This window comes from Chelmon rostratus, chromosome 24 (assembly GCF_017976325.1).
Source record: "Chelmon rostratus isolate fCheRos1 chromosome 24, fCheRos1.pri, whole genome shotgun sequence".
NCBI classification, from domain to species: domain Eukaryota; kingdom Metazoa; phylum Chordata; class Actinopteri; order Chaetodontiformes; family Chaetodontidae; genus Chelmon; species Chelmon rostratus.
Genome location: NC_055681.1, coordinates 8,775,219 through 9,019,011, shown reverse-complemented (window position 1 = coordinate 9,019,011; position 243,793 = coordinate 8,775,219). Strand labels below are relative to the sequence as shown.

General features: G+C 42.7%; 8 protein-coding genes across 25 annotated transcripts in view; 5 read left to right on the top strand and 3 right to left on the bottom strand.

Annotated features, from left to right (window-relative positions):
- The first annotated feature begins 1,802 nt into the window (after window positions 1-1,802).
- On the top strand, window positions 1,803-48,841 carry mcf2la (mcf.2 cell line derived transforming sequence-like a). 10 transcript variants are annotated; one of them, XM_041965906.1, is made up of 32 exons: window positions 1,803-1,929; window positions 2,013-2,107; window positions 25,960-26,043; window positions 28,177-28,291; window positions 30,461-30,569; window positions 36,360-36,473; window positions 36,623-36,739; window positions 36,836-36,985; window positions 37,137-37,261; window positions 37,345-37,459; window positions 37,546-37,665; window positions 38,007-38,198; window positions 38,305-38,496; window positions 38,633-38,786; window positions 38,914-38,966; window positions 39,076-39,155; window positions 39,359-39,425; window positions 39,626-39,741; window positions 40,205-40,274; window positions 40,362-40,454; window positions 40,560-40,652; window positions 40,748-40,873; window positions 41,054-41,275; window positions 41,386-41,478; window positions 41,561-41,639; window positions 41,723-41,795; window positions 41,895-42,001; window positions 44,247-44,321; window positions 45,047-45,156; window positions 45,293-45,405; window positions 45,550-45,653; window positions 46,048-48,841. In XM_041965906.1, exons 2-32 carry the CDS (start codon window positions 2,041-2,043, stop codon window positions 46,125-46,127), a joined length of 3,408 nt encoding a protein of 1,135 aa, XP_041821840.1. In that variant the 5' UTR covers window positions 1,803-1,929; window positions 2,013-2,040; the 3' UTR covers window positions 46,128-48,841. The 10 variants fall into 10 exon arrangements, 9 of the variants coding, with proteins under 9 accessions (XP_041821840.1, XP_041821837.1, XP_041821836.1 ...); XM_041965912.1 differs by lacking the exons at window positions 1,803-1,929; window positions 2,013-2,107; window positions 44,247-44,321 and adding exons at window positions 9,867-9,996; window positions 42,239-42,331; window positions 43,281-43,355 and having other exon boundaries at window positions 30,461-30,551; XM_041965903.1 differs by lacking the exons at window positions 1,803-1,929; window positions 2,013-2,107 and adding an exon at window positions 7,009-7,196 and having other exon boundaries at window positions 30,461-30,551.
- Window positions 48,842-49,695: 854 nt separating this feature from the next.
- cab39l (calcium binding protein 39-like) lies at window positions 49,696-63,324 on the top strand. The gene is made up of 9 exons (XM_041965943.1): window positions 49,696-49,912; window positions 57,095-57,221; window positions 57,536-57,700; window positions 58,279-58,397; window positions 58,480-58,648; window positions 59,156-59,215; window positions 60,222-60,287; window positions 60,393-60,536; window positions 60,642-63,324. Exons 2-9 carry the CDS (start codon window positions 57,120-57,122, stop codon window positions 60,819-60,821), a joined length of 1,005 nt encoding a protein of 334 aa, XP_041821877.1. The 5' UTR covers window positions 49,696-49,912; window positions 57,095-57,119; the 3' UTR covers window positions 60,822-63,324.
- Window positions 63,325-63,415: 91 nt separating this feature from the next.
- On the bottom strand, window positions 63,416-70,129 carry cdadc1 (cytidine and dCMP deaminase domain containing 1). Its single transcript, XM_041965942.1, has 11 exons — window positions 69,695-70,129; window positions 69,318-69,418; window positions 68,993-69,170; window positions 68,182-68,485; window positions 67,439-67,645; window positions 67,236-67,360; window positions 66,835-66,884; window positions 65,753-65,922; window positions 65,458-65,647; window positions 65,311-65,359; window positions 63,416-65,227 (listed from the first exon to the last, which is right to left on the bottom strand). Exons 1-11 carry the CDS (start codon window positions 69,792-69,794, stop codon window positions 65,127-65,129), a joined length of 1,575 nt encoding a protein of 524 aa, XP_041821876.1. The 5' UTR covers window positions 69,795-70,129; the 3' UTR covers window positions 63,416-65,126.
- A 245-nt stretch (window positions 70,130-70,374) lies between these two features.
- Window positions 70,375-79,471, bottom strand: rcbtb1 (regulator of chromosome condensation (RCC1) and BTB (POZ) domain containing protein 1). Of its 7 annotated transcripts, none has more exons than XM_041966292.1 (14): window positions 79,414-79,457; window positions 79,280-79,309; window positions 78,128-78,419; window positions 77,523-77,673; window positions 76,809-76,975; window positions 75,696-75,854; window positions 75,500-75,607; window positions 75,243-75,385; window positions 74,781-74,844; window positions 73,729-73,855; window positions 73,481-73,607; window positions 73,225-73,376; window positions 73,011-73,141; window positions 70,375-72,443 (listed from the first exon to the last, which is right to left on the bottom strand). In XM_041966292.1, the coding sequence occupies exons 2-14, from the start codon at window positions 79,294-79,296 to the stop codon at window positions 72,303-72,305; spliced, it is 1,779 nt and encodes a 592-aa protein (XP_041822226.1). In that variant the 5' UTR covers window positions 79,297-79,309; window positions 79,414-79,457; the 3' UTR covers window positions 70,375-72,302. The 7 variants fall into 7 exon arrangements, with proteins under 7 accessions (XP_041822226.1, XP_041822229.1, XP_041822230.1 ...); XM_041966295.1 differs by having other exon boundaries at window positions 73,011-73,082; XM_041966296.1 differs by lacking the exon at window positions 79,280-79,309 and having other exon boundaries at window positions 79,414-79,471.
- A 7,375-nt stretch (window positions 79,472-86,846) lies between these two features.
- On the top strand, window positions 86,847-133,795 carry LOC121627269 (fibroblast growth factor 14-like). Of its 2 annotated transcripts, none has more exons than XM_041966090.1 (5): window positions 86,847-86,940; window positions 117,545-117,655; window positions 121,662-121,765; window positions 133,255-133,453; window positions 133,647-133,795. In XM_041966090.1, exons 1-5 carry the CDS (start codon window positions 86,847-86,849, stop codon window positions 133,793-133,795), a joined length of 657 nt encoding a protein of 218 aa, XP_041822024.1. The 2 variants fall into 2 exon arrangements, with proteins under 2 accessions (XP_041822024.1, XP_041822023.1); XM_041966089.1 differs by lacking the exon at window positions 86,847-86,940 and adding an exon at window positions 109,227-109,419.
- Window positions 133,796-155,214: 21,419 nt separating this feature from the next.
- Window positions 155,215-169,433, bottom strand: tubgcp3 (tubulin, gamma complex associated protein 3). Its single transcript, XM_041966516.1, has 23 exons — window positions 169,284-169,433; window positions 168,035-168,142; window positions 167,135-167,202; window positions 166,796-166,873; window positions 166,417-166,625; window positions 165,101-165,264; window positions 164,818-164,930; window positions 163,597-163,722; window positions 163,423-163,491; window positions 163,094-163,226; window positions 162,809-162,975; window positions 161,467-161,577; window positions 161,178-161,286; window positions 160,293-160,482; window positions 160,061-160,196; window positions 159,906-159,974; window positions 159,555-159,690; window positions 159,209-159,297; window positions 158,616-158,747; window positions 158,388-158,528; window positions 158,132-158,248; window positions 157,907-158,001; window positions 155,215-157,641 (listed from the first exon to the last, which is right to left on the bottom strand). Exons 1-23 carry the CDS (start codon window positions 169,357-169,359, stop codon window positions 157,575-157,577), a joined length of 2,703 nt encoding a protein of 900 aa, XP_041822450.1. The 5' UTR covers window positions 169,360-169,433; the 3' UTR covers window positions 155,215-157,574.
- A 1,617-nt stretch (window positions 169,434-171,050) lies between these two features.
- On the top strand, window positions 171,051-214,931 carry atp11a (ATPase phospholipid transporting 11A). Of its 2 annotated transcripts, XM_041966515.1 has the most exons (31): window positions 171,051-171,320; window positions 193,750-193,872; window positions 194,409-194,498; window positions 194,955-195,035; window positions 195,208-195,315; window positions 196,735-196,863; window positions 197,078-197,181; window positions 197,275-197,322; window positions 197,640-197,704; window positions 197,997-198,078; window positions 198,880-199,030; window positions 199,126-199,323; window positions 199,475-199,588; window positions 200,084-200,143; window positions 200,224-200,390; window positions 200,552-200,623; window positions 201,093-201,166; window positions 201,272-201,375; window positions 202,330-202,511; window positions 202,956-203,207; window positions 203,365-203,542; window positions 203,657-203,759; window positions 204,242-204,387; window positions 204,706-204,765; window positions 204,848-204,975; window positions 205,701-205,836; window positions 209,656-209,721; window positions 209,873-209,976; window positions 210,111-210,276; window positions 211,715-211,818; window positions 213,007-213,136. In XM_041966515.1, exons 1-30 carry the CDS (start codon window positions 171,276-171,278, stop codon window positions 211,802-211,804), a joined length of 3,426 nt encoding a protein of 1,141 aa, XP_041822449.1. In that variant the 5' UTR covers window positions 171,051-171,275; the 3' UTR covers window positions 211,805-211,818; window positions 213,007-213,136. The 2 variants fall into 2 exon arrangements, with proteins under 2 accessions (XP_041822449.1, XP_041822447.1); XM_041966513.1 differs by lacking the exon at window positions 211,715-211,818 and having other exon boundaries at window positions 213,007-214,931.
- Window positions 214,932-242,731: 27,800 nt separating this feature from the next.
- LOC121627487 overlaps window positions 242,732-243,793 on the top strand; it is a 1,702-nt gene continuing 640 nt past the window's right edge. The window contains exon 1 of the mRNA XM_041966412.1: window positions 242,732-243,391. Coding sequence (XP_041822346.1) covers window positions 242,931-243,391 — 461 coding nt within the window. The 5' untranslated portion in view covers window positions 242,732-242,930. The remainder of the gene's footprint in view (window positions 243,392-243,793) is intronic.

Here is a 243,793-nt window from a genome sequence, read left to right as displayed (position 1 = left end):
ACCTCCTCTGTGTGCCAGTGTTTGTGCAGCTTGAGCAGCGACACTCCTCTCTCGAGCTCTCAGAAGTTCAAGAGCGAGAAACAGAAGGCAAGAGAGGAGGAAGGGAGGAGGAGGATGAGGAGATCGAACTGGGTGCGATTAATTAGATAGGAGGAGCTGTTTGGCTTGGGGATGACATGCAGGTAAGGACGCAACGTTTTTTGCGACCTTGTAATCTGAGACACACAATATTCACAATTAAATATGCGCACATTCAAGCAAAACGTGCACTCTCCTAATACGACGCACGGAGGCAGCGCAGTTCTGTCGGTCGGCATACTCATTTTTTTCAGAGCTATTAGGGAAGGTTGCTGATGAAGACGCTAGCACGCCAAACCCCGTTATTAATCGAGCAAATTAAACGTTTACACATCGACAAAGTAAAGCTACTCTACATCGTGCGTGTTCATAAATGTAGGCAGGGCATACAAATAATTCACTCTTTTTAAGAAATAGTGACCCCCTGGAGAATTGCATTGTGGAGGGAAAAGGTGCAGATTTAATTGAAATGTATGTGTTTGTGAAGCTGCATGCTCGATGTGAGTGCATGCTGCTGTGAAGAAATGCCTCTATTTATTTGCCCCTGGTTTGCATGTATGATCTGACCTGGTAAATCAGACTGGGATTTTGGAACAAGGTTTGAATGAAGGGATGATGAAGAAGAGAACATTATAACTAACTCTGTTTGAGCAGTGGTGTGTCTCTGATGTTCGTAACATTCATTAAATGGGCTGAGATAAGGTCATAAATTACATTTTGAAACTTTAATTGACCTTAAATGAAACCCAGAACATCCAGGTTTTCCCACTATCACTGTTTCTGTGCTACAGTGTGAACAGGGGCCCTCCCACAGGCCTGGTCTCCCCTTTTTTAGAAAAATAAGAGCCAGTATTTGTAATGGCAGAAACTTGAAGATGAAACTGAAAGTGAGATTGTGGGGCTTTCCTTGGAAAAGACAGCACTTGCAATTTGTTGACGCTTTTATTTCCATGTGCTGTAGAAGCCCAGAAGGCCACATCTGTAAACTTGGCTGTGAGAGGTGTCACATTGTATCGCATGTGGGACAATTCTCGGTCTTTATTTAGCCTGGCATATACCACCACATCACAAGATCTCGGTTCATATGACTAAGGGCTTGCTGCTCTATTGTCAAAGCAATGAAAGGGACCACTGTGAGGGGACCTGTAATTGGTTGGGAGAATTGGATGAATTTGCTGTGATTGTCCTACCAGAAGTCATCAGGTGTGTGTGTGCGCTATCTGCGTGTGAAAGTTTTCGAAGACTGGGTCAGAAATGCATGGACGTACTCCTCAAATGCAAGAAAACAGCTTAGAATACTGACACCATGCGCATCAGACTTTGACTTGATATCATGGCTAAATGGATTGGCTGAAACTTGCCTCCAACACCAGATCTATGATCAGTTGGACAATACATGCAAATGCTGACATTCAGTGTGAATATACATGTAAAATTTGGTTGAAACATCAACATTCAGAAGATGTTGGCACAGATCAACGGAGGCATTGATCTATTATGCATGTCTCTCAAGTGAACAGGTTGATCTCAGTTGACTACACATGACAAAATGCTTGGATAAACCGCTGCACAGCTCAGTTTAACGCAAAGATAAAATTAGCATCAGTAACGTCGTTAACACCACTGAGGACAGACGTGCGTGTGTTTGGTACAGAGGGGCATGGATGTTGTTATGTGTTACGCAATTGCAAAAGTACCTTCACTTCTGCCCTGTGTGTGACAGTGTGTGTGTCTCTTCCTTCCTCCCCTTTCTCTCTGTACACTGCTGACCAAATTAAATGGACAGCGTGGTAACCTCTTTCGGCTCTCATTTATTCCTGCTGCGCGCTCTCTCCTGAGTCTGCTGCCCAAGTACGGTCACGGTTCAGTTTTAAGAAAAAGATTTACTCTTACATGTGTTGTTTTAGTAATAGCTGCCGTCTGTGCCCTTGCAGGAGCTGTGAAGTGCATGAGAAGAGGAGGATGGGAGAGCAGCTGTCGGCACCAGAAGACCTGGAGCAAACGCTGGAGGTGCTGTCAACAGTTAGCGGTAGGGATCCCTGTCTTGTGTATCTGTTTAGGGTCCTCTTAACTTAGTCCTCTGTACTCAAATTGTGTAAGGGATGCATAAACTGTTGGCCTGTGTTGCGCCTCCTGTCATCTATGTGCAGCTTTCATTAGAATTGTTCTTTATTTTATCTCATCTTTAACCTTTTATCTTTAATTTTATTTTTACTTGTGTATATCTTTCTTTTAACCCAAAAATTGAACCAGTGGATTTGGCTGAAATTTGGTCAGCAGATGTTCAGCTGATTACATCTGGATGGTGATCTGGAACTGCCATTTTTCCATGTTTTTGTATTGTTTAACTGTAACCCCTTTGGGTTAATGTGCTGCTGTGGACAGTCAGGATTCAATAAGCCAGCGTATGTATGAATGTCATGCAGAAGACATGCTACAGGCTGCAGCTTTATTGTATTTTACGGGGTTATAGCATTTAAAAAACTGAAGGCGTAGCAGGGTTGTTAGCAGATGCTGTACTGTCAGTGTCTTTTTTTTTTACAAAACTCAGCAGTGAGATACTCATACACTCTGTGGCTTGTTTTAATGTGTTTCTATTTCCCCTTTTGAGTAGAAAATCATGCCAAACCTGCTGTACTCTACCAGTTTAATCTGGCATTCAGCATTAAAGAATCGTCAGCAGCAGGCGTTTGAGTTGGTCCATCGAGTCTGTTTCACGAAAGCGTTTTGTCAGCCATTCTTACACTCAGGCCGCAAACGGTGCCTGTGTCCCGTTTCACAAGCGATTCATTGCAGATGAATTTGCTTGTCCTATAAGGGCTGTCACACGTTCATGCACAGGTCGCAAGTGCTGTGTTTCATTTGATCTGTTAAATGTGTCAAAATGAATGCAAGAGAAAATGACACTGCAAAACTCAACTCGCTTGTTGCAAATTTGGTGAGAAAAACACCTCTGGTTTTGAATCTGTGGTTTGGATTGAAATTTCAAGTTTCTGAGTTGCTTTTCCTCTCGTAATCTGAATCAGGTTCAAGCGATTCCCCCTTATCTTTACCTCCTCCACACACAGACTTTGTCCAATTAGTAGGAGTCACCAGTGCAGCGACAAGGAAATGATACTGGTTTGTCTCTGAGACCACAGTCAGCTGTGATAGATCGGGGTGACCGGCCTGACCAGTAGGGACTGAACACAGGACCTTGCTCTGGGTAGGAGCTTTCAGTCGAGAAATAGCTGCAAAGATGGAGAAAACTGGATTGCAGGGATTATTTTTTGATGCGGTTTTGTGTTGACTTTGTTTGTCCACTTACTGTATCCACTGGATGAAAGTATAGTTTTTGGGCTAATTCCTGCACATGACGATAGTGGACAAGAAAAGGGGAGATGAGCTTTTTAAACATATGTAACAGTGTACATATGTAACAGTGTATTTGCACGCTCACTCTGTGTAATACTGTACCTGTACCAAACTGCATGATAAAGCTGGTGGTTCTTTTTCATCTAGAAAGCTGTAATACCTTAAAAACATGTTATTGAATCACTACAGCATCTTGCATCTGTGTTTCTTTGAAAGATAGGATGGTCATACATAGCTAATGTTCCAAATACATTTATGTTATTACTTTTCATTTACTGCATTTCTGTGCCTTTAGATCTATGTTTGAAAGGCAGATACAAATTGTCCCAGTACAAATTAACTGTAAGTGTATTAAACAATATAGCCAGTATTAACTTGTACAATTCATTTCGAGAAAGCAAATCAGGGATTTTACTTGACCAAGAATAAGATGGAATAATTGCATTTGTTGTCAGTGTGAGTCGTTTTGAAGCCATGCCAGAGCAGAAGGCCACAGGCTGGGATCTTTCGGAGTGTGACTCTTTTCCTTGATTATTCACAAAATCTAATTGTGCAAAATGCCACATAATGGAACGGGCATGACCATCTTTGCTCGCTGCCTTTGAAGTTTATCTTGGGAATGTCTGTGTGATTGCGCCATGATAAATTAGATGAAATAAAGGTAATCTGAGGGAGGTGAAGACCTGAACGGTTGGCACCAGTTTCATTTGAGCCAGAAGCTCCGATAGCCTGAGCTGCTGCATACTTCTTAGAGGTCATAGAGTTCTGGTATATAGAAAACTCAAAATCACAAACTATTGAGTTTCTGACCTTCTCTAAAATGAGGCTGGTTTCATTACCTGAAGATCAATGATCCGATGCCGACAGTCTGTACTTTTACCTCCTGCACATCTTTGAGATGAGGTGAAATCAGTATTATATATATATGTATGTATGTATATATATATATATATATATAAAGAAAAATCTCCCTCTCACCCCGGTAGGTAGTATCTGTGTCATCCTCAAGCTCGGGTACTCTACCAGAGGCCTGGGAGTTTGAGGGTTCTGTGCAGTGTCTTGGCTGTTCCTAGGACTGCACTCTTCTGGAGTGAGGCTTCAGATGTTGTTCCTGGTATCTGCTGGAGCCACTCTCCCAGTTTGGGGGTTACTGCCCCGAGTGCCCCCACTACCACAGGGACCACGCTAGCCTTGACCTTCCACATCCGTTCCAGCTGCTCTTTCAACCCTTGTTACTTCTCAGTTTTCTCATGTTCCTTCTTCCTGATGTTGGCGTCAGCTGGGATTGCCACATCTATTACCACCACCCTCTGCTACTATGTGCTGGACTGTCTCAGGGGGCTTCTTTGCACAGTCTGCATCTCGGGTCTGATCTACTCTGGCAGATCCTGGCCTCAATTGCTCTTGTGCTTATGGCTTGTTCTTGTGCTGCCATGATTAGTGCCTCTGTGCTGTCTGTCAGTCATGCATTTTCCAGCCACTGGTAGGATTTCTTGATATCAGCCACTTCCTCTATCTGACGGTGGTACATGCCATGTAGGGGCTTGTCCCTCCAGGTTGTCTGCTCCTCCTCCTCTACACTCTTATCAGGGTTCTGCTGCCTGAGACATTCACTTAGCAGTTTATCCTTCGGGGCCATTTCTTCGATGTATTCTCCAATTTTCGATGTTTCCTCCTGGACTGTGGCCTTGACGCTCACTAGCCCTCGGCCTCCCTCTTTCCGCTCAGTGTATAGCCTCAGGGTGTTGGACTTGGGGTGGAACCCTCCGTGCACGGTGAGGAGCTTTCTAGTCTTGATATCTGTGGCTTCTATCTCCTCCTTTGGCCAGCTTATGATACCAGCGGGGTATCTGATGACTGGTATTGCGTACATGTTGATGGCTCGGACCTTGATCTTACCATTCAGCTGACTTTTCAGGACCTGCCTTACTCTCTGGAGGTATTTGGCTGTGGTTGACTTCCTTGTGGCCTCTTCTTGGTTTCCATTAGCCTGTGGGATGCCAGGGTACTTGTAGCTGTCTTGGATGTCATCTATGTTGCCCTCTGGTAGGTCAGTCCCCTCAGTCCTGATCATCTCTCCTGGCGTACAGCTTGATGACATCCATGTAGAGCAGGTGACTGATTGTTGCCCCACTATGGAATCAGTACGCGTAGCCGCTCTTCGTGATGATCTAACTAAGGGGGTTCAGGTCTATGCAGAACAGCAGTGGTGATAGCCCATCTCGGTATATGATAGCGCATTTGATGTTGACTTGGGCAATCAGCTTTGAATTGGCCTCTAGGGTTGTCTTCCACATTTCTATTGAGTTCTGGATGAAGGCCCTTAGGTTCCTGTTGATCTTATACAGCTCCAGACATTCCAGTATCCATGTGTGCGGCATTGAGTCGTAGGTTTTCTTGTAGTCAATCCAGGCAGTGCACAGGTTGGTCCTTCTAGTCTTACAGTTGCGGGCGACTGTTCTATCAATCAATAGCTGATGCTCCTCTGGTGTTACTGCCAATTCCTTTCTGTGCTTCGCTCATGTATTGAGCCACATGCTTACTCATTTTTGCGCAATGATGCCTGACAGGGCCTTCCATGTTGTGCAGAGACAGGTAATTGGGCGATAGTTGGAATGGAATGGGATGGGATGGGATGGGATGGGATGGGTGTGTGTGTGTGTGTGTGTGTGTGTGTGTGTGTGTGTATATAGATATATACATAAATCCTGTCATTATACTGCGCAAAAGCTGTATAATATGAAAGCTGTCCTTCATGAAGGTTATAATCTTCAGTTTTTGTTGAGGATTTTTTAGATTTTATGGTTATTTTGGAGGCTGCAGGTGTGTTTTTGAATTGTATTGTGTTATATCATCACCCTCATTGATATAAATGCCCTTGGTCTAATTCAGGGAATTCACAATGATCTACTGGTCATATCATACTGGCAAGTACAGGATCATCATTCATGGGGCTTAAGTGAGGTCACCATGGAGGAAAACAAGCAACAGTTTTGTTTCTCCAGCATAAATAGTTCATTGGTTTTCTGGAATTGTTGTTGCCTAGTTTCAGATCGCTAAATTTCTGCCCACATGTTTGATTTCCCTTTTTCACATTCTGTTGAATGAATAGTGAAGTGAGACAAAATGGCTCTTCAGCCTGATCATCAGTCCAGGACAACTATTCTTATTCCTCGAGTTATTTGTGATCAACATAACAGAAGTGTATTGTATGAATATGACTATTTTTCAGTGTCCTTTCCAGCAAATTCAATTAGAATTTGGCTGCATTAAAGTCTATATAATAAACATGTGCTTTTCAGCTGAAAAAACAAAAATGAAGGAGCTGGCATCTGTTTTTAGCGTACTCTTGTACCCTGGTGAAAAGTCCAAATCCTCCTCAGTTGTGACATAGGACAGCACACACAGACACACACAGACACAAGTTAGTGTAATTAGCTGTAGGGGGGTTTATGTCATAGCCCACCCTCCGCCCCTCTCTTCCTGCGATAAACACAGAGCAGACATGAAGTGAGATAAACAATCACACATTCACAAGAACAGCTCCATCGAGGAGGAGGACGAGGAGGAGGAGGAGAGGCAGGCGGCTCGAACAAGCTCATAGACGGAGCATGAGGCCAACTCTGACATGACAATGTCTCTTTTGGAGTTAATTCAAGAGGGCCAGGAGGTTTTGAGTGGCCTGCTTCACAATCTGTCTGTATCTATCAGTCTGTTGACCCGACACACAATCAGCAGGAGCCGCGAACCAACCTGGAGAACAGGTTAGTGTTTGTTTTCTGTGTGCCGACTGTAAAAGTGCAGGTGTGTATTTTGTATTCCGCGTACGTCTCTCACAGTAACTGGACATCCATGTTATAAGTCTGTGGTGTCTGTTCTTCAAATCAATGTGGCAGGATGACAGGACAGGATTTCCTGTCACCACGGGGAGATTCCTCCTGCTTTGCTGCCCCCGTCATTATTTCAAACATAATAGAAAAACCTCACTATTTAGTTTCCTGCTGATGCTACAGTGTGTCTGTGGTGGTTTGGGTTACTTCACATTTGACCAAAGGGACCACAGAGGGAAACAAACATAAATACCATTTCCTATGACTCTCTAGAAGCCTATGCATGATATGTGAGGTGTTTATTGAAGTGTCTGATTTACCCCCAAAACAATATTTAAGTTTTGCTTGAGTTATAGCATTTACTTTAAAAAGATTAATGACTTTACCCTCAATCTAGTGTAAATTAATGCATTTTTCAATGGCTTTTAATATGTTAAGGAACATTAAGGGGTTTTCTGCATCATTTTAACCCCTCGGTTGGCATCTTAATTCAACAATTAAGGCCCTTTTTAAGGTTCAAATCCAGAAAATGCATTCTCTTTATGCAGTCAAGTCCCACTTCCTTCAATTTAGACATTTTTTGTCTGAAAATACCTTATTTAACTAATTTTCAACAGGAAAATTCCTATTATCCACAGCCAGACAATAAGTGATTCAGTTTCCTACTGGTAACTACATAATCTGGAGTACCTGAACTACATTTGATCCATCTCCAACTTAATTTTGTGAATATTTTTATTGGGAAAGGAAATTTTATGCTTGATTAGTAGATTAAATATATCATCTTTATTTTGGACCTGTATACCAGGATTGTCCTCATGTTGCACAACAGGGAATTGTTTCAGCAGATTTTCTCGAAGTAGAGCTGAGAATTTATAATGTCTGCACATGATATTCATTTGTAGTTTCATCTTAATGGATTATACCAAAATAACTTGCTTTTAACTTGTAAGTAAAATATACAGCATAGCAAGTGTAAGCAGTCTTGGAATCTTCTACTGACCCCAACATTAGGAAACTAGGGCTAAAAAAACACTGTAGGCTGATTTTAAGATCAATGTTAAACAATGTTTCAAGTAAATACCCCATGAGGAGCTGTGCTAAAAGCTCCGACAAGTATAATTCCTTGAACACAGCCCCCTGGTTACCTGATACAGCGGTTGTGACTGGCTAATTGATAACTAACCTCGTGTCTGCTCACTCGTCGAGTAGTTGAGGGGCAGATAAGCGGTCAGACAAACAGAAAGTCAACGTAACTGATTCGAAGGAGAAGCAGACTGTTGGACCTTTATCATGTCAGGCAGCATTTGTTGTATCCGTCAGTCAGAAAAGAAACAGAATCATAAATGCATGCAGACTTACAGACAAGGTGAGTCCTCATATTGTATGAAATTCTGTTCTTCTACTTCTGGGAGCCTGTTGAGCAGGGCAGAAGAGAAGCAGGCATAATTCCACTGGTTTGGCACTGGCACTCTGGAAAGGGGTCATTTTAGGGTTACAGGTTAGGTCAGGTTGTTTAAAACATGCAACAGTCACACGGCACAGCCTAATCAATATTTGTCCACGTCAATAACTCTCTCACGGGGCCGGAAACCAGACAGGTCAGAGGAGTGATCTTGGTTTGTAGACATTAGACGGGAGGTTTATTTTGTGTTTGAGCTTTTCTATTCAAACAATAAAATCGCTCTAGGCTCTTGTGATATGTGCTATACAGTGAAGATGTGTGACTTGCAACATGTTGCTGATTCACATTCACCAACAGCAATGATACTAAAGCTAAGAAGCTAATATTTCTAGCTAAAGTAACACAATCTCTGCAAACAAGTCATTCAATAACATGCAAACCAGCATAGCTCTCGATAACTGTTCTGTTAAATATTGGCAAAATCAGTGTTATCACCAGAATACAGGCAACCATGAGTGTTTGTGTAGTTCTGTTAATGCTGCAGGTACAAGTCTTTCTTTAGTTTAAGGACGTTAGTTAAGCAACAACTTAGATGTGTGCTGCAGGACGCACACTGGCAATCAGGTCTGGGCTGGACTATGAACTCTTTCAAGGGTAATTCCAGTATCTTTAAACCTGGGCCCTATTTATACATGCTTTGGTGTCGAAATGACGAACAGGTACATTGGTCCAGCAGGGCAGCTCAGCCGTGAAAGTATGTCCACTGATTGCTTGTTTTTACCACTGACAAGCTCATTGTCATGTAACCCAAAGCATGTAAAAATAAGTCTTAAAAATACATCAATTACCCTCTAATTTATGTAATGTTTATGTTCATCAGTGCTCTAGTTTTAAAACCTTTTGGAGGATTTAAAATCAGATTTCATGACGACTGTTCACATCCACGTTGTTCTTTGTCTCTTGCCAAGTCAGATATACTGTAGGTATACAGATTTCCACGGCAGGAAGGAGGGGCAGAGGAAAGAGGAGTGGTGTAATCACTGAAGAAACACTGACAGGTGTGTGTGTGCACGTGTGTGTGCCTACCAGAGAGAGACAGACAGGGAGTGTTTGGAAATACAAACGGAGAGAACAGGATGAGGTGCGAGGTACTCCTCTATCTACCTGTGGAGAGGAAGACGGGAAGGGAGGAAGAGGAGAGCAGACAGAGGGCTGGGATGAGGGAACGCATGGGAAAAGAGGGCTATGGAGGAGCCAGGTTTGTCTGCATCTCACTGGAAGAGATGGAGAGCTACTACAGATACACCCAGTGCTGTCAACAGCTGCACAGTGAGTTTTCTAAGGATGTGTGTGTGGTTTAGTTTTAACTGTGGTGCGTGAGTGCATGGCAGGGCTCATGTGTTGGGATGGATATCGTGACTCTTTCTTTCGACCGTGTCTCCTTTCACATATGATTTGAACAAAACACTCTATTCTCTGTTTATGTGTGCAGCATTTAGTTTAGTGCATCATGATGAGCAATGTCCATAATCTGCGAATGCTGCTCTTTCTTTTAGTTGTGGTTGTTTGCCACATGATGATCACATGCAGTTTGTCCATTCTACCAGCCGCTGTTACTTGAGATATAATTTTTTCAGCAGTCTATGAAAAGCTGTCTTGCTACTGGAGATTTCCTTGATTATTCCATTTCATTCCAGTCTGCCATTGACAAGCTTGAAAAATTGGGGGTCTCGACAGTATAGGCTCACTTTGTGAGTATGGCTGAGTTGCATTCTGTTTTCAAGGTGTTTCCACAAGCTTCTCTTCTCTTCTAAATCAAGCTGTGTGCTTGACAATATTACATACCATCAGTCGTGCACAGCTGTTAATATTCCCAGCTGTTTGAACCGCGTCTGTGTCATTTAGGCTTAGCTGGTCAAGTGCACAATGTGTCTGTAGTTGTCAGGTAAGGTTTTATTCATTTAACCAGAGGTTAGATATTAAGTAAAGATGCACAAGAAAGCATTCTGCCTCTGCTTAATGTCTCCTGTGGCCCATCAGACCAAAGCCCACGTGGGAAAAAAGTAATATAGTATATAACTACATCCTTATTTACTCAAGGTGGTTCAATAAAAAGGCAATGTAATCATCTGACAGCCTGTGTGTGTGTCTGTGACAGAGAAAGGAGGATGGGTGTGTTTGTGTGTATATATTAACAAAAGGCTGCTGAGTATTTGTACACCATAAACCATGCAGACTCCTGGTCGTCTGTGTGCATGTGAGGACTGAGCAGTGTGTGCTGCATGATTTTTACATTTTGGTGCCTGTCAGTGATGGTTCAGGTCTATTCTGGTCCGTTTTCCTGTGGGCTTTGGTCTGTATTTAGAGACGATATGTGTATTTTTAGTAAGAGCTATTCTCGAAAGGCTGCTTCAGGGAGACAGGCGCTGTGTTTTTGCTCTTGATCTTTTTTTCTCCTAACTGTCGCGATAGCCGCTCATGTTTCCATCACTTGTTTGTTTGGGGATACAAAATGTTGATGCTCAGACATGAGATGAAGTATATTTGTATTTAATTGTATTTATTTATGTACATCTGTCTTTAACATGTTATTTTCTTAAATTTCTGAAGTTCAAATTTGATTTTAGCTGTTAAAGTGTAATTATTGTTAAAAAAAAATGTATTTGTGAAAAAGTGTGAAAAACGCACCACTAAAATAGCATGATCAGCTGTTGTCCTCTTTGTAACTTCCTGTGGTGTTCCCCTGATCATGATCACCATCGTGACAGACAACAGTCTTCCCTCTACATGCTATAACTTCCTCTTTCATGAGTATTCACATGATTTTGCAGTCTGTTTCCCATCATTTTAACTCTCTTTCCCATAATATCCCTCTCTCTGTGACTTGTTTGACATCAGGTGACTTTCGGAGTTGAAGTCTGAGTGACCCTGATCCTTCCACACATGCTCCTCTTCCTCAAGTTCATTGTCCTCATCCTGACCAGAGGAAACAATCTCAAACTACTTGGCTAAACATGAATTCTTGCTTTGCGGCTAATTAGCAGTTTCTCCATACATGCCCTACATCTGTACCCTGGTCAGGTCAGGTCATTATCAGCTTGTCCTAATGAGCTCTGTGTGTAGCAGAGTTCTCGTTTTTTAAATCTCAGTAATGCAGCTGTTTGGTAATAACCAGAGGTAGGATGGGCCAAACCTTAAGACATAGGTTGAATTTTCCTATAGGAAGAAATGCAAACATGGATTTCTGCAGGGTAGAATTACAGACCTCATTCAGCTTAAACTGATTGATGCTCCTTTTGGCTGTCAGACAGTTATGGACATTGCTGATGCTGATTGATATGATACAGGAGGTCTCGCTCCAAAAGGACAATGAAATGAGAGGAAAACTGGATGAATATATTGTACAGCATTGATTCCACTGTCCACTTGTTCTTACCTTGTTTCCTCCTCCTGCTTATCCTCGACTGCTTGTTTCAGCCTGTGAGTCACTTCTCTATTGGTGTCTTCCTGTTTACGCTCCAGCCAATAGCGTTTGATCCAACAGCGGAAGGAGTCAATAGCGTTTTCATCCCTGCCGACACAGACATGGGGGGGGGGGGGGGGGGTCTCGAATAAATAAGTCCGCTGGGAGTCATTCTAGCTGTAGTCTGCACCACATCCCTCATACACACACACACATGCAGGCACAAACAGGTCTCCTTTACATCCCGTAGACACACACTGAGGTCTGCTCCGCATCCCACAGATGCACATTCACACGTCATGAAGTTGATTTTAGAGGCTTTGCATGTGTCATATTTACTGATCATTCCCAGCACATACTGTAAATAACTGGAAAATAGATCCATTTATTTCTCATTTCATTTTTTTATTGGGAAAGGCTTCAACTACTATCATATAGGCCATTTCAAATGTGAAAATATAGTCAAAAGATGACACTTTAATTAAATCAGAGAGTTCACTTCAGATTACTTCAACCTCTTTATTTTGAGGTACTGTAAATATGCTGCCACTGGTTGGAAGTGGCTGCTGTCAGAGCTGTTGCAAGATCAGTAGACACAGGAAATGAGCTATTATAAACCCTCTGCTGTTTCCTGCCTCACAGCCAACATGCTCTATCATCTAAATCTGATGTTAGGTAAACATACACATACAGGCCTGCACACTGATGGACTGCCATTGTTACATTTTGTAAATCCAGTCGGCTAAAAATCTCTTGAATCCCCTCATTTCTTGATAATCTTACCTCAGACAAGCCTGAGAGATGCTTTGATTTGGCCTCAATCTAATTCTTAATCTCACACATCCATTGTTTATCGTGCCCAATCTCACGTTTTCTATAATTTCTACCTCAATTACTAAGAAAATGGGATTCATGGCAAGTGTTCCCTTAAAGGGCTACTCCCCTCAATTTAGTATTGTACTTACATAAAATGGAGGGACAGGACAAAAAAAAAAAAAGTAATGGTCAAAACTCAAGCAGCAGAGGCTGAGATATGATGACCTGAAGTCCCAATAGGTTAAGCTCCAAAAATGCTGACTATACGTCCCATAATGCAACCACTCCACAAAGTGTGTGACACTAAACAAAAGTTAACTGAGAGAATTTGACATTGTGCAGACAAACGTTGGTGCAGGACGAGAAGATACAATTTCTTAGTGTCATAATGGGCTTTGAAAGCTGGACCTCTGGCCTCATAAATCCCACAGACGCCTTAGTTTGTTCAGGCTAAAGACCACAATAAGAAATGTTACTAAATATGGACTTTTTCAACAGTTCACAGCCTTCTTACTGGCTGGGATTATTGAATCTCTGCATCCACTTACATACAAAGGATGTGAGGACTTACTGTACTCCTTGTTTATGTGAAGCAACAGAACGACAGTTTTCCTCAGCAGGGCTGCGTTTTATGAATCGAGCTCCTGAGGGTCTGTTCACATTTTCACCAGTCCAATTTCTCACGGTGTGGTCTGTGTGTGGCACACTGGGTCCCCCTGCTGTCCACTCTGGCATTGTGTGTGTGTGTGTGTGTGTGTGTGTGTGTGTGTGTGTCTCTGAAAGAGTGTGAGAAAAGCAGAGAAAGAGGCCTCCGTTCCCTCTGGCACAAACCTGAGTCTTGGATTTGAATTGTGGACAGTGCACATATAAATCATGCTTACTTTACATTGGCCTCACTGTTGTTTCACATCTCTGATGAAGGTCAGTCGTGTCTTTCACAATGGAGGCTATGAAGCTTAGTTTGGATACCTCTTTTATGTCCGTGTTTGGGAAATGCACTGAGCCGACTGGCTGGAAATCTCATTCACAAACCCCCAAAACTATGCCGTTAAGCATCATAAAATGCTCCTGCCATAGTCCTTAAAGTTCGGAGAATAACTTGCCCGCGTGATGAAAATACTGTAAAATACTTTCTAGAATAATAGCAACTAATGTAGATTTAATTTCAATTTAGAAGCAGATCTAAACAGCACATGCACAGCTTTGTATCAACTTTTCACCCAAACAAAAGGTTTTAAATCTGGTGTTGACAGCTGTCCTGACTTGTGTTTATTCGCTTGTACAATCTCACTGCAACTTTGTTTTTCTCTCTGTTTAAAAGGATAACACAGAGACATCCGCCATAAAAATGGAAACAGACTTTTAAAAACTGATTAGAATCGGTCGAGAGATCTTTTTCGTTTTAATTTAATTTACATCATATTTCATACTGCCTCATGTACACAACAAAGACATGTATTCATGCAGTCATCTAATTTATTGAACCAGGCTGCAGACAGATTATGCGTGGGAGTGATGATAATGGACAATAATCATTATCATGTATTATGTCATGGGAAGTCACTAAACATGGCTTTTTGGTTTGTTGTTCATGTTTTTATGGACTTCTGTCACATTCAGTTTTCCTATCCATCAGTGAAAACGGTGTGAAATGTGAACCTGGAGGCGGATCATCTGAAACTCCGCCTGCTTGCTGGCACAAATGAGGAGGGGGGAGGTGTGTGTGTGTGTGAGTGAGTGTGAGCGTGTGTGGGCTGCGCCGTGCAGTGACAGCTCAGTTAGTGGCTGAAGCGCTCGGCTGTGGCGGAATGGACTGCCTGAACTTCCACCGCGATGTACTCTGACAGAATATGTGGCCGTGTGTGAATGTGTTTTAACAGCGTGTGTGTGTGTGCGCGTGTATCAGGGGGCATACATGTACCGGCAACAGCATGGCTCTAAACCGAGTGTCTCAACTCTGCCACGATATCACCAGGCTGTGGCTGCAGCTGAAGATGATGACAGGTAGGGTGTGCATGTGACTGTCTGAGGCCAGCGAGAAAGGAAAAACAAGACGCGTTATGTGTTAATACTGTTGTGTGTGTGTGAATAAGTTGAGATTAGACTATGAGAATTCTGCAGGTGCTGCACACGTGTGTGTATGTGTGTGTGTTTTTTTTCTTGTCCATTAGTGCCTGGTCCAGCTGTTATCATGTGCAACAGCAGAGTTTGGCATCACAGGTTGACCGGGTGGCAAAATAGAGCTGGATTGTTTTATGTCTGTCCAGTTTGTTTCCATGCACTCTACAAAGTCCTGCTCACCTGCCCCAAAGGCTGCACTGTTTATCAGACTCTGCAAGATGAAGGTGAAGAACGGAGCTAACAGAGCTTTGTAAGCAGTGGGTATTAAAATGCAGCGTTCGTCCTGGATTGCACTACTGAGGCCACTGACTGTTCATCCTCTGTGAGTTCTGAGTCATAAAATAGCAACGCAAATTGTTTATTAGTTAGAGATTGTTTTTGTCATGGCTGTAGTCAAGACAGAAGGAGTGTCCATCCAGTATTTCTTATATGCTGTTGTTCACAGTGAGCCAACTATGATTCACTTGGTGTTGTTATTTTGCTTCGGATTTAGAAAGGATTGAAATAGGCACAGGAAGTAATATGAATCTGCCTATATGTTGTTGTTATTTGCTGAATATGTGATTTAAAAAAAATGTATTAATAGTAGTGATGAAATATAATAAGTATAAGTTTGATATCTGTCCACACATTTGTGCATAATACTACACGTCTAAAATGGGGATGATAGGGTTTTTGCTGTGCATAACTGTGCATGTCATATTAAACAATTTTATACAATGGCCCTTGGAATTGCTCCTTTCTGATTGGTTGAGAGGTGTAGATTAACTTTAAGTGACTGGGCAGTAGAAGCTAACACCTGTCACGCTGGTATTAGCCCTTACTTGAACCTCTGTAATGGAACTTATAGCGTCACTCTGCAGCCAGCTTCTATTTTGGAAGAGTTACAAGAAACTACAGTAAGACATAAGTTTGAAATAATTTATTGCAACTGTTGCATAGTTTGTCCACAGAGAGCACCAATAAGTCTATTTTTCACACCCATCCCAGTATGTATTTTGGTCCCAGTCAACATCTTTCAAGGGATCAGAACACTGTTTATGTTAAAAAAAGAAAATCGAAGTCATGAATCACCTTCTGGGGACCATGAATATTTAATGGGAAATATTTCAGTCTGGCCCCTGGCTGTAAAGATGTATTGGACAAAGTGTTGGACAGAGACAACATCATCACTGTGTAACAAATCTCGTCAGAAGCATTTTATAGATGGAGCAGCTTCTAAATGGGTGTCAAACACTCTGAATGAGCTCAATGAATGAACAGGACCTCACTTTGTTATCCACATTGTTTTTGTCTCATAACTCAAAGACTCTTTTCCTGCTGAAGGCATTATTATCCATCAGACGGTTACATAATCCAATCTAAGGTGGAGAGTTTTGTCCCGAGGTCCTGCCTGTGTGCTGAAGTGCGCTGGATGTTAACATGTTGTTTGTCCATCCTCAGTACAGTGCACAGCGGAGCACACTGACGGCATGTTAATCACATTCATCCCCATTAACGCAGTGTGTTTCCTCTTGTCAGTTGGGAGCAACGTTGGGACAAAACCCTTTTGAGGGTTTGAATGTCAACATCTCCTCCCCCTTATTCCCACTCTCAGTTGTGTGTGTGTGTGTGTCTCCATTGGTTCATTCCATCTATTTATTCTGTTTCTGTGTTTGCTCTGATGTGCAGTGTTGATAATAACCCATAGAGATATCTGTGCTTTTTTTGGCCCCCTGCAGGCTTTTTCAGGTGTGTGTGTCTGCAGCGTGGTGTGTTTTGTTTTGTGTTGCTGCGCAGAGATCGTGTTTGCTGTATTGGCAGATGGACTAAGGTTTACGTATGCTCACTCACACACACACACACACACACACACACACACACACACACACACACACACCGTATCAAGGTATCAACCTTGCCTAGCTTTGCTTTGTGCCAAGTCAAGATTAGAAGTTGACAAGCCTCAGCTAAGCTCCCATAATGCAATCTAGGATGTGGATCTCTGTGTGTGTGTGTGTGTGTGTGTGTGTGTGTGTGTGTGTGTGTGTGTGTGTGTGTGTGTGTGTGTGTGTCTCAAAAGAAAAGGAAGCACTCATCTGTTTGCACTGGATTCAGCGGGAGCAGCAGCTGCTGTCATGCACCTTTAAGTCTATTTATTTTGTCCTCAAGCAAACAGTTACAAGCGAACTGTATCAATACAAAAGCAAGAGAACATGATCAATAAACTCAGTACAGAGAGCTGAATTAGATTAAGTGGACAGGATGAATCTTTAATGATCCCAGAGGGCGGATAGGATGATGGCAACAAACAAACAAACACATTGATTTTTAAAGCGGCAACATTCATCCAAATATTATTCAGCGTTATTGATAAGGCCAAGGGTCATTAAATTACTGTCTTTCAGAAGCTACACACTCTTGAATATGAACTATAAAGTGGGTGGAGTGCCCCTGAATGAACACATTTTGCATTATGCACGTGCATTGTGCAAACCTGCCGTCCAAGGTCAGAGGCAAACATGCCTTGTAGCTGAGTTGAAATAAATGATACTCTTAAAAGCTGTATATCATCGCCTGTGGCAGCGGTGGCTTTCATCATGCCCTACATATAAGCTTTGAAGGGAAGGATCACTTTCTGTGCAGGACCGCTGACCTTTTGATTATGACCTACTCAACCTCACCGTAGATACAAAAGCAATGCTGCAGCATGCTACAGTTTACTCTCCTCCATGAAAGGGGTGGCTTTATCAAAAATACTGTCTTGCACACCCACTTAAATTTATCAGTAATCACGTGCCGATTATGCCAAATTGCTGTACACAGAGCCATGGGCTAAAAATTACAAACCTACTGTCACTAAAGGGAATTATTTTTATTAACTACCCCCCAAAACATCTGCATGTGGGGCCAGCACACCCTCAGTGACCTTTAAGGCTATTATAAAAGTTTTGCTTCCAGTGCCTGATGTCATTCTGTTAAATAGTTGTGTCGAATTTTTCCTCCAGCTGCAAGTTTCTTTTTGGACAAGTAAAAACACAGTCCTCCTGGATTCTTGCTGCCACCCTCTCTTTCTCTCTCTCCGTGTCATTTTCCTTTCTCGTCCGCCCCTCTGTCTTTCTCAGTTTTCATGTTTTTCTTTGTTCTGTGGAGTGTAATGACTGGTAGCTATGGCCAGAGGCAGCTAAAAAAAGGCTGCTGTTTTACTCCCAGCTGAGCTTTTAGTCTGTTTTTTTTTTTTAACTCTAATGGTGGAGTGAGAGGAAGGGAGGAGGACCTGGATTTAAAACCCGCAAGATTGCGAGTACATGATTTGCAGTTTAGTGAGCTGCACCACAGATGCCACAACAACTTGCAGTGGAGATTTCCATAAATTTCCATCAGAGTCCAGATTGGTTGTGTGCACTTGGTGGAGGTTCAGTGCCACTCTGGCACAGATTGAGACATTTTGGCTTGAGCAAAACTTTCTGGGTGCAGATTCCTGATTGGTACTGATGATTGTCTTGCGGATGGACTTTTACATTTACATCAATACAGTAACTTTTTTTGTGTGATAATTTGAGCCAAGGTTGGGAGGCTTTGAAACAAACCTGCCACATTTTAGGACAACCGAAAGCAACCAGTGGAAACCCAACCAAGAAAAAGCCACATAACCTAAAGCCACATCTTGTCATTTTTGCACTACGGTTTTTGTCCAGATTAAACAAACAAGCTATAAGATTTTAATTAGTGAGTTTTAGAGGTGCTGGTAAGCTCCCAGTATTTATGCTAAGCTAAGTTAGTGGCACTGATACTAATACTTAGTGGACAGATACCATGCAAACGTTTTTGAGCTCACAGTTGTTGGCACTAAATATCTGACCTACATAGCAAGAGAAACATTAACTGAATAAAAAGTGCTTTCCTTTATTTTGTTGCTGGCGAGCAGTAATTGATGTAATATATCTGCATTATTTATTCATCTCTACACAAATTCTTTGTCATCCCAGATAATAGGATCTCAACTAATTGCTGGTTTTTGCATCAGATTTGAGTACAGTTTGCTCGAGTGTTGAGTGGGAACCCAGCCTCTGAGTGTGTGTGTATGTGTTGTGACGGCAGTGCAGACTGCAGACAGGCGGACAGTAGTGTGTTGTTTTGCTGAGATGATGATGCCACCATCTATTCAGTAGGACAGGGCTCGCTGCCAGCGACAGAGTCAGGCCTGAAGCCATTGTTCTGGATTTCTGACCGTTGTTGAGCGGAGGCAGCGTGCATCGTTTCTGGCTTCTTGGCCTTACCAAGACATACATGTAGGATGGGAATAGAATTGAAATGAATGAAATGTTTTGATAAATTAATCTGAAAAGAGTAAATATATTTCTCAGCATCCTTCATGATGCAGTTTCATGTGAAGCTCTCTGAATCTGATCCCTGAAGCGCCTTTCATCCACACACTACCTGTTATTGTCTGAATATTGGATCCCTATTGTGCATCCTCGAACTGGGATCATGTTTATCAAATCAAGTGCATGTAAAAGTGAAATGAACGTGGACTCTCCTCAGTGGCCCCTGGGTTTCCCCTCATTGCACGCTGACAGCTGAAGAACCCAAACAATCAGGACTGAATTCACCTGACCGCCAATATTTTAATGTTTGTCTGGCTGCTGTTTTTCCTGATCCACACTAATTCAAGCTTTGGGTTTGGGTATGGGCGCCACGCACACACACACACACACACACACACACACACACACACACACACATTCCAGGCCACCATTGGCCCTGTGACCCAGTTGTTGTTTGGCATGGTGTGTGCCTGCCAGACCCTGTCCTGTGTGTGTGTGTGTGTGTTAGATACCCCACAGCAGTGACAGATGGGGCTTTGGTAAACCCTGACTATAATTCCAGATAATAGAGCTTGGATTCCCTCACACAAGTGCATGTACACATACACAGCTGCAGGGCGGCTGGCAAATCCTTGCTTTTCTACATGCAAATACATACAGTGCAAGTGACCATCTCTCACTCTCTCTCGCTCTGCTGGCATTCGATACCAACGCAGCAACTTTTAACCCTGCGGCCACACCCTTACCATGCACACACACACACAAACCTTGCTTTCTCTAACCTGGTGCCCTCAAGTCTACATTCCAAGCCGGTCTTTTCCATTTGTGCATTGCAGAGGAGCAGGTGGAAAGCTGAAGGCCTCAGTGACACCTGAGTGCTGGACATGTGTCTTTGTGCTTTTTTAATATGAATGTCTTACCTTCCTATGGTAGTCACATTAAAGACTCTATCTGGAATATTTTGTACACATATTAGATAAATAAGCATTTTGTGGCACATTAATCTGGTTTTTGAATACATACTAATAATTATCATTTTAGGCAGTAATCTCAGGAGAACAATCTGAGAAATGTGATTAAATTCTTGCAGCTATAGCATCTAAAATGTGCTACCTTCAAGTGTATAAATATACAATATTCTTCCATATTTTTGAGATGCATTTTTTTCAAATGAATGTTTTAATGACAAAACGTCAGAGTGCATATTGGACTGACTCTTTTTTAATTCAGTTCAAATGTTGCACAGATCAAATGGTGTCTGTAAGTTAGGCAGATATGAGCCTGACGATCTCAATATAGACCTAACTTTTAAATGTGCAATGAAAGGTCACTTTTACATTTTAAAGAAATGGTGGTACAAAAGTGGATTTTGAGGTTTAAGCATTTAGACTCCCTTTCCTTTCGGACACTACAGCCTCTGTGGACTCAACTACATTAAAAAAAAAAAAGCTGAAGGTAATTTGATCCCAGCAACAAATCACAAAAGAGATTTATGCTGTTGTCAATGGACCACCGTGGGAGTGTCCTCATCTGCTGCTGTGTACGAATACGTCTGTTTATGTCTGAGATCATTTCCGTATGTTGGTGCACCAACAGGTGTGTGTGTGTGTGTGTTTGAGTGAGCATCAGACAGCTCTCCAGCTTCCTGCGGCTTTGAACTTTGACCAGCCACCAGCACTGGTGGCCATTAACCAGCAGAGAACAGCTGGCTGCCATCTTTGAACTGAACAATGTGTGTTTAGCAAATGAAAACCTGTCCGAACATGACTGCAGAACAAAGGAGGAGGAGGGGAGAGGCGAATGAGACAGATGACGTCGGCCGGGTTTGCGTCGGTTGCTCAAGCTTTGAGTGTGTGGTCTGCAGCTTCATGAGACGTAATTGGTCCGTTGCCTGTCTTTCACCTCTGAGGACTGACCCAATCAAAGTGTGCGCACAAATCGAGTTTTACACATTACATTGCAAAGGAGTGTTAGTGGTAATCAAATCCAAACACAGATGTCCACACAGTGTGCTAAGTCTCATTGTACTCACTTATTTTTTGTTACCTGGAATGAGATGCTGAGATCTGCTGGTATTTCAGACCATAGCGCCATTTGGAGGCAAATACTGCTACATTATTTAAATAGACCAATGCCGGCCTCATGATTCCACCACACTGATTCATCAGTTTAAAACTAATGTTTGAGGGAGTCTGCAGGCAAGAAACCATGCTGCTTTTTTTTTTACACAAGCATGTTTTATATAGTAAGTTAGAGCTTGCATCTCCATTATAACCTCACAAATGCGGTGATTGCATTGGAGACTGTCACAAGGCTGCCGCTAAAGACTATTTCACTTTGGATTCATCTGCTGATGGATGAAGAAATGGATGAAAACAGACATTTGAGAAGTTGGTAGCAGTGAATATCTGGCATTCTTGCTTAAAGAATAATAGATTAGCAAAATAGTTGACGATTAATTGTCAGTCCATCAGCTGATTGATTAATTGACGAATTGCTGTGGCTCTACAGCTGTCGATATGATGCAGATAAACTGGAATAGAAGTTTGAATCATTACTTTCATATCTCCTGGGGAGTTGTGCTTTCGTCGGTGTGTATTTTACAGTTGTAATGCGTGGTACTGCTCTTGACCCCCTACCATAGAGAAAACACATCCCCAGTATCAGCTCGCGCCGGGCCAACGCATTAAATATGTAGGCATGTGTAAAGAAACCCTATCCTCCATTTCATCCTATTGAGACGAGAGCACCTCTATGCTCTTTTTTCCGACTGCCTCATTCCCCCTCCTCCTCCTCCTCCTCCTCCTCCTCTTCACTATCTTTTCACCTCTCTAAATCCAGGGCTTATGCTCTCTCTCACACACACACAAACAGGCGTTCAGCGGGGGACAGTCAGGAGTGTGAATTGGTGCGAATCAGTTATCTTCATTTGAGTTAACCTCATATCGGATCCTGAAAGTATGCTTGAAGTTATGACGTGCAGTATGTTATAGCAGTATCTGTTATATCAGGACATAATAAGGGGCAAAACTGACTTGAAAGTAACTTTAACTGCTGAGTAGAAATACAGAGAATCCTACAGACCTGAAGTGAGCCTGATAAAATATAACTAAATGTTATAATATTTAGTTTAAATGGGAAGATTGCTGGGTTGTATAAGTTTGCCCCTCAGCTAAGCCCCTGGAAGAAAAGGATGAATGAAATGCTGAAGGGGTGTCAGGGCTTGGGGGAAGGGTACAAGCAGGCGGAGGGACATTCTTTCTAGGCCCCCCATAATCACTATTTGTGTTTGGCTTGCATTGCCCCACTTCCAGTGTGTGCATGTGCATGTGTTGTTTAGTGGGTAAAGGGGTTCACTTGCAGCCTAACCGCTATAGTTTAATTTCATTCATTCGACTGAGGACAAAGCAGCGGTTTTAGAGGTTCAGCACCAGTGAAAAGCAGCCTGACGCCTGAATGTCTGACATCTTTTTACAATTCAGTCTATTTTTTCTGAATAATATGCAACCTGGTACCTAACCCATAACGTAACACCTAACTTTTCTGGAATTGGGTTTGTGCATGCATTTCCCCTAAAATCCCAAAATCTGATTTATAACATACATTCGGCTAATAGTGGCAACACCAGTTAGCGATGGGCGGACTTGAAACAGCGATTTGAAACTCTTGTGGCTGCTGCGTTGAAGCAGTGACGCAAGATGCGTAACCGACTCACCACCTCATGTGATTTCAACGTCATATTATTTTGAAATGTGTGCAGTTTTGACCTGGTTTTATATGTGCTTGCTACCTGTGTCACCTACACAGCAGCTGCCTTGAAGGTGAAGGTTAATGTGTTCTCCACCAAGCTTAGTTTCAACAAGCTTTTTAAGACTTAATGAATTAACATTCTGTTTCTCCCAATGCTAACCAGCTCTTTCCATCTGAACGACAGCAAAAAAAAAAAAGTGCAGTGTGAAACAGCTGTTATTCTAGCCTGCCCTATCATTTTCCTGGCTGGATGCTATCACAGCTGCTTTATTGACCTGTATTTACAACCCACAGCTCAATGCTACATGTACTTCTCATGGGAAAATCCAAAGGAATTGGAATTGTTGGAAATGGCTAACAAAGCAAATATACCGCAAAAGTAAAAGCTTCCGTAAACTGGTGATGCTGTAAAATGATTTACTGCCGAGACATGGATTATAACTCAAATTTAGTTACAATGGTGACTTTAATACTGACTAAAATTTAATTTGACAGCTGCTTTTATTTTGAAATGATCTCTGACGTCCTCAAAATTTTATAAACAAGCTTTTAGTTTCTAAATGATGATTAAAAAAAAGCTAGAGAGGATGTCAATTTGGCCTGCATGTAGGTTATGGGTGGTGGGTTTAAGTCTGGAGGTCAAAGACACACACACACACACACCCACACACACATACATAGATACAGTAGAGTCAGAGAGCACTGCACATGTCTGGCTGTGCTCCAGACTTTGGGTCTTACCCAGGGCTTACTGCCTGACACACTGAACTGACAGCTGGCCTGACAACACACCGAAACACACACCCTGACATATGACAACACACTTGCTCTCACAGTCTCAGTTGTGGCTCTTTTAAACATTGTGCACACTTCGCTTAAAGTCACTCCAAAGAGACCTATTCACATTTCAGAGCGCCTCTCTCTGGTTTTTGCTGTAGTAGACGCTAGTTATAGCAGAGTTCCTGTTTTTGGTTAAATTAAAGACTGGTTGGCTTTGCTGGAAGCTCTGTGGTCTGAGAGGTCCATTAAAGTGGAATCGCATTAGTGCCACGTTAACCATCTCTCGAGCGGGATCCTGCTTCAAACTTTCTTCCTTTATGCTTTCCCTCCTTCTTTCCTACTTTTCAACTCCCATTCTTCCTTTTGTGCCTAATACCTTATTCATCTGTCCCTGCTGCTTCTCTCCTTTGCTGTATTGCTCAAGAGATGATAAAAATGTGTGTTTTCAGTTGGTGTGATGTTTGGTCAAGGGTGTTCCTGTATTTGTGTATATGCACAGGAGCTGGATGCTTCCTGAGTCACTGCTCTGTCATCTTAATATAATCCCACGATATCTGGTGCCATGCCTCGTGCTGTGTGTCTATGAGAGAGAGATTCTTGCCCGACCACAGCTACATGTATTTTGTGCTGCCTGTTCAATTGTCGTGAAGTAACTTCAACAACAGCTGCCTGCCCTCTCACACATGCCGCTCTGTGCTAAGTGTGGACTACACATGAGACATGAGATCTACAGTATGCAGTGTGAGTCACTGTCTAGCCAATGGTTCTAAGGAGGATCTAAGCTCTTAATCTGGCAGGTTTCTTCATCATATGGAACACAACAGTGTCCTCAGAGCCACAGATTTGGAAGATCAATGAAAGAAAAGACTAACAAGCATCAGAATGTGCACTTTACTTGCAGAATACCTATGATGGAGAATGCTGGCTGTATGATCACATGCAGTGCGTTTGTGGGTTGTTTTGGTCTCCCCTTATGTCCTTACTCCTTTATTTAACCGCAATCTTGCAACAGGTTGTTTGCTGTGACAGGTTTAGTTGTTATCTTGTGAAAAAAGATTACATCTCCTTATACTCAGTGGGGAGAGCTGCTCCTGTGGGGGGATTTGAGAGTCTGGCTCTTTTCTAAAATGTGAACAGTTTGCTTGGTTTGTACTTCGATGGTAATTAATGCCTCCGACTGCCAGTCCTACCATACTGCTGGGAAACCTTGCCACACTTGCCTCACACCACTCTCAGTGCCAGCCTTTGTCTGTATGCACAGACACACACATGCGCTCGACAGCGACTGCTCCTTTACACACACTAAAATTCTCAGTTTTCATCGTACACAACGCAGTTCCTTGTGTTTGGCAAGCACAGGTCACACATGGCAACAAAATGGGTGGGAGGAGAGTGCTTTTTCTCTGTCTGTTTATTTCTCCGTCTCTACATGTCTCACAGGACTAAATGAGATTACTGTAATCCATCTTGCCCCGAGAGAGAGAGGAAATCCAAATGCTGTTTAGTTCATCCCCTGTTAGCATCTCTACCTCGCTTTCTCCCCTTTCTCTTATATGGATGCTCTCTCTTTCACTCTCCCTTTATTTCCATCTTTCAGTTAATGTCAAACAATGTAACATCAAGGCTACTGTACGCTATATAAACCTGACTGAATTACATTCATTTGCAATGAAAAGGTCAGCAGTTGGCTATAAAACCAGAATAAATCACACTGGATTATTTGCTCTGTATCAGAACACAGTTAGTCAGCTACAGCCTGATTTAACTTCTTCAGTTTCCTCTTTGTCTTCCTTGTCTGAACCCATTTGACCTTTGTAATAATCACCAGACCCCATCAGCCAACTGAATAATCAGCATGTTAACTGTCTGCTCAGTTCAGTATAGGCCCCCTCTGGGTTCAGCAGTGCAATCAGCTGTCCTTAATTGCAAAGAGCTGAGAACTTTCAACATGGCTGCCAGCTTTACGGGGTGATAATAAGCAATAATAATGTGTTTTGTGTATGGACACATCGGCATCGTGTAAATCTCTCCATCTGTTTCTCGTTTTTTCCTCAGATGACATTCTGCAGAGGGAGGACGGCCCTCTGTGCGCAGCAGAAATTGGCTCAGAACTCCAGAAACAGTTTGCCATCCTGCCAGGTTGGTCTGAGTTCCTTCTCTCATGACTGTTACACTCACTGGGGATGCAGAGCTCTGCATGGAGCAGGGTCACTCGGTCACTTTAAATATAACTCTCGTGTTATTGTACAATACTTTGTAATAACTAGTTTGCTAATTGAAGCAAATTTAACAAATTGACTTCACCTGCATTCAAACACATGCGAGTGGCAGCTTTTATTTCTAAATTTTCCTGGTATGTAAAATTGCAAGTTTTGAGTTATTTTAAGAAATGCAATTACATGAAACAATGTAATCCCGTTAAATTATTGTGTTAGACGTACAGTGCAGTAAAGTGGTGAAGGTCAGGATGAACTGCTAACCCCAGATAGATCTGGGTTTGTTTCCAAATGGGCAGCATGGATTAAATTAGTTTTGAGACCTGGGTTGTTGGTGCAAAAACACATTTAATCAAAAACTGGGGTTAATAATATAATGAAACAGGCCGAGAACCTTTGGAATCTAAGGTCATTTTTTGTGGTTTAGTTTTACCCTGAATTTGGCTTTTATCTAAATATCAGCTGTATCAGCTCAGCTATAAACTCAGTTTATCACTTTTTTGTCTCTTTCGACCAGGTAAATTTATTGAAAGCTTGCAGTTGACAGTCTTGACAGCTTTTTCTTTTGCCCAACAGCGACAAATTTGTTGCTGAAATCAAATCCTTGTTTTTAAGTGAGGTGTACTGGAAGTCCTGTCCTGATTCAAGAGAGACAAATACACACACTCTGTACTGCAAAGTTTTTCCTACGTCATCTTGTCGTGGAAAGTTTTCAGGAAAAGAAGAATTGTTTTCATCCAGAAGTTAAAAGCTTGACACCTTTTCAGTCTTTACACCACTAATCACTCACATAGAAGTGCTCAAAGCAACATGATAAAAACACATGCACACCAATGCACACCGAAACACACACTTAGGGCCCTTCGTTGGGTTACTATGACGATAATGCCAGCCCAGTAACGGCGTGTGAATAATTCATTGCCATGATGATTTGCTCTGCAACTTGAACCACCATTGAAAGACAAGGCTGTGTGTGTGTGTGTGTGTGTGTGTGTGTGTGTGTGTGTGTGTGTGTGTGTGTGAGAGAGAGAGAGGCCCTTTTGATTATGCACTTTTGTTTCACTTTTTGTTTCTCCTTCTGTTCATTTCTCAGTTTTAAGATATTCTTGAGGTTAACTTATGAAACAATTAGATCCTTATGGCTTTAATTATGGAGTGGAACCCAAATGCATTTTCAAAATTAAAGAAACATGTTTCCGCAGCTATGATCCATAAATACACCATTATTAATCAGTGTCCAGTGTGTGCTATTCATTGATGAAGTAAGCATTCAGATCAGTGTCCCTTGTGACTGTTATATTATTATGCATCATTCGATAATTATCACTCATGCATTAATGTAAAAGCAGGATTTTACTGTAGTTGGTTGAGGTACAGCTGGTGTTTTTCTTTGGGACTGCAATTCGCAATTATTTTCATAATGGATTAATGTGATGATTATTTTCTCCATTAATTGATTGATTTGTAAAGATTCTATGATTCTAACAAAATCTGTTGAATAATTAATTAGTGAATTAAAAAAGTTCTAATATTTCCCTCTGAACTGAGTGTAGAAAGTGTCATGAAAATAAAAGATTCAACTAAAATACAAAATACCTCCACTGTACTGTACTGCACTGTATCAGGTTGATCCAGTCGACCTTCAACTCACTGGCCATATGGTTCTATTTTGCGATTGATGATTTTTAAAACCTCACTCAGCCTGAATTATTCAGGTTGAGTGCTGTCTGTGTCGAAGAGTAAAACCAAAGCAAACAGTAAAACAGAATAAGCCAAGAGGAGACATGATGGGATTGACACATATATTGAAAGAGTTGATAATCCATGAAATAAAAGGATTCAGAGTGGATCGCCTCTAAGTTGTTTGACCTTTAATCACAAGGTTTCTTCATCATGTATCACGTGACATGTTTTTGTGCTCAAACCTCAGTATTTTCCCTTCAGCTGTCATATAAAACAAGTCCATAGAACATCACCAACACACCAAAACCTCAAGTGTAGTGGACACTGCCAGTATGTCACTCTGACCTGTCTGTTTCTGTTTCCGTGTCTCCAGGGGGCCGCGGGATGAACGGCAGCCCCATCATCGTCTTCCCAGAATTCCCATCTTTCGGCGAGCTGGAGGAGGAGGAGGTCCAAAATGTCCTCAGCTACCTCACCAGCGTCCCCAGGTTGGCATCGCCGGCGTGTTCAGGCCTTGTCCTGATGGCAAACAAACTGTGGTGGTTAATATGGCCAATTTGTGGAGGTGCAATACCACATGGAGCCAACAGATGTCAGCACAATACAATAGGCCTGTCACAAGGAGAGAGCCACAAAAGAGCAAAAAAAGAGAAAATTACAGAAAAATGGGTTCTGAGAATGAAAACTAAAGGATAAAAAATTTGCTGCAGAGATAAAAAAAAAACAAGTAATATTCTGAAGGCTTCCTTCTTAAAATCAGATGATCTTCTAGATATAGATCAAATTTGTACATAATTTAAAGCATTTAGTTCTTAGTAACCTTTACCCTGAGAGAAAGGTTTTAGGTGTGGCCTTGAGGTTGGTGAACCGTAAGTTGTGTTGCTAATTAAATTCTAATTAAATCATAATGTACACCTCCTTTTCCTCTCTCTGTCCTTTCTCTTCCTTTCCTCCTTTATTCCCTCCTCCCTCTCTCTGCCCCTCCTCTCTCCCCACCCCCCTTTCTTTCACCTTTCCTTTACTGCTGCACTCTCATCTCACACACATACACACACACATGCACTCTGGCATACACAGACGTAATTAAGGGGAGGAGAAGGGATGGAGATGTCTGCATCTGTATATCTACATGTACTCTATATATGCGTGTGTGTGTTTGTCATGGCGGCCTCAATTTTTTTTTTCGTGGCTCATCACCTTTCATATCCTACCCCCACCCCTCCCAGAGTCTCCTCCCATTCTCCCCACCGGCTATATGCACCCAGCTGCCAATCGGCTGCACTCCAAGCTCTGATTGGCTGTCGGAGAACAGCAAGACGTGGGCCTTAGCTTTGATTGGCTGAGGGTGGGGAAGCAGGTGGTGGAGGAGCGGAGTGAGAGGGGAAAGGAGGAGCGAGATGCTGTTTAAGGATGTGAACGGTCACCTCTCTCCATCTGCGAGCCGCAAACAGATGACTGGGGATGCAGGATTTGAACACTGACAACAACGGGATAAGGAGAAATTCAGGAAGAATGGACTCTTGCTGGATGATAACAATGGGATTTTAAGGATCTGTGTTGTTTTTTTGTCCTGGAATAGCAAAGATTTCCCCGTTCAGCAGGCTACATTTATGTGATTTCAATATTTTCTCCGCTAGAGATGGACTGAGGATTTGCTGTCGCAGCATTTACTGGGTAGTGTAGTGTGTTCTTAATATGTCTGTGTGTACGTGTGTGATGATGAAAATTGGCTAATTATGACACCCATATGGACCCACTCAGCGGTATTCGTATGTTGGCCCCCAGAGTGTGCGTGTGTGTGTGTGTGTGTGTGCGCGCGCGCGCGTTTTCATCCATTTGGCTTGTTTAGATGCATGTCTGTTTGTCCAGTAAGACCTCTACTGGAAATGCTGCATTCACACACTGACACACACACATTAGCTTAATGAGGCCGCTACATATGGCACTGCCTGTGGAATGAATGTCGAGATTTTCACATACACAACACACAGATATTAACACTGAGCCAAGGTTGCCATGGTAATCACAAGGGTCTCTCTCATGATCATCACTGATGACAAATGATGGCTTCAGTCTGTACCAAGGTTTTAACCTTTCCTAGCATTGCTTTTTCATCACCCAAATTACAGTTTTTCTAGTAATGAAGAAAAACCCACCAAAGTCCTGCCATTTTTATATGATTTTTATGTATGCTATCATGTGTCAGTTGTAGTGACCCAACCTGATGATAGCTAATGACCAGGCAGTACTTTATGTCCTCCAGTGGCTGAAAATGATTTAATTCATGTTTTTGTTAATACACAGAATCACCTGCTTCACTGTTCGAGAGACGAATGGTCTCTGCAGAAATCTATAATATATATAGATGGAGATTGGCAACTAATTTTTATGATTTATGTTCTGTGATTAAGATTATACTTGATAGATTTTAACGGGGCATGACTCTTGCTGAGGACACCCTGGAGTTCACTCAGGGAATCCTGGTGTTGGAGCCACACATCACAGCAAAATGCTCCATAAAGTTGCCTTGTTGGACTAATAATTGTTGGACCTTAACAATTAGTTCACAACTTGGTGCTGTATACAAACACATACACACAGTCACACGAGAAAAGCGGTGTACCCCGCTGATAACAGCGTGTGCTTCTCTCCTGCAGCGTTGCAGCATCAGGAGTGGGTTTCATCCTGGTCATCGACAGACGACTGGACCGATGGGCCGCCGTCAGGGCCACCCTGCTCCGCATTGCTGTAAGACCCTGCGTGATTGTGAGTGCACATGCGTGTGACAGTTTGCGTGTGTGCATCGTTTGCTGATCAAGTGCCTCTGATGATGGCAGTTTGGGCGTGTGTGCATTACTCTACACGTGTTAATGCTTATTTAGAGATGCGTCTGTGGGTGGAGTTGCTGGTGTCAGCTGTGTGTGTGTATAATTTGGTTAGAGTAATGGATGGTTTTAGTCTTTCCTGTGTGTTTGTTACCTTGTACAAACTGTACATTATGTGCACATGTTTTAGTTTAGTTTGTATTTATTCATTAGCTGTGCATACGAAGAACGTTTACTGGTGATAGGTGACTGTGTTTTTTCTTTTCTGGATGTTGGAACGAGGAAAGAGGGGAGTTAAAAATAGCGTATTAGTCTGGAGTGGGTGGTGGAGTCTCACAACGTGTGAATATAGTGTGTGTATGTGTGTGCAGTGAGATACCGTCCTGTTAGACATAGAAAGTCCAAACTGTGTGTGCCGTTAGTCTCATTCTGTAATTGTTTTTTTTTTTACCATCAGCATTGTATCTGTGTGCCATTAGCCTACTAGCCTACTTCTCGGACAATGTGAAACTTTCACTCCTCCCTTAGATGACAAATTGAAGAGGAAGATGGGAAGAGGAGGGATCCAGGGAGATGTCTGAGAAGGGAAAAGAGGCGAATGATGTGATGAGAAAAGGCACAAAGGAAAAGAGGAAAAAGAACAGTGAACAGAAACGTAAAACAGCAGAGAGAGGCAGAGGAGTGGAGGATTTCCATGAAACAGACTTGAGAATCAAAGTTACTGATCGCTGCTGACTGAGGCCTTTCATTTGAAAAACTGAAAAAAGTAAAAAAGAAACTATCTGAAGAAGTGTGTGCTAGTTAGTGAGGCTTTCAGAACACAGATTTTTAGCTTCCTTGAGTCCTTCATTTGAATCATGATTAGCCAGCTCTGCCAACACGAGGACGATGAAGCTTCACCACACCCTACACATCTGTTGTTAAGATGCTCATCCTGTATTACAACGCTAAGCATGCACAATATATGCAGATATATGCTAATATATGCTAATTGGACACTGATTATCATCAAACATAATGGTCTTTCCATGGCATTTCTAAGAAACTGTCCCCACTGTGACAATAAATCATCCTGAAGCTCCTTTCTTTACGAACTGAACTCCACCATGTCAGTTTAACCTGTACACACACTCCACCAGTCATAATGGACCATTTCAGGTCTACTATCTTGTGCCAGGCCATTGGCCCAGTCCTTGTCCTTGAAAAGGACATTGATGGACTGTGGGTTGTACTGATAAGAGTCAACCGGTAATTGTCTCTCTGTTTTAACTGCTGTTACTGTATATCCATATGAAGAGATGAAAAACAAATTAAATACAAATTAATATTGATTCATAAAACCAGAAAAGTCCTTTTATCCAATATAATTTCATATATATATGGATGACTGATGACTGACGAGATCATAATAATGCTTTCATAATAAGTATTTGTCACAAGAGACAGCAACAAAAATTGATCTTCTCTCAGCAAGAAAGTGAATATCTTTCTCTTTAAGTTTGTTTTTTCCTTAATGGAGCTTGAAAGTTAAGAAAATAAAACATTTTAACTACACCCACATGTACCTTTAGTCTAAATTCAGTATCTGCTAGGATCGCTTGATTACACATATATAATGATTCTGTGAAATGTGTTTGTTTTTGCCTCAGTCAGATAGCTTCTTTCAATTTGTGCTTTGTCTTTACTGTCATTAGGCACAATAAGGCAAGTTACAGTAAGGTAAAATGTGTCTCACACCCTATTATACCATGTAAAGAGGTAGGTGGAGGGTTATCAACAGGGCAGCAGAAGCTTCTCTGCAGGATCTCCATTCCTCCCTTTATCTCCTGTGGATCACCTCTCTCTCTTTCTCCCCTTTTTTTGTATCCATTCTTTTATCTTTGTTCTGCTTTTGAATTTGTCTCTTTCCTTTGTTTGTCTGTTGTGGATGATCATGTTGGAAATAATTCTACATCTTATTATTTCATGCTGTAAAGCAGTTCAAGAGATTTACCACTGACCCGCTAGCTGGTTAGAGTTTGACAATCTCATTGGTGCGCCGTCTACTCGTATCTCAAAATGATTGCAATCATTATTTATTGATGCCAAGATGCTGCACCTGGCATGTTTTGAGGAAGCCCGAGCAATTATAGTGCCATCAACACAAACGCAAATGTTGCACAGGGACGTATGAAATGAAAAATGCACACAAATCCCAGTAATAGCTTGTGAACATGAGATCCAAAAACGCTGCCTCGCTGTGTAAATCAGCAAATTTAGGTGACAAAAGGGTCTTAAATCCACGCTTTTCTCAGCAAAGTCTGGTCATTATTTAGTCAGTCACGTGATCACTAAATATACTTTCCATTCAAAAACATACACCAGCTGTTTCAGCTTTAAATCCTGTGCAGCTTTCAGGGGGAGCAGAATACATGAAGTCAGAGTGTGTGAAATGTGTCCATGACAGAAGCAGGCAGCGTTTTAACCTAACCTGAAGGCATGAAGAGCAGGTGGTGCGCGCTCCTCCTCACTCACCTATGCTGGATGTCCGTCCTGGGGCACGCCTGCTTTGTCCACCAGCCAATGACAGAACGAAGGTCGTTCCCGCTTCCCGTGAGACACTCTGCTCATCAAGGCCGTTCAAGGTCGCCCGCTGCCATTTGATGGTTCCCCTGCTGCAAAGAAAAAAACATGAGGAGTGGGCAGTATTGTTAAGCCAGAGATTAGCGTATGGCACGTGCACGGATGCTCTCACGCTGCCATGTTGATTGTCAGACAGCCCACAGATGGAGCTGACCAGTGTTCTATAGCGGTAAATTAAACTAAGGATGACAGCTGACCTCAAGCTAATAGTTGCCGTGAAATATGCTACACTTGCTGGTCATGAAATTACAGAAATTCCAAGTAGAGCCTTTGAATAATGTGATTTTCCTGAGCTGCTGAAATGAATTGCATCAAGCCACTTTATATGTTTACGATGTTTCCACACTTGTTTGTTGAGAAAAATCTAGTCCCTCTGAAGGGCCTTTGTAGCAATTTATAACCTTTATCAGCCTCAATCAGTGACCAATAAAGCATCAGTTTTCCAGCGAGCCAGACACTTTCACTTGTTCCAATTGTTGATCTTATTCGTCTTCTTTGGATGCTTTAACCACAGACCTCCACTCAAACCATCCATATTTGTTTCATCTTACTGGAGAGCCACCAGAATTTAATTAGGCTAAACAGGGTGGATCCACGCGTGTTGCAGACGAATGATGTTGGGACAACCTCATCTCTGTTGCAGCCCATCTTTGCGGTTTAGGGTAATAAATATGCAGCCATTCAAGCGTACAGGAACATAGCTGCAGGGTGAAGACACAGACGGCTCTATCAACCGGTGCACACAAGAAGCTTGAATTTGTTACAACCAGCTAAGAAGCAGTTACAGCAGCTTCTTGTCAAGATTCACTCCTGACTCGCTTTGTCATAATTGGAACTCCTTTCATGTCCAAAAGCAAAAGCAGTGATACAGTCAGAGGGGGGGTTGAGCATGTGGAGGGAGGTGGATTTATATGGTGGCTATCCAACTCCCAGGAGAACAATGTGGATGTCGTTAGAGGACATGACTTGAGTGGTTTTCCTCTGCTTCCTCGCTGGAAGAATATAAATCAGCCTGGTCAACAGAAAATTATATTCTAATCCTTATCATTTATTTATGTGTACTTTTTTATCTGTGAGCTCTGAGTGTGTGTGTGTGTGTGTGTGCATCTCTTTAATGTATAAGTGTGTGTCCAGGGATGTGTATGCACATTAGCATGTCTGTGTTCATCTGTCAGGGGGATGCACTGAGCAGATTGTGTATTATCATGTTAATGCAGGGGTACAAATTAAACCAAGACCTCTCAGGGTTTATTGAATTTAATAGATTCCAATTACAGACATATTGCTTGCTGTGTTTTTAGTGGCGTGTTATTGGTAGAAGTGCTAGAATTTGAATTTAAAAATATGTGTAAAATGTCTATGAACATGGCTAAAATAGAAGTAATCTTCCTTTTATTGCATTTTTTTCTTTCCTACAGTTTATTATCTGCAGATGTGATCAGCTGTTGGAGCATGTAGTGTTAGTTAGAATATGCTGTGAAATTAGAAAGGAACCATGTAGAGCGAGAGTTGAATTTTGCAACCTGGGTGTCTTTCATCAAAATCACAGCAGGTGTGTGTGTGTGTGTGTGTCTTTGAGCCAAAAATAAATGACTGGAAGAGCAGAGCGGAGCTGCGGCACCATTGACACTTTTAGAAGACTCCTCCACACACAGAGACATCAGCTACTCTCTGTGGCTCGTACTCTCCCTCCCTTAATTTCTCTCTCTCTCACACACACACACGCACACACACGTGCACACACACACACACACATGCACACACAGAGAGAGAGAGAGAGAGAGTCTCTCCCTGTATCATCACTCTCGCTTGCATTCCGTCATGCCCTCTCTCTCGATCCATCTCTCTTCATGCGTTTTCCAAGGAGGGTTTCCATGGCAACGCTGTGCAGGCATTTCATGACTATGGTGTGTGTGTGTGTGCATGAGTGGGCCACTGTGTGAGTGCAGGTCTCCTTGTAGACTAAATTAAAGCCATGTGGAGCATTTTTTTACTGATTTGATCAAAGTATTCATGCTGTCTGTTTTTCGTGGGATGATTCTGATGCACGTCCGCCTTGTGACGACGATAGCGGATGCAGTCAGTGGGTGGCACCATTTTGTACACACAACATCGACATACGTCACATATGCAATGTAATCAGTGTCTTAATGTATTAAAACACCCCTCTAATTGGGTAGGAGGCATGATAAGTCTATAAATAAGGATGAAATAAACACAGCAATAGCTAGCATAGCTCAGCAACATATCAACAGGAAAGCTGGGTAAGATTAGGAATGTCTAGGATGTTTGAGTGGCAGGTGATCCCAGAAAGCGGTGTAAATCCTACATATTCTAAGCAAAAAAGACTCAAATTCCGCAAACATATTGAATCTCCTCCTTTTTTCCAGACTTTATTTATGGCAACGCTAAAGATTTCATGAGCTTGTCACACATCTCTGAGCATGCCTCTGGCCCTGTGTGTCGGTGTGCGCACATGTCAGCCTATGTCGATTTATGATGCCTAACAGGGTGGAGTAATTCATCCAGGGTTTTAGAGGAAGCCATAACCAATATAGCCTTTTAGCTGAGTGGCCTCCTGGGCTGGCGTCTGTGTAAAGGCAATTCTACGCTTTTAACCTGCTCGTGTGGAGGTGGAGAGACAGAAACCGTAGTTACTCCCAGAGTCACAGGACTAATTTACCTTGCAGTCACAGCTCTCTAGACGAGAGGTGCGACAAGGGAACAACTGTAGCAGATTTAGTGGATATTAAATCCCAGAAAAATTGGCTTCATGGTTGGTTCAGGATTGCAGCAGAGGGACAGCTGTTACACAAGTGGGCTTGTTCATACCTCTCTAGGACTCTAAACCCGAAGGCTACACAAACCTTTTCTTTATTTACTGAAAATAATGATAAATAACAATAGTGATTTGTAATGTTGAAATTAAAGCTATAAGAAATGCATAAAATATGGACTATAGTCTGTAATTTTTCAAAGGGAGACGCAAGACTGACTGATGCAGATCACTGATCCTTAACACTGGCAGACTATTACAGCTGATTTCCTCTAATACTAAAAGACACAGTAACAGATTACTAAAACCTTTCAACCCCCTTTTCTCTCTCAGGGTTCATTTCCAGGGAACTTGCACTTGGTTCTGGTGTTGCGTCCCACTACTTTGCTCCAGCGGACTCTGTCAGACTTCCTGTTCAAGTTCAGCAAGGATGAGTTCAAAATGAAGGTGCCTGTGGTGCATGTGTCTGTCTTTCCTTCTCGTTTTTTACTGTCTTCTTTATTTATTGCTTTTGCTTCATTCTAATATGATCTAAGGTGTCTTGTAAGTTGTTTAGGATTCTTTATATAATCAGCTGATTGTGTGTATTCTGTCAGGTGGTGATGCTGAGTTCGGTGACTGAGCTCCATGCCTATATCGACCCAGGACAACTGACCACGGAGCTGGGGGGCACGCAGGAGTACTGCCATGACAGCTGGATCTCACACCGCACTGTATGTACTCACACACACATAGAGCTTTCATCTGTTTTTGAATTGTCATGGTTTAACCTCTGTGCATTGATACATGCCTGAATGTCTCCTCCGCAGGCAATCGAGGCGTTCGCCCTCATGGTGAAGACCACGGCTCAGACCCTGCAGGCGTTCGGCACTGAGCTTGCAGAGACAGAATTACCTAATGATGCCGAGGCCACCACCAACCTGCTGCACACACACACTCTGAAGAAGGATAGAATGAAGGTCAGATATGCTTTTCCGTCTCTTCCATACTTGTTAACCAACCGTACATCCCGCTGTTCTTCCAGTCTTTCTCTCATAGGTTTTAGGTGAAAAGTTTTAAGGCAGGTACTGTGTATTGGAGGTGATCAATAATTATTTCTTCAATTTCCAGGAGGACCTGCAGGTGGCGCTGTCTCAAGGGGGACGCCTGTTGGAGTGTATCAACGAGCCTCTAAAGACAGACCCAGAATACAGCATGACCCACGATGAGCTGGAAAACTTAGCTACTGTACAGAGGTAGAGGACAGGATGAATGGATGCTTGCATAGATGAGGAAGTTGTCCCTGAACGCATGAATAAATCTTCTCTTGCCCTCCCAGACTCCTGGGTCAGCTGGACGAAACGGAGGCAGCATTTGACGATTTCTGGGAGCGCCACCGCACCAAGCTGGAACAGTGTTTACAGCTCCGCCATTTTGAACAGCACTTCCGTGAAGTGAGTTGACTTGTGGGAAATGTATGTTTTGGCACCAATGGGTCAGCCAACGTGTGCGCTGCTAACACAAGGGTGTGCACTCGCAGGTGCGTGCCCATCTCGACGTGACGTCAGAGCGCTTGTCGGGTTTCTCGGAGGTCAGCGTGAGCCCCGCCCATGCTGAGCACGTCCTCAGAGAGCTCAGCGGCCATGAGGACAAGGCCTGTGTAAGACACGCACACACACATAATCCAGATTCATCCTGCAGCTCAGTACAGAAAACACATACTCAACACTTTCACCTTTGATGCATCCTTGAAGCCATATGCTTAATGATATAATCAATGCTAACCTCTACTCACTCACTTTGCCACAGAGCATTCGCTTCACATCTGGAAATACTGTTTAGGTCTTAAAAATCCAAAGAGGTTACCTCATTTGTCGGAAGTAGTTGTTTTATTGTCAGCCATTGACGGATGATCTGCTGCTGGACTACAGGCCAGTGTTCTCTATGTATCCTGAAGTATATCGTCATATTAAAACAGACATCGTCACTGTTTTTCTGTAGGACGTACTAGACCGAGCCCTTTCCTTGGCCAGTGAAGGTGACAGGCTGATAGAAAATTCCCACTATGCCGAGGACTCCATCAGGCCGAAGTGCAGCGAGCTGAGGGGGGTGTGCGAGGAGATCAGCTCCACTCTGAGGAGCAAGAAGAGCCTCCTGCTCAGGGCGATGGAGCTTCACCACGCTCTGGAGAAGGTACAAGCATGGCTCAAAGGTGTTCATTCAAGTGTTATTCGGTTTTGGAATTTAGTAATGGAGGAGGGAAGTTTTGCCATTATCTCTATAAAACCTTTCTTCTCAGGCGTCACGGTGGTGCGAGGAGGGCATCTTCCTGCTGGCCAGCCAGCCAGTAGATCGCTGTCAGTCTCAGGATGGAGCTGAAGCAGCTTTGCAAGAACTGGAGCGATACCTGGAAACAGCGCCGCTCCACACCCTCACTGACCGCAGCGCCATCTGCTGCCAGTATGAGGCGACGCTCACTACTCAGCTCAGGGTCAGCAGGGAGTGGACTTAACAGATTAAATGCATCCTTTTTTTTGATGTTGTGATTCATCGTCGTGCATGGTGCTTTATGATGTTTCCACCTGAGGTCAAACTTTCCCTTTCTGGACGTGTTTGCCATCCCTCAGGACCAGATAGAGAGAGTTTTCCAGAAGCAAAGCTCCGTCCAGGAGATGTTTGAAAAGAGACGCATCAGCCTGAAGAAACTCGCTGCCAAACAGACCAGACCGGTGCAGCCAGTGGCACCTAGGCCTGAAGTGAAGTCTCCACTCTCCTCTCCCAGTAAGCACGGATCAATAGATGGTGATTGAATGAAAGAGAGCAGCATGGATCAGTCATACCAAGACTGGATATTAAATCAGGCTTCTGCTCAAAGGGATAAAAACATTGTTTTCTCTCTGTCCATCAGACCAGCAGAGAAAGGAGAGAAGATACTCTGCAGATAATGTCATTTGCAAAAAGGTAAATGCATGACTACTGAGCTATTGTTTTTGTCAAAGCAAGGTGATATAGTTATAAAAAGGTGAATATGCATGGTCATACTATACTGTATGAATGTGTATGTGTCCAGGTGGAGTCTCCCATCCATAATGGTGGCACCAGACATGCATCTCTCTCAGAGGAAGAAGAAAACCTGGCAGTACTTCGGCGGTAAGGGTCATCCTCAGAGCCTTAGATAGGAAAGCAGTAAACAGACTTTTCTCTGTGTGTGAGACTTTAAAGGTACAAAAAGTGCATTTAATATAAAATGACATCCAAATGCTTCAGTGCTGGGTGCTCATCCATTTGTTGCAGTTCAGTAGCATGCAGGCTTCTGCGAAACAGAAACTTCATTTGTATTTTCTGTGTTCCAGCCATGTTATGAATGAACTACTGGAGACAGAGAGAGCATACGTGGAGGAGCTACTGTGTGTGCTGGAGGTGAGTATTCATCACGTGTATTCCTAGAAAAATGTCCATTTTCATACAATCATGTAGGCGGATCAGTCATTCAGTACATGCATTTTTTTTCCTTCTGTACATGGTCAAATGTGGCTTGGACCTATCCCAGCATTCACTGGGGGAATGACTGTGAAACTTAGTGCATCTGCTGATGTAATATGTGTGATGTTAATCTCCAGGGCTACGCTGCAGAGATGGACAACCCTGCCTTGGCTCACCTCATCCCCAGCACCCTGCTCAGCAAGAAGGACGTCCTGTTTGGCAACATGTCTGAAATATACCAGTTTCATAAGAGGTGAGCTTCTTTCGGACAGTTTGCCTCGCCAGAGAGTATAATGGATCAGAAAGCTTTATTCTCAAGTGCTGTCGATTCCTTTGCTCATATGTTTGACTATGACTATTAGTGATTTCTAAAGAAAAATGTTTTTTGTGCTTGTAACTTGACTTTAAGTGAATATTTTTTGGGGAAAATGGGTGCTGGAAAGCAGATTTTTTTCCCCTTTGGACAAAGCCAGATGAGCCATTTCCTTTGTTTCCTTTTTTGCTAAGCTAAGCTAACCGGCTGCCGACTTAATAGCTTCATATTCGCCGCACAGATGTGAGAGCGGTATCAGTCTTCTCAACTCTGTCTGCAAAAAAATGAATACACATATTTACCACAAATTTGAACTACTGCTTTTTAAGAGTTTATGTCAAAATATTGGACTTTTACTTCAAGTTCATGCACTAAACTTTTGTGCCATGTTGTTTGTCTCCAGGACGTTTCTGAAGGAACTGGAAGCGTACACTGACTGCCCAGAACTAGTGGGCCGCTGCTTTTTAGAGAGGGTGAGGTCTCGTTTCCACGTAATCTTAAAGAGCCAAATCAGTGGCAGACGTAGCTTCATTCTGGCCCCTGCTGTGCTCTCTCTGTAGATGAAGGACCTGCAGATCTACGAGGCTTACTGCCAGAATAAACCTCGCTCTGAGAGCTTATGGAGACAGTGCTCCGACTGTGCCTTCTTCCAGGTCTCCCTCTTTCCTTCCACCTCATAGCGACACCTTCATTTTCACGTGGCTTGCAAGGCACGTCAAACTGAAAGTATCTTCATTGGTTTATGTTTTGTGAACCAGGAGTGCCAGAAGAAGCTGGAACATAAACTTGGTTTGGACTCCTACCTCCTCAAACCTGTCCAGAGAATCACCAAGTACCAGCTACTGCTTAAGGTGAGCTGTGGTCATGTTCTGTATATAGGCGTGTGTTTATTTCAGACAGGGAAGGCTCACTGTGTTCTCCACTCACTTTTATGGTGTGTTTGCAGGAGTTGTTGAAGTACAGTAAAGGCTGCGATGGCTGCGATGACCTCCAGGAAGCTCTCTCCTCCATCCTGGGAATCCTGAAAGCTGTTAATGACTCCATGCACCTCATCGCCATCACAGGATACGAGGTCAGAGAAATGACACAGTAATTCTGGGACACATGCTGTCATTCATCTGGTTGGCTCGGGCAGGAGTGGATTTTTGAGTTGGCTCAGAAGAAAAGTTTACATGCCTCGGTTGTATCAAGCCCCGCACCCTCACTTCAAGTCAGGGGGTGATCTCAAAGTCTCTTCCTTCTCAATTTTCAGGGCAACCTGTCAGAGCTGGGCCGCCTCCTGATGCAGGGCTCCTTCAGCGTGTGGACGGAGCATAAAAAAGGTCACGCCAAGGTCAAGGACCTGGCCCGGTTTAAGCCCATGCAGAGGCACCTGTTCCTGCACGAGAAGGCCCTGCTCTTCTGCAAGAGGAGAGAGGAGAACGGCGAGGGCTACGAGAAAGCTCCGTCTTACAGCTTCAAACACTCTCTCAGCGTAAGCTCACGTTGGTCAGATTTGAAGACGGTTAATGTTTGAGTCGTCTGGCTGCAGCCGCGGTGAAAGATGATCACTGACTGTTTGCTCTCCCGTCATTCCTCTCTCAGATGAGTGCGGTGGGCATTACAGAGAACGCTAAAGGAGACAACAAGAAGTTTGAGATTTGGTGTAACTCCAGAGATGAAGTTTTTATAGTGCAGGTAAGGTCTGGCTGTCGAGCTGCTGGGAAGAAACCTTATCACTGTCAGTGCTGGAAAAATTGTCATGGTTTGTCTCACGTAGGCTCCGACACCAGAGATTAAGACAGCGTGGGTGAACGAGATCCGCAAAGTTCTGACCCAGCAGCTCCAGGCCTGCAGAGGTACTGTGGACAAAGAGCCGCACAAGCTTGTTTGCATGTCTTCTGCTCACCTGCCCTAACTGTAGTTAACTTGCATGTTTCAGATGCCAGTCAGCAGAAGAGCTCAGACTCTGTTTCCCCTAGTCCCACCAGCAACAACACCTCCATCTCCCTCAGGTTGGTGTCCAGCCTTATACACTCTGCACACGCCCACAGATAAGATGGCTTTTATTTTCAGCTGTGTTTCCTTCTTTTTCTTCTTCTCCTCCCTCCCAGTCCCTTTCGTAGCAGTGGTCAGAAAAACCAGAAGAAGCAGGAGGAGAAGAGGACGGAGGCGAGCACCGTCTCTGAAGTCACCTCGTCTTCTTCACCGAAACACAAAGGTGAATGTCTGATGAGTGCTGCGTTGTCGCGCACAGACAAAATGTATTAGTCAGCGATGGCTGAAAAGTCTTATCCCCACTCAACTCACTCTGACTGATCTGAACTCTTTCCTTCATCACCTTCATCTTCATGCTTCCTCTTTCTGTCCCTCTGCCTCTTTATGCCTCCGACATTTACTTTTTGGATGATTGCAACGCTCTCTTCTTTTCCTTCCCATTTCAAACCATCGTTTCCAGATGAACCAGTGACCAGTCCGACCACTGACAGGTCCTCAGTGGCTAAAAAGCGTTTTACTTTGCAGGGCTTCAGCAATCTCAAGAGCCCAAAAGGTAACATTAGCAGACCTGAGGAGGTTTTTGTAGGCACGTGAGGCACATATCCAACATTACTGAGTCAGTTTCAAATACATTTTAGCATTTACTGTCATCCTGTAATTATCACTATTATGATGACAACAAAGCATTCAGTACTACACACAAAGATCTTATGGTCTTTGAATGAACTGAAGATCATGAAATATAAACTTGAAAATGATCTTGACAGCTAAGATTGGGTCTTGACCACTTGTTATAAACAGATCTAACATTCAGTTAATATTAATATTTTAAAAGATGGATTTGATAATTGTAGGGATTAGAAAAAGGGAAAACAGCAACACTATTAATATAAATACTAAAACACTTATTTACAATATTTTGTACTAATAATGCCTTGTAAATTTATATTTGTGTCAAATCGGAATTGTTTTATTATTTGAATCAATATAGGACGATAGTGTTTAATTAATGATCACCAGTTCTACACTACAAGCAAATTAAACTGCAGTATGTCTGTAATTTCAGCTAAAACAGTGACTGATTAGTGACTGTTCTTAATTAAAGGTCAATTATTACCCCCTTTCTAACCAGATTTAGAGCCTGCTTTCACTCTGAGGTGATCCTAGTTTTTATTTGCAGGCACTCTGCCTCCTGGTGGTAAAAGCCTAACATTGCACTTGTGCACTTTTCCTGCTGTACTAGAGAACACCTGACCTTCAATAGCGTGGAAAAGAGTGACTGCATGTTCATCAGTTAATGCATTGGCCTCCTGTCCACACACTGTCCAGTTATATTCAAGGCTAATCAGTATCAAACTGATAAATTCTGTGTTTTTAGTCAGTTACATAAGCTTTTCACTGCTCTAGAACTATTTAATGAGTGTTAAAAGTCTTGCTTCTCTTTCTCACTTTTCTCTTCTTCTTCCTTTCTTATCTCCACCGTTTTCTTCCTGTGTGGCCAGGCTCGGCCCTGAGCCCCGAGCATGGCTCCAAACGCCACTTGGTCAAGAGTGACCCAACACCGTTTGGGTTCAAAGGTATATTGACGGTCCATAACAGGGGCCGTTTCATTCTAGCGGCCATCGTTCATCTTTTCATACCCCACCGATAAAGTACTCCAGTCTTGTGTGTTTTTTATCATGTAGATGTCACTTGTGTCTCATATAGATGGACGAAACTGGATAGATGTTATTCCAAATATTAATCCAGTAATAGAAGCTGTTCTTCATACAATCACCCTGCTGTTAGAGAGCAGTGTGTTCACACATGCTATCTGCAGATCCTGGAAGTCAACAAATCACTGATATAAAGGGATTAAATAGTATTTAAAAAGTCCTAAACCCAGTTGTATTTTCATCATGATGGATTTCCTTTGCCCAGTTTGCCAATCCAGTCCAATCTGCATCCAGTTTGCTCACATTCAGACCAGTGAAGTGTCTCCAGAACTGTTTTTGGGCTTTCAGAATCATGCAGACGCTCGGTGACATACGTATTTTTCCCTGAACACTGCAGTTGCCATGTGCACAACATTTTTCACAGGCCATAATCATCATCATCATCAAGCTAACCAGTATGTACCATATAGAGATGAGAGTGATATAAATCCTCATTTAACTCTCAGCAAGAAATGAATTAGCAGATTTCCCCAACTAACTTGAGAAGATGCTGTGCCCATTTTCATTAACTTGATGAATGATTAATGTACTAACTGACCATTTGATTACTTTACGAACAATGTAAGAGTGGGGGATCATTGTGTGTGTGCGATGGCAGTGGTTTTGGGCGTGATTAAACCTGTAGTTTTTCTCCCGGTCCAAATCAAGGACACTTATATATCGGCTGACCAGCTAGCCCAGCGAAAGCAGCGGTCTGACTACAGGACTAGTTCAGCTGTCTCACTGATTTGCTGGCTGTTTCTTCCCGTCTAGAGCCGGTGCCTCATGTCGCTCTGAACAGAGTCAAATGGATGAGTACATCTAGTCTGTTACAGAGCAAGCGGCAAGGTACAGAGCCGCACTGAGGATCAGCCACTGTGGGTGTTTGCTGTGGTTTTCTGGTGGTCATGATTGATTTTACTAGAGGTAAAGTCAAGCAGAATATCCGTTTTCCTTTCATTTAACCTTGCATTGAGTCTTACTGTCTTATCTTCCTTCGGTTGAAAGCTATTTGTGCTCTTTTTAATTTAGATATAAGATTTGAAGTCTCAATTGTAGGCTAAATGATGTCTTCTGCAAGGCACCTCCTCTACCTCAAATCAATCATTTTCTCTTCTTCTGCTGTTGGTGTTTTGGGTTAGAGGTTGTGTAGTGTGTCAGCCCTGGCAGTCAGAGCAGCCTTGAAATGAATCCAGGTGATTCAAATCTGTGTTCTCTGACCATAAATCCTTGATCTACCTGGGTGTGTTTCACTGGGATCTGTCTGCTGTCCCCATTGATCTTTTCCGGGATTTTGGTGGAGTTTGGCTTGACCTTTGTGTGTTTAAGTGTGTGTGTGTGTGTGTGTGTGTGTGTGTGTGAATATCGATTTGTCACACAGTGGCAGCTATATGTTTCGTGGTAGATTTATCAACTACGACTCACTTTCCTTGTGGCACTCGAGCATTTTTATGCCACATGGAGTGTGTGTGTGATACAGATTCATCCCTACTTTTTCCACTCATCATTCCACTTCTTTCCTTTGCCCCTGAATCTCCTTACCTGTGTCCGTCCTCTCTGCACGACCCCCACAGGCTGGAACAAGGCGTCTCTCTCGGTGGATGCCTCAGAAGAGAATGATGGGTACTCCAGCGGCGAGGACCCCATGAACTCTGACCCAGAGGACGAAGTAGGAAAGAAGCTGGTGAGCTGAAAGAGTTTGACATCCAGTTTATAGCTGCCCATCTCTGTCCTTTTTCCCTCTGTTTTGCTGTTTGTTGTTCGCCACCTGTCTCCTCTAACCTCCCACTTACCGTGTTTGGTGGCCTCTAACCCATCAGGCTCCAGGAAAGTATACGGTGGTAGTGGACTGCGAGAAGGCGGGACCTCAGGAGCTGTCTGTCAAGAGCGGAGACATGGTCCAGCTAATCAGAGAAGGAGAGGAGGGACAGTGGTAAGCATCTCAACATTTCTCCGGTCAAAAGAATCCAAATTCAATTTTATGCAGACCTGGAGTCTTTACACTGGTTTGCCAATCAGGGAAGCTGTATAATAAGTATCTCCATTGTTGGCTCACTGTTTGTTTACTCCTCTGCAGGTTTGTGAAGAACCTCCGCAGCAGTAAGGAGGGCTGGGTGGCAGCAGCAAACCTCCTCAGCCTCATCTCAGAGTCCAAATCATCCCAGTCACTCAGCAGCTCAGGTATTTTTTTCTATATATCATATTTTCCTCTCTAAAAGTCAGTAAGTCTGATCCACAGCTCTCTCAAATGTGTTTGCATGAGAGCAAAATAAAGTGACCACATAAGGACTCCTGTACACATATGTATTTACCACTGTAGCTGCTTTTATTTGTATTTAAGAGATGTTGAAACTTTGGGTTATTGCCACAAAAACTAGCAATATCACCTGGTCAAAGATGATTTTCCTGAGGAAGATCCACTACTGTCAACATCCTTATTGTTAAAATATATATAATTGAGCAAATAGCCAGTTTATTTGAACAGAGCTGTTTGTATGAGGATCTTGTTTGACTCTATAGAAGCGCAGAATTAAAAACAGCCAACACTGTTGTTGTTTGCGTGTTTGTCCTGCAGATGGCAGCGTCTCTGGGAACCTCAGCACTTCCTCCAGCTGCAGTGAGACCTACACCAGCTACTCTGACATCAAACCCTGACCTGCCATCACTGTCCCGGCCCCCGTCCACCAATTTCCAGGTGGAATTACAAAGCCTGAAGCTGACCCTGACAGGAGGACATGCTCTTCTCATCACACAGACGTCCACTGCACATCTTGTCGGATACACCAAAGCTATCATTGTATCTGTGAATATTGCTTGCTACGCCCACATTTTCTACTGTTTGCTGTATTTGCAGCCCCCTGTCAATGAAAAATAGCTTATTTCCATTCAGCAGTATTATGCTCTCATTTTAAACCAATTGTGGGTATTTTCATGGTTCATTCCAGGAACAAAAATTTCAGATAATTGAAATATCAGGGAAAAATAGTTCCTCAACATCCATGTTATTATCACGTGATGCAGCACCTTCCTGTCAGGCCTTCTTAAAAAAAATCACAATCTCTGTAACCTACAGGGAAAAACTAAATATCTTCAGTTTAATAACTTACTGAATAGATGTTTAGTGCTGTATTTAACCCTCCTGATAATGTAGCATTAAACTGGACAAATCGAAAGAATATCTGCACTAAACGTGAGCTGTCAGCAGCTTTCAGAAAACTGTCAGCGTCAGCCTCATTGACACCCCTTCAAGTCGACCACATCACAGCGCAGCGACAGATTCTTGTGTGAAACATCAACAGGTACAGATACTACGAGACTGGTATTTCACATGATGCATCGTCTGTAGTGTCAGACATTAATCGTACACTGTGAAAACTGGCAGCTGGCTGCAACAAGAAAAAAAATGAAATGCTTTCAGTGCATCTTGGAGCATTACTGAGCAGGATAAATGTTCAGGGCATGATACTGAAGTAGGTGGTTTTTCATCTCCCCCCATTCAAGAATGCTGTATTCCTCCCTTATTGTTAATATGAGCTTCCCTTAACCCTGGTTTAATGGTCTTAACTACACATTAAAACACAGAATCACTGGGTGAATGTCACCAACAGCACTACCTGGTGGTCAGGCATCTTGCACTTCTCCAGCTACAAGTACAATTCACTTACACAGAGAGCGGCAGCTTGGAACAACTTCTGAACCTCTTTTGTTTTTTCTTTCTTTTTTTTTTTCCAAGAGTGATTGTCTATCTCGCCTCTGAATTGCTCTGAATTTACCTCTCAGGAAGCCCAAGAAGTTGCATGGGCAGGCGGGTGTGACTGCATACCTGCTTGTGACGACTACATGTCTGTTTGTGTGCAGTCTTGCATGTGTGTGTGTGTGTGTGTGCTTCAGAACAAACCCAACAAGCCTACTTCGCAAACCCGATGGAGAGATATGTGTAGATACAGTCATCAGTCCAGGTTTACCTGCATTTTAAGGGTCCCATAACCCCCAATCTAAGAACCCGTAAATGTCAATACTGCATTTGAATCAAGTTTTTGTGTCACAGCCACCATACTCACCTATCTTTGGTCTGCCTTACAGCAACAAAAGCAGGCTTTGTCCTCACCTCGCGCTCCCTGCCCCACTCAGACATGTGACGGCAGCCACTTCTCTAGAAGCAGGACTAACCAGGGTCAAGACCTTTTCAACATGCTTGCACAACCAGCTTGAGAGCAATATTTGTTTTCTTGACACCATGATCGAATAATAATATGCAAAAAAATCATGACAAATGTCTGATTGGATTGCACAGCAGGGGTGGTGAGTAAGCTAAGCCCTAGTTGGCCCTGTTTGGCCCTGGAGTGGAAATAAGGATGTTGATACAGGTTGATGGCACACCTGTGACAACCAGCTGCTGTGACACCCTACTTCACACACATACACACACACACTGAACACTGAATGACACCTGGCTTCTTACATTGTTTTTCAAGGGTGTGCTGTTTTTTAACATCCCAAGATTTCTACTGTATCCACAAGGCGCACTGTACAACAATCTCTTCCTTTTTCCGTGTTTAACATTGAATGTGTGACTGTTACTAAACTGAGAAACACCAAGCGCAGCATGCTGTTACACTAAAACCAGCCCCACCCGTTTGTTACTCAGAATGGGTTGGATTTGTCCACCGGTCTAACAAAACCACTGCGGTCTCGTTCGACTTGTCCCTGACTTTCGTCTCCAGAAAGAGGAAGAAACAGGCCTCTCGGTGTCAAACTGTGAGCTGAACCAGAGACTAAACTGTGGCTGGCATTACGTGTTAATCCGTGTAAGTTCTGTAAGGCTGAGAAACGTATGTTACTCTTGTACAGATGTGTCCTCTATACCTCACACTGTTTTGCTCGAGAGCATGTGTATTGTGAAGAGGATCATGGTTTTTGTGAGTCTAATTGTCGCTCTGTGTGTCATCACTCTTTGTGGCATGTTCCTCATAGCCCCAATTTTTAACGCTCTCATGTAAAAAGGCCCGAACGAGGCAAGTATTTTTACCAGGCACTGTTGTATTTTGTGAGAGGTTATTTTCTGCCCTCTGAAGAAAGCTGACACGGGGCACTAAACTTGTCAGTGTTTTATCGTGAACACACAACAAAGCTTATTGAATTATTTGTACTTCTGACTTGGCTGGAGAGATGAGAAGGGTTCTATTTTTTAGTTTCTTTTTATGCAGCACATTGCAGCAACCACTGTCTTTATTTTCCTATTGTATCTACTGAGTATGGTGTTGATATGAACATATAATGAGACATATCTGTGTATATTTGTAAATATGTAATTCCGAATTGTATGTAAAATGAAAAGCAGCTTTAATAAAGTCTGAGATGGTTTCCTCTATGGGATTTTGCCTTTTCTGTGGGAAACCCTTTAATTTAATTTGAATCTTCAAATTTATTATTTTTAACAGGCAACACTCAGACCACAGATGAGTCATGTGTAGGCTGTTGGAGCCTATTTATTCTATAATGAAATAAAACCTTTTTATTTGTTTCTTAGTTTTTATTAATTTAATAATTTGTGTTCAACAGAAAAACATATGGATAAATTCCCAATGTTATGAATTATGATTTGGATCCGGAAGTGTAATTTCACCCACGTGGTATCTAGCCTCCAATGAGCCTTTCCCAGTTCAGACTGTCATAATTTGGTCTGGGATTCGTTCCAATATGTACATTAGCCGACCTTCAGTCTCTTTTCTCCTTTACTTTTTTCTCTTACGGGTAGAGAAAAGTAAATAGCGTCTCACAGGATATCCTAAATCTTAAATGTTGCAACTAAACTGCACGTTTGCCTGTTTTAATGCCATAAAATATAGAAACACATGAGGCAAGGCGGCTAGAAGGTCTTTACGTGAGAGGATGTGAACGAGACTCATCCGCGGCTGGAAATATACAAGTCTGTCAAGTTGGCAAACAGGAGCCGGACTATTACCGGAAGTGACGCGAAAAGCTCCCCAAAGCTAATGTGTCTGCGTGACAGCGCCATAGTGTACAACTAGAACAATAATTGGTTGAATTTATAAATATGGACAGCATTTTGAATAGGGACTTTAATAGCATTCAATAGCGGTGGTAGCAGCTACTTCAGTTTGAATTTTAACCTCCTCCATTAATATAAACGGACGCGGGTAAGCGGCTTTTTATTATGAAAGTTCAAACCGGAGGTCGTCAAGTTCGTTCAGCTTGACAGACGACTGGAAAGCGACCAGATGGAATTCTGCTCTGCCTTCTTAACAGATTCCACACATTTAAAATTGTATCGCACACATTTTTAGCCGACTTTCCTGTTTACAGACAGCCCTGGCGTGACCGCAGAAGCTGATCTGGGTGGCTCGACTGCGCTGCGAACCGGGACAGACGCGGTCAAGACATTTAAAGAAACCCGACCAAACATCTTCCCTCTGAAGGTATCATTTCTAGCCCATATTGTCGGAATAGCTTGTAGTTATCGTGATGGTGTATTATTGTTGTCGTTGGCAGTCTTGACAGACATGCTGAAACGCAGAAATGTGTTTAGTGATGAGAAATGAGACGTGCCTAATGTCCTTTACAGCAGTTGTTTCTGAAACGATGCAGACAACTGTGATTAGCTTTGGGAATCTGTCAAACAAAAAGGGATTTTAGCCGGAGGCGAGAGGGGTGTAGCCTTGTTAAATCACATTGTCTGGGGCGGCCTTATGTGTTATTTACCGCTGTCTGCGTAACAAGCTTTTATTCCTCTAAACCCTGTCGTTCTGGATCTTTAATTCTTCAGCAGCACAAACACAATGCGCGTTTTTTGTTTTTGTTTTTTTTTCCTCCTTGCGATGTTACTTTAGACGATCAGCGTCAGGCTAGCCCGAATGAAAATAACGCAGCTTCCGGCCTCGAGTTTCAAAATAACACAACGGATTTACGATTATCTCGAGCCGAGACTATTGGTTCACTGCGGTATCAGTTGATGTCCAAAAGTTTATCTCTAACAATTTTGACAGTTGACTGTGTTAGTGGTCTTAATGTGAAGATTAGCTGCTTTGGTCTGTACTAAATTAAAGCTCATTTTTGCCAAGGTGATGAAAAAAAAAAAGAAAGATCATGTCAGTTATTTTAATGAGAAACTTTTTATAAAAAAATAATGACTAAGTGAAATTTCTACTACCTAATTTTTTAGAATGTTTCTCATTATTTTGAGATATAAACTCATTATTTCAATAAAGTTTCTCATTATAATGACTTACATGATCTTTTTTTATTAACACATTGATGGAAATGGGCTTCCTTATATTACAACCTATGTTTAGGAAACTGGAATGACATTTTAAATAATTTTCTCACATTTTGTACATCAAATAATGGATGAAGAAATAACTGACTGATAAGTATTGAAAATCCTACAAGCCTGGTAGGACTCTGATTATTAAGGTGACTGAATTTCTGCTTTTTTATGCAGCAATATCAGCTTTAAAAGTGAGACTCTATGATGGGTATTATGTAGATTGATTTCGCATTCATTATGTATTTGAGAAGGCGTGAATACTGAAGTCAGTTGGTAAGAGTTTCAGGGCCCTGTGTTGTTCTTGGAAAATTTTTTGAAATGTTGTTTGGCAGATGTTTAAAATGATCTAAATCTGGTCTGCTTTTAATTTGAAAGCAGAACTACACAACATCCGGTGTTCCTCTGGCTCCCTTTATTTGCCTTGACATATAGACAGACCAGAATCAGATACAGTAGGCTCTCATATCCTGGTCTGGTAGGCCAGTCTGTCTCTGGTTCAGAACATTAACCCTTGCTGACCTACATAGAACTGTAGCAACCTACAGACTCTGCAGGTGAAGCTACTGCACATGGTAGCAGATTGTGTTTTTCAAAGTAGACCAGGTTTGTCAGTCTGTCAGAGCCTGCCGTTGAAGGACCGGAAGGTACTGTCATCCCCTGCATCATGAATTGCATTACCAAGAATTTCAGTAGTAATAAGCTGGTAAAATAGGTGAGGGTACTTTAATGCCTATAACTTAACCAAAAGTTTTCTAATTGTCCATTCAAGGCACACAAACTTCTCAATATTATCTTGCCACATTTATAGTTAGCATTAGATTTTAAACTGGTAGTCTGTTAAGTTTTCTTTAATTCCCTGAACTTGGCTTCCCAGGCAACGTGCTACCCCTTACTAGCTCTGCCAGTCAAATTGTCAGGTTAGATATAAAGCCGTGGTTGGAGTAAGTGGCTGTCACTTTTAATGCAGGAGATGAGATTCGGATGGTAACTGCCGTATATCTTCCTCTCAGCCACGATACTCTTCATCACAACAATTGGACATGCAGCTGGATCTTTATCGTCATGGAGGTTTCATCAAATATAGGCAGGCATCAGGGGTTGTAGTTATACTGGGTTGCTCCTGCACAGGGACATTTTTGGCAGCCACAAAACCCGTCTTCCATTCAAAGTTGAAAAGAGGAGGAATTTTTCACATCGTGATCAATCTCAGGAGTGGGCTTGATGCGCTGATGTCTGTCCTTTCAGGGAGCGTTCCTCCCAGGTTGCCTCGGAGAGGACGGTCTCCTTGCGACGATCTCTTTGTAGTTTGAAACGGAGTGTGATCAAACACGTAGGTCCTCATTTCTCTCACTGGGTGCTGGCTCTGGATTTTAGAAAGAGCAACTCACCTAACAACATAGAATTCGGAGCAAGCTAGGGTGTTTTTTTTAAGGCTTTCAAAGCTTTGAAAGGTTTTCCATTTGATTACCTAGATTCAAGGCTCTGCAGGTCTTGACTTTGTCGAACTCTGAGATTTTATTTTGTTTTTATTCAGCATTGTTCAGTCAAAGCGTTCTTTGATTCTCTTCCAAACAGTCTGATATCGGCTTATGCTTCGTGGGCGACGGTTCGGGGGTCAAATATCCTCCTTGCTCCTCCTTGAATGCTTAAATTCCAGTCGCATGTTTTCGGTTACATCATGAATGACTGCTTCTGCATTCCAGACAGTCGTGAAGAAATTTCTTTCCTTTCTGAAAGGCGCTGCATTCATCACATCGTTGAGCGCCTTCATGACTTTATGAAATAGATTCGCGAGCATTCCTTGATGCTTTGAAAGGCTTGAAAGGAGTGCACAGACTTGCAAAACAAAAGTAAACAATTACGAATCAGGCGTTTTCAGTTGATATCTACAGTCTTAATCCAAATATGATCGTTCATGCAAGTATGGCACGCCGTACGATGCAGAATGAGTCATGGCGTGCAGAGCGGCCTCGCTGTAATTTTCTGTTTCATATGCTTTAGCAGCTGTGCGTAAAGGTTAAAGACTGTGAGTCTGTCTGTTGTTTTTTGACCTTGTGTGTAGAATGTAAGATCAGTTGCACTTGATGTCACTCCGCGGGCCGATGTCAAACCTGTTTTTTTGCACCAACCATGAAATGCCCAACTTGTATATTCACTACTGCTGCCAGAGTGACATATAGGTGTGACAGATCACCATCTCGCCATGCTAAAATTACTTTGATTAGTCATCAAGCCACCCACGGCGAGTGTAGCTACTTTTCGCAGTGTATGTTATTGTAATCTGATGCCGCGAAAGGCTGCAGATGAGGGCAGAGGACCTGACTATTATAAATGCTCTGTTCATAAATTTATGGCAGAGTGATAAGACTGAAGAAAGAAAAGGAAGCAATGGGAAGATCATGAACTCAGGATCACAAAATAAACTTAACAGTCAGTCAGGCAGCCTAAATGCATGTTCTGTAGGACGGCTTGAATAATTCAGAAAGCACTGAGCAACTGTTCAGCGCAGGTCTGGTCAAGATGACAGCGAGTCTTTTAGATGTCTGCTTTTACATTAAGCTCGTATGTCACAGCAAAGGTCACGCTACCAGATAATCCATCAGAAATCTGCTTGCAGCTGAAATATGCCATCATCTTTACATCTACGATGCGGCGAAGGGAGCTCGCTGTGAATAAAAAAAAAGGGGGGACCGGCTCGTCTCTGTCGGATTCCAGTGTAATCAAACTGTGTCACAAGGCAAGACACATCTTTATGTAATGATAGTAGGGATGGATATGGTGGCTTTTTGTGCAGCTGAGAGAATAGTGGCTTAATCAATTAGTCAATCGTGTTAATCATTGTCAGTTTGCAAACAAAAATGTCAGTCATTAATGTGTTCAAGGCTCTCAGCTGGGGGGGACTTCCTGCTTCTCTAATAAAAAAGACTGGTTTTGAGTTTCAGACAAGCTTTAAGTCATTGCAATGTGCAATTTTTACGATTTCTAGATTCCCCATTCATTTGTTTATTCATTAATCAGTTAATTGCAGCTAATTGTAAAATAGAATACCTATATTTATTGCTTGAAGACACATATTTTCACACTTAACATCCGCTTTTGTAAACCATATCTAATTTTTGTGTGTTGAAGCATCTCTCTTTTGTGTTAAAATCAGCATTTATATGTAATAGCTTGCCTAAATATGTCTGAGTGAAGTATTCTTTCTAATCTGAGGGTCCTGTAGCTTTATTTTTGTATGTCTTTATTCAAGGCTCATTTGGTCCCATAATTACAGCTGAAAAAATCATATTTGGGGCAACGTGGAGCCTTTCTCTGTTAGATTATACTTAAACAGAGCAGCTAGCAGTGTGCATTCAAGCCCAGTGGGCACCAGATTAATTCCATTACATAACATTTAGTCAGTCTTAAGTAGGCTACAAGTGAAAACGAAGGCTTCACAGTCACCTAGAGCTTAAGCTTTCCATGACTCAAAGACGTGTTATTAGATGATTAAAACGGACCCGTTCGGTATTCTGTAATAATCAGAAACGCTTAGTTACAGCTGCAGCGGCGAGGCCAGATGACGGAGTGGAAATATTAGACTCATTATCTGACACAGTTCATCTACAGTATGGTTGGATGAAAGAGCAGGCGATCTTGTGCAATATGGGCCTGTTTTGATAACTACTTCCTCATTGCCTGCTTATCCTTTGACAAATATTGACTGGATTGCAGTTTGACGGCGTGACGTAATCGGATGATAAAGTGAGACAGAGGCAGCCTCAAAGTACTTTTCCGGGCATTTCTCTAAACAGGGATAAGTGTGTGGCCACAACAGTAACATATGTGTCTCACCACATTAATGCATCATATTTAAGGGACAAAAGGGTATTTAAGTCTTTCCTGTCTTAAGTTCCTTGAGTTCAAGTTGACCTCCTGAGGGTGTGTGACCAAGATATTTTGTGCACATAGCAGCTTGTGGAGCGTCGTTGAGTTTATGAGGCATGTCATTCCGTGTGATTTTGATTTGTTAAATGTGAATCAGCAGTCTGCCCTCTGGCCGACGCCATTGTCTCCGTGTCAGAATAAAAGCATCAAAAAAAACATCAGCGCGACACAAAAAAGAAAAAAAAAACTCATCCTGGTGTCTTTTTGGCATCAGAGCTGAGCGTGGTGTGTAAAAATGAACTCTTCATGCCCCGATGAAAAGGTCGAACACTGCAAATCAGTGTTGAGGAAAGCGAACACGCTCAGCGGAGGGTTTGTCTGCGTCAGGTGAAAACCTTGTGATTCCAATTTAAACTGTTTTTTTGTGTTTGTTTTTGCTTTTACCCTCTTGGGCAAATGCACAAATGCATGGTCTTTGTTCCAAAAATTAGACATGCCCCTAATATGTGAAAACATTTTGCAGTGATCTGCAAAGATTCAGTGAAAGTTGAATTTGCAGCTGCGTTTGTGCCTCCATCTGTTGTATTTATCTGTAGCAGCTGTTATGTTTGTGACATCTTCAAGAAATGTCAGATTGATTGGATTTGGACTTTCATGTCATGTAATTTGATTTTTCTAATGGAGCAAAATGCATGTAATAAATCCACTGCACAGCTTCGAGTTTACAACTTTGTTTTAGTTTTGTCTGGGGAAATCAGCAGGCCCCTGCTTTGCCCGACAAATCTTTTACTGTCACAGCTCTTCTCTCTTATTGGCTTAAAGTTTCCTGACTCTGAGGAAAACCGATTTAGTGAATGTCCTTAGAGGTTTTCTGTCTTAAATCGAAATATACACCTGATCACTGTTCTGGATATGGTTAATACGTGTCCAGGAGCTGAGGATGATGGGCAAAACAGCCTTGAAAGGCCAAGAGGGGAATGAAATTGGCTCACTGCTTCATGTTATGTGCAAGCTTCAAACAGTACTCCAGTGAATTAATAATGTACGTCCATTAACTCCACACCCCCAGTTTATAGCGCAGGCTTTCTGTTAACAAGACGTGCTCGCAGCTCTGTGAAGCTTTACTTATGCAGAGCGGTGCTTGGAGCTAAACGCTGATGTCAGTATGCAAACACGCTAACGGTGACAATGCTGAATTTTGACCTGATGATCACAGGTGTTATCCTCTGGCAACCGTGAACGTCTGCACCAAATATTGTGCCAGTACGCAGAGTCGATGTTGAGCTGTGTCACAGGAGGAGTGAGAAATTTGAGTCGACAAAATTGATTTCGGCATGTAAAAATCGCCTTTAACTATGGATTCATGCTTGCAGAAAGACGAAGTTCTCACATATTCTACTTTCGTCACGGATATGCCGCCATATGCTTCATAGACACAGTGCATCATGAGCATGGCTGCCTAAACGGGAAACACCACAGTGGAGGAAATGAGGCTGAGCTGGAGAGAAGTGAGCAACGATGGAGCCGATGGAAGGAGGGATGGAGGCAGGGGTGGATGGAGAGGAACGAAGGTGGGAGTTGGAGTTAAGAGGGGGAGGGTAATGCCCTTTCACATTCCCAGATGAGGATTAGCAGTCACAAGTTCTCAGCCTGTTCCGGACCTGGCCTGGACTGTGAAGGCCTCTGCTGCCTCCTGGATCCTTTGAATGCTCCCATACGCCGTCATGGACCAAATTCTCCCCCTCGCACTCATTCGTCACACACGCAGCAACGCATTCAACGCTAAAAGTCCTGTTTGAGACTTGGTATATGCTATATGGCTGCAACAGAATAATGTATTAATCTACATCTACTGACATCGTCTTTACTGTTGATACCCAAACACTTCATGACATTCTTGCAGCACCAGGGCAAAATACAACCTGAGGCCTGCTCAGATATTATGAAATAAAACAAAACTCAATGATATGGATCAAATACAGTCAGGACTGAGTCCGGTGTCAAAGGTACTGCATCTGTCACTCATGTAGACCAGAGATGACTTTGGAATGTGTCTCTAAGGTGCTAGAGGAATCCTAGCATACCCACACACACACACACACACGCCTCTGTCTCTCTCAGCAGATCAACTGGATGAAGAAGAAGAACAAGTTTAATAATTCATCCGTTCCAGGAATTCCCTCTGATTGGTCAATTACAGCTCATTTCCTTTAAATGGCTTGGCTGGGATGGGCTGCCAAAGGCTGATAGTTTTGTCTATTAACTTTATATTTGCCAATTTTCTTTAAAAATCTTAGTATTTAGCCTTCAGGACCGTAATGTTCCTGGCAGGCTTGAGAAACCTGTGATATTTCATTTAGCCCATGATGCATCTTTTGATCATAAACGGAAAAAGAAATTGGGGTGAAAATATCGGACTCGTCTTATCAGCCTCAGAAACTCCTCACGCTGTTACTGTGTTTCCCAGGTCCCAAGGCGAGTGTGTGTCCATCATGCCGCTGTTTGGTAAATCCCACAAGAGTCCGGCGGACATCGTCAGGACCTTGAAGGAAAACCTGGCCATCCTAGTCAAACAGGACAAGAAGACAGACAAGGTAGAGGAGGACAGTGTTTTTCTGTGTGTTTCTGTGTCTGTAAATGCCGGGGGCCTGAGGGTGACAGCCCTCTGTGAAATTAGAACATGGAACAGCCTGGTCCTGTCATCTCCTGGCACTTCACTGTCAAGACGGTTTACGCTCTCGAGCTCTCTCTCACACACACACATGTTAAAATTAGCCACACAGGCCAAGTTCAGGCTCAAGTGAGTTGCTGCTTTCTTCCTCTTTCACCAGGACGAGTCTTAAAATCTGTAATGTTTGTTTTCGGTCCTTAGTTGCCTCTTCTTCAGCTCTTCCTCTCTGTTCTCCAGGCGTCTGAGGAGGTGTCAAAGTGTTTGGTGTCCATGAAGGAGATTCTGTACGGCAGCAACGATAAGGAGCCTCACACCGAGACCGTGGCCCAGCTGGCCCAGGAGCTGTACAACAGTGGCCTGCTGATAGCGCTGGTAGAAAACCTGCAGGTCATAGACTTCGAGGTAAGGGCAGGAGGAGGGGGAAGGCTCCTGGCTGCATTTGGAGAAACATCCACATTAAAGGGTGATCTTGCACAACTTAGAGAAAGAGACGTGAGAATCTTGTATCTGCAGGGCAGGCAGTGCGTCCAGGGTGTGTGCATGATGGTTGCTGAAAGAAGGAGAGACAATATGCAGGCGCCAAAACACCAAAGATGTAAAATATCAGTTTCAAAGTGAGAACGCCAACAAAGGAATCTGTGACCTCCACGTACATTGGCAAAAGCTGAAACAAGATCCAAACTGAAGCAGGTGTTAATCACTGGCGGCCCCTATTGGCTGGTTAAGAGAAGTAAAGAAATTGCGAGTCACCGCAAACGCGGAGGCGCTTCAGCATACAGTCATAAACATGCCCAAGAAAAATATCAGGCTGAGGGGCCCAATAGTACGAGAGATTGGTGTGGACAGATACACAGACATCAATGCACGTAATTTAAGTTATGATGATTACACATGAAAAGCAAGTTTCAAGAGCCAAAGAACAGAGGGACGGAGCAGCACGTAGTGCTCATGTGTCTAATTTAGTGTGTGTGTGTTTTCAGGGGAAGAAGGATGTGTGTCAGATCTTTAACAACATCCTGAGGAGGCAGATTGGGACGAGGAGCCCCACTGTGGAATATTTCTGTTCCCACCAAGAGGTCCTCTTTATACTGCTGAAAGGGTGAGTCACACACACAGCACATACTGCGCACAGTGTAATGGCTGCAAATCAGGCGCCACAAATACTCTCTGTCTGTCTGAAGGTATGAGACACCCCAGGTAGCGTTGAATTGCGGGATCATGCTGAGGGAGTGCATCCGCCACGAGCCGCTCGCCAAGATAGTTCTCCACTCGGATCATTTCAACAGCTTCTTCAACTACGTGGAGATGTCCACCTTCGACATCGCCTCCGACGCCTTCGCCACCTTCAAGGTACTGTTCGCGTCTGTGCGAGAAGGCTGTTCAGTCACCCCAGAGACTATAGAAAATCTGTTTGTCACAACACGTGCGCTGTAGGACAAGGGTCTGACTGATGTCGGCATGTTTGTGGTGTAAGCATCACAAATTAAAGCCCAGTTCCCTCCTCTGCATTGGGTTAGAGACACAAATCTGAAAAATGTTAATGAAGCCACGGCTTGACTCGACGAGAGGAAATAGAGGTTTGTTTTTTGTCATTTGGGCAAACCGGCTCTTTAAGATGGATTAGGCGTCTTGCGGCTTGCCACAACAGGTTTCATTTCATGTTTTGTTCAACTGAAATGAGTTATCATTTCGAAAAAAAGATGAAAAATTTTGCTTTCAAAGATTGTCAAGAGGAGGTTCCTTTACTGGCGAGATGGGGTTTAATTATTAGAATCTTTCTATACAGGGGGAATGCAACCTCAGATAACCTTCTATTATCTGATAATCTGTAGTTCATTTTTCTGTCTTTATTCACAGGATCTCCTGACAAGACACAAAGTGCTCGTGGCTGAATACCTTGAACAGAACTACGATGCTGTGAGTGAATGAGCCACACAGGAACGCACCCTCATGTTTCGAAACACTGTAGCTCCGCCCCACAGGGGAGTCATCTGGAAAGCACACGAGGGACGAGCGCAAGTCGCTCCCACACACGTTGCAATGTTTATTTTGAACCGGCGCCACCAGGTGGAACTTACATCACGCCTCCCCTTCATCACTGACCGCATCCACACAACACACACACACGAAGCCCCCATGCAGGCCACGCTGCAGCTGCCAGGCTCTGTTTTTGAGGCATAAACATAAACACTGCCCACGGCTCTGAATGACTGCTTGACCAGGAGGACCCCAAGACAGGAAACACACACAGATACATAACCAGATCAGGTATCAGCTGCCTCAGTGCTCAATGGCCCAGTCATATATCAAGTTGCGACAAATACGCTTAAAGCTCCAGGAAAACTGAATCTCAGTGTTTAAACTTGTGTATATACAAAGCCCTGCTCTATGCTGTCAGTTTCTCCAGGCAGAGGGGCCCCTTTCATGGGGAGGGCCACCATGGGGTCTCAGGCTGAAGAAACCCCACACAAGACTGCCTTTTTTAGCTGGAAGTTGGAAGCTGACAGATGTCACAGTGAAGCCTGTCGCAGACACGCTGGCGTGGGCTCAATAGAGTCGGCGTAGACCAGGAGCCCGTGACGAGGCAGAACCAAAACACAGCGCTCGGGTCAGCTGTTGGTGGCCTGCCCAGCTGCATTTACAGCAAAGTTCAGTCACTGACACATGATTGTCTTAGATTAAGGAATTTGGTCTTTTGCAAGGTCGAGCTGGTATGAAAACTTGGCAAAGCCGGGTGTCTTCTTTTGCAAGATTGGAGGAAGTGGAAGAACGAGGTGACATCTCCCACTTCCTCTTTGTTAGCTGTGTTATTTACAGCCAAGTATCCAAAACACAACTAAACATGTTGAAACACAAGCTTAAAGTCTGAAATTGAAATCTCAGACTGTTCATAACAACAATACTGTTTCTTTTCTAACTGCAGGTGTTTGCAGACTATGAGAAGCTGCTGCACTCTGAGAACTACGTCACCAAGAGGCAGTCTCTGAAGGTTCGACCATCAGGCCTAAATTTACACTCACTGTGCTCCAGAATCGTTTATCCATTGGACTTGTCTGACATATCTTTGTCCCGTTTTTGGCTGTCTCTCCTCCAGCTGTTGGGCGAGCTGCTATTGGACAGACATAACTTCACGGTGATGACGCGCTACATCAGCAAGCCCGAGAATCTCAAGCTAATGATGAATCTGCTGAGAGACAAGAGTCTCAACATCCAGTTTGAGGCCTTCCATGTCTTCAAGGTAAAAACGCTGCAGTTCGAGCAGACAGCGTGTGCTGCAGGTAAATTCCCCCTCTCAGCATTGTTGGAAGTAAAGCTGTCTGCTCTGTGCTGTTTGTGTCTTCAGGTTTTTGTCGCAAACCCCAACAAGACGCAGCCCATCATCGACATCCTGCTCAAGAACCAGACCAAGCTAATCGACTTCCTGAGCAACTTCCAGAAGGACCGCACGGACGACGAGCAGTTCAACGACGAGAAGACCTACCTAATCAAACAGATCAGGGATCTGAAGAAACCAGCCTCCTAGAGAAGCACCCCCGCCCTCTCCCCCAACTTTTTATCAATAGGAAGACATACAGTAGAAAAAAAACACATTAACAATAATGGTTATTCTATTTAAAAAAAAAAATTCAAGACATTATTTGTCTTTTTTCTCTTTCTTGGTTCATTTAAAAAATTGTGCAAGAGTAGTTCTCAATCACTGATCTTTCTTTTGTAAATTTTTCTCATGAAGTCTTTTTTGTTTGTTTTTTTTTTTCCATCTGTAGCATGTAGTGCCACAACTCCTGGTGTTGGAGGCAGCTGATTTGCTCTGTTGGGAGAACCAGCGGTTAAAAAGCATCAGCCGGCGTGGTCGTAAAACGGATGTGAGCATTTCTGTAACGTTATCACAGTCGCCGGTTGCAGGTGCTCTGTTCGTTGCTGCACGCGAGTTCTGACCTTTAAATGAAGTAGCTGCAAAAAAATAGAAAAAAGAATTTCATTTTTTTTCCTCTCTCTCACTTTAGAGTGAGAGCATTGAAAGTGTGAAACACATTCGGAGTCATTGCTAAAAGCTTAGTTAGTAGTGTCTTTCCCTCTGCTAGCCAAACATCTCTGTCTTAATGTGCTGCCAAAGCCGATGATTGCTCAAGTTTCCTCTCTCTAAAACTAAAAAGCATCATTAGATTTAAGTACGATCCCGAAATGCCAACTTAGCATCACGGATTCACACCCAAAATGGAAAAAGTCTTGTCTTCCTTGAAAGCCAAACTCAACATCAGACTTTCTTATGACTGTCATAACAACACATTTAAAGCATCGCCGGTTCAGCGAGGTAACGTCTTGGTTGAGAGCGCGCTACACGATATGTGAACGGCTTGCGATCACAAAGTCTGCGAAATGTTTGGCGTGTCGCCACAGATGCTGTCATCTGATTGGTCATGATTTGATTCCCTCAGCTTGATGCTACAGAAGTTCAGACTCGAGTCCGTTGCGATTAAAAAAATATATATCTTAAGATGTGTTTGCAGCTTTCGAATTAGCTGCAGTAAGACTGAGAATTGCGACCAAGAACATATAATCGCACTTGTAGGAATATTTGAGATCTTTTTGAATTGAATCATGGCATCGGGCTGGTATCGGTACAGCAAGCTTCAATCATATTGATCACTGGTTCTCTTTGCTGGTGGCTGATAGCACTTTCTGTATGATAAAAAAAAATTACGATGATTCAAGTGTTTGTTTTTTGTTCATCTTAAGCTGATCACTGTTTTCACACTGCTTGATGTTTTGGGGGTTTTTTATATATAGTTTCATTTCTCGTCATGTACAGTTTGTGGTTTGCACACCTGAAGTGAGTGCCATTGCGAGTGAGAACATTGAACATTGACAGGAGCGGGGGAGCTCCTTGATGAGGGAGGAGAGCCGCTGGAAAAAAGGCTGTTGGTGTTTTTGTTTCACTCCTTTTCTTTCTGTACTGTAACAAGCATTTTTGCTCCGATTTGGATCTGATGTTGGTATTAGAAAGGAAACACGGGAGGAGATTCAGAGGTGCCTTTTTGGTTTGGTGTGTTTTCCCTTCTTATATCTTTTTTTTTTGTATTTTCAGTATCTTTCTAGGGGGAGCTTAATTATTATGTTAATGAAAATATGCTCTGGATAGAACATATTTGTTGTGATTAAGCAGTGAACCTCTTAATTCCCTATTTTTGAGTTATGCTGTAAAAGAAACATTTTCAACTTCTTGCAGCTTATTGGTTGCCATTGTGTCCAGTCCAGGGTCAAAGTCTTTCGCCAAAGTAGCGCCGATTCAATATGTGAATGACAAACTGTGTCGAGTACGAACTCATCTGTCGCGGAGTGAGGCCAAAGCTGAGCTGTAACAGGATTCGATGGTGAAACGCAACTGTGAAAAATCCACTTGTAGTTAAAGGACCATAAAATGTGCAAAATCAGTGAGGTTAAACGCTCCTTTTAAAGTGGTGTTGCTTTTATATTTGACTTAAAAATGACAGAGTCAGTAAAATTCTGAATTTATTTCCCTGTCGATATTTGATGTGCATCCATTTGGTTTCATGTTTTTATGGAGGCATGGTGAATGAAAATCACGTTTAATTGATTAGGACTTTTCACTCTAAACACTTTCAAAGTACATGTCAAGACTGATGTCAAACACAGCAAATCTAAACAGAAATAAAGGCAGTAGTGGAGTGCAGGAGTGCGACAGTAACAATTAACTTGTAACAAAAGGAAAAAACGAAAAATGGTTCATGTTTTGTCTTTTGGGTGAAAAATAAAAACAATACCAGCTTCTTTTTGTTGATGTTACAAGCTGTGATATATCAGAATCTAACATGAGATGCAAAAAGTAGACCAGCCAGCTTTCCATCAGACTGAGTTTGCCTGTTTTGTTTTGTTTTTTTCAACTAAAACGAGCAGCTTTGGTCTCCACATCATCTTCCCAGTGTCCGCTCTGAAAGCAGCCACTTTATTTTCCACATCGATGCTATTGTACTACATTCATGACCAATAAAATGATGGGAATGCAAGCTTTGTGTGTGTGTGTGTGCTCATTTGTCACTTGTTTACAGGCAGGTGGTGTGAAATAATTGATGCTGATCACTCTCGATGTGTAAAGAAACCTCTTTATTTTTCGTTTTGTGCGCATTTTTTTTTTAAATCTCAGCCGGGAAAGATGGTTAAAAGTGTTTTTTAACACGAAAGCACATGTCTTCTGGATCGCGTGCAGAGGCACAGTCTTAGATTCAGTCTTTTGGCATCATTTGCCAAATTACAGCAACACTTGAACAGCGTATTATCGTACCAACAGCAGAAGGTATGACATTTAGTGCAAGCAGAACAGGTTCTCGTGCAGAAAAATAATTCAACACTGAAGATAAATGATGATAAATAACACAAGAGTAAAGTGTGTGTTCCTTCTTTCTTAAAGCTGCTTCAGGAAGCATCTCATCCAACACCTTTATAGTACTGTGCATAAATCGATTGCTTGATGTAAAAAAAAGGTTTGCTCCAATGCCACTGATAATGTTCAGTCTTACTGAAGCTAAATCTTGTAATGCATCCTTTCATTCAGAGGGATGTTGTTGCCTCTTTGTCTGCGCCGAGGAGAGATTTGCTTTCGAGCCTGAGGCGCAAACTGCATTTTACTTTTGTCCGAATCAAGTTAAAAACAATATAATTGGAATATAATCCTAAATAAACTTTTCTCACAGGAGCAGCCTTTCAAGTAAAACATACACAGAGATGCTGCAGTGTTGCACAGCATGTGCAAGTCCAAACCGTGTTCAAGTCAACATCCTGGAGAGCAGGGGCTACACCCATGGTAACCTGTGCACGCATACATCCCCGATTCCAGGAAAAGATGGGATGCCGGGTAAAACATAGATAAAACAGATTGTGATAACTTGCTAATTGCTAATGTTACTTAACAGACTTGAAGTAATACAGGAAACAGGAAAAGCAGTTCATTTGCAAACCACTGCATTGTTCTTATTTACATTTTACACAGCGTCCCAACTTTTTTGGAATCTATGAATGTCTCTACATCCATACACCAGTTAAACTATTCACCACTTACACAAAAATAGAATAACATGAAGAAATCCACATCATATAGTTTAAATATGATTTTAAATATCTATATTTATCTATAATGTGGTATACCCATTTCCCCTCTTTTTCCCCTTCATTTCAAATTGTCCAATGTCCACATGTGTCCTCTTACCTCTTCCATCACTGTTCCATCCATCCATCCCTTCTTTGTGGTTTCTCTATGAGGTCATCCTGTTGTACGGCCTTCAGTTGGTCTCTTCGCTCCAACCCACTGCCAAGGACTTCTCAATGACTGGACGCAAAAGATACAGCAGAAGGAAAGCTGTTCAAAGGAGGGCTCCCACTTCTTGGATTTGAGCCGTAAAGGACATAGACTGTCCTCCATTCACCAATCACCAAAAACGTCAATTTAAAGCAGCCTTTGGTAGTTCAGCCTTTTTGGTGTCAATTATGCCAGTCTCCACCTGTAAGCTGCCAGAGTTGCAGCATAAACATGCAGATGCAGATTGAACAGTCAGAGGGACACATGAAAATTGTGAATGTTTTTGTTCTTATTCCGTAACGTACAGACTGGCCAATGATCAGTCTCCCCAAAAAAAGCAAAAAGCTTATATGGCACAGATTTGATCTTGAGGGAGAAAACAATATTCCGATTCCTCCCGGTTCCAGCTGTATTCACTCAACCACAAAAGATCAAATCTGTGGCATGTCAGCTAAAAGCACGATCCAATGCTTTTTTTGCTGTATCCATTTATCTGTCCGTCCACCCATCCGCCGCTCAGCTAACAGGAGGCGAGTTGTGCGATGTGCTGGTGCACAGCTTCTTGTTGCTGTGGCTCTCCTGCTCAGCCTGCCTGCTGTGCTTCCCCACACAACCATCTGGACCAGAAGACACCACTGTTACAAAACGCCATAACAAAAAGGCACATCTGAAGACATGAGGGTAACAAGATAGAACTTACTGGCATGGTGAGAAGAGGACACAGAGCCGGCTGAAGGGCTCCTCTGCCACTGCGAAAGCAGAAAAAAGTCACATTTATCGAAATCAGTGCAGGGATGGTGGCTGTTTTTTTGCTGTAGCGGATACAAAGAATATGTAAAAATCTCACTATGAACTTGCTGATGTTCTTCAGGCCGCTGAACCTCAGGTAGGAAATGTCCCCCTTGTCCTTGTCCCTGTCCTGGTCGCTGGTGTAGATCTGTGTGATGCCGGCCCCTCTGATCAGAGGGACACACTCGTCACACGGACATTTAGTGACAAACAGCATGGTGGGCTCTTCCGCTTTGATAGCTCGAGTCCTAAAAGCAGCAGGGGAGCACTTCTGTCAAACACTGTCTAGAATTAACAGGGACTATTTTTCACATCACTGTCTTCCTCTGCTGTGTAAACCGCTGTGCTCTGACCTGAAGGTGAGGGCATTCTGCTCTGCGTGGACAATGTATCTGTATTTGCGTCTCTGTCTGTCCTTCTGTTTGTCGTCCATCTGGGGGTACTCGGCGTAGTGTGAGCCTGCCGGGTAAGCGTTGTACCCACAGCCCACCAGGTGCAGACACCCTGTTCCATCACTGCCAGCCTAGAACAAGAGAGCAGTTCAAAAAGATCCTATGAAATTCATCTGCAGCTTGGACGCTCAGGTGCTCCATGAAATCACTTAAGTGAGTGCACAAAAGTATTCCCTGGAACTAAATGATATTAATTTTACTTTTCTATGCAACACGTGAAAGCATGAGTTTGACATTTTGGCAAACACTGCCGAGAGTTAGATGAGAAGATCAACACCACTCTCATGTATGTATGTTAACAATGAAGGCAGTCAGAAGCATTAGCTCATCTTAGCATAAATAGTGGAAACAGGCGAAAACAGCTGGCCTGCCTCTGTCCAAAGATAAAAAATATGCACCTGCAAGCACCCCTCACTAACTCAAACTCTCTGCATTAGCCAGGCCAGGAAATAACCCTGTGAAACTATTAAATGCATTTGCATATTCCAGTTTTTGTATCGATTAAACACACAATATATAATGTGTTGGTGTTACTTAAATGAGCTGTAGAAGCACTGGTAGGTGGATTTTTCTGTTTTCTCTGCTTTAAATAATAATAACAATAATGATGAGTTCTTCTTTACTAAGATACCACAAAATGTGAGTACCTTAATGGATGGTCTCAATGTTCTTCCATGACGCTTTTGAGAAGGAGAGTATGTTCTCATAATCACAGCATGGAAGCAAACTAGAGGGATTTGTCAAAAGCTATGAGCCTGAAACACTACAGCATTTATGCACACTGAAAACGTCAGTGCATTAATACAATCACCCATAAATGGATATTTTTGATTTGGAGCAGAACAGAAACCTCCATCCATGTCAGGCTGATATCGTCAGTTTTGATCACTCTGTCACTCCAGCCTGTCTCTTAACCAGAACAGCAGACAGCAATGATGGAATTTTGAGGTTAAATAGCCAAAAGGGTGGAATGGTGAGCTCACCGACTGTCCTTTGGCCCAGATCACAGCGCCCACGCCCACTTTAGGGTCCTCTGGAATAAAAATGACAGTTTTACATGTAAGAAGACACACAATGTGACTTTAAAACCTGTCGTTCAGGAAAATGTCCTGAAGGTGTAAACCTGTTGCCTCACCCTTGAAAAAATTTGAGTAGCTGGAAAGATTTTTTATTTCCTGATTTTTATTTCCTGATTGCAGTGTTCAACATTTAATAGCTAACTTGCTAGATTCTAATTTTTAACTCAAATTAACTGAATGGCGGCAGCTTTTAATCTCTTTTTTGTTCAGTCTGACCTGAAACAGGATATGCTATGGTATGCAGAACCCCCTCCAGTACTGTGTGACATTCTGTGACAAACAGAAAAACTAAAAACTAATCAGACCTGTTCTATAAGCCAGCAGCCTGGCTTGGATGATGCAATGGCGAGCCCCCTCTTGGGAGAGTCCATCATGATGAACAGGCAGTAAGGACTTGGCTAGCGATGGCTCGGTGGTAGAATGTTGTTCCCTGGGTCACAGAACAGCACAATGAACAACAAGAATCACCTGCAAATGGCCGGCAGAAACAGGTGCAGGTGTTTCTAACCTGTAGAAGCCGTAGTGTTGCTGTGGCAGCCCGGCAGCCACTGCAGCTAGAACCTCCACCAGCTCCCTCATGTTATTCCTCAGGTTGGAGAAGTACGGCTCCAAGCAGAAGTTCTCCAGACCCATGTGGGTCAAAATGGCCCGGTGCTCCAGAGACTTCTCAACCAGGAACTGTCTGGAGAAATCCCTCAGGTGTCTCAACCTCTCTCTGGAACGCAGGACCAATTTCTCAGATTTCTATGCAATGCAGCTATTTTTAAAAAATGAACTGAAATGCACACCTTGATTTGGATGCATTGAAAAAAGATACCTGATGAAGCCGTGCAGTTAATTTCATAAACCCGAGCTCCAGTCTCACTCTATACGAATTTTAGTCAATTTGCATATTTCATGAGAGTCGGATGACTTCAAATCAATTTGGCTTGCGGGAAAAAAAAAAAAAACAGATTTATGGGTTGCAGATGAAACTTTAAAACAGAATCACATCTGATTTATTGATTAAAGCAAAGATGTCATTTCCACTGGGATATAGTGATCACTTTTCAAAATTTCTATTTTTGTCCTCCAGAAGTTTTAGGGTTAGGGTTAGAGTTAGGGTTAGACTGCCAGAACCCAGATGAAAGAAGCTCTGAGTTGGTAAAAACGTTGAGCATTACTGGACTGAGAGCCTTGTCATTTAATGATTGTTAAAAATTGAGTTGCATTATTACTGCAGCAGGTAGGCACAGTACGTAGGTACGGTACCTGTTGAAGATCTCCTGTGTGTTCAGCCCTGGTTCATCATCAGACGCTCTCTCCATGAAATCACACTCTCTGGACGTCTCGTAAACAAACTGCGCCAGGCCAGGAGCCAGCGGCTGCAGCAGCACACAGATGTGAGAACGGCTGTTGGACTTAAGCTTCTCTGTTACCATGGCGTCCAGCACAGCCTCCTCTGCGATGCCGTCGGGTCGACTGCGGGAGTGGGAGTTGGATACGTTTGCAGAGGTGGACCTCAGCATGCTGACCTCAGGGTCTCCGGGCCAGAAGGAGATCTGACTGACTCCAGCTGGAGGAGAGCAAACAGCATCATCAGTATTTGTTTGCAGTTAATGTGAACTTCTCCCAGTGGAGGTGGAGCAAAGTGTGAGATGAGAAGATGACACAACCTTCGATTTATGAGGAGCTGTTGCAACCCAATCCGACTTTAACATGATGAGAACGTGATTTCAGCATATTGAGAACAGAAATATACTTCAGTGGCAATGATGGCTCCTTAGTTTAAACTTTGTTGTATCATTGTTTGTGCTCTCTGGTGTTTTTTTAGGTTTCCCTGCTGAAATGTGTGTGATATCAGACTGAGGAATGGGGTCCTGGTCCAACTATTTTCAACTATAAAATTAACCACAGGTTACACATAAATATAAATAAAATGGGTTTAACGTTCTACTGGAGAAGCTGCCATGTTTGGCACAATGAGCAGAGACCTCCTCAGTGCTCATGTGTCATCGACACCTTTTTCATTTCTCAACCTCTCTGTATCCATCATCCATCCAGTCCCTCTTTCCCTCCTCACCGTTGATGATCATCTTCAGGCAGGTAGCACAGGGTCTCCTGGAGAAGTACAACTGACAGTCGGCCAGACAGGCGCCATGGTGGATGATGGCTGCCTGCCCTGCGTGGAGCTCAGGTCCTGAACAGTGGAGTCCCACCACCTTACTGTCCCGCACCACCACCAGACCCATCCCACGGACCTGCAAGACACATTTAAAACTATCAGAGAGAATGCTGGAGTGCTGGCCTGCTGTAACTCACTGTGCGTGCTCAATGTGAAGAAAATCAAGTGGAAACTTTACCCACAACTCATTCTAGACGATCCACCTGTGTGTTTGTACACCAACCTGACTGTGGTCATCCTCTTCAGGTTGCTCCTGTGGGAAGAGCTCCATCCACAAACTCAACAAGGTAAACAGGTTCACCTTTGACAACCTGGGATCATGGCCTGGAGGAGAAGGAGGCTACTATATGAAGTTGTATTGGTAAATTATCTCTGAGTCCTCTCTCAGCAGTCAGCTCAAACAACATAACAGTCGTACTCAACTCAAATTTCTCTTCAGTGTAATAGTTGACGACCCAAAAATCACAAACACAGCAAGTGAAGTCGTCAGTACTCTTAAGTAAGTCTAAGTAACACTTAGGCCTTCATTTTCTATGACAGGACAGAGCAGAAACATATGCCGCTCACCCATTACAGCGTGAACTCCTCCATTTGGCTCACCTTGTATTCTGCTGTCAGTCTGCGTGCTGCTATCTCTCGTATCTCGACCTGGCCTGAACTGGCTTGGCTCGGCTCGGTTCGGCATGTCGCAACCTTCCATCCAGCCCGCCAGCTAGCCGTATAACGCTTCGACCTGGCAATACGATTGCAGTTCAGCCAGAATTGGTATTAACCCGGAATACAGCGTCGAGCTAAGCAGATGAAACACCATTTCCGATCAGTTATTTCAATATAAAAGTCCGACGGCAGACCAAATTACCTTAGCTTTTCGCTACAGAAGCAAATGTAATTTGGACCAACTTACTTACAGAATACGCAACATTAATAAAAAAATGAATTCAATAAAGCTAGGTTTTTGTACACAGTCCAGTATTATTTATATACTGTTCAGGAATTGTTCATATTTTTTTTCAAGAGTTGTCCCTACCGCTGCTGTCGCGGCTAACGGCTAGTAGCTTGACGAGGTTCCGGGTTATTTCCGCAATAACATCTGACGCAACCACCGTGGGCGGGGCAACGAGTGGTATATTTGTTAAATACCTATCAGTTAACTGCTCCTTGTCTAAACCTGCGAAGAATTATCCACTTTCAGTATAAAACAGCAAATTAAATGCAGAAAGAAGAATCATGCAAACATTGAATGACAATCAGACATGATTTCAACTTGCCAAGGAATGAAGCAGAGTTTGGAGTTGTTTTATTTCGTCACAGAAACATATCATCCCATAGCTAAATATAAAAAACAAAATAAAATAACATGTCACAATAGCAAAAAAGTAACATAAACCCCACAACTATAATACCGCTTGCCTCAAAGCAAACCATTATGATGTAAGTTGCATTTAAACCAAATTACCAGCAGTTTTATAAACTTGTCCTATGTAAATAAAAGCTTAACAAAGCACAATAAAAATATATATTATCTTAATACAGCGAGTAAACCAATCATATTTTTTCCAGTTTTACTTTTCATATAAAACAAGAAGAAAGCTGTAAACCTGCTTATCATTTCCATTAAAGCGTTAACTTCCATAGAAATCTAATGTCAAAGCATCTGTAATTGTTTTCTAACCAGAATGAAGCTGCACTTTTATGATAAACAGAGATTCAACTCAAGTTCAAGCCAAATTAAAATGGTCCTTTTGAGCATCTGAGTGTATCAAGAAATAGAAACCTAACAGAGGAATCAGAAACTTATCTTACCAGTCTTCCAGCTGACCTGCTCAATAACACACATCTCTCGGACCTGCAGGCAGTTTTTGGTCATCATCAGCCCAAGCTAACAGAATATCAACAAAACATCTTACTTATTACTGCAGAGCATTTCAAAGTGGTCATACTGCTTTAGCTTGCAGTGCCTTCAGTGCAGTGCATTTTCACTGTCTACAGACAAATCTGCAGAAAATGTGATTTGTCGTTTTGGTCTTACAAACTTTGCTGCATTGCCCATTTGTTTCTTTCCTTTTGCCTCAATAACAGTAGCAAGCGCAAACAGATGAAAACAGTCATCTTGAATCCGTTCAAGGTCCCAGTGTCATCAGGAAAATAATGTTAATCTTAGAATATAAAGCATCTGCAACATACCATCTGCCTTCAATAAATTTTACAACTGTCACACTTGCAAAGACAAGAAAAAAGGTTTTTTGAACTTGGTTTCCTGCAGCAATGCTTTCAACCTTTGTTTTACTGAATATGAAGAAGAAGCAAATGTTGGTTCTTAAAGTGCCATTGAGCAAAAAAAATTAAGTCAGGCAGAACAACAGACTTTGGTATAAAAAGGAAATACTATACATTCAACAATGGTTTTGATATTTCAAAAAAGTACAGAACATCAGCTCAGGGAACAATTAAAATACCAGCCAAGTGAGCAGTAACAGTCCACAGTAGGTCTGGATAAACTCTGCATGTTGATGCCTCTAATTGGGCCTCAGCCCTTTTTATCAACTCAATAGCTTCAACAATTACATTAGGTTTGAAAGTTTAACACATCCAAGAGCTACTTTTGTCTAAATACAAAGATTGCAAATCGAAAATGACAGAAATGCAAAGTAGATGTGTTTCCGTACAGTGGTACTAGTGTTCTGGCCAGTGTAAGTCAGTTATCTAACCCCTTTTAACAAAACATCTCTTTCAGTTCCATCAGAAAGACTTCTCTGAAGTAGCTTTATATCCCTTCCAGGTTTTTGCATGTTAACTTTTCCAAAAGTGAAAGGAAGTACATGTCAGCGCTGGCCAAGAGAACAAACAAAAATTCAAGTATACATACATCATGTAAAAAATAAAATGCAGTGTGACAGATAAAGGTGCCATCATTTCGTTGAGTGACTCCACAGGAATTGGCCAAAGTGCTGATTTCAGATCCACAGATAATGCAGCTTAAGCTCCAGTCCAACATCTTGTGAATGATGCTGCTCGTGTGCCAACATGTGCCTTAGTCAATACGTAAATCACGCTTGAAAAAAAAAAAAAAAAAGGGCCTTCACTCTCTTGAGGAATGTGACCAGAGCCGATAACATTTGGAGCAGCGACACACCCCGCTACTATACTCAAAACACAGCCACATCCACTTGGTCAGTGTATAGTTTGTAAATTGCAAAAAGAGTACCACTCAGTTCTTGAAGGCGCCGCAGCGGCTAGCTTTGCTGATAAACTCCTTGAGCATCGCACCGTCCACCTGCCAGAAGGCTCCGGTCTGAGTCACCTGAGTCAGATGGTTTACACAAAACCTGAAACAAAACACTTCCAGGTCCTAGAAAAAGACAAATATTATGAGGCAGGATTAGAATATACACAACATAATAGAATGTAATGTGACATAAAAAGAACGGATCAGAAGAGAGTAGAAAAGGCAAAATTGACATGATCCCTCTGGAGAACACAATGCTGCAGCAGCGATACACTCACAGCAGACAGTAGGAGCCATTTCTAGAACAGGGAGCCGTGCAATACTGTTCATGTAGTTCATTGTGTGTACACTGGGTGTCACCTTACTCTGTGGTCAACAGAAGGAACTTTCAATCGGGTGTTGCAACCCTGCGGGCAAACAGTTTTGACCGTCTTGCCAGGAAAAATACTATTTGTAAAAGTGCTGGCTCTGTGGAGGATTTGCTGACTGCAGTCATAGAATCTTACATCAATGCTATTAGAAGGTTTTACACCCCACACGTCAATCACAATCCCATTTCTGCAGCCCATCAGTTGCTTTAAGTTTTGACTTTGCTGCTACTGTAAAGTATAAGAAAGTAGAAAATAACCATCACACCCTAACTCTGGCAACACAGTACTGGAGTGTCCACTATGTTTATGTATATTGTACCTCTGCGTCGTATCGTATGGCAGCAGAGAGCAGGGTAAAGGCGTTTTCCACAGTGATTCCTCTCTTGATGATCTGCTGACACAGACGTTTCAGGCGGTTTTCACAGTAAGAGGTGGCCAGGTCCAACAGGCCTGCAGCCAACACACACAGATGTGTACAAGGAAAGAAGCCTTGGAAAGCGGACAAAATGATAGACGAGCGTGTGCATGCTTACCGATGGCGTCCTCAGGTGGAAGGTCAACAGTGTCTGTGTAGAGAAACTGCAGGAAGGATCTGTAGACGGGGTAAGAGAACTGGTCGATCTGGATCACGTCCTGCTGATCCTCCGTCCACTGGGAGCGAAACATGGACCGGAAATGCTCACACCTACTCCGAGCAAAAGACTGTTATCGATGCTGCATATACTGTAGGGCTGCGTATAGAAAAAGCAATCAATAATTTGTTTTTTTAGTGATATCTTATATGCACACCTGATCTTCAGCACAGCTTTGTGAACGTGAATGCATTTGCCGTCAACGCTGAACTTTAGGTCAGCTGTTTCCGGACTGTCAAACTCTTTCTTCAGAGCCTCCGCGACGGTCAGGAAGTCATCATGCTCTGGAATAAAGAAGAATACAGCCATGACCATTCACAATACATTTACAACAGAATGTTACGAAGAATCTGTTAAAGACAATCACACTGCTGAGGATTCACCCCCTCTCTGTCTCTCTCTTACCCATAGACATGAGCCTCCACATGACAGAGGGCGTGGCGAAGCAGGCGAAGACGTCGTCAGTGTTCGTGAAGTGTGTGAGGTGTGGCATGACAATGGACTGCCCCCGACACTGACCCCACATATACACCTGGAGCAAAAACATTGTTACTAGCATCTCAATCGCGAACATCTTCGTCGTATGATGCATTTCAGACTGGTGAGTGATTATGACGCAACCTTTTTCACTTCTTAAGGAAACGTGGAAGGAAGCTGAGAACGGCAACACTTGCAATTATTTTAATGCCATTATCTCGAGATAACGGGTTAATCTTGTTATCTCGAGAGAACAAAAGGCAGTTTCTCAAGATGACAATATGATTTATCACAAGAAAACAACTTTTGTTTTCTCGCGATCACGGGATAATGATGGAAATAGTTCATTTGATCCCATCTGATTTGAGCCTACGAGATCACTCATGACTCTCGAGGAGGATTCAGAGCTGAACAGCAAGTCAAAGCATAAAATCTCCTCCGTGATCTGACATTTTCATCTGAAATCAGCCTAACTCAGTTGCTCAGTGACACATTAAGGGTGCAGTGTGTTGGATTTAGGGGCGTCTAATAGCAGAAATTGGATATTCATAGAATATATATTCATAGAATATCCAATAGAATATATAGTTATGTGTTCCCTAGTGTATAATCACCTGAAAAAAATAATTATTGTTTTTGTTACTTGAGAATGAGCCCTTTATATCTCCAGAGCAGATCCTCTTTCATGTTGCATCGTCATGTTTCTACAGCAGGCCAGAAGGGACAAACCACACACTGACTCTGGAGAGCGCCTTTGCTGTTTTTAACGAGTTTCTGGCCACCGTAGGTTCCCCTTCACGCTTGGAAGGTGAAGGTGAGCTGAGGGGCATTCAGTTGGTTGTAATCTGCAGCCTCCCACCCCAGGTCAAAATTTGATTTACAAATTGAACCCTTATACAAACTCTATAGGCAGAAAATACACATATCCACTCACATATAAACAAAACACACTAAGCCATTGTAGTTATTTGCATATCTACCTGCCCGCTTTGGGTCTTGGCTGCTGAAGTGTGTGTTGAATGGCATGCTGCGACCTCTACAATCCTGTTAAGTGAGAGCTGTGTTAACAAATGGGAAGATTTTCATCCTCAAGTATGTACAGAATCACGTACAAAGTGTAAATATTGTTACAGCCACAACGAGTAAAAACCTTGTCAGGCAAGCACAGCCCGCTGGGGCGAACAGCAATTTTGCCGTGGCAGGATTTGGTCTACAGACGTTATTTGGGAAGGAGAACAACTCTACGATGAGTTCCTTTTGCCCACTGACATATACTTAAGACCAGGAGCGGAAACAGCCATACAGAGGGAGGAAATGAGGACAGGAAACAGGACGTTGAAGTCTTAACAGGATGGGAAGAAACCAGCCTGTCATTCTCTCAATACAAAGAAATACTACTCTGGGAATCAGCTTTGAGCACACACCCCTTCTTCCACCACTACCTCTCTTTATCAGCCATGATTTGGACAGGTTTCAGGAGGTTGCTCTTGTTGCCAGTTCCTAGTTGACCGTAGGTGTTTGCTCCCCAGGCATACATCAGCCCTTCATCTGTTAGTGCCAGGCAGTGGCCATAGCCTGATACGATCTGGAAAAGAGGGAACACTTGAGTCATGAATAAAGACAAATGCGTGTGTGTGTGTTTTCATCAACCTTGGCAGACGTAATCACCAGTCAGCATTAAATTAGGTTGCTGTTTCACCTGTTGAATGCACAGCCCCTGGAGCGCAGCAAGGCGGCAAGGCGTCAGCTGGTTCCCATTGTTACCGATACCAAGCTGTCCATTACCATTATAGCCCCAGCCATAAACCTAGATAAACACGAAACAATGTTATTGACAGTATGAAGCTCCATTTTTCACGGGGATATTCAAGATTTCATGTTAATGTCATCCTCACCTCTCCGTTGTCCATCACAGCCATGGAGGAGGTCTGTCCACATGTGACGGCAACAGCAGCCTTGCCCTGCAGACAGCCGGTGACTTTTCTGGGGTAGGGCTGGTTGGCTGTGGAGCCAGAGCCAATCTGACCACAGTTATTATAACCCCATGCAAAGACCTGCACAAGCAGAGAGGCAGATCAGGACCAGGGATGCAACATGGTCAGATGTTGATGGCAAAGTTGTAGCGAGAGGAAAGCCGAATCTCTTCTCTCATTCACTTCTCTATTCATTGTTGAGGTATGCAGAAGTTACAGATTACCCCCAAAGGCTACATTTTGACTTCAGGACTTATGACTAGTCGCTTGCTTGCTGAGAGTTAGATGAGAAGAGCAATACTAACCTCAGATCTGCAAACTTTCTATGAAGCTACAGCCGGAAGACGATTAACTTAGCTGAGCAATAAGTTGGAAAACAGCTAGCGTGGCTCTGTTCACTGGTACCAAATCCACAGGCACCTCCAAAGCTCACTAATTAACACGTCACATCTGGTTTGTTCAATCTGTGCAAAAACTGAACATAAAAATGAAAGTCTTATGTTTACGAAGGGTGGTTTCACAATGCAAAATTACACAATGCAGACAGACAAAGCAATGTTTATACAACACTGAAATGTACTGCTGTGCAGTTAGTAACATTTCACACGGTAACAACCTTTCCTGCTTGCAACACACACACAACCTACTTAGCTTTAATGCCTTGGGGTTAAAAATAAGCTGCTTAGTCCGACACTGGCGGAGCAGGAGGTGGCTACGTCAAGGTTTTCAAGTGAGCCAAGTAAAGCTAAACATGAAATACACACATACAAGTACATGCAAGTATATGTAAATATGCTTCCTCCTTCATAGTAAAAATAACTTAAAATTCTTGTGTTTTGCAGTATTTCTGTTTCAAAAATCAAACACCAATTAACTTAATCATTTAATATATTTTACACATGAGTATGGCCTAATGAAGTTGGAAAGTTTTAACAGGTTCAACTCAGTAAAAAATAAAAACCAAACATATGTGTTAAAAAAAATAAAATCAGTGTATGATGATGAAACCGCAGACTTATAACAACAACAGCTAACCTCTCCATCGTGAATGAGGGCCATGGAGTGATGTGAGCCACATGCAACTTCTCTCACTTTCTTGTCCTGTAAGTTAGCGGTGACCAGCACCGGGGACAGTCCCTGGTTGGTATTCCCATTCCCTATCTGACTGTAGCCATTGTGACCCCAAGCAAACAGTTGTCCATCTGCAACGAATCAACACAAGGTCAAGAACAGAGGAGTCAGTGGCATGTGAATCCAAACTCTTACCAGCCAAACGTTTTCGCAAGAGAAAGGATCGAGAAGTGTGCAGAAATCTAACAAAGTAAGCTCAAAGGTGCACATATAAGTTCAGACCATCATAAAAACTGCCACAATAACCAACATGAATCTGAGTTGTTGACTATGAAGGACAAAGCTTGAGTCATATTTAACCCAACAAAGGGTAATTACCTAATACTGAAAAGACTGGAGTGAAATATCACTTTAACCCAGCTGATGCAGACAGACTGCTTATCTAGTTGCATATTTTTAAAACATCTGTATTAAATTTCCCTGACAGTTAAAAGGAGCCACAGCTACAGGCCACAGGACAGAACTTCCTAGTCGAGAATCTTAATATCATAAGATGACTTTGTTATCTAAGAGATGGGAGAACTACAACTTAACTAGGTTGAGGGTGAGAGGAGCATGCCATGAGTAGATGATTAACAGACTACATTATTTATATAGCCAGCATAAGCAATAACCCACCATCAGTAGCCAATAGGACATGGGGCCCGCTGCCGTAGCTCAGGCTGACAACTTTCTTCCCCCGCAGGAAGTCCAGTTTCTTTGGCACAATGGTGCTCAAACTGTCTCCTGTGCCAAGGCAGCTGCTGCTGTTCAACCCAAACACAAATACCTGGGAAATAATAACACATACACACTATTTAACATAAAAGAAGGAGTTAAAAAGATGTATCAAAGAATGTAATGTGATGCACACTGAAGACAAATATGCTGGTACACCAATGGAGGATAACAACAGACTTGTGTAACATTACATGGTGTGGTGGTAATCTACTGATGGTGGTTTGCTGACATTCCAGTCATAAGGAGAATGAAAGCGGTGTTTCCTGCTGTGTTTTATAGCAAAGATAGACTACCTTACCTCTGCTACCATCATAGAATAAATAGACTCTTGTGAAATGACACATAAAACCTCATGGGAATGAGTGGAGGTGCTGTTTCACACTGCATTTGCCATTTATCTAAAAAGCATGGCTATTGTTTAGGCCATCATCTACGACATGAACTGATCACAACATGAGCTGCATTGTCTTTTGCTGTCTTTGTCACACACACACACACCTCACCTCATTGCCATGTGTGATGTAGATGGCCTCATTAGCAGAGGTTCCAAAGACACAGGCCTGCCGGACTGTGGCTAGTTCCTCGATGTTCAGCAGAGAGAACAGGGGCCACTTGCTGACGTCCACCATAGCGCCAGCAAAATTCAGTCTTCCCTGTCGCGAAGGAGTAGTCAGGGCTGACAGGGGAGAGGATGGAGGGATAGGAGGGGGATGACGAGGAGAATGGAGGACGTGAGGAGGAGGAGGCGATGCTGGAGGAGGTGGGGAGCAAGGAGCAGAATCATCCCTGCTGACGCTGACAAGAAGGACAAGAAGTTGGAAGGAAGTTGTGAGTACATGAAAGAAGGTAGAGAAAACAGACTGATGCACTCAGAATTGCATGCAACAAGCAATTCAATGGTTCTTAATCCATTCGTGAAAACCAAAAGTTGGCAACTTTCTTGGAAATGACATACTGCATGCAATCAAAGCAGCACAAGTGATCTACTATGACAAGGTGTTTTGCTTCATATATATGGCTGTTTTTGAAATGGGCCAAATTCTACACAAAATCTGGCAACTCAATTAATGCTTACTTATAGGCGAATGTTCAATATTTCATTCAGCAGCTGTGACTCATTACTTTGCTTAATCAAACCCGCTCTTCAATTCGGGATATATGCCAACTTCCCTTAGCACTTCAAGTAATAGTTGAAGGTAGGCTGAATAACTCCCTATGGCCGACCAGGTTGCAGAGTAAGATACTGCACATTTTAGTCATACGCATAATATGAACAGGTTTGTTGGAATAAGCACTATAAATTGTGTCTTTATAAATTGATAACCAAACTCTAAATGTGCTCGCGTAGCTCTGAACGGTTAAGAAAAGCCATTGAGTAGCATGATGAGATACGTCCTGTAGCTGGCAAGACCGAAACATTTAAATTGCTCAGTTTTTGAGTGGAGTTCGGCGCCGCGTCTTCTCGACCAGGACTAGCCAAAATACGTTGTGCGTGAGCTGAAATTGAGGCTCCCTTTTGGACAAGTGTACAAAACTCTTTTAATTTTAACGATACAAGAAGGCACCACAGCAAGTTCACTGACACTGAAGCATATGGTAAACGGGAGAAGCTAGTAGCTTAAGGTTAGTTAAGCGATTTCCTCTCCTCTTCCTACCTAAAGCATCGCTCCATGACAACGAGTCAACTGAGAAAAGACAGACAGACAGACAAACAAAGATACTGAATTACAGCATCACAATAAGTAAAATACCCACGTTTACATTATGAAAACTAATGGTATAAAGTTACCCGACTGAAATCGCTTTACCGATGATGTCAACAGTGGAACTGCCTGATAAAACTGCGTCGGACAATTTCTCTTCTTCGTCTGCTACATTTCTGGCAAAGCAGATACTGCTTCGGCGCATTGCTGCCCCCTCAGACCATTATCTAAATAACCGTTTTAAATGACTGCTCAGATTGAAGCTCTTAGTTGGGGGTTGTAACCTCTTTTTTGTTGAACCTGTCCAGAGTTTTTGGGGGAGAGATAGTCAGAGGAACCATTTATAGTTTTGAATTATTGAACCAGATCACGAATGCAACAAAACCCACATAAATTGCATCATTTGTGAAGACTCAAACAGTTTCATTTTAAGAAAGTTAAAACACATTGAACACATAGCCTTTTCTCTTCACACTTTTTTCAAGCAGGATCCTTGGATGGACTTAAGCAAACCTAAAGATGATCATCCCAAATATTTTTGAGAGTATTTTGTTTGCACCTTATCAAGTTTGTTTAACTTTTTCTTTAAATATCATGTAGCCAGTGTCAAATGTCGACATGACCCAGACAAAGACTTTTACTTGTTGATCTTGGCACATTTTCCTATTTCACAAAATCATGTCCTCCCCTAACCACTTTCCTAAATAAGATTAAATGAAATTTTCATTTTTGACACTGGTAATTTGAGTTTTCATCTGGTTTTGTTGCTTTTGTTTTGTTCAGTTGGTTAATTGATGCTGAAATAATGTGAAAAACATGCAGACTTAATTTCTGTTAGACTATATATGTTTCTTTCTCTCCAACAGAATAGAATTTTGCTTGTTGATTATGCAAAAAAACACAAACATCCTGCAGTGGTGACCGCTTCCCCATGTGTATGTAGTTTTCCTTGACAACCAGCAGGTGGAGTGCTACTACATAGACCTGGGCTCATCAACCTGGATGTGCTGTATGATTTGGGACGCTCTGACAGAGATACTGTGCAGGAAACTTAGTTTAAGCTTAAGGATTTTAATAAAGCATCAGTTGTCGTGATCCACTAGTGTATAGAGTATTAGGATGGTTTGCAAACACTGGGCTTCACTGAAAAAGGTAGTCACTAAATGATGTTGAAGATCAGATTCTCAATCAAAAAAACAACGGTTGACAATGAATATCATCTTTTCTAGTTCAAATAAGGCAGGCATGCTGAGTCAGGGCTTTCTACTTCAAATCACCTGAGACAAAGATTTCATTGATTCTTAAGCAAACGCAGACTCAGAATCAGAATCATACATGTTTACCAGAGTTTGTCTTGGTTTAGTGTGTCCAAAAGAACCATTTTAATTTATTTTTCTTTTTTTTCAGGCATTTGTAAAACATGTTTTATATCACAGGGGAGTGGATTAAATGTGAAGGCTTACAAATCAGGATAATCATTTCCAATTTGGCTTCCATTCTTGTCCAGCTGCACTTGTGGTGCAGCGCATTCTGTGGCACACAGTGCAGTTATATGATATTCCCTGGATGCGAGCCACGATGAGCTTTTCTATCAGAGCTGCAGCCAACAGATCAATGCATCAGCAGGCTTAGTGCTAACCCACTTCTCACCATCCTGGTGTGCATGCTCCTCCAGGCATTCAGTCTACAAACCTTCCACTCTGATGTGCTGTCAGTCTTTTGGTAGACAACAGCTGTAAGGACTTGACATAAATCACTGTCACTCAAGGTGTAGCATCCAAGAAGTTGTTTAAAAAGTACAAACATCAAAATGACTAATTGTGATCCTTGATCTACCTCTAACACCAAGTTGGAAACTTTGACATATTGCAGAAGAATGTCATGTGTTGACTGAGGATGAGATAAATGCTAAACCTGTTGCAATGGTAAACCCTGTACATTTCCATCACATGACCACTAGGGAGTGAACTCTCCACCATGATGAGAATGACATTATTCCTGGACTTGGTCATTTACAGTTCAACCAGGCCTCAACATACTATCTTTAGCAGATCTTTTAGTTATTGGCTGATACATCTGTCTACAATTTCCTCTTTTTTACACCATCGCTGAATTTTATTTATTTATATTTATATTTATATTTATTTATATTTTTATTTATATATATATATATATAATATATATATGCTGCACACACACACACACACACACACATATATACTACTTACCCACACTACTTGAGGCAAACTCACCTTCATTTCACAGTCCTTGAGTGAGTCTGTAATGTGGTCAAAAGTTGCGATGTTTCCATGGCAATCACTGGACGTTTGGAATATATACAAATATCAAGTCAGCAGGAAGGGGAGCTTTTCTCAATGTCAAACTCAGAGCACAAGGTCATGGCTAAACCAAACCCAAAGCCTCAGTAGGAAAGATTTGTTTATTTCTTCAATGCCAGCACTGGTCAACCCCACATACACTGTCCTTCTAAATCCTCACTAGAGCACCATGTGTATTAATTCACAGCTGAAAATGGTCCCAAATATATGTACTTTTTACGCTTATTTGAATGCCACTTGCAAAAACTAGCAGTGTCCAGCTGTTTAGGGTATTACTGAGCCTTTTTTTGAGATGAAACTCTGTATTCATGCCCTGTTTTAGAAATGTGTGTCTTCCATAGAAACCACTGATGAGAGCCACAGACCAGGCAGAGATTAATGAATTGCTAGGTTTGGTCTTTTTAATGGGACGTTTGACATTTAGGCATACACAAAATAACACCAGCCTTATTATTTCATCCTACCCAAAAAACAAGTGTTACTGTGAACATCAAATATTACAATACCACCCACTGACGATGTCTTATTTCAAAATAATTATACATCAAGAACAATAGTTAATCAACTTCATTGCAGGTGGAAAACCTCCATCTCCTCTGTTTTAACATCAGCCTTATGTTTCAAAAGGCACACCTGACCTTTGATCCTGAGCTTTACATCGACTTCATGTCATTTGATGATGACAGTCCTGAAAACAAGACATAGATGGTGTAAGTCATATACAAGGAGACAAGGAGGTGTTAGAGAGCTGTTACTGTGCTGTGACAGTACAGCTGAGTCCAGCACACAGCTGCAGTGCAAATAGCATGTGAGGTTCATCCAGGTCAGGTTATCTTTGTGTTGGTTCATGCAGGCTGCATAAAGCGCTTCCTCCTTTGCCAAAATTCCAGTTTCAATACCAGTATAAACCCCAGCCGGGAACAAGGAGCGTTGACCATCAATCACTTACTAATACACAGAATTTGATGTGGGAATCATGGTGCCATAATCCAAAGTGAGCAGTTCTACAGAAGACTGATTCAGATGTCATGAAGAATGATGTACTCACTCTGTAAAGGACTGACTTTGCCATAATAAATGTCGAGGCAGGACCAATTACAGTCACCTAATCTAAATGTTACAGCCAGGCGAGGTTGGTGTGTAGCTTCTGAATCAAACTGTATGGACTAACAGGGCACCAGTTTATATGTTTGCCACAGAGAGAAGCGGACACCACCTGCCACCTGCACATTTTTACATTTCATCCCTTTTCACATGCATCGTCACCAGGTCTAGCAATGTGGCATGAAGCCTAGTTTGCCATTTTCTTTAGCTAGTTGAGGTGAACTGAAACTTTGTTTAACCCTTTTTGTCGGGCTGGTTTGCTGTCCAACAAAAAAGTTGAGCACCACATTTAAAGTTTTGAAAAAATGTGAATTCCAGCTCCAGCTTTTTGCAGATCATATATGTGTGTGTGTGTGTGTGTGTGTGTGTGTGTGTGTGTGTGTGTATCTCATGTCACAATACACAAGGCTATGTGGCCGTGATGAGAGTGATGTTTGCTCCAGGAAGTTCAGTATTTCTCTCTAACTGGTCATTTGTGCAACCGCAGAATTTCACTCATTTGCGCATTAGCCTGAACCTAAAAACGTGCAGCTGTCTTACACACAGCTGTGTTTGCCGTAGTGTGAGGCGAAAGATTAAAGGTGCTTTGTGTAGCAGATTTAAACATCCAGATATCATTGTTGAATTAACTGTGAAAACTTGACCACTGTGAACAACTGAGATGGATACAGGTGGTGGGTTATAGTTGTTGTTTCTCAAAACTAACACACATAAACCTTCATTGGACTCTTTATCCTGTTTATCTTTATTGAGAAGGATAATGCTGGAAGTGATTTTGTTCCATTAATCTTTCACTGTTTCCATAATCTGCACGAACAAAACACCTGCCCTCTTAACGCTTTGTGCCATAAAGCAATTTATCAGATTTCCTGGCAAGTCTGACCAGTGTTATCTAGTATAAAATGCAACCTGAGGCTACCAGCTCACATGCTGATGGTAGTATGAACTAATGATTAAGCATTAATCATTTCTCATTTTAAAAAAGTACATGTTGCTCCTTTAGAGCATAAACAACAAGGTCTAAAGTCAGAAAAACATTGTATTCTATAACAATAATTGTAAAAATCATGTTTTTACATGTTCTGCATTTTGGCCTTCTCAACTTTTATGTGTGTCACATTGTATGGGATGTTTCCTGTCTTATATTTGACTGCAGCTTGCCACCATTTCTCCTGAAAACGTAAATTTGTACAACTGCCGAGAGACTTCCTCACATGCTGAATTCTCTTCTTAAGTCCATACCTTCATTTCTGTGGGCTCAGAGAGGGCATTTTATTACACTGCAAACGTCAATGGCACTTTATGCATAAAAGTATTTCCTCTTTCTTCAGTGAAACTGCTGTTTTGGTTTATAAATTGAACAACTGACACAGGCAAATGAGCGCAAACCTATCTGGAGAACGGATGGTGTGTTTTAAAAGCCCTTCAAGATGCTAAAACCCTCTAAGGGGCTTGATTTTGTGTGCTAGACAAATTTTTCTGTCTCTTTCAGACGTTTTCTATCATTTGCTGACTTTTCTAATCATTCCTCTCCGTAAAATGTAGACACAGGAAAGATATTAGTGACTTGGATGATTTATATCTGCAGGGTAATGAATTTAGTTGATTGCTTTTCGTTGTGGATGTGGTTTGTTTAATCGGTCTGAAATGTCACTGGCACTGTTCGCACATGCGTTTCAAAGGGATAATTAAGCTGTCCACTGATCACACTGGTGTGTGTGTGTGTGTGTGTGTGTGTGTGTGTGTGTGTGTGTGTGTTTGTGTGTGTGTGTGAAGTTTGACCGTCTTTTGTGGATTCAGCACTATGGACAGCGCCAGCTCCCCTGAAACCACTGCAGCATTTTCAGCTCCGCTTCAACCCGCCGTCAGCGCCAGACAGCACGGCCTTTAATCGTTATTGTGATCTTTTCAGGATTCATTTGGAAGTTTTTCAAGCTTTAAATGTGAAAGAAACAAGCAATTCTGAAGGACGACTGCATTCATTATGCGAGCCGATTTGATTAGAAGACCCCGTTGTTATGATGGAGTCATGCAACAGGTGTGCACATTCGTCAGTCGAAGAGGCGGCGTTAATCTGACAGATTTCTGGACGGATTTTGGGGCGGCTGATTTGATACACGCTCGTATGACAGCGAAAAAAAAGACACAGGGCTGTGTGGTGGTCTCGCACCCACATCAGTGACGGCATCTCGCCACTGCCCCCCTCCCTAAATGTTGCCGGTTACAGTTCATATCCACTCAGTCCAGATACTGACGGTGTGGGAACCACGTGTCTACGTAACTGCGAGCTGTCTCCTCTAAGTGTTGCTGCATCAAGCTGCACAGGCAAACCGGAGGTTACCTACTCCTTCAGAACAAAAGTCGAGGGTAAGAATCGGAGCAAGAGCTGGGGCATCGTGCAAAGCTCCAGGATGCTTTCAGGAAAAACTTGTTTTGCAAGTGCAGACGAGAAAGTCATACACATACAGGCCTGATAGTATTACCACCATAAGATTCTAAGATGGGCAATTTTCTATTCTAATTTAGTCCACATTATGTCTTTAATATGTCTTTGCTATATTACCTATTCATTAAAATATATTGATAAGAATGCAGCTAAATTATGCCACTATTATATTATATAAGTAAAGTATTCTAACATATTGTAAGAAAACACTGTTCCACGTGGATACAAAAATGAAGCAGTTTGCTCACATGTAGGTGCAATAAAGTGTGTTTAATAAAAATGTAGGTGGTTCTTTTACTTTGAAGGTTCCAACCGGAATAGATGCTTTGTTTAATTGCTCCCACTTTGTCGCTGGTTGGGTATAGATAGGCTACTCAGTGCACCTCCTCGCGCCCCACCGGCCGTCGGTCGTCTCGAGCGCAGCTGAAGAAGACGCTGAAGCACCAGTGGAGCGCGAGAGGACCACGAGCCCGGACCAGGTCTTCTTCTCCTACTTCTTCTCCATCTAGTTCCTGGAGTGGGAGAGGCAGCAGAGCCACAGTCCAGCAGCTTCTTTTCATCAGCAAGGTGAGGAAGAGGAAGAGGAGGAGGAGGAGGAGGAGAGGAAGAGGCGACAGACAGACAGACAGACAGACAGCAGCAGTATCTTGGCGCATTGGAGATTATGGATTATTGAGAAGTGGAGGCCGAAAAGAAGATCAAATATTCATGAGGACTTTTTCAAGAGGAAAACACAGAGCGGGATAGTGCAGAGATTCCCTGCAGTGATTCACCTGCCAGGTCCAGCGCTGCGCGCGCTCTCACTGACCACAGACCAGAGAACTGCTGCTGGAACAGGATTCTGCATCTAGCGTGTGTGTGCAGTGTGTGTGAGTGTGTCTGAGTGAGTGTGTGCGTTTGGAAAGGAGCCCCCCTGCTGCAGTACTTGCCTGCTGTACGGGTACAGGGATGCCACCGACTTTCTGACTGACACCCGGCATCCGCACCCCTCCCCTCCTCCTCCCCTCCCGGACGGACGGACGCACCGACCCCTGCGATCCCCACTAATATGCAATGGTTTTTTGTGCAGAAGCCGACAGCTGCCGCGTACCGCCGACTTCACGCTAGCGCCGCCGCATGCCTGTCCGCCGCTGCCGCTCCTCTCCCCGCGCCGCGCGGCAGACGACGCCATTTGAAGAGGAGCGCTCGGGGGCTTTTCACGCCGCGGCGGCCGGGCGGCAGCAGCAGCGACCGATCCTCTGCCGCTGAGGACCACCGGCCGCTGGGGCAGCCGGAGGCGGAGACCGCGGAGAAAAGCGCCGCAGCGGTTGCTCTTTTCCTGCCGCACGGGGACGACGTCGACGCGGAATACGTGCGGCTGCTGGTCTCTGGTCTTGTGGAGGAGCCGGGCGAGAAACCGGGCGACGAGCCGGGCTTCCTGCTGTTATTCTTGTCTATGGTGCAGATTGGGGGGGCGAAGCACCGCCGAACTGAGCACAACAGCTGGCCGGCTCTGCTGGCATGCAAACAGGGGGGCGGATCAGCCCCCATGCGGTGGGTGAATTTTAGGCTGCCGCATCCGGAGCGCCTCTCGTCCCCCACCTCCTCTTCCTCCACCTCCTCCTCCTCCTCCCCCGTCTCAGCCAAATCCATGCGGTTTATTTGGAACAACATTTTCAGCAAAGGATCGCATATGCTGCAGTGTCTTTGTGGCAGGAGCCTCAAGAAAAACAAGAACCCAACTGGTGAGTTTGTTGTGGGCTTGTTTTTTTCCCTTTGTGTGCGCGCGTGTGCGTGCGTGTACGTGCGGATGCTGGTGTCATGGAGAGAGACTTTGTCGCGTGTTTGTGCGTGCGCGCAGGAGTGTGTGTGCGCGTGTAGTCGCTCCCGAGACTGCACTGTTCGACTGCTTGCTGGTGTTTCTCTGCAATCGCAGTTGTGCAGCAAGTGAGTGCACTACAGGGAGGGGGAGGGGGGAGACGGGGGTATGATGGGGGGAGGCAGAAGGAGACGTGGAGAGGAGGGGGGGATAACTTATTCGCACAGAAACCGACTACAGTGGCTGTGCGTGCAAAAAAGAGTGCGTGCGTGCTGTGCGTGGCAGAGATGCTGCAGAAAATCAAGTCTAATGCAGCATACAGACCCGTTCAGGCTCCAGTAACCTGCATGATTAAACAGCACATAGCCTTATTTAGACTTCCACTGTGGATACTCGGGGCATACTGTGGAATGGGAGAGAGCGTGTGTTTTTCTTATGACTGCAGACATTTCAGTCAGACTGCGTGAACGCAAACATCTCTCCTCCTGAGACCGAAGACTAGAAGGTGATGCTGTGCTCAGCAGAGCCTCATGGTGGACTGACTTTAAGGGGTCATTCAGTGTTTATGCCGTTCACGCAGGCGACCTGTTCATCATGTTCGGGCATGGCACGCTCACAGGCAACATGTGCATCAACTAAAGTTGGATGAGCACATGTGTGTAGAGGCAACTTCAAAGATCAGGGCTGGGACCCCACAGGCCTGTGCTCATCAACATTTGATACAATTAAGAGTAAAATTCAGTTTAATCCACCAGCAGTACTTTTGATTCTCCTCATGCTCTCCAGAGGGTACAGGACACATTCAGATTTTCTAAAAGCTTTGACCAAACTGAATAGTTTGCTTTGTTTTCCCTCCTCTCTGGGTGAGGGCAGGCCAGAGATTGACATTGGCATTGCAACAGGAAATGGACATGTTGACATTATTGGCATATTGACATTGCATCACAGAGTTGGCCGCCTCTCTATCCTCAACACAGTGTTTAGAGGGCAGCAGCTGGTTCCATGAGTCAGATATGATGGTTTTATGAGTAAACATGAAAGAGTTGTCTTTTCTCATCGCCTCTGAGCTTGGAATTTGAAGGTGCTACCTGACAGTGATCCTGTTGCTTTTATGTGTTTTAGAGGAATCCTCACATCAATTTACATTCCCAAAAGTTACATTACAGTTACACTTCCATTTGTATGACACATAGTGCCATTTAGTTTATGAAATGAGAAGTTGGTTGGCAACCACATGGCTGGTTTTTTATCATTTGCTCAAGGGCACCTCATCAGACCTCAAGTAGAGGACACCACCGCATCAGCCAAGTGGCCATTTATAAGGAAGTTATGATTTAGACATCTTTAACTTGTGATTCTCTCATCTTTTTGAACTTCGACCCCACTGACCAGCAAACACATACATCGAGAAAAACACGTGTGTCGTTAGCCAAAGGTTTCTAAACCTTTTGAAAAAATGGCTCTTGGGCTGTGCCAGCAAATGGCAACCAGTATCTGACCGTGAAAAGCTGAGACACCTGTCAATCAAGCAAACACACCTGAAACAGAATTATTTTTAAGCCTTAATATATCCCAAATGAAACAGAAAATTGTTCTTTGAGACTACTTTTAAAAAAGTTAAGTGAAAAGAGAGCAAAAGTTCTAGCAACTGTACTCCACCATGCACTCTATGATGCATCAACAGGGCTGTTTCCACAGCACTCAGAGTTACCACAACGCAACATTTTCATTTTGCGGGCACTTTCAGCTTCGCTGTGAGTACTTCGCTGCATTTCTCTATACATTAACAAGGCCGTGTGGTGGCATGGAGAAACCACACACCAGCGAAAACATTCAGCCCAGAGGAGAAGATGAAAAAACAACAAAGCACACTGAGTGGATATTCTGATGGTGTAATGAGACCATTAATGCTGTGTCTTCTCTTTGTCCCCAGTGCTGAAGAGTGATTACAAAGCACTGTCCCTCTGGCTTGGAGCTGATGTGTAAAAAGGACAAACATGCAATATAAATCAAATCTGTATGAACAATGCAGCGTAGCTCTGGTCAGCGGTGTGAATGTCGCATGGCTGCAAAGGCACCCAAGACACATTGTGTGTGCTGCAGCAGCACGCTCATCATTCACACAACCATGTCTATACAACTCTGGATTTGTGTGATGATCCTATTTGTAAGCCCAAACTGCACCCACACTTGCATGACAGTGTAGTTTGTAGCCGCTACATAAGACTACCAATCTTAGAGTAAGAGCAGTGACGGACTTTATCGCCAAACCGAACAAAACAAGGCTCCCACGTGTGATCGACAAGCAATCTGTGGGAAAACACGAGAGTGCCGAGTCTTTAGCGCCAGAGAAAAAAGCACTAATCTTGCAGATTAAAGGTGAAAGCAAACAAAACAAAATCAATATTGATGTGTTGGCGCAGGTGAAAGGACTAAATCACTCCGCAGAACTGAACCGTTGTACTAGCTGCAAAAATTTCACAGCTTCCTTTCACCGCCTGCCAACACACCACTGCCTGCAATTTACAAAGTGTCACATGACCGGTTGTGTTTTTTCGTGTCCTCTGGGCTCTCTGTGTTTCTGCTTTAATTCCTTTTTATATTGTGCTCCTCTTTGCTTATTTGATGAATTGGCTTGAAGCTAGACTTGCTGGATTTATGAGAGAATGTGCACTCCTGTGATACACAAGCAGGGATATTAACAATGCTGAGCATAACCTCCTAACTCATAGCTCCCCTGCAGTTTCAAACCTCTTTGGGAGAGGAATGTCATTGAATGGACAGAGTTTGAGCCCCAGTAGACTGATGCCTGATGTTTAATGTCCAAAAGTAACTCTAATGTTGCTGCATGAGCACAGTCATTGAACACAACACATGTTTGTCTTTCTAACATGAAGAACAATAGACTGCGTGCTGAAATAACGCATCATCCTTGGTTTAAGTAACTGTATCATACAATAATCCTAACTCAAGACCTGCTTATTAGCTTTTTCTAGAGCTTTCAACTGAATCTCACATTTTTCACCAGTTGGGGAAGTTGGCTCACTTCTCATCACATGACCTAAAATTGCAATCCCTTGATATGAGGACAGCTGAGCCAACTCCATCCAAGACCATGAAATGTGGCACCTGAGAGAGCTAGTTAATGAGAGAGTTAATGTTATTTTGACAAATTAGCTGATTGATTAATTTGTTGATCAGTAGAAAATATGCCATTGATTGGTTAAGTTATTATTCAGGTTAAAAATAACATCTGCTTCTCAACTTTTCTGTTTCATAGAACTGCAACTTGAACGGTTATAGGTGTCTGACTGTTCGTGTGACAAAGTGTGCAAATTTTACACACATCACACTGGACTCTGGTAAACCTGATCACTTTTCATTCGTTTTTTACTTTTTATAAACTACATTAATCAATGGATGTAAATAATCATCAGTTTTTCCCGTTTATCCAAATCTCTGCACCCATGAGGAAAATGTATTATGTTATGATATCATTATTTTCTGGTGTAATACCAACCAAATTAAATAAATAGTTCAGTGTAAGTGGCTGCAACCAGGAGTTCAGAAACTTGCCTTTTGCGTCGTTGATGTTGATTCGTCATGTGAGGTGATCTTCTGATGAAAGACTATCTCACTCACCCACACACACATAGTGGAATGCAGGGAACGGCACATACTGTACGCTATCTTTGAGAGAAACAAGTTCCCACCAGCACCCTGCTGCCAGGCTCACGGATTTATAGCAGCAGATGCAATTCTCGTTTAATTAAAGAAAAGCGCTCCGCCTTGGCGTTTTAGTGCATATGCGTGTGTTATGCATAATACACACAGAAGTTAGTGGTGAAAAATGGACCTGCTGTACATGGGGAGGAGGCAGAGTTTTGCCGAGTCAGCGTTTGTGGGCGCTTTTCCTCTGAATTGCACTATTTAGCGAAGGTCCACTGGGAGGGCAGAATCACAGCATTGTTATGTGTGTACATGTGTGTGTGCACGCATCAGTATGTCTGTGGCTGATTCAATAAGGAGCTAAAAGTTTCTTTCTCACTGCAGATGCTGTTGTTAGGTATTGACTTTTACTTGTAATCTGTAGTATGGATTTCTATTCAGTTTCCAAAATTAGCAAAATAACAAGATTAAGGTTTAAAGCTCCCAGGATGCTGCAATATATGTGCACAAATGGAAAGTTTGTTCTGATGGTGATGCTGGCAGAACGGCAAAGCGGTCACCAGAAACACTGCAGCAACCCTTTCGGGGATGAGCAGAGTAAACTTGATGGAAATTGGATCATTAGTTCCCAATATTCCTTTCCAGGAACTTAAGTGTTTTTCCATGGGGGGATTTGCCCTGATGGAAGCCTTATAGGAAAGAGGTCATGAGAAATTTCATGGCAATGTGTGTCAGTAGCTGCTTCAAATCATTCACATTGACAGTCCAGGATGCTCTTGTCATGTTTTTGATAGTTTTTTTCATCCTGGTCCAATTGAGCACACCAGTGATAATAAACAGGTATATATAGTAATACAACACAACACACCTGGAATGGCTATTTTGTCAGAAATGCAACAGAAGAAGAGCAACTGGTGTTTTTGTTGTGGTGCATCAACAAATCAGGGGCTGGGATCCCCCTGCCAGCCCGTGTTTAAAGCCCCTGTCATGCTGTGAAGGCTTCTCCAAACAACAGGACAGCATGGCAGAATGTCTACTGCGGCTGCTTCCTCGTTCTTCCCTGGAATTATTACATTGATTCACTGCCACCAGTCGCTGAAATTATCTTGTTGAGAAGGCACATGTCAGTGAACAGTGGCTTTGCTAACAAATTACCACAAACTATGGGGAGAAACATATTGGATTTTCCGTGGTTGCTGCTGTCGGCCACGTTAAAAGCCACCTTATGATGAGCGCTTTAATGCGAATCAGCAGGAAGTGTTTTGTCAAATTTAGCTCTGTTACAGCTGTAGGAGAGCGATCGGTAAACAGGGGGGTTTCTATAAATTAGATGAGATTCTGAACAGTCGGAGTGGAGTTCACGCATGCATCAGTCTCTTTCTGTTAATCACTTGTGTGTGTAGGCAAGCTGAATCCTGTGCCTAACTGGCAAAATTGGTAAACTGAAAAAAAATAAAATAAAATAATGGCATCAAAATTGGGGTTTAATGGAATTCAAACTCACTTTTCTGTAGATTCATGTTCAGTGATTTGGTCAGGTCCCATTGCCGTGGAGCATTTCCTGTTAGAGACGGCTGAAGGTGTGTGAATTGACTCCCAGTGTTGTAACTGGGACTCCCTCGGCCTCCTCCAGATGAACCAGTATCAGTATCATTCATTGTTAAAACGAATAAGCCACAAAGTTACTCAATGTCTTGGGTCCCATGTGGCGTGACCCAGATAGAGACTTTTACCTTTTATACCACACGTAGGCGCGCGCACACACACACACACACACACACACACACACACATGCCTGCTCACCTTCTCTGGAGAGCTGCCATTAAGGCATCGTACTTTATATTTTATTCAAACACTGGAGTATGGCGGTGGGGTTAGTGCCAAGTCGGATCTGTCTCTGTAAGTGAAAGGCCCACACACACACACACACACGCGCGCGCACATGCACACATGCTGCACATTTATGCTATTTAGACATATTGCCTTCAAAATGTACATCGGTGGATTGAAAATATTGAAAATGTTCTTCTCAAGCTTGCAGCAAAGTAAATCTGTGTGTGTCCCTCTGTGTCTGTTTCTCAGTTGCGTGCTGTTACATTGTCCAAAGGTGATGAGTTGACAAAATAGTGACAGACATCATAGCGATGTCTGTCCTCTAAGGTCACACAGAGGTTTTTGGTGCAGTCCTCTAATACGCTGCCTTTATGTGTGTGTGAGTGAACTCATTAGCTCGTGGCGCTGTTGTCCGAACACACTGAGTCTGCAGAAAGAGTTTGTGACTTTGCTTTCGTCCGAACTCTCATGTACGTCACACACGTACACACACGCTCGCAAACTATCAACTAATCAGCCCCCGACACAAACAGAGACCTACAGTGCAGTGACACAGATCATTTATATAATCGGACCAGAACAAACCAAACTGAGCTGAACTTTGCAGGAAAAAAAGCCAGAAATGATGCAGTATTTCTAATGTCATATTCAGAATGGTCAATTTGTGTGGCTTCTGCTGATGTCTTGTACACAGTTTAACATGCAAAATGTGCAGTGAAAGCACCTATAATCAATATTTCTATTCTATTTCTATTTCTATCTAACTATCATGGGTCAAATGAGCATGTGTAATATGAAAGGTGTGACAAGCCCACAGAGGATTATCACCAGACTTCCTTCTGTGGAGTTTTATAGCATCTTTCAGCTCATTCTACTTTTTTTGGTTGACTCTCATTGCACTCACAGTGTTGTTGTGGGGGCCCCTCAGGGTCTGGGGGCAGTCTGGGACTCTTGCATGCCTTACCCAGCTGCTAATCCAGTATATGCTGAGTTTATGAAACAACCAAACATGGAGAAAGCAGAAAAGTATTGTAAATATTGTATTGACTGCAATGCTTGCAGTTATTGAAGGGTGTTAAACTCAGTAATAAAACCTTATGAGAAGCCAGCACTGCTGATTCCAGTGTGACTCTGTTCAGCAATGGAAACGCTATAATTTTCGAAATGAAGCAATGAGGAAAATGACAAAAAAAATTGTGTGTGTGTGTGCGTATGCGCACGTGCGTGCGTGTGTGTGTGGTGTGTGTGTGTGTGTGTTTGGACAGCTCTCACTCCAGGTTTCTGTCAAGAGAGAGTGAGTGCTGAGTGTTATTTTTCCAAGTGCACTTAAAAAGCAGCAGGGCATCAAAGGCTCCACTAAGAAGTGTTTTCACAGACTGAATGATAAGAAGCAGAGAAACACAACCGAGTCTCCCTCTCTGACTTGCTGCATAAAATGTGTTTAATTGGCGAGGCTGGAGATGCTGAATATACATAAGCCCTATTCGCACAGGACCAGTATTACCCGGACACCTCAAGTAATTTGTAATAATCGTCTGTGATCCGAATCCCATGTGAATCTGACATGTCCGTGATCTATAAAATAAAACTTTCAATGCAAATTACCTACCATAGCTAGCCAGACAAAGAAGTCCAGTGATGATTTTAGCTCTGTGTGAATCGGCATCAGCATTTTGGGTGCAAATTCTGGAGGCTCATTGCACATGTTGTTGCACTTGTCATGCAGAGCCTTGATATCATATACAGATGGTAATAAAATTTGAGTAAACTACTGCTCACAGTAATTAACTTTATATATCATGGGTGATCAGATGTGGGGTGTAATGAACTGTTACTTCTGGTATGGCCGGCCAATCGCAGCGCTTCTTCCCTCCTTGGTGGATTTTTTATTTTGCATCAGGATAATATGGTTCTACTATGTAAATATCTGTATTTCTTTCCAGCATTTCTGTGCTGAGCAGACAGATTTTGTCAGTTCTCACCAGAAAAACAACACTAATACTTATAACTCATGTTTGTCCTTGAAGGGCCAAAGCTGAAAGTTAATCATGGGGCATGGATAACACCAGTTTTATTGCATTGTACTGTTAAGATGCAAAATGGTACAACGATGCCAAGTTCCCTTAACTGAGTGCATGAACAGCAATTTATATCAAGATTTCTGAAAATTTGTTTTCGGTTAGAAACATCTGGCTGTCCAAATCAAACCTTGTTTTGCGGCCCTGCTTTTTTTCTCTCGAACCTTCATCAAGTAGCTTGTCTGCCTAAACCAAACTAAACATCAGCTTCAAAGAAAAGCTAAATATAATGTAAACGCTGATGTGAAAGCTCAGCGGCTCACATCGCTGATGAGTTCTCACTCTGTCGCTTTTTCTTAGCGCCTCCTCTCTTTATCTGTCCTCCACTTCTTTCCTACCTCTCCCTCACACACACTTGAGCTGACTTCTTCCCTTGTCTGCGTTAACCTTTTGCTTGATGACAGCCCTGCATGACATAATCGCCATATCTGTCCCACTAGCTGTGAGTGTGTGTGTGTGTGTGTCCACGTCTGAGGCCGTGTTGGGGGAGTCCAAGCAATTTAAGAAGCGAGTTGTCGTAGGAGTCCAATGAGCTGGTGTTTACAGGTGTGTGTGTGTGTGTGTGTGTGTTAGCCATGGACTTTGAGTTTATACTAAAGGTAGCAGAGAGGAGAATAAAGGCTGCTTTGGGCAACACTGAAGCAGGTAAGACACTTTTTACACTGAGAGAGAATTGGGGAGAGAGACAGTGGCATAATTACCTCGAAAGAAATGTCATTCCTGCAGCAGTTGTTACAAATTAACTATTTGTAACACTTTTCTTTTCAGTTTTATTTCAGGATTTTAAACTCGCCCATTTTTTTATTCTTTGCAAGTTTTCAAAAGTTTGCTTAAAATTCATCTGACAATTTCAAACATGGCTAATGGGAAGCAGAACTTCTTGTTTGAGTTGCTTTAAATGAGTCTTTGATCATTTCAAGGCTGTGCGTGGGTGCTGCAGGGGCCAAACACCAGCTCCTACGATGCCATTTGTTAACTTAAAATGAGGACAAAACGACTCCAAAAAACACAGCGTGTCATCACTTTGTGCTGAGTAGCACATCATTAAAGAGTAAAGGCAAACTTAGCATGACCTCATCCACTTCACTGTACAGAATAAGAGCGGAATTTACCGACGTATGTTAGAACAAGCGTTCTTTTAACTGGACAATTGATGGGATGAAAGAGGCTGTCATTTCTCAGAAGTCCAAAAATACCACAGATATGACTGACGGGTTTGGAACGGTCGAAAATGATCCTACCGATGCTCAACTAATCCCGTCCAGATGGCATTAAGGGTGCTGTAACGTGGGTGAATTTGATTTCTGTGAGCCTTAATTCTCATAAAGCTCGTGAATTTGGACTGATAATGAGAGCATGCACACAACACACCTACAACACACACAGACACACCATATGAACTGACGTGCCCTGTGTGGCTGTTGATAAGTCAGGCGTCACCCTCCAGCCTCTGTCTGGAGGACTCTGTATTATACAGCTGCTGATGATTTGTGTGTGTTTGTGTGTGCAGTGGACAGATGAGGTCACGATGCTTCCTTCCCGGCGAAGCCATTTTCCCGTTCCATTTGCTTCTCTTCCTGTTCTGTCCTTGTGTGAATCACGCGACTGAACTCCCTTTTCATATTCAGCGTGTGTCAATCACTTTGAGTCTGCAGCCAGAGCATGAAGGTGTTCAGGTGAAGCTGTGTGCAAACAGTTCTAATACTTTAAACTATTAGACTTGTTGAGTAAGGTGGTTTTAAGATAACCACCCCCATGAATGCAAATGCTGTCCCACATGGGTGATATTCACTAGGCAAGTGAGCACCTGTAATCAGCAGAATTATGCATGTTGACCTGCGAATGTTCTCGTTGAACTTCACTTAAAATAAAAACAGTTGGGTTGGGGGTGGAGGATGGACCGAGAGAGTAAAACTGCACCATCCTCTGTGGGATCTGCTGAAAACAGCTGAACTGGACGAATCCAAACTGAACTACAGTGAGTGTGTTTGTGGTGTTTAAGGAATATGTTAGCCAGCGCGACAGTGAAGGCTCACTGATGCAGCTCTACGGCACAGAGGAATAAACTGTAGCACCAGCCTTCTTGTCTTTGATGATGTCTTTGAGTTTGAGTGTTTGGACTTTTACCTTCTTCAGGTCATTAAGATATTATGACTTGAAAGCCAACAGTTCCTTTAACACACACTTTTCTGGAACAGCAGCAAAAAGTGAATTGGTATCAGGCAATTAGACGAGGCAGAATGAGAATCTAAAAGTCCTCACCTCTGATAAAAATACCTGTTGTGTTGTGTTGTGTTGTGGTGATTAACGCCAGTTGTTAAAGCTCTTGTGAAACGAATGAGGAGATTGAGGGCAATTTCATGCCTTTTTGTCCAACGCTAAATGAAAAGTAATGAATGTTAACAGTCTGACACATGCACATATTGTATACAGGATTCCTTTTATGCAGCAACGTCGGGAAAACAGATTAGTCAGGGCTCTCTTCAGCGTGACTGGCTCTTGTCATTTCACTCTGTTATTTATCTGTGGTATCACCTCGGATTTTGAGTTATTAACACTAGTTTTTTATTATATATGTTCATCATCGAATGTGTTAGCCTTCGTTTTTCACCCAGCAGAGCCAGAAATCGCAGCTGACCACAACAATGCAAAGAGCCTTCGCCAAAAGTCCGCCACCTGCTCGATCATCCTCCTCCTCTATCCAACTGTGAACTTCTCTCCGCGAGGTGTGAGGAACGACACGTTTTTTTCTGAGTAGAATAGCTGAAATTAGGCTTCATTTTACTCAGACAATAGCTGACTGGAACTGCTGCAGAGAGAAATAAACTTAAGCTGTCGCCCAGCGTGAGCACGGCTGTGGGCGGCGCTGAAACATTCTCTTTTGTTGTCTTACATGCTTAACAAAGTTTCATCTCTTGTCACATTATCGACCCACGCTCTCTGTTCTCGTTATTCAAAACTAATTTTGGGTCTTATTCTGTCAGGGATGCATGCAGGAGCGTTTGGAAGCGCTCAAACAAAAATAAAGCTGTCATCAAAGCTCTAATCTCCCTCTTTGGCAAAATATGAAGCAGACAGTTGACATCCTTCTGTTTGTCGCACTGTAACAAGCAAAGCAAAACGTTTTAAACTTACGTAAAAATGTTTTCATCTGTGATTTTCTGTGCTGCCAGAGTCTGGTGTCAAACCTTGACCTGCTCGAGATGTGACTGGCAGGTTACAATGATGTAAACACAATGAGGCATGAGAATAAAATCACTGTCATTACTCATTAAATGACCACTATGCTGTAACGTATGTTGGCAGAGGAGCAGTGGGCTGGGAATTGTGGTTTAGCGGAGATCGGAAGAGTTCAGCTATTGGGAAACCACTTAATTCTACTCTGATTGTAAGTGCTTGCTGATCCAGACCACCACAACACACACACACACACACATGCACACACAAAACCACAGAGGGACAGAGAATAAATTAATTACTATTGACAGCTGTAGTAGATTTCTCTGATAATGGTCCAGTCTACACTGTATGTACAGTGCGATCATTCCCCAGCACGACACTGCAGTGAAGTGTTTGCACTTAATTTCACCGTCGAGTCCTGCTCTGTGCGTTAATGCTGCACCTGCAGCATCAAAAGGAGAATATATTTTGTTGCAGCAGTGTTTCAGTCTGGGGCATATTATAGGAACTCTGCAGGCAGCAGTGTCCTGATCCTCTCACTCTTCTGCTCTTAGACTACATGTTGCTGCTTGTCACTTTGATCATGAAGGTAATGCACTCTACAGAGTATATGGGCTATAATGTAGGATAGAATTGAGCATCTATAGTATATAGTATATATCAGAAAGCTGTCAGAAAGGGGGGACAGAGAGAAAAAGGTGCACTTAAGTCTGTCTGTTTGCCACTTCAGCACCACGGACAGCGCCACACATTTATCAATACACAGCAAAGCAAGGCTACCGATATGTCACAGCCATGGTCAGAGTCATAGACTCAAACATGCACAAATGTCAGTAGACAAGTGCCAAAGACCAATATTTGATGTCAAGAAATTGACTTTTGAATCATCTTCTCATCTTCAGATTTAGTGAATGATGAAAACACGGCGATGGCACCGGCTCTCCAAGCGGTGACAGATGCATGTGAAAGCTGCAGCCTCGTGATGAGCAGGTGAAGTCGAGCCGTGTTTGGATGGGGGAGAGGGGATGAGGTGGAATCATGGCAGTCTGCTTAACTGACTGATCTATTTAAAGAGACAATGAGGAAGCGTGACATGATGCTTTTAATGCACCACTTAAAATGAATAATGCATTTTGTCTTAGTTTTTTATTTCTTGCATACGTTCTTTAGACTTTTCATGAAACAACCTGAGACATAGGCAACAAAATTAGGTCATTGCAAACTCTATAAATACAGAAGTAAACTTAACTTAAGTGCAACAAATGTTCGTGTTGTTAATTCTGCTTCGTTCTGTTACGATACATTTTCGCATTACATAAACAGAATTTCAAGCCGCCTCCGCCCAGCTTTGACTTTCAGCACCTCCTTAATTCAAACTCTCTCTTGAAGGATCTCTCCCTTCAGACTCTGTAGTTATCTCTCCCCCATCCCCACAGTTCCAGCCTCTCCCTCTTCTCCCCCCTCCTCCCATCTTCCTCTGTAGTTCTGACTTTTTGGGGAAAGATCTGGAGCGATTATGTAACCACTCTGACGCAGAAGTCCTCCATTTTCAACTGATATCATTAAGCGTGGAAAATTGCCACTGATGACTTGAGCCTCCCTGCTCTACCTGCTCCAGCAGCTGCTTGTGACCTCTGAGGTCTCTGGGAGAATCTAAAAATGGGAATGGGAAGTGCCTCAAAACGGCACCCTGTTGAAATTAGATGATTAATTATGTGATTTTTTTTTAAATGTGTGTTTATTTCTAGTGAAGTGAAGTGAAGCTTGGAGCAGATGTTTTCAGACACATACACTGTCTGCAGTCTTTTTTCCAGTTGGCCACACTGGGGAAAAGGCATGACTAACATGAATTGACTTTCACTGTTATTACTTCACACTTCAAAGTACCAACAGCAGCAGCAGCAGTATTAGAGCAGCACTTCCTGGGACATCCCTCCAAATGGATGCTTTTAAAAGAGCGAGCAATAGTAATATGTGAGGTGTTTAGAGGACCACGGTCCATGAAGCCCCCTCTTACTGAGGCCCTGCTGTTGTTAAGTACTCAACCCTGGGGATGTGCATGCCGGAGTTTCATTGATACGCTTGATACTGTGACTGAGAGTCCAGAAACCCTATCACTCAAGGTTGCTGACACACTCTTGCTTTCCTGGCCTAACTTGCAAGAACTGAACAGTTTGATTTTAGCCCAAACACCTGCAGCGGCTCTAAAAACAACCCTGCAGTGTGTGAGAAGGACGCAGGATGTCAATAGCCAGTCTGAACTGAGGTGGAGGAGTTTTATGCAACCATATGTTAGCCAAAGTAGGGGAGAGTCTTTTCAGATGGTGAACAGTGAGGCTGACTGTCAACAACAATCTGTGTTGGTGTGTCTGTCATCTTTCTCCTTCCCTCTCCAGTCTATGTTCGGTTCTCTCGCTGCTATAATTAAATCAGCCTCTTTGCTTGTTGGTTCAGTTTGTTTTTTTAAAGCCTTTATATATTCAGAGAGGCTTCCCTACGAGCAGCGCTCTCTTTATTCGGGGAAGCCCTGCTCGCACTCGCACAGCGACACACATTCACACCTGGAAGCTGTGTGGTCACACTGTTGGTCACCGAGCAACCAGCTCGACCAGTGGAAAGGTCGAGGGTTAAGGGCCTTGCTCAAGGTCTCCTCAGAGGTGGTAATGAGCCCAGTCTTTGGGCTTTGAATGACAATGTATATATAGCATTTAAAAGAAAAATAACACATGCTGAATTCATAAGCAATGTAACATATTGCTCAGTTCAATGACCTGAGTGGTTTTGCCGTGAACAGTATATCTTATGGTGGCTGGTGCTACAATGGCTAAGGGCTATAAACTTTGGACTGATATTGCTGTACAACTGATACTACTGAGTCAGATGAATGATTTAATGACTCTTCTCTTCTCATGCTACTTTTAAGCAAAAGCTAGTGTCAGTTTAAATTAATAATGAAACTTAAACTTCTACTTCCATTTAGATTCATGAACAATAATTTCCATATGGGAGATAATTGGCAGTAAAAAACTCATTTCTTTCTTCTGCGATGATGTACCTGACTTTGTCTGTGGTTGCTAGGTTACAATGGCTGGCTCATGTTGCTGTCATACTCAACTTACCCCATTTTCCCCTATCAAAAAGTTATATTTGTGACTATAAAGCTTGCTTGAACCATCCTGACTGACTGGTTTGACAGGTACAAAAACACGATATATGTTTGACTGCGTCAGTCCCCTGTGATGTCCCTGTGAATGTTCTGACGCCCTAGACGTAAAGTTTTTCACTGGTCTTTGTGCTGCGAGCAAGAAAGGCGTTAAAAGACATGGGGAATGAGAGAGGAATAGGTATAACGGAGAAAGAGGAGTAAGAGAGGAAGGGGATTCAAGACACTAGAGACAGAAGACAGAGATGGAAGAAAAGAGAGGGGGGTGTGAATGAATAATTTAGTCCCTCCATTCCTTCTCTCCTCCTCCCTGCTGAGTTGGTGATGTTACAAAGATAGACGAGGAGAGGAGAGGAGAGAGACGAGGGGAGAGGAGAGGACTGAAGGAAAGGAAAGGAAAGGAAAGGAAAGGAAAGGAAAGGAAAGGAAAGGAAAGGGGATTAGACAGTCTGAGAGGAGATGAAATGAAGAAAAAAAGATGAGGCAAGTAAAGGAGATGAAGGAAGAGAGGAGAGGGGACAAGGGAAGGAGATGAATGGAAAGGAGAGGTGAGAAGACAAGGGAAGACAAGGATAGGAGAGGAGATAGGGGAGTGGACAAGGAAAGGAGGTGAAAGGACAGAAGATAGGATGGGAGACAAGGAAAGGGGATTAAAAAGTAGAGGACATAAGGCAAGGAAAGGAGATGAAAGGAAAAGAAGTGAAGGGAGAGAAAACAAGAAGATGAGAGGAGAAGAGAAATGAGTCTGTGGTTGGTTAATAGCCTGATTGTGTGTGACTATGTGTATGTGTTGTGTGCATTTCAGCAGTAGTGCGTGTGTGTGTGTGTGAGAGAGAGAGAGAGAGAGAGAGAGACAGAGAGAAACCCATCGGCAGAGCACAGAGATAAAGTCAGAGAAGCAGCACGGTGAATGTAATTGATGCCAGATGTGTGTGTGCCTGTGTGTGTGTGTTATCCTCTCAGCATTCAGCAGGTGTTCTCTCCCTCCGTTCGGAGACCCACCTGCGTCACTAATCACTCGTTACCTAGGTAACAGTGGACTTCCCCGTGTCTGCGTTCCTGTGAGTGTGTGTGTGTGTGTAGGCGGGTGTCTGAGTGTAAATTATGACTCATCCTGCTCAGTTCAGAGTGGCTATCCTCACACTCCTGTCTGGGGAACACCCACCCACATCTGTTACCTCCCTGTCTGTCTCTCTTCCCCTCCCTGTCGCGCCGTCCTTGCTGTCTCTCCATCGTCCTCCTCTGCTGCCCACACCTACAGATATTTATGACACAATGCATCTTGATGCATATTTGTGATGTTTACCTGTTGTGTTCTCGCTGTCTGCTGTTTGTGTGGAGCAGGAGAGGAACACATTAACGAGCATAAATAGCCATAGTCACCATGACTACACAAAGAAAAGAGCGCCACCTACAGAAATGATCTTTGATTGACATGTAATCCCTGAGAGCTGCTATAGGTGTAGCTTAATGATTGAATGGAGACTGTAAATGAAGCCTGGCCCATATAGCAAGAATGCACACAGAGTGTGGTTAGCCTAGCTTAGCACAAAGACAGAAAGCAAAGTAGACTCTCACCCTGCTTCTTGTGTAAAGGGCAAAATACCAGCAGCTATAAAGCCCATGAATAAACCTGCTGTATCCTGGTTGCTTAATCCATCCGCCCTGCAGTCGTGTAGGCAGTCTCCATCTATAACACCTGTTGCCAGGTGTGTGCGGTGAGCTCAGGCTTTGATAAAGCTCTCTGTGCAGGCGCCACACCTGCAGATGAAGATGAAGCAGTTTTTCAGCAATGGAGGGAGCTAGGCCATCTGTTTCCACTTGTGTCCAGTATAGATGCTAAGCTAAGCTAAACACAGCTCTGTACTACATGCACAGAGATGGACATTATTTAAAATTGATGAAGGGTGCACCATCAAGGTATGTGAGCGTGAATGTGCTGCTAACAGCCTCCACTCCTTTGGGAAGCTCTTCACCAGATTTTGGAAACTGGCTGCAGAGATTTGTTTCCCTGCTTTTGGCTTTGTGCACGGGAGCATCGTCATGCTTAAACAGAAAATCTGCTGACACAGTGGTTTTAAATATCAGTGTGCGCTGTACAAGGTGCCGTTCTTCAGACCAAAAAGTACACAAAAGTATGTAAACAGTAGAGAGTACAACAACAAAGAAACACCTGCCTCCACCTGGCCTCAACCACAGCTCCTCTATTGTGCTGTACATCTGTGAGCTTCTTGGTGAACGCACAGAAAACAAAGATCACGACCAAACAGTCATCATCATCCTCCCACAGCCAACATGTTCATTACTTCTCTCAAGGTGGTCGAGCAGATTTGGTGCCGGTACTCCACAATACCTCTTTTTTTCCTCGTCGGCGTAGGCGGCTCTCCCAATTGTTGGTGAACAAACACTTTCAAATGTCAAAGACAAATTTTGGTATCAGCATTTCAGCTCATTTCAACTTCCATTTTTGGACGGTTCATTGGGTTTGTTCACGTGAAGTTGCCTTTTGAAGAGATGCTTCGGAATTAAAAAAAAACAATTACTAATCTGAGGCAGCTTCTAGAGGGTGTAGACAACAGAACATACTCAGTGACCACCCCAGCCCCCTGCAACTTTTTTAAACAGGATGCATCTGATCTTACGTGCTTTATTTGCCCTGCAGCTGTGCCTATGTGCTGCACAGCTGCAGGGCAAAACTGAACCCTAAAAATGTGCATGAACAAGACGCTGGTGGTGGTGTTAGAAGACATGTCAGGGAGTCAACAAAATGATGAAGAATCCTGCTCTGAAATATCCATGACAAGTTTTATGCCACATCTGGCAAGAGTTACTCTGAAGGGTCTGACAGGTACCAACAGCCCTGAATGGTGTGCAGAAGCTCCATCACAGCTTCTTTCCACTGCTCCATTCTCCTTTTTTATTCTGGTCCTTGTCCTCTTCATCATTAATGCAAGGGCACGCATCTTCTATTTATCCAAGGTACAGTATATGCTGTCATCCTCGTTGTAGCTGCTCCTCACTAAAATATTGCTGACAGTGTGAATATAATGAAAGAAGGTGACCCCTGTCAGATTAATAGAAGATCTCTACCATTGGCAGCAGATGTTTTTTTTTGGAGAGCTTGACCCCTCATGCAAGCCTCTGACAACAAACTGAGACTTTGAAAGATGGAAACAACAGTGATGAGAAACATCTCAGGGAAACATCTGTCCTGTCAGGAGCTTGATTAGAATAATAGTGTCAAAGAATATGAAGCAAGAAAAAGGTGACTAAGTGAACTAAGCAGCTCAGTGCCACCAGCGACTCAGAGATGAGTATTGCAGGTATTGGGAATTATTATTGACATCACAATTGTTCATGTAATTGTTATAGTTATTAATAAATCACATGACAAACTATCCACCATGAAATCTCTCTTAAAGCTGAATAGAAATACAATCAAATAAATATTCCAGGAAATAAAATTAACTTTTGATTTGGTTTTTATACTTTCATCAACTTTCAGCCTGCTCAATTCATTTAAATACTGGCCACTGATTCTGTTGTTTTGAGTGTAAAATATGCATTTAATTAAGCGTTCATCCTTACTGGCATGGCAGCATCTTGAAGACCAGTAGAAAAGTTACAGAGCAATGACACCTGGTGAAGTAGCGAGCAGGTAAAACAGTGCATAAATCAAAATGCATCTCAGGATAAGCTGGAAAAAAGTAGAGGTGTGTAAAAGAAGGACGGATTTTGGGAAAGAGACGATGGGTGGGGGCTATGCTCTTTTACTGGCTGTAGAGGGCACTGCTGCCTCTGTACAGACAGGAGACACAGGCAGAAAAGCTTCAAATACAATAGAAAAGAAAAGGAGTGTGTATCTGTGTGTGTTCTCTCAGGTGAGAGCACTGGATGGGCACTGAATGTATTTATTTTTTATTCATGCATAGTGTTGCATATTTCGGTTTACTTGCATGATTTGTGCGTGTTTATCTGTGCATGGGTGTGTGTGTGTGTGTGTGTGTGTGTGTGTGTGTGTTGTCGTGCACACTGCGTGGAGAGAGATTTGGGATGGGTGGTGGAATAAGTGGATGGAAGAAGTATGGTGGTGCAAAGAATTTTTCTTTTGAAGTTTAAGAGCTGTGTCCCGCCTCCCTCCGATGTTATAAAAAGCAGCAGAAGAGCTGAATTTTAATGTAAATGTAGCTTTGATTTATTCATAACTCCTTCACTTGGACTGACCTGGATAAAACAGCGTACACACCAACACACTCATCTTTTCTTGCTCTCATTTTTCTGCTGTCTGGGAGAGAGACGGGCAAGGGCGAATCAGTGGTTCCTTTCGTACTTAAATAGTTGCATGTTAGCAACATCAAGGGCAATAGAAGGAGCGCCCGGGGTCCTGCCAAAGACTCTGGGTTTACCTGCTGAAATGGGACAAAAGATGCAGATCCAGGGTGACAGTCTGCTGCTGTTCCTGTGCCTACATGAGGCCATAATAGGACCAAGCAAAGCAAATTACATCAGGATGAAAATTTAAAAAACTCAGATAAGCTCTTCTCTGCATTCAAAACTCCATTTGTTATTATAGCGTTTATTTGAGCAGGTTTTGAGCAGGTCTAGACCGCCACTGATCATGATGAAGTCTACCGCACACAGAGAGCTGCCACTGTGCTATTGATGTGCAACCACTATTAATTTTGCTATCACTGAGCTCCCACTGTTAGGCTGATAGACGCGCTCTGGTGCCACCTAGTGGGCATGTGGAAGGACATACATCATATTTATGGCATGCCTTGGAGAAGACTGTGTGTGTGTGCGTGTGTGCGTGTGTGTGTGTGTGTGTGTACGTGGATGTTTGTGTTGTGGGGACATAAAACGTTTTAAACATTCACACTGTTGGGATTTGTCTTCCTTTTGTTCCTTATGGGGCCAAAATGCAAGTCCCCATCCACTAAATCATTAAATTTAAAGGTGAAGACATGGGGTAAGGTTAGGCTTACCAATAACACGCACACACACAGAGGCAGAGGAAGACAGTGTCAGAGAGAGGCTGTTCGCTGTCCGTGGTTCTGAAATATTTTGGTTCAAGTGTTCTGACCTGCCTCTGCTGTCATGAAGCCTCAAAGCGACATCTGATTATTTTTTAATCGCATATGATTCACCTGCTGCTCCCAAGTGCTTTCTGGATCCACACAACACTTCAAAATAGTTTGTTTTAAAACCAAGACTTTCTACAAAAATAACACCAATAAAATACATATTTTTGTTTTATTGTGATATAACTTTGTTTTATTTTAACATGTTTTTGAATGTAGCCACACTTCAGTCTTGATTTGTGATCACCCAGACAGGTACCATAACAATCATAACGGTTATTATATAGCAGCAATCTATATCGGAATTGAGAGGCTTGATCCCCTCGAGGAAATGATTGCAATCAGCATACTGAATGACAATGAGCCTGTTAGACAGTGGTATATTTTCTATGCAAAGTTGACATTTGGGCCTGAGAGTAACGGCAATACTTTGTCCCTTTGGGTGCTTGAATATGATCAGTAAATGTTATCAGATTTTGATATTTCAAAAGTGGAGCTTATGCTGTGTTGTTGGTGCCAAAGGAAATGTCGGACAATGTTTTGCAAAAAAAAAAAAAAAAGAATGTCTTGAAGCACACATTGTTCCCATGTCTTATCAATAGCAGATCAGAGGATCTGAGGGGAATTGCATCTTTCCGAGCTGATGAACCGTGTCCCTGACATGATGGGGGTTCCAGCCTGGCGTCAAAACATCCACACTGTCCATTATTCATTGAGAGGACATTTAGATTGGGAAAGGTGTGGAGATTTTCTTTGATATCGGTTTCCCCGGAGGACAGGAACATTTCATTTCAGGGTTCTTTGTGTCCAGCTGGGTCCCAGCCCAGCTCTTTATTCCGGAGAGAGGGCTGACCTACATGCTGCACTGGAAAGACGCATTCATGAAATTTAGGCAAAACTTCATTCAGAACTTGACTTTTTAGAATGATAATCCTCTGTTTGAGTTTTGTTGTGCACCTGATTTCATAACCTCAGAGCAGTGCCACACCTGATTCTGCCACATGCTGTCCAATCATGGAGGAAATGTGAGTGTACTGTATTCAGCCCTGGAGTGTAAGCTTACAGCTGGTAGCCCGTCTGAAAGGTATGAGCCCGTGTACAGTCGACAAACCCGACATGTGAGGCAGGCAGCCCTCCAGTTTATCAGCCTGTCAATCTAGCCCACCTCTTGCATTTTTAAACCATTCATTCAGACAGCCTTTCATGAGCTGAATACAGACAGTAGGACGATGTGGGATGGAGGAATTAGTGGAGCAGCTTTCATTGTCTGTGTTACATTCCTAAATGTACAACTCAGATTCTCCACTTGTGTCAGTCTGAAATAAGATTAATACGTTTAAACAGCCTTCAAATAACGTCTTGACCTTGGCTGTGCAGACTGATGTATGAAGGCTTGAAACCTCAAGCACATACACTGGAAATGGACTTTTCAACTGATTTTGTTTTCAGTGTACTTTTTTGTGGAAAACACATGTTTTGTAGTATTTTAAAACGTTGTAAAACATGTCTTAAACTGATCTTTAATATAATGAGTCTGAGAATGCAAGAATATGCCATAAGTTTTCATTGAATATGAGCTTCAAAAACCCTAAATTCTCAGAAGAAATACCACTTTTTGGCAGATATGATGAGGCGCCATAATAACCAATATTCACTTTAACATTTTGTTCCTCTCCCCTGTTGCAATGCTTTAGACTCGACCCCGTCAATGAACAGAAGTCCCCTGTGTTCATTTGCACTATAGAGCCCCACCTGTGCACCTGCCACCGGTTTCAGACGCCCCCGCACCCACCACACCCCCCTCAGTGACCCGTAATGAGGATGACAAGTTGTTTTTGAGAGCGCGTGTGTGACTGCTCGCTCGGCGCGTGGCTCCACCAGCCATTCGGTTCCAGAGAGCGCATCGCACCTTCCGACGTCAAGTCACCCACAACTACAGTCATAGGGACTTCCGGTCATCACTTTCAAAATAATAATAAGATATAAATCCTCTCAATCCTCGATCCTGCGTTTCGAAGCATTTCGAAGTAAAAATATCTCACGTGTTTCATCTAATGTTTCCCGTAGACATTGAAAAGAAAAAAAAAAACACTTTAAAAGAAGACAAATAGACCCAGCAGACTGCCCATAATAGAAAACTACAGTTCTGTGGGTGTTAACTAGAAACAGGCACGTTACAAAAGATGATCAAAGAAATCGCACTAAAAAGTAATTAAATGACACAAGATGAAACTATAATCCTGCTTGAGAAATGTAGCAGCAGATGTGAATGATGCTTAAAAAGCAAATATGGATCATAGATAGACGATTTTTTAAAGATGCGCCGATAACAAACAGGGACAATATGTCCTTTCTTTTCTTCTTTTTTCTTTCTTTTTTTGGTGTTGAAACTGCCAGCTGTGTCTTTATTAAGAGAGAAAAAAAAATCTTCAGAAATTCAGATTAAATGAAAATTGACCACTTGATGGCAGCAACAAGTAGCAAAATGACAGAGGAGCGAAATAAGAATAGTAAGCTATGACTAAGAATACAGCACAACTGTCGTTTTGTGAAAGGTTGACATTTTTGTCAGTGCAGTGAGCATTTAATATAATAATCTGTTTGAAAAACACAAAGCCTATTAAAGCTTTGACTATGAAAGCCAAACCACCCTCTTTCCGGTGATGCTCTGGTTTAATGTCGCGAGTTTTACGCAGCTGGAGCGGCTTGCGTCTGCATGCGCGCCTCGCGCTTCTGTCAGCTGAATGCAAACGGACGCTTTCGGAGGAGACGACAGTACTGCTTTCTGGGGCATTATTCTCCTTTTCGCAGATATTTGCTCTGTCTCGCCTGTTGACCATGGGAACACAAACTGACAAACGGGCTCCGGTGGAATCGGTTGGAGGGGCCGTTCAGTGACAGCTGCTGTTCTCTGACTGACAGACAGACCGGTGAAACGTGACGGACAGGTAAACCGCTGAGCGTTTCAAACCAATGGCCCGGGGAATAACGACAACAGAAAATATGCTGTAACGTGAAGTGGTGCGTCTATTTGGGACTTTACCGCGTTGTGGCTGAAGTATGGGGCCGTTATAGCCGGTAAAGCGGAGACTGGAGGCTTGTGTCTGGTTTTTGTCTGCGCTCCGTCCCCTCCGGTGGACAGAACTGAAGAGACTGGAGACACGGACGGAGACGGGGCTGTTTTTGTGTCGGCTCTTTCGGCGGAGACATGGCAGCGGCGATTGCCAGCGGTTTGATCCGACAGAAGCGACAGGCGAGAGAGCAGCACGCCCACCGACCGACCACTCACCGGCGGCGGAAAAGCCCCGGTAAGAAGCAGGGGCTGTGCAACGGGAACCTGGTCGACATCTTCTCCAAAGTCCGGATATTTGGCTTGAAGAAGAGGAGGCTACGGCGGCAAGGTGTGAGGGGGAAATGGGGGGCGGACACACACAAACACGCGCGCATGCATGCATGCGTGCACACAGACCACCGCGCGCGCGGCAATACATTGACACGCATATGCGCGCGCGCTTCTGCACGCATGCACGGACGCACGCACACACCCCAATCATGCATAAACACAGACTGACAGACTCGCCCCCTCTCTCTCTCCTCTTTCCCCCCTTTCTCTCTCTTCTCTGGGGTCGCGCACACACACACACACACACACACACACACACACACACACACACACTGTCATGTCTTGTAGTGCCCTATGGTTCAGTAGTTTCCAGGTACATCCATTATTGAAGCCACAGATTAGTCTGTCTAGTCTCTCTCTCTCTCCGTCTGTCTCGCTTTGCATCCCAACCTCGCTCTCTCATTTTCAGCACATAATTCAGAAAGCCCTATCAGCATCATCAGACTTTGCCTCCAACGTTAGCAGAATGCCAGCCTTGACACACTGACAGGAACAAAGCCAACACCTCTCTCTTATTTTGAAATCACACTTTGCTCCATGCAATTCTGAGAGAAGTTTTTTTTTTTGTCTGTGTGGAGGTCAAAAAGTAAAAGTGAGAGTGTCCACCGTTGAGATTTCAAGTCCCGCTCGCATCCAGCTGGACATCGTGGTCAAACTGGGACAGGTTTCGCCCTCAGTGTGCGGAGAAGTGATCAGATATGAGTGAATGCACATTAACAGGAATGTTAGGATTGTGTGCTGTGGTAAGCGTTCAATAGCGGAGGCGATAAGTGCTGTTGTAATCAATTGATTGTGTGAGAAGCCAGCAGGTGACGGTGCATGGAGGGATGGGTGAAGGGAGGAGAGAAGGAGGCAGGAAACGAGGGAGGAGGGCGAGGAGAGGCGAACGTGAGGAGCCGTGTTGATAGGGATTGGTTTTCACCAGTTTGGTCTGGTGAGTGCCGGGAAGATGTGGGATCTGAGAGGGAGTTTCTCCTCTCTTTCCTTCTTGTCGCCTCCTCTCCTCACGTCTTCAGCTCCTTCCTTTCCTTTTTTCCTTTCTTCTCTGCCACCTTTCACCCTTCTATATTTGACGTACTTTTCCTCCCTTTTTGTCCTTCCACCCTTCATCACCACCCTCCTCTCCTTTTTTCCCCTTTTCTTCCTTCCTCAGATTTTTTTTATCTTCAGTCCCACCCTTCGTTCATTTAGGAGGAACAGACAAACTGCTTCCTCGCCTCCCTCCATCTTTCTTCCTCCTCTTACCCTCCTCTTTTTTCATCATGTCCTCCACTATGTTACCCTTAGCTCCTCTCCAGATTTTTCCTCCCTTCCCTTCCCTTTTTTTCCCTTTTTGTCACCCCTCTCCCTTACCTTGTTTTTCCTTCTCTTCCACCTGCTCCACCCCCCTTCACCTCAATTTGGCCCTCCATTCTATCACCCCCTTTTCTATGTCGCCTAATCTTCCTCACCTTAGATCTTTTCCTAGCTCCTTTCAGCCTTTTTCCCTTTTTTCCTTTTTGGAAAGAATCGACAACAAAATCCTCCTTTCATCTCCTCCTCTTCTCATTTTTACTGTTTCTTTCTTTTCTCCTTTTCCCTTTTTCATCACCCTTTCCCCTCACCTCCTTTCCTCTGTCCATCCTTCCTCATTTCTCTTCTTACCTTATTTCCGTTTGCATGCTCTTTTCCTCACATCAGCCTCAGTTCCTCTCCATTTTCTCCTCCTCATCTCTTCATTCTACCACCCCTTCACCCCTCATCCCTTCCTCCAGCTTCATTTTGATTTTTCTCCCCTTTTCCCCATATTTTCTTCCCCCCTTCCTCTTCCTCGTTGCCTCCTTCTCTCCTCATGTCTTAGCTTAGCAGATCTTCTTTTCTCTTCCTCCTTTTCCCTTTTGTCACCTTTCTCTATTACCTCCTCTGTTCTCCTCCTCCTCTTCTCTTCCTCTCCATCATAATCCTCTTCTTTTCATCCCTCCATCCCTTCTTTTATATTTGGTAGGAATTGATGAAAACAGCCTCCTCTCCTCTCCTCTCCTCTCCTCTCCTCTCCTCTCCTCTCCTCTCCTCTCCTTTGCTTGCCTTTCTTTCTTTTTTCTCCTCCTCCTCTCTTGTCTTTTCTTCATTTCCTCTCCTGCATTTTTGTGCCCTCTTTTGCCATCTTTCTCCCTTACCGAGTTTCTTCTCCTCCTCCTCCACCCAATCCTCCCCACATACCTTATATCTCTTCATCCCTCTTTCCAGCTTCATTTTACTATTTTTCCACCCTCCCTCACCCCTTCCCCCTCCTTTTGCTCCTTCCCTTTTTCCCTCCCTTCTGTTCCCAGCTGTGAGAGCTGCTGGTGGAAGCTTGGTAACATCTACAATGTCTGTTCTCTGTATGTGTGTGTGTTTGTGTGTGACAGAGATTTGCCAACATCCCCTACTGTCTTCCAGAGGTTTTGTGAAGGAGAGGCAGCCACACTCAAATTGATCTGCAGCCTTTGTATTTCCATCAAAGATGTGGTTCAGTGCATCTTAAATTTGCATCCTTTTATCAGAGTTAGACTGACAGAATTGGCTTTTTTTATGGGAAATGTGACATCAGTCCACTTGTGATATGATGGAGGCGCTGTCTTGTCCACAGCGAATCCCAGTATGTTGTTACTAGTAATTAGAAGTCTGAGTGGAGAACTCATGGCACGGGTGTAGGAGGATTTTACTCAACTTCAGTATTTAAATCCTGCAGTGAAATCAGCCTCATTAAAGGGCTGCTAACCCACCTAAAACGACTTCGTCAGTCAGATTTCGAGTGGAGGATTTGATTGTGACATGATGGGCAGGATTTCCCCGCCAAATTAAAGGATAATCGCTGCCACAAAATATTGGCTTTTGGTGACTTCGATCAAAAAATGAATAGGCGGCTTCAAGGAATTCACATCGGCTGAGTCACAACAGCAGCCTTAAAGGTATTCTGATATTACACGCTGCCGCTGAAACGCACCTGCTGTAATACATCCATATCAGGAAGGGTTTAAACCAACAGACAGACGGATGTACGAATGCAAAGCCATGCTGGAGGGCGCACTCTCCAGGTTTCAATCAGCAACATTTAAGACACAAAAACACATTTTACATGATCTTTTCCAAATGAAATAGACTTGACACATTGTGGGGAAAAGATAAGAGCTAATAAATTAAATTTCCAGCAGCTTCCTCTGGTCGTGCGTCACACAAACAAGGCTGGAGAGATTGAAATGTGACTGATTTCAGTCCGTCTGCAATGAGCAGTGTGTGTGGCGATATCTGCTCTGCTCTGACAGACGGATGCTGGGCAGGTATTTTGAATCATAAAGCAGCAAGACATATCACGGCTGTCAGTCGGAATGATATTTACTTAATGCATGAAAATATACTGTCATATCGGTTTGAAAGAGGAAACGAGGAAAATGCAGTTGAAGTGGGGAGTGTGTGTCTGATTTTCATTATCGAGTGATATATCAGTAGTTTTTTTGATCTATTGTAAAATCACTATTTCCCACAGCCCGAGGCGATGTTCTCAAATGTCATGTTAGTCAGTTATATTGTCATGTATTCACTGTGTCAGCCCAAATGGACAAAAAAGACACCAAAGACTCATATCTTGTTGGACACAACTCTCTGTGTGCACAATGGAGGGTCCTGTCCTCACCCATGTCCATGGACCCTGTGCAGTGACCGAGAGAATGAGATTACACATATGACAAAATAAGGATTTACTGCTGAGTTGAGCAGTTTAGTGATGCAAGAGGACCTTATGTCCACTTGCCGGTCTCACAGTGATGGGAGCCTGTTGCACATCCTCAGGTAAGGATGCCCCAGTGGAACTTTCACTTTCACAAAAAAACAACCTGTAACTGAGAAAAAATATTAGTTCAATCAGTAAATGGAAGAAAATGTAATAAGAAATACTTCTCCCATCTGGTCTCTGTTCACCTTGAGATCCCCCAGGAGGATGGAGAGGGAGATGCTAAATAAAAAGACATCTTAGCTGCTCCTTCGCCGCACTATCCTGACCTCAGCTTGAAAATGAGAGTCATTGCTAGTAAAATGAGTTTCCACAGATCTGAAAGCCAGTGCCAGTATTTGTCACGTTAAAGCTATTGGTAGTGATTAATGTTTGTGAGCTCTGTGGTTAACACTGTCACCTCTGTTTGTCTTTATGTCAACCCTGTGACGGACAGGCTATCTATACTGGGTTGGTTCCCTTGCCTTTCAATCAATGCACAATGATAAGCAGGTATGGATAATCGATAGATGTCATTGGTGTTACCATCTGCATTATATTCTCGTCAAGGCAGAAAAAGCCTCTGAAGAGTGTCAAAACAATGCAGCATAATGTCTCATCAGGACAAATTCAGGTGAGTGTGGGCACATAATCAAACAAACTGCGTCATTGCTTCCATATTCGAGGTGTAGGACGTTCGCTGTGGCTGAACCATCTGAATAGTTCTTAACAAGAAATCACCCTTTTCAGCACCCTAAGTGTTTCTCTAATCACTAATCACTCTGATGTAAATGAGGATGAAATGGTTGTATTCAGCTGCTGCTCGTGAATTCTTCACTTGGGTGCTGTTGTTTGGCGTGTGTGAAAAAGAGAGAGAGACACAGAGAGAGCGAGAGAGAGAGGGTCTTTAATGCATCGCTTGTATGAGACACCCATGTTGGTATTTTATGCCGTGTTAAACACTGTATTTAGACTCAGACTGGGGCGAATTAGCAGACGATGTGACACGTCAAATCAGCGTGGCTGCTTGACGCTCTGACTGATTGAATCAGATCACATCATGGTGAGAATATAGCTGTGTGTGTGTGTCTGCGTGTGTGTGTGTGCGTGTGTCTGTGTGGATGGGGGAATACCCTTCCACTGGAACAGTCTGGAATCACGAGGCTGTTGCCATGGCAACGCGAGAGCGGGAATTTCCCTAGTAACAGACAGGACGTGGAGATTCTGGGAAGAGTGGGAACAACACCTTGGCGATTGTGGGAATGTCGCTGTGGCAACGGCCGGGCAGGGCAGGTTGGAATATGAGTCAATGGATAACTGGATGTTAGGTGGATGAATAGACACATAAATAGATGATGAGTTGATGCTGAGGAGATGCATCAGGACCGTCCCCTGCGGAGAATTATTGATTTTTCATCTGTTACAGGAGGGAGCTATACAAACACCAACAATAACTCTATTTGAGACTGTAATTGCGCTCAAAATGGGGCTAGAAAAAAATCTATATCATCATAAATGACATAAATGTAATGGTGACGGTTATTTTTTTAAATACATACAATGCAATATATTTCCTTCCATGTGTCAGTTCTGATGTATATCCCAACTAATTACTGTGTGATAAAGATTCTGGATTGTGAGGTGATTGGTTAAACCTCTGGCCAGATGTGATCTGGTTGTTTTCTGCTGAGTTACATTGGTGTCAGACAAAATATTTATTTAATTTGGTAAAATGATGGACTGTGTAGGACATCAAAGAGCAGAACGAGAGGTGTGATTTAAAATTAGTTCACAAGTGTAATGAATCAGTGACTCAGAGCAGACGTCACAGCACAAGATGGCATTTTGAACTGTTTGCTTTGCTTTGCTCAGTCACTTGGAGAGAATGTATGGTGACCAGGAGGAGAAGAGTTATTTGTTCATGTGCTGGGAATGATATTATTTCAAATCTTATGACACTTGTGTTTCTCTCCCCAATATCTTTTTGAGTTTGAGAAATGTAAATGTTTTTCAACAAACTCTTCAAAAAATTGTGCTGCCTTGAAAATTCCCATCAGCTGAGTCACAACGCCTGCCGGGAGAGGTATTCTGATATTACTTGCTGCCACTGAAACACACCTGCTGTAATATATCCATATCAGACAGGGTCTGAAGCCAACAGAAAGACGCGTGTATATATGCAAAGCCAGGCTGGAAGGCACACCCTCGTCTGTGCTTCCAGGTCTGATCGAGCAACGTTTTAGACATGAAAATACATTTTTATTATCTTTTATAAATTACAAAGACAGATGGAGTACAGAAGACACGACACATTCTCGAAAAAGATAAGAGCTAATAAATTAAATTTCCAGCAGCTTCCTCTGGTCGTGCGTCACACAAACAAGGGCAGCGAGATTGAAATGTGACTGATTTCAGTCTGTCTGCAGTGGGCAGTGAGTGTGCTGATTTCTGCTCTGCTCTGACAGACGGATGCTGGGCAGGTACTCTGAATCATAAAGCAACAAGAAATATCACAGCTGTCAGTCGGAAGGATATTTAGTTAATGCATGAAAATACGGACGCCACTGCACTGTACGTATGGGAAAGGGGAAAGACAGGACGCAGTTGCAGTGAGGAGTGTTTGCGTACAGGAGTGAAGCTATTGAATTTTCATATTCAATTAGTATGTTGATATTTACATGAACAAAGGAAACATGCATACCACAGCCTCTCATAGCCAACTAACAATGCAAAATACAAATATATTTAAGTTACAATGATATGAAAGAGAGAAAATAAAAAAATGTTGGAATTAATAACTTCCTAACCCCTTTTGTATGTCGAAAAGGCTCTCAAATGCTAACTGTTGTTTAAACGAAGTTCTGATAAGTAATACTGATAAAAATGATAAATAGTGACATACACGTGACATGATCATAGAAAGATTACAATATTTACGTCTAATTACCATCAGATTACATGTGTTCTGTATTTGTTTGTGTATGTGGGCACGTGTCTGTTCCCTAATTCATGGAAATATATGTGTGTGTCCCTGACATTTATGGGTGTGTGCGTGTGTGAATGTATGCATGCAGAACGAAAGAAACTGAAGAAGCTGAATCCAGAATATGTCGAAATGATTTTTGATCTTTCACCTACATGTGATGTGCACGTAAGTACGCTCCTTCTCGTGGTCGGGGATCCTTGCCAGCAAATTTTACAGCTGTCTTAGATTTATTATTGACCGCTCCACGCGACATGCGAAGCAGCGCGCAGGGAATTTTGTCAGTTCCAGAGCTGGTTGCAAGCTTCAGTGCACCTCTTCCCTCCCTCTCCCCTGCTGCACAAGATGGATCCTTCACAAAGATGGAAAACACCCCCGCTTCTCTCTCTCTCTCACACACACACACACACTCACACACTCTTCATAAACTGGGTCAGTTTTGGCTTTCTTCTGTCCTCGTGCATTAGGGTATACCTTTACACATTCACTCTCCGTCTCTCACACACATGTTCAAAGGGGATTTCCACCCTGCTTCAGCTGCGCCGCTAGTGACGTCACTGAGCTGATGTGTGTTTTATGGAGGGAGAATGGGTGTGGTCGCATCATGTAAGTGTGCGTGAGGGCCCGGATTAGATAATCAGCGCGTGTGTTTGTGTGGAAAAAGCGTGCTGTCCAACAGCAACAGAATGGAAAGTTGCCTGTCTGTACCTGCCGAAGAGGCGCTAACAGTATATCACCTCATGCAGGTGTCTCCATCTTTATCTAGTGACTCAGTCTGCCTTTGTCCCTCAGCTCCTTCAAATCCTCTTTATGAGATGTAGGAACCAAACGATGAGAGGAAAAAGTGACCCCATTTAACATCACAAGTGTAATACAGTATACTCGCACATGTGTCTTAAAACATTATAAACAAGCTGCTTTAGAGATCCACAATTATCTAAGTTTTGATAAAAGGAATGGTACCTACATACAGATATATTGGTCAATAGATAAATAGTAAACAGAATATGGTCGATGCAAAGACATTGTGAAACTGCTCTGGACCATCAAAGGTTCAGAAATAATTTATCAATGTCATTAAAATGAAACAATGACCATGAAGGAAGGATTAGTCCAGGAATCCTGTAATGGATTGGATGTGCCTGACTACTCTCTCCACAGGAAATCCCTCAGGATGCAGCAGGCGGTCACGTCGTTCTTTAATGCCAAACTTGTATTGTGTCTCAAACCTGCCACTTTCCGGGGATGAATTTATAGACAAATCATTTCGAAATCATTCTGTTGAAGCTGACAAAACTTTTGCCTCATCATAATTTTCATCCACTTGTTCATAATTATGGGCACTTTGATGTACAGCATGAATCGGTCCTTTTAAACTGTTCCTTCTCCTGTGTCCTTGTCTGTGTCGTGTAGAACCACAGCTGAAGGGCATAGTGACCAGGTTGTTCTGCAGGCAGGGCTTCTATCTCCAGATGGGCCAGGATGGAAGTCTGGATGGGACCAAAGACGACAGCACCAACTCCTGTAAGTACACTCACACAATGATAGACCACCAGGTAGGCTCATATATTACAGTTAATTTGGGGAAATGTAGATAATTGACATGAAATATGAGTATTTTGTCCAGATAAACCTTGTAAATGTGTACACATGTGAGTGGAAAACACTTGTCACAGTAGTTTCGCAGTTTATCTCCAAGAAATTATTATCATTTAACATGTATCTTAACTTAGAAATACACTAAGGTAATGCAATAAAAAGTGAAAATGATAAAAAGACAAATCAGTAAAATAATAATATCTGACAGATAAATAAAGCAATTTTTGATAACATAAAAAAATGCCTTAAGGTTAAAAAGGTAAACATGCTTATGCTGCAGAAATGTCGCCACTGAACACAACATAGCAATTATGTTTCCTTCAAAACACATTGTGGGTAATGTATAAATGTAATTTCTGAGACACTGGGATTCCTGCTGACTGCATATTTGGTTTAAGCGTTCAGTTCTGTTGGTTGTGATGGTTGTTTTAATCAAGATATTGAGTTTCTGTACAGTAGTTCTTGATCCCAGAGCCAAGAGACTTTCCACAATACAGCAGCTGCAGTGACGATTAAGTTGCATTCACCAGGACCCTCAACAACATCAACACAGCTTGACAAAAAGCGTGTGCGAGGTGTGTGTGCAATCATTTTCAGTGGTTACATGCTCGTTTTCTCGACAATGCGCGAGTGTTAGGTGGCGTGACGGTGCCTGAAAAGGAAAGACGAAAGAGAGAAGGAGCATCTCAAAACAACACCGAGGAGAGTTGCAGCCCAAAATCTGAATTTCATCACTGCAGAGGGAACGCTGTGACAGCCGCCGTCAAGGCCAAATAACTATTTAGAGATGATCTGTCTCTCGTCCTCAATTGATTTGATGAAGGTGGAGAGATGTTTTTCCTGGCTGTGAAAAGGCGAGACCAGCGGGGAAGATCTAGTTATTATGAAAATAACTGAAAGCTTAAAGTAGTTTGATCTAATGACGGACAGCCATTTTTTAATGTTTTTTAAGGCCTAGGTTATTACTACGCAGCCGTTAGAGAGGAGCTGCAAATGGCTGACTGATTGATTAATGATTAATGAAGCTTTGTCTATATTCTGATGACTGTGAGAAAATCAAATGCTAATCAGCGATCACTACAGCAGGGACTCGCTGGTTCAAAGTGTCTGCTCCACATTGGCTGAGACGGTTGCTCTTCGCCGTCCACGTGTTGCAGCAATGTCCCGCTTGTTTACTATGATTTTTTTTTTTCTTTTTTGGCAAATGTCTTCACATCACAATTTTTGAAATGTCTGCCACCGCTCGGCGTGTGGATCAAACAGAATTCGCTGCAGCTCCCACTTGTTGCCAAGCTCCATTTTCCATTTGTTTGTCAGTCTCTCCTGGCTGAGCCGTGTTCGGCAGAGGGGAGACATCAGTGACATTTCCTGCAGCATTTAAAGCGAGGGTTGTTACCATCTCTAATCAGCTGGCTGCATGTCTTTATGTTAATGAAGGCTGTGCGTGAGCGCGGTGGTGGTTTAGAAAGTGCCACACTCACCAAGGATGATTACTTGCAGGTGTACTTTCGCATATTTGATAAATTCTTGCGCTCAACTCTGAACACTGTCAATGTTGGTTGTAAGAGAGATTTAACAACCATTTCTATGCAACCTTGATTAGTGAGGGCAATGATATCCCAGGTGTAATCAGCCCTTGATTAGTGAGGAAAGGGCTGTTGGTTCCAAATATATCGGCCATTGTTATGTTATTCTTATAATATTTCGGTTACTTTATGATATCTTTATGCATAAAGTAAAAAAATGGCGTTGACTGTCTTTGGAGAATCCGCTGCTGTTCAGCCCGTCATGCTGTCCAGTGTCAATAAAGCCTGCTCAGAATAGAATCAGCACAGTGGAATGGATGCTGCTCACATTGTGTTTTAATTCATTAAAACGAGCAGCTTCAGCCCACACTTTTCCAGCCGGTGCTTCTTCAAAGTTTTACAGTGTCTGAATGAAATGAACGGTGGTCTTCGATCCAGCCGATCACGACGGCCGTCTTTGCTTTGGATTCAATCATCATTTCAGCTTATCTCTCAGTACTGGAGAGGGCAACGGCGTGCAAGAGGCTACACAATTCAGCTTCAGAGGATTAATTAAGAGTCAAGTGTGTTTAGACGAGCATATCTTTGAGTCATGGGTGGATTAGTTGTGTAAGTTAATGCGGGCATGATTGGACAAAAGTATTCAACTGAAGAAACATTCAAAATAAAAACAATTCACGGAGAGGTCTGTGGATTATTCAGGCATGTTTTGAGCAGCATGAGCAAATTCCGTCTCCATTGTGTCGGGGTGGAGGCAGAAATTTCACAGGGAGATATTTCAAAACCTGGGAAAATGAAAGCAATGAATCCCCACACTTTGTCAGCGCTGCGTTTACTGAAATCAAACTCGCAACATGAAACAGTGAACATCTTGTGACTGGCTCGAGCAACCCACTGAAAACCAGATCACAAACACCTGAGACAATTACACCATCAATTATTGATGAAAACATCCCTAAAATGGGACAAACATTATCTTTAATATTTTGTATTTTATTGCTGGGTTTTGGGTATTTCAAAGCCATAAAAGCAATCGCAACCTAGCTCAGGCAAAAAAGTAGATCAAGATCCACAGGATACAATAAAGAAACTGTGACTTTCACCAACAAGGGAGGTTCAAATAGGGGAGAGGGGGAGGAAGACCAGACAACAACCACTGGAAACAGTCCGATAACCTGAAAGAAAAGGAAGTCATACAGATTATTTCTGAGATTTAATTCGACCTGCTGCAGCTACATTTACCACATTTGCCTGACAAATATGTGAATCTATTTTGTAAAAAACCTTTCCTGTGAAGCAACATTTGCACCAACATGCTCAATGCATGCGGAGAGGCAGTATTCACCTTGACCTTGGTTTGACATTGGTTCTGTCCCAATAGCTCGACTGTATGTGCTCTCAGCAGCCTAACTCATAACTCTCTGATGGTTAGAGGCACTGGGCTTTCAACTGACCTCAGAGGGACACTGAGGAATTTCAACAACCCTGAAATGCCAATAATTGACATCATATTTGTCCCATTTTCACATTAGAGAGGAGCAAGATACAGGAATATATCACAATGTAAAATAATAAGAGTAATAGTAATATTTTCAAGCTTGATCATTCTCATTTCATGCTTCTGAACAAAATGTCAATTGCTCTCTTGCTGCAGCTCCTCCATCGTTGGGTAATGGGAGTTTGAAAGCATCTTCATTTGGTCATTGATTGGTGAAGGTCACCTTTAATGAATGTGATCCTTGTAAACAACTCTGACATTCATGACATGATTTCCCTTTGATCCCTCAGTTTATTGCTAATCTGTGGGACCCCCAGAAAATGAGGAAGTCAATCTCAACAAAACACAAGGGTTAATTTCTGTTATTTGACTTCAGTAACATGCTATATTTCATATGTTCAGATTTAGGCAATATAATTTATAAGGCTGAGATAAAACATGCTATAATTTCACAACTTAAAAAGACATTTATATTGTAAATATAATAATATTTTGGCAGTCTGATGAATTTAAATAACAGAGATAATCTATACATATGTTACACTTACCCCTTCTGAAAAATAATGATGGAACAGAACCTGAAGAAAATCAACTTTTTCTTATGTTATGACACAGAATAACTGAATTATATGTGTGTAATTTATACAGTTATAGACAAATTAGTGTGATTAGATTAGAATTTATATTTCAAGCAGTGAAGTGAATTTTCAATCAATTTTCTGCAAAACTCGACTCTAAAAGCTTTGCAAGCAGCGCCTGGAGGCCGAGCCGCTTCTTCACCTCACCACCTAACCAAACTGAACAACTATCATTTCACTTCTCAGAGCACTGTATTTCCAGAGGAGAAACACACACACGTGCACAGGACACACACACACACACTAAGTTTGTCTGTTTTTGTCCTCAGCTCTGTTTAACTTAATTCCTGTGGGTCTGAGAGTTGTGGCCATCCAATCAGTCAAGACTGGCCTCTACATCGCCATGAACGGAGAGGGTCACCTCTACTCATCGGTGAGCATTCACACACACACACACACACACACACACACACACACACACACACACACACACACACACACACACACACACACACACTCAGTATGCAAGCAGCAGAAAGCGGACAGTGTCCACAGGTTTTGTTTTATTTTATTTTATTTTTTACATGTGTCTGTCACAGAACAGAGACTTTTTTTTAAGATGTGACGTTGGAGAGACACAACAATATGGAAGACATGATTGGAGAAAGGGAGGAAGGAGGTGGAGAGGAGTAACCAGAGCACTAGTGAAGAAGAGGAGGAGCGTTTAGCTGCTTGGAGATCTGCTTGAGTAGAATATGAATTATTTGTATGCTGACTCTTCAGAGAGAGTTTTCACTCCTCCACTGACGTCTCTTTCCCCTCACATCATCCCTCTTTCATCCCCTCTTTTTTTGGGTGGAGATGACAGGAGCCAGAGAGGAGGGGAAAGGAGAGGTGATGGAGAGAGGTTACAAGGGGAATAGACATGGATGGGAGGGGAGAATACAGGAGGAGAGGAGATGAAAGGAGGGAAATGAAAGGAAGAGGTGAGGGGAATAAAGGTGAGGTCAGGACAAATAATGAAAGAAAGGAGAGGGGATAAGAAAAGACGTGGGTTGGAGGCAAAAGAAAGGAGGTGAGGAAGAAGTAGGACAAGGACAATGAGAGGGAAACAGATGGACAGGACAGAGGAAAATGGTTACAGACAGTAGCTAAAAAGATGGAGAGGAAGGAGGAATGAGGGTGTAGACAGAAGAAGATGAGGAAGGAGAGAAAGGTTGTTAACAGAAGAGAAAAAGATGGAGAGGAAGGATGAAAATGGTAGTAGACAGAAAAGAAAAGGTGAAGAGCAAGGAGGAAGAGCCCGTACAGAGGAGGAACAGATGGAGATGAAGGCCAAAAATGGAAGTAGACAGAAGAGAAAAGGTGGAGAGAAAGGAGGAAAAATGTTGTAGACGGCTGAAAGAAAAGCTTGTGGACACAAGAGGAAACGATAGAGAGGAAGGAGGAAAAACGTTTCAGACGGAGGAGAAAAAGATGGCGAGGACGAAGGAAAAATGCTTCAGACAAAGGGAGGAGAGGAAGAGAAAGGAGTAATTGGGAAGAGAAAGAAAGGAGATCTGTGCTGCTCTGCTGGGCTTTCTCAGTCTGTCGCTGAAAGTCACAGATGCATGAGGGCTTCCTGTAAATAATTGAAGAGGGGGAGTCCCCCCCGACACACACTCACACACACACAAACTCACGCACACACACACACTAACTCAGTAGAAATCCCCTCTAAAGCTGCGTAGAGGGAAAGTGAGGATGTTTGATCAGGTTCCAGCTCTGTGGCTGATGTGCAGGCAGCTACATGATAACGAATATATAAATTACATACAGCAGGTCTAATTTATCATGATGTTTGCACTGCTTGATGTTTTATTGGCTCTTGCAAAGGCCCTGGCAGGTGTAGTGTGTTGAAGTGTATGGTAAGGATGGTGCCGCTGTGCCTGAAGAGACACTCATTAAACATTATGAGGGTGCTATGGCAGCTACGGTTTGTTTTATCCCGGCCTGAGCAGCTTACCTTTATGTATTTGTGTAATTGGTTGCTTCAGGTTCACATGGACCGAGCAACTTGCCTATCATCTTTCATCCCGCCGGGTTAGTTATTGTCGAGGTGTCAGGAAGTCGATACAAATCAGATTCTGGTTTCTGTAGCGTCAACTAAACATGGCGCACTTGTCAGCAGTCTTTGCTGTAATACCTTTGAGATGCCGCATTTTGCCCTTGGAAGAATTTTTACGTAACAACATGTTGAGTAGCGGATGTCAACACGTCTTCTTGTAGGTACATCTTGCTTTCAACACACACGTGAGCACACCAACAGCTCAATACTCCTGGTAAAAGCACACATCATTGAGCGGGAACATTAGCACACTATGACTGCACTGTAATCATTATAATCACACCATGATGCACTGAATACAGTGTGCATGAAAAGGCGCACTATGTCATTAATGGTGTTACATTTAATTGCATTTGGGTGGATTCTATTTTTGCTTTTGTCTGCAGGACAAGCAGGAGTGTTTGCAGCACAGTCCACGGCGTTATGTTAGATTAAAAAAATGACTTCGGTAGCACATAAACTCACATGAATTCACATTCAAGCATTCAAAACCCAAAATAAATGTGTCTCTCTGGCACGTTGAAACGCGCGTGGTTACGTTTTAAATTGATTTTGAGATATCATGGCTCACATTTCTCATCCCCAAAGGAGTATTAACGAGGTGAATCTTACCAAAATGTGACACAGTGTGAGATATTAAATTATTTCGGCTGTGTTAGGGATGCAATACACAGTTTTTTTTATTATTAAATAATAATTCAATTGATCATTTAGTCTGTTAGTTTTCAAAAGCTCAATCTGTTGCCTTTAAATTAACTACTATTAATTAAGAATAATTCAATAACATAAAATTTAAAAAGCTTTATTTGGCAAATAAATGACTAATCACTTATCAGAATTGTTGATGACTCCACTAATTGCCGAATTAACTACTTATTATAGAACTTCTTTTTTCTTTTGTAGATTCTGGTAGTATAAAACTCAGTATTGGTACTATTTATCATGCCTTTTCATACTTACTTATACTTATATTGCAACAGAGTGCTTTCAAGATATTTCTACGAATGTGATATCAGTTTTAGCTGTTTTGTCTACCCTTGTCTCAAAAACAAAAATTAAGGATTAAGGATAATTTCCTTGTACAGTGTATTCTTATTTTTTGGATTTATGCTGCTCTGCCCTTGATGCGATTTTTCCCTCTTATTGCAAATTGTTGATGATGTACTGCAAACTTAGTTATACATGGTAGGACTATCGTATTAAGATCCCAAGCATCTGGCGGTGTGTGGTTGTGTATGTACGTATCCCAGGGCCTTGTAGGTTTTGGGCAACTAGCAGATGGCACAGTGTGCAATGAGCTGCTATGTGATAATTATGGAGCATGCCGGGGAAAGTGGGAAAAAAAAAAAGTGCTGATGGGTTTGGGACTGTGTGTGTTTATGTGTGAATGAGGCTTGGAGTGACGAGAGTGTTCCTGTGTAAAAAAAATGTGTGTGTGATACGCACATTGGTGTTTGTGTGTGTGTGTGTGCATCAGGGTGTTCGGGTATGTAGGTGTCGGGATGTCAGCTGCGAGGTGAAAGATGAAGGGGACTTTTCCTGTAAAATCATCACACATTTCCTGTAACATACCACCATTACTGCTACTCCTATTATTATTATTATTATCTTCTCCTACTGCTGCTGTAGGAATGGGGTTCAAAAACGATTATAAGGTTAAAGAAGAGTATAAATAAACGTTATTTAAAAAAAGCATTCCTGTAAAGGGGTGATTTTAATGTAATTTACCATAACATAACTCATAACATAACAAAGCAAGAAGCACCTCTGAGGCATTTTCTTAAGGGTATCGTGAGTGTTATAATGTATATAATGTATCGAGATCATGACTGAGGCTCTTGTACAACAGTGCCCCCCTACAAAATCTGCTTGTTTTTGAAAATCTGAATTGTGCTGACTGTCCACCAGCCAAGATTAGAAATGGATGTATTCCTTCATGCCAGCTCCTGTGAGTCAGACTGTTAGAGCCCCGGTCTGTCTGCCGGAGAGGTCCTTGGAGCCCAAACACCATCAGTTCAAGTCCATCCTCCATCCATCTTTGCCATCCTCTTGTTGCTCCTTTGACTGCCCTCACTTCCCCCTTCTCTTTTAGTCCAGTTGTCCTCAGGTCACAGAAACATGTTGAAGTAAGAGACGGCGAATAGCCTGGTGCTTTGCAAAAAGGAAGTGTGGGTACAATGCAGAAATCTAGCAGTATAAACCCAATGCTCATTTAAATCCCAATGAAATAGGGTGAATTTATCCTGTAATAAATGACACCCCTGTGTGGAGAACAAACCGAGGCTATGCTGTGGTCGAACAGTCTTTTTTGCTTACGAAGGTTCCTAACTGAGTGACATGACCCGAAAGTATCGAAGTGACAGCCATGATAAGAGCTGTTTGAATTCTCTAAATGCAAAGGAAAGGTTCGTCAATATCTCGTTTAGCATAGTGTGCACTGATCACTCTTTATAAAAGGAAAGGAGATAATGCCATCCCACAATTCCTCGCAACAGCAACATCTAGAGCGACGCGCCAATCATCTGCCGTCACATGATTACATAGCCTTGTGCAAGAGCAGTCGAGTCTCTTAGACTCGTCTTTTCTTACGTTTTTACGAATTCTCCTTCTCATATGTCTCCGACCTTGTGAGCTTTCCCGTCAAGGTCAAGGAAAAGGACACAGGACATCATTTTTTTTGGGCTGTTCGACCGCAGCGTGTGCCTTTGTCCAGGTCACACTGTGGTCAGCTCCTGGTGCTGAAGTCCAGTAGAGTTGCCAGAAGAGCAACATAAAAATAAAAACAGCTGTCACAGGTTTAAGTCTAGGTGAAAACTTGCATGCTTCCCTTTCTCACACTCCCAGTCTGAACATGTTTGAAATTGAATCATGAGTACAGCATGTTGTGAAAATATAGTGATATAATAGTTAAATAAAGCCTTGGAAAACCATTGATTTTGCATGTATTTCACTTACAAAACTGATCTCATATTTCACTGTTGGGCTGCAACTAACAATTATTTTCATTACTGATTAATCCACAACGCATTTTCTCAAATAATTAAGTAATGGTTTTGTGTATGAATTGTTCTCAAATGCCATGACAAACGTGCATCAAATCCAGTTGTCAGTTCATCAGAGACCATCGTTTTCCAGATGGTGGATTCGTCCTTCAATTTCCTTTTCACCTTCCCCACCCAGTTGTTTTCCCCTCTACTCTTCCCGAGCTAGAGCATGTTGTCTTACAACAGGATATTTTCAACAAACATAGGGGTGTGTGTGCTTTACGTATGTGTGTGTGTGTCTAGCACATGTCTGCGTACGGGGGTGTGCGCTTCCATTCATCACGGTCTGTACAGCTCTCAGAGTGAGTCCTGCAATGGCTGGATGAGAAGGAAGAGGGGTGGCAGAGAGAATAAATGTGAGTCATGAGAGTCCTGATGCACACACACACACACACACACAAACACAAACACAATTTGTGGTGAATTTGTTGCTGGTGAGGCGTGGGGCCTCTTCAAAGATGCAGCTCTGTGCATCATGGTATTGAGGCACCACATGGCAGACATCACACCGATAGCATGTTTGAACATTTGGATAAAACCATTGTCCACTGATGATGTCTGATGGTCATTCCTGATGCATGTGAAGCCTCTTTCCCAGCCTTCCTCCAATTAATCAGCAATTCAGAGACTCTCATCAAGATGGTTTACTAATATTAGTGCTTGACATCTAGACAAACTGATATTAACCTTTAATCAAGCTTTAACTTATAGACTGGCTTATTGTTTGAGGTTTAATTTACTGATTTCTTTTTTGCCTTTCTATGGAAATTAGGAAATTGGCAAACTGAACTCAGCCATCAATAAAATGTCTCTGATGCTGCATTTTATCATGAACATGTTGTGTCATACTGCAATGGTAATAGTTGCTTCAGATCTTGTCCAGCAATACATGAAAAACGCAGAGCCCTCACACTGAGGCCACCATGTTGGCGGTACTGGTCTTCACGGGTCCAAAAACATTGGACCAGATCCGAATTGAAATCGTGGAAAACCTGCCCAAACCATACTTTCATAAATGTATTTTCACAAAAGAGCGACGCGATCCGAAGGGGACCAGAACACACTTGACCCGAGATTAATTAACCCAAATGCAGACGACCTGAAAAGAACAGCGTTAAGAGCTGAGGAAATGGCTGAACTCCGAGTGCAGAGCACACATAATGAAGGCTTGAACATTGTCGCAAATAATGGATAATGATCGCTGGGAGATGCTCCGTGTTGATCCAGACAGGAGCAGGCAGGCAGGTGAGGTGAGTCAGCAGGTTTTTATGGGGTGGACTGGAGCTGGGCAGACTTGGCAGGTTTGGGACACAAGGAGAGTGGAAAAACAGATAAGGCAAAACTCTAGGGCTCATAACGAAGCACAGGGGACGGCAAAGTGGCCGAGACATGTTCCCAGGCTAGTGAGCACAACAATCCAGCAAATACAGGCGGGGAGATCCGGGTTTTTATCCTGTGGTCGTTGAGTGTGGATTGGCTGCAGCTGTGGTGGCTCATTGGCCCGGGGAGCAGGTGTAGGTGAGGCGAGGTTGCAGGGAACCGCCCAGACACACACACACACACAAGGACAGATACGAGGAGAGACTAACATGACACAAAGGGACAGGGGAAACACAGGGAAACACAAGGGAAGGGAGGAGGAAGGAGGCTTCCTCGCAGACACTTGGATCAAGTTTAGACATGTTGACACACAAGTCTAAGCCAGGTGGCAAAACTATGAAGCCCTGCCGATTAGGCCGAGTTTAATTTGGACCTGGTCCTACTCGGGTCTCGGGTCAGGCCTGTGCTCCTCAGAACCGACTGGGCCTGGCAGAGCAATGGTAGTGACAGAGGCTCCAACAACAAAACCACAGGGTCACCTGGCCAATGCAATGCGGTGTTGGCCAGTTTAATAAATTGATGCACTTATTCCTGGTAGATGATGCAGATTTACAGATACAGTTGCATAAACTGTAATGTGAATGAGCAAAATTCTACTGATAAGCACCGTGGAGACTGAAGATAAAATGGCTTCTGATAGTCTTACAAACCCCTGTGCAGTACAAAGTGTCGGTGCTGAAAAGCCTCCAAGCTCATGAATCTATTACTCAAACTGGCCTTACAGATTGTATTTCATCGTCTCGCTGGTACCTGAGTCAACAGACTGAGGGCATCTGGATATGAAACGATGGTATTCATATGTACAGACCCTGTGGTGACTAGCCTGGCCCTGATCTCAAAAATAGTCAAATCTAATTCAGAATATCCATGAACAGCCATGTGTGCTGGAGGACCACAGGGGACAGAACCCTGACTTGGACACTCAGTTGGTGTCATCTACATGCATGAAATTTAATAAAAGACAATATTGACCAGGTGTTTGGATAAGGTTTTAGTACTTTATCGAAATCCTCCGCTCATACAATCCATTAGCTTCCCTACCAGTTCTTAAGAAGTATCTGTGCTGTGATGCAATTAGAAGCAGCGTAGCTGGATCAGGTGTGCAGGTCCGGGGGGGTTTGTGTTCGACACTGTGATTGGAGTCTGGTTTATGCTTGGATTCAGTCTGTCTGGGCTCGAGGACATCCTTTCAAGTCCCCCCTCAAACCGCACTCTTTACTTTTTTGTTTTCATATGCCGACACTCCTCCTCCTCCTCGGTCGTCTCTGTGGGCTTCTTTTCTTTAGAATGATTTGTTTACCCACAATTCCCCTGGGTAATTAGTGCTGTGATAATAACTGGTGTTGGAAACAAACACACCCACTCGCTGAGCAGTGCACACAAACAGACGCGCACGCACGTACTGTACATATACATACACAGTGGAAGGGAAAACAGCTTCCTTGAGCTTTGTCGCGTTAAGTAATGTCACAAGAAGAGCAACTGCACTCCGCTGTTAAATGAGGGGGAACAAATCTGAACGATGCTTCCACATTTTTCCTACAAGTAAACACTATGACTGTATTCGAAACCGCCTACTATACTAGCAGCACGCACTGATTCGCCCAAAATGTTGCATGTAGTAAGTAGCAAAATCTGCAGTCAGCATCAGCTGAGTCAATGATTCCAACTCATTCATTTGCAATATTATGATATTTATGATAGTCTGATGGTTGTTAAATTGAATTCATCCATATATCACCAAGCCTTATAAGATGTAACTACTAAAAAAAAACAGGTATGCTTCAACAACTGCTGAACTAGAAATCTTGGCGATCACTAGAAACATGGGCAAACTCTGCTTTGTAGCTTTGCCAGCATTGAAGAAAATACACTGGAGGAAGGTTGCTTGTTGTGACTTTTTAATTTTAAAATTGACAGTATTTTGGAAGTGGCACCTGAACAGGCTTAATTATATGTAGGTTGAGCTTGTGCCCCAAATTTCTTGACCCTGTGGTCTCCAGAGCTGTTGCGCCTTAACCCATTGATGCACAAGTATAGATCTAGGTTTAGGCAGCCTGTCAGTCTGTCTTTAGCCCATCAGCCTGGAGAAGTCGGTCATTCAGCAGCTGCCCCGATCAGCGAGGTCGCAAGCCTGAACTGAACTCCTTCAGAGGACATTGTCATGCTATTCACCCACGCCGGGCTCCTGGTTGTCTGATTAATGGCTTTGGTAAATCACACCAGAGAAAAAAAATAATTCATCAACAGTTGATTGTTGTGCCATGGATGTGCTTCTACTGGGAAGCTCCCAGTGGCCAGCAGTGAAGCTGTGGTAGCGCTGGGCAGCTCCAGTTGCCAAGTGTTGTTATTAGTGCAGCCTTGCGCAGTGCCAAGACTTGAGATTGCTTTCCCCACTCTGTTTTTGAGTTTCTTATTTTTAGATCTTTAATGAACAAGGGACCCAGCGCCGCCTGTGTCAGTTTAGTACATTTTTGAGCAGGATGTTTAAGATGTTAATGGACTCCTCTCTGTCTTATTATGGCTGCCTGTTAAGACAGCTGCCATTCAGGCTGGGGTGCTCGGACGTACACGTGTATGATTCAAAAGGTGACAATACGCATGCATGTGTTCACTTCCACTACATCTCTGCAGAGAAATGACAGAACGGGAAAGAAGTAAGAGTGATGAGAGAAAGGGAAAGAGAGAGAGAATCCCCTGCTGTTTTTCCAATCAGAAGGCGTCGTCCTCCTCACTGGGTGATTTATTCTCTCTCTTCTCCTTCATGTCCCAATTTTCAACCCCCACTCCCCCCCCATCCAACCCCACCCTCCGTTTCTTTCATTCATTCTTTCTCCCGTCTTCTTTCTGTGGGCAGCTTGTGAACACGGCTGTTTGGAAATGACGACAGAAACGCTTTGAGGCAGCCAGTGTTGTTAAAATGACTCACCTGTAAGGCTGAAGTCGTTTTTACAGTTCACTTTTTTCGCTCGGGAATAAATGTTTCTTTTCCAGAGGAGGCAGCGAGACGCCTCGACATCAAGCATCTTTTATTTTAAAAGCAGCATTAAATGATGTATGACCTCACTGACCAACATTAATAAGTGTCTGGCACTGCTTTCTGCACACCGGCAAAGATCATCCTCCTTAACAAATGAATAATGAATCCCGGGTGCAGGTCAAGACTAAATATATATCATTAAATTAATTCAATCCAGCAATGAAAAATGTGAAGCTCTACAGAGAACAATGTTAATACAAATCAAAACCGTGGTTACCAAAGGAGCCGACTTGTTGGAGTATTTTGTGCGTGTCTCGCTGACACCGCCAATAAATAGAGCATCCATTCATTATAACCTGTCTTGTTCATTTTGTCACATTTCATATCCCGGCAAGCCCTCCTCCACCTCCCTCCATTCATCCCCTAGAGCCACAAGTGTGTGTGCCAGTGTCTGATCCCTTGCAGCTGCGTGCTGGCGTCTCCCAGCCCTGCCTTTAGTTAGTGTCTTCCTACGTTAGCATGAGTGGATGTGGTAGAGCACAAGATATGGGACGGCGTATGTTAAATTACCAATCTTTGTGTGTATTTCTTTCCCCTCGCTCTTGCAGCACCCCCCCTACCCAACCCCAACACACAACACACACTCACACACCCACCCACTGACCCCTCCCTCTCAGCGCTGGTTGGTTGCCACAGCTACAGTGTCGCCTCTCTTCCTCATGTTGCTATGAGACTCGGACCGACAGACCTGAGCTGAATGACAATGTGTCTGTGGCTCTGGCAAGAGGCCCACAACAACCAATAAGAGACGGTCTAGACAAACACTTCCCAATCTCGGGTCTGGGGACCTCGGGGTGATTGTTTGGGTTGGCAGGAGCCTCCCCCGTCGAACGAGGAGTTGTTTATTAACACTATTTTTTCATTTCCTCAGCAATTGTCTCAATGAGAAAATGTGTCAGTCATTGTCTGCTAAATGATTATGAGAGTTCCTGATAATAACGTTGCCCCAAGAAAGGAAGATTCTTGTTATACAAGGGGAGATGATAGTGATGCGATATTAGTGAGATAAGGTCAGTTAAAGCTGCTTTAATCAATATTTTCTAGATCAACCAAAGATCAGTGACTATGTATAGTGTGAAAAGTGCTTCTCAAAGTATTAAACCCTCAGATAATTATCAACAGCTCTCTGAAGCTTTTTAGCCTCTTTCAGCTCATTGCTTTGGTTTTCTGGCCTTGGTCTCACTGTTATTCTATACTTTCTTATATTGCCACGTACTCCTGTGTTTTGGCATACTGGCTGAAAATTCTGCAATTTTCTCCCAAGGAGTCTTAAAACTAAATCTAATCTTATCCAAATATTAAGGGAACATAATAAATTGCACTTGCAGTAAAAAGGGAAGCTGGTGGGATCTGGCTCGCTGACTACTTTTACCACAGGCTTGGTGGAAACACTTGGATGTGACTTGTGAGGACCATGAGAAATAGTTGCTCAATTAATTGATGAGTCGATATACAGAACATTTTAATGATCAATGTCCTAATGAAGCAAAAAAAATGGCAGCTATTCTTGGATGTTTGGACAAAAGGAGCAATTTTAAGATGTCACCTCGGGCTCTGGTGGATTTCTCACTGTCTTAACTATTAGTTAATTAACCAAAAGGATCCACTGATTAGTTGATAATTGTTTGCTAATAGGGAAGCTTGCTATCACAGACTGATCTCATGCTGTGCTGATGCCACATAAGAAAACAGTAGAAACCTCCAACTAAAATCATACACCACTGACCTAAGCTGCAGCTTTTCAATGTAAATGTTGCTTGGAAAGTTGCACTTTGCTGATAAATAATCAGAATCGAGGTTGTCTGACTTCTCAGACTGCCTCCATTCTGACCCCCCCCCACACACACACAAAAAAAAATTGTTTTATGTCAGGCTGCCTTTTACACTGCTGTGCACACTGCTGTGTCACTGCTGTGACTCAGTAGTGCAAGCGGACACCAGGGAGAGACGATTTTTCTCCCAGTAAGAATAACACCTTGATTCTGTACTGAAATATGCTCCGCTGGGGGCAGCGGCAGCCACGGAAAAGAGTTTTGACACCTAACAGCAGAGCTGATGTGGGCGGGAGGGTGAGATCTTTTGGGCTTTGTGTCGCCAAAATCAATCAGCTTTTTTATCTGTTTACTTTGTTGTCTGGGTAGAATGACATGGGTTAGAGCAACACATCATTCAGTCAGTGCTGGGTTGCTCCTCCCTGCGTGATTTCATTCTTTTTTTACGCATCTGTCAACACTGATGTGGCTATATTGATGGACATATTGGCAGGCTGATATTAAAAACTAAGAAAATGCATTGTTTGCATGTAATAATCTGTGATTTGTCCTTCTGTCTCTGTATGTCTGTCTCCTCAGGAACTGTTTACAGCCGAGTGTAAGTTTAAGGAGTCGGTGTTTGAGAACTACTATGTGATCTACAGCTCTATGCTCTACAGACAGAAGGAGTCGGGCCGGGCCTGGTTTCTGGGCCTCAATAAAGAGGGACAGGCCATGAAAGGCAACAGGGTCAAAAAGACCAAACCAGCTGCACACTTCCTGCCTAAACCTATAGAAGGTAACACATTTCCACACACACACATCAGCAGCTGAATTCCTTTAGCCTCTGTTTTATTTTTATTTCATTTTTGGTTTTAGACAACTAAAGTGTTTGACGATGTTTGGTTTTATTCTTGCTTTTAGTTTTATTGCATTATAGCTCCTTCCCTTATCTTCTCCTTTACTCCTCTTTTCTCCCTCCACTCCTCCAGTTGCGATGTACCGAGAGCCTTCTTTGCACGATGTAGGGGAGGCGGTGCCTAAACTCGCCGGGGGCCCGCCTTCCAAAAGCACAACCAGCGAACCAGTGGTCATGAATGGCGGCAAGCCAGTCAACAAACCCGACAAGGAGGAGACATAACCCCGCCCCCCTTTTTACCCTCCCCTGGCCAACCAGAGCCCAGGAAAAGCCAGAGACTCGCCTCACTGCTGCGCTCTCGAAAATCTAAAACTGCGACAAAAGTTAACAAAACAAACAACACGTCAAGTTCTGACTAGTCAGCAGTGGGGCTGCACGTCCCGCCTCACCTCTCTCCCGACTGGACGGATTCAACGTTGTGGGGCAAGGCCAGGGGTTGAAGAGGAGGATGAAGACGGCAAAGTCAGGCGAATGCCAGCCAGATATTTTGGAACTGGGACAGTGGCATGCCCTCACGTGGGAGACAAAATGACTTCTTACAAATATAAGCAAAACAAAGAAAAAATGGAAAACAATGTCGTCTTTAACGGTATTTTTCTGTGACAATCTGTAAGAACGAGGCCCCTTTTTTTTCTTCCCCGCGAGTCCCTTTTTCTGTTGCCAGGTATGCTTGCTTGCTGGTGGCTACAGACACGCGCGCACACACATGCACACGGCTCCCACCCAGAATCGACCACTTGGATTCGATCTTTGAGTAAATAAAGAACAGATTGAAAACATCAGCAAACACTGGGCAAAGAGAACACTTAAAGCAGCAAACACTGGTGATTCAGCGGGTGCTTAGTCATCGATCAATTAAGATTTGGCCGAGGACATTCTGTGCTGAGCTTACAATGAGTTGAAAATGGCCCTGAATGTGTCGTTACATCCAAGGCAAACACATGTTATGACCCGTTCCTAATTTTGATCACACACTATATGGCTGTTATAAACTGAGTTCTTATTTGACACCACTTAGCTTAAAGCATGTTTGTCTTTGCAGTGTTCCTTTATTATCTGTTTGTTAGGTGGATTATTATTCTGCACACACAGCACTAGTGTTTATCGAGCTGCATTGTTGTACAGACACAAAACAGGTTTTAGTCTCTCTGTCTAACAAGTTTCTTTCCGTCCCTTTCCGAACGATTTCCACGCCGCTGACACAAGCGTAGCTCAGGAGAGGAGATCGACTGACGTGTCAAATGAGGCGCTTTGGCGTCAAATTAGCACGTAGCCGAGTGCTGAAACCGCAACGATTTCCACAAGTTCCCTGTTCGTAGCAATGTGGAGTATACAGGAGGCATGCTGGCGTCCGAGCGGCATGGTAGCAGTCAGTGTTTACACGGAGTAGCAGATATTGCAGGATGAGGGAGCCTCAAACCTCAAGGTAGGTTAGGTGGCGTTACCAGTTTTTCTTTCTGTTGCCTTCCCAAGTACTTGAAATTAAAGGTAGTGAACAGGGTAAATGACGTTAAAGCCACTACGTGTCGAATTTGAACATTTCCGACTTTACTGCCCACTTTAAAAAAGGTAGCGTGGTAGACAAACGCCTTCTCTCACAGATCCGAGCTGGATCTGAGGACTAGAGCACTTCACAGATCCTTTAGTACCCAGGAACCTAGTTCCAGTCTAATCGGATCAGATAATGTCCCATTGTACTGCCGCAGGTCTCGCGCAGAGGTGGAAGAAGTGCTTGGGACTTTTACCAAAGTAAAAGTACTCTATTACAAGTAAAGTAAACAAATATCATCAACAAAAAGTACTTAATGTTTCAAATTAAAAGTGCTGGTTCTGCAGGAACTGGGATTGTTAATAGTGATGCATTAATGTGCAGGTACCCTTTAACTGCTGTAGCTGCTGGTTTCCAGTGGTTCCCAAAAGAGGGGTCAGGCCCCTCCAAAGCGGGGTTCAACAAAATCATAATATGGCCAAGTGCAATATCCAAATGGCAGGAGCTGCAATTTTTTGATCAAAGTAAAATGTGTCACATACCATAATAAAAGAAGCGTGGTGGCCCTACAGAGATTCTTGGCCTACAAATCACATTCTCCTGTGTAAGAAGGAAGGGAGCGTGCTTGTTTACAGCCCCCAGCAAAAATCACATCCTCATCATTTTGATACTTATTTCAGTGCAAATAAAATCCAAAAATGACCATTCCCACAAAAATCTCAATCACAATATCTGTCAAAATATTATATATATATATTTTTTTTAATTTTGCGTATCATTCAGGCCTTCTCCAAAGGGCCACCAGATAAATCGGAGGGGCTGTGACATGATTAACGGGAAGAGGAAAGAGGAAAAAGCACCAATTGATGCAGATCTGTGTGCCAACATGTCAAAGGTCTGAGTGGATCTGAGTTGATTGGCTATCAGCTCTGATCACAAGCATATTTTTTGACAAGACAAAGACAAAGTCCAGAAAAAAACTGCAATTACATATAGTGGTTCTGAATCAGCCGGCACAGTGGCCTATAAATTAGGTTCCTAAAAAAGTATTAGACATGTGGTTTCTGTAGAAAATCCTGAAAAGCAGTGACAACAAATCGCACACATTGATTGCAGTGTTACATAAAGCCGTCAGCAGCTCAAACTACTGAAATATGGGTTTGTGGGAAACATGGAGAGCCGCAGGGCAGAAAATCAAATGCCTTGAAATGAAATTAAACCAAATAGATTCCCATGCTTTACCCTCTCACTGTGACAGTCGACATGGCACCAATCTGTTCTGGACTCGGATCCTGTTCCACGCCCAGGCTTTCTGTTTACGCATCCTCCAAGACTGGACGCCAATTACCTCCTCATAAAGTTACACCAGTAGTTTGTCATGTCACTGAGGACATATTCATACTGTGACAGCACACTTCGTACTGGATCAGTGTCTGCAGCGATGATGCAGCCACAATATATTCAGTAAGAAACAGAAACTGTGTACCTATTCTTTTGATTCCCAATTTTAGGCAAAATAACCACTTTGTGTTTGAAACAGATCATTGAAACTGTCATATTTGCACCCACTGGTGAGACCAAAACCACTAACAGCAAGACGAAGCAAACACCCCAGAAAAACAGCAAAGCCGCACTATTAATCCACACAGTCGTTGACACGAACACCAGCCCAGATCACCTGCACCCGCGGCCTCGGCAACAGGTGCGTGTCTGTGCAGCAGGTGACTGCTGCGCGCAGGTGAAGCCACTATGACGTGTTTCATGTTGTCCCGCTGCGTCGTACAGGGGACGCACTCCGCGACTGGAGCGACTGTGAAAATGCGAGACGGCTCCCACTGTTTCTAATTGCCATTCCTCAGATTTGTTCCTCACATGCACCACATATTTCCCTCCTGCTCTGATCTCTTTAGCTGTGACTTGCCTTTGTGTTCAGATATGTGCGGCTGACCAGCACACATTCAGTGAACTTATCTCGTCTGATGTGCGGTAGTCGGTAGTCTGGGATGTCGTTAAGGATGGCCTTAACGACATCCCAGACTACCGATTACAAAGAAAGCAATTTATTGTGTGGAGAAAAAAAAAAAAAAGATCCAAGCGTGATCAGAGTTTAGCATTTTAAGTTTGTGTGCCACTAAACTGTAATCTTGATGCTGAAAATCTGCAAGTACATGTGAAACGTATTGCAGCTGCTGGATCATCAGAAAGTGTTATATTTGCTGGGCAGTACTGTAGATCCTTGCTATGCGAGTGCCTCTCATCCCCAGCCAAGCTCAAGACGTGAGATCCAGGGCAGCTGTCGATTTATGCTAAATGCTCAGCCTTCCTGGCTTCCAGCAGGGTTCACCCGAGATTTTCCAAATTTTCAAAGTCGCCTGACTTCGCCTCTGTCCTGTCTTACGTCTCTTGAAGAGCAAAGTGGGACGATGGCGATGAGGAGGAACTCTTTTGACCGGTGTTGTGCTTGTCTCACGTCAAAGAAATGTGGATGTAACATTTATTGACTACTAGTGGTGTCACACTTGGGGTTTCTAGCAAAACAGTACAAAAAATAAACCCTGACAATCAGGCCTGTAAACTTGCTTTTTACTTCTGAATGTATCCTGTGTTGTCTCGACTGTGTCCAAGAACAACGTTTCTCAAAAGCTACTTCAATTACAGTATAAAAAACAATGTTTTTGTGCTTGCCTGAGCGACCATTAGGAGATACAATCAGTAACAAGGCTCCAGGACAGAAGCTGATATCCACTGAATGATTATCAAGCAGCTAATTTGTCCTACGTTGCTGGCAGAGGAAAAGGTGGACTTAGTCAAAGGAAACAAATCTTCCTCTGCTCAGAGAGGCCCTGCTTGTCAGGTTAGCAGTGGAGTTCACATGCTGTGAAAGCGGTGACTGAAGATCTGTGGCACATGCTCAAGAATTAATAATGGCTGAGGCCAGAGAAAAATGGCCTGGTTTCCTGGCGACTGACCAAAAACACTGCTACAATAGTGTTTCCAGGCTGGTAATCACAGTCCCTGGTTCAAACAACGAAGGCGCAATTACTGTCAGTGTCTCCTGAGAGATTTCTCTCCACTGGTGGCTCGCCAGGTACCAAGGCTACAATTATGAGATATCTAACAGCGGGCTCTGCACAGGAAGAGAGCAGCTGATTTAATTAGGAGTGAGCAATCAATACAACCTGGGTCACTTTTAATTTCCACATACAAGGACCACTCATGGCCTTGTGGTGGGTACACATGTAGCCATCTTACTTTGACCTGCATGACCTGTAGCTCTGAAATCAGAAGGCACAAAATGGACACAAGACAAGACATAATAGGACAAAGAAAGGCTTTAGCGACATGACCACATTGGTGCAGGTGCACATTAGAGGCACAGGAACATGTGATGGTTAGCACTGTACTCATGATGTAGCTTGTCTCCCTCAGGTTTTCTTTGTTGTTCCTTTTTTTCTGTTCCACTTTATTCCTCTTACAAAAGACTGCCTTATTACATCTAAATCTGAAACGAGACAGTAAACGCGCTCTCCTCCCAGCTGTTTCTTTCTCTGAATGCTCTCATCCCACACACACACACACACACACACAACACACACACACACACACAGCAGACACACTCTTCATCCTATTTTACTTTTCAATTATCCTTTGATCCCCAATCTTCTGTTCACTGTAACTATGCTAGCTTTCGCTCTCTGCTCGTTTTGTAATCATGCAGCCAGAGAACTTACTCCCACCTCCTCTTTTCTCTTCCGCCTCCTCTTCGCCCTCCCTCCCTCCCTCTGTTTGAACTGTTTCCCACTTGTTGCATGGTTTTTAAAAGAGGAAAGATGACTGGGGCTAATGCATGTGGTAATGTAGGAAATGTGTTATCAAAACAAAACAAACATTTACAGCGTAGCACCAGTAAAACTTTGCGTCTGGCTCATGGCTGCCATCGGTTTGCACTGGCACAGATGCTCCAGCCACTTCTGGTATTTGTGTAATTTACACATTCAGGTCTTGCACACTTGATTTCCAGTGGCACCTACAGAGACAATGCACGTTGTTCGTGGAACACTTGAAGCAGAGCATCAATTTAAAAAGCTGGTGGCTGGAAGCAGGGAAACAAAAGATCATAAAATAGAAAAACAGGAACAAGTAATTACTCGATATCCTTTGCAGCATCTCTTAACAATGATGGACTGAGCTCACAAAGCTATTTTAGAGGGTGATAGATGTCGAAATGCTGGTGATAACGAGCCCCGATCAAGGACCTTTATTCTACATGCAGCATAATGGTCAAGATGGTAGGCAATCTTTATGCTGACTTTTAAGGTGGGAAAAAATGGTACACAGTCATAAAGTAACCAAAAAAAGCAAATGACCAACAAAGGTCTCTTCCATTAAAATCAAAAGAAAGACCCGCTCTCACTGACAGGAGTGATGCTGGAGTGCACTCAGTGCTGCCACAGGTGGTCAGAAGCTGTATAACACTGGAGCTGCACTCCAGGAACAACTCTGGCACCATTTTTGGTTTAATGAAATTTGCATCGACGTCAGTGATAAAGACCTTTCTTGGTCGGAATAAATCATGACCTGAAGACTGTGCACCATCCAGTTATTTTCAAGATTCCTGTCGCAAATTTTAGGTGCAGCTGCGTGACTAAAATGTCCCGGTGACTTTTAAAGCGAGACAGTAAGTAATTGCACAAAAACATGTGCTGCTAAAATCAGCATACAAGCTATGAAAAGATGACAGAACACGCATTAAATATTCTTGCTGGTACAAACCATGCTAGCTATGAACCAAAAGCAAAAGGTCACTGATGCTAACCTTAAAGGAGATTACTCTGTCTGTCAGTAAATGTACAGTTACCTTTACATACATATTATGCAAACAGAGTTTGTCTGCACTGTACAGTTTGTGTCTGATCCATTGTATACACACAGAAAAAATGATATTGAATAAAGGATTTATAGAAAGGAAACATGACTGGACTGATTGATTTACTGTTTTGCTGCACAACACTTCCACATATTCTTACAGTCGCTGATCCTCCCCTGAATTTATTCATGCGTTCAACATTAGCATTGTTACTTATAGGTTTACAATGCCCACTTACCAGGATCACACACACCTGATAGTCCCTTCAATAAAGTCAGTTCACCCTTTGTGTTGACTGAAGGGCAGGCTGCATTATCAGCCATTCAGCAGCAGAAAATGTGCAGTAGGTAAGTGACTTTGCTCCGCAAGGGGACAGGAGACTATTCAGCTGCTCTTAGAGTGACTGAACAAAATAAAACCTCTCAAAGTAACTGCCATCGCCACGAAGTGAGAAGCTTTGTGTTGTTTGTATGGTGGAACAGGTGTCCTGCATTTGTTGTCTTTTGATAAATTGCACATCAAGTCTGAGATGAAACTATGCACCTTTTAAACTAGTCAGCAGTCTCAGAGCGGTGACCTAAGCTAGCCAATCAGACTGAATTATGCTTTTATTTCACCGGATTCATTTGATGTGATTTAGAGTGGGTGGAGCCAGCGTAGACCTCTGATAAATCACAAAAACACAGATTCCCCCGATCTAAATGCTCCTTCAGAAGCAACACGACAGCTTTGAACTTTCAGCTTTCGCACAAATGATTGAAGTTTCATGCGAAGGGAAAAAAGAAACTTTAGCAACAGAGACACAAGGACTGAACTACCTGCTTGATTTTGTGTGAACATCTCATTTTAACTTGTTGTCGAAACAAAATCATATTTACTAAAATGAAACACAAAAAAAGCACCTACGACAGCATGAAACTTGCTTTGCTTGGTTGGTAATTCAGCCTTGAAGACAGACACACACAGAGAAACACTGGTATGATGTGAGCTCTATTAAACAGCTCCTTTATCAGGCACATATGTATGGAGAGAGCTGGGGAGACACATCCAGACAGGTTGACAGGCAGGAAGAAACGTCACACACACACGCACACACACACACACACACACACACACACATTGCATCGCTTGGCCTCGTTTAAATGACAGATGAACCAGCAAATACTGTAATTAGGTGGATGTAATCATAATTTGCATATGTAAATGTAATGTAAATTAGGTGTACTTTGAACAGCAACATGGTGTTTAATTAGCAAGTAAGGGGTTTCTAAAGAACTGTAATTTTAATTCTATCTGCAACGCTGCATGCTTCAAATCTCATTCAAACTGATCGCTCCAATGCTACCTACGTTTTTTAAGTACTTGTATTGAGATTGCAGACTTTGCCTTGATTATATTTTCTGCATTATTCTGCCGTTATATGTCTTTCTCCTGTCATTCTTTGTCAGTTCAGGCATTTTCTCTTGCTGCTTGTTCTCTTATCACTGTGACGTTATGTCGTTTCACTCACGGTGAGATCAGAAGACTTTCATGCCATCGTACTGCACTTGTGTGATTCATCATTCTGCAGGGAAATTCAATTAGACTACTTTAATATGAGCAAAGTGATGTTGAGGATCGCCACAGCTGCTCATTTGTAGTCCTTCCGTGTTTATGTATCCGATGCAATTTATACGCAGTATGGGCCTTGACGTGGAGCTACTGCGAGTGTGTAAACATCCATCATACACCCATGCATCCTTTTCCAGACTGTGTCATTGATCACGGATGAAGTCAATGACAAGGTCTAGATCTGTGTCATCCTTTTGTCAGTTGAGTCACCCACTCAACTGACAGAAGCCCCTTTTCAGGGCTTATCCACCTGAATTGAATTAAAGTGTTTGTGGACTATTAATGACATTGTTGGCCTGCTTTGACAATAGAGATACAAAATGTAGTCTCCCTACCTACACAAGTTCTGCTGGAAAAAATTTTCTGCAGTTTATTAGTGTTAACGTTGAGGTGGCTGTGTGCACGCTGCATCTCTACAAAGCATATACATTTATAGTAAACTGCCTTAATACAAGCTAATAGCTTGTTTGCACATTCTGAGAGAACTAGAGTTCATTTTTGACGCCAGAAACAGCAGTTTGACAAAAACAATCCCAACTCAAGGCTTTTTCCAGAGCTTTCAAACATATCACACAGTCTTCATCAGCGCACAGAGTTTGCTCAGGTGTCATGGCGGTGGACCTATTCACATGCAAGCCCATTAGCTGTTATGGTTTCATTCATATTGCATGCATATTGACTTCAGTGCTAAAGGTTTTGACCATGTTTCTCATGACACTTGAGCAAGTGCCATCTGCTGATGAAGACCACGTGATTCGATCAAAAGCCCCAGAAAAGGCTGGAAAGAGGAATTAGAGTTTACTATTAATTAGCATTTGTTTGTCTCACACAATAAAATATAACATTTTTTGGCACTTCTGGGGCTCCATACTGCAAAATCAACATGAAGTTGTTTGCTCCTACTCTCGACTGGTAAGAATGAACCTCGAAAAAGCCTTTTACTACTTCTTTACGTATCTTTTCTGACAAATCTGCTGTTTCTTGACTCTGCAGTGCTTCCTGTCTTCACTTCTTTGGCTTCATTGAAGGCTCTGACTCCCAGTGCTCAATAAGATTTCCTTCCAGCCTCCTCACCTTTGACTGCACAGTAAAGGAGAAAATGTTGAGAGCAAATCTCAGAAAAAAAGGCGCTCTGATGGTCAAATGACCTTGTTATTTTTTTTTAAATCCTGGCAACAGCCCTGTTTGGCTCCATGAAATGTGGCTTGACTCAACCAGTGAGATCACTTTGGCCACCAGCTAAACTAAAACTCCATTATGCACAAAGCAAAGTGGCTGAACAGTAATCTTTTATTAAAAAGCAGCCAATTATAGCTGCAAAGCAAAATGACATTTTGTTATCACACAGCGCAAAATGTTTCGATTTCCTGTCTTTTTGATTAATTTTATTAAAACAGCATCGAGTTGGGATTTCTGGTCTCTTATCAGCCACAAACGCGCGCACACAGACACACGCGCGCATGCACAAACACACACACACACAGATAATATGCCCATGCCGAAGCAATGTGTTTGAGGTGGCATTGAGAGCTCACTTGAGAGCCTGGCTCTGTCTGCCTCATTATCATCAAAGACAACAGGCGCTCCAGCACATGTACACACACACACACACGCACACACACACACACACACACCCTTGTATGCACATTAACACAAAGGCATGCGTCATAGATGGTTTTCATAGTAATCATGGCCACTTCAAGCCCGCAGTGTCCCTCACTGTTTCATAGTTCATGGTTCATGTGAAAACCTTGTATCTCCAACGAACAACTGTGAATCTAAAAAAAAAGAAAAGAAAAGCAGCGCAGCATCGAGCTTCACCTCAATGTTTTTTATTATGGTTATCCAATGCACTTTCTAAACGGCCGGGTGAACTAACAGGCGATAAGAATTTCCTCGGCCCTCGGAGGAGCGTGTGATCCTTTAATTGAGGCTGAAAGATGAAAATCAGCAACAACATGAGGTTTTTATACAACAATAGCATTATGTAAGGCCGTCTGCAGTTTCATTATATTCCCATGGCAACAAGACTGCTGTCAATCACCCTGAAAGGTTAAGATCAACCCCCCGCTCTTTTGTAATTACTGCTGCTATGTCTCACTATTGTTATTCGATTTATGTAAGAGATGGTGATCAGAAAGGGGAATAACACAATGTATTGATGCATATTTCTATGAAATTTGATCCAATGAAAACTAGAATTCAAAATTAGCATTTGATTGACAACCTGAACATCCTCTGACTAAACAGTATGGATGAAGGTCAGAGGTCAGAGTCATCAGGGTGACGTGTCACACTATCGCTGTCACTCATTCTTCTTCATCTCTTTCCCCTGCTCGCTCTTCCCCTTTGACCCCCGCCTTTCCCTTTCTCTTTCCCTCTTCCTGTCTTCCTGTCTCCATCCATTCTTCTTCTACTCTTCCCATTATTAGTCTACCTTCGTTCATCACTCCTCCTCCTCTGTTCTTCTTCACAGCAACAGGAAAGGGAAAAAAGGGTTGATGAGCACAGAGAAACGTGAGGGCAGGAGGAGGGAAAGGAATAATTTATCTCTCAGGTGATAAGTGACATTTGATGGACGCACACAGACTCAGACACACACACACACACACACACACACACACACACACACACACAGAGTAGGGCAGAGCAGCATCCAGCCAAGCAAAGATGCAGTCTGAATACTGATTAACCAATCAGAGCCCATTTCTGCCTGGCACCAGAGATACTTGTTGGCTGCCATGGCAACCAAGAAAGCATCATAGCTGAAAGGAGAAGGTGCGTGCATGTGAGTGTGTGTGAGTGTGTGTGTGTGTGTGTGTGTGTGTGTGTGCACTGATGTCGGATTGAGAAGAAACAAATCTAATCTCTCCTCTACTGAAGAGAGGAAAATTACTAAACTGACAATATCTATTAGTTCTGCACTGGTTGCTATGGAAATTATTTGCCTATTTGATGGAGTTTGGCAGCCATGTTTTGAGCTTGAAATCTTTCACATGTGTTGAGCTTAAAGCTGCACTAACTGACGTTTGTATACTAACAATGTAGTTTGAAAACGATCACTTATAGTGACAAACCCACAGATAATTATCAGCCAGCTCTGCAGTTCTCTGCAGCTCTTTTTGAGCATTTTACTGTCTTTCAGCTGATGTTTTCAGTTTTACAGGCTGCAACTTTAATGGTTTGATTCAACCTCATCACTCTCATCAGTGCTGTTTCTAGCAGCAGGAAGCCGTTTTCTGTTAAAAGTCCAATAAATCCATTGCCCACAGACAAAGTTAGCGGCTTGCTGGCCTGAAAAAATTGCCCCAAATAACTTCTTACGGTGTCCTGTGTCTGCCGCAAATGTCAACTGTTTGCTCACACTTTAAAAATAAAAATAAAAATGTAAATGTCGAGCTCTGCTGCCCCCAAGTGGACATAAAATCAGTGCAGCTTTAATTCTATATAAGACTTGTGATTACTCACCACATCTTTATTTATTAATTTTTTTTGGCAATACTGCTGGTTTTCTAGTCATGACAATTTCTTATTTGGAGTTCATCCACCTGATGAATGTCCAACATTTACTCTTTGTTTAGCTTAATCGAGGTGAGCCAAAGCAGCAAATGTGGCAAAACAGGCTCAAACGCTTTGCAGAGCTGCAGAGTTTGGTGATATTTAGTTGCTTTGTCGCAGCAAGTGACCCCTTGCATTACATGCAAAAAAAATCGTGAGTTTTAAGAACAACTGATTAATGCAACTTGTAATTGGAAGTTGTGATGCTTTCGAATGATGTTGTAACAAGTATTGTTTTGTAAATGTGATCAAGCCTGTTGCTGGCTTTATTCTGGACGGGGCTTCTGCGAGAGTTTTTCTGACACACTTTGATGGCTGTGAAACATTGTGTTATCTGAGGGGCACTGGAAGAGAGGCAAGAGAACAAAATTAAAGACAGGGAGAGCCTTTGTCTCGCTGCTTTGGCAATATTGTTCTCAACTGTCATGCAAATGAGGAGCAGTGGACTGAGAAATGCAGGGAGAGATGGGTAGAACAGAAAGAGATAGTCTTGCCTTGTTATTTCATGCCAACAGCATGAAAGCAATTCTATCGAGATTAAATCTGAACTCCCTGAGTTACATTAGAATGAAAAATGTGACAATCAAGTAGATGTCTCCAGTATTGTGCAGGTTGAGAGTATATTATAGCACAGAACTACTGCATGTCACCACACAAACAGTTTCGAGTATTTACTCATCCAATCCCCAAGATTTAGGTTGAAGCACGCGCCCCAGCCATGCTGTCGATGGCACACACACACACACACACACCATGAGTCACGGGCCGGTTTTCAAAGTAATCTCGTCCACTCCAAAGCGCTGCGTCACGTCTCGTCTCTGTGGAGCACTGTCGTGTTTAGCTTGACCACCAGCCCAGTTGCTTTATTCTAAAAGCGGCAGAATGTAGTCATGTGTCTGACGGCACGCAGTCAGTCTCCCTCTCAAAACTCCCTCAAAACAGTCATCTTTATTTAAAACGATCAAGGCTGCACATTCGCAGATTCACCTGGCTATCAAAAGTGGTTACTTTCTAACAATCACGAGGTAAACAGCTGCCACTGTGACGCAAAGTCATGTGTCAGACGTGTGCACTAGAATGTATTTGACTGGACAAAACGGCACCATGTTGGATGACGTTGTCAAGTTGGGCCAGCTTTGTTGCCAGGTGACCCTGTGCTTTTAAGTGTCGGCCTTAACATTTAATAGCATGTTTGTGAACAGCAGGCAAACTGAGGAAATGTGAGAGTGTGCATTGGCTTTGTGTCTGGATATCTTTGTGGAAGCGATATTATTAGACAGACGGATGGGGAGAACAGAGAAAAGGAGGAGTTGATTATTACAAGATTTTGAAGGGCACCTCAGCAGGTTTAATATTGAAGTCAGAAAGAAGCCTTCAATATCGGAATTCATAAATATTGCATTTCATATGAATATGATTTCCCCGACTGCCTCTCATCTGACAAACGCACACCAATATCCCATTACAATTTGGAGTATTCAAATCTTCTATTATGAAGCTGCCTAATCAGCTCTTAAATCACTAATAAGAGGCTTAAACAGTTTGAATAAGAGGGTTGGGGTTTGCAAAGTCTGCACTGTGTCTCAATCACAGTCTGTGCTCAGTTTCCACATTTATAACATCTGAAACATGTGCATACGTCTAAATGAGTGATCCACTGTTTCTATTTGCATGTCTGTCTCAGAGTTTTAGGCTTTAAATGCTAACCAACAGATATGTACTACTAAAAAAATATCACAGACATATGAAACCCTGATTTCTGGTGAAACATCTGGGCACAGTTCCTGTTTTATATTGTTTGTGGATCACTGGAAATCGAAGACCATGGGTGTGAATGTAAAGGAGGAGGAATTAACCAGAGCTGGGTCAAAAGAAACCAGCTTTTAAGGCCAAACAGGCAACTCAGCATGTTGGATCATTCACAAAACAACCCCACTATGCCGGGCAGGAGCCGTATCGTGCATTTTTTATCCCCCTCCCCATTTTTAGAGAGTAGCTTTGAAGTCACGGCTCCACGGTTTGAGAGAGAGAGAGCACTTCCTTTGGAGATTTCTGAGAATAGGCCGCTTTATTTCTGTCTACCTCTTTGCGGGTACGGAAGGGGAAAATGGACTGGAGCAGAGAGAGAAGAGAGTCAGCCAGACAGAGAGATCAATGCCCGACTGCAGCACAAAGAGCAAAGAAAAATAAAGTGTTTTTCTTTGCTTTTAGGCAGCTGGAGGTGTGCAGGTTTGGTGACCTTGGCAACTGGCAATGGAGCAGAACATTTGATTGGTGTGTGTGCATGTGAGTGTGTGTGTGTCACATGCAGGGGGAGGTCACGGTGTTCAAATGGAGAATCGATGCATTCTTTACTAACAGATCTAGAAAAGGCTGCTTTTCTTTCAAAATAAAAGCGTTTTTTGTCCTCCTTTTCAGTGGCTAGTTTACTCACACAATAAACCCCTTTTTTTCAGAAAAGCTTTTTAGCTTGATGAGACAGACAGTTTTGTCAGCTGATCATAGTGTGAGACACGTCTGGCCCTCCAGCAATTTCACCCGTGGGTGCCGCCGCCGCCGCTCAACCATCGCAGTCGTTTTAGCATTCGCAGCGGGTAATTGTCCAGGTGTGTGCCGGCAGTTGTTACAGCAATTACTCCAAATTGTAGGTGAAAAAAAAAAGAAATAAACTTTGTTAACCTGCTCTGGTTGGTGTTTTTTTAACCTCTCAGTGAAGCTGTTGTCAAGATCACGAGATGAGTCGGGGCATCAGTGTGGGTCAGTCCACCAGCTGGATGGGAGGGGATGAATTAGCAGGTGCATTTATCACATTTGGTCTTAAACTGAAATTATTGATTTGACTAAAAGCTGAGACCATGAATGTGCCTGCAGAAGAATGAAGACTATATCATCATTTCCCACTGTATGATCGTTAATGCCTGCTGTACAAAATTAACATTTTAACTACTAATTACTAGACAAATTCATACAGTATGGTTATTCCCAGTGGACCTTGTAGAAAGAAAATGACCATATGCTGCATTATATGTCCAGATAATTTCAAGTTCTTCATTTAAAAATAATGTTATCCACAAATAGACATCTGACTGGATAGTAGTAGAACAATGACGACGCTCTGTCTCCTTTTCATTACCTAAAATTGGAAAATGCTGCAGTATTTTCATTAAACATTAACAACACAAATGAGCATCAACAAGCAAACCCACCCCTGCTCCCTCCCACGTCCCTCTGTCTGTCGATCTGGCTCTCTCTCTGTTTTTGCTGTCTGTCAGGAGAGGAGACGGTGGCATTTCCAGCCTGCAGACAGCTTCTCCCATCAGGCCTCATGACTGACGGCGGAACTCTTGTGCATGCGTATGAATACAAGTGCGCTAATAAACTATTCTTCGGCCGTCCTTTAATGTGTCCATCAATCCATTTGACCATGAATAAATATCTTTGAAGCGGCCACAGCTTGTGATGCTAAAACGTGGCACTGACTGAAATCGCACTGCCCTGGCAGCTGGTGCTGGCGCTCAGCTGTTCAACAACCACTTTACTAGATTGCCATGAAGATTGGTGTGGATACCCGCTGTCGAGTGGGTGACTGGTAAATGACCCCTGACCTTTCCTGTTACTGTGGATGTTCGTGCTCTCCAGAGGCTCAACACATGACCTTTCCTGATGCACCACCCTCAGGCAAAATTGCCAACTTTGCACACGCGCTAGCTATTGCTATGCTATTTATTTAGCTGCTATCATTTTTAAAACACAGACCATCCCATAATCTAATAGGCCAATTCCCAGGAAATCTGCTGAGCACAGCCACATTAAATTTGAGCATCATTTCACTCATCGGAGTTATTCAGATGACTCTTGGAACAGATGCTGAGGCTGTTTGGCGTGCTGTGATGAGGAGACGTTCTGAGGCAAAATTTGTGGAAAAAAAGACTGACTTTTGAAAGAGAAGGCACATTTTCTCCCCCTCCCCTGGCCGTCCTCGTGACCTTTTTAAAGGTATTACACCTGGAGAGTTCAGAAGATGATTTGTCTCGTGCACTTTGCTCTGGAATATTTAAACAGGGAAGCTGCGTCAATTCCCGTATGAGCACTTGCGCAAGGTTGATGAAGCACGGGCAGGAAAAGGGCAGCTATGGGGGAAACGGCAGTGAAAATGTCACGCGGTGCTCCTTCTCAAGACAGGCGGTGCGATTCCAGAAGAGGAGGAAGAGGATTTGGAGGGACTAATGCACCTGATAATGTAAACATGTATCTCAGGTCAGTTCTGTCAGCGCTCTTGAGGCTCGGCACTCACAACAGTGTATCGAGTGTGATTGTTAGTGACAATAAAGAGTCTTCTTCTTCATGTGTGGATTCATTTAAAAGCTATACTAAAATTGCATTTTATTATTTTTTTTAAAAAGGCAATAAAAAGATGATTATATTTGTAAATATTATATAATATTTTCTCATAAGGCCTGTGTGTCATTTAAAGCTGTGTAAGCAGTGTGCACACACACAGCAGCAGCAACAGGAGCTCTGATTGGCCAGCTGTTGAGCTCTGACCCCGCCGTCTGCTGTGCAAAGGAACAGGTGGCATCGGTGCACGTTATGACTGCTTTTTAACATCCACTCATGATTGGAATTCAACACTGACAAGGCATACGATTGCTCCAGTGGCAACCTTTTGACTCCATCGCTCAGATCTTTACCTGTGGTAAAAACAGTGGCAACGAGACAACAGCGTGTCAACGCCGCAGCTCATGTGCTCGCAGCATTACAAAGCACATCTGAAGCTGAATTCAGGTGTCCTGACGAAATCGCTTCGGTTTCATCTTCACCGGATTTCACATCCTAACAGAGACCAAAGGAAGACTGAACATATTTGAGCTCCTTAACAACTCCAGCTTTAAAAGAGTGCTTACATCAGTGGGACAAGGGGAGGGGAGGGTGGGGGTTCTGTCAGAGTTTTGTAATGCATAACAAACTGTCTGTTTTTTCAGTGCTGTGGTTTGTTTTTCACCAGTAACAGAGGAAAGAAAGAAAGAGGAGAGGGCTGCAAGCCCCCTAAAAGCACAGAGTCCAGGTCACCCCGGCATAACCCGAGAAAGTTCTAACTAACCACGAAAAATCTTTGGAAAATTTTTGAGCATTTCCCGTTTTATTCATTCAACATCCCACATTTTGTTTGAATCAAGGTTGTGTTTGGCTGCATTACGTTCTAAAAGTTGTTTTCCTATATTTCTAGCTATGTAATTCTTTGGACATTAAATCAATGAAATTAATTTATTCTTTCGCTCTATTTGTTCTATTTTCAGATGTTTACACTGGAAAAACACAGAAGACAGAAGCTGTGGGCCCAGTTACATGCTCATCTTGGTATGAGGGCCATCCTATGAAAATATAAAGCATAAAACAACACATTATTAATTTTTGTTCTGCATCCGTCTAATCTGTCAATTTTCTGACATCATGCAGTCTGATTCTGGCTTGACTCCTAAAAACTGGCCTTACGTTCTGATGAGGGCTACGTCCCACAGCCCTGGACGTACAGTGCACTGCAGCCACAAGCATAACAAGAGACAACCTCCAGCATTGTCATGTCTCTCTGCAGCACGCTGACGGGCAGCTCTGCTGTCCTGTGGACACTGAGGAGCTACAGCACCATCCGCAGCTAAAAAGCATTTGATCAGAGTGATGGCAGCTCGGCCGGAACTGTCGACACGTCTGTCCCTGGTGCTGAATACTCCCTCCTGTCTGCACGGCTGACCGCCTGCAGAGGTGGCCTGATCCGCTCAGAGTGCTGACTTTGACACATAAAGCAGAACTTGAGGAGGCAGACCCCATTAAATATGAAACCTAGGAACTGTCCCTACTGTGAGGAAGAGGATGATGTGGTTTGAAAAGTGTAAAAGTCAAACTGGCACCAATTGGTGTCCAGGTTTTCCTTTCTGGTGCTAAATTAACGCAACACTCTTTTTTTTTGGTGAATACGTCAGGAATGAGACAATGCTTCACTGCTTCAACCAAGTGACAGAGAAGTGGTTGAGACAGCTGAGGCGTCTCAAAGAAGTCGGGAGTCCCAGGGATGGTGCGGGTGTGAGACTCGCTTAAAATTCAAAATAGGGAACTACAGAGCGAAGCTGTCAAGACGCGGATGTGCGGAGGAGTCAGGTAAAGCAGGGGAGAGGAGCAGAGACGAGCCTGAAAGGGAAGAAGTAACCCTGCTGCAACATCAAGAAATCCAAGATCCACCTGCCCAGGTTTCTGAAGGTGGAACACAGCTGAGGAAGAAGAGGAGAGGGTGGAGACTTCTTTTAGAGCTGACCTTCTCTTTGTGACTTTGTGAGCTGTCCCCTTTCATCCCATTCTCATCTGCACCTTTGTTTCCTTCTTGAGACAACCTTTCATGCTTTCTCTCTGAATCTCTCTAGTTTCCATCATGGTGTTTTTACATGCATTTTGAAATATTGCATTTAGAAAGCTTGATGGAAATGGCAAAATTCAAAAAAACTTACTTAACTTCACAATTTTTGAGGTGGTTTCGCCGAATAAGTTCTCACATAGCTAACTTAACTCACATGACTGAGCAACTGTTTCTGCTACCAAACCCAAAGAAGAAGGAGAAGCTGTTTCTGCTGTCGTTGTCTTCCTGGATATTTCCATAACAACTGAGATTGATCGTGTCTAGCACAGTTTAGAATATTGTCACTTATCAAAATTGTTGGCAGTCCATTTAAAATCAGTTCTCAGACTCACTCTGACACGTTTGGTGTTTCTTCTGTTCTACTTTAGGAATGCCAAACCACACATCATACTCAGAGGAAGAACAGCAACAATAGGTAGCCTTGCTTCCTGTCACAATTAATTAGACGGTCGCAATTAGTGAGAATCTAACCTGGGAAACCACTTCAAAAGGTGAAAGTTTTGGGCCGGATGAGGGGACAATTAGCCGCAGCTGAGAGCCGTTTTCACACCTTGTTCAGTATCCGGGCTAAACAATCAGCCTTAACTGCGATCTGCTGGCCTAATTAGCCTCATTAAAATCCCACAAATGCAAATGTCCAATTAACGCTGCACATCTATCCTCAAGACTCTTGTTAAAGGAGGCTGCGAACAAAGGAGGTGCAGGTCCCGGACACAATGCGAGATTTTTCCAACTGCAGCCTTCAAAGGGCAGAAATGCGAAGCGTGGCCCTTGTTGCCGTGCACGTTGCACCTTTCTGTGAAAGCTTCCCGCATCGTGCTCCACTACAGCAAACTGTGGGTCCAGCTGGCGCTCGACAGAGAGACAAGAGGGTGACAAGGAGTAACAAGAATTCATCCTTTTGATAAGATTCTCTCGAACACACCGGCTGCCAGAAATGCCATTAAATGTCAGCTGTCTGTTCCTGGCTTGACAACACACACACACACACACACACACATTTTCTTTCTCCGCTTCACCTTAAAACACTGTCGGAAGGTCGCACAAAAGAGGTTCAGGGCTTGAGTCAGTCGCAAGTAAATGAACCAGCTTTTTCTTTAATGACATTCACCGAGAATATAATGGGGAACAGTGAGAGGACAGAATGAGTGGGGGACCATTCTTCTGCTCGCATTCATGCTTCTGCGGCACGGCTAATGCATGATGGGATACGACAGTTGTTGCTTTGTCCCAGTGGGTCAAACAGAGATGAATGTGGTCTGCCGCTGCGGAAATGAGGCGTGTGTCGTCCTCTTGGCTCTGTTGTGGAGACCCCACTCCAAATTGAACCAACGACCCTTAACTTCTCTGATGTAAAAACTTCCCATTAATATTATAAATCTTGAATTTTGAAGATTCAGCTTCATGCTGAGAGTTAGACAAGGGGATTGATGTCACTCTTATGTAAACCTGTTAGCTTAGCTTAGCGAAAAGAAGCCAAGGAGCAGTAAGGCCAATCAATAGTCCGGCCTATAACCCCCACATAAAACCACAAAGAAGCAGTTAAACATAATAGATTTCACATTATCGGTAAGTGATGATTTTAAATGTTCAGCTTTCAAAAAAAAAAAAACAAAAACATATGCCCTAAGCGCCCTCAGTGTTAGCTTTGGCCATGGCAGGAAGTCCTCGCCGCATCACCTCTGCGTGACCACGAGCCTGCGAGGCTGGTGAACGTGCAGATGTGGCTGCTCGGGGGGCAGCTGGAGGTGTTCCTCAGGTATGAATGAAGGTTCACTGCACAAGGGCACAGAGTGAGGACGGAGTGCTCACACACACACACATGCTCACACACACACACACTCACACATTCACGCACATCGCAATAAATCATGAGGCTTGTTAGATTAATTATGTTCATGTTGTCGGCTCGTTTAGACTGCTTTTGGAAGATCTACTTACATTCTAGGACTATAATAGAGAGTCTTGTCCAGTATTTTTTTTTCATTTGTTGCTCAGAGAGTCTGCAGGCTGCTTCCAGCAAGTGTTGTTCAACGCTGTCAAACACTCACTGACACATGCGGAATGAACTGATGCCAGTTCAGTTTGTCGGGGAGGTATTGCTCGATATGAAGGTCAGCCGTGGGAAGCTATTTCTGTTGAGAAAAATGACATGAGGGGTGCTGGGAATACTGGGAAAACATGCCTTGAGTGATCAGAAACCATTTGGATGTCACAGACCAATGTGCTGACAACGCTATGTGGTCAGATACATCACATGCAGGCACAGTATAGAAAGTAAAAGAAAATAGAAGCCGGGTAGTCTGTCTGTTCCAGCTCAGCAATCAGGACTCTCAGCCTCCCGGTGCTCCGGCTTTCCAAATTGACAATTTTCTCAAAGTGTTATCCACAAAGACGAGAGGCTGTTATATATAGGCCTGAAGAGACGGCTCTCAGGACAAATAAACAGGTATTTATACACACACACACACACACACACACACACACACACACACAGTATGCACATTTGCACAAACAGCAGAGAATCAAAGAACCGTTGAAAGAATTGGTTTTTGAGATGTAAATGAAGGCAGATGGAACAGATTTCTCCAAGAAAAAGAGGCCATGGTGATACTGTATGTGTGTGTGTGTGACAGGACTTCCACACTTTCCTCTCCTTCCTGCCTCTGTATCAGTCATTGATTTGTGTGAACAAGAGAAACGTCTTTAATTTGAACTACTGAGGCTCCACAGAATAGTTAAACACCTTTACGTCAGTCAGGAAGACACTGAAGTGGTCTGATCCTGTGCACCAAACAGCGTTTTGATTGCAGGTTCTTACTGCCAAAGAATCTAAAGCCAGGACGACAAATTATGTGTGTGTATGTGTGTATGTGTAAGAGAGAGAGCAAGAGATGGAAAAACTGAGGGTGGAGAGAATGGAAGGTAAAAAAGAGATGTTGTTACTCCCTCTAGTGGTTCAACTCTTGCATAGTTCAGTCTAAAACACATACGGTACAACATGCCGAACAACAGAGTGGACACACAATTCACTTGATCGATACACTCTTTGCCAAAAATGAAAAAAGTCTTAACCTAACTTAAATTAATTCTTAAATTCAGCAATATACCAACCTAAGTTTAATCACAAAATATCTCTTCAGGGCCACAGAGGACATTATACAGTGTGTTTTGCAGGCTTAAGTTCAGAAACAGTTTACACATCATTTAAGCCTGATTACCAAAGACTTACATTTGACAAGCTAATTTCTGGACTACCCCTTTAATGACTTTGATTATTTAGTAACAAAGTGATGTGAAGCTCGGGGGAAAATCTTTGCAGCTCAGGGGATTTGGTCAGATTGCACTGTATCAAATAAATCATGTTATTGTGTAATGTTTACCTTGAAATCAGCAAACATTATCATGGATGTCTTGTCTGTAGGTGGCAGTAAGTGCAACCAAATTCAGCCCGGAGGCAGAGCTGCACGGCACCACCAGTCCTGGTGCTGGCAGACAGTCAAACACACTACTGGACTACAATTAGCACCAACCAGCTCCATTTGATGTGACTTGAGGACATAATGACTCAAGTCATGGCTGTCACAGAGGCATAAAAACATTTTATTAAAGAAGACGCGGGATGGTCTGTTTCCCTATATTCTATACATTATGTGCTATACAATGTAGAGGACAGACAGAGACAGACGGTGCAGGAGTGTTGAGCCAGGTTCAGTTTGATGTCTCATTTCACCTTTATTCGTTTTTTATTTTTATCTTTTTAAACACATATGCAAGAAAGAATTCATTGTAAGAAAGCAGTCAGCTGGTCCGGTGACCGTATGCAGCACCCATTTGTTTCACGGACGATAGAAACAAAAGAATCAAACCTGGAACATCACTTGACACACGTTTGTGTAGCTTGTTACAAGTCGATCATACAGACTTCACATACTTCTGCACTTTTAATGGAGTTAAATGTGGATTTGGAAGAGCCTGACAGACCAGATTAGAACAGTGAAGAGGTGTTAAAGCTGATAATTGACGCATGTCCGTTAATCGTTTTGTTTTTGGAAACGTGCTCCCTAACCCAGGGTCAGAGCTTCACCAAGGGGAGGTCGCTGCTCACAGCGGTTCATATGGAAAGGATTGTATTACTTGATGATTGAATTTTTACTTGAGTGGAAAGCTTTTAACTGTACACTAAGAAGGAAATCCAGCATATAGCCACGTCCAACACAGCAAACAAGACTTTGATTTTCCATTTTTGGGCTGAAGCGAGAGGTTGACTTCAATGTTCAGGTTTGGGATCGATTGTACGTTTATAATTCAGGGCTGTCAGCTCCTCTCAGACTGACTGTAAGCTTGGACTGACATTTTTGGGTTTGGGTCAGGTCGACATTTTTCTGCATGCGCTCACAGAGGATTGCATCCATCACACGGACTGCTTCCCCTCCTCAGTTTAACATTTAAAAAAGACAGACAGTCTGAGTGATCCAGTTGATGAAAAGTGAGCAACACCTTGTGCTACTATACTGAACCACTTCCACCCGGATGCTGTCAGCATCCTCATATGCACGTAGAGCAAATCTCACTTAAAAACACTACTAACACGACTCTTGTTTCCTTTACAGTGTCTTGTTTCAGAAAATAAACGGGCCACGTTCATATAACCATTAAATTCTTTAAACATGGACTGTCACTGAGAAATATTTACATTTTTTTAAGAAACATCTGAACATTTATAGTTGCTATTGTTTATGCAATGACAAGAAGTGAGGTCGTTGTGGTTGTTGAGAGGAGTGTTTCTTGGACGCGATCCATCTCATACAGACGCAAAAGAATAAAGTGTAAACTGAGCAGGGAAACGGAGGGAAACCACACAAATGGAAATTAAACTCGGAAAAACATTCTTTGTATCAGCTGATTCTGAGTCAAGGTGAAGACAGATGCTCTTTTGTTTCCTGTTTCTCACCCATTAATAGCAAACAGCTAAAAACGAAAACTATTAAAGCCACTAATGGCAGAAATTACTATAAGGTGTATACAAATTGGGCAACAAAGGGGCTTTTAGTCTGTATGAGCATGGTTCTTCACGCAGCTGGAAGCAGGACTGTCTGCGACTGCGTGCTGTGTGCGTAATTTAAAATCCACTGCATGATTGTGATTGGACAGCTGACCTGACGCACTAAAAAACCCTGGATTTTGAGGAGGAGAGAGTGGAGGACTAGGGTTAGACCGATATACCGGTGCACCAATACTGACCATAAATATTAAATATTCAATATGCTGAAGACTCCTGCCTGTCCATACAGCTTCAGTGCCTCATACTGTCATTTTCACCTTAATGAGAACACATCTCCAGCCTCTTCAGGAAGAATTTTTACTAAAAATGATCAGATTTATATCGTTTTAATAACTGCTACAAATACAAAATTGAAAAAATAGCAATATCGGACCCATATCGGTTGAACCCTAGTGAGAAGATGCAAAGCCACAGGTGCTGATGTGAAAAGACGCGTATATACACATACATACATACATTCTTGCATAAACTCTATGTACATACATTACGTGGGTTGGGACTAGATTTGGCAACCAAGCTGAGGAAAAAGGTTTTGTTTTTTTTCCTCATTAATAAGGCATGCCATGTAAGGTGGCCCTGTGTGACTCGAGTCTGACAGCAGCTTTTATTTATCTCTTCACACTCGGCTGGACTTCGTTTTCCCAAATTGAACTCATGTTTCGCAGACGTCTTGTGGAATTGTCTGTTTGGTGGTGTTTACTCTGCATGTCACGACAAGCTCTGAAAGTCTGATTTACTGGATTTTATTCCTTCGTGATCCTGCGCGGCCCACTTCACTGGAGCTGCCTGCTGTGATGTCATCACTTGGCGACCGCAGCCGCTGCCAAGCCGGAACGTTCGGGACGGCGCTGCATCGCTCCTCCAAGGCATGACATCATTTCGACATGAGGCGCATCAAGTCTGCTGGCCGGTCCCATCTCGGTGATGTCACAACTGCCCACTGTGATGTCATACCCCATGCTCCAACGGCTGGAAGCCTCGTCCGTCAACGCCTGCGCCATCGTGTCAGATATTTGACAGTCGTCGCCCCCGGGTGGCGCCTAGTGAGGCTCGCAGCCTCGGCTCTCTGGCTCTGTAGGGCAATTGGTGAGAAAACATGTGAAGGTTTTCATGGTCATGATGATACTTAGGAGTTAGCTACTGTCTCGCTGCAGAGCTCACAGTGTGGACATCATTTGTTTTACTGACAAAAAGCCTTCATCAGTAATTTTTATCCGATAATATTAAAATTAAAAGCAAATTAAGGGGTCATAAAACAATTGTAGCCTGGAGATTATTTCTAAAGTTCTTCGTTTCAGTTGTTTTGGTTCCTGTGCTGATGTTTTGAAAAGGCAAACCTGTAGTGTTCATTGAAGTCCAGTCTGAAGCTGAGGAAACGCAGACTCTCGTCTGAACTGGTCATCAGCAGCACCAGGAACTGCTGGACGATGCTCTGAAAGGAGAGGGAGGCGTGACGGAACAGAGAGAAAAGAGGCGTGAAAAGGAGAAGAAACAGCTGATTGCATTTCAGGATGCGTCAAATGCAAATGACAGCGGCTCCTGGACGAGGCTCAGGCTGGTACCTGGTAGAAGTGGGTGAGGATGCGGAGCTGGGAGCGCATCTTTGGTATGGTTTCCTGAAACTCCTGAATCCTCTTCTTCTCCTCCGCTTCCTGTTCGGCCGTCACTCCCCACTGACCCTAAATCAGACAGACGTACAGTATTTAGCTAGGATAGGATCACACATTCAAGAACCGTTATGTTCACATCATCCCACTCCTCTTCTCTCTGCATTTAGCTCATCTCTAACCCAGAAACCTGTGCCATCTTGCTTCCTACCTCCTCCTCTCTCTGTTTCTTCTTCTCTTCATACTGCAGTCGGAGGGTGAGTTCCTCTAGTGCAGAGCGGTACAGGGAGTCCTGGGCGCTCTGAAACTCAATGATCTGGTCAAATATGGCCCTCAGCTGGTTCAAAAGAGACTGGACAGACAAAGAAAAACAGAGTTTCAGGAAATTATTTTTTTCCCCGTAAGATTATCATCGTGTGTGTCAAAGAGTGTGTGTTACCCTGCTGTTATTGTCCAGCAGGCATCTGGAGATGATGGTGTCAAGGAAGACGTCGTGTGCAGCGATGATGTGGTCGAGATCCTGAGCCTGCTGTACTTTGTTCCACAGCTCGTCCCAGGAGCACTCCAGCACCTACACACACAAACACAGACACTTTACTAAAGCTGTGCGGGAATGACATTGTCCTTTTATTAAAAATCAGATATCATACAGTCAGTGTCATCCACCTCCGGTGCCATGGCGGTGCCTCCCGGTCCACAGTCAATATGTTTTTCTTAGAATTATTTTAACAGTTGTCTGAGCAGAGAAATCTTTTATTTACTGACTTTACTCAGCAGTAAAACCTGCAGTTAAATTTGCTATCCCATCTAAAACAACTCCATTAGTCTGACTTTCACCGGTTTGGACTTGAACCAGCCACCTTCTAAAATTGAGTTAACCTCACTAACATCAAGGCTACTGTTGATCTTGTAAATCAGAGTCATGCTGTGCTGCATTTAACTGACACAGCAGACCTCCTCCTGCTGTAATTACTACTTTTTTTACTGATGTTTTACAGCCTGCGATAGGAGCAGCACTGCTAATGGTCTGACCTCGAAGGTGATGTAGTACTGCATTTGGTGGATGAAGTGGACCATCTCAGAAGCCAGGATGTGACACTGATGCAGCACGCCGGACAACTCTGGAGGGTGAAAAGCACAACACGGCAGGTAAAGTTACAGCAGGATGCAGGCTACGTACTTGAAAAAGTGGTTAAAAAAAGGACAATTTTGCTCTTAAAATAAACAGAAATAACAACTAGAATTACCATCTCAAGTTGTACACCTCCACCAACCAGTCATGTTGCATTTACATCCACGCCTGGCCATGTACAATGTCAATATATACAATGTGTGTGTATGTGTATGTGTGTGTGTGTGTGTGTTTGAGTTTTTGTACCAGGCATGGTTTTGAGCAGCTTGGCATTACACATCTGTCCCTTCCAGATGTCAGTCAGAGTGTACTCCATCCTCTTGGCCCTCCACAGGAAATTAAACACTCGCAGGTAGTGGCCCATACACTCCCTTGTAAACACCTGAAACACACACACACACACACACACACACATATATATATATATATACACACATACATATACATACATATATACACACACACACACACACACACACACACATATATATATATATATATATATATATATATATATGACAACAGCAGTAACTGTTCTGAAGAGACAGAAACAGACACAGTGTGTTCAGAACTGTACTGAAAGTGTATGTGTGATACCGTTGCAATGGGTCCATCAACATGGTAGTCCAGACTGAACACATCCCAGCCTGTGTCACCAGGAGACACCTGGGGCAAACAGAAGACATGTCAAATGGTGAGGACGTGCTGAAGTTAGACCTGCAACACAGCAACATTCACAACACACGCGTTACCTCTAGCAGGCGCACATCCAGCCTCTTGAGGATCTCTGCGTTGTCAAACTGGGCGTTTGTGGCTCTGACTGCCGTCTCTAAGATACCAGTCAGGTTGTGTTGGTACAAAGTGGTGGCAGGGCGCACTAACTCCGGTCTGGGACAAAATAAGTAGGATACCATAAGATTAAACTTTAGATTTTGCAAACTATTATACTGCTAACTTGATAAATTCAAAGTGCGTGTTGCTAACTTGAGCAGGTCCATGAGGTGTCTGATGAAGTCACCCTGGCCCAGCAGCAGGTATCTCCTCATGGCCTGCAGATGCTCCAGCAGCAGGTAGTTGCGGTTGAGAACGTCCAGCAGGTATTTGCTGGTGTCAAAGTAGGCTGCATCGATCTTCTCCTGAAATGCCCCCTCCAGGTCTGACAGCAGCTCTGCAGCTAGAAAGGACAAGATGAGAGGGGTACTAGAGCTAGCATAGGTAATGTATTTTAAAAGCCTTTTTTCTTATATTTGTTGAAATTCAATTAACGTCCTGACAGCAATCATTTAATTACATGCAAAACAAACGAAAAGAAATGAAAAAAATCCTAAAAATTTGACTGGGATCTGGCTTGACCAAGCCATTCTCCCCTCCCGGTCCAAAGAGACCTCTGCTGCTGGACAACCAGGGAGGAGGGAGTGTGATGCCCTTCAACAGATACTGTAAAAGCCACAGATCAAACTGGTCAGATGAAAACCTGCAGACTGAATCAATAGAATATGGCTAAGTATACCTCTTTCCTCTTCATCTTCAAAGCGGAGAGGAGGACGAGGCCAGTGAGCGGTAAGAGCATTGATCACTGCCAGTACACTAGCCTACGTCAATATAACAATATCAATACGCTGAGGACAAAGCAAAAAGGAGGCTTCTTATTGGCCAATGATGTCATTAGTACACCTGACTCAAAAAGCAACACTGAAAAAGAAAGAAAACAAAAGTACCAATAAAGCCGTAAACTTTTACATGTTCAGCATATTGTAGTTTCTTGTTGCTGCTTCTCAATGTTATTTGTACTTTGGTTGATATTTTTCAAAAGACAACGTCCAAAAACTCCTAATTATGCGCACGGAGCAGATGGAGGAGAGAGCCTACCGTCTTTGGGCGTGTCGGCAGACTTGGATGCCGGCGTGATTTTGCCCGGCGGTGTTCTGTCATGACAAACTTGATGCAGGAAGTTGATGGATTTACCGATCAGCAGGACCTGGAAGGGAGAGATAATATGATGCAAGCTGAGCAGCAGCCTGGAGATAATAGTTGGCTATAATCATAACATAAAAAAGTCGTTGTATTGTCTTTAATGTGTGTTTCAACCGGCCGACACCTGGGTGTGTATGGCAATAAGCCTGGTGTATGGTGATGGCTAAAGTCTGGGTGTGCATACCTTGCGAGCCTGGTCCATGGTGATGAATGAGGGGATCATTGACTTCCTGAGGGAGTACTTGTCGTGCCACAGACGATCTGTCTTCACGTTGGGATCTGACGCTACAAAGAACTACACACACATACATACCCAGTTTAAGACACAATGGGAAGTTTAATTCTACTAGAGTGAATAAAAAGAATTGATTACAGTGTCTATAAGAAGCCTTTGGCCTGAATGTATTCTGATGACACTTTTGATGAGTAAAGTTGAGTCAAACACTGAATAAACAGCTCTATGGAGCCGGCGTGCAGTCCATTACAGAGGTTTCCATCCTTTGTCACATTCACTTAGATTGTCCATTTAATTCAGAGGGTACTACAGTAGCTCCGACTTGCTTTCTAATGGGCTTGCTGAGGGCTGCGTTCTCTATGTATGCCGATACATTTTTGAACTGACTCCAACTGTCAGGCTCACTATGGACTCTGTGTCTAACGAGCACTTTCCAACAAGCTAATACCTGAAATAAGACGCTACAAAGAACTTTACTACAGACACCACAAGGCTGAGTTTTAGTATGAATATAAGTATATATAGTGTTGGCAGCAGCAGAACAACCAGCAATAGTATAAGTGACAGTTTTAGCATATATAATAAGAAGTAGCATGTAATATGTGTCACCATAGAAGACAATAGATTTTCTTCACAGCCATTTGAACCAACAAATATAACACAAGATTATCACTTTTGCCTTTTCAGCTTCTCAGACTACGCTACATTTGAGTTTCTGTTGTCTTTGTACAACCTAAAACATCTCATATTTACGCCATAATTAAAGACAGTGTTTGTTTTGTGTGTGTCTGAGAGATCTCTGGGGTAATTTCCCTCCTGAAAGGTGCAATAACTTTGTCTCAGTGTTCTTAAACACAGCACTTAAGACCAGAGTCCAGGGATGACTGACGGTTAATGCTGGACACATAAATAGCGAGTGTGTGCGAGAGAAACGGAAAGGGAGAAAGGGCAGGGAGAAGTAAAGGAGAAACATCCATCACTGCGCTCTCCATTACACTCCTCTCATCGGTCCTCATTTAAGAAGCTGTCCTGCCTCTCTCCCTCTTTACTTCTCTCCCTCTCTCCTCCTCTCAGTAATGTTCTTTCTCATAGGGGTCAAACGTCAGAGCAGTCGGACAGAACAATGTTCCAGAGATGACCAATAAATTCCTGCTGGACTTCTGGGAAGCAGCATGCATCTCTCTCATTAAGCTTCAGACACACGACACCATCTTCCGGGCTGATTACAACCACAGATTTTCTCATCAACAAGGAAGTATGTGTGTGTGTGTGTGTGTGTGTGTGTGTGTACCTCGTGGTAGGTGTCTTCTAGCTCGCCGTCGTAGATCCACCTGTACAGGAAGTTGAGGATGGGGTGTGACACCAGGCTGAGGATGTGTTGAACCAGCGCCCTCATCTGTGGGTCCCCCGTTTTCCCGTACGAGTGGACGGCTGAGGCAAGCTCGCCTCCTTTCCGACCTGACCAGGCACACACAAGCAGAATGAAACGAGCGCTGAAGGGACTGCATTAAACATAGTGTGTCGACCGACCTGTCCAAAACCAAATACAGCATGCACCCACACACACCCGACCTACCTTGGCAGAAGTCGACGAGGGCGGCCAGCGTTTTGAGTCGGACTTTGGGGTCGTACATCCAGACCAGGAGCCTTCTGAGAGTCAGACTGCTCTCTGTGCACACGATCACACCCTGCTCATCCTCCACCTGCAACTACAACACATACGGAAATCATGTTATTTGAAATCTTTCCCCACACAGGAAGAGTATGTATTTAAACTGAAGGCAGGCAATGTTTTCAGGAGGGGAAAAGTGATTTTTGTTTGAACACGAATTTCATTTTTTGTATTCTATGAACTTCTGAACATCATTCATCCCTGTAAGCATCCATCTGTCAAGCACTGGTTACCTGGGAGTGGAGGACGGACAGTAGCCTGTAGTACTCCTTCAGCTCCTGGTGGAGCGAGGCGCAGAAGCTCTGAGTGGAGGAAACAGAGGGGTCAGAGGGAGACGGAAAGTGTTTGCAGAGGGTTCGATACAAAAACAGCGTGTCCTCGGAAGATAATGAACACATATGACACACCTGTCCGACCAGCCCAAAGGCCCGGTCGAGGCTCCTGGCGTCCGTATACTTCCTGACTTTGTTGTGGAGCCAGCCGAGCTCGGCCAGTCTGCTGCTGGTGTCCCTCAGAGACTTGCACAGCACCACCTGGTGAGGCACGGCACACATTACAACACATACGTGCACGAGGCACCACAGACTGTGTTTGTTACATAAATGCAATGACACATACAGGAAATGATACTGCCTGATCCTGAACCGAGTACTTTAATATTTGTTATCTGTTCATACCGAGTCCACTGAGCCCGACATTGCAGGGTTATTATGTCCAAACACAAGGACATGATGATGGTATATTAATTACAAATGGAACTGTGTTTAAAACAAGCATCAACTGTCATTTTGGGAGCTCTGACAGAGCTGCTTCATGCAGTCTTGCAGCAACCGATCTGTTTTCCAGCTGGGGAGGAGTTCACATTTAATGATGCATTAAATTTTTATCTGTTTAACAAAACCTTTTATCCAGAGAGCTTTACAAAGAGAAGTTAAGTGGCCGAAGACGAGTCCAAAATATCTCCATCCTAGACTCATTTATCTCTGCTCTCAGTGGCTGCGTCTGCTTTAGGACGGTGACAGCAGATTGACCACAGGTCTATGTTTAGCAGCACTGGGAGAATGAGGGACAGGTTACATCTGAAGCCCTCCTATTGATGATATGGGAGAGGAAGAGGAGGAGGAGGAGAGGGGAGTAAAAGGAATTGACAGGACAGAGAAGAGAGAAAACAGAGGTCGATGTGGCTCGGTGCCAAAGAGCATCATATTGATCTGTTGAATCTTTCTTTTAAACTCCAATCAACAACAACAGCCTTGATATCATATCATCTACTCTGGATATGTGGTGGCGTTACTTCAGCTCTGCCTAATAAGAAAAACTATCCAAGTTCTCTCCAAAAGAAGACAGTGAGCAGCTAGTTTTAGTGTTGGATATGTTCCCCTTTGAAAAAAATCTCCTTTGTTTGCATAAATAAACAACAATAAAAAGAAAATGTGTTAAAGACAACAGCACTTTCAGTAGAAACAGTGTTGAAACAAGTAGTCAACCATCAACAGTTCCTTTTCAACACACACACACACACACACACACACACACACACACACAACGACACACATTATTTTGGGGAGTGTGTGCTGCACTGATTAGTCTATTAAAAGCTTTACAGGGTTAGATGTAGTTTCAGGTACCTTGCTGTCTATTTTATAGCAGTTATCCTGGGCGCTCATCTTGATGAACTTGCCATCGATTCCCTGGAAGACGTAGAGGATGTCCCGTACCAGCGCCGCCTCGCTCACCTCCCCTGCACCGTCAGGACACGGGAGGACAGACAATTTCCCGTACATCAGAAACAAAAACATTGGTGAACACAGTGAAAGTTCACAAAGTTCACAGATAGCAACACATAAATGATGCTCTGGTCAACCTGTAGCCTGCACAGCATGCAGGCAGTCTGGGTCACACGTCACTCACCGTCTCGGCGAGGACGGACCACTCTGGAGGGAGCCGGGGGTCCGAGGGGTGCTCGAGTTGCGGGCAGGGCCAGAGCAGAGGAAGGAGAGCAGCTTGCGGGAAGAGTCCAGGCCAGCCGAGAGCCCAGAGGCTGACCAGCTCCTGCTGCAGACTGGGGGGGTTGACTGAAACACACACACACACACACAGATTCACTGTTGCTGACCAGTCCGAGCAAAGGAGAGTTCACATGCAAACAGGTGAGCTCAGAGATCTGATTCATGCTAACAAATACAAGGCTTTGTTCTGATTGTTCCCATAGAAATCCAACAGATTTGGGTGTAGTCAGTTTTTTTGTACCTTCGTCCACCCACATCCACAGAGCACATTCACAGGAAAGGTTATCTTGTAAACAATGAACTTGGTAAAGTATTTTCCACAACAGAGTTAGCAAAAAGACAGCGACTTCTGAAATAATTCTGTCAGATGTGACTTGTTGTCAAAGAAAATGCAGATGTGCCAGTGAACTACATAAAAGCATTTTCTTCAGATTACAAGGCATTCATACTTGAGTTTAATCGCAACCTCAACAAACAAAGCTAACATGCTGGCCAACATTATTGGTTCCCTGATGGACAATGCACTCAGAACAGCAAACTAACTAATAAAAAAAGAAGCCGAACAAACATCTTTGCATAATCAAAGCACCACTACTGAGAGTTTTTTTTACGACTGGAGTGAGGATTTGCCCTTTCACGACTAAAAGGTGAACCCAGACAGCCCACTGGTCATTTGCAGCTGAAGGACTACTGCATTATTAATGAGGATAAGTGGAATTAAATGGCCTTCTGATGCCTCATAAAACAGATTTAGAAGAGGTCAGCATGAGAGGCAAGTTCTGGTGCTAATTGATGTTTCCTTTATCTGGCTGTGAGCGTTTTTACAGGATAAGAATCAGATAAATAACCCTCTTCTCCCCAGAGCCTTTTGCTGCTTAAACACAGCTGATAGGTGCTTATGCAGATATAAGTGTGTTGTCTTCTCTATTAATGTGTCAACTAATGGCTCCATCACGATATGGACTACATAAGTAACAGTTTGTGGTGCTACTGGACTGGATGTGATATTGTAGAGTGTACACTTAATATTGACTGTATATAGATACATGCAGAACATTACAGGTGTCAATCAAGGCATAATGTTGGCTTGTGGTTCATCGTGGAGTTCATGTGTATTTGGAGCTAATTTAAGTTTATCCATTAAGACCCATTAAAACTGCCTGCATATTGTGAGGCAACAGGTCCGTTTGTGTGTGATGCTCTTCTGAAAATGCTCACCCAGCTAGCAGGGACTGCGGCGTTGGCGTGGGCCCGTTCAGTGTGTAGACGCCCAGGCTGGAGATGCCGCTGGTCCCCACGCTGGCCGACAGACCGGCGCTCCTCTCCCCGTAGCCCAGGGCCAGGCTCTGAGGCCGGGTGCAGTAGAACGGGGTGGAGTGGGCGTCCCTGGGGAGGGCCTGGGCAAAGAGTGCCCCATAGTTTCCAACCTGGGAATGACACGGTGAGAAAGAGAGGGGGATCAAGTCTGTATCACCCTCATACTTTATTATAATTTTAATCATTAAAGCACATAAAGTAAAACAATAACCATAAAAACAATTAAGTAAGTCTAATCAAAAAGCTTGAGACTGCATGAGTGTTTGTGTGTGTTCCTCACCCTGCTGGATGGTTTGCGGGGGTCTTCAGAGAGGCTGAGCAGCAAGTAGAGCACAGACCAGCGATGCTTCAGAACACTCTGTGAAACAGGAAACACAACATCAGCTAAACATCATTGCAATCTGGTGGGGGACACTTTAGTAAAATCCTAAATTCACATTGCATGTAATACATAATCAATGTATAAATAATAATATCAATACTACATTGTCTGTTGCTTTGTGAGATATTGTTGCACACGTATATGCGGTATCTTGAGTTGAGTGGGGAATTTTCCCATTATGGTTCAGTGGGTTTTTTTGTTTGGGTAAACCCGTCCTGAAAGAACACAAACACCAACCTGCGTCTGCAGCTTTCTGTGCAGTTCTGAGAACAGAGCAGCGTCTGCTTCTCTTCTCTGCTTCAGCACTGCAACAGACAAAATCTGTCAGCTGGGATGTTTGAATGTCAAGTAGGAAAGCTCCTTCAGCACTAATAACTCATTGAACCGACGAACATGCACCAAGGTCGGAAAACTCCTGCTGTTCCCTGCAGGATTAGTGCACGTTATGTTTGTGTTAGTGGTCTATGACCAATTTAAACAACAAAAAAGGAAAGAACATGATAAACTTAATCTGCAGAGCAAAAGCTGTCTGCTTAGAAAAGCAGACAGGTTGCAGACTGCACATTCGGCTTTGTTCTGCAGCACAAAGAAAGCTGCCCTGAGACTGTGAATAGAAAAAGATCTCTAGTGCCTGTATTCATGAGACCTTCATCATTTTGATGTCTTAAATGGATATATTTAGAGCTTTTCAAGCATGAACAATCTCAGGAATCCCTCTCTACATTTCAAAGGCAAGGTGAGAAATTGCTGCATGACAATATACAGAAAACTAACTTTAGAAAGAGCAAGCTTGGCCCCTGCATCAACATCTAACTACCAGCTGTGCTATGACATGCCACAGTTGGCAAATGATATTTCTGTAGCTTCTTTTGCTGAAACTTAAAAATCATTTGATTTCATCACATCAGCAATCAATATAATAAATCCAGTCAACACATGCATTTTACCGACATAAAAGTGCACAAATGGAGCCAATATACAAAACCACCTGACAGGAACAGATGGGCAGATTTGGCTGGTGGGCTGGAGACAATACCGCAGAGACTAATTAGTAGCATAAATTATGGTGGTAGTTGTGCTGTAACCTATAGTATGAATGTGGTGTCATTGAGGGAAATTTGTCCAAAGGGTACTTACATTCTTTCTTGATCTTTTCAGACACCAAGAACTCATCCCGTTCAATGGTGGGGGCGTAGTTGCTTCCAATGACTCGCACTGCATACTGAAACTGGTGGGCAACTTCAGCTGGAAAAGGAAATAACAAGTAGTGACTAAAGATCGGGATAAATAGGTAGAACTTTGATGTAATGTAGAAATAACCAACAGCTGTGACCTGAGTTTTTTTTCCCCCCACTGCTATTACCCCACATTTCTCCCATTCATTTTGCCTCAAAAAGTTGGAAGTGCACAGTATAACCCTACAAACTTAGGTTATGGCTATTGCTTTGAAAAGGTTGTAAATAATGGAACAACATACTGTGGCTAAATAGAAATTACAGCTGAGACGTTTGTCAACACTGCCACGTAGGTAAAGCTGCAATCACGTCAAAGTGACTGAAAAACACCGGATCATATTGACATTCTTCTCCCTATCGCTGATCAAACATGCTAGCCTTCCTCTGAGATGTCTGCATCCAGCAGGGGCCTGCAGCTAACAAGACACAAGCGCATCCAATAACCATACAAACTGTGCGCTGGCCAACACGAGAGCTAACTGGCTAGCAAGCTCACAGATAGCTTAAGTGAACCGCTGCCCACTTTATCAAAAAAAGCTAACAGTTTATTAATGTTACAGTGATAGCTGGAGGGACCATGAAGCTGTTAACCGGGATGTGTAGTGTCTAGCCAAGCCCATTGGCTGACAGCTATGTTACGCAGACCAAGCCCCGCTATGTGCCGTTATTCAACAGAGCGTAAGTGATACAAGACTCAATTACAGCTGTATTTTTAAACATTCGGATATTTACATGTAAGTTTGTTTGCTTGCTTGTAAGGGTGGTAAGAAATAATTAATACGCTCTCTTCAATTCGGCATATGTCCAAATGACCAAACAGCATTAATTTCAGTAAAATTTCAAGGTTTTCTCCAACCTTCCATCACACAAACACACCGGGCTCAGGCGGCACAAGGATTGTAAAAAGTTTGATTATCATCAAGAATTTGTGCTACCTGGTTTGGAAATGACACGCCGAATTCGCCAATATACGATAACGATTCCGACGATGAGTTTATATCATGTTTAAAATGTGTATGATTAGCAATGGGAAGGGCACCGACATAGTGTCGAATCTTTCAATGAGGTTAGCTTTGACGTTTCCTGAATACTGGAGTATTGCTGGTATCTGTACTAGCGCGGAGCATGCTAGCGCTAATTGATGAAGCTACCTTCGCTTTTCCCCGTGATCCTGCAGCAGAGGCTCTGGAGAAGCACGTTGGGTGATTTCTGATCCAGGGTCGCCATACTGTCGTGGCTAACTTTGCTTGTATTGCCCAATGACTCAATAAACTACACTGTATGATATGAACTAACTCCAATCTCCCACTACCAAGAACGCCATTTTGACAAGGTGAGTCAAGCTAGCATGACTCAGGAAGATTATGACCGCAACTAGTGCCATATTGCCTTCAAAGTAAGAGCATAGAATTTCTGAGGGTAATATATCAAGCTAAAGTGGAAGTACTAGATTAATGTAGAAATTAATTAATTATGTAATACAACTTAATTTAATTTAAATCAGAATGCAGTTTTTTTTATCAGAAAAATACACTCCTGTCCTTTCATATTTGGTCTGTGTTGGCTTTTACAGCACTCCTATTGATCTGAATTAGGCTTCAGTAGAAGTCGTCTTGTCAAGGATGAAAATGTAAATAGAATTGTAGTCAACACTATCAAGTCAAAAATGCTAAAGGAAACAACCCTAAACTATATACAAATACTTTAATTTTTGCCAAAAGTACAAGAATGAGAATATGCCTATATCTAAAATACTTTTGACGTTCTAAAAATACACATAACTTAGTGGCATTTTTAATAAACTCTAAATTGCATGTGGGTTCTTAGCAATACTTTCAAGGAAAGAAGCTCTCTAGTAAAACCTTCATTATGAAGGTTACAACCGGATACGGTGGTTGTTACTCTAGTACATTTGACGCTGGTGTTTCAAAAGAACCCGCCGAAAAGCGTCTCCAGGAAACAGCGGATGGATAAATGAATGAAAACATTTCCCCCCGGAAACATAGCGCCATGGACTGTAGTTCTGACCCTTCTGACCTCCCCAGACAGTCAGCTTTTCTAAACTGACGGCTTAATGATACGCTTATTGCTTTTATTTTAATGATTTATAAAACATCTTTAGAATGAAGAAAATGATTTTAACTGTGCCAATTTGCTGTACTGATGAAGTGGACACCAGATATTAGAGGAATATGAATTTGATTATATCAAGTTATTATTAATATTTTGAATTATATTTTTTCATTATTATGAAAGCTATGCGGAGAAAAGAAAGATTTATGTGAGTTTTTTTTAACGATTTCAGCACCGTTCGGGTGGACAGCACCACTGGGGTGTCCAAACACACACACACACACACACACACACACACACACACACACACACACAACCGCTGACCCAAGAATCAGATACTTTCTGATTGGGGACGCGGCTTTTGTCCCCAATTAGACAAGCCGTCCCCAATTGGGTGGAATTTCGTAGCATATGAAAGAAGCCGAAGACACATATCGTACACATTTAGTGCACTATCCTCTCATTGCATTTTGCTGGGTTTTATTAAAGTTATTGGCGACTTTACCTTCGTTGCACCATCATGCCCCGAGCAAACAAATCAATCTCCTCATTAACTGAAACGTCCAATCAATTACGCACTAAAACACGCGAGTGCGCATGCGCTCACCTCCAGCCACAGTCCCCCACCTGGCTCCTCGTGACGTAGATGAGCGAAAAGCTCCTTTCGCCAACGCGCGAGACAAGAAGATTACCAGCACACGCGCAGAGGGGGGAGAGGGAGCGCGCGCGCGAGAGAGAGAGAGAGGCGGAGGGAGTTGCTCGTAGTTTCGTGTTAGACGCGCAGGAGGAGCGGCACACTTGTCTGTGCCTGTATGAACTGTCCGAACAGCGTAGAGAGAGCCGGAGACAGCCACTCCTCCTGCCGCTAAAGCCTGTGAACAGCCTCCCGTAGGTGAGTTCAGGTTCACTGTGCTCGAGAGCACAGTCAACGAAGAGTTTGAAAGAAGAGAAGAGGAGTGAAAGTCATGGACAAAAGAGGAGAATTTAAAAGAAGTTAGCGCCTGCAGTGAAGCAACCACTGGAAAACAACCCGAGAAAGAAGAAGCGTCCGGCGAGGAAAGAGGAACAGGATGGGGATGGATTTCAGCACTCTTCGGACCCTCATCAGCAGATACGTAAGTTTTTACCTCCGTGTGTGCGCTCAGGTTCGTCTCTCCTGACCGCTTGTTCTCCACAGGCTGCTCTTGACAGTTTTTTACGAAGATAAACACAAAACGTGAGCGCGATTATCACCGTTGGTTTCAAATTCCGCCGAAGCGGCTACTCATCCGGATTAAGTTTCACTCACGAAAGGGAGTGGAAAGAGGCGCAGTGGGAACTGATTGGGAAACTGTCTGACGCCAGAAAAGCACAATCAGCTGTGACTCCTCTTGTAGGAAGTATAGTTGTGGCTTGAAGTGCGTTTATTTCCACATAAAACAATGTCAAATGACACAAAACTCTAATTTTGTGATGCATTTTCAACTTTATAATGGATTACCTGTCATTCATTTGTTCATTTTGGTTGGTTTTGCTTGTAAACCGAGTAGTAACTTCATTATAAGTAGGCTATTTATGTTCAGTTAATTTCCCTTTTTTGAGACAAGTTCAGTATTTGCTGTCAAACAATGATCTCTTAAAGCGGCAGATTTTTGAATGAGATTTGGCGCATATAAAATTAGTTGCCGTCTGATGATATTGTTTCAAATATTGCACATTTTGTTCCAACACAGCATCATAGAGTCAGTGAGGATTTGAAAAAGTGAAAGGTGGAGTCAGCCAGCGTTGTCACCAGTTGTAATGCAGTGTTGTGGTTCACAGGCTACATACCCAGTCATGACACAACATGCCAGGAGATGCACACAGGGAGCAATTATCATTCAGTTTAACATCCTGACAAGCCATAGGCTCAAAACCTTTTGTGAAAAGGTGAAATCAGTGCACTTTTTAGCATAGCCAGTTGGTGCTTATTTTAGATACTTTTAACTTGTCTTCCATCAGATAAAATAACTTTTTTTTGTTTTTGTTTTTATTGCAACCTAGAATTACTGAACTCATTTGTGTGCCATTCACTCTCATCTATAAAGCTCCTTCTCCCAGTCGGACCAGACTGCAAATGGAGCAGTCAGTCACATGAATTATGTAATCCAGTTGTTTTCTCCACTGCAAGTCAAATCGATGGGCAGCAGTGGAGCAGCCGGTCTATATGGCTGTGAGTTGCATTAGGCTCCGCAGTAATGTGTTTGACAATAATCCAGACGGAGCGAGCCCTGCTCACATGAGAGCCAGTGAGGTTTATACCCCGGCTCCATGCTCAGCTGAGGCTTAGACAGGGCCTCCCAAATGGCTGATTAAATAAAATCCCTGCTGTGTGGAGGGTGAAATGGAGCTGTGTAGTAAGAAACACGCAGAGACAAGCTGGTGACTGGTAGGATGTGGGATGCTGATGAGGTCTGCTGCTGTAATTGATCTGGATAACCGCTTTAGACAAATGGGATAAGTTAAATTGATTGTATCGCTGCTGCAAGAACTCGGATGCAAGAAGACTGCTTGAATGCTTAAGATTAGGGTTAGGAACATTTATCTGCCTGTCTATAACTTGATGAAGTAGTCAATGCTGGGAGCCAGCATCATGAAGGATTCACCCTCTGAAACATCTGTAAAGTGAAACTAATTAGAAATTCAGTCTTTATTTAAAAGCCTAATATATCCATTAGCGATCCTCAAGTGGAATTTCTTCTTTTTCAAGGGGAAAAAAATGAAAGAAGAAAAGCATCGAATATTTCAGCTTGTGACAAGAGTATGTTTCACGAGGCCAATTAAATGGCATCGCTTGTCATTTTTTCAGTATTTCATGGTAATTTTCCATTTGCCTTTGTTGTTTTAGTCTTTAGTTTCATCCCCCCAGCGCACTATTTGTTACCTTTGTGACTGCATGATAAGAAAATGGGCAGAATGGTTAAAGAAAGTGATTGACATTAAAAAGAAACGGTCTTACAGCAAATAAAAGCGATAATTTAATAGATTTGTATTATAACTCGTCCTCAGCAAAAGCTTTGAAAAGTCTTTAGGATGCTACTTAAATGTATCGCACAGGAACTAAATAAAATGGACGTGACATCCCCTAATATTCATGATGACAGCATCCTTTTCAAATGCAATACATTCAACAGTATGTCTCCTTCTCTAGAAGCTTTCAGCCATAGTAGATCATTATCTTTTGGTGTCTTTTATCCAGAAACCAGTCCACTTCATGGGCTGACAGCCATTATGCTCTGCCTGTGCTGACATTTGATATAAAGGCGATGATTCACATGCAGGGAACTTTTTATGCAGTGATTTCACAGTAGCTGAACCACGGATTCTGCTGAAGCATCTTTGGGGGCTTTTCAGCATTAATATGTCTCACATAACTCTGTTAAATGCACGCTGTAAATGAGAAAACATATGTTTCCACCCAGAGTGGACAGTGTACTCAAGATAGTCATCTATTTATTATTATTTATTAAAACTAATCTGGATTTAACATAAATCTGCATCGTCACCTTCCTGCATACCTTAAAATATAATTAAACACGCACATCTGGTTGGAATCAATTCTCAAATGCAATAGAAATAATTATTTAAAAAAGACACATTCTGAGTGTATCCACTTTAACAACTAAATGAATGCTTTACTGCGAACGCTCTATAATGGATCAATAGTAATTGGTTAATACCTACAATGCACCTTAGTTTGGAGCCAAAAAGGAGTAGTGCAGCGTGCAGTGGCGTTGCCTTCTGTAATGTGATGAAATGATGGTTGTGGTGATGGCAGGAACGAGGAGCAGGAGAGGGACAGAGGACTTCTCATCGTGGATTTGCGATGGATATGTATCACTATTGCTAATCAAGACAATAATCAGCAGATTAATCGCTGCCCGAGAGCCTTACCATTATCATTCAGACAGAAATATCTGTGAAATAAACACATTATTCCAATGAAGTTTAACTGAGGCCACACTGTACCGCTTGGATACCAGTCGTACTTTTACAGGGTCACTTGGTCTTGAGAGTCAGCCTCTCCAGTCGCTGCCATCTCTAATGAGATACAAAGGCAGGGGGTGTTATGCAAGCCTATAGCTTTCTTTTAAAGTGTAACATGCAGAGTTGTAATCTTGCTGGCTGTCGCTCCTGTCCAGCCTGAATGAGAACAAAATGTAATCACAGTGACATGTAGGAGCACTGAGACCCAGTGTACTCGTACTGTATTCACTCTGACGACTTGCTTCCCTTCTTTTGTTCTCTTTTAGACTCTGAAAGTTTTCAAAGTACCATTTATTGCACTAAATTATAGACTCTCCGCAGTCCTCAGTGCAATACTGCACTGCCTAAATTAGTCTTGTTCATTTCACGACATAACGGTCTGCATGTTCTCCGCTGTGTCCTGTCTGCTTTACAAAACACGGTTTGACATCATAGTCCATTAAAAGTTCATTTGCTGTTGTCCTTTATCTATTTTGCTAAATGATAGCTTTGCTTAGTTAAAAGGAATGGCTCTTTTCTCATCTCTATTTCCTTATTTTGGTTTTTAAATGTTCTGTTTCATAAGATGTCATTCATTTACCTTTTCTAACCCTTCTGATACTGTTTCTTGTCTATTTAATTTTTGATATTTTTGCTCACTTAATTTTAATGTCTCGTCCTCTCGTTGTCTTGTTTCCTGTTAAAACAGGCATGTCCAAATTATTCTGCAAAGGGCCGTGTGGCTGCAGGTTTTTGTTCCAACCAATCAAGAGGTCACCTAACGATCAGCTGAAGACGGAGACCTGCTGATGAAATGAGTCCAGCCTGGTGTGCTCCTCCTTGGCTGGAATGAAAACCTGCAGCCACACGTCCCTTTGTAGAATAGTTTGGACATGTCTGTGTTAAAAGAATGCACAAAGGTGATTGCGGGTGGACGATTTTGGTCTCTTTGTTCTCGCCACTTAATGGACAAACAGGACATCCTAACAGAACTTTTTTAGTATTATAATTGCATGTGATTGTAACAGTCATGGAGTTGCAACCCTAGTTCCCTATTTGCTATAAAAAGAAGAAACAAATTCTCCACATTTACATACACACGAGGTTTTTAGAAGTGCAGCAGGAATGAGGTCTGACTAGTTTCTTGACGGTTGCCCATGTGTGTCATGGGTAAAACCAGCCCCAGTTTGTTCCTGCCATCTATCATCAATGCATTCGAGCCACAGCGCAAAGCATCCGTTCATCTGAAAAAGACACCCCCAGCAAGCGCAGAAACAACACTCACCGCCGCTCTGAAGGTATTTCCAGAATCCACAGAGACTCTTCTGTCAACATGTAAAAATAGTCTGTTCCCATTCTTGCTTCCTCGCTTGTTTTGTATGATGCAAGAAAAAAAAGTTTTCATATTCGAAATGATAGAATGATTAGTATCAGTGAAAAATTATTATATTTGTAATATAACCAGGAATTGGATGTGGTATAAAGAAATCAATGGTGCTACACTGAATTTAAACTTTGAGCCTTTTATTAACATGTATAATATAAAATGTTCTTTATTTTAATCTAAATCAATAATTGAATGCATGCAGCTGCAGCACTCGTTCACAGAAATGTCATGTCTGTGCAGAGGTGTGTTAAAAGCAGCTGAGCAGCATTCCTCTGCTGCTGACTAATCTGGACTCCAGGACAGGAAGTGCCTCACCTCCCTCTCTGTCTGGCTTCCTGCCTTCACATAGTGGATTAAGGGGTTACTGGTGTTCACTATACCTTCTCCCACTTAATCCATTTTACAGCTATACTTTCAAATCCAAGCCCTTCACTGATCTCCTGGTGCTTATTTTCCACCTGCTGTATTCTGATTGATGCAAATGTTTTCCTTCTGCAGCAGGCCGCACGTGAAGCATGTTAAATGATCTGTGCATATGACGTGAGAATAGCTGTTTGAGTAAGCGAATCGTGGCTGCCGATCATATTGTTGTGTCTGTCGTGTTACGGTTACTTCACGCAGGCCATTAAGTGGGGAGGTGGAATACAGTAGTAGCCAGGTGACGCAGAGGGCAGAGGATCACATGAACTCCTTGGCTCTGTCTAGCTGTCAATAATTTATCAGCAGACTGGCTGACAATGTGGACTGACGTTTGTGGAGCTTGTTATGAAGTCTTCAACAGCAGGGCTGCTCAGCCTGGGGTCCAGGATGCCCGGGGATGCTTGAGGGGATTCCACGGGGACCCCAGCAAAGCCTGGAACAAATAACTGAATTACAACAGTTATGGTAAATGGTGATACATACTAAAGCATTTGCATGGCTTGGTGTGTATATCAAAAGTAACTGAATCGGGTTAATTCGAAGGACAGCCATGTTGTTGTGAGACTGTGTAATAGGTTTGGAAACGTGCTTGTGTGTATGCCAACAGCAGCAGGTTTCCTCTCAGCCTCATGCTAATCATTTAACACCCGCCCGCCCATACTGTCCACAATCCACAAAGTGCACCAGGGTTAACCGCTTTACCTGAAGGATTTACAAGCTCTCGCTAAGCCATGCTTGACTGGCTGGTGCTTCGCTTTTCAATCACACCATCTGCACATTTGTATGATGTATGTATACACTCAATTGGTCATTGAGAACAAAATTCATCTGTAACAATTTTGAGGATAGATTAAGTGTCTTAAATGATTTTTAGTTATTTTTCAAGCAAATTGCAAAGTACTTGCTGATTCCAGCTTATCAGATATGAAGATTTTCTGCACACTATGCAGTTTGTATAGACTCATACAAACGCAATCCTTCTCGATCATCACTTTTTGGAGGTGTGTGGTGGTGTATTTATCTGCAGAGATGCAGCCCAATGCTTGCATTTTCTTCTTATTTTAGAGTGTTGGTATGAAGCCCCCGCAGGTCAGGTCAGGACTTTATGAAAAGGTAGCGACCAGGCTGACTCTGTAATCTGTGTCGTCTGAGTCTGAATATCGGAACGGTACAAATTCTCCTGCCTGGACACAAAAACACTCAACATTTGCATATGTGAATGTGAAAGAGTGATTTTTTTCTTCTTTTCTTGGAATAATTCTTCAAGGCTTTAAAAGGTAAAATTATCCAATAAGTTATAAGAAAAACAAGCAGATATCAGAGAATCATCTGTAAAAGTAAGAATAATTTTGGTGGCTTTCTTGTTTGCTTGTTTTTGCTTTTGTATCCTGTTGCGACCTGCGGGGGCTCTGCCTGGGTTGAGAACCACTGATATAAGAGGTCAAATGTAGAGTCTAAAGCTGCTTTTTAAAGGTTTGTTTTTCCCTTTTTAATTGTCCTCTCTGCAGATACATAAAAAAAACACATAAAAGTCCTGTATCATTACTTTTTAAAAAGTTTATCTTCTTCTCACGTTGCGCAGACAGTACCTGCTGAGGAGTGCGAGCTCCATTAAGGGGTTGTATCAGTGTCGTTGCAGTAACATCAACAGTGTATTACAGCCCATTGAACAAGGAGACAGATGATGGATGGCCCAGGGTTAATGGTGCATAGAGGCCTCTATCCAAAGAGAGAGACCGATACAGAGAGAGACAAAGAGGGATGCTGTTTGAACTTGGGTCATCATAATAACATTGCTCCCGGGTGCCGCTGAAAGTGCTGAGGGGCGCAGGTACACCTTAATGTTCTCCCTATCTGATGGAATGATGGCTGGTCGACTCGCTGCTGGAACACACCATTCCCCACGGTCCTCATGTCAGAGAGAGAGCGAGAGCAGGGAAAGTGAAAAGAGAGAGAACACACCCCCTCTTCCTTCATGTAAGTGCTGACCGTGCACTCTGCAGATTTTGCCCCCCCTCTTTAGCTCAAACATCTCCCCATTTTCCCCAGTCTTTGTTTGCTTGAGACATTAGCAGGATGTCATTATGGAACTATTGATTATTTGGATTAGTGGTTTGTAGCACTGTACTTATGTTCACACAGGAAAGGAAGCAGAATTTTGCCTACTTTTCATTTTTGGTTGACGTCTTAACATCTCCTGGAGAAAGGTGGTTTCTTCTCTTGCATTATATTCACTATTTGTTCCGATGCCAATAGTAGGTGCTGGAAGGAAGGCCATTTTCTTTCTGTAAACTCATCCAAGGAGAAATTTGCAGTCTTTGTAGCTGATGGGCATTTGCTTCCGTGCAAGCTTCTGGCACAGGTTGAACAATATTACCTTGAGCAAAGGCCGTTATGCTCCAGTTGCTGCGGCCTAGAATGGAGTTGTGTCCATCTTGTGCTGCTTTCGTCCTTTTCCGTGACTTTGCATGTACGCGCGCTGTCTGTGCCCTCTCTCAGTTTGTGTGTGTTCATCCTGAATCAAGGGAAGCGATGAGATGACTGTATAGCTGTAGAAGTGGGTACCACAGTGTGCTGTAGCCACCCCAGCTCACATTAATGTCGGGCTTTAAAAGGTAGGTGTGTTTGGGAACCACTGTTACTTCTGGATAGTCCGGTTGGATTTCAATTGTCGAACAAAAGATGTTGAACAAAAGGTGAAGTTAAACACTGAGGAGGCTGAACATTGTTTCCGTGCTTTTTACATAGAAGGGAGTTCATTCAGTTCATCGTCTTTGTAGACTTTTGTCATGCTGCAGGTCTACTGTATGAACAAGAGAAAGGCTTTATGCTTTGATGCTTTTAATGTCCTCTGTAGCATCTGCAGAAGACAGAATTGTACATAGTTGAAAAAATGTTGTACTTGGACAGAATGGAAAACTTATATTTGGAGTCACAGGGTCCTTGTCTGCAGTCATCTTATCTTTGTTTTCTGAGAAAAATACTGGCATTTGAGTGTTCTTTCTCTCACAAAAGGCTGATTTATTACAGAGCATGGAGCCCCCGTAGTTTCTCCTGAGGTAGAGTTAAAAGCTTTTCGCTGACATCCAAAGGGAGCACTTGAAGTGAAGTGAAGACACTTTTGCAGCTCAAAGCCCTGCAACAAGCTGTAGTACAACTTATAAAAGATCCTTCCCAGATCCTTCTTCCTGAAGGGTGCATTTGTTGCCAAGCGACAACTTACAAACCAGTGTTATTATTGCCTGGAAGTGCACATGATGCCTTACAGTGAACCATATGTTAATGTTCAGTATTAAGCTGAAACTGCTGAGCACTGAAGTGATTTCCAAAACTGAACAACAGGTGCACATGAAACAACATTGATTGTTCTGTAACATTATCAGTGCACTTTGGCAGTAGCTGCCTGTGATCCTCTCTTACCACTCTGACTGTCAGGCTGTCAGTCTGCCAGAGCAGAGCAACATCAAGTGATATAATACTGAGCATACACTCGCTGCACTCGGACATGTCTCTGATAGAATTGAGATGGCATGTCGTCACATTAGAGCCAAAACGGGCTTTATATTTGTATTCATTGTTTTGGTTTCCACATGGCTAGATGATGCCAAGACTACATTTATTCAATTTAGGCTCGGCTGAAAAATGTTGCCTCAAAAAGTCGTTATTATTCTGCAGTGGGCATGTGAATACAGAATACAGGCTCCTCTTTATTAATCAGCAGTAGAGTGTAATTTGATGGCAGAAACACAGTTAAAGATTCAGCAGGGGACTATATACACACTAGTTCAACGCAGGAGAACAACATAAATAACGAAACTATGGTCACGTAAAGATATTTGTCTGAGTGCTGCATTTATCCGGCTGAACCCCAAATGACAACACTAAATCCTTTAAAAGTGCTACGTGCAGCATTTTAACATTAATAAATAATCACCACGTTAATATTTTAGTGTAATTGCCGCAAACAAAAGAGGCCACCGCTAAATTTGCGACAGTATTTTTTACATTGTGTGCCACCAGGTCGGATTAGGCGCCAAAGCTGCGGGATTGATTTACAGCACAAAGGTCCAGGCAGAAGGCACAAACTCAGGAGGAGAGTGTCTTTCCATCAGAAACCAAACTAAAGCTTCCTCAAGTTTTGATGGCGGCAGATAGTAAAAGCTACTTTTGGGAATTGTGAGCTTATCTTGTTTAAAACACAGCATCACAGGGATGAGATGAGGGCTAACTGCTGACTCCACTATAGTCTCATTCGTATTGGTTTAAAGCCTACACACTGCAAGTAGAGTAGATGGAGCCATCATAGAGTTTTTGCAGCAACATCTTCGATATATTTAAGGATGTAGAACGCTTGTTGCTGTTAAGCACATATCCTCTGAAGAGTTAAGTGGTCTTAAAGATTCTCATACAGTAAATACAAGTCAGCTGCAACAGCATTATATAAAACGGTTGAGGCTGGCACTGGTGGGAGGAGCGGACGAGATGCTCAGAGAGAGGCTCAGTGGACTGGCTGTCTTCCAGGATCAAACCAGCGCGGTGTTCTGCCAACGCCAGGGGCGAAGTGCAATTATGTGTATTTTAAGTGCATCCTGTTCAGTGAGGAATTTCACTTTGTTTCATGATCAATTATTTTGTTTTGCAGCTGCAGTTGTATAAATTATTACATTTAATAGCAGCATGAATAAAATCCTTCAGTCGTTTAATTTACCACTTCTGCAACTCTGACTGTGACTATGCATGAAAGCTATGCTGCACTTCTTCTTTTAGCTTTGACAGCTGGAAAATTTAAGGATCTTACTGAGATTTCATAGCCTCTAGAAATCCACCATGGTGCTTGGTCCTGGTCAGGTGACCGGTCTCATGAGGGCCACATGATGCCATTAGGTTCCCTTCACCCCTCTGATTTGTCCTGTGATATTTACTCCCCCACAAAGATGTGATAATCACACTTGTTGCCAAGAAATTCCAGGAATGGAGGATGACATTTTTTTTGTTGCAGTCTGTGTGTGTGGTCAGCGGGGGGCTGACCATAAAATAGCATAGATCAGTTCTGCGTTGTGACAGGCATCATTCACAGTAAGAAGGAAATGGGAAGGACGAACAGTCAGACAAAAAGAATCAATGGATGATGGATGAGAGACAAAAGACAAGAGACAAAAGAAAAGAGGATTTAGACGGTGAGATAATAGTCAGTGTGGAAGTTAGCGCAGAGAAAGAGGGAGATTGTTAATCTCATGGTTGTCAAGGAGATAATGAAGAACAAACTGACCATACAGTCATTTTATCCTTTCCGGCACCCTCTCACACCTTCTTCCTGGGTGACATAGAAGGGCAGCAGGATTCATGGGCACATGTGACGATGAAACACCCCGAATCGGACAGAACAGAACAGAAAGCAGTGAAGCTCGACTGAACTGAGCAGAACTCAGCTGAAGGGGAATAAGATAAAAACAGCACACATTGATGTTCAATAATAAAATAGGAGAACAGAATAGGTTGGGACACTTATTGGGTGATGATCAGAATGATGAGAATTTGGAAGCACAACAAACACATAAAGATGTAAAAATAAGAACTATTTTTGAGTTTTGATATGGGAATGCAGTCAGGACAACAAAAAACAGTAGAAACAATATTGATTCAGAATAACTAATCTCAGGACAGTGTGTTAATGTAAAATACAATGAGTATCAATGAATGGAACTAACAGAATCAGGAAATGTGGAAGCTGCAGTCAAGCATCAAAATACATTTCCACCAAAAGATGTACTGCATGTGTTGTTGTTTCATGAATAGCATGAAGTCCCTGTTGTAACTGTATGTCCATTAGGTGGTGCTTTTGAAGTGCATTATCTGTTTTGGTCATCAGGAGAGAAGAAGAAAAACATTTTTTTTTAATTATTATTTACCGACAGGGTGTTAGGAAATTCACGAATAATTTAGCATTTCGACATTTTAAAAGTTTGAAACTAAGAGAAGGGGGCTAGAATTAGGGTTTGAGTGCAGTTTTTTGTCAGTTGATCATCATGTGATCGATTTAGAGTCCCTGGAGTCTGGACCAGCCAGACCACCCAGGAAGGCAGACCAGCTTTCCAAGGAGTCGAATTATACAACTCATGCTGATGCATTCTTTATTAGACCTTACTCCAGTGTGACAGGTTTACTGTGATCCCAGTAACTGAGAGAGCCCATGATATACCTGAAAGGCATCTGATCACACTCAACTGACGCTGCTGATCCCAGCATTTGGCAGGTTTTCAGAAATGTTGTTGGCAGAATGAACTGGGTGAAGCTGCTCTGGCAAGTTTCTATCATTCTTGCTGCACTTGTGGCATCAAAACTGTAGTGCCCAGAAATCCTGTAAGGTGATGTCACTGATCTGCCCACAGCAGGCTCATGATCAGGCTGCCATATGTTGTTCACAGACTGCGGGGCAAAATGAGGCTGAAGCTGTTTGAGTTGTCTCTGAAAGCTTTTTAGGGATGTTTTGCAGTTTGCTTTTCATGAAAAGGGAATCATCTTAAGTTCAGTTCTGATACTTGTTTCTGTATTTTATGTTGAGCTGCAAAGATTAATTGTTAATCAATTAGATAATCTGGAGAAAGTTAATTGCCAACCATTTGAAAACGTAATTGTTTTTTCTGGTTTCACATTTCCTTCGTCATGCTTTCTTTTGTCAAAAATGACATCAAACTGAATACATTTGGTTTTAGTACTCTTGGTTGACAAAGAAAACAATCTGAGTATATCAGCGTTGGCAATGGGATATTACAATGGGACATTTTCACTATTTTATGACATGTTATAAGTGACTAATCAATCAATTTAACAGCCCAAAATCTTCGGCAGTGTAATTGGTAATGAAAATAAGTGTTGTCATCCTGATTTAATTGCTGAGTTGCGGAGATGCAGCAGTAGACAGAGTTTTCTTGTATATTCTTTCGTCTGTGTGTGTGTGTGTGTGTGTGTGTGTGTGTGTGTGTGTGTGTGTCAGTGATTACCGGCAACACAAACAGTGGTAATGAACACCATTAAGCAGCAGTGTCCCAACAGGACAAACATTAGGGAAGGCCGAGAAGTGCTCCCATTAACGAGCAGGAGGGAGACGCAGAGAATGAAAAGTTGGGGAATAAACACATTGGAAAAAGACTAAAAGTATTAAAAGCATTTTGGTACTTTCCTCTGAGCCCCTGTGAGGTGAGTAGACAACATTACTCTACAGCAGGAAGTGAAAGCACTAACAGAGTGAGGTAAAACACTAAATGAACAGCTAATGGCAGTGTCACCCGAAGGAAAATAAAAATGCCTGATGAACAGAACAGACACAATGAAAGCCTGCAGGAATACAGGTTGTTACAGATAATGTAAATGCATTACAGTGTTTGCCAGTGCAAAAATAACAGATATTAAAGAAAAATCAGTTTTTCCTCATTGAATCACACATTGCTTGTGAATTGTTGTCCTGTACACCTGCAGCCAGCAGGTGCACAGTGATCGACTATAAAAGCTCCACATGTAACTGTAAAATCTGTTTTGACACAGCCACCACAGTTAAAGGAATTCACACTTATTTTCTTTAATGTCCAGAGTCAAATGAGAAGATTGATACCGCGCTCATGTCTGTCCATTAAAACTTAATGGAGTTACGGAAAGAGTCTTTTTAAAATTGTGGGCATCCAGTAGACAATCCAGGAAGTTATAGCTTCCAGACCATATCCTGCTCAAGGTCTGTGTGATATGACAATATAAATCATGTCATGATAGAAAAACGTCTGTTGTTTACACTTTGCAGCAATACTTTTCGGCGCTTAGATGACTCCTTTGCGGTCTGCTGCACAGCGAAACAGCAAAATCTCTGGTGGTGTTGTGCCTGCAAAAGCTGGGCCCGCTGCCTGTCATCAGCAGTGCTGGAGTTATTTAAAGCGAGCTGAGTGTCCACAGATCAATGCAGGCACTTAGTGTGACCTGGGTACTCGCACACACTCAACACGAACAGACATGTTTAATGAAGGGTTTGCTGAGGGAAGTCTGTTAGAGATGCAGCTATTCTTTATTGACCACTTCATAGTTAGAATTGGTTGAATTCAGTGAGTTTATGTCCTGACGTTGCAGCCTACAAGCTTGTTACTGTATATTAATATTTGTTCATTTGTAGTTTTCACATGAATATTCACAGACAGTATGTGCAATATGTAAGTAGAATTGGTTTCTAATGCTGGGAAGTTACACACAAAAAATAGTTGTTTAGAATAAATAGCTTTTTAAATGATGAAAGTTTACAGCAACTGTAGCAGACTTCTGCCTGGTCGTTTTTCTAATCCCAGACTCAGCCTGACACTGAGTCATGCTGGTCATGTTTTTAAGGGAGATGCATCTATGGTGAGCTGAATGTTGGCGTTTTGCTCTCTAGCAAGTGCTGAACAGTGAGATATATAACAGGCTTTCTATTGCGCTGCATTCTTGTGTGAAGGAAATTACCAACTTAACAGGACCGTCCACCTCAGCTGTATGACTGGCTGGCTGCTACCCAGGAACACACTGACGTCCTCAGCTCTGAACTTTACTGTCATCAGGTGATCAACAGTAGCGTCAACATTAAAAGCGCCTGTTTTTTCTTTTTAACTGTCAAAGCTATTACAACACTTATTCCCATGTGACCTGAAAGCAGCATCAGGTCAAGTCACGTGGGATCATGTGACCATCAGCAGCGCTCCCAGTCGCAGACACAATGAAGCATGTATGAGTGTGTGGAAGTTTATTCCCTCCCCATCCGAAGAATGACTGTGCTTATCCACAGGAAATGGACAACAATGGTCTTCTATCCAGCTCCGAGGAGAACTGCAGTGGTCAGCCTATTAGCCGGTCTGCCTCCTGCCTTAGATCTATCCTGCATCTACCTCAAAGAGTGCACCAACTGCTTAAAACAGCTTATATTAAGCAACACCATTAGAATAGCTTTCAGAGGAGGGGTGTATTAATACCATGGGAAAATACTGAATATTTATAATGTGGCATATTTTGGGTCATTAAAGCAATATCATTTTATTCTACTGCTACAAGCCATACATGCAGGGTGGTAAAGCAGGCGTATTATCCAAGCTCCCTACTGAGATGTGCTTTGTGAAAACCAGGCTAATGAATTTCTCTGTATAGCTGACAGAAGCTCTAAGGTTACACCTCTCCTCTCCTCTTTTCTCCTCTCTTCTCCTCTCCTCTTGCCCCATTTCAGTAGTTTCAAAGAGGAGAACAGTGATTCAGCAGGAAGGGTTGGTCTTGCAGGAGTGGTGTATGTTTTGTACAAGCATAAAACTTTCTCTGTGAAACCGCATAATGATGCATTTCAAATAGACATAAAATTCAACTGTATTTATTCTTGTACCAGTTCTAAAAGGCTGCAGGCTGCAGTAACCTGTTGTTATGTAATCACACACAACAAGTGCGTAAGTGCAGAGCAAGTACTTAATAATAATGAATACTATTCTTTATATAATGCCTTTCAAAAACCAAGTTAAACAGTGCCTTGAATCTTCAAACCACATAACAAACCAGCCGCACACACACACACACACACACAGCTGTACAGTGGTCTGCTGACCCACATAGGTAGGAGAAGCAGGTGAAGGTGTATTTCGGCTCATTTTAGCTTGGTGACGGCGGATCTCCAGAGAGCCTGCAGTCCTGCTGTTTCTGCTCAGATGCTTTCCCTAAGGCTACAGGACTTTATAGTATAAAGCCACATTGATTTTGAATGATGTTAGATCACTAATCATTTTGTCATTGTAATTGATAGCAACAGCAATCTCATGTGTCTTCAATTTTGATCAGAGCTTTGAGGAGATTTGTGGTAAAGCACAGAGCGGATTTTGTGAGGATGAAGATTTGATCCTAATTCCTCATATAGTCCAGCACATCCATGCTTCACCTGCCCTCATGTCTATGCTTTGCTTCAAGTTGAATACTATGCAACGTTTTTATTAATGAGCATATGAATCACATAGAATCTCTTGATTGGATTATGGCCTATTTATTTTTATTACCTCTGTGCAAAGTGAAAATCCCCATTCTGATTTTGTATTGTATGATCCAGGTGTGTTGATATGTGGTGTGTATGTGTTTGGCATTCCAACAACCTCCTGTCTCTTTGAGCAACACCCTCAATCATGAATCAAAGAGTAGAAGAAGAAGGTCAAATCGTTATGTAGCAGAGTCGCTGATTGAGGCGATGATAACTCAGGTTTTATTGGACAGATCTTGCTCCATAAACTGATTGTGCTTCGATGAAGTCAGTAGATGCAAGCTAATAAAAATAGGAGGAGTGGTTGTAGTGGTTGTAACAGAGGTAAAAGCATTGCTAATTGGAGCACCAGTCGCTGTAATCATCATCCGTATCCCCTGAATGTCATTTAAAGGGTTGTCATTAGGAACAGCAGCGGTAGCAGTCATAATATTGGCAATTATATATAAACAAGAACTATCAATAATAAACCTGGAAATTTAGCAGTTTGGTTTGCTTAAATGTGTGCTCATACTGTAAAGTTGTGACGTATGACTTCATATAAATCTTTTATCAGAGAATCTGCAGGATCTTTTTCTATATATATCTCTATGTGTTTCCTTTTTTTTCCTTTCTTTTTCAGATATGAGCCTTGTAAGGACATGCAGGTGCAGAGTTATGATAAAAGAAGTTGGTGTTTCACACACACACAAGGGTCGGTACAAATGCTGAATCGTAGAGTTCACTGACTCTGATTAATACCAGAGGTGCTCTCATGTGATCAGGCTAGCTCTGTGTGTGTGTGTGTGTGTGTGTGTGTGTAGATGGTTACAAAGCAATAAGGACGACAGGGTTGAGATCACTGCATTCCCCAGAGACAAAGACATACTCTCTCTCTCACACACACACACAGACACACGCACACACACACACACACACACACACACACACACACACACACACACACACACACACACACACACACAGTTCCAACACCAGTTTGTGCATGGTCCCATACTGAGTACTGATCTGATACTAATGTTTAATTAATAAGTTGTATGCCGCACTGTATGGGAGAGACTGTGATCATTCTTTTGTGTGTAAGGCAACATCAGGCCGGACTTCTTCTTCCCTTCAACCTGGCCTGCATGTACAAAGCGTACATAGCTTCCTCTGACAGACACAGCAGCATCTTAAGGTGGAACATGCATGGAGGTTCATGCATTTGTTGGGAGGGATAACTAATCCAGAGGTATCACTGCTAGGGATTTGTAGCGGCAGCTGCCCCTCCCTGTTCTGAGTCTGTAATCATTTTGTGACCTCAGATGTGAACATGCCATGTCAGGACCCTGTTTTCTGCATTTTTCATTTGTGGTCTGTGGTGAAAGGATGCAGCTTGGGGCGACACTGCATTTTTTTTTTTTTTTTTTGTGAATGAACTGAAAATTAGAGAGCGAGACTTGAAAAGCTGAAACCAGACTGTTCATGTGTTTCAAAAAGCAGCAATAAATACTGCAGAAAAACAAAATTCTAAAAGTGCTCTGATTTAAATGTTGGTAATGATCATAGAATTTTTGTGTTTGCTGAAAAACATGGGGTCAGATACAAATGAATTAAATCAGTTAAAGAATACAGACTAGATGTCATACAGGTGATCTTTCAACCAGATCACATGGTCTCCATCAGCAGAGAGAAGAACTTCAGCAGATGTGTTCACATTTCCAAGCTTGCAAAAATGTTTCAACAGTTTTTTCATGCTTATATGCAGAAATTGATGAGGTTTCCAATGTTAACCATATGATCTGGATATCACTGTTTGCCTTTTTGCAAATTTACACCAATTTTGCATACAGACTCAACTAAAAATATGAACTACTTAGAATCTGAGCGCTCCCATTGGCTGCTGATGGCCATGAAAAGCTCCTCCATGGGTGACTTTAACAGCTTGACAGCTTTTTGAGTGTCCACCTATCCTTTGGCTTTTGCCGGACGCTTGGCTCTTAACACAGACTCTGCTCACTGCTTCCTTCACAGTGTGAACACACTGCTGCGATTAAAGTTGGAAAGGTGTTTAAAGCTGTATGATGAAGATTTGTCATTATCTTTTTTTTTGTCTGGCCCGTTAGCCGGGGTGGGGCTGATGACATGGTGACAGATGGGGAGCACAGCTGGCATTTAATCTGTGACTCAGGTAACACACCCAGACTGTCACACATAGATATCAGGACATTTATCAGGGTATCACACACATATAAAGATAACAATCTACGCAGCGCAGACGGGTTGACTTTCAGTCGTTAATCCTGCACAATGTTTGCATCGTGTTTTTTTTTCTCTCTGCAGCGTGGATGTACACATTGCAGCAGTTAATCACTTTATTGCCCCGCAGGCCTACCAGCAGATGTACAGCACAAGATCTCCACGTGCATATAAAAGAGAGTACGCACTGGCTGCTATTTTCGACCTGCTCTTTTTTTAAACTTTGAGTCCATCAGGAGCAGGCGTGAAGAAAGTGGTGACTTTGGAAAATTTTAGCCAAAACATCCACATAATCTCAAGTGCAGTAGTCAACATGCAGACTCAACACACACACTGTACGTCTGTATTTAATGCAGAGTGATTTAGGGAAGGGGACAGGATTTCTCTTATCTCCGTAGCTCAGTGGCAGCGGAGAGATAACACACGCTCATTTGGCGTGTGCATGTGCTCAGTCGTGTTTGCACATGCAACCCTGATATATGACACAGAATTTAGATGTGGAAGTGTGTGAAGGGGATGTGTGTGTGTGTGCCTGTCAGCAGTATCGCAGCGAGCAGGTTGTCGCAGCTTTTGATGACGCTTATTTCCAGCGCTGCCTGTTGCAGTGGGAGATAAAATACTTTGGGGTTGGTCATCAGTGGAATAACAGCTCAGCCTTTAAAGCTGCAGACAAAACAATAGTTATTTGTGTGTTTTGCAGTGATTCTTTTTTCGTGCTCGCAGTGTCCTGTAAATGTTATCTTTACTTGCCAGGCATCATTTAGCACATACAACTGCAGTGTTGCTGCAGAGACTGAATATATTTTAATATTGTAGTTGTTTTTTTAAGTATAAAATCAGTACAGTAAGCTTTGAACAGCATGTTAGTGAATACACCTGAGTACACACCAGGCCAAATTTGAGAATGCTTCTATTTATGTTTTCCTCTGCCCAGCAAAGCCAATTTTATTATTACAGCCCCAAAATCATAAATGTGCCTGAAATTGCTTTGCAATCTCTGCAGCATACCATTGATTTCGATGGAGCGGTCACATCTGGTTATAAGTCTAGATGATGGTACAGCAAACAGGGCCGCCACTGAGGACTTCATCTTGCAAGATATGGCAAAAGGTTCACTAATATAAGAAGGAGCAAGACCATGAATGGCTTTATAAGTTAGCAATAAAAATAACTGAGAGCCAGTGACTATAATGAGTTTGGTGTATAATGGTTGATGAGTCATATTTTATATTGCTTTTCTCTGTAATGGTTTGTCGTTGCTGTGTTAGTCATGTTGAAGTCATGCACTGGTGTAATAATAGACTTTTGTGGATGTATCAGTGTTTGCAGAGCTGTGGAAATGAATTTCCTCCTTGGGCACAAACATAGACATGTCTAATCTAATCGAAGCAGCAATTTTAGAGGAAGTCTTTAAAGTTTTCTGTGCTTATTTGATCAAAATGGCCTGTGTGTTGTTGGTCATACTGTCAGGAACAACACTGGCAACATTATTTATATTCAGCTTTTCTTCAGTGCTCCACATCAGATATTATTCCCCTCTTCTCTTTTCTCATCATTGAGTCTCTCCTCAGTGTCTCTGCTGATCTGGGTGAGGTGGGGGGTAGAGGGTGGCCACTTGTTTCAGGAAGTGTGTGAGTGGGTGGGTCCAGCTCTTCCTGTTTACAATATGGGCCTCTGTTCCTGATCACAGTGGGGCTTCAGTCTGCGGCTCTCTAATGCTGCGTTCACATCCTGTGGGAATAATGCACATTATTTTTAATGCACCAACAGGTTGACACATTTAAGGCCAGATTTGAGTCATGATGGTTGTAGTTTGTGGTCTTTGTGACATTTTTCATTGGATATACGTGCAGAACTTTAACATAAACATTAAAACATAAGTCAGCTTTATTAATGCACACAATTTTTTTCTTTTACTTATTGTCAGAACAGTGAACAATTAGCTCTGCAGTTTGTTGTCAAAGAAACCCAGTAATGCATTTTAAAATAACATCGGCAGTGTTGGTTTCACTTCTTTAAAACACACATGACTGCTTTGTGCACGTCTGTGTATATTCAGGCTGTAACCCTTACACCTCTTGAACATGGACCCTAATTCTGAAATCATGAGAAAACACATGCGTGTGCACACACACACACACACACACACACACACACACACAATTGACAAGAAGAACAGGAGGAGTGAGGCTTGCCTTTCATATAAATATATCCTGCGGACCAGTGACTACAGAGGTAGCATTGTGTATCATTGTTGGTATATGAGTGCTCTCATACATGTTTGATGTGTTTGCCTGTGTATGCGTGTGTGTGTGTGTGTGTGTGTGTGTGTGTGTGTGTGTGTGTGTGTGTGTGCGCGCATATGTGTGTTTCCTCCTCATGCTCTCTTTTAACGTGGCTCTGAGGAAAATGGATGTGGGTGCTGAGTGAGACAGACAGAAACAATGCTTGCGAACTCTCTCCATCCCTCTCTCCTGACCACAAATGTTTCCCTTCCAACTATAAATACACCCCTGAAACCTGCCGCGTCCTGTAACGTGAAACGCCACGAAAAGTGATTATCAAGGTCCAGAATAGCCCAAAGTCTCCAGTTACATCCAAAGACTGAAGGCCCGAGCTAATACAGGGCAGTTTTATTTTATGAGCCCGGCTTTTATTTTGTAAAGATGCTATTTTATTTGATTAAACGCAGACAGGCTTTCATGTAGAAAGCTTGAATCCGGATGAAAGCTAAACATAATCGATAGGGGAGAGGTTGTCGGCTTAGAGGCCATCCAGGTTGTGGTGAGAGATGGAGAGGGAAGAAGTGAGAAAACCAATAAAGCTGCATTAAGGACAAAATGAAAGAGATGACAGTAAGAGAGGAGGCCCACTGATTCTCAGTCAGTGCCATCTGGCTCCACAGATCAGCTCATTCTCTAAGACACTCATGATACATTTGCAAATACCAAATAGCAAATTCTCACAAGGCAGCATGTATCAAGTAGATAGGATGAATTGCTCACTTTCTTGTGTGTGCTGTTAGGAACTGCAGGACACAGGAACGAGGTGCTACTTTCAGGACAAAACACTGAGATCAGTTTGCTGTATATCAGATTGATAGTACAGCTGATGTGCCTGTGTGTTCCTGTGTATGTATGGCTCATTTCCATATACAGACAGCTAACAGGAAGTGTGTCAGAAATGTGCTAGGTGAAGCAGACGGAGCAGGCAGGTGGGAGAGAAGAGGAGGAACAGTAACTCTGCGTGGGCGACGGAGTTGGCAAGCTGTGCGTGCTGTCTGGTTTTCATCTCCTCCATCACTGCAAATCAGATATCAGTCAGGTAGTATGGTCCAGCATCAATTCTGTCCCTCAATAAGGCGACAAAGAGGGGAGGCAGGTTGGGACGATATATTTTGTGGACTTCTTGAAGATATCCACTTTTATTCGTGTGGCGATTCCCTTCATTTCTCTATCTTGCTCTCCCATAAAGAGTTGGAGGTCATTGATATAAATAGCCCTCAATCTTCAAAAAGGTCATCTTAGAACAGCGAGGTAACCGGTTTCTGTTTATGTGTGTGTGAGTGTAAGATAGACAGAGAGGGTGTAGAAACTGGGCCATGCAGCCTCTTGACACTCACCGCCCACAGATTACTGTCACCTCTCATTAGCCTGTGTGTGTGTGTGTGCGTGTGTGTTTGTAGATAGAATATTCATTGATGAGTTAACACTAACGCTTTATTTGTTGTGATCGACAGCTGCCATTGGACATGTATAGAAAATATTTCACGACAGCGGGAGAGAGGGATAGTGAGAACAGACAGAGTGAGGATCGAGAGAGTGAGAGAGGATTAGGTGTGTCCAGGCCTGCCCCTCACTCTGGTTACGACAGTTTAGAATGACCAGTTGCTTAAAGATGGCTACGGCCTGCCAGGACATGAAAGCCCTCTGGACAGGGTTCAGTCCACTGTTTGACTGAAGCTGTTTAAAGACCATTCTCTTTTCAGAACATGACAACCGTTGTTTGTATGCAGGAAAATGTCAGGAATTATATCGAGTTTGACAACTTAAGTCTGAATTCCTGCTTGTGTGAGTTAGAAACCTTCAAACGCAACCAGCTATAGCCAATGAGTTAATCAGAGGTTTTCTACATACATGTGCCTTCAGGGTTTGTTGAGAGCTACAGCAGTGACTTGAATAATTGGTTTGTTGATGATGATTTGCTGCTTTCCTTTGTCTTATGGCATATTAAACTTAATATTTTTGGGTTATGGACTGTCGGTTGGATAAAACCACCAATTTGAAGACAACACACTGCACTTTGGAAAATTAAACTGGGCATTTGTCACTATTTTTTGACATTATATAGACAAAAAAAAGATCAACTAATCAAGAAATTAACCAGCAGATTAAACGATAATGAAAATAATCATAAGTTGCAGCCCTTGTTTTGAATAGTAAAACTGTGGGAACAGTTGTGTAGTGTGCCTTCCTCAAATCTAGCTCAGACATTCAGAGGTTATGTTGAATTTATATTAATTTTAAGCTTAAAATATATTTATTTTCCTAAATACATTTCTTATCGTTTTTAGCATCATATAGACTTAAAAATGTAATTAATATTGCATATCAGAAAAAATACCTTAAATCAGAGGGACCATTACTGAGGAAACTCCGCTGTAGGCATTGATTAAACCCCTAAAAACTTTTTTCCTTGACAAAAATCTCTTCATGGCTTACTTCGGATTAGATGTAACCTTTGCCTTCATGGAGGATGCACAGTAAAGGTAGTCTATGCCTCTACTTTGACTCCGCTCATCAAACACACAAACCTCATCAGCAGCTTAGCTGTCTGAAATAGTGAAACACAGCTTGTGGTGATTGGTTTCTTAGATATGTTAGGAATGCCCAGTCATGCCATTTTTAGTACACTCATGATATGGCTTGTAGCACAAAAAACGCTGTATGGACATGTTACAAAGGTTAAAAAACGTTTTTCACTTGAGGTGGTCTTTAAATATGATGTGAAAGAAATGAAGAAGAATGAAGGAATAATGAGAGAAAAAAGGAAAAAGCCCTCAGGTGTCTCATCAGTTTCATTGTGTGTGTGTGTGTGTGTGTGTGTGTGTGGGAGTGTGTGAACGTGCGCACATGGTTTTATATTCTGCATTCCAGTCCAAGTCACATGCAGGTCTGTGTATCTGTGGTAACAAAAGCTCTCATTCATTGAGGAGAAGTTACTCATTCATTCTAACTCTGTAAACGTCTGCAAATCTCTCTCTGTGTGTCACCCAGTACTCTGTTTTAAGCTTGTAGTGTATTGATAGGGTGCGTGACAATGCATTTGATCATCATACGTCCACTCGTCTCCTGCGTCCAATTGGAGTCCAATAAAAATGACAAATTGTGTTTGATTGTCCAGATATTGGATGTTGATTTAGAAAATAAATTAGGAGCTTTGCAGCGTCAACGTATGCTCCAGCAAACACTCAGGCTTTTGTTTTTTGTTTTCCCCGCAGTGTGTTGGTGAGGAGAACTGGGTGGACAGCAGGACGATTTACATTGGACACAAGGAGCCTCCTCTAGGAACCGAGGCCTTCATACAACAAAGATTCCCCGACAACAGAATAGTCTCCTCCAAGGTCAGTGAAAACACCCACGCATACACACAAAGGTCAAAACACACTTTACCAAGATCTTATAATGTATAATGTTTTGGGAAGGAAAACCAGGGGCCTCGTGTATAAACGTGCGCACGTCCTACAAGGTCACGTGCACTGGTTTTCACACTTGTGAGGCCAGCTGCCTCGTTTCAAGTAGATCTGGCTTATTGAGCACATTGAAACCCTAAGGGCCGTGTTTATAGTGCATAGTCATTTATGAGAGTGTACGTGGCTCATGCACATGCTCATTCAGCCGTGCAGAACTGACGTGCGCATAGTTTTATACATTTTGAGGTTTCTGTGCATATGTACTTCTCAAATTTTGTGAGAATGCCATCCTTCCGATGAAAGCTGGGCAGTCTTTTATATTCTGTATGAGACCCCAGAGTCTTTTTACAAGTTCTGGTTCCTGCGTGTTTGTGACATGGATAGCTGTTGATGACAGTGTGGCCCCTTCTAAGTGCTGGTATTCAAACGGTTACATATTGTTTGACTGAACTCTCTCATGTTTCCAGTACACATTTTGGAACTTCATCCCAAAGAATATGTTTGAGCAGTTCAGGAGAGTCGCCAACTTCTACTTTCTCATCATATTTTTGGTTCAGGTAAAAGCTTTTCCTGTTTACTTTGACATGAATGTCAGACATTTGGAATATATTTTCATGTCTTTCTGCTGACTTTTGTTTCTGCAAAGCGTGCTTCTACAGGATTCTATAATTAAACGCTTCCAAGAATAATTTCAAGTTTCTGATTGTTACATTTTTCATTTGTGTTCAAGTCGACATTATCCAATTTGTTGTGCTGTATTTCTATATTTGTTTAATTATCTTATTGGATCCACATGATCACTAGACTCTGTTCTTCCTTTTCGTAACACATTATAATAGTTATTTGTTTTTTGGGATTGTAGGAGGGGATTAGGTCCATGAGTATTTTTGTATTTATTCTACTTCCCATAGAAGCCTGTAAAGGTCAGCTATCACTTAGTCATTTTGATATATGATATTGCAGTAGATCCCTGCACATTGCTTCATTCTCTCTGTCTGTGTGTGTCTCTTCAGTTGATCATCGACACCCCCACCAGTCCGATCACCAGCGGACTGCCGCTCTTCTTTGTCATCACAGTCACTGCCATTAAACAGGTGAGACCCACAGGTTTTCATGACTGGTTTAATTTCTCTTCATTTTGCTTCAGTTGGTTTGACATTAAACTACTACAACACATACACACACACACACACACACACACACACACACACACACACACACACGTACAGACTTTATCACACCTCTGTCTGTGTTTCTCTTTTTCAGGGTTATGAGGACTGGCTGAGGCACAAAGCAGACAACTCTGTCAACCAGTGTCCTGTCCACGTGGTGCAGCATGGGAAAGTTGTCCGCAAACAAAGTCGCAAGCTTAGGGTATGTGTGTGCATGTGACTGTGTGTGTGTGTGTGTGTGCGCGCATTTACCACCAGATAAATCACTCTCACCCCATATAGCATGAACAGACCTTTGGTGCATTTGTTTTATTGGCTCATGCCAAGGGATTTGCGTGCTACTAAGCTGTGTGGGTGTGTGGTTGTGTGGGGGTGTGTGTGTGTGTGTGTGTGTGTGTGTGTGTGTGTGTGTTTAGGCCTTCATTTGAGTGCAGTTTAGGTTTTAGCTGCTACATTAATATATGTTATGTAATATTTTCAGAGAGTGAAATTGCAGCTAGAATATCAGAGACAGAGGATCTGTTACAGGATCAACAGTCCAGTGAGAGAGCGAATGTGTGTGACTGTTGGCTGATCTTGAGAGGTTTACAGGTGGTAAAGCAGACGGTTAGCTTGTTAGGCAAACTGCATTAGTAGAAAGTGCATTGGCAGTGCTACAGGATAAATACAAGGTGTAAGTTAAAAAGGTTCTTTTGTTTATCATTCCACAACACAGGGCGGTGTAACAGAACACTTGCTGCAGTCCCTTTACGGTTTCCCCCAAACAAAAATTATATGTCATAAGATTGCCTTCTTTACCAGGATGCAGATGTGTGATGTCCATGAAAGGTTCACCTGCTCCACCTGTGCTCTACTGATGTAGAAATGGGTGCGTGTCTTTGCCTCTTTTTATATAAAATCAACGATCAGCTCCTTTTTGTTGCTGTTAAGCAGTAAGTTGTTCTCTCTCGACCACTCTGCATGATCGTTGGTTTGAATGCAAACTGGTTCAGGTCCAGGCTGCATGGGATGTTGTCTTTGATGTGCTGGGAGACCAGTTTCTTAAAGCACTATTAGGTGCACGTGGGAAGACTCTCCTGTGACAGTGATATGTCAGTCATAACATAAAGTAGCCTGTTGGGTTTTTAATACACGGCCAGGGATGTTATGAGGCCCAGCAGCTTTACTCATATTCACTCTCAGCAGGATTCTTCTCACATACTGACGGTGGCAGGTTCTCTGGAGGCGGAGGAGACTTAACAGCTGACTCTTTGCTGAAGACATCAGAGCCAACATAAAATGTGTTAAGATCATCTAGCAACGTGGGCAGTGTTGTTGGTGTTAAGGTCTTTCTCCAGTTTCTCCATTTTGCCTCCTTGATGCCAGCTTTCAGTGTCACTCCGGCAGTGTTGTAGGTCTCTTTGTCACCTGATCAAATGAATGAAAGACAGCTTTTTCAGCTGGATGGAGCCCTCACCCCTCTGTTCAACCAGGCGTCCTGGTTGGACGATGATTTTTTTGTCTTTGTGATGACCGCATCATCAACACACATTTTAAAACAGCTCTGAGGTCTGTTTTATTAAAAACACCAGCTACAATACAGAATATCACCCGGTTGTTTTCTCATGTGGCTGCTGCTCAGGTTGGAGATGTCGTCTTGGTGAAAGAAGATGAGACTTTCCCGTGTGACCTCATCCTTCTGTCCACATCTCGAGATGATGGGACCTGCTATGTCACTACAGCCAGTCTGGATGGAGAGAGCAGCCACAAGGTATTCATTTTTATTTGTTTGTGGATCGGATTTAATACGATAATGACTTACTGCTGTGTACTGCTGTTATATATGTAATATATCGTCTCCTTGAATCCTCCTCCCTCTTCTACATTTCTTTCTTTTCTCCCTCTTTCCCTCCTTCCTCCTCTCTTTTTTTTGACCCATCCATTCTCTCCTTCCTCCCATTTGCCCCCCCCTCCTCCTCTGCTAGACATACTATGCAGTTCAGGACACCAAAGCCTACAACACAGAGAAGGAGGTTGACTCCATCCACGCTACTATAGAATGTGAACAACCACAGCCAGACCTGTACAAGTGAGTGCAACACACATACCTGCACACACCTGAAAAACACTGTCATGCCAAATGAATGTCTGAAACGTGCCTTCTTTGCTGTTTCCTGCACAGATTTGTGGGCCGTGTCAACATCTACATGGACAGTGAGCCAGTGGCTAGGTAACCCATCCTCTCACTCTGAGTCAGTTTAGCTGAGAAATGTTTCAAAGGTTTTTCTTTGTTATGAATAAGTGTTATTATGATGTTGATAAGAGCATTGGACATTCTGATTCTCACAGTTTTCACAGTTTCTCAAATGAGTTAGGCTTGGGGTTTGTTATTTAGTGTCTTTTTTTTGCAATGCTGGCAAAATAGGAATGTAATGTTAGGGCTTTGTACTTGGTGGTGTGTGCCTACGAGGATGACAGAATACAGCAATAACACCTGCCTAAGAAAAGTGATGTAACAGTGAGAAATAAGCTGTTGTGTGTTTGCAGGCCCTTAGGATCAGAGAACCTGCTGCTCCGAGGAGCCACACTCAAGAACACAGAGTACATCTATGGTAATGCCTGAAAGACACTAATATGCTGAAAAAAAAACTTAACTCAGAGCCCCACTTACTAGCTTTTAGCAACTGCTCTCAGCAGATGCAGTTTGCTCAGTTGTCATCAAGTGATCCAAGTATATAACTGGTGGTAATTTATGGTGTACAAGGTTGCATATATGAGCAAGTCCCATCCACTGACGAAGGTTGAGAGATGGGATTGGAAAGGTCTTGAAAAAGCTAGCAAATGGATCAGGAGTGAAGATTTACCATGAGTCGAGAGTTGACGTTTATCTCTGCCTCCCTTCAGCGGTTGCCATCTACACTGGCATGGAAACCAAGATGGCTCTCAACTACCAGACTAAGTCTCAGAAACGGTCTGCAGTAGAAAAGTAAGTTCCTCTTTGGGAGCATCCTTTTTCTCAGTTAATGCTGGCTTCATTTATATTTTTCCCCATCCCTCCATCCACTTTTGCATCTCTTTATTATTCACTGACTGAGAGTCCTTGTCCCTGCCTCATTGCTCTGACAATCTCTTTCCATCTGGCACTGACATGCGTCTTGTATCCAGATGGCGTGTAGATACGACTGACTGTAGGTGGATTACATTTACACTTGATAACTGGGTGTCTGATTATCTCATTGGAATTGTATTTGCCTCCCTTTTGCCAAAGCGTGCTTGGCTCAGAGTAAATGCCTTGTCTCATCTGTTCCCATTATACAATTATCTACTCTGACAAGATCAATGTGCAAGCACAAAGCATCTTTTACCTGTGGGACTGATCGGCACCGTCTTTCTGAATCCATGCATCATTCTATCTGGGGATCAGAATTATTTGTGCCTTTGCAGCCTCCATAGTTAGTGTGGATGATTGCATCATGGCGTCATGTTGTACTCAAAGTACATATTGATGCAGATCAACCTTCAAAAAGTATTCATCCACTTTTTGCCAGTCCTAATGAGAATTTGTGCTATTATTATGGAAAACTGGAGATTTCCTAGATACGTGTCAGTGGGTTGCACCACACTCAAAATAGCATTTTCCACATCCAGCTGTCTCTGTACAGGTGTGTAAGAATATACAAAAGCACCTCAGATGATATGTAATTTGTTTAAGTAATTAACTGATCTTTCCAAACTACCATCTTATGCAAAAGTCTGTGTTGACATTGCTTTTTGTCTCCCCCTGCAGGTCAATGAATGCCTACCTGGTGGTTTACCTTTGCATCCTCATCAGCAAGGCTTTCGTTAACACGGTGCTGAAATACATGTGGCAGGCCGACCCGAACAGAGACGAGCCCTGGTACAACGAGAGGACAGAAACAGAGAGACAGAGACACATCGTGAGTCTGTTCATCATATTTCCTCAATCTGGGGGACAAAAAAACCCTTCTTCATCCCATCTTTACCTTCTCGTACTCCTCCTCCTCTTCCTCAGGTCATCAGGGCATTCACAGACTTCTTGGCCTTCATGGTTCTGTTCAACTACATCATTCCTGTCTCCATGTACGTCACCGTGGAGATGCAGAAGTTCCTGGGTTCCTATTTCATCATGTGGGATGATGAGATGTTCGACGAGGAGCTGGGGGAGAGAGCCGTGGTCAACACGTCAGACCTGAATGAGGAGCTGGGACAGGTAGCCAAGAACACCACAGATGATTGTACTGTACAGAAAAGTCATTATGAGATTTAAAAAGAAACAGAAAACAGTAAACAGAAAACGAATGGATGTGGAAAACAAACACATAGAATAACCTTCAGTTACTCTCATCCTGCTCTCTTTCCAGGTGGAGTATGTGTTTACAGACAAGACGGGGACTCTGACAGAGAACAACATGGAGTTCATAGAGTGCTGCGTGGACGGACATGTTTACGTACCTCATGCGATCTGCAACGGACAGGTAACAGCCTGATGGATGGATGGATGTTTGTGGTTTATTTATTTGCGCATTCATAATGACATAATGAGGCACAAACACCAATTTTGCTTTCCAGCTGCTCTGGAACTTTCCACCGCATCTGACAGTCACTAACAAATTTCAGTCCAAAAAGCTGCTCTTTCAAATGTTAAGAATAAACATGCACCAAATTCTAAAATAATATTGCGCACATGATGTCAGTGGTCCGGATTCCATGTCCGCATTAGTCTTTATTAGAGCAACTGGGTCAGAAGACAAACGATTCTGTCCTAGAGTCAAAGAGAACTATCAGTTGTTCCCATTCATGTTCTTTAAGTCACTGTTTTCTATTTGTGTTACTCCCAGCATACATACTGTATCTTTTTAGCTCTGTTTTTATTTAAATATTCTTACTCAGTTCACTTAACATCGTAATTGTAATATTTTCGAACTCTGCATGTCTGTTCATGTAATCATCATACTTAAACGTGATTCTAGGTGATGCCTGGTGCAGCCGGTATGGATATGATCGACACATCGCCAGGTCCCGAGGCCAAGGTGAGCATAGCTCAGTTCAAGTGTGTTTGTGTGTGTGTGTGCTTGTGTATTAGGGTAACAATGTGTTTGCCATCCATCAGGAGCACGAGGAGCTGTTTTTCCGGGCGCTGTGTCTGTGCCACACGGTGCAGGTGAAGGAGGAGGAGACGGTGGACGGGATCAAGCATGGCATCCACCAGGGCAAGTCCACGTCCTTCTACATCTCCTCATCTCCAGACGAGGTGGCACTGGTGGAGGGCATGAAGAGGTGAGGCTCATGCTCACACATGCTCATCAGACTGCTGAATTTGCAAATGAAGCCATACATATGCACACACAGAAACGTTTGCTTTCTGTGTCCCCTTTTCTCACTCACATACATAGTCAGTTCATCCATTTACGATTATGGTGCTTTGCTCTGTGCCACAGGCTCGGTTTCACCTATCTGAGACTCAAAGATAGTCACATGGAGATCTTGAATAGGGAGGACGAGATTGAGAGGTGAGTGTGCCCCTCTGCAACAATTCTCCTGTCAGCTTTTCATTTGTTTTAGAAGTTATTTAAACTGTATGTACTTATTATTTTTTATGCAGTGATCAGAGTCGATCTGACCTGCATGTGCATTACTGTAATATGAGGTCACCACTGCAACAGGTGGGAGTAACCTAGGAACTGCTGAACACAGCAGCCTTTTAGCTGTGGCTGTAAATGTAGAACAGAGATGACTGTTTTTGGCATTTTCAGCTTTCAAACTGAATATCATCTGCTTTTGAGTGTGTTAAGTAAGATTTTTAAAGGTTTATGTAAGATGTTAATAAGACATCTCCCACGCTGATCATAAGGATCAGTGCTGGGGCAGATCCAGGCGTATTTTAATCAGTATTGGCTAAAATAAAGCCAAAAAAATCTAATTCTTTCTTTGCTGGACTCTGCTGTGTTTTGTTTGTGTGTGTGTGTTTTTTCTTGTCAGGTTTGAGCTGCTGGAGGTTTTGACATTTGACTCGGTCAGGCGGAGGATGAGCGTCATTGTCAGGTCCAGCACTGGTAATATATTTCAAACTGTTAATATGTATGTACGTATGTCTTTATATGGTTCCTCTCTTATACTGCTTATACTTCTTGTTTGTCTGTGTGTGTGTGCATGAGCAGGGGAGTACTATCTGTTCTGTAAAGGTGCAGACTCCTCCATCTTCCCCAGGGTTATATCAGGCAAGGTGGATCAAGTCAAAGCTCGGGTGGAGCACAACGCAGTGGTGAGAGCCCTCGCACAAACAATTCCCTCATGCATTCATGAAGTTACAGGCAGTATTTTTCATTATTCCCATGATTCACCTTGTGAGAGTTTCAAAGGTTGTGTGACTTCAGTGGTTACCATCGTTACCGCACATGACACATGTTTCCATGGTTACCACAGGAAGTCGATCAGTGGAGCATGGCCCACTTCCATCAAACGGTTGTTCTGTATTTTTCCATAAAGGGCCCACTGTGGCTTCTAATATGCCAAACTTGCCCTGGCAGTTTTTCCCATCAGCTCTTAGACGTCGCAGCAGGTTACCATTTATTTCATTATCTCAATACTCCTGTCCTGCAGTCTGTTGGACATGTTATCAAAACAACTTATGTGACAGAACAACCCACACAAATGAAAGAATCCACCTTAGATGTCTTCAGTTGATCATGGTATGGGACTTTTGATTTGATAGTCAAAATGTAGAAAATAACCAACCTCCTGAGGTAGGAAGAGGCAGGCTGGGAGGAAGTACACATCATAACTGCAACAACAATACCTTGGTACAAGCTAATTCCCAAAAAGCAGAGCTGAATATCACAGGCTGATTGTAACAGAGTATCTGTGGGTGAAGTTTCTAGTTCACTTTACCTGTAAAGATGAACTCAATAAAGTGAACTGAACCTGCTCCAGTGGAAAACTAGGTCAGGCCTCGCTTGTTGTGGTTGCAGCTGTGGAAAACTTGTAGCCTTCAGTGCAAACAGAAAGATCTGTGGTGGGTGTTGTGCTGTTGAGGCTCGAATGGAAAGAAAAGTTGCTGCCCACACACCACACACTCACATTCAAGGTGAACAAATATCTTTATTTTGCTGTTTGTTTAGAATCTTTTTTAAAACAAAAAAGACAAAAAAATCACTTCTCCATTGATTCTTTCTTGATATACCAGTCTAACCCTGTTTGAATCTCACCTCTCCTCCAGGAGGGTCTGAGGACACTTTGTGTTGCCTATCGGCCTCTAAGTCCTGAACAGTACCAGGAGGTTTGCCACCTGCTGAGCGGGGCCAAGCTGGCACTACAGGACCGAGACAAACGTCTGGCCGAGGCCTACGACCTCATCGAGAAAGACCTGATACTACTGGGAGCCACTGCTGTGGAGGACAGGTGGAGGCTCTCTGAAGGGAGAATTTTTCTGCTGATGATATAGAAATCCAGTCTTTTGGTCTATTAGAACCATTTTGCTGTTAATGATTGCACTTTTTGGATCTAAATGTCTGCACATCAAACACCCTCAAGCACTAACTCATGATTCTGTGCGTGCTGCCCGAATTCTCAGTGAGCCAAACTGAGTGAGGACAAGAGGCAGTGCAACCCTCCGATCGCACTCGCTATGGAAGCAATTATAGTGCAGGCTTAAAAGGGACTGTTAACCCAGAGGGCATTGCAAGTCGGCTCATCCTGTTCAGAAAGAGGCCTAGTGTAAATGATCCAAGCATTGTTATACTGCATGGCCTGCAGGGGTATTTTCTCCTATTCCCAGTGTTTTTTTGCAAAACACTAAAATTCCCCTCTTCTTTGTCTGTGTTTTCATACTGTCCATCACAACAGGCTCCAGGAGAAAGCAGCAGACACCATCGAGTCCCTCCACAAGGCAGGTATGAAGGTGTGGGTGCTGACCGGTGATAAGATGGAGACGGCGGCCGCAACCTGCTATGCCAGCAAGCTGTTTCGCCGCAATACCCAGATCCTGGAGTTGACCACGAAACGCACTGAGGAGCAGAGCCTTCACGATGTCCTGTTTGACCTGAGCAGGACGGTCCTGAGGCAACACGGAGGCATGACCAGGGACACCTTCTCTGGGTGTGTTTTTATGAGGGACAGTATTAGATTAACAGCTTGCCAACCTTGTAGCAGGCTTTTAAGAGTTCATCTGAAATATAGAAACATTTTGTTTCATTTAGTACCATCAAGCAGTTGCTGCACAGACTGGTATTTGACAGATCTCCTCTTTGTCCAGTTTATCAGGTGACTGTACCGACTATGGTCTGATCATCGATGGAGCCACCCTGTCTGCGGTGATGAGGCCCGCTCAGGAGGACTCGAACTCAGGGAACTACAAAGAGATCTTCCTAGAAATCTGCCGCAACTGCAGCGCCGTGCTCTGCTGTCGAATGGCACCGCTCCAGAAAGCACAGGTACAACAGACAGCACCTGGATTCGCTCTACTTGCAGTACAGAAGAACCTGTAATAGATGGTCGTGAATCAGAAGTGGTGAAGCAGTTGTTGATTGCTTTTTTTGTATTTCTAGATTGTGAAGCTGATCAAAGCCTCCAAGGAGCACCCGATCACGCTGGCCATTGGAGATGGGGCTAATGATGTTAGCATGATCCTAGAGGCCCATGTTGGCATCGGTTAGTATTCTTGTCCAGCCGGCACTATGAAACTGTAACATGCCCACATATAAACACCTTCCACAACTCAATCAGCCTTTATTTATATCCACATCAGATGCACATGTGAAAGAATTGCAATCCTTTTTATACAGAGTCCATCATATTTAGGCAGTGACAGAACAAGATAACATAAAACTAAAAGTCACCATATTTGATTCAGAATCAGTTTGAGGTCATGTGACAGACAGGGCCAGTGAAGAACATTCATTTTGGGGGAAAGAGATGCTTGGTTGCCTCTTCTTTGTGTTTAGGATTGCTATTTTACTGCATTGTCCTGTAATGGGGAATAATGCATAAAAAGGGCCACTAGTCCTTCACTGTTCACCCAATATGAACACAAACAATCTTTGAGCTAAAAGTCGGCACTTTAACCTCACTCACAGCTGTAATACTTTCCACTGTCTATGCATTTAGTTTTGTCATGTTACCTGCCTCTCCAGGTATCATGGGTAAGGAGGGTCGCCAGGCAGTGAGGAACAGTGACTACGCCATCCCCAAGTTCAAACACCTCAAGAAGATGCTGCTTGTACATGGACACTATTACTACATACGCATCTCTGAACTCGTGCAATACTTCTTCTACAAGGTTGGCTTCTATATAAGAACTGTATATTATTATTAATTAGATTCTATGGAATACTTCTTTTTGCTTTTAACTTTATTTCAATTTTAATTGTTATTTGTTCAGAGTAGTGTTTATCATGAGTTTGGAGGCTGTAGCTTAGTTTCTAGATGTGGTATTTTTGAGACAGGTAGCATTTTTAAAAACCTTTATTAAAGATTTTGTATGTGAACGTATTTGACTTTTAATTCTTATAACAGGCATTATTAAAAATGCAATAATTACTGTAAAATCAGTAAGTATCAATATCAGTAAAATCATTTCTTTTCTTTCTTTTCCCAGAATGTCTGTTTCATCTTCCCCCAGTTCCTCTACCAGTTCTTCTGTGGCTTCTCACAACAGGTAGGGATATGCATATGTACATATACAAAATAGTTGAAAGGAATTAAAGAAAGAAATAACTCAGACTCTTCCTGCTCCCCAGCCGCTGTATGATACAGCCTACTTGACTCTGTACAACATCAGCTTCACCTCGCTGCCCATCCTGCTCTACAGTCTCATAGAGCAGCACATCAACATGGACATCCTGAAGAAGGACCCGTCTCTCTATAGGTTAGTGTGGATATCTTGCAATGAACAGGTGCAAAATCTGTCTATATATATGTGTGATGTACAGCTACTATCTGCTGCTCTTTTCTCCTTTTCTGCAAATGATTTTATTATTGCAGACATTCCAGTCATAATACCTTCTATTGGATTGTTTATGTGCAAAGTAACATCAGAAGATTAAGTATTTTCAAAAGCAAAAGAGTACACTAAATCAGTTGAGTCTAATAAACTGCAAGTCTAAATGTTTTCTATTGATTTTACATCCTTGCAAAGGAGACATTTGTTCAATACATTCAGGCCAGGCCTCGGAAAGCAGAAACCTCCCACTTTAACTTGGTTTGATTCAGTTCAGTGTGGTCACAGCTCAGATATTTCCAAATTGAAAACTCGAGGGTTCACATGACCAGACGAAGCATTTTTCTCCTCAGTCTAAATTCTTCCTTTCCCCATCGTATGACCCTCAGAGATTACCACTGGATGTATCGTCTTTTGTCACAAACAACAGAAATGTTCTCCAGTCATTTGATATTTTAGTGTTTGCAAGGCATCCATGTCAGTGATATTAAGCTGAATCAAATTAAAATATCTCATTGCAGTTATTTCTGGTTAAGGTCCTCCCAAAGTCATCTAATGGAGTATTGATCACTAAATGTGAAATCACTCATATGAGAGGTGGTCAGCATGAGCCACTCATACTGTGAGTTATGATGTTGTGTTTGCCTTCACAGAGATATTGCGAAGAACTCTTTGCTGCGGTGGCCCATCTTCATATACTGGACTATCCTGGGTGTGTATGATGCCATCGTGATGTTCTTTGGTGCTTACTTCCTGTTTGACAACACCACCTTCACCAGCAACGGCCAGGTAACATCCATTTGTCTATAACAGCCCCTGTCATTCAGTCCAGGAGAAGCATTATGGTAAATCTTAAAGGTGTCAAAAACTGTTGGCTATTTTCAATTCTGTGTTTTTTGAAATTGTCCACATATTTGGAGGACAATTGGTTGAACATTTGATGTATATCAAAGTTTAGGCTGCATACATAAATAAAATAATCCTTTATGAATCCCACAGTGGGGAAAATTGCAGTGTTACAGTGGACAGTGCATCAGTAAAAAATAAGTAAATAGGTAGATAATTAAACAGATGGTGGTTGAATTCACTTCCTTGCACATAGGAAATACTGATGTTTCACAGTTTAGTAAACGCTGATGATGTACATGAGTGAATTGTCAGATTTGGTGTGTGCGGGTGAGGCAGCCTGTTACTGAAGGAGCTGCCGTCAGAGTGTCCTGCATGGTGTGGGACATGTTCTCTATCAGGGATGAAAGCTTAGCCATCATCCTGCTTTCTCCCACCCCCTCTGCTGAGTCGAGGCACCACAGGACAGAGCTGGCCCTCTTAACCAGTCTGCTGAGTCTCTTCCTGTCAGCATCGAGATGCTGCTGCCCCAGCAGACAACTCCATAGAAGAAAAAGGTCCTCAGGAGTGCCTCCTTCACTCCAAAAGACCTGAGTCTCCTCATTGGATACAGTCTGGCCTTTCTTGTGCATTTGTATTGTCAGTCCGGTCTACTGCTACTACATCCTGCTACTTGTAGGATGTCTTTTCACTGGATGTTCACTGCTGTACGAGTCGAGTGTTAGCACACATGAAGTTGCTTTGTTGCTCTGATCGTGGTCTGATTTCTTGATATAAAGCATCTGAGACAGGCTTTTAGCTTTTTGTTTTGTTTTGTTTTTAACTGAAAACTTCACTTCACTCTTGCCACGTCTTTAAACAGTACATGACGTGTCAGATAGATGCTTTTTAATACAACAGTTGCAGTTTATTTTCACAACAAATGTGCAGCACCTGACCATAAAATGTGTGGTTTCCTCAGTTGACCTCCCGATGCATTTCCTGTCCCAGGCTGAAAAGCTCTCAAGGCTGCTCTTCTGACTTGTGCCCTTTAGTATAAAAAATGAGTGGACTGACGTGTAAAAGCTAATAGACGTTCTCCCATTCACATCCAAGCCACAACAGCATGGCGGGTTTTCCACCATCTTCCTCTGTGTCTCTCTATTTGTTTCCTTTCATTCTCAAGCAGCGTTACTCTCCCAGAAACCTCTCGGACTCCTTTGGGTTGCTTAATTTCACATTTTTTTATGCATTGAGTGTTTTATTATTTTCCAGCCACAAAACTGTTGTTTATTTTATTATGATTTTCTTCTTCTGGCCTTCTCCTCTTCTTCTTCCTCTCCTCTTACCTTTGTGTTGCTTTTTTTTTTGCTTCTCTTTCCTCCTCCCAGCTAATGACAACCAACACACAGATGGTAAGCCTGTCCCTGTCTCTCTGTCATCTCTCCCTAGTTTCAGTTTCCAATTTCCTGTTTCGTCCCATCACAGAGCCTGATGCCAAACCACCCATCATCCTCTCACCGTCCATCTCATGTCCAGCCCTTAGTGCTTGCTGTAGACACATCAGCTGTAGACTGTGTCATGACCTGCCTTTTGCTAGAACCATGCTCATATAGTGCTCAAACTCTTTAACTATACATTCTGTGTGTATTGTGTATATGTGGCACCACCAGTATGTACTATTTCAGTTAAAAGCAGGGGATGGATAAATATGGAAAATTAGTCGCCCTCCTTCCTGTATTACATGCCATTTGAGACATTTAGCCTTCTCTCTAATCTAATTCTTCTTCAGTTGATGGGGCTCCCTTTAGAGCAGAAAAACATTGTCACATTTGCGGTCACTCTCTGAGCCATCAGCACTATTTATAGGCTTGTTTGTGAAGAAATAACAGCTGGAGTACAAATGGGATGCCTGTTCGTAGTGATGTTTGCATCCAACAAGGAGCAAATCAGAAGGTTCTGATGTGTTTCCAGAGAGTAAAAAGTGAATTTGGTACACTTACGTATGTGAACAGCTGCATAGAAAAACAGCAGGACACTGGAAACAGTGAGACAGAGACAGTTTATTATTTGAACAGACACCTTCAGCATAATCAGCTTTGATTATCAGTCTCTCTGATTTGCACAAACACTGTCATGGCAGACTTCTGCTTCATCAGCAAACCAGCTTACAAACACAGGACACATTTCATTAATCAGATAATTACCCTCCTGTTATAATATCTCTGAAGTTCTACTTTAGTATTTGGGATATCTTATAATGCAAAACACAAGACCACAGTCTGGGCTTGTTTTAACTCATGCTGTCATCATTTCATTTGTCACTATCAAGCCAACATTGCAACCACCACACATTCAGGTGGCCTCTTAATTTCTACCTTTTCATGCTTGACTTTATATTCTGTTTTTTGAACGTAATTTATTCACAAATCACATCTCCAGTTCTTTCTCCTGGATTCAACACATTCAAGGAAATAATAGCAAAAATAAAAAATGTTATATATTATAATACTTCTTACATGTTAGTAGCCAAGCAGTGCAAAGTCAGGGTCAAGTCTTATGACATGCTTTTGATTTTGGCAAATTACCTTCATAACCATCATGAATTTTCAAGAAAGTGTTTTTTAACAATAAGGGCTAGCCTTTGTTTCTATGGTCACCATAACATAAATGTCATTATATCAGGATTATTATGAGAAAACATTAATGCTGTAGTCCTCTCTAGTATGTAGCACCAATATGTCTAATGTGATGAAGACATTATTCTCCATGTATCTGTTACTGTGACACCATGTTATAATTACAGCAAAGATGGCTGCCTGCAATAGGATCTGTCTTATTTGAAGAGCAGTGGGAGTTAATGTTGTTAATAATTAAGACCACATTTCCCATAAACCCTGTAGCTTTCAGTCACAAAGAGCAGAGAGCCTTTTAAATACGTTTCTCTGCGGCTGAAACAGATTTTTACACTCCACTGTCATTGCCATTCCCAGAAATTATTAAAGCTCTTCGCGCAGGTTAAGTTGCAGTAACAGCGCTGATGTCCTCTTTTGTGCTTTAAAGCAACACACAAAAAAAGCTTCACTGCAAATCCAGCTTAGTGAAAATAAAAAAACAGTGCAGGAGAGAGGCTGCCCTGCTTCATGTGGCCTTGAAGTTTCAAATTTACATAACTGATTCATTTTTGTTCTTTCATAAATGGTGCACATTTAAAGTGTTTTCCTATTAGTTTGACATGCACATCAATTCTTCTGGTAATTTAAATACAACACATTGCACCTGTTTCCCATCCATCAGCCATATGACAAGCTATTCTTCACCTGAATGTTGCTGTCTGAGCACCCTGCCATCTGTTGGATTGATTGACTCCTTACTGAGTATGTGCACCTACATCTATCTCTGTGTATCATATTAAGACCAGGCCTGCAGAATGAGCTCAAATGACCCCGGTGCATTTCCTGGTTAAATGCACCTGATTATCGTCACGTCACCTGTGATGCATGATAATGTCAGGTGTATAGATCAAGCATTTAATAATTCTGACACAGATAAAAGAATATTGAGTTCGACCCATCTGGTTATGTGACATCATCAATGAGCTGCAAAAAACATACTGTATGTACTCACTGTTGAGTATGAATGACATTCAAAGTGGACAACATTACACATGTGTTCAGCACCTGTTCAGCACACACCTGTGCGTGTACAGGTGGGTGCTGATCAGAAACCTTTTCCATTTGAAATGTGTCACTGACATCATCTGCTGTCCCTTTGCCTCTGCAGATGTTTGGAAACTGGACATTTGGAACGCTGGTCTTCACTGTGCTAGTCTTCACTGTTACATTCAAGGTACACACACACACACGCACACACATACAGTATTACCAGTCTCTGGACTCACAGAAGCACCCAGACGAGGCCTCGCTGGTATAATTAAAGAGATGTATGTAATTTGGCAGGTTGAAGGTTTCCTCTCTCATGTCACACCTCTGTCTTGCAGTTGGCTCTAGATACTCATTACTGGACTTGGATCAACCACTTCGTTATCTGGGGCTCACTGATCTTCTTTGTGGTCTTCTCTCTGCTGTGGGGCGGAATCATCTGGTAAAAAAATAAAAGTTTTTCTATTTCAGGCGAATAATATGTTAAAGTGACAAGCGGAGCTGATGTCGGCAGGATTTTTAATGTAAAAGCCTGAAACCTAAAATAAATAAATATATGCTCTCCTTTCTTTCCAGGCCCTTCCTCAACTACCAGAGGATGTACTATGTGTTTATGCAGATGTTGTCCAGCGGTCCAGCCTGGCTCAGCATAATCCTTCTGATAACGGCCAGTCTGCTGCCAGATGTGGTGAAGAAGGTCATCTGGAGGGCGCTGTGGCCCACCACAACTGAGCGCATACAGGTGGGCGTTGACACATTCTCACCGTTAAGTGTGTATTACTATTATTAATAATCTAGCTGTGAAATCACTACAACAGAACAAATCCATGATTGTGTGAAAGTACTCTTAGTTTGCTAAATGATCACTGTGGGTCAGCAGATGTATGCTGGCTTTGGCTACGTCCCGACTCTGCTGGATGTAAGTCAGTAAGCTCCGCTCTGTCTGTGTGCAGTGCTCTTTTATTGCTCAATCAAAAAAGCACGATAGAGGTATTGAATGTATTTTTAGCAACGAACACAATCAATATTTGATCAATGGAGAGCAGCCAGCGTAGCTCTTGTTTCACTCCACTACAGGGGCTGTGAATGGCTGCTCTGCTCTGAAAAATAGGTTTTGTTAGTGATAATAAAATTCAGTATTCAAACAAAGCCTGAATTGTGAATAGAGGACAAAACCTTTGTTAATAGCAATAAGAGCACTTACTGTCCTGGGCTCTGGGATCTAAACATAGGAGAGCTGCAGCACTATTGTTATTTTAGGGGCAGGTGCTGTACATGGAGAGCTGGGGATTTTCCACCAAGCCTGTGTTATTACACTGTGTTTGATGGTTGAATCAGTTGCTGTAGTGACCTCAGCCTCTCTGAGTTTCACTGAGAAAATCAGTCAAGAAAGTAGATGTGTACAAGTATGTGTAGGCTGTTAAATGTGTTGGTTTTCAAAGTGTTTGCACTGAGTTTTGAACCTTCTAAATTTCCTCCTGCTTGTCCTAAACTGCTCCTTTTCCTCAGCCCTCCTTATAGCTGTGGTTGTGGAGAGCTGAAAACCAACCTCCTGAAACCTGTCCAGATATTTCTGACCCTTTGAGACAGACTCTGTCTATTTCAATTGATGGATGATGTGACGGTTTTGACAGACCTGACTGATCTTCAGAGCTTTAACTCTTCCTTCTCCCTGTTCACCCCTCCCTCTGACCCTCCTGCTTCCTCCCTTCCTCCTCTTCTCTCCCCCGTGGCAGACAAAGCGTCGGTGCCTTGCCTCAGAGCCCTCCACCATCTTTATGCTGTCTCAGACTTCCAGCAGACTTAGTTTCTAACCCAGCCCTCTTAGAGGTGACCCTCTGCCTTTCCTCCTGCCTTTCCTTCATATTTTTCAATTTTTCTAGTCTGTTACCACTGTTTTGCATGAAGTGGCTCTTGTATTGCACAGTTTAGTTGCATGCTAGTGCATTTACATCTGGATTTACCCAAGCAGAGTAAAAAAAACAACGTCTTTCAAATTGTGTTCCTCTGCCTGTCGTGTAAATGCAGCGTATGTGAAGTGTGATGTATGGCCTTCATGACCGTTTTCTTTTGTTGCACTGACATTAGACTGTGAATCTTTGTGATTTTGTAGATCCTTAATGTGTCTGTCTCTGACTGTATGTGTGTGTGTGTGTTCGCGTGTGTGTGTGTGTCCACAGTGTGTGAGGGATGATAGAAGGTTTGAGAGAGCCGTGGCCTACCACAGTTCTGACTCCTTACTAGATGGATTAGCTGTCACAGAAGCCTAGAGGGCTTCAGCACGGTAAAACACACACCCTGCCCCTGTGTGTGTGTGTGTGTTTGTGTGTGTCATGGTTGGACTTGCAAATGGTTGGTGATATTAACATCCTGCAGTGATGGGTTTACTTTGCTGTGGTGTGTGGTTTCACAGGTTTGACCTTTAAGAGTTGTACCTGACTAACGCATGGGTTGTAGTGTGTGTGTGTGTGTGTGTGTGTGTGTGTGTGTGTGTGTGTGTTTGTGTGTGTGTATGTGTATGTCTGTGTGTGTGTGTGTGTGTTGGATGACCCAGACATTCTCCAGGTATTGTATAAACAACTTTTATCCTGTTGGGTGATTCTTTACATGGAGCTCTGGCGCCCTCTTGTGACGTATTGCAGCATCTATAAAACTGCAGAGCCATAAAACTGCTCGCAGCGGGACTCAACATTCATGCATGTTTATCAGTCATGCTTCCATTTGCATGGTTTGGTTATTTTTATGGTGATTTACGTTTTATGACGTAATGGTATTATGTATTTATATATTCTGTAGGACTTCATTTGCTGGGGTTGTAACGCTTGTGTACGAACAGAGTGGACGGGACATTATAATCACTGCTGGTGAATTAGATTAAAGGCAATTCAATAATTAATTTAATCTTAGAAACAACTGAATTGCCCTGTCCAGGGCTGGGTACCAAACTTCACTACTTTATGGCACCAACCGAATTGTTTCCATTCTATCAAGAATCAAAAAATGCCTTTTTATTCGGGACCATTTCATTATCTCAGTTGTAAATCTCAACAGCATCAGTGAACCAATGAGGATGCAGCAGGCTTGTGCCAGATCTGGTAATGCTGGTGACTGGCTGCCCAACATTACACACCATAGAGACATGCAGGAGGAACACTACGTTAGATTAATCAGAAATGGTCAGTCTACCTTCAAACGCAACAAGCAGATTCACTTAAATGTATCTGTGCTGCATGCAATTGAAATGATCCACCTTTTCTGAGACCTCCATGCTTCAGTGTGCTTTTTTCTACAGCATCGACTGCTGTCAGTTAGAATTCAGGCCAGCTGGATAATAATGTCTCCTCCCTGTCTCTCCTCCACCTGCTAGTACAGTACTCTACGAGTTTTCTTCTCTGTTTTTACTTTGTGTCTCCCTCTTCCGCCCCCTGTTGTTCGCTCTGTCTCCCTCTCCTCCCTCTCAACACTCATGCAGAATGCTGATAAACTGTACAAGGGCCAGCTGTCTGAGTTCACCCCCCTGGCCTCTCTCCACGCCCCGTCCAAGACTGGCAGCCACCGGCGAGGTTCGGGAAACCAAAGGAATGCTCCGAACCCTCGAAGGTCTGAACCCTTTAGCAAGAAAATCATGTTCACACGCTGGCAAAGAACACCAGACTACTGCACCTTCACCCCCCTCCTCCAGTTTGCAGATGGTGCCCGGCGCTCGAAGCAGGGACACGCCTACAGCGGGGCAGGGCCAGAGACCTCAGTCTAATTTATTTCTGTCTGGTGTTCTAATCTTATGTTGTAATATCAGATACAGTGGCATCAATTTGAAGTTGAACTGAATGGAGTGAAATTCTAATAAATAGTTCCAGAAGCTGACCGGCTCACTGCTACCAGAGCTGCAAAGAAAAGTTACCCAAAAGTAACTGAACCTCATGTATTTATGTCACTGAGCTGGGACTGTGTCGCGAATAGCAGATACCTGTAATCCATCTGTAAGGGATTACAATGAAAGTGACCTTCACCACTGTTCCCGAGTCAGCAGCCACGTTTGGCACCAAGCACTATGGGACGGCTCTGGAAAGGACTCCATCCACCGGGCCTCGCTCACCGTCGCATCGTGCGAAAGGGCTCAGTGTTTTGATGTCACAGCAAACGAACAAACAGACTCAAGAGCTTTGATTTCTTATATATATATTGCGTCGCACTGAAAGTCTGTGCACTCGCCCTTTACGTCTCCCTGCCGGTAGCTGAAATGTACTTCACTCCAATTATTTAGGATTTATATGACATTTTAATAATCGTTATGGCGATAATCATGATGTGTTTGGCATTGTGCTGCTGCTGCTGACGATGATGATGAAGACAGTAGCAGTGCTTCAGCCAGCTCGAGCTTTCCCTGATCAAACATGTTCTTCTCTTCATTCCCACCATCCCTCTCTTTCTTCTCTCTCCGCCCGTCTCTTCTGCCTCTTTTAGGACTAACTGGTGTTGCCTGTGTGCAAACCTTTTATCTCGAAACACTCCCTAGGACTCTGGGGATCAGATCCTGCAGCACTGTAAGGAGGGGTGCAGTAGAGCAGTGAAGCATAAGTGTTGGAGATGTGGATCTGAGTTGGTCTCTCGTCCTGTTTTATTAGTCGTATGTAAGAGAACTAGATCCAACACTTGAGCTTGTAGGTAGTCTAGAGTGTGTAGTGGGATAGCTGTGTGTATCCGTGTGCTGATAGCTAGCTGTCGTGTTAGTATGTCTGCTACGTTCATCTCTGCAGGCTCTCATTCTGTCTTATTGTCTTTAAAGCACTTTATCCACAGACTTTCATCTTATACTGATCTATAATGCGATGTAAGAGACAAGATTTTTATGGCTTATTGTTTAAGTGACGACTGCGCAGCTGTTTCTCAATGCCTTAATGTCACTGTGTAAATACCACATTACCCTCCACACAGACCATTTACCAAAGAAACAAGTCAACTGGCAGATAAACTGTACTGCTAGTTGAAGTGTGTGACCTGTAGGTCAGGGTACACGTTCATGGTTCTGTCAAACACTTAAAATGACAACGAATATCAAATTTAGTTGACGTCTGGGGGAAGGTTTTTTTAAAAAGGACAGCACAAAAATGAATTGCTTTAGTTTATTTGAGTTCACTTTTCCCCAAAGCACTTTGAAATTTAACATGAGAAACTCGTCCTTATTGAGATCATCAGAACACTATAAAATGATCAAGTGCCCCAAACTACTTGATGCCTTAAATGAATACGTCATTTGACATAAAGCCATTTATTAACGAGAGCACAGACACATTTCCATCCAAGTCTTACCACTTTATCAAACACTGAAGGTTTTGGTTTTATTCTGTCAACCAAAAAAAAACACAAAATGAAATGAAACAAATAGCATATGACAAAGATAAAATATCCATAAAACAGAAGCATGACATATAATAAAAATAAGTACCTCCAGAAAACAGTGAGTCTTTAAAGGCAGCATAATGGAAGTGCACATCTCCAGCTCTGCTCCTCTTACAACACAGTAAACTTCAAGCTAGAGGTGCTTCTTCGCTGCTGAGAGCTAAATGAGGAGGTCGGAGGAGGTATTTCAGTCTGTGGGTCGGCATCTAATAACTGTGTGCTAATGTTTTGAAAAGCCTTATTTTGGCGTTAATAGAGTCTCTACCTTGAACAAGGCCTTCGCAATGCAGCCTTTGAATTCTGCCGCATGCTTTCCTGTTCCAACGCTTCCTCTCTGTCTTTCTTTCTAGCTGTCTCTCTCTTTCTGTCTTTGTCTCATCCTCCCTCTGGTGAAGCGATGCCGATGTGAAAGTGTTTCCTACCTCTGTGAGAGCTGCCTCCACCCGTCTGATGCTCATCATCACCCTCCGTCCCCTTCTGCATCTTCTCGGCCATCCATCCATCCATCCATCCATCATTGTGAGACAGAGTAGAAAAGATGTTTTGTGCTCTACTTTGTCCTCTACTTCAATGAACCAAAGCCTTGTTGCTGCTCAAGATACTTCTAGCTGCTTTACATTAGGTGCCTTGTGGTAGTTTCTCTGTCTCTGCTGAGCTGTCTTTGCTTGCTCTGTGGTAACTTTGCAACTAATAACAGGCGTTTGGGCTGTACAAAAGCACTGCAGGTGATGGATGTATGGATGCATGACTTAGGAGTGAGAGAATGGATAAGTGAGAGAAAGGGTGAAAGTGAAAATGAGTTTTTCGCAGGTTGTCCAAGAAGACTTATTCGGAACAAACACAGCACTGAAATATGACACTGACACGCCACCGATGAACAAAATATTTATTTCATGCACCGAAACATTCGAGGACTTCTGTTTAATATCTGTTTTTTATTGTTTTTACTCCAAATGTTTTATATAAATCAAGGAGGGCATCTGTCTCTGAAATGTTATTTTTACAGTTTTCTATTGTGTGCAATGTGTAAAATTCCCCTTTACTACATTACAAGTGAAGGTCTCACTTATATTGGTCAGAGCATACTGGACAAAGATATCAGTCTGATGTGATGTTGTCTTTAATCTGTTTGTTATCCCAGTGGTGGAGAAAACTTGAAGAGCTCCGGCTCTATTCAGTCAACTGCAGTTGATCAATGCTACAAACTGGGATTTTAAAAGAAATTCTGTGTATATTTTCTTTTATTTAAACATTTGCTTCTTAAAATTCCAGTTTTCTGCTTCAGTATTTACATGAAATTAACATCAAAGCAAAGGATTTCTTCTACTGCTGGATTCTGGGGCCAAATCCACAGAATTTGTCTCTGAACTACATTTTCCAATTTGCATTTTAAAGTGTCACTTCACCCAAATCACAAAAGAAAACAAGTTTTCTCACTCACTTCTGCTGGTCATGCAGATTGGAACTACTTTTTACCAAAGAAGTAGCCCCTATAAATACTGATTATCCGGAGAAATGAAACTCAGTCCACCCAAGACAGAAATCTTACCTGACAACATGTATTAAACCGGAAGTATCTGCATGGCTCGATGCCTCTAAGAGGTGTGAAAACACTGTATGTTCATTCGTCATTTGGGTGAACTGACCCTGAATAATGACTCTGAATGTATGCATGTAATCTAAAAGGCATCTGGAAGTCTGTTTCTTTCGGAGCATTGCCATAACTCCTTCCTCTGGTCTGTCCTGGTGTCTGCAGGAGAGCCGCTGGAAAACCCGTTCAGAAATACATCGCAAAGAAAATAACCACAGTTACTGTTGTGCTCTTTGTATGTATGTTAGAGATCTTGTTGTTATTTTTTTTTTACTTTCTGGAGAAACTATTTGATGTGTGTCTTATTTATGTGGAGTATTCAAACACGAGTTGTGACGAAGCAACACTGGACATGTATGTGTGCATAGCTTTAAAGATTCAGAAAGAGATATTTCTGTGGCGTTAGCTCAGATACACCCCTGCACTGAACCATCTCATCTGATTATTGACACTTTGCTGTAGAAACTTTCAAAGCCATTAATGGTGGGTTTAAGGTCTTACTGGACCGACCGCTCTTGCCCTAACTGTCCTGATCTTTCAAGACCACCTAAACTGACAGCCTTCGAACAGAATGTTATCTTTCTCTTTTACAATGTATTATTGTATAGTGTTCTATGATTCTCATAACCAACAGTATCTGTACATCCCAGTACACTCAGATGCAGTATACATATACAATATATAAATGTAGTTATGTCAATTGATGTACAGTTTGAGGTCTTTTTATATGCAGTTTTTAACAGAGTCATATCAAGATTTACTTGTGGATTTTTGCCAACATTTCTGTAGCTATCAACGGCAAACAACTGTACATTTGCTTGAAAATAAAAGCCAGAAGTGTAAAGTATAAAAGCCTGAAACAGTGTGATCTTTTTCTGCACTTCATACATCGGCCACAAGGTAGCAGTAGAGTATCTCACATGTGGCAGACCTCGCCGCTGCCTTTCAAGATCTGAGTTGATAAATGAAACGCACCTGAGGAGTTTCTGAATATCTGAAGCTGCTGAAATACAATCACATCACGAGAATAGTTTTGAGAGTGTGTATCTGTGCTCGCATTATGCTTTGTCTCAAACTGCACTCGCAGCTGTGTTCAACAGACACTTAGGAAATGGTGAAAAAAAATAAAAGGAAAAAAGAGAATTTTTAGATTTAATGTGTTCCCCAAAGTTGCTTCAGGGCTGCCGTCTGTGCCATCCGAGGACGTCAACAAGATTAGGATGAAGGTTTTGGATCGATTGGATTCTCTTCATCCTTTTCACTTCTCATCTGCGCTGATCTCCACGTCCTCTCCTCCACAGCTGGCAGCCGACGAGACCTGCTAGTGTGTCTGACAAGGATGGAGAAATATCTAGGGCAAGACTGTCAGAGGTGAAATCTGGGGAAGAGGGAAAGAAATAGGAAAAGTAGATGGTGGAAAGTGGCTGCGCGGTGTTCTTGTGGTTATGCAGCCCTCTTCTGCCATTCCCAGGTTGGCTTCTTTTCAGCAGCTAAATTGCACTGACTTGCTCAATGATTTCAAAACCGAGAGCAGAACGACCAAAGTCTTGATGCACCTATTCCATCAACTCTAACACCACCAGAAACTTAAACCTTGAATATGTGTGTGTGTCTACCTTACATTTTACGGTGTATTACTTAGTATAGATTCTAAAATATATAGGTGGGAGGTGTAATTTAAGGTGTAACCAAGTCCTTTACAACCTCTTCACCACCAATTTAGGCTTCCTCCATGTTGAACTGCTTTAGGTTGGAAGCACAATAGTAAAGACATGATAACACACCTTTGGGAGGTGGATGTTCCTGTGCATTCATGAGGGCTGTAACAAAGAATGTTAGATTATGATGAATTCACACCCCCAGCCGTATGAAAATACTCAACATATTTAGTGCATGTAATGAAACTGTAGAGACGGAAATGGGCCTGGCAGGGAAATGTAACTCCGGAGCAACGGCACTGAGTAGATATCAGTTTGTTTTCCGTCGTGAGAAGAGTCAGACTTATCTGTCTGACGCTGAAATAAGCAACAGGTGACTGAGAATTTAAGTAATCCTGTAAAGTACGCACCGAATCCTGTGCCCAACTATTCCTAGAGGGTGGGTAGGCAGTGGTAGAGGAGAGCTTTAGCATTATTGGTGAGTTTTCTGTGGATGGAGAGTTCACTTGCTGCAGGCTTTTTGAGCTTTCAGGCTCTGCACACCCTGTTTCCTCTGACCTGACTGCTTGCCCATAAGTGACATGGAGAGGGTCAGACCCACGCTGTCTGTGAGTGGGGGTTTCACAGGGCTTGGGCCTCGGTAAAAAAAAAAAAAAAGATATTATCTCAATTGAACTTAAATGAATTGACCTGTTACACATTATAATGGTCTGGGATACAATATGAATGAATGAAAATGAATATGAATCTAATGTTTTACATCCCTGGAAGCCTTTTCATAAAGCAGAAAATCAAGTTTTGGGGAACGAAGCTATGATTTTGTTTGAACTGTCTATTATGAGAATGCAACCTGGATTACCAGGCAGCAATCAGCTCTGCACTCCAGCCGATCTGATACTGCAGTAACAACACAGTGTGTGTGTGTGTGTTTCTGCACATTTCTGTGCCCAGCAGTAGGTCTGACACTCAAACTAGGCTTAAATCATTAGACCTAAGACCTCACGCGCACACACACACACACGCACCGAATCTTGTCTCGCGGTTGTAATGTCAGCATGTGTCTCTATTCACAGCATTAAATGGAGGGAGGTGATGGAGGCATCCACACGTGAAATCTACGAATTAGCTGTGAAATTGCTGTTATTTGCCACCAATTGTTTATGACTCAGTACACATTGTAGTTGTTGTTTTTTTTTCTTGAGGGGGGAGTGGCGGGGGGGCTCCTCTTTTGTCTGTACAATGGGCTTTTTCATTATTATTGCCTGACTTTTAAAAGGAGATGTTTAGAGGATGGATGCACGCACACACACACACACACACAGATACACTCTACAACAGGGAAGCTATTGAATTGACTTGATAATGTTTAGTGAGCATTAACACAAACGTGTAAAATTTTAACAAAGGATTTCAGCATTTTGAATAGCTTTTCAGTTGTTTTCGAAAATTCAGCTGTGAATAGCTTCTTCTTCCTCAATCTCCTCAATTACATTTCCCAGCACCTCCAGTCTGTGTCTTCTCCGAACGAGGGAAATTGTGCAGAAACTTTATTCCATCTATCCTCCGGTCCGGTCTTGTCACTTTGGCGCCCTCGTCAATGTCTTGACGCACAATAGAATCAAATACAATCCAAGACAATGTGAGCTTGAAGGACTTCTTGATCGCTGAGTGTACGGGCATCATCTGGAGAGCACATGAACAAATACTGCACACACACACACACACATACACACACACACACACACTTTTCTCTGTTTGCTCAAGGCCACTGCAGAATTCTCACATCAGGCCTGCAAATTATTTCACAGGCTTCACATTTTGTGACATTAAATATCAGAAAATACAACAAAAATGTGTCTAATTTAAAGAAACCCTGACAGATGGCGGTTTCAGAAGAAACCATGCACTTTAAAGCACTCGCAAAAACCCCAATAAAACACACAATTTTCATGAGGTTTTATTTCCTGTGAAGTTTTTCCTTACATGTGTTCAGAGTGTAAGAATCAATGGTTTCACATGTTGAGGGTGCACATTATGGATACTGGAAGCCTGCCCCATCTCCTACGAATGATGCTCATATTGGCACTCATAATTTCAGTCAGTCAACATTAGAGCCAATGCAGGAAGTAGAGAAACACATATTATGATGTGGCCCTTTACTTGAGGCTACAATGCTGCCCATTAAAATGCAGTGGGATTTCCTCTCAGGAACTAAGACAAGCCAAGACTCCCTCATTATTCATTACCGCCATCGCTGCAATTTGAATTAAAAGATTTCACGCTTTTATTTGTTATATAAAAAACACTCACTCCAATTTATGCGACCACGTCTTCCTCATTACTCACTTTTTGCTTTCCCTCAGATGAGCGCAACAGCGCCCCCGTGGGCCGAAACGGCCGGCTCATGTCAGCGGGTCCGTGTGGTCAAAAAGAGCATTACACCGCCCAGGTGAGGCCACACGTGACAGATGAATCCAATCAAATAGTCAAACAAAAAAAAAAAAAAAAAAAACACTGTCGCCGGACAAGAAACTCTGAAATTAATTGTAAAGTTTGTCACACTGACCAAATGGCGAACAAAAGGAAGTTAAACTAATTTAAATGAAACAACTTTTATATTTATATTAGGAGTAAAGTTAGTTAGCTAGTTTTCCGGTGTTGCTATCAGCTGTTGCGCTTGCAAAAACGGACGAAGAGAAGAAGAAGAAGACTTTTGGCAACAAACACCAAAGGCCTGTCAAAGCAACACCTGCAGCTGGACGTGGATGGACACCGTGAAAGAAAGACGAATCGACTGCAACTGTGAGTCAGATACACTCTCTGCCTGCCTGTCTGTCTGCTTGTCTGTCTCTCTTTCTGTCTGCCTGTCTGTGGTCGTATCACGCTCTCTTTCTGCTTCCTCTGCTGCCTACAGAGCCCGCCGAGGCTTTCACGAAGTGTCAGTGTCTCCAGTGTTGCTTTCATTGTTTGCGTCCTCACCTGTGATCACCTGGGATCACCTGTTGGCTGTGCGCTGCTGCTTGTGAAGCCTTGCTGTGTGATGCGTGCGGATGGGACGCATGTGATGTTGATGTAAACATAAAGGTTTAGATCTGTGAATGTGTTTCATGTGGTCGCGGGTTGTGTCAAAGTATCATTGGCCAAGATGCTGAACCCAAAATTAACCCTGAAGCTGTGCATCAGTTTGTTCCAGTGATCAGGTGGCCTCACTATCATTATGTGAATGGGTGACTGCAGGCTTGTGTTGGAATAGCTAGCACCATATAAATACAGATCATTTCCCATAATGTGAGAGTTCAGAGTTGGTTGAACTGGCCCCGGCGTGGCCCCTGTGGTGTTAACGGGCCAGAACCACCAGTGAGCAGATGATCGCCTGTTTCATGTTGGCGGAGGCTAAATATGGGACCCAGACTGCATCACTCTGCTGACTGTCTCCTCTCACAAGTGCAGAAACAAACTAATCTGATTAGCTGTATCCCACTTCTCCCTGCTGAATATGGTCCAAGTGCCAGTGGCAGAGCGTTGACGTTTGTCTGCCGTTCTTCCAAGCGTTGCTGTTAGCTACAAACTCATTCCCTTTTTTCTCTCGCCGATGACTAAATCACCGACCCCGAATTATATTTTAAAGTGTAACTGTGACAGGGAAACCAGTGTCTTCATTCTACTGTTCTCCTCCCCAAAAACTGACCCATGGCCGACCAGGTGCAGACATTGTTTTTATGACCAGCTGTCAGCTGACAGTCTCACCTGTTTTTCAGCAAAATGTTTCTGTCTTAATGAATGATCTTATTACAAAATCATGAAGTATATTTTATGCTTTAATCTGAAACCTGGTTAGACATGAATAGCAATGTGACTCTTACCAAGGCTTGTCCAAAGGAGAGGGGGTGTTCATTCACAGTGGTTCAGCTGTTCAAAGGGGGACCTGGGTTCTTTCTCATCTTTTGAATATCAAGGCGGAACAAGCGCTTCTCATATGTAGGCCCTCAAAATAGTTAATTCATATCAACAACAGTGCTCGGTCTGAGGCTATAGAAGTCATGAATCCACTGGAAAACCTTGAATTTACTGAACATGTCATAGAGGCCAAAATGTTTCAGTATCTCATATCCGCGACCATTACTGTGTGTTCTTTGACAGTGTTTTGTCCACAGCCGGGATCAGAGACGAGTGTGTGACTCAGAAATGATCCTCAGAATGATTTCTCTCAGCTTTTGGGTTCTTGTGAGCCACGTGTCGGTGAGCTGCTCATTAGATGAAATGGTTTTTGCTTTCAATAACAGCCTGAGTTGTTAGGTTGTCCTAATCAAGGTTAAAAAGAACTTGTAGTGCAGTAATAAGTATGCACACGTTGACAACGCTATAGCTCAAGAGGTCGTGTAGAGCAGCATCCAGGAGTGAGCTGATGAAATCACTTGGCAATCCTCCCTGGATCAAAACAGAGGTGACAAGCCTGGATGTTGTTATAGACTCGGACTAAAGTTTTATGACACATATAAGCAAAGTGACCATGGTGGCATTCTTTCATTTCAGAAACATTGCCAAAATACTGTCATTCCTGACCAACGCATCACTTCAAGTAGACCTGACTGCTTGAAGTCTATAGAAAGGCTGCAACTTATCCAGACTTCTAACAAAAACATGAGGTTTTCTAGTTACCCAAAACCCACTTTCATGCCTCTAAATGTCTTTTTATCAGCTGGTTGTGCCTCGAAATGTCCTGCTTTTGGATGTCTTTAAAGGTCGTTCAAAAACATCTTGTTTTGTGCCTGTTCCTTTCTGTCCTTTTTATCAGTCGGTTATGCTTTTAGATCTATTTTTTTTAAGAGCTGATTTGTTAAATGCGAAGCACTCAGCACCTTTATCTTTACCTGCTTTCTTTTGATTTATTTTATGTTTCCTATTTTTATTCCTTTTTAAATGTAGTGTAGTTTGAGTTGCATGTTTTGAATGAAAAGTGCTATTTAAGATTATTATTATTAGAAGTGTTATTATTATCTGAAAATTCACTACCTGCATAGTTGTTATGAATGGGGAAATAAGCTATAGAGACAAAACTCTTCTTTGTACCAGGCTGGTTCTTTCTTTCGTTCAGCTGGACATTTTAATGTGGGGGTCCATGGAGACTGACTCACTTTTGGAGCCAGCCTCAAGTGGCCGTTTGAGGAACTGCATCTTTTAGTACTTCAATGTTGCCTTTATGTCTCAGCCGTTTGATCGGAACTAGTTTTCTCTTCTTTCCTCTCTCATTGATCATCGGATGACCGGATCTATTTGTGAGCCCTTTTTGATGGGCGTGCTTACTATGTTGCCTCAGTGTTAGTCATGGAAGTTATTATACCAGTCACAAGGGCCAGTTTTCTGCCAAGTGAGTACTTTTGCTTTTAATATGGAAGTAAATTTAGCTGATAAAACTTTTAAATGCATGACTTTTATTTTATTTTGATAGTATTTTTACTTAAGTAGAGGATCTGAGTATTTCTTCCACCACTATTTATTTTTTATAGTTAGCCCTCGCTGTATGACTTCCTCTCCAGCCCTCTGTACTCTCCTCCTCTCCCCCTCTTGTCCACCAATCAGGTTGATTGATTTTATGCCTCCTCTTATCGAGCGGAGCAGCCGCTGTCAATAAATGTCGCCTGTCCTCTGTCCCCGCAAGCACAGCACACGCACAGCAGAGTGAGTTCAGCCTTTGTGCTTTTCAAACTTCACTGGGCGCCCTCGTGGGCTTCTTTTGATAATATTTGTCGCTTTATTAATCGTGACATGTTCTCTGATCAAACACAGCTGAGCGGTGGTGAGGTGCAATGTTTACCTAGAGAGACACACTGTAACAGCTATTGGTTGAAATAATACCCAGTATGCTCGGGTACATGGGGTTCCACAGTGATACTTAGCCTTGTTTGAGACTCTCAATGGAGGAGAGAGTGGATGATTCCCATTAAAAAACCTCAAAGAGGCACCTTTGTGCTGCACTTTATTGAAAGTGGGAAAGTTAGCAAGATGGACATTTGCCAAACTAAGACCTCATCCTGCAAGTCAAGACTCATTGTTGCCCATTGTTGCCCCTTGTGGCCACTGTGGGAAATGCACCCACTGCGGTTTTCACCAACCATCAAGTAGCAGATAGGCCTCCGGGGGCAGCGATGAGCTCTTTATGGTTTGGTGCCCCTGAATGAGGAGAAGACGCTATAGAAATCTTTGTAAACCATGAGTGATGTATACTGTCCATAATGTAAGTGATACCACTATCAGTGCTTTCTGTTCACAATATTTCCAGGATAATTAGATTCTGGCAGCAATACAGATGGTGATTAATGGTAATTAGGGAGTGATGGTATTTGTCTATGCTATTTAATTCATGTGTGGGTGTATAGCCTTCCTTTAAAACGCTAAACAAGCAGTACTCCCTTTCAGTCGTCACAATCTCGTGTAGTTGCCTTGTATTGTGGCTACAGTGCCAGCAGAGGGCCCCTTTAACTGCAGAGTTGTAGCCTGTTTTGTGTAGCTGGAAGTTTGTATTTAAGTTAATATATGTACTGCCTATTAGAATGATTAGATGTTTTTACTGTACAACTGAATGCTCTTCTATTTATTTGCTTTGTTTTGTCTGACCACATGCATGAACACTGATGCCTTTCCCATGCCCGATGAAATTAACTATTAGAAAAAAATCTTAGCAATTGCACATGCCAGTGGATCTGGTTGCCTCTGCCCTTACCTCATCATACCACCGTGGGCACAATGTGTAATTAGTCAGAGGTGATACAGCAGCCACGCCCCTCCACCTGCTCCCTTGATCCGGTTCCCACAAAGCTTTTCACACATGTGTTTGCTGTCTGTCACATGACGTGCTGAAGACTGCAATAATCTGGTCCGGAAGTAACAGATGCATGGACTCGGTCTGAGACAGGATGTGCCTGATTTTTTTTGCAGTGTTATGTTTGTGGAAAAAGACTCCCAGATTCTACAGTGGTACTGGAGGCCAGGGCAATGCCACCCAGAGTAGCCATATCATTAGATATGTGTGTTTCCAAGGCATTTAGTACCATAACTTCAGTACAGTAACAGGATGTGATGGTTTAATGTGTTGAATGCAGCACTGAGCTCGAACAAGGCTTGAACAGAGAGAAGTCCTTTGTCTGATGCAGTTAGGTCATTTGTATCTTTGACCAGTGCTGACTCCGTGCTATGATGCACTCAGTCTTGACTGGAAATCTTCAAATTAACTATTGTTATGTTGAAAATCACACAACCTCAGCCATACTTATTTGAGTGCTGGCTCATATTATCAACAGCCAGTAACCTCTGCAGGGTAAAGCTGATACTGTTATAACTATTATTCTACTAAGCTGTATACACTTAACGTGTTGGTTTGTCTGCAAAAAATATAAACAACAAAACCTGCTCAGGCTATGTTTTCCTCTGTTTCTTCTTCGCTGTCATTTCAATGAGTTTAGATGTTTTACCATTTGAAAATGTGCCAGAATGTTTCTCCTGCAAGTGTCTTTTCCTCAATTTCACACAGGCAGAAAAAAACATTGTTCAGTTTTTGTGGATTCCTTTCCTGGCGGTTGCTTTTGAAAAGGCACAACAGCATTTTCACATAACAAAGAGAAAGAGTAGCACACTGAGAGAAGCGCCCCAAGCTGCAGGAAATTAACAAAAAACAGACTTTTGTGTGATTGTTATCTTACTTCTTAGTGCCCTTTTGTCTGTGTAAGGAGGTAGGTTACATGTTTATTTCTAATCTGAAACAGAATTTCACTGCTGAAACGTGTCCGACAGAGGTCTGACCTGTCAGAGGCCTGCAGATGGATGTGTGTGTTCTGTAGTAAATGCTGCACAGAGGTGTCCCTTTCAGTGTGGTTGAATCGTTGTGCAGCAAAACTTTTTGGACTTTTTCTGCAAACCTTTCTGATAGCTATTTGCTATCTAACAGTACCCAATCAAGCTTGAGTGGCAGGGGATACAAACTTTTGAACGGTAATTTTTAGGGGTGGGGAAAAATGTATTTACTGAAGTATCTTGATTATTATTATTATTTCTTGTTTTTATGATTCCTGAATCGATTATTTCTAACAAATAATGGGAATAGGGAATCTGTTCATTTTGTCCTAAATCCTATTTTCTTTCTTGTTTTCCTTTGGCACAACCTTGATTAGAAGGAACAGCTAAATGTAGCAGTTGACTTTAAAAAGTTTTACCTCTTTTAAATGCATAGCATGAATAGCAATGATGCTGCTGAAATAAAACTCAAAGATTGACTGACATGTGATGTGCATTGTTTTTGGAGATATGACTCACGATATACAGTCTATCGAAGTACATGATTCGACTTTTTCCCATGATCTGATGTTAAAAAAGCAAACATTAATTGCAGTAATTCATAATAATGAATAATGAATGTTGAAGGTCCGCGTTTGTCCACCTGACTTGCCTGCGATGCTGCTTTCAAGGTATCCGCACATTAATCTGGTATTTCTGGATTTACTGGAGTAACACTGTCAACTCTGGAAGGGGTCTGTTGCACATAAAAGGAGTTGTGCACACATTAACTCCTTTTTGTTCAGACTGCGTCTATTGTGTCCCATGATCTTCTGTTCTCATGGCCAGGTCGTTTCCACGCTGTGAATACGAGGCGGGGTCGAGTCTAATTAGCAGGTGAAATTCGTTCCCTTCCATCGCTTCTTTCAGCAGGAGGCTTTTTGGTCTTCTGTGGGAATGGGGGAGTCCAGTTTGTTTGCATGTGTGTGTGTGTGTGTGTGTGTGTGTGTGTGTGTGTGTGTGTGTGTGTGTGTGTGTGTGTGTCTGGGAGACGGAGGGAGATCCCCTTTCCCCCCAGGGTTATACCATTACACGGATAATTAGGCCAGTCAGCCAGAGAAAGCCGAAAGCACGAAACCAATTCCACTGAATTCAAGAGGACCTCTGTTTGATTCATACTAGTTTTGAAAAATGTGCACGTGCACACAAACACACACACACAACAAAGAATAAGTGAAAGAGATGAGTCTCTTTCCATGTTGTCCAACGTCCTCATTTGAGTTCATCTGTCTGATTGAAGAGGTGCCCGAAGGCAAACATTTGAAATGAAAAGAAAATGTCCTCTCCATTTATTGTAGTTACTTTTGAAGAAAAACTCCCACCACATATCTGTATATGACCACATACATAGTGTAAGCTTCTGTAAATATTTAAAAGATCACAGTAAGTGCTTCTGGTATATCAAGTATTAATAGTCCAACACAGTTTTTTTTTTACTGATTACAAATGACGTGAACGGTGCACAAACGCATGGAGGGATTGCATGGCAGCCCGTTCTGTGGCTGCTGGCTGCAGCACTCTTGCTAAATCCTGGACTGGGAGCACCAGCAGGAACCCAGGAGATGATTCATGGCAAATGCTGGCAGGGTGTTGACGAAGAAAGTTACAGCATGAGTTACTCAAAACAGTTTGCGCTGGTGATGAGATTTGTGTGTTTGATGGGCAGAGTTGAAGCTGAAGGAGTAGGTGGAGATGGAGGCGTAGACTTCTTCGATTCACACATACCATATGAAGGCAGATATGTAGAGTTACATCTTGTGGAAAAAATGCAACAGTGATGAGCTTTGGCGGTTTAAGGAACTTTCAAAAAGCTTTTTATTTGTTGACCAAGAGCATGTTTATTCTTGGGAGAGACTGAGAATGATGGAGCCTGTTATCGTGCTTTGAAGGAAATATCTTCAACTTCAATATCTAACTTTATTTACAAGTCAAAGTGGTGACTCTGTAGGACAAAAGCTTGAAGTAGTTGGTTGTTTAAGCCACGGTCCGATATTCTGAATGTCAAGATTTATATTTCACTGGACTCACAGATCTCCTGTTTTCAGCGTAGCTGCCTTTATTTGACTACAGCTTTATGTTCTCAAAGAGCCATCAAAGGGTCATGTCGCGGGCTGAAAAGTCAAGTTTCTCGACTGCTTTACACGACCAAAGCACCTAATTGATCGATAAAATTCATTTTATGAATTCCTTTTAAGGGACATCAAAGGAGGTCCAGTGAATACCAGCTGAATTTCTTGACTTCTCTCCACACAATGATCCACCACCAATAAATAAAAAATAATACTGTGTGCGAGTTTGAGAAGACGTGAAGGAGCAAGGCCACACGACCAGAGAATGGAGGATCTTGATATCATTGTTTATCTTGTCTGTCTGGCTGGCTATCATCGGTAATATTTTACTGGAGCTAACCTTGTATCTAATCAATTGGTTTGGACTGAGGATTCATATTCCTGCTCGTCCTTCCATTTAACTGGGTTCACTTGAAGACAAAGACCTCCCTGACTGAATTCAAACTCCTACACTCTCTCATACAACTAAACTCCATCCACACACACCATCTAACATGTTTACCTCTCTTCACAGTCCTCAATCACAGCTGAATTGATCCAATCTGAGCAGCCTTGGAAAACTGTATTCACTTTTGTTTGCATTCATTCTCGTCTTCCTTCCTCATCTCTCTCTGCCTCTCCAGCTTTGTTTTATTTTCTCCAACCTTGGATGCATCTGAGAGCTTCTATTCTCAAGGTGGAGCTGTTGACAATAGGACATGTCTGGGAGGCCGTGGTACTTGGTGAAGTTTTCTAACCTTCGGGGAGTTTTCAAGGATTGTGGAGCTGAATGCAGCATCCCAATTGTTGTTACGCTCTTCTTTATTGCAAAGCTTCTTCTGAGACCACAGCAGTAAAATAAGTCCATTATTACCAAACATATAGGCATGACAACAATGAGAGTGTGGTTGGTAACTGCTGAGGTTTGAAATGTTTAATACATGCTCCTCATAACATGTCATCTGTGTCCCAACAGCTCCACCGTAGCTCCTCCATCGTCGCCTCTTCTTTAGTTTGTGTGATTGTTAGCTGATGCCAGAGGTTAAAAAAAAAAACCCACTGCAAAATCAAGAAAAACTTGAGAGGCTGTGGAACAAAATACAATTCAGAGCTGTTATTTCGGCATGTTTGAGGAGGGCAATTTAATAACTTTCAACTCATGAGGAGACACAGAATAGAGACTAGTTTTGAGCTTCATCACAATGTTTGTATTGTTGGAAAAATCACCTGCATTAACATAACACTGCAAACGCAAGAACCCCTGTGATTATGAGCACAGTGCAAACAAATAATTTAGTGTGGAGCTCCTCTTTAATGTTATAATTGCCAAACTCCTCCATACCGGTACCAGCAGCAAAGTTCCGTGGCATTTTCCCTTTTTTTCCTTATTTAGAAATAATCAGATGCACACACGCACAGCATTGCCATAACCTTTCTCAGAAAAAGTGATGGAACGATTGTGTGTGTGTGTGCATACTTACACACAGAAAAGTAAATGTAATGTCTCCTTTCTCTGTTCTTCAGTTGAAGTGGCATTGTATTTTTTCATTCCGCTTCTCATCTGCAAGGTCAACCGAGCGCACAAAGTAGCAAACAAAATAATCTCCCTCATCCAGTTCCATCGACCTCTGCTCCCTCTCTCCCCGCAGTCATCTGATCGGAGTTGAAAGTTGCCTCTTTGATTTGGCATTCAGTCAGGTTCTCTGTCAAGGACACACACACACACACACAGGTTGTAAGATGAGGTTAAGCGCCATCCTTGAACCTTCCTTTGGGTTGACATTGTCTTGTTTTTGGCGTCACTCCAGTGGGAACAGTTGCAAGCAATCCCTCACCCCAATTTTTGAAAGCCAGGTTTTGCGTTTACATGACGCTTAAGAAACCAGATTACTGCAGCAAGCCAACAGTAACCAGTTCCTTGGAGGTTGGAGGAGCTTGGAGGAAGATCGCCTGCAGGAAACACATTGCTGTTGGTTGGAGACGGTTTTGCAGTGTAGAAGTCACACAGTATACCAAACCATCTCACTCCAAACTAAGGGGTCATGTGGAAAATGCCAACATGCCGCTTTCACCCTTTTATCCAAGATGCTGCTGTTACTAAGCAACCAAAACCGCGAACCAAATTGCCAACAATTAGCATCTATTAATGTAAAAACAGCATATCGATACGCTCCCCAGTTATTCAGAAGTCTGAGCTGATGGCAGGTCGTACAGCTCCGGGTGTCTCTGAACTACTATAATCAGCTGTTCTTTCTACCTTTAAACCAGATGTTGTGACACCTGTGGATAGGAAAGGTGGAGCCAGTCCTCAAGACTTTTTGTGGCTTAACTCTCACACTCATCTGGCTGTTGCCAGTGAAAGTAATTTAATCATTGGAAACCACAGCAGCGGCCATTTGAATGTATCACCAATGCAGTTGTTTTTCAGATGAGCACAGTTAGTTTTTCTTTAGACCAAAGGCTCCTCCGTGCTGTAGGCATTCAGAACAGCAGTAGCTTTAATTGAGTGATCTGACTAATTAAGTAATTGAATCAGCATTATTGAGTAACATCACTGACTTCACAAATGAAGAAACCTCAACAAAAACAGACGCTAAACGCCAGGCTAACAGACTCCTGTGTGTGTGTATGTGTGTGTGTTTTATGTGGTGGTTAAACGATTAGTGGTGTCCATGTGTTCCCATGGTAGAGCAAAGCCTAAACACACACACACACACACACACACACACACACACACACACACACACACTCTCACAAACACACACTTGGCGGTTTTATCAGCCCATCGACTTCTAGTCAACCTGAGCTGCTTGAAGTCAGAGCTTAGTAGTGTCACTGGTTGATTCCACACAGGCGCACACACACACACACACACACACACACAGATCCCCAAGAGACTGAACTCGATCCCTGCCTTGACAGTTGCTTGCAGGATTGGCTTACGGATAATTGACAGTTGTTGGAGCCGGTCCCGGTGGCAGGTAAAGAACGCTGCGAGAGCCCGACAGGTGAGAGCTTGAGTGGGTGTTTTTGTGTAGACAAGTGAAGTCAGGGTACAGTGCAGGGCTGCGTTATCCGGTAACAATCAATCAGAGAATTTAAGAGTGTTTTTGTGAATAAGTATGAAGCCCTCTTTAATCTGTGGTTTGGTAATTTTGTTTTAAGGAGCATCTGTGTTGACTGAAAGCAACTTTTTTTTCAGTGGGAATATTATCAGAAACAAGCTGCACGTCCAGAAACGTAGCTGGAAAACAAGCTCGTTCGCTTTCTTCTGGAGAGTCAGATGAACTAATGAATGTGAAGATGTGAAGATAGAAGCAGGTGATGGTTAGCTGAGCATAAAGATTAGAAACAAGTTCAAACTAAACTGTTAAGACAAGTCAACTCTGAACTCACATCTGCTTGTCTTGCTTTTAGATTACGCTTGTCATGCAAACTTTAATTAGCAGTATGGAGTATTGCAGATGTGATAGATAACTGTGCAGAAAACCTCTAATACAATGTTTTGAGATTGACAGAACTGTAAATGAGTAGAGTTTATAATTATATTTCTATGCATTAAATTGCACATGCAGTATATCAGGAAGATAAAGAAATATTGTGTACCTGTACTGTCACAACATTGTTTACAGCAACTCAAAGTCCAGACGATCCTGTGCAATAAATGATAATAATAATATTATATTGCCATGCATTATATAGTTTGACATCTAATCTTAGCTCGACACTGACACTAAAGCAACATCAATCAAAACGTTTAATTCATCAAGCTCTTTTACTGTACTGTATGAGCGCGGACCCACTTCCCACAGTCATTTAAAAATACAGTTCACTAACTTTTAAATTAGTTGTATGTTATATGTTTGGTAAAATACATCACTTTCAAGGCCGTCTGTTCCTTTTCAAAAATGTTCTATTTTATTCTTCTAAAACCTGCGAGCCACCAAGGATTTTCGAATGCACTGGGAATAATGCTAACCATTTAAAGTGCTAACCTGCAGTTCATCATCATTGACCAGGTCTTTTTTTTTATCTCGACAGTTTATATAAATGTTATATAGAATCTTTTATGTTTAGTTTTGGAGGTTAGTGCAAACTTTCCAGATGTTAACTTTGAAAGCCTCTTGAAAGTGCAGTTCTTAATTTATTTAGTATTATTATTTTATTATTTTCTTCCTTTTTCCTTGCCCTCATTCGTGTTTACCTTTAACCTATGGTGCATGGAGACAGATACAGGCCACCTCTGAAAAACTCGAGTAATGCAGCAACGAGCACAATGGGGGATTGAATCACGGTGTGCAAGTAGTGTTATTTTGGTTGCGGCTTATTCATGATCGAAGTCAGTGATTCCTTAACAGCGTGCTTGCGTCCTTGCACACCTTGCAAACCATATCTGAGATCCAAAGCTGTATTTTACCTTATTTAATTCATTAGAGACCATTACTTTGTCAGTCTGCACCACATTCGACACACTCTGACCCAAAACTCAATCCTCTGTCAGAGCCCATTGTTCAGCTACCAGAACTCTATAGCTCGGTTGTTTGCATGAGCAGTGATGGCCTAAATGGGTGAACAGATGAGAACTATTGACACAGGTAATCTTAACCTTGCAGCTTAAAGGAAGGCAAGTGTAATAGAAAGTGACATTTCCTGAGCAATTGCTTGGAGATGCAGGGCCAAAACATGCAGTTACGCAGTTAAAATGTAGGAACCACAAAAGCCTTGAATGTGTAGAAAGACATGACGACAATAAAGACCAATTCAACCATTTTTTACGGCAAACGTTGTTGAATTTCAGAGGTATTCATCCTTGAATGTACAGTTCACAGCTGAGGCTGCTTTAACTGAGAAGCCACAGTCAAATATGTCAGTAACAACTCCTCTCACTCCTGGAAGACTTCTTGTTATTGATTGCTAGAAAGCACAGTAAGACACTCACCAGTTTCCTTTCTTTTTCTGTCCCCCCCCCCCCCCCCCCCCCCCCCTCCTACTCTATTGCTCAGCTATCTTCAAAGCAGCAGCATACATTAGTGTCAGTGTGTGAATGTTCCCAACAGCGTTGGGAAGACACACTCGAGGTTTTTGTGTGTGTGTGTGTGTGTGTGAGAGAGAGAGATGCAGCGCAGCTATTTTCTTACAAGAGTCAGTCAGTCAGTACACAAATGATCTCATTCCAGATAGAAACTTAGAAATGTGTTCATCATTAAATCAGTACCAAGTGCTTATTTTTGTTTCTCTCTTTGGTGTCTTGAGAGAAGAAGAACATTTGATTGTCACTTCCTATGTGACAAACTATGTGTGCCACCTTTGTCCACCATTATCTCACGCGGGAACACCTTGTTGTGCATTATCGCTTACTTCACAATGAGTTCTAGCTAAATAGAACTTATCTAGGTGTAATTCTGGTGTTATCTTTTGTGGTGTTTTGTGGTGGGAAGATTGTTTTCAAAAGAAAACGCAGCCACAAATCAGTCGGTCAGGTGAAGAGGTGCAGGTGACGGGCATTTATTGCAGTTTGGGCAAACCAGAAAAAATGTGATTGCAGTCAGCAATGCCTGATGCCATTCCTGTCATGCCCAAATCACGGCTTCTGGCAGCGAGGCTTAGGTGTTGAATAGTCTGGTTTAAATGGTTTGGATTTTGGTTCGTCACGGTGCTTCGCAGGATCCCCTCTGATATCTCTTCTTTAATGAGCCAGGTGCCAGTTCGTGTCGCACATGGTGAACAGTTCAGAGCAAAGAACTGCTCCCTGGCTGGCAGTTGTTCACTTCTGCTCTCAGCTGAACCAGCGATGCGCAGTGTTGTGCAAGTTCCCAGTTCAGCTCATAAACTTTAAAATGAGCTACTTCCCATTCATAGTTCACCATTTTTAATGTTGAACTAATTTCACATTTCATGTGGCTGACGTTCGGACTCGTCTTCCTCGACCCAACGGCCAGAATGTGCATAAAAATGTGAGATTTGTTCCAAGTCTTTCAAATGTTCGTAGCTGCGCCACACTGTGCCACAGACTGGCTCGTACGTGTTGCCTTCATTGGTTTGGTTTAGGCATGAGTGTGAGTGAGATTGGCTAAGGTTAGGGATATCAGGGTATGAGGGATATCAGGGTCAGCCAATCAGAGGTATAGTGGGACGGGTCATGCCAACCAGTCCGTATTTTGGTGAGAAATCTTCACAGTCTCTCACTTAAATAGCCGTTTGTACAGAAATATCTTTTCTTTATGGATTATATTGATGCTGAATTGACAAGAAAACTGTAGACTAAGACACCTTATTATGTTATGTTTCACATGACACATGAGGAATTGTTAATATGTCATATTTCTTAAATGGAGTTTGGCCTAAAATTTTCCCTGGACAGCTCAGGGAGCTTTAATTAAAATAATGTATATTTATCTTCTATTGGTTTGTCAGCACCACAGAAACACAAGGTCACTGTTTCAGTATGATACGGTTGACTGACATTCATTGACTGCGGTTACTTATTGGTTTGATTAATGGTTTACAGTCTAATAATGTGTGTTGTTATTGATAGCTGACAGTGGCTGATTAGACTAATTGTCAGCTAATTGTCCTCAGTTTCTAATGGCAGCATGCAGTAAGTAGATGACCTTTGTGAGTGAGTTTTTAAACTACTTTCCTAAACATGATGTGCTTGATGGTGTTATGAATGACTCATGATGAAACGTTAAAGCTCAGCATTCTCATTGCCCTTTTTATAGCTTCCCTTTTATAGGTTGTTCACCCAGAAACAGCTAGAATATGCCATCACTTCTCCAAAATTTGACATGATTACGCTAAATAACTTGAAAGAAACAAGTTATCCTGCCTGCACACAGTGAGAGGCGGTTGCCATGCAACGTTCATGTATACTTTCAGTGCCGCTACGGAGTGATAGCAGCGACAGAAGAGAGTAGGTTAATTCTAAATCAATAAAATGTGTTTTAATCACTGTTTTGTGTCACATTATTGAATGCTTTAGTAGTAAGACTGGATAATGTATAGCGTCAGGGTTTATTTCTCCATAGGAACCTGCTCCCTATACATTATCCCTGACGAATAATATCTTTCTGTCAGCTGCTGTGTATCTAGTGATAAATGGAAAACGAGTAGTCTCGCCTTGAGAAGTTTCTCATCCGTGTCTTTAATGTTTAACATGTAAATTGAAGTTTTTTCAGTAATTTCTTTGGCTACTCTTAAGATCTCAGATTCAAATGTGAAGAGTTGCAGGGATGTTGCAACTTGCAACTCTATTTTATCTTTAAAATATAAACATAACAATTAATATGATTAATTCTTCACATTAAAAAAAAATCTGACATCATTATGTGGAAAAGTCAAACATTCAGCTTACAGTTTTCATAAAGTCAGCACTGCCTTTCAACACACTGACTCCAGATTGTTGACGGAACACCGTTTGGTCTTCATTGTATTGATCACTTTTTGCTATTGTACCACTGGTTTTGGCCACAATGCCCCAATAAATTTGAATTTATCAAAGGCCAAAGACGTCTTGCCCTAAAATGACTTCATTCCAGAGCTGTGATGGTGTAAGCAACGCAGAAACAATCCTGTCACCTTCTGAAACCTCTGCAGTCTGTCTTTTCCCTAAACATTGCCGTTCTCCATTCATCTTCCCCAATCTTCCTTTTTTCCCTCTCGTCCATCTCCCTCCGTCTCACTCCCCCATCTCTCTCTTGTCCTCCTTCAGTGACAATAAACAGCCCTCCTGCTGCGTATCTCCTATTACAGCCTCCATCCTGATTCCCCTCTTTCTTCCGTCCTTTTTCCTTTTTTTTTATCCCCTTTTCTCTCTTAACCATCAGTCGCTCAGCCTAAAAGCTAAAGGCCCTCTCCAGACACTGGCTAAAAAGATACAAGAGGTCCAGAACAATCAAAGACCCTAAAGAGGAAAGTGACAACGAGGTCAGGATGATGAAGGGGACGAGAACAGCGGTGACGATGAGGAAGATGATAATAAAGGTGCTGGTGATCATGACGATGGCAGAGGCGATAACGGCAGACAGAAACCTCTGATGATGATGCTTAATATGACAAATAAAGCAATAATATAAGATTTTGTGCCATTTTGTCTACTTCTTTGTTGGACTGCAGCAAACCAGCCCGACAAAAAGGGTTAAACAAAGTTTCAGTTCACCTCAACTAGCTAAAGAAAATGGCAAACTAGGCTTCATGCCACATTGCCAGACCTGGTGACAATGCATGTGAAAAGGGATGAATTGCAAAAATGTGCAGGTGGCAGGTGGTGTCCGCTTCTCTCTGTGGCAAACATATAAACTGGTGCCCTGTTAGTCCATACAGTTTGATTCTGAAGCTACACACCAACCTCACCTGGCTGTAACATTTAGATTAGGGGACTGTAATTGGTCCTGCCTCGACATTTATTATGGCAAAGCCAGTCCTTTACAGAGTGAGTACATCATTCTTCATGACATCTGAATCAGTCTTCTGTAGAACTGCTCACTTTGGATTATGGCACCATGATTCCCACATCAAATTCTGTGTATTAGTAAATGATTGATGGTTAACGCTCCCTGTTAATTTGCATCAGCTGGGGTCTATCCTGGTATTGAAACTGGAATTTTGGCAAAGGAGGAAGCGCTTTATGCAGCCTGCATGAACCAACACAAAGATAACGACCCAGAGTGAGAGCAAACCAAACTTACTAAACATGAATAGAAAAATAAAATATGGATTCTGCTCTTTCTCAGCTGCTGTTTCTCCTCTAGGTTTTCCACCTGCAATGACCAGTCAGTATTACGTTGATTATCTATTGATCTTGATGTGTAATTATTCTGAAATAGACAGCCTCAGTGGGCGGTACTGTAATATTTGAAGTAACACTTGTTGCTGTGGTTCTGCCATTTTTGTACCAAAGTGTGGCTTCACACTGTGCAGATTTGGTTTCCATTTTGAAGTGCATTGTAATTCGATTTCACCTACTTTGATGAATTTAATTCATACCAGGCGTGCGCATGTGTGCTTATGTCCACGTCAAAGTGTGTCCACTGTAAATGCAAAATGTGTGACACTTGTCCTCAGTCGGGAGAGAAGTCAAGACTCTGCGAGGAAAAATTACTCTTAATTCTCCTCATCTCACACTCTGTGGGGCTGGAAGACATCCTGCAGGGCTCACGTACACACACACACACACACCCCAGGTCAAAGCCCCAAAGCTTCTGCGGCAACTTGGAGGGCCAGAATAATGACTTCCATAATGTCTCCCTACAGTGAAGGAGAGAGAGAGAGTTAGTGAGGAAGAAAGTGAGAGAGAGAGAGCACTTTCCTTTCCTTGGCTGTAGGAGTCCTATTGTTGCTCGCCCTGCGGGAGCTTTTAGTCCCCAGCTCCAACTCATCGGCTGTCCAACCATGTGGGGTGGGTGGCTGAGAGGGTGCAAGAACGGGGGGGGGGCAGGGGAGGGGGCAATTGATACAGTAAAGCTCTGGCTGTATAGGGCTAGGATGCTTTTTCTTCTTTTTTTTGAGGAAGGGGGGCTTTGTGTGTGCTGAGAGGTCAAAGCTACAGTCGATCGGCCTCCCTCCCTCCTTCACCTTTCTTTTCATCGCTTTTTTCTCTCTCTCCCATCGGCGCGATTGATCTATTTTTCAGTTCTCTTGCTGTCGCATGTTTACTGCCGTTCAATGTGTGATTTTTAATATCATAGGCACCTGCCAATTGAGCATTATGTTGCGGGAGACACAAACACAAACCTCTTTTGGTCGCTGAAAATTAAATCATGTGAATCATTTGCTGTTTTTTATGCCTTGAAAATAATGCAGAGGGAGGTGAAGGACATTTTCATATGAAGCTCACAGTGCAAGGCCAACCTGCAGCTGAAATACATTTTCATTTGTGTGTACGTTTGTGTATACACGCCTAGATTGGGAGAATATAAACCTGCACACACTATCGTATTGTGGGGAGTCGATTCCCATGTGGGGGCAAAAGCTGCTTCGCACAAGTAAACCAGGGAAAATGTAGAGTTAAGACTAGGTTTTTTGGGTAGGATGAAATAATAAGTCTGGGGTTATTCTGTGTAGGTCTAAAGTCCAATTCATTAATCTCTGCCTGGTCTGTGGCTCACAACAGTGGTGACTATGACACACATTTCTAAAACAGGGCATGAATACCTAGTTTCATCTCATAAAAGGCTCAGTAATATCCTAAACAGCTGGACACTGCTTGTTTTTGCAAATGCCATTCAAATAGAACGTATATAATACGTATATTTGGGACCATTTTCAGCTGTAAATTTATACACATGGTGCTCTAGTGAGGATTTAGAAGGACAGTGTATGTGGGGTTGACCAGTGCTGGCATTGAAGAAATAAACAAATCTTTCCTACTGAGGCTTTGGGTTTGGTTTAGCCATGACCTTGTGCTCTGAGTTTGACATTGAGAAAAGCTCCCCTTCCTGCTGACTTGATATTTGTATATTTCCAAACGTCCAGTGATTGCCATGGAAACATCGCAACTTTTGACCACATTACAGACTCACTCAAGGACTGTGAAATAAAGGTGCGTTTGCCTCAAGTAGTGTGGGTGGTGATATACATATATGTATAAGTGTATTTGTATATGTGTGTTTGTGTGTGTGTATATGTATATGTACATATATATGTATGTATACATATATATGTGTGTGTGTGTGTGTGTGTGTGCTTTGGATGCGGTGCATTCTGGAACACGATGACACGGAATGCGTGTCGCAGTGATGAAAGGACCAGAGTTTGCCTGTTGAGCCAAACCGCCTCTATCAGCCAGTCTTCCTCCTGTGAACTTTTCTCAAAACTTCAGAAATACTCGATACTCAGATACTCGAAACTCAGAGATACTTCAGACAACTGTGATCTGCTGTGCTGACAGAGGTTGAAAAATCGGCCGATGAAATCTCAGATTTGATTCGTTGGCCGGCAAAGCTTCACCTGTCTCCAAGCCCTCCACCTTCTGACACTGTGGTGGACATAGCGGACAACGACAAGAAGAAGTGCCAAGACATGAGCAACTCCGGGTTTCCTTCTCTGGACAATGACTCTGTGATCCCCCAGCCTCTCAGTGTGATGGCTTGTTACAGTCCACTGCTTCCAAGTCCATCTCCGACTGATGCCGCACATCCCATGAGCCACGTCCATGAGGAGATGCAGCCATCTTTGTCTTCCACACCTTCCTGTGATGAGGTAATCTCCAATTTGATTCGTCAGCTGGCTAACCTGCACCTGTCTCCAAGCCCTCCACCTTCCGACACTGTGGTGGACATGGCGCACAGTGACAAGAAGAAAAACCCAGACATGAACAACATCAGCTTTCCTTCTCCGGATGATTAAATGCAGTAAATAAATAAATAAAATCCAGAAATTTGGTGTAAAAAAGAGGAAATTGTAGACAGATGTATCAGCCAACAACTAAAAGATCTGCTAAAGATTGTATGTTGAGGCCTGGTCGAACTGTAAATGACCAAGTCAAGGAATAATGTCATTCTCATCATGGTGGAGAGTTCACTCTCTAGTGGTCATGTGATGGAAATGTACAGAGTTTACCATTGCAACAGGTTTAGCATTTATCTCATGTAATCCATACAGTTATTGAAATATTCCATGATTTCATAAGTTAGGATCTTAATGGAGCCTACCATGTATTGTTATTATGTTATATACAGTATTCTTTTATTACGAAGTAATATGAAAGGATATGAGGATGAGATTAAAGTCAGTACACCCTGCACTCTTGCCCTGCACCATTGTGCTCTCTGGATGCATTTATGGGTCTTTTTAGGTCTGGTCAGACTCTTCTCAACTCCAGGATTCACCCAAAATAATCTGCAATGTGTGTGTGTTCATGCTAATTAGGCCACATATCAACTCATTGATGTTTTTCAATAAATTTCAGATGACAGTCAGGTCAAATGTATTTACAAACACTGTAGGCTCAGTGTGCTTCACACACAACAACAGAACAAGATAAAAGAGAACATGAATGTATTTTAAATACGTGTGAAGGAACATTTTCCCAAAAATTGTTAATCCCCTGCTCACACACCAACATAATCATACCCGCTCACACATACCCAGACAGAGACAGACAGACAGACAGAGAGATGGAGGCACTGGCCTAAAAGAACTGCTACTGGAGGTCTTAAGCTTGGGTTTGAAAGATGCTTGTTCTGAATCCAAGATGCCGCTGGGTTTCAGAGACAGCCAGATCAGTTTGGACTGGATCTCCTGTCTCTGATCTCCAGGCCCAACCACAAGGACCTCAGTCTTGTCTTTGTTGAACTGCAGAGAGTTTTGGTTCATACAGTGTCTAACGTCTCTGATACAGTTGAAGGCCATTTAAAAGGCTGAGGTTATCATGTGAAAGTGAACCATCACGATATGAATGGTCAGATATATTGCGTCTGTGTGTGTTTCTTGTATGTCTGAGTTGGTCTTCAGATCATTGATGACTTTTGTGAGCGCTGTTTCAGTGCTGTGTATTGTCCTGAAGATGGATTGAAACACATCCACCAGATTGTGAAGTGATGGGTAGCTATGCAAGTTTTTCAAGTAGTTTGAATGAGATAAGGAATGAGATAACGTGCTTTGGCTGCACAGGAAATGCTTGGATTTGGTTTCGGTCTTGTCGCAGCGTTTGTCAGCAATAAGAAAAATATAGAATATTAACAATTGAATCCTCTTTGTTAGTGCTGGGGTCGGGCTTCTTGTGGCTGTGGTTAAGGTCAGGGTAGGGCTCAAGGAAATTTGGATGCAAAAGAGTTAGGGGTTATACAAGGTGTGTGTGTGGGTGTGCGTGTGCGCGTATACGCCTGATTAGATGATTATTTCTAGACGAGATAAGTGGGTGAAATAGAGACTCTGTTGACTCTTGTTCAGGTAATCAACACACACACACACACACAAACACACACACTGTCATGCCACGCCAGATTGCATTACCTGTCCCTTTTCATAGACGCATAATGAGATCATGGAAACCCTAAACGGATGGATGGAGGGAGAGAGAACGACAGAGAAAAAGACAGAGTGACATAGAGACAGAGAGAGAGAGAGAATAGAAATGACACAACAATTATGGACAGTTTTAGAAACATTTATATTCCTGAATCAAAAAGAAAAAACAGAAACAATCTCTATTTCTTTCAAACCGCTGAGCCAAACAAGAACTCAGAATATCTAAAAAAGCGCGTCCATTGATTAATGTCCTCATTTCTTCAGACAGATATTTGTAATTCTGTTTTATCGAGCTGTCTATCTACAACCATCATAATAAGACAGGAAGTGAGAGATGGGTAAACAAGAAAAAGAGGGAGATGGAGATCAACAGAGGGGGAAATCTGGCTGCCTGTCAGCTCTGTTCACTTTGTCAATTTGTCCAAACAGAGGGGGCTCAGGTTGCAGTGGAGGGCCAGGTAACAGGAGATCTAACAGACCACACCTATGCAGCAGGTATTATCCTTATCCCCCTGCTTCATTTGCAAACACATTGACTGTATGGACTGGAGTAGCTGTTTTTTCTGGCTCTTAAGTCAAGCAGATGCCTGTCTTTGTTCATTTAAATCAATACATTTTAGAGAAATTACTAAAATGTGAGTTGTTAGCCTCATTTTTGTAGATCAGAAAAATTAGCATTTTGTGCATTCGAGGCAGTATTAGCAACATCACACTGTCATTCTCTCCAAGCACATTTACACAAATCTAAAAGATATAAAGATGCAGTGACCTCAGCTTGATTCAGTCTCATTGAACAGCAGGTGAGAAATGCTTTTGGATTTTTAAAGATGTTGCCTGTGAAGCATCTATCCATCATGACGGCGTTTGACTGCTTTTCACTTGTCAGCCGCTCGTCAGACAGCCTCATATCCAAAAACGTTGCGACATTGTGTCAAATGTAAATAAAGCAGAATGTGACAATGTGCTAATTCTTTCTGACGTATGTTAAATTGAAAACAGTACAAAGACAATACATGTAAATTTTTTAGCTCATGATGCATCATGGACAAAGTGATGCTGAAAGGTACATTCAGGTTTTGTTGTGTTGCAGGCATGCAAATTCAGAATGAGTGTATATTTACAAAAAACAAAGTTTGAACATTAAGTATCTTGTTTTTGTACTGTATTCAACTGAAATAGGTTGAAAAGGATTGGTGGATCATTGCACTCTGCATTTACGGTTTCCACAGCATCCCAACTTAGTGGGAATTGGTTGTAGCTGTGCAGCCAATGGTTGATGATGGTGCTTGCTGTCTGAATAATTATCCTCCTGCCACTGATACATGAGAAACTTTCAAAGCTGCTGTTTTTAATGGGCTATTTTACTTAGTTAGCTTGGGGGAAGCAAAAGGACGACGGCTGTGAAAACAACAGCATCATTCATTTCAGCAAATGCCCCGTAGCAACATGTTTAGTTCAAAGTCCTCTGTCAGCTTCAAGTGCTACAGTTGTTGTCCGTCAGGAGCAAATGAGGAAGCATCGCAACGCTTAAAGGGATAGTTCGGCATTTTACACATTAATCTGTATGGCATCAACATCTACAGTCTCGTGCTCTCACACTGACTTCGCCCCCAAAGTGTCCTCTGAGCCGAGATCTGGCCAGTTGTGGTCAGTGCGAAAGTAGTTCCGGTAGGTTTCCTGGGGCCAGAGAAGGCACACGTTTTTCCTCTCAAAACAGCACTCATTCGAATCAGTGATTTATTTGCATAACAAAAGACGTCAACCACAAAACGTCACACCTCGTAATCGTTTGGGTCTAACTTTATCCCAATTGCGATCAATGCGCGCAGGCGCCACTATACGTGACAGGTAGCTAAGCCAGGTGTTTCATTCACAGTTTAGCGTTTGGAAAGCTAGTTACACCATGTCTGACTACAGCAGCGACGAAGAATATGATTTCAGCACACAACCAGAAGGATATCTGTATGAACCCGAATATACGGATGCAGAACTCTATCAGATGGAGGTAGAACGGGCAGAGAGAGAGAGAGAGATGGCGAGCAGAGATGTGGAACGTGAAATCGGGGCCGCAGCTGCGAGACCTCGAGTGACTGATACAAGGTGGTGTACGTGCAACAAGTGCGAAGTTATGCAGACCGAGGTTGAGTGCTACTGTTGCCATGAATGGGACCTCGTAATGCCTCGCATGCAGGACCTTTCCATTGACGAGGAGGCTGGCGCATCAGCAGCTGTCTGCATCGCCAATAACAACGACTTGCCTGCAATCCTGAATGCTGGTGTCCTCGAGACTTTTTTCCACATCCCGAAAATAAACTGGAAAAAGCGCCCCAAACCTGCTGGACCCGATGGCCAGTTGTCTGCAGAGTGAGTTTTTGTCTACATGCTGTTATTTTGATGCTATTGCCTTATACCCTACAGTAGGCCTACAAGTGCTCAATTGTAGCCTACACCGAGTTGTATGTATGTAAGTAGAAGTACTCTTACAAATGTTTTTACAACACCAGCAGCTTGGTATTGTAGTTGTAACAACGTGATAGTATGGGTGTTGTCAATAAAATAGTAAGATAACTTCTACTTTTTACAAAGCTGCTTGCTTCTATGGCGTTATATTGTATTAGTCTGAGCCATGCAGTAGGCTAGTGCGACCTACAGTCATCACATCCAACATTGAATGAATCTAATTATAGTTTTATACATACCATGTCATGGGTGGCACTTATGAATATAAATACATAATGTAGTGCATCCCTAAAGTAATTTATGTTC

Bases quoted from the DNA above. Each gene is read 5' to 3' on its own strand.
- cdadc1 (XM_041965942.1), bottom strand. From the start codon at position 69,794: ATGGAAGGTTGCGACATGCCGAACCGAGCCGAGCCAAGCCAGTTCAGG. The intron at 69,171-69,317 runs GTTGGTGTACAA...TGTGTCTTGCAG, and splicing joins AAGAGGATGACCACAGTCAG to GTCCGTGGGATGGGTCTGGT. The intron at 65,648-65,752 runs GTCAGAGCACAG...TGCTGCTTTTAG, and splicing joins CAGAATGCCCTCACCTTCAG to GACTCGAGCTATCAAAGCGG.
- LOC121627269 (XM_041966089.1), top strand. From the start codon at position 109,227: ATGGCAGCGGCGATTGCCAGCGGTTTGATCCGACAGAAGCGACAGGCG. The intron at 117,656-121,661 runs GTAAGTACACTC...TTTTGTCCTCAG, and splicing joins AGACGACAGCACCAACTCCT to CTCTGTTTAACTTAATTCCT. The intron at 121,766-133,254 runs GTGAGCATTCAC...CTGTCTCCTCAG, and splicing joins AGGGTCACCTCTACTCATCG to GAACTGTTTACAGCCGAGTG.
- tubgcp3 (XM_041966516.1), bottom strand. From the start codon at position 169,359: ATGGCGACCCTGGATCAGAAATCACCCAACGTGCTTCTCCAGAGCCTC. The intron at 168,143-169,283 runs GTAGCTTCATCA...TTCCTTTTCCAG, and splicing joins GATCACGGGGAAAAGCGAAG to CTGAAGTTGCCCACCAGTTT. The intron at 158,748-159,208 runs GTCAGACCATTA...TTGTGTGTGTAG, and splicing joins AGTACTACATCACCTTCGAG to GTGCTGGAGTGCTCCTGGGA.
- mcf2la (XM_041965912.1), top strand. From the start codon at position 9,885: ATGAGGGAACGCATGGGAAAAGAGGGCTATGGAGGAGCCAGGTTTGTC. The intron at 38,199-38,304 runs GTACAAGCATGG...CTTTCTTCTCAG, and splicing joins TTCACCACGCTCTGGAGAAG to GCGTCACGGTGGTGCGAGGA. The intron at 43,356-45,046 runs GTATATTGACGG...CGACCCCCACAG, and splicing joins AACACCGTTTGGGTTCAAAG to GCTGGAACAAGGCGTCTCTC.
- rcbtb1 (XM_041966292.1), bottom strand. The intron at 73,856-74,780 runs GTAGATATGCAA...TTTTTGCTCCAG, and splicing joins CCAAGACCCAAAGCGGGCAG to GTGTATATGTGGGGTCAGTG. The intron at 73,608-73,728 runs GTAAGAGAGAGA...TCTTTATTCCAG, and splicing joins GTGGAGGCTCATGTCTATGG to AGCATGATGACTTCCTGACC.
- atp11a (XM_041966513.1), top strand. From the start codon at position 171,276: ATGGGGATGGATTTCAGCACTCTTCGGACCCTCATCAGCAGATAC. The intron at 197,705-197,996 runs GTAATGCCTGAA...GCCTCCCTTCAG, and splicing joins GAACACAGAGTACATCTATG to CGGTTGCCATCTACACTGGC. The intron at 200,624-201,092 runs GTGAGTGTGCCC...TTTTCTTGTCAG, and splicing joins AGGGAGGACGAGATTGAGAG to GTTTGAGCTGCTGGAGGTTT.
- cab39l (XM_041965943.1), top strand. From the start codon at position 57,120: ATGCCGCTGTTTGGTAAATCCCACAAGAGTCCGGCGGACATCGTCAGG. The intron at 57,222-57,535 runs GTAGAGGAGGAC...TCTGTTCTCCAG, and splicing joins AGGACAAGAAGACAGACAAG to GCGTCTGAGGAGGTGTCAAA. The intron at 57,701-58,278 runs GTAAGGGCAGGA...GTGTGTTTTCAG, and splicing joins TGCAGGTCATAGACTTCGAG to GGGAAGAAGGATGTGTGTCA.